Source organism: Rhinopithecus roxellana, chromosome 1 (genome assembly GCF_007565055.1).
Source record: "Rhinopithecus roxellana isolate Shanxi Qingling chromosome 1, ASM756505v1, whole genome shotgun sequence".
NCBI classification, from domain to species: Eukaryota; Metazoa; Chordata; class Mammalia; order Primates; family Cercopithecidae; genus Rhinopithecus; species Rhinopithecus roxellana.
In genome coordinates this window covers 90,333,526-90,611,371 of record NC_044549.1, presented here as the reverse complement: position 1 = coordinate 90,611,371, position 277,846 = coordinate 90,333,526, and the positions used below count along the sequence as shown (strand labels likewise).

General features: G+C 49.1%; 14 protein-coding genes, 2 non-coding genes and 2 pseudogenes across 79 annotated transcripts in view; 8 read left to right on the top strand and 10 right to left on the bottom strand.

Annotated features, from left to right (window-relative positions):
* EMC3 (ER membrane protein complex subunit 3) overlaps positions 1-552 on the top strand; it is a 26,301-nt gene extending 25,749 nt beyond the window's left edge. The window contains exon 8 of the mRNA XM_010369389.2: positions 1-552. This exon is cut by the window's left edge and continues 993 nt beyond it. The gene's annotated coding sequence lies outside the window, so the exon portion shown is untranslated.
* A 14,514-nt stretch (positions 553-15,066) lies between these two features.
* Positions 15,067-19,739, top strand: PRRT3 (proline rich transmembrane protein 3). Its single transcript, XM_030927647.1, has 3 exons — positions 15,067-16,138; positions 16,343-16,498; positions 17,284-19,739. Exons 1-3 carry the CDS (start codon positions 15,124-15,126, stop codon positions 19,056-19,058), a joined length of 2,946 nt encoding a protein of 981 aa, XP_030783507.1. The 5' UTR covers positions 15,067-15,123; the 3' UTR covers positions 19,059-19,739.
* Positions 19,740-19,890: 151 nt separating this feature from the next.
* CRELD1 (cysteine rich with EGF like domains 1) lies at positions 19,891-30,250 on the bottom strand. 3 transcript variants are annotated; one of them, XM_010369393.2, is made up of 11 exons: positions 30,189-30,250; positions 29,427-29,619; positions 29,122-29,204; positions 26,153-26,263; positions 25,717-25,808; positions 24,268-24,444; positions 24,088-24,183; positions 22,425-22,508; positions 22,083-22,178; positions 21,749-21,883; positions 19,891-20,910 (listed from the first exon to the last, which is right to left on the bottom strand). In XM_010369393.2, exons 2-11 carry the CDS (start codon positions 29,598-29,600, stop codon positions 20,696-20,698), a joined length of 1,263 nt encoding a protein of 420 aa, XP_010367695.1. In that variant the 5' UTR covers positions 29,601-29,619; positions 30,189-30,250; the 3' UTR covers positions 19,891-20,695. The 3 variants fall into 3 exon arrangements, with proteins under 3 accessions (XP_010367695.1, XP_010367694.1, XP_030783625.1); XM_010369392.2 differs by having other exon boundaries at positions 30,121-30,238; XM_030927765.1 differs by having other exon boundaries at positions 30,165-30,203.
* A 170-nt stretch (positions 30,251-30,420) lies between these two features.
* On the bottom strand, positions 30,421-46,221 carry IL17RC (interleukin 17 receptor C). Of its 22 annotated transcripts, none has more exons than XM_030927696.1 (19): positions 45,863-46,221; positions 45,549-45,570; positions 45,206-45,358; positions 44,881-44,955; positions 44,681-44,790; positions 42,752-42,863; positions 42,385-42,429; positions 39,344-39,483; positions 39,073-39,132; positions 35,416-35,470; positions 35,144-35,325; positions 35,001-35,051; positions 34,057-34,105; positions 33,805-33,926; positions 33,496-33,555; positions 33,009-33,057; positions 31,326-31,421; positions 31,171-31,209; positions 30,421-31,077 (listed from the first exon to the last, which is right to left on the bottom strand). In XM_030927696.1, exons 1-19 carry the CDS (start codon positions 45,965-45,967, stop codon positions 30,449-30,451), a joined length of 2,154 nt encoding a protein of 717 aa, XP_030783556.1. In that variant the 5' UTR covers positions 45,968-46,221; the 3' UTR covers positions 30,421-30,448. The 22 variants fall into 22 exon arrangements, with proteins under 22 accessions (XP_030783556.1, XP_010367700.1, XP_030783593.1 ...); XM_010369398.1 differs by having other exon boundaries at positions 34,057-34,102; XM_030927733.1 differs by having other exon boundaries at positions 44,681-44,755.
* On the top strand, positions 44,202-44,306 carry LOC115892062. Its single transcript, XR_004051959.1, has one exon. It is a non-coding gene; the product is annotated as a U6 spliceosomal RNA (small nuclear RNA).
* Positions 46,222-46,888: 667 nt separating the features above from the next.
* Positions 46,889-61,930, bottom strand: IL17RE (interleukin 17 receptor E). Of its 2 annotated transcripts, XM_030927758.1 has the most exons (14): positions 60,793-61,930; positions 60,445-60,460; positions 56,673-56,832; positions 56,442-56,581; positions 55,250-55,318; positions 54,277-54,343; positions 52,521-52,696; positions 52,387-52,434; positions 52,262-52,307; positions 51,965-52,119; positions 49,249-49,317; positions 48,673-48,724; positions 48,494-48,592; positions 46,889-48,037 (listed from the first exon to the last, which is right to left on the bottom strand). In XM_030927758.1, exons 2-14 carry the CDS (start codon positions 60,457-60,459, stop codon positions 47,487-47,489), a joined length of 1,647 nt encoding a protein of 548 aa, XP_030783618.1. In that variant the 5' UTR covers position 60,460; positions 60,793-61,930; the 3' UTR covers positions 46,889-47,486. The 2 variants fall into 2 exon arrangements, with proteins under 2 accessions (XP_030783618.1, XP_030783615.1); XM_030927755.1 differs by lacking the exon at positions 60,445-60,460.
* An 8,847-nt stretch (positions 61,931-70,777) lies between these two features.
* On the bottom strand, positions 70,778-74,396 carry JAGN1 (jagunal homolog 1). Its single transcript, XM_010369404.2, has 2 exons — positions 74,146-74,396; positions 70,778-71,754 (listed from the first exon to the last, which is right to left on the bottom strand). The coding sequence occupies exons 1-2, from the start codon at positions 74,232-74,234 to the stop codon at positions 71,292-71,294; spliced, it is 552 nt and encodes a 183-aa protein (XP_010367706.1). The 5' UTR covers positions 74,235-74,396; the 3' UTR covers positions 70,778-71,291.
* Positions 74,397-86,917: 12,521 nt separating this feature from the next.
* On the top strand, positions 86,918-99,073 carry CIDEC (cell death inducing DFFA like effector c). Of its 2 annotated transcripts, XM_030927777.1 has the most exons (7): positions 86,944-86,958; positions 87,223-87,300; positions 87,806-87,851; positions 88,508-88,661; positions 95,532-95,690; positions 95,776-95,963; positions 98,488-99,073. In XM_030927777.1, the coding sequence occupies exons 4-7, from the start codon at positions 88,512-88,514 to the stop codon at positions 98,648-98,650; spliced, it is 660 nt and encodes a 219-aa protein (XP_030783637.1). In that variant the 5' UTR covers positions 86,944-86,958; positions 87,223-87,300; positions 87,806-87,851; positions 88,508-88,511; the 3' UTR covers positions 98,651-99,073. The 2 variants fall into 2 exon arrangements, with proteins under 2 accessions (XP_010367707.2, XP_030783637.1); XM_010369405.2 differs by lacking the exon at positions 87,806-87,851 and having other exon boundaries at positions 86,918-86,958.
* A 6,605-nt stretch (positions 99,074-105,678) lies between these two features.
* LOC115892111 lies at positions 105,679-105,780 on the top strand. Its single transcript, XR_004052000.1, has one exon. It is a non-coding gene; the product is annotated as a U6 spliceosomal RNA (small nuclear RNA).
* A 2,953-nt stretch (positions 105,781-108,733) lies between these two features.
* LOC115900807 lies at positions 108,734-108,889 on the bottom strand (annotated as a pseudogene).
* A 23,548-nt stretch (positions 108,890-132,437) lies between these two features.
* Positions 132,438-132,907, bottom strand: LOC104667171 (annotated as a pseudogene). The gene has a single exon (XR_748647.1). The product of XR_748647.1 is annotated as a 60S ribosomal protein L29-like (transcript).
* A 22,722-nt stretch (positions 132,908-155,629) lies between these two features.
* RPUSD3 (RNA pseudouridine synthase D3) lies at positions 155,630-162,502 on the top strand. 3 transcript variants are annotated; one of them, XM_010369406.2, is made up of 9 exons: positions 155,630-155,799; positions 156,087-156,223; positions 157,441-157,485; positions 157,600-157,699; positions 158,896-159,003; positions 159,085-159,169; positions 159,399-159,522; positions 160,857-160,996; positions 162,139-162,497. In XM_010369406.2, the coding sequence occupies exons 1-9, from the start codon at positions 155,675-155,677 to the stop codon at positions 162,328-162,330; spliced, it is 1,056 nt and encodes a 351-aa protein (XP_010367708.1). In that variant the 5' UTR covers positions 155,630-155,674; the 3' UTR covers positions 162,331-162,497. The 3 variants fall into 3 exon arrangements, with proteins under 3 accessions (XP_010367708.1, XP_030783486.1, XP_030783489.1); XM_030927626.1 differs by lacking the exon at positions 160,857-160,996 and having other exon boundaries at positions 162,139-162,502; XM_030927629.1 differs by lacking the exon at positions 162,139-162,497 and having other exon boundaries at positions 155,675-155,799; positions 159,371-159,522; positions 160,857-160,974.
* A 6,963-nt stretch (positions 162,503-169,465) lies between these two features.
* TTLL3 (tubulin tyrosine ligase like 3) lies at positions 169,466-198,719 on the bottom strand. Of its 17 annotated transcripts, none has more exons than XM_030927545.1 (14): positions 195,948-197,219; positions 195,628-195,716; positions 192,890-193,058; positions 192,671-192,768; positions 189,819-189,947; positions 188,235-188,349; positions 187,039-187,137; positions 185,193-185,388; positions 179,604-179,752; positions 178,346-178,589; positions 175,858-176,293; positions 171,607-171,776; positions 170,370-170,446; positions 169,466-170,194 (listed from the first exon to the last, which is right to left on the bottom strand). In XM_030927545.1, the coding sequence occupies exons 1-14, from the start codon at positions 196,336-196,338 to the stop codon at positions 169,926-169,928; spliced, it is 2,631 nt and encodes an 876-aa protein (XP_030783405.1). In that variant the 5' UTR covers positions 196,339-197,219; the 3' UTR covers positions 169,466-169,925. The 17 variants fall into 17 exon arrangements, with proteins under 17 accessions (XP_030783405.1, XP_030783399.1, XP_030783393.1 ...); XM_030927539.1 differs by having other exon boundaries at positions 179,604-179,788; positions 195,948-197,217; XM_030927533.1 differs by having other exon boundaries at positions 169,466-170,446; positions 179,604-179,788; positions 195,948-197,217.
* Positions 198,720-199,555: 836 nt separating this feature from the next.
* Positions 199,556-215,290, bottom strand: ARPC4 (actin related protein 2/3 complex subunit 4). Its single transcript, XM_010369408.2, has 6 exons — positions 214,712-215,290; positions 210,013-210,131; positions 207,516-207,627; positions 205,909-206,004; positions 202,891-203,061; positions 199,556-200,459 (listed from the first exon to the last, which is right to left on the bottom strand). Exons 1-6 carry the CDS (start codon positions 214,712-214,714, stop codon positions 200,454-200,456), a joined length of 507 nt encoding a protein of 168 aa, XP_010367710.1. The 5' UTR covers positions 214,715-215,290; the 3' UTR covers positions 199,556-200,453.
* TADA3 (transcriptional adaptor 3) lies at positions 214,825-228,642 on the top strand. Its single transcript, XM_010369407.2, has 9 exons — positions 214,825-215,621; positions 216,338-216,571; positions 217,867-218,117; positions 218,216-218,321; positions 220,523-220,664; positions 220,754-220,857; positions 222,121-222,230; positions 223,348-223,533; positions 228,058-228,642. The coding sequence occupies exons 2-9, from the start codon at positions 216,365-216,367 to the stop codon at positions 228,248-228,250; spliced, it is 1,299 nt and encodes a 432-aa protein (XP_010367709.1). The 5' UTR covers positions 214,825-215,621; positions 216,338-216,364; the 3' UTR covers positions 228,251-228,642.
* A 9,437-nt stretch (positions 228,643-238,079) lies between these two features.
* On the top strand, positions 238,080-251,019 carry CAMK1 (calcium/calmodulin dependent protein kinase I). Of its 2 annotated transcripts, XM_010369418.1 has the most exons (12): positions 238,080-238,262; positions 240,319-240,433; positions 242,188-242,319; positions 245,206-245,280; positions 245,366-245,504; positions 246,648-246,774; positions 246,869-246,944; positions 247,648-247,760; positions 248,643-248,721; positions 248,818-248,905; positions 250,517-250,634; positions 250,742-251,019. In XM_010369418.1, exons 2-12 carry the CDS (start codon positions 240,351-240,353, stop codon positions 250,822-250,824), a joined length of 1,113 nt encoding a protein of 370 aa, XP_010367720.1. In that variant the 5' UTR covers positions 238,080-238,262; positions 240,319-240,350; the 3' UTR covers positions 250,825-251,019. The 2 variants fall into 2 exon arrangements, with proteins under 2 accessions (XP_010367720.1, XP_010367719.1); XM_010369417.1 differs by having other exon boundaries at positions 250,517-251,019.
* OGG1 (8-oxoguanine DNA glycosylase) lies at positions 250,956-258,159 on the bottom strand. 8 transcript variants are annotated; one of them, XM_010369416.2, is made up of 7 exons: positions 257,680-258,159; positions 256,914-257,161; positions 256,157-256,336; positions 253,475-253,656; positions 251,762-251,912; positions 251,567-251,616; positions 250,956-251,343 (listed from the first exon to the last, which is right to left on the bottom strand). In XM_010369416.2, exons 1-7 carry the CDS (start codon positions 257,814-257,816, stop codon positions 251,023-251,025), a joined length of 1,269 nt encoding a protein of 422 aa, XP_010367718.1. In that variant the 5' UTR covers positions 257,817-258,159; the 3' UTR covers positions 250,956-251,022. The 8 variants fall into 8 exon arrangements, 6 of the variants coding, with proteins under 6 accessions (XP_010367718.1, XP_010367713.1, XP_030783351.1 ...); XM_010369411.2 differs by having other exon boundaries at positions 250,956-251,305; XM_030927491.1 differs by adding an exon at positions 257,351-257,438 and having other exon boundaries at positions 250,956-251,616; positions 257,680-258,093.
* A 1,940-nt stretch (positions 258,160-260,099) lies between these two features.
* BRPF1 (bromodomain and PHD finger containing 1) lies at positions 260,100-276,237 on the bottom strand. Of its 12 annotated transcripts, none has more exons than XM_010369421.2 (14): positions 275,829-276,237; positions 273,251-273,859; positions 268,005-268,964; positions 267,004-267,166; positions 266,499-266,630; positions 265,964-266,092; positions 264,865-265,174; positions 264,217-264,537; positions 263,610-263,894; positions 262,963-263,110; positions 262,413-262,549; positions 262,192-262,310; positions 261,666-261,820; positions 260,100-260,958 (listed from the first exon to the last, which is right to left on the bottom strand). In XM_010369421.2, the coding sequence occupies exons 2-14, from the start codon at positions 273,847-273,849 to the stop codon at positions 260,775-260,777; spliced, it is 3,642 nt and encodes a 1,213-aa protein (XP_010367723.1). In that variant the 5' UTR covers positions 273,850-273,859; positions 275,829-276,237; the 3' UTR covers positions 260,100-260,774. The 12 variants fall into 12 exon arrangements, with proteins under 12 accessions (XP_010367723.1, XP_030783327.1, XP_030783310.1 ...); XM_030927450.1 differs by having other exon boundaries at positions 260,109-260,958; positions 264,217-264,540; positions 265,946-266,092; positions 275,829-276,232; XM_030927453.1 differs by having other exon boundaries at positions 260,109-260,958; positions 265,946-266,092; positions 275,829-276,232.
* Between the last annotated feature and the right edge of the window lie 1,609 nt (positions 276,238-277,846).

Genomic DNA, 277,846 nt, shown 5'->3' with positions numbered 1-277,846 from the left:
TCCTTGTATTGTTCATTTTGAGCCTACATAGAATAGAGACCAAATATGTCAAAACCTAATTCAAATAAACTCTCTTCAGAGTGAATACCCAGGGCCAGGACAGACTCGGCAAACCTTCTATATCACTTAATTCTGCCCAGCGAAAATCAGTGACCCTGAGGCACTGCCAGATTCTAAAGTGCCTTTGGGATCATCAGAGACCAGCCATAAATAATGCAAAATCTTGATCTGGATGTCAGTATATGAAATCTTATCAAATCCATTGACAAATCGGTGCGATACTGGAAATGGCTACTCCTTTGGGTGAAGGACCTCACTTCCCAGTTGCTGGGAACGAAGGAGAATTTACATATTGCTGCAAGAAGGGAGAGACGGCAGTTGTTGGTAGACACGTGGATAAGGGGCCCAAGAATAATTCCGTCTGGATTAAAGGTCCCAGGGAAGTGACAGGGTACCATTGCTGTACCAAGAGGTGAATATAATTTGCATGTTGAGTGCAGTCATGAAGAACAAATGACTCTTGACTCCACACATTAAACCATCCTGTTTTCTTTGCCTGTGAAAACGTTGCCTCTGTAAGTGACTGACAGCCTCCTGCCGAAAGGTAGGACTGTCTATCTTGGACCAGTGCGGGGAGTCTACAATGAAAGAGATGTGAACCTTGCCCTCAGCTCACAAGAGAGAGACACATAAGAACTTTTTAAAATTTTTTTATTATTTTTTTAGAGATGGTACCTCACTATGTTGCCCAGACTGGTCTTGAACGTGTGAGCTCAAGCTGTCCTCCTGCCTCAGCCTCCCAAAGTGCTGGGATTACAGGCATGAGCTACCATGCCTGACTAAAAGAGACCTTTTTTTGAGGTCACTGAATCTGAGAATCTGGCATCTCTGACCCTGGCCTCCAGAGCAACATATGTGGGCATAGACACGCACACGTCCCTCTAAAGCTTATTCATAATGACCCGCAGACCCAAGTTAAGAAACCCTGACCTTTAACAATAGTCAAAATGGCTGCTTACACCAGATATAAAAGGAACAAGTGTTCACAGGGGAGCTAACCTTTGACCTGGGTCTTGAAAGACTTCCCCTGTGTGGAGGGCATTCCAAGCAGAGAAAACAGAATCAGCAAAAGCCCATGGATTAAACTGTCTGCAATTCATTGCACCCCAAGGAAGTGGGGAGTGGTCCAGTATGCCCTGGAAAGGTCCAGGTTGGGTAGCATGCAAATGGTAATTGGTGATTGAGTGGTAGCCACCTCGTTCCTCTGCATCAGGAGCATTTGAGTCTGCCTCTTCACTCACACAAGGTTTTACCTTTTTCCCTTGTTAGCAAAGGTGGGTGGTTAAAGTGTGTGTGACCAGCCTGGCCAACATGGTGAAACTCCGTCTCTACTAAGTATACAAAAATTAGCCAGGCGTGGTGGTGTGCACCTGTAATCCCAGCTGCTTGGGAGGCTGAGGCAGGAGAATCACTTGAACCTGGGAGGCAGAGGTTGCAGTGAGCCGAGATAATGCCACTTTACTCCAGCCTAGACAACAAGAGTGAAACTCCATCTCAAAAAATAAAAAAAAAAAACTGTGTGAGACTTTCCTGCCCCATTGTACTTGTAGTAAATGCACAGACCTGTCCTTGGCATCAGCAAGTCAAAAGGAAAAGCCAAGTTTGTTTTAGTAGGCTCTTTCCCGAACCACCGCACAGGTGTAGGGAGCAGTGCTTATTTGTGTGTATTTCTTGGAGTTTAATTTGGGCCAGGCTATAAATGAGAATTGCATCTCTTCATCCACCTGGACTTACCGCCTGATACCATTTAGGACACCGTAAATGTCTACTTGCTGATCATGTTATGGAACAGGGGCGTCCAATCCTTTGGCTTCCCTGGGCCACATTGGAAGAAGAATTGTCTTGGGCCACACATAAAATACACTAACACTAATGATAGCCGATTAGAGCTAAAAAACAAATGAACAAAAAAAACAATGTTTTAAGAAAGTTTATGAATTTGTATTAGGCTGCATACCAAGCTGCCCTGGGCCGCATGTGGCCTGCAAGCCAGTCAAGCTTGGTATAGAAAGTACCATACAAGGAAAGCTAAATATTGACAGTCAAGCACAAAACAACTCGGAAAAATACAACTTAGATTTGAGGTGAGTAGGTAAACCCATGCTTAGATACAAGCTTGATTCCTCTGTTTGGTCTGTAAGGTGTGTAATGGGTATGTGTGTATGTGGAAGAGTGTTACTAACTGGATGAGAAATATTGCAGTTGCAGGTGACAAGCTGAACTCAAGCAATTAAAAAGGGATGGAAATTGACTCAATAACTGAAATGTAAACTGGTTGGCTTCAGGCACAGCTGGATCCAGGGCCTCTCAAGATGTCATCAGGACTCAGTTGCTTTCTCAAATCTGCTTCTCAGGCAGTTAGTTTTCTTATAGAGGCATGAGATTAGTAATCCCAGTGAAAAGAAAGCACCCCTATTTTAAAAATCTAGCAAAAGTTGGCCGGGCACGGTGGCTCACACCTGTAATCCCAGCACTTTGGGAGGCCGAGGTGGGCGGATCACGAGGTCAGGAGATTGAGACCATCCTGGCTAACATGGTAAAACCCTGTTTCTACTAAAAAATACAAAAAAATTAGCCGGGCGTGGTGGCAGGTGCCTGTAGTCCCAGCTACTCGGGAGGCTGAGGCGAGAATGGCGTGAACCTGGGAGGCAGAGCTTGCAGTGAGCCTAGATCGTGCCACTGCACTCCAGCCTGGGTGACAGAGTGAGACTCCATCTCAAAAAATAATAAAATAAAAAATCTAGCAAAAGTTAGGATTGCATCTAACTAATCTGCCTTGGGTCATGTGCAAATTCCAGGAATCGCTTAGCTTTTCATAAATAAACTATAAGAAGTGAAGGTGTAATAGGAGTGATTCCCCAGAGGAAAACTGGGATGCTGTTGCCAGAAGAAGTGGCGTGGGTACCAGACAAAAAGTATCTTACCTTTAAGGATCTAAACCATCTGGAATGTTCCCAACAGGAGGTGCTGTCCCTGTCCTTGGAGGTAATTGCATTCTGCAGACATTTGCAGGGTTTCTACAGTGTGCTCAGGGCCATGCTAGATATTTTCAGATCTTTTTGTTCATTCAACCAATAGTGAATTGAGTGTTGCCAGGCACCGCATATGAACAAGACACAGTCAAAGACCTTAGAAACTCAAGACTACTATAGTACATGCTGTGACAGGGATGATCCTAGGGAGGCCGTGGGAACATCCTGCAGGTCATCCAATCAACCCAAATGGTCAGGGAAGCCTTCCCAGCAGGAACATCTCAACTAAGATGTGAAAGATCATGAAGAACTTGCCAGAAAAAAATTATACAGACTGTTCCAAACAGAGGAAACAGTGTGCACAAAGTTCCAGAAGCAAAGATGGTGTTTTCCTGGAACTGAAACAAGACCTGCATGACCCTGCAGTGTAGACTATGAAAGGACACTGATAAACATTTGGATTGTACACTTAAAATGGGTGAATGGGGTGGGGTGTGAATTATAGCTCACTAAAGCTGCTTCAGAAAACAAAAACGTGAGGAGGCAGCACTAGGGCCAGATGGCAGAGGAGTTCGTAAGTCATCCCTCAGACGCACAACTTCATCCCGATGGTGGCAGCAGGAAGCCTTTGTAGGGACTGGTGTGAAGGGATTTGCTGCTGGGCAAGGAATGGAATCGAGGGGCAGAAGTGGGTAAGGAGAGCACTGGAGTGAGAGAGATGGTAGTGTGGTCAGAGGAGAAGGCGCGGCATTGAAGTCATGTTCATGATTAGCTCCTGCTTTCTCACACTCACTGTGTTGCTTTGTAGAAGACAGTTTTCCTCTTTGGGCCTCAGTCTCCCCATCAGTCACAAGGGGATCATATGGTGCAGCTACTTTGGAAAAGTCTGACAGGTCCTCAGATGTTTAAATGTAAACTTTCCATGTGACCTAGCAGTTCCCCTCCTAAATAGATATATACCCAAGAGAAGTGAAAACATATTGGCTGGGCGCGGTGGCTCATGCCTGTAATTCCAGCACTTTGGGAGGCTGAGGCGGGCAGATCGCAAGGTCAGGAGTTCGAGACCAGCCTGACTGACATAGTCAACCCCCCGTCTCTACTTAAAATGGAAAAATTAGCCAGGTGTGATGGTGCGCACCTGTAATCCCAGCTACTCGGGAGGCTGAGGCAGGAGAATTGCATGAACCCGGGAGATGGAAGTTGCAGTGAGCCAGGATTGTGCCATTGCACTCCAGCCTAGGCAACAGGGCGAGACTCCATCTCAAAAATAGAAAAGAAAACATCCAGGTCAGGTGCGTTGGCTCACGCCTGTAATTCCAGCACTTTGGGAGACCAAGGCGGGTGGATTGAGCGTCCTGTAGTCCCAGCTACTCAGGAGCCTGAGGCAGGAGAATTGCTTGAACCTGTGAGCCAGAGGTTGCAGTGAGCCGAGATCGCACCACTACACTCCAGCCTGGGCTACCGACTGGGCAACAGAGCGAGACTCTGTCTCACAAAAAAAAAAAAGAAAAACGAAAAAGAAAACATGTCTACACAAATACCTATACATGAATATTCATAGAGCATTATTCCTAGTAGCCACAAGGGGAAACAACCCAAATGTCTATCAGCTAACAGATGGATAAATGAAATGTGGTATATCCATACAATGGCATATTATTCAGCAATAAAAAGAATGAAGTACTGACTAGGTGCAGTGGCTCACGCCAGTAATCCCTGCACTTTAGGAGGCTGAGGTGGGAGGATTGATTGAGGCCAGGAGTTCAAGACCAGCCTGGCAACATAACAAGACCCTGTCTCTACAAAAAATAAAGTTATCTGGGCATGGTGGCGTATGCCTGTAGTCCCAGCTACTCAGGAGCCTGAGGTAGGAGGGTGGTTGCTTGAGCCCAGAAGTTGAAGATTAGAGTGAGCCATGACTGCACCAGTGCACTCCAGCCTGGGCAACAGATTGAGACCCTGTCTCTAAAACAGTAAAATAGGCTAGGCACAATGTCTCATGCCTGCATCCCAAGTACTTTGGGAGGCTGAGGCGGGAGGATCACTTGAGCCCAGGAGTTGGAGACCAGCTTAGGCAACATAGTGAGGCCTCATCTCTACAAGAAAATGAAAAACAGATCAGCCAGGCATGGCGGCACACGCCTGTGGTCCCAGCTACTGGGGAGGCTGAGGTGGAAGGACTGCTAGAGCCCAGGTGGTCAAGGCTGCAGTGAGCCATCATTGCACCACTGCACTCCAGCCTGGAAGACAGAGCGAGACCCTGTCTCGAAACAATAAATAGATAATAATAGGCCAGGCACGGTGGCTCAAGCCTGTAATCCCAGCACTTTGGGAGGCCGAGACGGGCGAATCACGAGGTCAGGAGATCAAGACCATCCTGGCTAACACAGTGAAACCCCGTCTCTACTACAAATACAAAAATTAGCCAGGCGAGGTGGCGGGCGCCTGTAGTCCCAGCTGCTTAGGAGGCTGAGGCAGGAGAATGGCGTGACCCCAGGAGGCGGAGCTTGCAGTGAGTGGAGATCACGCCACTGCACTCCAGCCTGGGCGACAGAGCGAGACTCCATCTCAAAAAAAAATTAATTAAATAAATAAATAATAATAAAGTAATTATTACCATTTTACCAGTTTGTTTTTTTTTTTTTGAGACAGAATCTTGCTCTGTCACCCAGGCTGGCATGCAGTGGCATGATCTTGGCTCACTGCAACCTTGGCCTCCCGGGTTCAAGCAGTTCTCGTGCCTCAGCCTCCCGAGTAGCTGGGATTACAGACACGCACCACTGCGTCTGGCTAATTTTTGTATTTTTAGTAGAGAAGGGGTTTTACCATGTTGGCCAGGCTGTTCTCAAACTCCTGACCTCAGGTGATTCATCTGCCTCGGCCTCCCAAAGTGCTGGGATTACAGGCTTGAGCCACTGCCCCCGGCCCAGAATTTTTTAAAGTATCTCCCAAAATCACTTTTTTGTGGGAGGGGAGGGAGCAGGGGAGTTGGATATTTTAAAAGTAAATCACAAGTATGTCATTTCACACATAAGTAGTAGGTATCATAACATAACGGAATTTTTTACACATAACCCACAAGGGCATTATTTCACCCGATACAAACATGCTTACACTTTAATATGTCCTAAGACGCAATCTGTGTTCGTATTTCCCTAATTGTCTCCAAATGCCTTTTCCACAGTGGATTTGTTTGACTGAGGCTCCCAACGAGGCCCCCACATGGCATTTGGTTGCTATCTCTCTTAAATCTCTTACATAACAGTTTACCCTCCCTCCCTTTTTTTTCAAGATATTCATTTGTCAAAGAAACCATGTTGTTTGTTGTCTCTGTAGAATTCTGTGAATCTCTGAAAATGTTATCTGAATGGGAAATTAAATCTTCAGATTGTTTTTCACTTTAAGGAAAGATTAAGGGGAATGAATTAGTGATAGATGCATAGAAAATTAAGCAAATGAGGCTGGGCACGGTGGCTCACGCCTGTAATCCCAGCACTTTGGGAGGCCGAGGTGGGTGGATCACCTGAGGTCGGCAGTTCAAGACCAGCCTGACCAACATGGAGAAACCCTGTCTCTACTAAAAAAAAAAAAAAAATACAAAATTAGCCAGGCATGGTGGCGCATGCCTGTAATCCCAGCTACTCGGGAGGCTGAGGCAGGAGAATCGCTTGAACCCAGAAGGCGGAGGTTGCGGTGAGCCGAGATCATGCCATTGCACTCCAGCCTGGGCAAAAAGAGGGAAACTCCGTCTCAAAAAAAAAGAAAAGAAAATTAAGCAAATGAAAAACCAAGCAGTACTTACTGCAGGAGAAACAGAATGTCTGGGGAGGGAATTACTATACTTACAGTACACTTCTTGAATCAGCTTGAATAATTGTTTCACAGTTCTAGTATTGTAAATGCAGAATAATGATATCAAAAAACTACAGAAAAATGTGGAAAGTAATAGAAGAGCTACATTTTCATATTATCTTCATAGTAGTCAATAGATTAACCCCCCAAACTGAAAATAATTAACATTAGCAGCATAAATCTGATGTGAAAATAGAATAAATACCAGAAGAAATAACCAGAAGTACCAGAAAGAGTTGAAAATAATTACTTCCAGCAAGTGGGAATTGAGAGTGAAAGAGAATGGGGTAAGGATCTGCTGATTTTAAAGTGGCATCAGATTTCACCAAAAAAACACAACTCTTGGCTGTGGGCGGTGGCTCCTGCCTGTAATCCCAGCACTTTGGGAAGCCAAGGCAGGCAGATCACTTGAGGTCAGGAGTTCGAGACCAGCCTGGCCAACATGGTGAAACCCCGTATCTACTAAAAATACAAAAATTAGCCAGGCGTGGTGGTGCGTGCCTGTAATCCCGGTTACTGGGTAGCTGAGGCAGGAAAATGGCTTGAACTCAGGAGGCGGAGGTTACAGTGAGCTGAGATCATGCCACTCCACTCTAGCCTGGGGTGAAAGAGAGAGACTCTGTCTCAAAAAACAAACAAAAAATCTCTTTAAAAAGATCAGGTTTGTTTAGTTGGTGTTGGTGGAAGCTAAAATCTGAGAATGAATAGGTTAAGACTCCAGGAACTCTTCAGGCTGCATTTGGCCAGTTTAGTAAAAGAGTATAACTCCCCTTGCCCTCAGAGTTCAGGACAGTGGGCAGAGCACAGAGAAGGTTCGCCAGCCTGCACTGTGTCCCACCTGTTCTCCCTTTTGTTTATTTGCTCATGCCTGCCAGAGCAACCAGCCAGAACGAAAATGCCAGGCAACTGTCCTGGGCTTTGTCTAAGCAGGAGATTTCATCATCGCCAGCCCCATCTTCTTTGCCTCTTCCTTCCCTCTCTTTCCTTGGGGAGTCACAACTTTCAGCTCTGTTGGTTTGAAGTCAACAGAGATCCAAACTGGAGGGCCTATTTTCATGGACTCAATTAACTCCTAACACAGTAGGGGCTGCCTGGAAGGCCTGGGGTTTCCATCTCCCCCACTTTCCTCTCTCAGGTTCTTCCAGAGGGGCAGGAGGGTGTCATTACTATTAAGAGCACTGGTTCTGGCCGGGGCGTAGTGACTCATGCCCGTAATCCTAGTACTTTGGGAGGGCGAGGCAGGCTGATCACCTGAGGCCAAGAGTTTGAGACCAGCCTGGCCAACATGGCGAAACTCTGCCTCTACTAAAAATACAAAAGCAAGACTCTGTCTCCAAACACAGAGCACTAGTTCTAAAGTCAGGCCTCTGCCTTCGTTGCTGTTTACCAAGTTATTGAACATCTCTGAGCTTCAGCTTGCCAGCTGTATAATGAAAAGCATAACACCTAGGGTTGTCATGAGGACTTAAAAAGAATAATGGTGTGTAGCATAGTTTTTGGCAGACCAAGTGCTTGGTAAACAGGAGATATTGACCACCTCTTGTATACTTGGAGTCATCTTTCACTTATCCCCGCCGTCCCAGAGTCTCCAGAAGGATGCTGGGAGCTCCATCTGGAGCTGAGATACTCTCCATCCACACCTGCGTCTCGTGTTCCCCACTTAAACATTCACCTCCACCCCAGCCAGTCTTCTCTTTCCATAGGATCAGCTTTCGCCTTGCCTTTAGCCAAAGAGATCCTAATCTCTCTTGCATTTGTTTGGAATCTCAGAACCCCTGCCAGTTGGTGGTTTAGAAACGCGATGGGATTGGGGCCCCTGGTTCCGAAGAGGGCAGCCAGGAAGCAGCCAGATGGCCCTGCATGGACTGGGAGGTCAGGCACTCACACACCTGCCCTCCTCAGGAGAAAGTGAGGAAGGGAACCGGGCCAGCTCTGAGCCTGCGGAGGGAATCTCAACATCTCCAAAGGAGGCTCCCAGCGAGTTCACAAGGGGAAGTGAGAGGAAGGATCCAGACTCCTCAGCTTCTGTAGGGGGCCCTAGCACTGCCTTCTGGCCAATACTGCTCACAGGGGAAAAGATACAGGTCCCCCAGAGGAAGTTAGGATGCTGTCAGGAAGGGAAATGGTTATTGCACAACCCTCCAAAATGTCAATTAGCTATATGTAGAATCAGGATCTAGTTAACTTCCTACAAGATTGTAACAACTGGATAAATCTAACAAGATAAACAACAAACAAATGTAGAATCCTGCATTAAGCGTCAATAAACCAGTTGTACATGAAGAGATGGGAACACCTTACTACTAGATCAATTGGGTAACAACATGATGTGGCTGCTAGAAACATTAATTCAGTGTGAGGCCGTATGAATGGAGGAGAATCCTGGAAAGGAGAGGTGAAGGTTCAGCTTTACTCACAACGAGGTTCATTTCCAAGAGTCCTACTTTAAGGGGGCCGTTGTTGAGCTGGTAAGAAGCCAACAGCGAAGAGATCCCACATGGTGAGAACCCAGAATGCTGTCCTGCAAGGAACAGCTGAAAAAGAGTGTTGATTCTGGAGAAAGAAGACTCTAGAGAAATGAGAGATGCCTTTACAATTCTGAAGGGGCTGTCCAACAAGGAAAACAGAGCTGGTCAGGTCATGTGGTGAAATGGGTAAGGCCTGCACTCTCTCCCAGAGTCAAACAGCTGAATGCAGGCCCCACCATTTACCAGCCATTAGGGATGGAATATTCTTCAAACCGCAACATGTCAGACACGACTGGGGGCTGAGTATTGCTTTTCTGTGAGAGCTAGAGGTAGGAAGCCTTTGGGAGGGGGATGTCAGCTCAGCCCTAGGAAGAATTTTTTTCTTTTTCTTTTTTAAGTTAAATTTAACATTTTATTTGATACAGGGTCTCTTTTTGTCACCCAGGCTGGAGTGCAGTGGTGCGACCTTGGCTCACTGCAACCTCTAGCTCCTGGACTGAATGATCCTGCCACGTAACCCTCCTGAGTAGCCGGGACCCAGTTGCGCACCACCACACTTGGCTAATTTTTTTTTTTTTGGTAGAGATGGGGTTTTGCCATGTTGCCCAGGCTGGTCTCGAACTCCTGGGTTCAAGCAGTCCTCCAGCCTTGGCCTCCCAAAGTGCTGGGAATATAGGCATGAGCCATTACACAGGCCAAATTTTCTTCTTTCTTTCTTTCTGTCTCTCTCTTTCCCTCCCTCCCTCCCTCTCTCTCTCTCTTTCTCTTTCTTTTCTTTTCTTTTTTTTTTTTGTGACAGAGTCTCGCTCTATTGCCCAGGCTGGAGTGCAGTGGTCATTGCACTCCAGTGACACAGCTTGTGGTCAACGGACAGAGTGGTCAGTGCGCTCCAGTGACACTCCAGTGGCCATAGCTTACTGCAACCTTGACCTCTTGGGCTCAAATGATTCTCCTGCCTCAGCCTCTGGAGTAGGTAGGACTACAGGCATGTATCACAACGCCCAGCTAGTTTATTATTATTATTATTTATTTATTTATTTTTTAATTAAAAAAGTCTCACCATCTTGCCCATCTGGTCTTGAACTCCTGGGCTCCAAATGGTCCTGTGTAAGCCTCCCAAAGTGCTGGGATTACAGGTGTGAGCCACTACACCCAGTCCTGTCTCATTTTTGATAACCACATATATTTCCTGTGTGGATTTCCCTTAAAGAATTGAGCTTAATAGTGGGTGTTTAGTATATCAAGAGGTGTTCAAAGAAAGACCAGGAACATTTTGACAGTGTTTACCAGCCCCATATGCAGACCCATAGATTTTACTACCATGCCTCGGCTAGGCAATTATCTGGTAGGTGCACTAGTTCACGTGCACAATGATAGGTTAAGCATTATCCCTGCTCCATTATCCCTGCTAGCAAAAGGCTAGAAACAACCTGTGTCCAGTCACAGGAGACAAGACAAAGAACAATAGCTAGCTGACCATATGCTGGAATTCTGAACAGTGGATACAAGAAATGAGATAAATCTATAGATATTTACATGAAAAATGTGCCAGAATATATTGTAAAGTGAAAAAGGCAAATTACAGAAATGTGTACAGTGGCCGGGCACGGTTGGTCACCCCTATAATCCCAACACTTTGGGGGGCTGAGGTGGGCTGATCACCTGAGGTCAGGAGTTCGAGACCATCTTGGCCAACATGGTGAAACCCTGTATCTACTAAAAATATAAAAATGTAGCCGGGCATGGTGTTGCATGCCTATAATCCCAGTTACTAGGGAGGTTGAGGCAGGAGAATCACTTGAACCTGGGAGGTGGAGGTTGCAGTGAGCCGAGATCACCACGCCACTGCACTCCAGCCTGGGCGACAGAGCGACTCCGTCTCAAAAAAAAAAAAAAAAAATTGTACAGTATGACGTCATTTCTATTTAAGATATACATGTAATTGTGCATTGAAAATAATCTGAAGGATACATACCAAGCTGTAGGTAGGATTTACCTAAAAGGATATAGGGATACAAAGAGGAAGTGAGCTCCCCGTCCCATGAGGTATGCAAGCAGAGGCTAGCTGCCCCGTTTTCAGGGATGCTGCAGAAGGCATTTCCACATTCCTCAGAAATGACTTCAGTTCCACTCAGCCCTGAGAATCCCTGAGCGAGGGGAAGTCAGGGTTGGGAGAAGAGTCCACCCCTAAGGGGAAAGAGTTAAGCAGGGCTGCGCTCCTGTGGGCGGGCTCGCGATCTGCAGCGCCGGGCTCTGTTAGCCGAGTCTGAGCATCTCGGAGGATGCGGCGCAGCGAGCAGCTGCAGGGACGCGCGCAAGGTGAACGCGGGGGCTGCGGCGCGCAGGTGAGGAGCTGGCCCAGGGAGGGGGCGATGGCGGGGCCCCGGCGGGGAGCGTGGCCTGCTGCCCCCGTCGCGGGCGCAGGCGACAAGGCCTGCACGGCGCCCACCCCCATCCAGCACACTGCGGGAAGGCGCGGAGCCAGGGAGAGCGGAGACGGAGGAAGAGATGGAGGAGGAGGAGGAGAGGTAACCCGAGATGGACCAGCTCCGAGGCTGCCCTGCAGCGGCCTCGCCCTGCCCCCAAGCCGGCCTCTCCCCAGTCCCTGCGACAGAGAGATCCGCCACCCCCCACAGCCTCTCCAGCAGTGGGAGCCCAGGGCTGGGCAAGCCCCGGCCTTGTCCGCAGGTGCCCACATCTCTTGGGTTGGCGGTGGTAGGCAGATGGCATGTTTATCTTTGGAGGCCCCATTCAGCCGTCCAAAGGCAAAGCTTTTTGGACCTCATGTGGAAGATGAGCCGCCGAGGGTTTCACAACCCCGATTGTGTCCACTCAGCTGTGTGACCTTGGGGGAGTTGCTCACCCTCTCTGAACCCCCGTTTCTTCTTGTGAAATGGCTAGTCCCACACCTTGTATTGGGAGGGCGGAATGACATGTTGCTAAGCTTAGCACAGGAGCCTAATTGAGGAAGAAGTAAACACAGGAGCACTGTTTTTAGCCAGTACCTGTGTTAGGGGCCTCTCAGCACACCCCTCCTCTCAACCCTGGAGCTAAGCCCTGTCTCTGGGCCCCCAGCACCTATCCTAGACCAGGAGCAGCCCACGGGGCTCCGTGAATGTTTGAGAAATGAACTAACAAGGCTTTAAGACAGAGTCTAAACTCAAGTTTGGAGGATGGGACTCAGAGGTCTTTGAACCCCTTGAAATTGTCCACAACTTTTGGTGAGCCTGGATCTTTTCCCCGGGAGAGCATCAGGGATTTTCAGTGGCTTCTTAAGGTGTCTGGAGCCACCACGGGTTAAGAGCCTGGAAGCTCTGGGGACAGCTGCTCCCCAGAGAGGAAAAGAGCAGGGCAGGCTTCAGCTCTCGCACCCTCCATGTACCCTCTCCTGGTGGTGCCTCCCTGGCCCACCGACAGGCTCTCAGGAACAGGAACTTTTAGGGGATATCCACCTGGGGCCAGGTATATACTGGAGGCTGCAGGTTTGAAATAAGAGATTATTACAGAATCAGACCAGGGTGACAAGTGCCCAGGAAGGTGAGGGAAGGAAGGCGGGAAGAGGCATGTCTAAGCTGAAACAAGCCACCATCCTATCTTACCTGGGTGTTTACACTGGCGTCTCTCTCCCCGTTTTTTTTTTTTTTTTTTTGAGATGGAGTCTCGCTCTGTCGCGCAGGTTGGAGTGCAGTGGTGCAATCTTGGCTCACTACAACCTCCATCTCCTGGCTTTCAAGTGATTCTCCTGCCTCAGCCTTCCACGCAGCTGGGATTACAGGCACACACCACCATGCCTGGCTAATTTTTGTATTTTTAGTAGTGATGGGGTTTCACCATGTTGGATAGCCTGGTCTCGAACTTCTGACCTCAAGTGATCCGCCCACCTAGGCCTCCCAAAGTGCTGGGATTACAGGTGTGAGCCACAGCACCTGGCCTCTCTCCGTTTTTTAAAACACGAATAAGGCTTTGTCATCCCCGTGCTTCCCATCCCCACTAGCTGCCTGTGACATGTGGAATAAAATTCAGGTGCCGTGTCGTGGCCTACAAGACACCTGTGACCTCACCTCCGCCTTCCTGATTTTCATTTCCTGTGCTCCAGCCGCACTTGTGTTCTTTTTTTTTTTTTGGACAGAATCTGACTCTGTCGCCCAGGCTGGAGTGCAATGGCGCAATCTCAGCTCACTGCAACCTCTGCCTCCCGGGTTCAAGCGATTCTCCTGCCTCAGCCTCCCGAGTAGCTGGGATTACAGACACCCGCCACCATGCTTGGCTAAATTTTGTATTTTTAGTACAGATGGGGTTTTGCCATGTTGGCCAGGCTGGTCTCAAACTCTTGGCCTCAAACAATGTACCAGCCTCAGCCTCCCAAAGTGCTGGGATTACAGGCCTGAGTCATTGCGCCCAGCCCACACTCCTATTCTTATTTCTTGAACTCACCCAGCTCATTCCTGCCTCAGAGCCTCTGTACTTGCTGTTCCTTCTGCTAAATGCCTTTTCCCCAAATCTTCAAAGAGCTGACTCTTTCTTATTCAGCATTTAGCTTAAACGTCACCTCAGAGAGGACATTCTGGTACCCCCTGTGTAAATGGCCTCTCATCCATCTCTTAGCCCTCTTTTATTTTCTTCATAGCTCATCTTATTTAAAAGTATGTATCATCTGTCTCTCCCCTAGAATGCCGTTCGCGAGGGCAGTCTCATCAGTCTTTTCACTGCTTTATCATCAGGGCCTGGCACATAGTGTGTGTGCAAATTATTTGTTGAAATAGTTAAGGGGAATGGAGAGACAGAAAGCTTTCTGGACAGAGGGAAAAGTGAAAGGGTTCTAATGCATTTCAAGCATCAGGTATGAACCTCGCTCATATGTGTTTGGTTATTTAAGTCTTATAAGAGCCGCCTCAAGTTAGACAGGCTTATTATCCCCCATTTTACTGATGCAGAGAGGTCAAATGACTCCCCCAGGAAATGAAGATGCTGGGATTCAAACTCAGGCCCCTCCCCAAAGGCAGGTGCATATTCCTCTCCTCTCCCTCTCCATCTCTCTCATTTTTGAAGTGGGCTTTAGGAATAACATTTCAGGCTGGGCGCAGTGGCTCATGCCTGTAATCCCAGCACTTTAGGGGGCCAAGATGGGCAGATCACCTGAGGTCAGGAGTTCAAGACTAGCCTGGCCAACATGGCGAAACCCCATCTCTTAAAAATATAAAAATTAGCCAGGTGTGGTGGCACATGTCTGTAACCCCAGCTACTCAGGATGCTGAGGCAGGAGAATCACTTGAACCCTGGAGGCGGAGGTTGCAGCAGTGAGCCAAGATCACGCCACTGTACTCCAGCCTGAGCATCAGAGTGAGACTATGTCTCAAAAAAAAAAAAAAAAGAAAGAAAAAAAAAGAACAGCATTTCAGCAAGTGAAGGAGAAGGGAGAGAGCATTTCCGCAGAAGCAAAGGCATGGGAGTCACACAGTCCAGTGGATGTTGGAGGACAGATGAACAGCCTGTGGTGGCCAGGGTCTTGGAAGGCCAGGAGGGGAGCTTATGTTCTTTCCTGAGGGAAATGGGGAGCCACTGAAGGTTTTAAAGCAGGCAAGTGCCACATCTAGCAGTTTTAAAAGCAGAGAAGCTGCTGCCTTGCATTGTTTTTCTTTCCTGCCAGCCCCTTGAGGAAGGCATGGGGGCCCCCAGCCCTCACATGTCATTCCCCCTGTTTTTTTTTTTTTTAGGCTCATCCAGTGAGGACTGGAAGGTGGGGGCTTTAGGCCCAGGCATCGGAGTAGACCATGGCCTCCAGCCCATGGGGCTGTGTATGTGGCTTTCTGCTGTTGTTGCTGCTGCCACTCCTGGGGACTGGCCCTGCCCTGGGGAGAGGCTTTCCCAGGCCACTTGAAAACTCCAAAACCCCTATGATTCCTGGAGCCCACCCTAAGGGCTCTTTGGGCTCAGAGCCCCACTCGTTTGACATCTTCCCGGACAACCTCAGAGCTGAGAGTCACAGGAACTCTGATGTCCGCCATGCCCCTGCTGACGAGATGCCTGAGAAGCCTGTAGCCTCTCCCCTTGGCCCAGCCCTGTACGGGCCCAAAGCAGCCCAAGGGGCTCAGAGAGAACGACCCCCAGTAACTGATGACCTCCAGATGGCTCGAGGACAAAGCTCCCACGGCTGGACAGGACCTCTGGATTCACAAGAGCTTCTGGAGCAAGAAGCAGTGGCTCCGCACCCAGTGGGCCACCCTCATCTCACTTTCATCCCCACAACTCCCAGACTTCAACTCAGGGTAGCCACAGTTCCTCCCTCCCTGCAGCATGGAGGCCAACAGGGACAGCAGCCACCTAGAGATAAGGGTCTGAAGGCCAAAACCAAGAGCAGGGTCCCACCCACTTCTCCCTCAGACTACCAGGGCCCACCCCACACCCTTGTTCCCCACTCAGGTACTGTCAAGAGGCCAGTCCTGGAAGGACAGGGTGGGTTTGAGGAACACTTCCAGGAGGCAGGTCAAGGCCCCCTCTTCACCCAGCAGGATCCAGCAGCCTCTGATGTTGGCTCAGTACCCCCAATTGAGGTGGTGTACTCCCAGGAGCCAGGGGCCCAGCCAGACTTGGCATTGGCCAGAAGCCTTCCTCCTGCTGAGCTGCCGGTTGAGACCCCCAAGAGGGCTGGAGCTGAGGTGTCCTGGGAAGTCAGCTCCCCAAGTCCGCTGCCCAAGCAGGTTGACCTCCCTGACGCTAAGGATTCACCAGGACCCCAGCCCATGGATCCGCCTGCCTCAGAGGCTCTTGATGGGCCGTCCAAGCCAGGTTGGTATCAGTGAGCGTGCTGAGTGATGTTCCGGGACAGCTGGATGCCTCAATTCTGTTTGACCCTGGGTCCCTCTAGATCTTATTTTCCTCTCTGTGGCAAATGAAGGTGATTGTGACTCAATCCTGAGGGATTAGGAGCACCATAGGAGGGTCAAGTAACTACTGCTTAGTTATAGTCAGATGACTACTTTGTCATTTCAGAGACAGCAGCAATGAATGGAGCAGACCCCATCTCCCCCCAGCGGGTGAGAGGAGCCGTGGAGGCCCCAGGCACCCCCAAGCCCCTCATCCCTGGTCCCTCAGACCCTGGCCCAGCTGCAAATCGAACAGAGAGCCCCATGGGGGCCCTGCAGCCAGGTGAGGGCATGGCTGGGGTGTGGGGAGAGGGAGTGCTCTGTCCAGTAACTGAGAACCTCTGTTGGGGGTGTGTGAGGGGTGGAGGGCAGGGAATGAATGGAGACAATCACTTGCTTAAAGGAGTTGCCCAGGGCCTCCTTCAAACAACCTAGAATAATAAATTCATCCTCACTGGGAAATCTGGGAGAAGTCATTTGCCCTTTTGGGGCTAGAATGTTCTAATATGTAACATGGATATGTTTTAGAACAACAACAAAAAAATACAAAAATTAGCTAGATGTGGTTGTGCATGCCTGTAGTCCCAGCTATTCTGGAGGTTGAGGTGGGAGATCGCTTGACCTGGAGGTCAAAGCTGCAGTGAGCCCTCATTGCACCACTGCACACCAGCCTGGATGACAGACTGAGAACCTGTAAAAAAAAAAAAAAAAAGAAAGAAAGAAAGAAAAAAAGAAAGAAAGAAAGAAATTTCAATGTCCAAGCCAAGTTCCAGGAAATTCTTATTCCTTGGCCTCCAGACGATTCTAATATGCAGCCCATGTGCCGAACTGCTGGGGTACTGATAGTACCCTTAATAAAAACGATAGGTGACATCCATTTAGCACTTACTGGGTGTTGGGCACCATGCTAAACATTCCATCTTCTTCATAACCCAATGAGGCAGGTGCTGTTATCTCCATTTTGCAGATTTGCTTGGAAAAGTTAAATGACTTGCCAACCACACTAGAGGGTGATGGAAAATCAAAAGCACTTTTCAAAAGGCGGTTTTAATATTGTTATCATTGCAGATGACGCCGAGGAGTGGCCGGGGCGCCCCCAAAGCCATCCCCCAGCACCCCCAGTCCAGGCCCCCTCGACGTCACGCCGGGGCCTCATTCGAGTCACCACACAGCGAGCCCTGGGCCAGCCTCCCCCTCCGGAGCCCTCAGCCAGCTCCATGGCTTCAGCCCCAGCCTCCAGCCCCCCAGCCAATGCCACTGCACCCCCGCTACGCTGGGGCCCCCTGCGGCGGGTCCTGAGCTTCTCCTGGGAGCTGCACGTCTACGGGGTGGGGGTGCTCTTTCTGCTGCCCGCGTTGTTGGCGCTGGCTGCGCTGGCAGCCGCCCCAGCAGGGCCCCGGCTGACATTGGTGGCCGCGGTGCTGGTGCTCCTGGCTTCGGGGCTGCGATCCGCCTACATGCTTACAGACCCTTATGGCTCGCAGGCGCGGCTGGGCGTTCGCGGGGGCTTGGTGCTCTACAACCTGCCCTTCCCCTTGCTGCTCACGGCGCTGGCGGCTCTGACTCTGCTCGGCCTGGGCGCAGGGCTGCCGCCACCGCTGCAAAACCCACTCCTGCTGGGAGCAGTGGCGTTGGTGCATGGTGTGGGGTTGCTCGCAACAGACCTGCTGTCCACATGGTCTGTGCTCAACCTCCTGACGCAAGGCTTGTCGTGCGCCTGGGGCGCGGCCGTGGCTTTAGGCACACTCTGCCTGTGCCGTCGCCGCCTGCTGGACGGCCCACGGGGCTGGGATGCCAGCCCGGGCCCTCGGCTGTTGGCCGTGGCGGGCGCGCTGGGGCTGCTGGCCAGCGGCTTGCAGCTGGCGGCTGCGCTCTGGCTGTACCCGGGCCCAGGTCGCGTGGGCCGCTTCTCGTGGGCCTGGTGGGGTGTCCACTTCTGGCTGCGCCTCCTGGAGCTGACATGGGCGCTCGCCCTGGCGCTGGCCGCGGTGGCTGCCGCGAGACCCAGGCCGCCCACGGAGCACGCTTGCTGGGCTAAGCTGATGCGTCTGGCGTGCCCGGCGCCGTCGGGCAAGAGCGAGGTGCCGGAGCGACCCAATAACTGCTATACGCGGCCCAGCAGCGTTGGTGCAGGCAGCTTGGACATCAGCAAGAGCCTCATCCGCAACCCGGCGGAGAGTGGGCAGCTGGCCACGCCCAGTTCAGGCGCCTGGGGCTCGGCTGCGTCGCTGGGTCGCGGACCCCAGGGTGGCCCAGGACTGTCCCACAACGGTGTGGGACCGGCGCCATCGCTGAGCGAGCTGGATCTGCGGCCGCCATCGCCCATCAACCTGAGCCGTAGCATCGACGCCGCGCTCTTCCGCGAGCACCTGGTGCGAGACAGTGTGTTCAAGCGCTGCGGCCTCCGCGGCGTGGCCTCCCCGCCGCCTGGAGGCGCTCTGCGGCCGCGTCGGGGCAGCCATCCCAAAGCCGAGCTCGGCGACGCTGGCTCCTCGCTCCTCCGCGGCCGCTGCAGGTCACTCAGCGACGTGCGCGTGCGCGGGCCGGTCCCACAACACGTAGTGGAAGATCCCGACGGGGCAGCCGCGGCGGCTTCTGGCAGCTCCCTGGACAGCTTCTCCAGGGGCTCACTCAAGATCAGTTGGAACCCCTGGCGCCACGGGCTGTCATCAGTGGACAGTCTGCCCCTAGATGAGTTGCCCAGCACAGTACAGCTACTGCCTGCCCCGACCCCAGCCCCTGACTCTACCGCTGCTCGGCCGGGGAACGGCCAGGGAGAGGTCCAGCCGCGCAGCAAGCCTGGGGAATCCCGCAGCGCCTCCAGTGATACCATCGAGCTTTGAGGAGCGGTCCTGACACAGGGTTAGGACCCTGGCCGATGCCCACATGGCATGGCCGACTGGGACAGTTGAGCCTTTAAAAAATGGGCATCCTGGCCGGGCGCGGTGGCTCACGCCTGTTATCCCAGCACTTTGGGAGGCCAAGGTGATCACGAGGTCACGAGTTCGAGACCAGCCTCTTAGTGTCGAACATAGTGAAACCCTCGTCTCTACTAAACATACAAAAAAATAGCCAGGTGGCACACGCCTGTAGTCCCAGCTACTCGGGAGGCTGAGGCGGGAGAACTGCTTGAACGGGAAGACGGAGGTTGCAGTGAGCCGAGACCACGCCATTGCACTCCAGCCTGGGTGACAGAGTGAGACTCCGTCTCAAAAAAAAAAAAAAAAAAAAAAAAAAAGACATCCCCAGGCCTCCACCCTCCACCTGACGACAGCCCCCGGGGGACAGCCAGGTTTGAACTCACCCCACCCCCATGCCCTGTTTTTTGCTTTTAATATTTCTGGTTTTTTTCAGCCAGTATTTTGCACAGAGGCCGTGTCTTATGCGGAATACAGGGTGGGTATGCATGGATTTGGGCATGAAGAACAGGGAGCAGGTGCCCCAGACTCCCCAACATGGAGTGATGAGCGTCTCTTGTCTAGATTGTCCTCTTTGTGCCAAAGAAATAAACCCTTAGGACTTGGCTCATGCTTCCCACTGGCCATGCCAGGATCCTGTATTCATAGGAGGAAGGAGAGACTGGAGGCCCTGCCTCCCAGTCATTCTAAGTCCTGTGTATTGGACAGAGGGGAGGACTTCGAGGAAAGGTTGCTTGAGGCTTGGAGGCCCTGGTCATAATGGCGACCACACTTACTGAACATCTCTTGTGTACTGTCCAGGTCTTCACATTTATCACCTAATACTCATGTTAAGTCTTGAGTGGAAAGCATTATGAAGCCCATTTGAGGAAAGAGAAGAGTGAAGTTCAGAGGCAAAAGTCATCTGTCCAGGGTCCTTTGCCAAATGACAGCTGGCATGGAACCATCCTAAGGCTGGTTCCTCTACCCTCCTTCTCCTAACAGCACTTCAGGGGCAACCTTCTCTTCTATCTTTTCTCCACTCACCATCAGGGAATCCCTCAATTTCCCAGGATTCTAGGAAATTTCCCTAACGTGGGGGTGGTGGAACAGGTAGTAAGACTGAAGCCTTTTAACTTTCCAAGACCTTTCTTTATTTCCTGAGATGAATAAATAAATGGCAATGAGGGGTGGGGATGTGGTGAACACAGAACGAGCTGGCAGCATGCAGCTGGCAGGAGGGGGCTGTGACGGCCCCACCACTGTGAGGACCCCCTCATCCTGAGCAGGGGCCAAAGCTCACTAGCAGTCACCATTAAGGAAAAACTTCTGAAATTCACACATTGTGAAGCCTGCCAGTCCCTGCCAGGTGAAGAAGTCATGGTATCCACCTTCAGGGCTACTTTTTACCCTAGGGGCCTTGTCTGCCCAGACCTGGGTACCTGGGCTGCTCTGTAAGGCAGGTAGGGTTGCTTACCCCAGTCTCAAAAATAAACCAAGCTGTCCTGAGTGTCCAGCAGGAGGGCAGCCCAAGCTCTGGGGGCAGCGTAGGTGGGAGGAGATCCTACAAGTGGTGGCTGAGATTATCTGCCCTTGATGAAGCCCTCCAGCACACGGTCACTGCGCTCTGACAACCAGTAGCCAGTCATGGCTGCCACAGCCCCAATGAAAATGGCAGTGAACACCAAGTCGCCCTTAGCAGCCAGCGTGGCCAGTGCACAGATGATGACGCCAAAGAACATCTGCTGCAGCACCACCAACTCGTCCTCTGTCATCTCTGAGAAGAAGCCCGCCGACTCTGCAGAGGAGCGAGAGATGCAGCCTGGCACTCGTATCCCTGTTCCTGGCAGTTCTTGGAGCCTCCCCAGAACTCCCATGCACCTGATCATCATGGCCACCAGGCCTGCCCAGCAAGCCAGGCACACAACATTTACTGCTCAAAACCACTCTGCAAGAGGCAGTTACCATCCCTGTCTCACTAAATGGGAAAGTGAGGCTCAGAGAGGTAAAGGGGTTGGACTGACCAAGGCCATGTGGTAGACAAGTTGGGGGCAGAGCACTTATTACATGTATGAGTCTCGTTCCACGGTCAGACTGTCTGGATTGGGATCCCAGCTCTGCAACTTGCTTGCATATAGCCCTGGGAAAGTAGCTTCATCTCTCTGCATCTTAGTTTTTACATAGTTAGAATGGGGATGAGAACCTGACCTCCAGCGTCGGGCTGTTTCAGGGGCTAAATAAGATGAGGAATGCACCTAGAACAGCATCTCAGACAGTAATTGCGGGGAAATGGTCCCTGCCATCGTTGTGATTACCCTGCATCTCACCACACCCCCGGCCTAGGACAGCTCTCAGCAGGCCAGGGCAAACACTGGTCCCATTGGATAGATGAGGAAACAGGTTAGGGAGGCAGACTGATTTGATGCCAAGTCTGATTCCCTTTGTACCCTGGAAAGTGTAAGGGTGCTGGGAGCCAACCTGGAGATCAGATGTACAGTCTGGTCTCAGTGCAGCCTCCAGGGGGCTGGGTGGCAGTAGGGGTGGGGCAGGACTCGAGCTGCCACTGCTACCTGGGGAAGGGGCTTGCCTGCCCTCTCTCTGAATAAGGACCTCCCCTCTCCCACCCTAGGGCTCACCTGGGATCTGCTCCTTCACACAGATGCCTTCCATCTGCTTGTAGCCCTCGGCACAGATGCAGCGATAACCGCCCTCGGTGTTTTCACACTGCTCATTCTCTCCTGGACACACCTCTGTCTCACACTCATCCACGTCTTGGGGGAAGGGAGGGGTCAGAGTCCTGCTAAGGCCCCCCACCCAGCACCTCGACTCCATCTTGTCCATCTCTCAACACTACCCTCTGCCCTTGCAGAGGCAACATTCCACCCTTCCTTCCCCATATTCCAGCCCCTTCACCATTCATGCTGGGTGAGGCACTCCCAGGTGCCTGTGTCCCATCAGCAGGAGACTCACCGAGACACTTGGAGCCCACCTGCTGGTAGCCAGGGCTACACTTCTTACAGCGACCTGGCCCTGCCCCCATGCAGCCTAGGCAGGCCTTGGCACAGTCTGGAAAGAGGAGAGAGATGAGGGTGAGATGTGCTTCTAGGCATCTCTCTGCATCTTAGTTTTTACATAAGAGCCTTTTGCAAAAGTTTTGCATAAGTTTTGCATAAGTTTTTACAGGAGAGCCATGCTCCAGAAGAGGAGGCCTGGGGGTGCTCTGAAGCCTGAGAAGGGGAAGGTTTGGAGGGACAGGTGTGGAGCAGCTCCTCCTCCCCTCCTCACATCCCCACTGCAGAAGCAGACACTGACCTCGGCACTCATAGGAGCCCTCAGTGTTCACGCAGAATTGGTCGGCTCCACAGTTGGCTCCCTCTGTGCCACACTCATCAATGTCTGCAGAGAGGTGAGCAGGGTAAGAATTCTGATCTCTATTTAGTAGGGAAGCTGAGGCCAGAGCCATTGGGGAATGGTCTTGCCTGGGATTACATGGTATGGCAGGGACTGCAAGCTGTCTACCAACACAGAAGCAGACGTGCAGCTGGACTTCAGGCTGCCCAGCCAGAGACCACATTTTCCAACCTGTCTTGAAGCTAAGTGTGTCCCTGTGATTGAGTTGTGGCCAACAGGATGTAAACAGGAGTGGTGAGCTCCACTGTTAGCTTGGTCTTAAAACAATGCTTGGACTCCTCAATGCACTTTCTTTCCCTTCTCCCTTCCTGAGTGCTGGGACGTGGGACACGGAGATGCCCAGGACTCAGCTTCCACCATGTAGACAATGCCCAAGGGGATGATTGTACAGGAAGTTACAGGAATGATCTGGGTACTGGAATGATTGTGACTAGCAGAGCTCCCCTGCCAGCCTGGACTACTCACTTTGGGACTGTAATATGAGGAAAAAAAATAAACCTCTACCCTCTAGATTCTTTTTTTTTTTTTTTGAGATGGAGTTTCGCTCTTGTCACCCATGCTAGAGTGCAATGGTGTGATCTCGGCTCACTGTAACCTCTGCCTCCTGGGTTCAAGCAATTCTCCTGCCTCTGCTTCCCGAGTAGCTGCGATTACAGGCACCTGCCACCACAGCTCGCTAATTTTTGTATTTTTAGTAGAGACTGGCTGGTCAGGTCTTAGTAGAGAATGGCCAGGCTGGTCTTGAACTCCTGATCTCAGGTGATCCAACCCCCTTCGGCCTCCCAAAGTACTGAGATTAGAGGCGTGAGTGAGCCACCATGCCCGGCCAACCTGTATATTCTTTAAGCCACAGTCTTTTGAGGATTTTTGTTATAACAGCTTAGCCTCTACTCTAGTCTAAGTAAGTGGCTAGGCTGGGACCAAACTAAGTCTTGAACCCAGGTTTCCTGACGCCAAGTTCAGGGTCCTCATTCTCCTGGCCAACCCTTCCTCAATTTTTTTTTTTTTTTTTGAAACGGAGTTTTGCTCTGTTGCGCAGGCTGGAGTACAGTGGCACGATCTTGGCTCACTGCAAGCTCCGCCTCCCAGGTTCATGCCATTCTTCTGCCTCAGCCTCCCGAGTAGCTAATTTTTTGTATTTTTAGTAGAGACAGGGTTTCACCGCGTTAGCTAGGATGGTCTCGATCTCCTGACTTCGTGATCTGCCCTGTTTGGCCTCCCAAAGTGCTGGGATTACACGCGTGAACCACCGCGCCTAGCCCCTTCCTCAATTTTTAAGACTTGGCCAAAGTAGCACCTCCTCCAAGAAGCCTTTCCTGATTCCCCATCATGACTTCCACTGAACTAGATCAGAGGCATCTCTCACTGTACACAGGGACTATACTACACAGTACCTGTGTACTGGACTGTAAGTATCTGGTTACTTGTCTGCTTTCCCAGCCAGGTTGAGATCTCCATGAAGGTAGGGCCTAGGCTAGTTTAGCCCAGGCTTGTGTTGAGAGAATGAAGGACCAAGCCCAGGCCCCTGCCCATCTTCCCCAGACCTAGCTAGAGCCCCACTTACCTACACACTTGAGGTGGTGCAGGGCCCAGCCCTTCTTGCATTGCAAACAGTTTGATTCCTCAGGTCCTGAGCATCGGGCACAGGGGCCAAAACAAGCTGGGTAGAATGGGAGCAGCATGAGGATGGGCAGGCAGGTACCCCGTCTGCCCCTGCCCAGTGCCACACCTTTTGGCTACCTACCCGAACATACCAGATGGCTGGCGTTGCGTTCTGCCTCGAAGTAGCCAAGGCCACACTGGCCACAAGCCTCACCCCCGTAGCCGGCTTGGCAGTCACACTGCCCGCTGCCCCCTCGTGTCCCTTCCCCTTCACACTGCCCGTAGCCACCACAGGGCCTCTCTGTGCCCCCAGGACAGGCTGTGGGAAGACACCGAACCAGGTGAGGTCGTCTATACAACCTTGATATACAAGAGAATATTTTCTGCTCTGCATATCAGTTAACATTTTTGGAGAAGAAAATTAATTTTAGTGACATAATATTTTGTCATAAAAGTGAAATTTACTTAACCAATTTCCTCTTGTGGAACAATCAGATTTTACAAACCTTTTATTTATTTATTTATTTATTTATTTATAGTGACAGGGTCTTGCTCTGTTTCCCAGGCAATGACATGATCATAGCTCACTGCAGCCTCGAACTCCTGGGCTCAAGCAATCCTCCCACCTCAGCCTAGGAGGACTACAGGCTGCACTACCATGCCCCACTTTCTTTTTTTTTTTTTTTTTTTTTTAAGAGACAGGGTCTTGCTATGTTACCCAGGCTGGTGTCTCAAACTCCTGGCCTCAAGTGATCCTCCTGCCTCAGCCTCCCAAAGTGCTGGGTTTACAGGCACGAGCCATTGCACCAAATATTTTCTTTCTTTTTTTTTTTTTTGAGACAGAGTCTCGCTCTGTTGCCCAGGCTGGAGTGTAGTGGCGTGATCTTGGCTCACTGCAAGCTCCGCCTCCCGGGTTTACACCATTCTCCTGCCTAAGCCTCCCGAGTAGCTGGGACTACAGGCGCCCGCCACCACACCCGGCTAATTTTTTGTATTTTTTAGTAGAGACAGGGTTTCACCGTGTTAGCTAGGATGGTCTCGATCTCCTGACCTCATGATCCGCCTGCCTCGGCCTCCCAAAGTGCTGGGATTACAGGCGTGAGCCACTGCGCCCGACCAATATTTTCTTTTACAAAGACTGAATTTGCCATCTTTGCAGCTATCTCTTTATCTGTAGCTTCAGGAAAGACTGTTCTAAAAGAGGCTGGTAGTAAGTTTGGCTCTTGTGCCAGGACTGTGTGTAAGGATAGATGGTGACCATGGGGGCTCCAGGGCAACACCTGCCCCTCCCCAGGAAGATACCATAGTCCGATCTGGCATGGGAAATGAAGGGGCTGGGGGGGGGTCTATCATTTCTTTAATATATGATGATAACCATACTGCATCTGACTCAGTGTAGCCCCTGTACTTTCTCCAAGCCTTTCCCCACTGATTTGCCCATCTCCCCAGCCCTGTGAGGCGGGCAAGAACTGAGGTCCAGAGAAATTATCTGAGTAGCCTGAGTTCACACAACTAGCTAGGGACAGAGCCAGGACTGGATACCTGGACTCGGCGGTCCCCTCCCATCCCCAAGAGCAACTTAAAAACTCACGAAGGCAGGAGGGCCCAAAGGTGCCTGCGGGGCAGCAGAGCTTCAGGGAATCTGAGCACAGCCACTGGAACAGGTCCGGGGCCTCCTGCTGCCTGAAGCAGGGGCAGGGTGGAGGGAAGTGGGGAGGAGGCGCTGAGATAGTGTCAGAAGTGCTGTTCCCATTCCCCCACGCCTGAATCTGTGATTCAACCCAGCTTGGACGTAAGACCCAAAAGGCCATCTGACCAATGCCCTTTCCCCATTTGGCAGAGGGGTAAACTGAGGCTCAAAGTGGCGCACAAGTCCCCCTGCAAGTCCTTAGCAGATCTGGGTTTGGAAGGAGCAGAACCAGGACATGGCCCCCACCATGCACCCCCCTGCTTCTTGGCCAAGTCAAGGCCTTATCACCAGGCCCCACCTGTGACCCACTCCCAGGGAAGGCCCCCTTGCCACTCACTTGTGAAACCACCAGCTCTCCACCAGCTCCTCACTCAGCTCCAGCAGGCGGTGGCACTCGAAGTCCGACTTGCTGCACACGCCCTCCAGCACCTCTACCAGGCGGGTCTCACTGACCAGACAGGGCAGGGCTGGTGGGAAACACGCCCCATCCCGCCCACCACCCTCCTCAGGTCTCTCTCTACCCTTCCTCGTGCCATGACAATATGAAAGGAGATGCCATGAGGTACAATAGAAGGGATCACGGTTCTGGGAAGCAGACGGACCTGGGTTCAAATCTAGTGGTAGGACCTTGGGCAAGTCACTTAACCTCTTTGAACCTCTTTGTTTTGTCATCTGTAAAATGGGGACAACAATACCTTCCCTGCAGGTTTGTTGTAACATACATTAGTTCCTGCATCTGAGCAATGGAATATAATATCCTTGCTGGGTAGATATAGCTAAAAATACATCCTATAACAAGTGTTGGCAGGGATGTGGAGAAATTAGAATCCTCCCACACTGCAGGTGGGAATAAAAAATGGCATCACCACTGTGGAAAAGCAGTTCTCAATAAGTTAAACATGGAATTGCCATAGAACCTGCCAATTCCGGCCGGGCGCGGTGGCTCAAGCCTGTAATCCCAGCACTTTGGGAGGCCGAGACGGGCGGATCACGAGGTCAGGAGATCGAGACCATCCTGGCAAACACGGTGAAACCCCGTCTCTACTAAAAAATACAAAAAACTAGCCGGGCGAGGTGGCGGGCGCGTGTAGTCCCAGCTACCCGGGAGGCTGAGGCAGGAGAATGGCGTGAACCCGGGAGGCGGAGCTTGCAGTGAGCTGAGATCTGGCCACTGTACTCCAGACTGGGCAGCAGAGCGAGACTCCATCTCAAAAAAAAAAAAAAGAACCTGCCAATTCCACTACTGGATATAGACTCAAAAGAATGGAAAACAGGTGTTCAATGAAAACTTGTACACAATGTTCATAGCACCACTACTCACAACAGCCAAAAGGTAGAAACAATGCAGATGTCCATCAACTGATGCATGGATAAACAAAATGTGGTACAGCCAAACAAGAATATTATTCAGCCATAAAAAGGAATAAGTATTGATATATGTTACAGTATGGGTGAATCTTGAAAACATTATGTTAAGTGAAACTAGCCAGACACAAAAGGCCACATATTTTATGATTCCAATGAAATCAGCAAATCCATAATTTCTGCTTGACTAACACAAATTAGTGATTGCCAAGAGCCAGAGGAAGGGGAGAATGGGGAGTGGCTGTGTAACAGGTATAGGATTTTTTGGGGGGTAATGAAAATGTTCTGGAACTACATAGTGGTGATGGTTGCACAACATTGTAAATGTTATTAAATGTCCTTAATGGGAAATTTTTTATGTGTATTTTACCACAATTAAAAATATATATATATATATTTGATGCCTTATATCCTGTATTTAAAGGGTCTTACACAGTGCCTGGCATATAGGAAGTGATTTTAAAAAGCAAGTAACGCAGGAGCCATTACAAAGCTGGAAGTGCCTCTGGGGTTGTCTTAGCCAATGCCCTCATTCCTGAATGAGGAAACTCATGCCCGGGAAAGGAAAAGAGAAAATGACCAATGTTACATAATAACAAAACCTTTATTTCTAGTGGGCATCCCAGTTAAGCACTTTCCACACTCCTATGAAATAGGCAAACCAGGTATTAATATCCCCATTTTACAGGCGAAGAAACTGTGGCTCTGAGAGGTTAAGAACCGACAACCAGGTCTAACTCTGAGCCTTTGCTGACTTCTCTTCCATTTGACTTTGAAAAGCTGGAGGGCTCAGGACTCAGGGCTCAGGGCTCGGCTTTCTGTATCCTTCCCATGCCTTTCTTTACATACTGACTATATAATGGCTTTCTGTATTATATATACTGACTATATAATGGCTCTCCTCATAATGACTTTCTTTACATACTGACTATATAATGACGACTCTCAAATTCCTGTTTCCAATTCCTACTCTTTTCTGAATTCCAGATTTGGATGGAGTCTACCTGGATGTCTAATGGACATTTCATTTCAGCCCAATACATTCAAAAAACACCACATCCCACCCCTCCCCTAAACCTTCTCAGTTTCCCATCTCACCATCTTAGAAAACAGCTGCACTATTCACCCAGTTGGTCAGGCCCAAAAATCTAGTAAGCATCTTTTATTCTACTGTTTCTCTATACCCATAATGAATCTATCACCAGGTCCTATTGTTCTCTCTGCAAAATATACCCAGACTGTGACCCCTTCACCATGTCCTCCACTAGATACCACACTAGCTTGTATTGCCTTCATACCTAGATGATGCACTTGCCTCCCAAACTGGTCTCCCTGCTTCCTCCACCCTTGCCCCTTACAGTCTGTTTGCTACATAGCAGTGTGAGTAATCTTTAAAGGTATAAAGAAGACAGTATCACTTTTTCTGCTCATAATCTTCCAAGAGCTTCCCATTACACTCCGAAAAAAAATCTAAACTCTTTTCTGTAGCCTTTGAGGCCTAAGCCTCCGCCTTCACCTTCTACCACTCTCCCCTTTGCTCACTCCACTCCAGCCACTTCTTGAATACACCAAGCGCAGTCCCACCGTCTGCCCAATTTCCTTCCTGTCACATAGCTTGCTTCTTCACTTCAGGTCTCTCTGTTCAAATGCCACATCTTGAACACGCTGCCTCCCACCATCCTGCAGTCTACCGTGCTTCACTGTTTGTTCTTTCATCTGACATAATATTATTCACTTACTTATTCATTGCTTGTCTTCTCTACTAGAATGTGAGCTCCAGGAAGGTGGGATTTTGCTTGCCTTGTTTACTGCTATACTATAGATGTTTAGTGCTATTTGTTGAATGAATAAGTGCTCCCCAAGAGTTCCTAGCCCTCCACCAGTAGAGCAGAGATTTGGCAGGGAGGGGAATATACACCCGTTCCCCCAGCAGCCCCTTACCTGTCTTTGTATTTGGACAACTTCTCTTCCTCCCAGGCAGTGTTTCCACCTCCAAAGTTGTCCCGGATGGTTCTCTCCAGGCCCTGGAAACAGAAAATTAATAATAGCTAAGTACAGTGCTTGGCACATGCTAGCACTTCACTGTTCTACTGACCAGGAAACTGAGGCACAGAAAGGCAACCTGCCTAGGGCCATACAACTAGTAAGAGACCAAGATGAAACTTGAATCCACGCAGATTTGCATCCCAGAGTTCCCCACTCTAAATCGCTGTGTTCCCTTCCAAAGAGGCTGCCGGTGCACCCACCTTGTTGAAGCTGTCAACCAGTCCCCGGCAGGTATGACACGGATGGGGCTGAGGCGGGGGAGAAGACTGGGGAGGTGGAGAGGGCTGGAGCCAGATGGGGCCTGGGAGGCTGAGGAAGAGGCTCAGGCCCCAGAGCACAGCTGGGACCAGGCCCTTCGGGAGCCATGGGGCCATCTTTACCCAGGCTGGGGACCTGCAGATAGAGGGCGTGGAGAGGCTTCACTGAAGGAGTCAGGCCCCACGCGAGAAAGAAAAAGGTCTGTTCTGAGGTGCCGTGGCGTTGGGATCTGCGTTATTACAAGCAAAAGAGGCCAAACTGGGTACTGCAGGGGCTGTGGGGATGGGTGGGGAAAGGCGCATAAGATGCAATTCCCGAAGAGAAATAAGTTATCCCCGTTAGCATGGGTTGGGGAGAGGAAAGTGGCCTCGCTCCTTGGCAAGGGGGCAGAAGTCAGCCTCTTGTTTGAGGGTCTGATAAAGGCTATTAGGGGCCGGATCCGCAGAATTAGGGAGAAGAGATCAGATTCCAAGTACTGAAGGAGAGGAGGCCAGAGGGGTTGTTTTGGGGGAGGTGTCCGGAACCCCGGGCTTTGGGGGAGGAGCCCGGATCCGGATATGAAGGGAAGGGGTCAGATTCAGGGCCTCGCAGAAGGGCAAAGGCACGGCCCACGAGCCGGCAGAGAAGGATCCAGACCCTCGTAGGCCACGGAGGAGGAAGAACCGACCGCCCCAGCTCACGGGCGCCGTGAGCCGTCTCCTCACCGCGTAGCTGCCACAGCCTGCGTAAAACGTACAACCCCCCACCCGCGCTGCAGTCCCGGGGGCGGAGCGTGCCGCCCAGCCAATGGCAACGGGCCATGTGCCATTACGTCACCCCATGCCAGCCAACCACAGGCGGTACCGAGCTGCACCTGTCCGGGCTTTAAAGGGCCGCGGGGCTAGGGGACGACGTTTGCCAGCCCAGCCGCGGAGACGGAGACGCGTGTGGGCCACATGGGTAGAAAAACAGCGTCTGCCTTTATTCAAGTCCCATCCCCCGCCCCAGGTCCCACCCCGCGTCCAGGCGCGGGAGTCCCCGGGGGATGGAAGTAGCTATCCAGGGCTGGCTGAAGGGCCCGGGACACGTGCTCCGCCCTCTCTTGGAGCCGCCTGGGACGCGGGGCGCGGGGCTGCTGCAGGGCCCCTAGGAAGTCCGGCAGTTGGGAGGGCAGTGAGAAGACGGGCACGGTGCGGAAAAGGGCGGGTACGGAGTCTGGGTGGAGCAGCCTGTCGAAGCAGGCCCCCACGTAGCGGCCGGGCGCCCGGCCCTGCAAGAAGTCGGGCAGCACGCAGCTGAGCGAGGCACGGAAGGCGTCGTGCGGGCCGTGCGCCCCGGGCGCGGACATCCCGTCCTGTAGCCACTCACTGCACAGCGCCACTGCCCCGGGCGAGAAGAGCAGGACCACCACGCCGCCCTCCTGCAGGGTCTGGCGCCGCTGCGCGTGGAACCAGGCCACGGGCCCCTGCGCGCTCATTTCACGACGGCTCCACAGGTCTACGGCCACGCGCAGCGGCAGCTGGCACAGCGCCGACGCCAGGGCGCCCACCAGGCGCTCGAAGCCCGAGTCATCGGCTGAGTAGAGGAGCAGAGCCGCGCGGCCCCTGGCGGCCGCTGCCGGAGAAAACAGATGGGGAGGGAAGAGGTGAGCTGGCACAAGCCTGGCCCCCCGGGGCGGCCCCCCGCCCAGCGCGTGCTCCCACTCACCCCCCGAGCGGACGTCCTGTTTCAAGAGCCTCAGCCACCCTGTTAGGGGAGAGGGGCGGAGGCAGCCTGTGAGCTCGGCCGCCACCTTCCCTCGGAGAACTCCCACAGCCACTCTGGTCCTGCCCCTGGGGAATGGGGAGCCGGGAAGCGCTCACCTTTCGCGTGATCCTTTTTGAGAAGAAGGATGAGGGAAAGCGCAGCGGCAAAGAGTAGGCAGGCCAGCCACAAGAGGGCCCAGCGCTTGTGGATGTCTGGGAGACCCAGGGAAGAAGAGTTAGAAACTTACACTCACCTTCCACAGAAGAGAAAAACTGAGACTTAAGAGAAATGATTTGACCGCCGCGCGCGGTGGGTCACGCCTGTAATCCCAGCACTTTGGGAGGCCAAGGCGGGCGGATCACGAGGTCAGGAGTTCAAGACCAGCCTGGCCAACATGGTGAAACCCCGTCTCTACTAAAGATACAAAAAATTAGCCGGGTGTGGTGGCGCACGCCTGTAATCCCAGCTACTCAGGAGGCTGAGGCAGGAGAATCGCTTGAGCTCGGGAGGCAGAGGTTGCAGTGAGCAGAGATCGTGCCATTGCACTCTAGCCTGGCCGACAGGTTGACTCCTCTCAAAAAAAAAAAAAAAAAAAAAAAAAAAAGATTTGTCCAAAGTCCACAGCACAGTGTCAGAGCCAGTGGATGAATATATAGCTCCATCTGTTTAGGGGTCTTTGAATAAGTAATGTCACCTTCTGCCTCAGTTTTCTCCTCTGTAAAATTGTAGCTACGTCACAGGGGTTGGTATGAGGACTAAATATATTAATATATATAAAGCACTTAACACAATGCTGAGCATCTTAAGTGCTAAAATGTCAGCTCGTATTATTCTCCCCTAAGCTAGGGTTGCTGGGCCCTTGATCTTGCTGTCCTGGGTGTCTGCCACTATCTGGTGTCCCTGCCCTGTCTTTTTTTTGCCTCCAATCGATTTGCCTTGAATTAATTCATGCCAGCCTCAGAAATCTTTTAAAAATGTAAATTTGGGCCGGGCACGGTGGCTCATGACTATAATCCCAGCACTTTGGGAGGCCGAGGCAGGCGGATCACGAGGTCAGGAGTTCAAGACCAGCCTGGCCAAGACGGTGAAACCCCATCTTTACTAAAAATACAAAAATTAGCCGGGCATGGTGGCAGGTGTCTATTAATCCACACTACCCGGGAGGCTGAGGTAGAGAATTGCTTGAATCTGGGAGGCAGGGGTTGCAGTTAGCTGAGATCGTGCCATTGCACTCCAGCCTGGGCAACAGAGCGAGACTCTGTCTCAAAAATAAATAATTAAAAAAAAAATATATATATATATATATACATATTTGATTGTAACTCCTGCTGCTCTCAACATAAGATCCAAATCCCCTACATGGCTTCTGCATCTTTATCTCATGACAGAAACCTGCCTGCCCAAGACCCTCTATCTCTACCCCCTTCCCCTAGCTCAGTCTTCAGAGTTTTGCTGAAACCTTCCCCCTGAGCCCTTCACCCCACCCAGGTCAGGTCCACATTGTATGCATTTACAGCACTGAACACTTGGTGGTGCTTCAGTAGCTCACACTTTAAATGTAAGTGACTGGCTCATGTCTTGCTAGTCATCTAGGGGTGGGGGGCAGTTATTTATCTTTTTGGTGTTCCTGGGATACCTGCAAGCTCTCATCATATTTTTTGAGTGAGTGAAGGAATGACCCTCTGTTTATCTGATCTCAGGGAAGGACAAGGCCATTGCATGTGCTGTGCCCAAGAGTGGTCCCTGTCAAGATCCACGCTCCTGGTACAGAAAGGAAAGGCAGTTCTTAAAATACTCACATTTGTCCATGGAGCAGGCCCATAGTGCTCCCAAGTCATTATCCCATAGCTGTAAGATACAAACAGAACCAAATCCAGGGCACCAGCCAGGTGTTTAACATTCACTAAGGTCTGGTGGCCTGATCTCCAAATTCCCAGCATCAACTATGCATATCTCCCGGCTAAGGTTCCTGCAGCTGCTCTGCCTTTGTTTATGCTGTGCCCACTGCCTATGGTATGACTTCTTCCATACCAAATCTGGCATATAGGAAGAAATTTTTCCCGGAAGCTCTCCCTGGAACCCAAAACTTAGCACCTCTAGGTGTGGTTATCTGTTTACGGGTGTCTACCCAACAGTGTGCTCCTTGGGGATAGGAACTATGCTTCGTCTACTCTTAACTTTCCCAGGGCTGAACATAAAATAAGCCTAAATAGACAGGAGGTGAGTGCTAGTTTTAGGCCTGTTGCCCCTGGGCATTGAGGTGGGGCCCTTCTGCCACCAGCTCACCTGCAGACATTGGCCTGACTGCAGGTCTTGTAGTAAGTACTCTCCAAGGCGAGCTGCCCTCTGCCAAGCCAAAGGATGGGGGCACTGTTACCTGGAGGTAGCACCCTTAGGGCAGCACCTACCAGGCTACAGCTGGGTAGAATGGGGTAGAGGGGATTGGGAGACTTTGGTGATGCCGCCGAATATGGCCCTGGTCTGAGTCACCCCCGTGTTCCCAGAGACCGGCACAGGGTAGATGGAGTGAAAATTTGAGACCAGGCGTGAGATGCATTTGGAGAGATCTGTGGAGGAGGGTCACCCAGTCCTAACCGTGGAGGCTTTGCTGGGTAGTGAAGTACAGCCACTGGGTTCCAAGGCACAGAGGGATCTGTTGTCCTGGGGGCCTCGTGTCTCCAACAGTAGCACATCGTCTTTGAGAGGCCCCAGGGAGTCTGGAAGGGGTGAGAGGCCACTCTGACCAAGACCCAACCTTGCTGGGATTGGTCACTTGCCCACCTCCCATGCCCTGACCTTCACCCCTAGGAGGTGGCCCTATCCCAGCCGCCCCCAGGCCCAACTCACCAGCCCACAAGCACTCCTGCAGCTGCAGCTTCTCCCAGCTGTTCACCTGCTGGGAAGAGACCATGGTTAGGGCCACTAAGAAAAGCAAAAGCCAAAGGCAGAAAGACCAGAACAGGGCAGGCAACAGAAGGCCTGTTGGGTTGGGAATCTGCACTCAATCTGACCTTAGGCAGATGTGGATTCAAGGCTGGGTGATTAGGAGTCACTACATCTTTCTCTGCCCCAGCCTTGTGAGGTCATCTGTGTAAAGTGTCTTCTGACCCTAAAGCTGTTTTTATGTCTTACAAAGCATATTTTCCCCTTTCATCTAACCTTCTCAAAGAGATTCCCTTCTCACATGACCATCGTGCTAAAAATTGCAACCCCAGTCCCACCTTATCCTTTTCCCATAGTATTTATATGCAATTTTAAGATATTATATAATTTATTTACAATGTCTGTTGGCTGCCTTTGTCCATTACAATATAAGTTCTATGAGGGTGGAGATGTTAGGATCTATTACAAGTGCCTAAAACAGTGACTCGCACTGCTAAAAACATCTCGAATGAGTGAATATTCTTATAATCACCCTTTGAAACTGTAGAGCAACCCATTCTACATGTATGGAAATAGAATAAGGATAGCAATAACAAAAGTGGCTACATTTATTGAGCATTTAGTCTGTACGGATTCCTAAGGGGAAGCACTTCTCTTATTTCATCGTCACAACCACTCCATGAGGCAGTTACTGTATTATCATCTGCATTAAACAGATGAGGAGACTGACGTTCAGAGAGGTGAAGTGACTTGCCCAGGGTCCCACGCACTGCTAAAGTAAATAGCGGAACTCCCAAAGAGGAAGCTGGCAACCACTATGCTTTAGCAGCCCAAGAACTAAGACCCCCTTGGCTAGGGAGTCTGCCCAGGTCCAGCCCACAGCCCAGCACTCGGCACCCCTTTCTGACCTGAACACAGAGGTTAGGGTGGCCTTTCAGCAATGGGAACTCGAGAACCTTCTGTGGAAAGAGAGGAATGGGTGGGATCACAAAAGGGGGACCCTGGTTCCCACTCTCCCCTCACCACAGGAGGTGTCCTCTGCTTCACTTACATCCACAGTGACATTCTCCCAGGAAAGCGGTGGGACCAGCGGCTGGCAGGGGTCCCCACCTGGAGCCTGCCAGCACAGTGCAGCTTCTGCGGGCAGTGAGCACGGCGCATCCAGCAGCCAGCTCTGCAGGGTCAGCAGTCGCAGCCGGGCTGCTCGCCAGAGGTTCTGGTGTGCGCGGGGGTCTGCAAGGAAAGGGTGCGGTCACCGCATGCTAGGCACCCATCGCTTGCAATGCCCCAGCCCCAACCCCAGCCCCAGGCCGGTCAGCTCACCCTCCCTGAAGGGGCAGATGTTTGTCCTAACGGAGTCAGGTTCCAGAGGCCACACCTGGAAAGGAAACGGGGGTCTGCTCAGGTCCCCTCCATGGGCATGTGCCTGGCCCTCTGCTAGACACTGGGGACACACTCATTCAGCAGATATTTCGCAAGTACGTGCTGGGTCTTCTTGCCTTTTACAAAACCTGGGGATGCTCACATCTATTCTTCCAGCTGGGCACTGGCAACATTTTCATTCAACAAACTTTTTTTTTATTTTATTTTTTTGAGATAGAGTCTCGCTCTTGTTGCCTAGGCTGGAGTGTAGTGGTGCAATCTTGGCTCACTACAACCTCCACCTCCCAGGTTCAAGCGATTCTCCCATCTCAGCCTCCTGAGGAGCTGGGATTATAGGCGTATGCCACAACGCCAGGCTAACTGGTTAATTTTTGTATTTTTAGTGGAGATGGGGTTTCACCACGTTGATCAGGCTGGTTTCGAACTCCAGACCTCAAGTGATCAAGTGATCTACCCGTCTCGGCCTCCCAAAGTGTTGAGTTTACAAGTGTGAGCCACCACACCTGGCCCATTCAACAGACTTTTAATGGGTGCCTACCATTGTGTCTTAGCGGTATGGCAGGCACAAGGGACCTTGGATACTTAAATATTTATTTATTTATTTATTTATTTATTGAGACCAAGTCTCACTCTGTTGCCTAGGCTGGAGTGCAGTGGTGTGATCTCAGTTCACCACAACCTCCGCCTCCTGGGTTCAAGTGATTCTCCTGCCTCACCCTCCCAAGTAGCTGGGACTGCCGGCGTGCATCACCACGCCTGACTTATTTTTGTACTTTTAGTAGAGACTGGGTTTCACTATGGTGGCCAGGCTGGTCTCAAACTCCTGACCTCGTGATCCACCCACCTTGGCCTCCCAAAGTGCTGGGATTACAGGTGTGAGCCACCACGCCTGGCAGGTAATTAATTTTAATTCATTCCACAGTCACTTTGTGAGTACCTGGTATGTGTCGGGGAATGTGCTAAGTTCTAAGGACACATTCATTTATTCTTTCAACAGACGTTTTAAGAGTGCCTATTACGTGCATAACTCTGTGCTAAGCACTAGAGGTAATATATAAATTTATTCATCAAGCCTTTAGTTTGGAACACCAACTATGTGGCAGGCATTGTGTTTGGCAATGAAGACATTTAAATCACAGCATACATCTCATGAACATCTGCTGTGTCCTGTGGCTGTGCGAGGCAGTAAGATTTATTCACTCATTCAACAGTGAGGACCCTCATACTGTTACTTTGTTTAAAAACAAAACAAAACAATGAGTAGGTGCTATATGCCAGGCACCATGCAAGGCTCTTGCAAAGCTATTACATTTGAATTAGATATGATTTGCTTGCCTTCAAGGAAATCACAAACTCACACTTGTAGTAAGGATAAAATATTTATATAAATTAGTAAAGCACTCATTCATTTCATAATATTTATTGAGCATCTGTTGTGTACAAGAAGAAATTAGATGCCCAAATAAGAAAGGAAGTGATTGAGCTGGGTGTGGTGGCCCATCGCCACAAAACATTAAAAAATGAAAACAAGCTGGGCACGGTGGCTCACGCCTGTAATCCCAGCACTTTGGGAGGCCGAGGCGGGCGGATAATGAGATCAGGAATTTGAGACCAGCCTGACCAACATGGTGAAACCCCGTCTCTACTAAAAATACGAAAATTAGCCAGGTGTGGTGGCGTGTGCCTGTAATTCCAGCTACTTAGGAGGCTGAGGCAGGAGAATGGCTTGAACCTGGGAGGCAGAGGTTGCAGTGAGCTGAGATCACTCCACTGTACTCGCCACAGCACTCCAGCCTGGGCAAAAGAGTAAAACTCCATATCAAAAAACAACAACACAAAAAAGGAAACAATTAGCCAGGCATGGTGGCCCATGCCTGCAGTCCCAGCTGCTCAGAGGCTGAGGCAGGAGGATCCCTTGAGCTTGGGAGGTTGAGGCTGCAATGAACCGTGTTCATGCCATTGCACTCTAGCATGGGTGACAGAGCAAGATGCTGTCTCTAAAAAAAAAGAAAAGAAAAAATTTTAAGAAAATAAAAGAAATGAAGTGATAAATGGACAAGGAAAGATAGAAGTGCAAGGGGATTTGGAACTAGGACAGGCTGGGTGGTTGGGGAAAAGCTTTGGGAAAGAGGTGAGGGTATTTGAAGTAATGGGAACCACCTGAGAAAAGGCAGGGAGATGGGTGTATCTTGGTAAGTAGCTCCACTGGATGTAACAGTGTTCTCATGAAGGGGAATCATGAGGAAAATACAGTGAAAAGGCACCACTGGGGACAGAATATGGGCCCAGAAGGCCAGGAAAGTGATGGGAAGGGAGGAGAGCTTGGAAGTATTGAAATAGTCTAGAAAAGAGATGATAGAGCCCCAAGCTGGACTGAGATGGAGAGGAGGGGGAAAGAGAATGAGAGACATTAATGTCAGAGGTAAGATGGATGAGACCTGATGACCAATTAAATGTGCAATCAGGGGCCAGTCATGGTGGCTCATGCCTGTAATCCTAGCACTTTGGGAGGCTGAGGTGGGAGGATAACGTAAGCCCAGGAATTTGAGGTCGAGAGATCGAGACCATCCTGGCTAACAAGGTGAAACCCTGTCTCTACTGAAAATACAAAAAAATTAGCTGGGCGTGGTCACAGGCACCTGTAGTTCCAGCTACTCAGGAGGCAGAGGCAGGAGAATGGCGTGAACCCGGGAGGCGGAGCTTGCAGTGAGCCAAGATCGCGCCACTGCACTCCAGCCTGGGTGACAGAGCAAGACTCCGTCTCAAAAAAAAAAAAAAAGTGCAATCAGGGCCAGCCACAGTGGCTCATGCTTATAATCCCAGCACTTGGTGGGAGGCTGAGGTGGGAGGATAACGTAAGCCCAGGAATTCAGAACAGCCTGGGTAACATAGCAAGACCGCATTTCTACACAAAACAAAAAAACTAGCTGAGTATGGTAGTGCTCACCAGTAGTTCCAGCTACTTGGGAGGCTGAGGCAGGAGGATCACTTGAACCCAGGGGGCTGAGGCTGCAATGTGCCATGATTGTGCCACTGCACTCCAGCCTGGGCAACAGAGTGAGACCTTGTCTAAAAAAATAAATAAATGTGCAGAGGAAGAGGAAAGAGCCAGCATATTTAAGCCTGGATGTGGCACACGTTCTTATAACAGCCCCAAGAGGCTGTTACTGTTATTATTCCCATTTTATAGACGAGAAATAGGCTCACAGAGGTGAAGTGACTTGCCCAAGGTTACACAACTAGCAAATAGCAAGAGCCAAGATTCAAACCAGTCCAAGTTCGTAGCACATGCTCTGCCCTCCAGGGGAACATAAAGACAGAACTGGAGGAGTAGGGAAAGGCTTCAAGGAGAAGGTGACATTTGAATGGGGCCATGAAGTGTCAGTAGGAGTTCTGTGGAGGATCAGGGAGAGCATTCAGGGAATGTAATAGAAGGGCATAGGACAGCAAGGGTCAAGGGAGGGCCAGCCACCCCAGGGAGCCATAGTCTCCACCTCAATGAAGGGTTTGAAGAATGGTGAGACCAGGAAGGCAGGGATCACCCCCATCATCATCTTCCCACTCCTCTTCTGGCACCCAGCTGGACTCTGCTCCTACCTGAATACAGAGGCAGGGAACCAGGTCTGTGTGGTTCAAGGTAATGATCTGCGGTCCAGTCTGTGGAACAAATAAAGGAAGGAGGTTGGAGAAGATAAGGAGGAAGAGGAGGAGGCCAAAGTCAAGGAAACCAGGAAGACAGAAGTTCCCCCACCAGTGTTCCCTTGCTTGGGGTGAGTCCTCTTCAAGGGTCCTCTTTGATAAGGCACTGCGTCCTTTGCACAGGCATTGGCCTACAGTGGGAATGGACTTGGGAAGGGGGAGGCCTCACCAGGTTTTTGTGCCACCGGGGTTTTGGGGGGCCTTGGACCTGATTCCAGTACAGGGAGAGGCCAAAGTGCTGCTCCTCAGAGACATTCAGAACTAGATGCACATTGTCACCATCTGCTGACACATTGAGCCAGGGCAGGGCTGGTGGGAGAGGCAAAGAGAGAGAGCACAGCTTAGACTTCCTCACCTCTTCTGCATACCTGACTGACTCTTTGGAGTTTCTTTCAAACCCCTTAGACTGGGAGGCTCTTGGAGGACAGAGTGTGTGTCCTCACCTCAGACCAGACTTTGCCCCTAGCAGCTGCCCAGAGCTAAGCCTGTGGAGGCCCTAATGTGTGGTCTGAGGACAGCTATTTTCCCTCTGCAGCCAGAAAGATCTGTAACTTCTTTTTTTTTTTTTTCTTTTTTGAGACGGAGTCTCGCTCTGTCACCCAGGCTGGAGTATAGTGGCCGGATCTCAGCTCACTGCAAGCTCCGCCTCCCGGGTTCACGCCATTCTCCTGCCTCAGCCTCCCGAGTAGCTGGGACTATGGGACTACAGGTGCCCGCCACGTCGCCCGGCTAGTTTTTTGTATTTTTAGTAGAGACGGGGTTTCACCGCGTTAGCCAGGATGGTCTCAATCTCCTGACCTCGTGATTCGCCCGTCTCGGCCTCCCAAAGTGCTGGGATTACAGGCTTGAGCCACCGCGGCCGGCCAGATCTGTAACCTCTTTAAAACAAGTCATTTTCCTCTGCTCAGAACTGTGACCTTTCTGATCTCAACTCTTGACACTTGTGTCCTTTTTTTTTTTTTTTTTTTGAGGGGCAGTCTCACTCTGTTGCCCAGGCTGGAGTGTAGTGGTGCGATAGCTCACTGCAACCTCAACCTCCTGGATTCAAGCGATTCTCTTGCCTCAGCCACTTGAGTAGCTGGGATTACAGGCATGCATCACCATGCCCGGCTAATTTTTGTATTTTTAGTAGAGATGGGGTTTCGTTCATGTTGGACAGGCTGGTCTTGAACTCCTGACCTCAAGCAATCCTCTTGCCTCAGCTTCCCAAAGTGCTGGAATTGCAGACGTGAGCCACCACGTGCAGCCTATGGCACTTGTGTCCTTAATAACTCTGCTGCAGTGTTATTAAGGACCTCCTTACTATTTCTTTTTTTTTTCTTGAGACAGTGTCTCACTCTGTCACCCAGGCTAGAGTGCAGTGGCGCAATCTTGGCTCACTGCAAGCTCTGCCTCCCGAGGTTCACGCCATTCTCCTGCCTCAGGCTCCCGAGTAGCTGGGACGACAGGCACCCACCACCACGCCCAGCTAACTTTTTTGTATTTTTTGTAGAGACGGGGTTTCACCGTGTTAGCCAGGATGGTCTCGATCTCCTGACCTCATGATCTGCCCGCCTTGGCCTCCCAAAGAGCTGGGATTACAGGCGTGAGCTGCCACGCCTGGCCCCCTCCTTGCTATTTCTTAAACACCCCTGACATACTCCCACCCCAGGCCCTTTGTGCTGGCTATTCTCTCTTACCTCAGATATATGGCTCCTCTCTCACCTCTTTCAGGTCTCTGCTCACCAGACTGAGACCATCCCTGACCTCTGCCACTCCCAACCTTCCCCACCCCTTCCACAAATGTTCTCCTTAGCGCTAATCACCGTCTAACTTACTGCATTCTTCACATCTCCATGTGTTTGTTGTGTCCTTCCTCACCGCCCCCCCGACCCTGACACCAGTTCCATGGGGTTGGGGTTTTTTGTCATCTTGATTTATTGATTTATTAATATTTCCAGTGTCCAGGGATTTGCCTGGTACACAGAAATTACTCAATAAATATCTGTTGAATAAATGAATCAATGTCTACTTAATGAAGGAAGAAATGAAATGCATGATATATGTCTGTGTTTTCAAAACTCTGGTGTTGAATAGTCTTTAATGAGTTGCCAAAGAGGCACGCCAACTTTAATTTTAAGAAGCCAAAAAGAAAATGAAGTTGAAAAAATTTAGTAATTCAGAAAACATCACAGTATTTATGTATTGATCTGGGTGCTAGTTATGCAAGTGTATACATACATAAAAATGAATTGGCTGGAGGCCGCGACTCACGACTGTAATCCCAGCACTTTGGGAGGTGGAGGCGGGAGGATCACGAGGTCAGGAGTTCAAGACCAGCCTGGCCAACATGGTGAAACCCCATCTCTACTAAAAATACAAAAATTAGCTGTGTATGGTGGTGCGTGTCTGTAATTCAGCTACTTGGGAGGCTGAGGCAGAAGAATCACTTGAATCCAGGAGGCGGAGGTTGCAGTGAGCTGAGGTCGTACCACTACACTACAGCCTGGGTGACAGAGAAAGACTCTGCCAAAAAAAAAAGAAGAACTGGACATGAAAATCAGTACCCTTTACATACTTTCATGTATGTATGTTATACGCAATAAAAAAGAAAATATAAAACCAAAGCAAAATCCAAATAGTACATGGGAAAAAAGTCAGACCTTTGACTTTCTTAGCTTTTATTTCAAGTTTTTTGTTTTTTGTTTTTTGTCTTTTGAGACAAGAGTCTTGTTCTGTCACCCAGGCTGTAGTGCAATGGTGCAGTCTCGGCTTACTGCAGCCTCTGCCTCCCAGGCTCAAGTGATTCTCCTGCCTCAGCCTCGCAAGTAGCTGGCACCACAAATGCACACCACGATGCCCTGTTAATTTTTGTGTTTTTGGTAGAGACGGGGTTTTGCCATGTTGCCCAGGCTGGTCTCGAACTTTTGAGCTCAAGCGATCTTCCCACCTCCCAAAGTGCTGGAATTATAGGCGTGAGCCACTGAGCCTGACCCAAGATTCATCTTTCTATTCCCAGTGCTTAGCACAGAGGAGCAGATACTGCAATTAATGTGTGAATGAATGAATGAATGAATGTGTGAATGAATGAATGAATGAATGAATGAATGAATGAATGTGTTCTGTGAGCTTCTGAGATGTGGCACCCCATATCAGAAGTGGACTCCAAGGGTCTCTCATACTCTAGACCCTGCCCCTCCCTCCTCCCGGCCCACTGGCCCTAGCCCCTACCCCAGCAGCTCGGGATGCTGTTCCGGACTTCGAGCCCCCTGCAGTCTGGGGAGAGATCACAGAAGAGCCTCCAGTGGGGCTGGGGGCCGAGGAAAGAAGTGGGGGCAATCTGACTCCCAGGAGGGCATTAAGAATGGCTCCCCATCCCCTGCATACCACCCACATCTATCCCATGCTCAAAGCACCTTCCCCAGGGGCTGGAAAGCCATGTCACCCAGGGAGAGAAGGTCCGAGGGACTGACTCTGGGAAGGATTAGAGCTTAGACCCCTGCCAGAGAGTGGATGGAGGTAGAAGAGGGTGAAAGCAGGAGGGGGAGTGACCAGAGGGGACAGAGGCTATGGGGCCAGGACTTGGGGGTCCACTTACCAGGCAGCTGCTGTGTGAGGTTGAGCTCCTTCTCGTACCTGGGCTGAGTATAGGACCAGATTCGTACCTCACTCCCTAGGGCAGCCTCGAAGCAGTCATATACTACAGAGCCCTGTGAGGAGAGGGGTGGGGAAGGCTGGTGGTGCAGGGCTCAGATCCAGGCCAAGGGCTGTGGGATCATCTGCAGGGACCACTCTGCTCACTGCCCTTCTCCCACAACCAATGACTGTATTTATATCTACCATTCACCTTTCCTTCAAGGGGCCTCAATTCTAAAGCAAATGTCCTCAGTAAGAGTGTCACCAGGACGGGAAAAGGCCCTAGACATTTAAATCCCTGCCCCCACCCTGCTGTGCTAGATCACCTGGCCAAAGCTAAGGAGATGAGACACCGCAGCGCCATGTGGGACGCCCCTCCCCACAGAAGTGGTTCTCCCATTCAACCCAGTGCCTCAGTGTTCCTTACAACTACTTGTGACATGGACCAAGCAGATGTTCTCCCAATCTACAGTTCTCCAGATAAAAGGATATTGGCTGGCGGCTGGAGGTTGGAGGGTTTGAGTGATTTGACCCCAGTGGAAATAGATCTTCCAAGCACATGTGGCCTCCTGAGGCAGGGAGAAGCCCCAACACCCTGCCCCATGGTACTTACACCATGGTAAATATATCATGGTATGTATGGTAGGACTCTTCTTTTGGTCCAAGAGTACAGAGAAGTGCATCCAGCCCACAGACCTCCCCTTTTCAAGCCTCACTTTCTCTATCTGGAAAATGAGGATAATAATAATGCCTAGTTCATCAGGTAGCTTTGAGGATTACAAAAGAATTAAATTTATCGAAATTCTTCAGTGCCAGGCATTACATCCAGTGTTTTACAGGTATCAACTTAGTTTAATTTTCATAACAGTCATATGAGGTGGGACTATTCTTTTTTTTTTTTTTTTTTTTTTTTTTTGAGACGGAGTCTCTCTCTGTCGCCCAGGCTGGAGTGCAGTGGCGGGATCTCGGCTCACTGCAAGCTCCGCCTCCTGGGTTCACGCCATTTTCCGGCCTCAGCCTCCTGAGTAGCTGGGACTACAGGCGCCCGCCACTATGCCCGGCTAATTTTTTGTATTTTTTTAGTGGAGACGGGGTTTCACCGTGTTAGCCAGGATGGTCTCGATCTCCTGACCTCGTGATCTGCCCGCCTCGGCCTCCCAAAGTGCTGGGATTACAGGTGTGAACCACCATGCCCAGCCGGGACTATTCTTTTTTTATGTGGCAAAAAAAAAAAAAAAAAAAAAAAAAAAAAAAAAAAAACTTTAAGAGATGTTTCACAAGGAAGTTACACAAATAGCCAATAAGCATGTGAAAAAAGTGCTCAACTTCATCAGTCATTGGGAGATACAAATTAAAACCACAATGATAAACTGCTACATATGCAGTAAAATTATTACAATTACAACACCTATGCTTGCTTCGGCACCACATATACTACAACTGGAACAATACAGAAAAGATTAGCATGGCCCCTGCCTGAGGATGACATGCAAATTCATGGAAGGTTCCGTGTATTTAAAATTCAAATATATTTAATTTAAAAATAAAATAAAACACCATCAAGTGCTGGCAAAGATGGGAAGCAACTAGAACTCCCATACACTGCTGGTGGGAGGGTAAAATAGTAGAAGCACCCAGGAAAACTGCTTGGTGGTTTCTCATAGTCAAGCATATGAAGTAGAACTATTCTTATCCCCATTTTACAGACATAAAAGCTGAGGCATAACAGGCTGAAGGGACTTGGCCACAGTGCTGATCAGAATCAAAAGAATAGTCCCACCTCACATGGCTGTTGTGAGAAATAAGTTGATACCTGTAAAATACTGACTGTAATGCCTGGTACTGAAGGGTTTCAATAAATTTAATAAATAAATTTAATTATTTTGCATACCACAGACTGACCAAACTGCACAAGGGCAGCAGGCACTTGCACCTCCAGCAGGACGCAGCGGGTAGTAGGGTAGGCCTGGAAGGAGAGCACGACTTGGGCCTGGAGAGAGGCTGTGGGCAACAGGGCAGGGGTCGGTCAGGCCCAGGAGCAGCAGGCCAGGCCTTGGCATGGGGCACTTGGGCCAGCCGGGTTCTCCTCACCATTCCTAGGTTCCTCCACCCCTGGATCAGCTGCTCCTCCAAACTTTTCCTCATCTTCAGGTTCTTCCCAGTGCCCTAGAAGGACCCAAGAGCAAGGCCCTGGGTGAGGCCCCCTGCTCTGGGCTGACTGGCTTTGGGGTTGGCTTCCTTCTGGAAAGCCCAGTGCTGGGAAGCAGAGGCTGGGGAGACCCCACTGGCCTGGAGTCCTTCTGCTGGTGTCCTCCAGGAGAACACTGAGGATGCCCAGCGCTGCCTGAGAGATTCCCTGGCTCTCATGCCCACCCCAGACACACTCACATGCACTGTCACAGGATGACTTGCTCACCATGCACGGCCAAGTGGACAGCCACACGCACACAGAGGTCACAGTAGGTCTCCTTGCGGCACCTCAGCACCAGCTCTGTCTGCAGGTGCGTAGGCGCCAGCACGGGGCCTGGAGCAGGCACGATGTCCCCAGGCAGGCAGAGTATGTCACTATCTGTGTGTGGAGGGGTGGGTGGGAGCTGAAGCTGTTCCAAGCCCAGAATTTGGTGGCACCTGACATACCCAGAGAGCCAAAGAACTTGGCTCACCGGGGCTGAGGTGGGCATGGAGGGCATGGACCTGAGGGACAGCTCTGCTCCCTTCAGCCAACCTGGGAAATTCTTTTTAAAAGTAGGGATACTTACCCCAGAGGTGGCAGGAGAGGCCCTGGGAAGGAAGGAAAGGAGAGTCAGAATTTGTGCCCCCACCTTCTAGGCACTGTTCTCTGCCTAAGACCTCCACCTACCTTTTTCTGGGGCTCCGTATTCCCAGACCCTCCCAGAGGAAGACAGACCCAGCTCTTGCCCCTTCCCCATTCTTCTCTTCTCCCATCAGCACCAGACAGACCAGACAGGGCAGTTCTGGCGGTGGCAGCAGTGACAGGAGCCAGGCTAGGGCTTTGCTGAGCCAAAAACTGAACTCTGAGCCTTCCCCCATCTCCCCAGGGTTCCAGACTCACCGGAGAGCAGTGGGTAGCGTCCTGGGGCCCCACAAGCCTCTCCAGAGAAAGGACAATGGGGCTTCGACCCAGTGCCAAGGACAGCAAGAACCAGGGCACAGGCATCTTCTAGATGCCAGGCAGCACCCAGGCCTGAGGCCCTGTGCTGCCCCCCCTAAGGGGGGCAGACACCTTACCCCTGACCCTAGTCAGCCCGTGTCTGTGGGTGGCAGGGGCTGGAATCCCTCCCCAGCCTCCAGAGGGGGCATAGGGGGCTGTGCTGGATAGTTTGTGCACTCCCTGTCCTGCGAGTTCCAACTCTCGTCCTACTTCCAGTCTGGAGTGGTTTCGTTTTGGCTCCCGGCAGGCAGCCGACTGTTCCCGCCCCTCTCTGTCCCTCCCACCAACACCAGGCTTGGGAGCCAGCAGCCTTGGACTAGGGTGGTGGCCCCACCTCCTCCTTCTTTGGCTCTCCTCTCCCTCTGCTGACACCTGGCTGGGAGGGGCCCCGAAGAAGACAGCGAATGCATCATGGCTGAGTAAGGGAGCTCTTACTCACTCCAGCAGCCCTAAGGAGGACACAGCCCTGGAGTCCTGGGCCCACTAGGTCTCCCCTTACTAGGCACACTCGGTCGCCTCACACACTCTTTGGGCCTCAGTAACCCTTTGTGGGACAGGAGCTCTAAAAGCACCGCCAAAGGGCACCACAAAGTGGGCTTTTCACCACTGCCTGCTCAAATGCTGTATAGAGCGTAGAAGGAACCCAGGACCCAGAGCCTGGCAGACAGGGGTCCCATCTGTGCTGTTGCTGTGGGCCGGTTCTGTGATGATGGACACACCAGCTGGCGAAACCTCTGTTTTTCTCTCTCCTCTTGTAAGAATCACTGGGGGGATCAAGGAGATTGCCCCGTCCTCCTTTGCTTTCGGAGGCATTGCTTGTAGGAATGTGATGGATGCCACGCGGTGTGGACGCGGAGGATTTGGGCCAGCGCACTGACACATAACCCCCAGGCAGGCTCCTCAGCCACACTAGAGAAGCACACTGTGTTTTTTAGTTTGTCATGTTTGTCTTTATTCATCTTTCCGGATCTTGGTCCCCACCGCTAGCAACCACCCATCCCACCCCCAACTCCCATTGTCCTGAACACCCAGAGCCAAAAGCCTCTTTTCCTAGGTCCAGAGTCCTCTCTCCCACTGGGCAGAGCCTCAGTGTGGGAAAGGGAATCCCTGGCCCCCAAGGAGGTTTTCTCTCAGCCGCCCCCCGCCCCCCCCCCCCCACACCCCCTCACCCTCCTTCAGAACTGGCATGGCTCCTGCCTCCCTACCCCGGCCCCAGCCTCTCCAGCCTGGACTGGAGCATAAGCACACTGCTCTTTCTGGAGTTCTGGAGAGGAAGTGGGAAGACCGCCCTCCTCCATCAGAACAGGGGTTAGAGGAGCTCTCAGTCAAGGGAAAGTATGAGGAGGAAGAGGGACGCGCGGGGACTGGGCTGGGACTTCCGGTCTGTGAGGAAGGGAATAAGGCTTTTCGGCCAGTCGTCCTCGACGCACCCCAAGGATTCCAGGGTCTAAGGTTCATTCCGGGGTTCTAGCCAGTGTCCGTTGCATTGCGGCCGCAGACACCCGGGACTGCGGTGGAGCTCTGCTCAACCTAGGTCTAGTCGGGCGGCCTCTCGTTCCAGCAGGCTGCACAGCTCTAGGCGGCTCCGCCTGCGCTGCCGCGCACCGAGGCGGCCCCAGCTGGTGGCCTCTGCGGAAGGCTGCGCGTCCAGCGCCCGCAGCAGGCGCGGCAGGTCGCGCAACAGGCGGTAGCGAGGCAGGGCGCGCAGCGGCGGGGGGATGTCGCCCTTGGTGCAGAGGCGACTGAAGTAAGCGAGCAGCAGCGGGCGCGGGGCAGCGTGGAGCAGGGCGAGCAGGGGCGTGGCGCGGGGGTCGGGGCCGCGGGCCGGGCGAAGGCAGGCGCTGCTCCACAGCAGCAGCACCGTGCCCTGCTCCCGCGCTACGCGCGCCCGCGCGGCCCAGAGCCACGGCAGCGGGCCCACGCGCGCCACGTGCCTCCCCTCCCACAGGTCCACGATCACGTCGCGCCCGTCCCCCAGCGCTGCCCTCAGCAGTTCAGCCAGCGCTCCCACCAGGCGCCGCTGCGCCTCCGAGTCCGCAGCGTGCAGGAGGAGCACTGGCCGCGCTGGGCCCGGGCCTAGTGGCGGGGAGCAACAGATGAAGGGGTGGGGCCTGAGAGACTACTCAGCCCTCTCCTCCCCAGTCTCTCCGGATACCGAAGGGTGCTCGCCTCTCCGCCCCCGCCCCTTGTTTGCTCTGGGGGTTGGTACCAAAAGCAGCCCTAGCCTATGGGCTAATTAGATAAAGGCACCCCTTCTGAAAAGAGGGCTAGGGCTCCAGGCTGGGCGAGTACAGCGCAGGCTGGATTTCTGCCCCACTAGCCTTTTGTCCAGAGACTTAGTACAGTGACTATCTGTTCAGAGGGCCCTTTGCCCTGCCTTAACCATTCCTGCCCACTTGGGGGCCTGAGGATCCCTGCCTGGGTAACAGAGACTGGGTGCAGTGCAAAGAGCTCAGACGGGGGAGGTGAGGGGGCAGCTAGCCTCGGAGCTGGGCAGGTCTGACTACTCAGGTTACCCCCAGGTGAGCTTACCTGACTGTGGGCGCCGACAGATGAGGGCCAGAACAACACCCAGTAGGGTAAGGAGGGCCAGCAGTGTCAGGATCAAGAGCCCCAGGCGTCTGTAAGAGACTGAGTCAAGCAGGGTGAGGCCAAGCCCAGTTCCTCAGTGCCCAGCCTCCCTCTTACCTCCCCCTCCCCCAAGAACTCACCATCTGGACACAAGAGGTGCTTCCAGGCAAACTGGACATCTGACCGCCACACCTGAGGGCACAGAGTCCCCCAGCCCTATGAGCCAGGCATATTCTCCTCCCCGGGGAGCTGAGTGAAGTATGGAGCTGGGGGAGAGAGGAGTTCCCACTGGCTAGGGAATTCTTCCCAGGTGGGTTTGTGTCTGCTCCAGCTCCTGGCCTGGCACAGCACAGGTCAATGGTGGCAAACTCAAGTGTGACAGGGGCCAAACTCGAAAAGTAAACTCAAAGTTGACCAGGGCTGCTGTGAGCACCTGGAGAGCACAGGCCCTGACTGAAACAATCAGATGGCGCTGAGCTCCAGGCCATTGTCACCATGCCAGAGTGTGGACACCCGGCACTAGGTTTTTCTGATTTTTCAACAGAAGTGAGAAATCCAGCTTTGTTTATATATGTAAATGGTGGTAAGTAATTTCGATTCAAAACACTGTGCTGGCCAAACCAAACATTTTTGCAGAATGGATTTTCCACGGATGAGTGCTACCAGGGGAGTAGATGCCAGGGCTCTGTATGTAGAGTGAGAGTAGGTTTCCTTACCAGGACACAGTGCCCTGGCCTCAGGAAGGGAATGATGAGGTCTAGTGTCACTGGGCTTGAGCCCCGGGCCTGTAGAAATAAAGAGCAGAAAGGCTCTCCTGAGGGAGGTGAATCTGGCCCTGTGTGGCCTTGAGTCTTTGCCCCTGCTATTCCTCCCCACCATACCCCCAGTCCTACGAGGTTTAGGCCAAGTGCCACCTCTGACAAGAAGGCTTCCTCAGCCACTCCGGCTCCCACTGATCTTTCCCAGAGCTCAGCTCCTGCTGCAGTCAGGTATTTGTCAAACAGACAGACTCTGAGTGTGTCCTCTGTGCCAAGCCCTGAGGAAAGAAGGCGGGTGCGGACATTGTCTCTGTCCTCTAGCAGCTCACAAACCAGGGAGGCTGCCTCACTTTACTCTCCTGCACAGCTGAAGAGGTATCACAACATGTCATTGAAAAGAATGTAAGTTTTAGGGTCAGGAGACCTGAGTTCAGGCTTACCTGTTGCCTTTGTAGTCCCTAACTGTATGGTCTTTGCATGGAGGCAGGTTACCTCTCTTTCCTAAGCCTCGCTTTCCTCATTTTTATTTTTATTTTTTTATGTTTATTTATTTATTTTTTGAGATAGAGTCTCACTCTGTCGTGCAGGCTGGAGTGCACTGGCGCAATCTCGGCTCACTGCAACCTCCACCTCTTGGGTTCAAGCTATTCTCCTGCCTCAGCCTCCTGAGTAGCTGGGATTACAGGTGCACGCCACCACGCCCAGCTAATTTTTGTATTTTTAGTAGAGACGGGTTTTGCAATGTTGGTGAGGCTGGTCTTAAACGCCTGACCTCAGGTGATCTGCCTGCCTCAGCCTCCCAAAATGCTGGAATTACAGGCGTGAGCCACTGCGCCTGGCCTACTTTCTTTGTTTTTATGTGGGGGATAATAATCTTTATTTTACTGGGTTATTGAGAGCATCAAATGGGTATATGCACATGAATATCTTTTTAAATAAACTGCAATGTATATTCATTTATTGGTAACAGCTATTATTAGTCTGTGAACTCCTTAACTGTGTTATATACTTTTCTTGTATCTCCCAGAGCCTGCTACAGGGTGGGAACAATGCATACTAAATTGGACAGAATTTTAATTAAAAACTTTTTTTTTTTAGAGTCTGAGTCTCATGCTGTCACCCAGGCTGGATTGCAGTGGCATGATCATAGCTCACTGCAGCCTTGGACTCCTGAGCTCACACAGTTCTCCTGCCTCAGTGGGGACTACAAGTGTGAGACACTGCACCTGGCCATCTTAAGCGTGACTTGGTCTTACATACTGTGTTACTATCACCTGTCTGCTTGGGAGCCCTCATACAATGCAAAACAAACGTATAAGCTGCAAGTGAGCATTTAGGAAATAACTGTTTGAAAGTGCTAGTCATGCTTAGTCAGCTTGGTGCTGTGGTATTAAGGGTGTATTTGACTGTGGTTTTTATATCAGATACATGGAAGATAGTCGGATAAAGTGCTCCTAGTCACGTAACAGGTGAAATTTGTCAGTAGTTTACAGGATTGTGCAGAGCCTGTCAGCTGCATGGGCTCTGCCTCCTGGGATAGATAACTTCTGCACAGGTGCCTCGTGGAGGCAGGAGAGTAGTGGTAGTGGACAGCTGGGTTCAAGGGAAGGCATCAGTATAAAATGTTTTGTTAGGCTAGAGCAGTGGTCCCCAACCTTTTTGGCAACAGGGACTGGTTTCATGGAAGAAAAGTTTTACACAGAGGTTGAAGGGGTTGGGGTTGGGGTTGGGGGAATGGTTTCAGAATGAAACCACCTGAGATCATCAGGCATTAGATTCTCATAAGTAGCTCACAACCTAGATCCCTCACATGCACGGGTCACAATAGGGTTTGCTCTTTTTTTTTTTTTTTTTTTTTTGAGACGGAGTCTTGCTCTGTCGCCGGGGCTGGAGTGCAGTGGCTAGTTCTCAGCTCACTGCAAGCTCCGCCTCCCGGGTTTACGCCATTCTCCTGCCTCAGGCTCCGACTAGCTGGGACTACAGGCGCCCGCCACCTCGCCTGGCTAGTTTTTTGTATTTTTTTTAGTAGAGACGGGGTTTCACCGTGTTAGCCAGGATGGTCTCGATCTCCTGACCTCGTGATCCGCCCGTCTCAGCCTCCCAAAGTGCTGGGATTACAGGCTTGAGCCACCGCGCCCGGCCAGGGTTTGCTCTTATAAGAATCTAATGCAGCCACTGGTCTGACAGGAGGCAGAGCTCAGGCAGTAATGCTTGCTCACCCTCCACTCACCTCCTGCTGTGTGGCCTGGTTTCTCACAAGCCACCAGGTGGGTACTGGTCTGCAGCTCAAAGATTGGGACCCCTGGGCTAGACAACACCTGGATGTGGGAGGGCCAGTCCCTTGCCTCTGTTATTCCTGTAAATTCAGAAACTGAAAGGATAAGAAAATGCTCCCTTAACTTGCAGTGAGCTGAGATCGTGCCACTGCACTCCAGCCTGGGTGACAGAGCGAGACTCCGTCTCAAAAGAAAAAAAAAAAAGGAAAATGCTCCCTTGAGGAATCTACTGTCAGCAAGTCAGCTGAACAAAGGCTGATCACGTAAATAAAGTAAACCAGATGGTAGAAGTCAGGGATTTGTTTGTTTCTGCCTTCCCAGGGTCTATCTCAATGAGGTGACAAGGAAATTGAGGGCTGTGCTCTGAGCAATAGGACCTAGTGGGGGCGAGGCCATACCTGGCTGACAGTGTACACAGGGGGCACCAAAGTGTCCTGCCCCAAGCCTGGGCGGCTCCAGGCAGCACTGAAGGTGGCATGCATTCTTGAGGAGAAGTGAAGAATCAGCTGCTGGGCCTGGGTATCCATGCTCACATTCCAGGATGTGAGAGACCCTGTTTGGGGCAGGGTGGGGGTGTTAATAGGAGTTAGGCTTTGCGTGATGAATTCAGGGCTGGGCTGGGGTTTAGCTTGGTCACAGTTGGGTGAGGATGAAATGGGGCAGGGGTTCCCAGCAGAGTTTACTTATTGGCTCACCAGTCTGGTGGGGGCATTCAACATGGCTGCTGTTTCCAAAAGAGAACTGAGAAATACAGGAATGCAGGTTAGCAAGCTCCAGGCAATACCCACTGCCCCACATCTCTTCTCACCCATGGTTGTACCTTGAAGCAGAGCTGGGGGTGCAGATCCACCTTCTCCAAAACATACCACTGTGGGAGGAGAGAAGAGTTCAGCAGGGAGAAAATTCCTGGGCCCCAGCCCTGCCCACCCTGGTCCTGGGGGAACCTGTCCTCACCCCGTCTGACTCTTGAGCCGTGGCATTTGGGAGGTCTTTGCAAAGGGTATGCCAGTCTTGCTTCTGGCAGAGGGCAGCTTCCAGCTTCAGTGGGCAGCGGAGTGTCAGGGCCATGACCATCTGAGTGTGCTGGCTGTAGTCAGTGAAGTGCACTGACTTCCAGAAGTCTGAGCCATCTGGGCAGGTGGCAGGGTCAGTGGGTGAGGGTCAGCCCTGCTTCAGCCCCACCTTGCCACCCACATCCTGGGGGCAGCAGGAGATGATGTTTGTAAAAGTAACCAGTACTGTTCCTGGCCTGAACAGGTACTCAATCAATGAGCATCCCTTTCATTATCTTTCTTTTTCTTTTCTTTTTTGAGACAGAGTCTCACTCTGTCTCCCAGGCTGGAGTGCAATGGTGCGATCTCGGCTCACTGCAACCTCTGCCTCCTGGGTTCAAGTGATTCTCATGCCTCAGTAGCTGGGATTACAGGTGTCAGCCACCAAGCCCAGATGATTTTTGTATTTTTAGTAGAGATGGATTTTCACCATGTTGGCCAGGCTGGTCTCCTGACCTCATGAACTCCTGACCTTGTGACTCACCCACCTCAGCCTCCCAAAGTGCTGAGATTACAGGTGTGAGCCACCACGCCCAGCCCCCTTTCATTACCTTTCTGTTTTTTGTTTTTGTTTTTTGAGATGGAGTCTCATTCTGTCACCCAGGCTGGAGTGCAGTGGTGTGATCTCGGCTCACTGCAACCTCCGCCTCCCGAGCTCAAGTAATTCTCCTGTCTTGACCCCCTGAGTAGCTGGGACTACAGGCGTGCACCACCATGCCTGGCTAATTTTTTGTATTTTTAGTAGAGACAGGGTTTCACCATGTTGGCCAGGTTGGTCTCAAACTCCTGATCTCAGGTGATCTGCCCGCTTTGGCCTCCCAAAGTGCTGGGATTATAAGCGTGAGCCACTGCGCCTGGCCTCATTATCTTTCTATCCAGGGTCTCTCTTCTCTCCTTCCCAGGCCTCCATTCTGGCCAGCTCCTTGCTTCTCCCCCAACTCAAAATCTGCTTAGGGTTCTCTCAGAACCAGGAATGTCTTCCCCTCCTATCTCTCCTGTCTAAATCCTGCCTTTTTTCTGACCCCAGCTCAGATGCCACTTCCTCTAAGAGGCCTTCTCTGCTTACAATGGCCCTTCTCGGGCTTCTCCCTTTCCGGAGTTCTTACCCTACAGCCTAGTCCTTAACTATAACCCTGCCCTATAAGTTCTGTAGGCTGCTTTATGCGATTCACTTGTGTCTGAGTGTCCTGCCTCTCCTTGAGAACAACAATGTGCACACAGCACTTCAGCACCAGCCACTTTCACATGTAATATTTAACTCAGGCTTCACAAATGCTTTGAAGGCAGAGCAGGTATTGAGATTTTACAGATGAGGAAAATGAGGCTCAGAGAAGAACAACTGACAGAGCTGGGATGGGAACTGGGTCTTCTGGCCCATCGTCTTAGGACACCATCTCCTAGGCTTCATATTTCTGAACTTCTCACAGTGCTTCAGTGCTCAGTGCTCTCTGATCTATTGGCAAGCTGACTGGTAGACTTGGCAGCCCTTTTCCCCCACTGACTCCAGGGAAAGTACCTGTATGCCTTCTGGGGGCTTCCCCTAGCAAACGTGTGAAGTGTGGTGTGTGTGTGTGTGTGTGTGCATGTGCATGTGTGTGTGGGAGACAGAAAGAGAAAGGGAATGTGTGTGCACAAGGGTGCATGTCAGCAGCACTCACAGGCTTCCGGCCAGCTCTGGAAGGGACATTTTTTGCGCCTCACAGTGTCCTCTTGCAGGTAGGATGCCTAGGGTGACAGGGGAGCAGGTGGGGAGGGTCAGAGGAATGGCTTTTCCAATCTCACTCAGACCTAAAACTCATTCTGGCTTTACCTTACTGTGAGGCAAGCTGCCTGAGCTGGCCAGGCACCGAGCAGGAGGGGGCAATGTGGGGTGGGGGCAACGGTAGGGAGGAACTCCAGAGCATAGGAGAGGGATAAGCAAGTGAGGGGCTAATTCCTTTCCTCCTAAAGAGAACTATCCCCAGAAAGAAGTAAATCCTGAGGTCGCATTCCTGTTTTGGTCTTCTCTGGTCTCCACTCTCAGCCATCCCCAAGGCACCCAGTGCTCTGTGTTGGCTCCTGACTCTGGAATGCCAACATGCCCACCTGCTGTCCACCCTGGCAATTGCTCGTGGCTCTAGGTCTCTGCCATCATCCTCCCTTAGGTCTCCCAGGTGACAATTTCCCTTGCCTTTTCTGTCTAGTCCAAAGAAAACTTTCTGATATGTTCCTTAGACTTGTAAAGAGAAAAGGAGGACTGCCACAGAGGCCTAGAGGGGGCAAGACTTTTGGGGGCATATGGAACCCTGCAGTGGCCATGTATACACTCCTTCCTCAACTCCTCAGAACACACAGCGATGACAGCTGCCTATTCTGGCTCTGTGGGCTGAGGCCAGGTCTGGGCCAGGGAAAGCTGGGTTTGGATGGGGCTGAGGTTGGAATCACCCTAAGAAGGTCCAATGTTCAGCAAAACCCTTCTACCTCTGACCCTATGTGTGGCTCACAGCCAAACTGATGCCACTCTTCCTAAGCATGCCAGTAACACCCAGTCCTTTTTAAACCCAGTTTACTGGAGATATACTTGACCAACTGTGCCACCTTGGTGACTTAGGAACAGAGCCATGGACAGCCCACACCTTTTCCTTTGCTCACCTCTATGCACAGACAGGGCAGAAGGAATTCATAAGGCAGCTCTACAGTGTGGCCCCCAGACACAATTTTCTGTGGATGAAACAGCAAAGGAAGACAAAAGATGCCTGAGAAAGAGCATAGGCACATAGACAAGGGAAGGACAGCGCTGGGATCTTGGCCAACACATCCTGTTTTTCCTCTTATATGAGATACCTCTTCTCCGGATAAATCTCTCAAAGGTTGTCTGCTTAGTAATCTAAGCATTAGCTCTATGTGCTCTAGGTAGAGTTGCGGGGAAGGAGACAGGGAATACATTCCTTTATTGTGGCCCTATTGTATGCCAGGGTGTGTGGTGAGTGCTAGAAGCATTAAATCAATTCACTCCATGCTAGCATCACAGTGAACTTATGAGGTATCCTCACCGTTATAAAAATGATGAGCTGAGGGTCTCAGGGGTACAGCAGCAGTCCCTGCAAATGGTACCAATTGTATACAATGGCATCCATGACAAAGGGAGGTTGAGGTGGGATGTTGGGGCCCAGGTTGGGAGAATGGGGGACATATCATTCTCTGAGTGGCAGGAACAAAGGGAGGGAGATGGAAGGGTACCAAGACAGATGTGACCATTTTGTTATGTTCTCAAACAGTACAACGTCTTAGGGGAACTGAAAAGGCTTTTTTAATTTTTAATTAACAATTATTTTCTCTTACTTGTCACTAACTTAAAGCTCAAGAAAAGGCTTCTTAATGCCTGAATCACACTGAGGATCCTCTCATTGGGGGTGAATACCACACTAATTTCTCTGCTCATTCATGGTTATTCAGGTCTGCTCCAGTTCTCTGCCTGCCTTTCCTGTTCTTCCAGGTGACAAGGCCCTCTGCCCTTTCTGTCTAGTCCAAAGAAGTCTTTCTTTTAATTTTTTTTTTTTTTTTTTTTTTTTTAGCAGCAGGGTTTCACTATGTTGCCCAAGCTGGTTTTACACTCCTGGCTTCAAGCAATCCTCCTGCCTTGGCCTCCCAAAGTGCTGGGACCACAGGTGTGAGCCACCATGCCATGCCCAAAGAAGTCTTAATGATAGACCCTGCAGCTTGTAAGGAGGTCCTGGACAGTTACCATCCCTTTCTGGGCCTCAGTTTCCCCATGTGTACAATGGGTGGCCTCTGTTGCTAGCACTGTGTGATCGGGCTTTTTACAGGGGATGACACGCCATACCTGGATATCATAGGGACTGCTCAGCTCCTCACACTCCAGTGCCCACTGGTGACAAAGACGCACACTGACCTCAGGGCCTGAAGGTATGTTCACCCGAATAGCCCGGGCCTCAGGCAGCAAATCAAAGGAGAACTCGGGCCCTGGGGAGAGGAAGGACTCAGTGGCCTTGTCTCTTGGCCTTAGCACCTCACCACTCAACTGAACCCATCTCCTGTTGTACCCAGTGCCCACCTCCATGCCTTTGAGAGTCCAATCTGGGAAGACTTTCCCATGCTTCTGGATCCGAAGGTTGGGTCCTTTTAGAGCGAAGTCCCTTGTGGGAGATGTCTGGGGAGGGGATGGAAATGTGATGGCTCTTCTCAGACAGGCGACGACTAGGCAGCGGCTTCCTCTAAAGGCAGAGAACAAGGTTGGCCTCGGGCCAGGAATCAGGAAACCTGGCTTCTGTTTCTGCCTCTGGAACCTGAGGTACTGTGGCAGTTGCTCAAACTCTTTTGGCCTCCCTAGCTGTGTAACAGACAGAATACTTCATCTCCACACTTTCTGTCTCACGTGGCTGGAGAACCAAATGAGAGGCCAGAAAGCAAAGGTCTGTCGGGCATCGGGTAGGGCTGGAACTGAAAGGGAGAGTACCTGAGCAGGTGCTGGCATCTTGTGTCTCCTACAGAAATTGAATGTGGAAGACTTTTTGGATTTCTGTACCAGGAGGTGGAAGAAGCCCCACTGAAGAACTGTGCAGGTGGGGACATACTTACTATCTAGCCTTCATTACCCCCTCCCCTACCTGGAGATATGGCCCAGTGTTAGATAGTAAGTCATTTTATTTTATTTTATTTTATTTTTTTTTTGAGGCGGAGTCTCACTCTGTCGCCCGGACTGGAGTGCAGTGGCCAGATCTCAGCTCACTGCAAGCTCCGCCTCCCGGGTTTGCGCCATTCTCCCGCCTCAGCCTCCCGAGTAGCTGGGACTACAGGCGCCCACCACCTCGCCCGGCTGGTTTTTGTGTTTTTAGTAGAGACGGGGTTTCACTGTGTTAGCCAGGATGGTCTCGATCTCCTGACCTTGTGATCCACCCGTCTCGGCCTCCCAAAGTGCTGGGATTACAGGCTTGAGCCACCGCGCCCGGCCTTGTTTTATTTATTTATTTATTTTGAGACAGAGTTTCGCTCTTTGTTGCCCAGGCTGAAGTGCAATGGCACGATCTCGCCTCACTGCAGCCTCCGCCTCCCGAGTTCAAGTGATTCTCCTGCCTCATCCTCCCGAGTGGCTGGGATTACAGGCATGTGCCACCATGCCCAGCTAATTTTGTATTTTTAGTGGAGATGGGGTTTCTCCATGTTGGTCAGGCTGGTCTCGAACTCCAGACCTCAGGTGATCTGCCCACCTTGGCTTGGTGGGATTACACGTGTGAGCCACTGCGCCCGGCCTGATAGTAAGTCATCTTAAATCAAGGAGGGTAAGGATGTCAAACTTCTTTAGTCTTGAAAATTACGATGCAATCAAGAAAGGATTAATTTCTTAAGCAGAGAAAAAGCTATATATACAAAGATACTCATTTTAGCATTCTTTTATTTGTCTCGCTCTGTTGCACAGGCTGGAGTGCAGCGGCGCCATCTTGGCTCACTACAGTCTCCGCCTCCCTGCTTCAAGCGATTCTCCTGCCTCGCCCCCTGAGTAGCTGGGACTACAGGCACCCGCCACCACGCCCAGCTAATTTTTTGTATAATTAGTAGAGATGGGATTTCACCATGTTAGCCAGGATGATCTGGATCTCCTGATCTTGTGATCCGCCTGCCTCGGCCTCCCAAAGTGCTGGGATTACAGGCATGAGCCACCACACCAGCCTCTGCCTCTCTCTCTTTCCTTCTTTCTTTCTCCCCTTCCTTCCTTCCCTCCTTCCTTCCTTGACAGGGTTTTGCTCTGTCACGCAGGCTGGAGTACAGTGGCACAATCACTGCTCACTGCAGTCTTGAACTCTTGGGCTTAAGCAATCCTCTCACCTCAGCCTCCTGAGTAGCTGGGATTACAGGCATCCGCCATCACGCCTGGCTAATTTTTGTATTTTTAGTAGAGATGGGGTTTCACCATGTTGACCAGGCTGGTCTCAAACTCCTGACCTCAGGTGATCTGCCTGCCTCGGCCTCCCAAAGTACTGGGATTACAGGCATGAGCCACTGCACCCAGCCCTGTGGCATTATTTCTAACAGCAAACATTTAGAAAAATTAGACACTGCCAGTTCTTTTTTTTTTTAAGACAGGGACTCACACTGTCATCCAGGCTGGAGTGTAGTAGCACTATCTTAACTGACTGCAACCTCCACCTCCTGAATTCAGGTGATCCTCCCACCTCAGGCTCCCAAGTAGCTGGGACTTCAGGTATGCACCACCATATCCAGATAATTTTTGTATTTTTTTTTTTGTAGAGATGGGGTTTTGCCATGTTGGCCAGGCTGGTCTCAAACTCCTGGACTCAAGCGATCCACCCACCTCAGCCTCCCAAAGTGCTGGGATTACAGGTGTGAACCATCACACCTGGCCCAGAAACTGCCTTTTTTTTTTTTTTTTTTTTTTTGGAGACGGAGTTTTGCTCTTGTCGCCCAGGCTGGAATGCAATGACACGATCTCGGCTCACTGCAACCTCTGCCTCCTAGGTTCAAGTGATTCTCCTGCCTCAGCCTCCTGAGCAGCTAGGATTACAGGTGCCCGCCACCACACCCTGCTAATTTTTTATATCTTTAGTAGAGACGGGGTTTCACCATGTTGACCTGGCTGGTCTCGAACTCCTGACCTCAGGTGATCAGCCTGCCTCAGCCTCCCAAAGTGTTGGGATTACAGGCGTGAGCCACTGCGCCTGGCCTAGAAACTGCCAATTCTTAAGCAATGTAAGGGCATTCAGTATGTACCAGGCACTGAGCTGAGCAATTAAAATATAGAGTAAGAAAGAAGATCCGGCTTTACAAATAAATGTTAATAACAATAAATCCATAGCTTTTAATTCCAAGAATCTCAGCTGAAAAAAATACCGTCATAAAATTGTACAATTGGATTCATGAATATCAGTCATAGAGTGCTATTTTAGGATAATCCAAGTCCCTGTTGAGGTTACAACAAGACAAATACCTGTTCTAGTGAGTCCCACTTGCTCAGCCTAGGCGGTCGCTCAAAATGTTCTCTTTACTGAGAATGGCCCAAGGGCCTGTTTCTCATACCTGAGCGACCTGACAGCAGATGTTGGCACAAACAGTGGGAACAGTGCCAGACTCACACACACCAAGGCTTTGTGGAGAAGAGGGCCCACCAGGTGCGGCAAGGGATATGGGCAGAACTTCCTGGGAAAGATGGAAGGGAAAGCAAATGATAGGGACTAAGAAGGTCCCTCCTACCTCAGACAAGCTGGATTTGAGGCCAAGCTCTGTCACTTACATCCTGGAAGTATGACTTTGGGGATTATAGGACCTGTCTAAGGATCAGTTGACTTTGGGGATTATAGGACCTGTCTAAGGATCAGTTTCCTCATTCATAAAGCGGGTCTGTTATAAAAATCAAAATAGTAGTGCATGGGAAAATGTCTTGTGAAGTAGAACATACCATAAAATAGGAAGGATTACTGATAGAAGTATCAGTAATATTACTGATAGAAATGAGGGATCAGTTAAGGGGAGGAACCAACATATACGGAGCACCTGGAGATTTACCCATGTTTCTCATCTAATCTTCCTTACAGATCAGAAGCAACATTGCCTTTAGTGTACAATCATTTCTACTGTGCTACTACCCCTCAGAAACTGAGGGTCAGTTGGAGGGGTTAGGTGCACAGTCTGAGGCCACACGGGAGTCTGGCAGAACTGCAACGTGAATCCAGGCTTGTCATGATTCCAAACTTTTTCCTTGATATTGTGCTACTTCCCACGTTGGGAACCGAAAATTAGAATGGAGGGCTTGCTGGGCATCTGGAGAAATAGTGGGCGTGGGGAGGAGCAATGGGGCAGGAAATGCGACTCACCAGTGAAACTGTCATCCTGAGGCACAGGGCCCAGTAGGGAAAAGAAAGGAGAGAGCTATTATTAGGACGGACTTCCATAAGGAGCATTCTTGGGGTCTTCGCTTCAAATCAGCGAATTCTGAGTCCCATAGCTAATAGCCCATACCCTCTGGCTCTTACCTTCCCAGCTCCACCCTGTCCAGGCCCTCAGCACAAAGGACCTTGGCTACCCCTTTGAGATTATGTAGAGGACACATCGAAGCTGCCACTAGAGCGCAGGGACTGCAGAGGTAGCACAGGGCGGGCAGGGGAGTGGGGAGCTTTATGGCTGTGCTAGGCAGGTGTCCCTACCTGGCAGTAGCACCTTACCATGTGGGAGGCCAGAGGACAGCGGGTGTTCCAGTGGGGCAGGTGGGGACAGCCAATCCCAGCAGAGTCAGAGAGGTCGATGACTACCAGGAGGAGAGGCAGGAGCAGGGCTGCCGGTCTGAAGCTCCCCATGGGCTTCTGTACAATTAGGGCTCCCAGAACATGGCTGCATGGCCTGAAGGTGGGTGGCAGGGCCTTGCTGTGCAGCAGCGAAGAACACAGTACCAGCAGGAGCCCTCGCCCCAGCCTGCCGTGGCCCCGCCCTGCCTGAAAGCTCCTCCTTGATCCCAACCAGCCAGCCAGGCCACATTCCTTCCCCTCCAAGTGGAGGGACTGAGGAAAGCTTGTGCCCCCCAAAACCCTACTGCCCCCCACCTGAAAGACAAGGGGCTCCTGCTGTGACTGAGAAGTAACAGGAAAGGGACTAGCATCAGGTTGGGGGACGCACCCATTTCTTAGCACCTCCTACTCCTGAAACACACTGCAGATCTGACCCACCCATCAGCACACTGTTAAACTTGTGTCTCCCAAAGACATGTGCTTCACCCCCTCACTTAGAGAATTAGCCGAGCTCTTAAGCACTACTCAGCACTGGGTGCTGGAGATACAGAGGTGAGTGAGGCACCATTTAGAGTGGGGAGGAAAAAAGCACTCTAGGATGCATGTGAAACCCATATGTACCCTGGCTTCCCACCTGGTTAACTCTCAGGACTACAGCCAAGTTCTCTCTACCCATGAGCCTGGTCCAGCTCTTCTAGGCAAAGGGCTCCATACCAAAGGGGCCTCTAGCTTCAAGGACCCACTAGTCAGTACAGCCTGCTCAGGAAGCCCCAGAGCTCATAGCTGAGCCCTGGAGTGGAGGGAGTGGGCCCCACACACTGACCTGATTTCCTGTGGTTTCCGGTGCTGGAGAAAGGCTGACGAGGCTCCATCTTTGTGGGAACCCTCCCCATCATCCCACAGCTTCCTCCCACTCATGGAGCATTTGAGCAGCTTTAGCCCTCACCTTGGTAACACACACACTGGAAAGAAAGTTGGGGGCACACCTACCAGGTCAAGGATCTTTTTTTTTTGAGACCAAGTCTCACTCTATCGAGAGTATTTTTAGGCTGGAGTGCCGTGGCGCAATCTCTGCTCGCTGCAACCTTCCACCTCCAGGGTTCAAGCAATTCACCTGCCTCAGCCTCCCGAGTAGCTGGGAGTACAGGCGCCTGCCCTGTGCCTGGCTAATTTTTGTATTTTAGTAGAGACAGGGTTTCACCATATTGGCCAGGCTGGTCTTGAACTCCTGACCATGTGATCCTCCCACCTTGGCCTCCCAAAGTGCTGGGATTACAGGCGTGAGCCACTGTGCCTGGCAAAGGCATCTTGAGATTGTTATTGTCCCCCTGCAACTCAATCTAGACCACCTTTCAGTGGTCTAACCACAGCCTGCTTTCGACCAATTCTATTCTTGTGTTTAGGTTCATTGTCTGAAGGCTGCATCCTACCCATTATCCTAAAAGTACCCTCTAGCTTTTTGAGTTCATGAAAAGATAAAAACTCTTATCCTTTATGTTTCTCCAAGCCTAGTAAGGAAGGAGACCATTACTACTCCTGCTGCCCTCCTCCCCCAACCTTGCCTAATTCACAAGACAGGAGTAAAGACAGAAAGAAACAAAAGTAAGATAAATAGCCAGACAACCTTGGCACCACCACCCGGCCCTAGGAGTTAAACAAAGTAATAATAATAACATAAACCCCTGGCCTAAACGACTTGTGTTATCTGTAAATTTTATTCGGCTCCCGGCCGAATAAAAAACTTCTTCCTTCTTTAATCTGGTGTCGGAGGAGTTTTGTCTGCGGCTCGTCCTGCTACACTAACAGTAGGAGAAACATAGGGGGAAGTATGTGCTGTGTAATTGAATAGATGTCATGATATGTTTCATCTATGTAGTTTATCTGTTTCACACTTCACAAAACACTTTCATATTTAATCCTCCTAACCCTGTGAGACAGGTAAGTGATAATTATTGTTTTCATTTCATTAAAAGAGAGATAAGAAAGCAGAGGGATAATGACTTGGACAAGGTCAAAGTCTATAGCCCAGGGAGCTGCACTTTTGCTAGGCCCTCGCAACTCAATTCTCTCTCTTTTTTTTTTTTTTTTTTTTTGAGACAGACTCTCACTCTGCCACTGAAGCTGAAGTGCAAATGGTGCAATCTCAGGTCACTGCAACCTCCACTTCCCAGGTTCAAATGATTCTCCCACCTCAGCCTCCCAGCCTGGCCTCCCAAAGTGCTGGGATTACAGGCATGAACCACAGCACCTGGCTTTTTTTTTTTTTTTTTTTTTTTTTTTTTGAGATAGTCTTGCTCTGTTGCCCAGGCTGGAGTGCAGTGGCGTATTCTTCGCTCACTGCAAACTCCGCCTCCTGGGTACAAGAGATTCTTGTGCCTCAGCCTCCCGAGTAGCTGGGATTACAGCTGTCCACCAGTATGCCTGGCTAATTTTTGCATTTTTAGTAGAGACAGGGTTTTGCCACGTTGGCCAGGCTGGTCCTGAATTCTTGGCCTCAAGTGATCCACCTGCTTCGACCTTCCAAAGTGCTAGGATTATGGGCATGAGCCACTGTGCCTGGTCCCAATTCTCTATCATCCAATGGTCTTCCCTCCCACAGCCTCATCTTCCTCTGTTCTTGGAACCCAAAAGGGTCTGCCTGACACAGACCCTAACACAGTATGCCTTTTGGCCTTGAAGCCCTTCTCTGCAAACAAACAGTAAGATCTGAAAAGAGGAAAGGGTGGTTTGGCCATACTAAAAATAGGTTAGAGAACCTTCCCCCAAATTCTACCTAACAGTGGTTTAGATCTATATGAATAATGAGGTATTTTTTTTCTTTTCTTTCTTTTTTTTTGAGACAGAGTCTCACTCTATCACCCAAGCTGGAGGACAATGGTGCAGTCACCACTTACTGCAGCCTCAACCTCCTGGACTCAAGTGAATCCTCCCTTCACAGGCACATGCCATTTTGCCTGGCTACATACAGGGTCTGGCTATGGTGCTCAGGCTGGTCTCAAACTCCTGGCCTCTGGCAATTATCCTGCCTCAGCTTCCCAAGGTGCTGAGATTACAGGTGTGAGCCACTGAGCCTGGCCAATAATGAGTTTTCTTTTATTATTATTATTATTTTTTCTGAGACGGAGCCTTGCTCTGTCACCCAGGCTGGGGTGCAGTGGTGTGATCTCGGCTCACTGCAAGCTCCGCCTCCTGGGTTCATGCCATTCTCCTGCCTCAACCTCCCGAGCAGCTGGAACTACAGGCGCCCGCCACCTTGCCCGAATAATTTTTTGTATTTTTAGTAGAGACGGGGTTTCACCCTGTTAGCCAGGATGGTCTTGATCTGCTGACCTCGTGATCCGCCCACCTCGGCCTCCCAAAGTGCTGGGATTACAGGCGTGAGCCATCGCGCCCTGCCCAATAACGAGTTTTCTAATGCTGGAGGCATGAAGTGAGAAACTTGGTTCTATTCTAAAACAATCCTTCTTCTTTATCCTTATCTTCTGATCTCTCACAGATAAAATATTGGTTAATTGCTCCTGGTTAAGGTATGGGAGGAGAAGCAGAAAAGAAATGGAGGCGGGGCGCGGTGGCTCACGCCTGTAATCCCAGCACTTTGGGAGGCCGAGACGGGAGGATCACGAGGTCAGAAGATCGAGACCATCCTGGCTAACACGGTGAAACCCCGTCTCTACTAAAAATACAAAAAAATTAGCCTGGCGTAGTGGCGGGAGCCTGTAGTCCAGCTACTCAGGAGGCTGAGGCAGGAGAATGGTGGGAACCCGGGAGGCGGAGCTTGCAGTGAGCTGAGATCGCCAGCACCGCACTCCAGCCTGGGGGACGACTGAGCAAGACTCCGTCTCAAAAAAAAAAAAAAGAAAAGAAAAGAAAAAGAAAGAAATGGAGATAGGCAGGAAGGGAGGGAGGGAGGGAGGAGGGGAGGGAGGGAGGGAGGAGGGGAGGGAGGAAGAGAAGAAGGAAGGAAAGGAGGATGGGAGGAGAGAAGAGAGGGAAAGAGGGAAGAAAGGGAAGTAAAACAGCATTCCAGAACCCGCTGGAAAAGTAAAAGGAATAAAGGTGAGGAAGAAAGGGGGGAAAAGAAAAGGAGGTGTGCATTTTATTTATTGTCTTGCTAGTTTACTTATTTATTGTAAAGACTGTTCCAAAAAGTATTTAAAGCAAGAAGCACAGGGTGAATTCTGGCACAACCTAGGGAGGGGGAGAGATGGGATCAACATTTGCTGAAATCCTACTATCAGGCTCTGAGTCATGCATTTTGCCCAGTTTATTTGTACTACAACCCTTTTTTTTTTTTTTTTTTTGAGACGGAGTCTCGCTCTGTCGCCCGGGCTGGAGTGCAGTGGCCGGATCTCAGCTCACTGCAAGCTCCGCCTCCCAGGTTTACGCCATTCTCCTGCCTCAGCCTCCCAAGTAGCTGGGACTACAGACGCCCGCCACCTCGCCCGGCTAGCTTTTTGTATTTTTTTTTTTAGTAGAGACGGGGTTTCACCGTGTTAGCCAGGATGGTCTCGATCTCCTGACCTCGTGATCCGCCCGTCTCGGCCTCCCAAAGTGCTGGGATTACAGGCTTGAGCCACCGCGCCCGGCACTACAACCCTTGAGTTGAGTCCCATTACCCCATTTTACAGACTGTGAAACACTCAGGAAGATTAGGTAAAGTCTAAACACACACACCTAAGAGCTGAAGTCAGTCCCTCACTTGCTGATCTCTCTCCTAGGATTACGCTGTGGAGTTCCTCCCCACCCTTGCCCCCACCCCACATTGCCTCCCCCTCCTCGATGCCTGGCCAGCTCAGGCAGCTTGCATCACTAAGGTAAAGCCAGAATGAGTTTTAGGTCTGAGTGAGATTGGAAAAGCCATTCCTCTGACCCTCCCCACCTGCTCCCCTCCCTCCAGGAAGCCTACCTGCAAGAGGACACTGAGGGGCAAAAAATGTCCTTTCCAGAGCTGGCCAGAAGCCTGTGAGTGCTGCTGACATGGACCCTTGTGCACACACATCCCCTTTCTCTGTCTCCTACACACACACGCACACACACAACACACTTCACACGTGTGCTGGGGGAAGCCCCCAGAAGGCATACAGGTACTTTCCCTGGGGTCAGTGGGGGAAAAGGGCTGCCAAGTCTACCAGTCAGCTTGCCAATAGATCAGAGAGTGCTGAGCACGGTAGCACTGTGAGAAGTTCAGACATATGAGGCCTAGGAGATGGTGTCCTAACAGGATGGGCCAGAAGACCTGGGTTCCCATCTCTGCCAATTATTCCTCTCTGAGCCTCACTTTTCTCATCTGGGACTCACCGCTACGTCTTCCTGGCTCTTTCTGCCAGAACACACTACTTGGGGAGATCAGAGCGTTTCTGGACCCTGTAGTTCACAGAAGGTACTAAACTTAGCAGTGTGATACAAATTGGCAGGGTTAACAATGTAAAGAAAGAAATGAAATTGTTGGAAAGAAAGGAAAGTAGATCTTATAATGAGTTACCAGTGGTTAGACTCATAGGAGAGTTGGGATTGTTTGGCAAGTGTCAACAAGGGAGGAGTAACTGTGGCTGGAATAGGAGGTAGCCAACTGGAGTAAAGGCAATAAAGGTGTGTTGTAGGGCTTCAGCACAGAGGCCCTGTCTTCTTGGCAGGTGGCTAAGGCCTGTTTCACCTGTGGTTTGTGTCAAAATGAGCTGACCAAGACTTCATGATTAATAGCCTTTACTTGGGGACAAAGCCAGGAGCTCAGGAAGTCCTGGCAGGCCCCTGCACATGTTTAGAGTGCACTGTGGGGACCTTGGGCAGCCATTTTTCTTGTCACTGCCTTATCTGTGCATGAACTCTGGTCAGACCACGGAGCAGCAGCACCAGGTTCTTCCTGTAATGGCAAATTCCTAATGTCTACTGGGGCAACTCTGCTTACTGATAGGGAACCCTGGGCAGGAAGGCTCACCAATTAGATCAATGTAAAACAAGAGTGGGCAAGTATCCCTTCTTTACTTCTGCTCTTCCAGAAGGATCTACCTCCAGAATTCTGAGGCAAGAAATTATTGCTGAGAGGTAGAGACTCCCAATCTCAGTGAGGAAGCCAACACTGCTCATCAAGGGAAGGCATTCTGTTACTCATTAAACCCCTACTATGTAGCCTGTTCATACATATTATCTAAGCCTCACAACAACCCTGGGAGTAGCTAAAATGATGCCCATGTGTCAGATCAAGAACAGAGGCTCAGGAATCTTGCACAAGGCAAAAGTTAGTAAAATGCCTGGCTGGAATTCCCACCTATGGCTGTCTAATATAAGAAACTGTTGGCCAGGCACGGTGGCTCACGCCTGTAATCCCAGCACTTTGGGAGGCCGAGGTGGGTAGATCACTTGAGGTCAGGAGTTCGAAACCAGTGTGGCCAACATGGTGAAACCCCATCTCTACAAAAATACAAAAATTAACCGACTGTGAGCAGAGGTTGCAGTGAGCTGAGACTGTGCCACTGCACTGCAGCACAGGCGACAGAGTGAGTCTCAAAAAAAAAAAAAAAAAAAGAAGAAACTCTTCATTCCATTATACCACATTGCCTTTCTCATGGCCTAGATGATCTCTAATAGTCCCTTCAACTCCTATATTCTCTAATCTTGTAAAGATCAGGAAATAAGTAACCATCTTTCACATTTATATAATGATACATAGTTTATAAAGCACTTTCACAATATTTCAAGCTTTTTTTTTTTTTGAGACAGAGTCTCATTCTGTCGCTCAGGCTGGAGTGCAATGGCGCTATCTCAGCCGACTGCAACCTCAGCCTCCCGGGTTCAAGCAATTCTCCTGCCTCAGGCTCCCAAGTAGCTGGAATTATAGGCACCCACCACCATGCCCATTTGTATTTTTAGTGGAGACGGGGTTTCACCATGTTGGCTAGACTGGTCTCAAACCCTGACCTCAGGTGATTTGCCTGCCTCGGCCTCCCAAAGTGCTGAGATTACAGGTATGAGCCACTGCGCCTGGCCACCTTATTTGATCTTTAAAACAATCTGTGAAATAGGGAGGGTTGATTTTAGTCCTGACTGGTAGACGCATTGGTACTTGAACATATCTTCTGATTCAAATAATGTTTTTTCTACTAAATCAAGATACAAGGGAATCTTGTTTGCTTCAGGGAACACAACGATGAGGCAGGAAAAGGTGATAGGAAAGGTCCACAAAAGCAAAATTCCAACCACCTAACAAGTAGAAAACTAACATAAACCAAATAGTTTTGGTTTGCATTGTTGACAATAATTTTCATAATGGGTCTTTGACAGTACTCTAAGTCCATAAAGTACCATTCCAATAACCAAGGAAATTTCAAACTATTTGCATCCCAATTATTTAAAAATGAGCAATCTGTGTCTGGTGCACATACTAACCCCATTATCCATACATTTCCATCTACTACTGCTCTCCAAATTCTATCTCTACTTCAGTTTGGTTCTATCCTCTGTGAAATACACCTTGACTTTAGTTTACAATAATTGTCTCAAGAATTGCATGTGAGGCTGGGTACAGTGACTCACATCTGTAATCCCAGCACTTTGGGAGGCCAAGGCAGGATGATCACCTGAGGTCAGGAGTTTGAGACCAATCTGGCCAACATGGTGAGACCCTGTCTCTACTAAGAATACAAAAATTAGCCAGGCATGGTGTCACACGCCTGTAATCCCAGCTACTCAGGAGGCTGAGGCAGGAGAATCACTTGAACCTGGAAGGGAAAGTTGCAATGAGCCCAGATTGAGCCACTGTACTTCAGCCTAGGTAACAGGGCAAGACTCTGCCTTAAAAAAAAAATTAGGCTGGGCACGGTGGCAGGCTCCTGTAATCCCAGCTACTAGGGAGGCTGAGGCAGGAAAATCACTTGAACCCGGGAGGCGGAGGTTGTAGTGAGCCAAGATTGTGTCATTGCACTCCAGCCTGGGTGACAGAGTAAGACCTTGTCTCAAAAAAAAAAAAAATTAAAAGAATTGCATGTTTTTCACTTCCTATGCAGTACCTAAAAGCAGTAAAATAAAAACTCAGAGAAAGAATTCATGTTCCTTGAAGGAACCAGAAAGCTCATGAATTACCATATTAACTGGGCCTTAAAGGATAATAAAGCAGTATAAAAATAGAAAAGGGAAATTTTTAAGCAAAGGAAACTGGGAAACCATGAAACTTATATGGGATCTGTAAGAGGTTTAGTTGACTAAGTGTGAGACTGGGAATATTGGGAGATAACGCAGGACTGGTGGATTGGGACAACTTTGGAAACCTCAGAGCTTAAGGCATTTAAGTTGCACCAAAGATCATAGTAGGGACTTAATGATCATGGAACAGATGATCCAGAGCTGTACTCTTGGTATACTCACCTGAACAAAGGGATGCAGGAAGAGGAATGGGTATAAGGCAGAAAGGCAAAGGTCTGTTTGGGACATATTTATTTCGAGATAATTAGGACATCTAGAGGAAGAGGTTTTAGAGTGGTAAGTAATGCCAGCCAAGCACGATGGCTCACACCTGTAATCCAAGCACTTTGAGAGGCTGAGGCAGGAGAATCGCTTGAGCCTGGTAGGTAGAGGTGAGCCAAGATGGCACCACTGCACTCCAGCCTGGGTGAGGGAAATGAAACCCTGCCTTAAAAAAAAGAGGAGCCAGGCACGGTGGCTCATGCCTGTAATCCCAGCACTTTCGGAGGTTGAGGAGGGCGGATCATGAGGTCAGGAGATCAAGACCATCCTGGCTAACACGATGAAACCCCGTCTCTACTAAAAATACAAAAATTAGCCAGACATGGTGGTGGGCGCCTGTAGTCCCAGCTACTTGGGAGGCTGAGGCAGGAGAATGGCATGAACCCGGGAGGCGGAGCTTGCAGTGAGCCGAGATCGCACCACTGCACTCCAGCCACTGCACTCCAGCCACTGCACTCCAGCCTGGGTGATAGAGTGAGACTCCATCTCAATTAAAAAAAAAAAAAAAGTGACTCAGTAATAATGACTAAGTACATACACAATGTTTATAGAACAAAATAATGACAACTCTGGAAAGGGCAGAGCTCTGCACTTACAGATCTGGGCATCATCCACAGACAATAAAATCAAGTGCAAAGAGACATATTATCTTTCATGCAATAAATACTGTGTCAGAATTTCAGGTGTGAAAGGGCCTTTAATTTAATCACAGATCTCTCCCTTCCTGTTTTTAATGTATTTGCTCCACATCATTAGATAGTATGTTCACTGGTTGTTTCACATGAATAACAAGTTTCTACTAGATTGTAAACTCCCTATAAACAGAGGTAGTTGGCCGGGCACGGTGGCTCAAGCCTGTAATCCCAGCACTTTGGGAGGCCGAGGCGGGCGGATCACGAGGTCAGGAGATCGAGACCATCCTGGCTAACACGGTGAAACCCCATCTCTACTAAAAAAATACAAAAAACTAGCCGGGCGAGGTGGCGGGCGCCTGTAGTCCCAGCTACTCGGGAGGCTGAGGCAGGAGAATGGCGTAAACCCGGGAGGCGGAGTTTGCAGTGAGCTGAGATCTGGCCACTGCACTCCAGCCTGGGTGACAGAGCGAGACTCCTTCTCAAAAAAAAAAAAAAAAAAAAAAAAAAAAAAAAACAGAGGTAGTTTAAAATTCTTTTGGATGCCATTATACAGTAGTGGACTCATAATTGATACCCAGTTAACACTGAATGATAAATGTGAATATCCAACTAAAAGAGCCCATAACCTAAGCTAGATAAATGAGAATGGACTATTTCATAGAGGGAGAGATTAAATGTCTGGCCCATAGTTCTTACCAATCAGCTGTAGGTTAGAACTATGACTTAGGTTCCCCATACCCAGTCTACTTCTCTATGGCCACTGCTAGGTTTCTCAAGGAGCTTCTATCCATCATCTCCTAGTGTCTAAGGCCACCCCTTTCAAGCAACACACCTTTCACACTCTATCAAGCCCCAAACACAAGGCACAGTGTGGGCAGGGTTATTGAGGTTTTTAATTAAAATGCTTTGCAGAAGAGACCACAGCCTGCCGAGGGAGCAGCTTCCCAAATGTTTCCTGACCCATGACCTACAGATGAAGTAATTTGATTTATTCCCTATTTCCTTCCATCTCAATGGCTAAGAGGTAATGGATGGAAATGGGGAGAATGACCGAGAGGAGGCAAGGATGAAGCTTATTCTTAAAGAAAAACCTCAAAGTTCAACTTCAAACAGCTGAAGTTTGTTTCATAGCTGTTGGTCACCCAGTTCTAGCCAACCAGGAATAAATTATAGTTTTGCCACCACAGCAGATGGCAACAGGAGCTTTCCAGAACTTTGGCCTGGTCTGCACCAGGTACCAACATCACAGCTGCTAAAATCACCAGAAGGAATTTAGAACCGCTGCACTACTGTCCTTTCATTCAATGGGAGGTCCAGGCTTCACCCCAAAGAGCAGTCCGACACGCTTCATTTATGCTTCTTCTCCTGTGTACTGGTGAACCAAGAGTCTAGGAGCTTCTTGCTGTAGTACAACTGCCAGGCATGCACTTGGACTGCCAACACCAACACCAGGTACATGACGGAAACAGCAGAAAAACCAAAGAGGAAACGGTAGGCCTTGCCATGGCGGTAGAGCTGCTGTGCAGCAGGGAACATCTCCATGCTGCCATAAATGAGTGGAGCGATGGAAAAGAGTCCCATGCTGATCATGGAGAGCACCAGGTAACTAATGTTGTTGCGGGGAAAGGAGAGAAGGCCCAAGAGAGAGGGCAAAACGCTAAGCAAATACGGGTATTCCCACTGATAGGGCATGGCCACCTGATCATGTGACAAGAGCCTCAGGTGTCCCACGCTCATCTTGGCAACCAGCAGCAGCCATAAGACCAGATGTACGTAGATCAGCTTCTTGATTTCATACTTGAGGGTCACACTGTGGGGCAGAGCAGAGGGAGAAGTACCTTTCAAATTTTTCTTACCACCAACTATATGCCAGGCAACTGTACTGGACACTGGGATACAAATTTGAATAAAACAGCCTAGAAGCCTGGCACAAAGAGCAGAGGAGGAAAAAATAATTAGAAGATGAAGTGAAAAAGTTCTAGTAAATATATGTTCCCAGGTATATGAGATCACAGGAAGGAGGAATCGACTCTGCCTGGCATGGAATGTCAGAGATGACTATCTAGAGGCAGGTGATATTTGAACTAGCCTCAGGAATGAGTGAAGATGGGCATCCCATGCAGGAGCATGCAGGCAAAAAGGCCCAAGTATTTGTGTTCCAAGAAAGCAACTGGTTACATGTGGCAGGAACATATTATTAGGGGGAAAGGAGTAGTGGGATATGAAGTCGCAAAGGCTATGAAAGTTAAAGGCAGAAGAGGCTGGGCATGGTGGCTCACAACTGTAATCCAAGCACTTTGGGAGGCTGAGGCAGGAGGACTGCTTGAGCCCAGGAGTTTGAGACCAGCCTGGCAACAAAATGAGACCTCATCTCTATTAAAAAAAAAAAACAAAAAACAAAAAACAATAATAGTAATAAAAAGGCAGAGCCCGGCGTGGTGGCTCACGCCTGTAATCCCAGCATTTTGGGAGGCCGAGGCGGGCAGATCAGGAGGTCAGGAGATCGAGACCATCCTGGCTAACACGGTGAAACCCCGTCTCTACTAAAAATACAAAAAAATTAGTCAGGCATGGTGGCAGGCGCCTGTAGTCCCAGCTACTTGGGAGGTTGAGGCTGAGAATGGCGTGAACCCGGGAGGCGGAGTGAGCTGAGATCGCGCCACTGCACTCCAGCCTGGGCGACACAGCCTGACTCTGTCTCAAAAATAAATAAATTGGCCAGGCGTGGTGGCTCACGCCTGTAATCCCAGCATTTTGGGAGGCCGAGGCGGGCAGATCACAAGGTCAGGAGATCGAGACCACAGTGAAACCCCATCTCTACTAAAAATACAAAAAATTAGCCGGGCGCGGTGGCGGGCGCCTGTAGTCCCAGCTACTCAGGAGGCTGAGGCAGGAGAATGGCGTGAACCCGGGAGGTGGAGCTTGCAGTGAGCCGAGATCGCGCCACTGCACTCCAGCCTGGGCGACAGAGCGAGACTCCGTCTCAAAAAAAATAAAAATAAAAATAAAAAATTAATTAATTAATAATATAATAATAATAAGGCAGAAGGGTAACTCAGAGCTGTGTTTAGCAAGAGGACTCTGACTGCACCACAGGATTAAAGCCTGGAGGGGAAGGTATTGGCAGAGAGGAAAGGTACTCAGGCTGCCCATACTTCTCCAGCCAGATTTTTCATCTAAAGGAAGTTATCTTATTCTTCGAATTCTCTCAGGTCCCAAATGTATCCTCCTCATATCCCTAAGGGCAATGTTTCTACTCTAGGCTGTCATGAAAACACCTGCTTAAGTTGTGAGGCCCCCCTTCAGCCGGGGCCTAGAGATGTGAAAGAAATGAAGGTTCAAAGAGCTTGTCCTTCTTCAAAACTCTGGAGAGAAAGATATGAAGAACATTCTGGGAGAGGTCAATGGGTTTAAGGAAGTAAACATTTTAAAATTTTTATTTAAAAATATTTATTGTAGAAAATGTGGAAAGGTTGGGGGAAAAAAAAAAAGTCACCTCTAGACTTCAAGCTCCATGAAGGCAGGGAACAGTTTTTCTTTTCTTTTTTTAAATTGTTTATTGAAGGTATAGCATGCATACAAAGACCATGTCTGCTTTTGCTCACTATTATAATCTAGTGTCTAGCAGTGTATGATGGTTGGAAGTTCAGTATTTGTCGAACTAGTAATCGAATGTAGAAATACTCCTTACGTGGGAGTGTTTATAGAATTCATTTTAGGCAAGGCATCCTTAGGAGAGGCTGCCTTTCACTGTCTATATCCTCCCAAACGGCCCAAAATATAACACCTACCATATATTACGCGGTAGGCCTTATGCTACTTCCTTTACACGAATTACTGATTAATCTTTCACCAAAACCTAAAAGGCAGATTATTCTCTTCCTCTACAGATAAGGAAGCTGAGGCTCAGAAATTCGGTTTCGAAGGTGACACAGCAGGGCCAGCATCGACGTGACTCAAGAGTCCACGCGGGGCTGGATCCCCTCAAGGCACCGGGAGGATCAAGGGGTGGAGCTCGCGGGGGCGACGGGGCTTTCCAGGATGGGGGACAGGCCTGAAGCCGTTACGGGAGGAGGGGACTTGGCAGGTGCGCGGGGGCTGGCTGGGGAGCAAGACCCTGAGGCCGGGCCAGCGTCGCTCCCCAAGCTCCGCAGGCTCCGGCCGGGGAGAAAACCTCCTTGCTCCTCGCCTCACTTCATACCTCATCTGGTAGTGCATGGCGACGCGCTCTCGGTGCTGAAAGTCGCTGCCGTCGGTGCCGGCCGCTCGCGGGCCTGCTCGAGACGCCATTGTGCCTGCCCAGAACCCCCGAACCCCTCACGCAGACCTGCTACCGCAACGACAGCGCCAAGTGGCCACGGACCCTATTTGCGCCGCCGCAGCGCCACCACCACAGTCGCACGACTCTGTGAAGAGAACTTCCGGCCCCTCTGTCTCAGGAGGACCGACTCTGTGGTCACTCCTCTCGGCGCAGGCGCCCTTGTTCCCTCTCGCCCCCGCCCCACCCAGCCCGGCCTCTCGTGGAGGGCGGAGGAAATTAATCCGCAGGCTCTGCGTGTTTTTGCTGGCGCTCAGAGGCCGCTTGAACACTTTTACTTTCTTAAACTGTAATATCAGTTTAGGATACCTCTGTCCACACTTTACAGAGGGGGAAACGGATACATTCTGTGACTTTCCCTGGAGCACACATCATTCACACAGTCTCATGCCTGTAATCCCAGCACTTTGGGAGGCCGAGGTGGGTGGATCACTTGAGGTCAGGAGTTCAAGACCAGCCTGGGCAACATGGTGAAATACCGTCTCTACTAAAAATACAAAAATTAGCCGGGTGTGGTGGCGGGTTCCTGTAATCCCAGCTACTTGGGTGGCTGAGGCAGGAGGATCGCTTGAACCAGGGAGGCAGAGGTTGCAGTAAGTCGAGAATGTGCCCCTGCACTCCAGCTTGGGGGACAGAGTGCAGAGTGAGACTCCGTCTCATAATAAGTTTCTCACATTTAATAATTGCAAAGAGAAAAAGGGAACCTCTCAGGAAATCTGGCTTGTCCCCCTTAACCAAATAATTTGATCAATAATGAGGTAAACTGATATCTTGTGCCTCTTTTAATATTCTGAGGACACAGCATCACTTCTATGATGTTTCTCCGAAGAATACCTAACTGAATCTAATCATGAAGAAATGATATAAATCCAGACGGAGGGACATTCTAGAAGAGAGCTGGACTGTACTCTTCAAAAATGTCAAGGCCATGAAAGAAAAATTATTTCCAAATAAACTTTATCTGTAGAGACAAAGTAGAATGACCATTGCCAGAAGCTTGAGGGGTGGACAGGGAATGGGGAGTTAGTGTTTAATGGGTACAGAGTTTCAGTTTGGGAAGATGAAAAATGTTCTGGAGATGGATGGTGGTGTTGATTGTACAACTATATGTGTGTGCTTAATGCCACTGAACCGTACACTTAAAAATGATTAACTTTGGCCGGGCGCGGTGGCTCAAGCCTGTAATCCCAGCACTTTGGGAGGCCGAGACGGGCGGATCACGAGGTCAGGAGATCGAGACCATCCTGGCTAACACGGTGAAACCCCGTCTCTACTAAAAAATACAAAAACTAGCTGGGCGAGGTGGCGGGCGCCTGTAGTTCCAGCTACTCAGGAGGCTGAGGCAGGAGAATGGCGTGAACCCGGGAGGCGGAGCTTGCAGTGAGCTGAGATCCGCCACTGCACTCCAGCCTGGGTGACAGAGCGAGACTCCGTCTCAAAAAAAAAAAAAAAAAAAGATTAACTTAGTAAGTTTTATGTTATGTGCATTTTACCGCAACAACAATATAATAAGCAAAGCTTTAAAGAAAGAAGTTATGTTATCCGAATAAAGAAAAAAAGAAAGAAAAAAGCATGTATACTGAGCATCCACCATGCACCAGGATACTGTGCTATGACCTGCAGACACAGAAATAAACTTAGTCCATTTCCCCTGAGGGATCACAGCCCAGTTGGGGGAAGAACTTGTACCCATGAAGCTAAGAAATACAAGAAAACACAGGAGGCTGAGGGAGGAAAAATGAGGCCTCTCTCCCTGACCTGGAGGGTTAGGAAAGTCTCTCTGGAGTGGCAGCAATTAAGCTGAGTGATTTGTTTTTCTAAGACCACCAGAGCGGGCACAAAACCAGCGAGTAGGCAAGTGTAGGAGCAAAACTGCAAGTTTATTTTGGTCACCTAAGGTGTGGGGAAGAGGTCTGTCGGCCTCCGGCAAAGAAGGCCGACAGAGTCCCCGGGTGGGGCTCTCGGACTGAGTTCCTACAGTCCTGACATCCCGACAGGAGTGGACGACTGAGGAAGGCCGGCGTCCCTCCGGAGCGGCTTTTCTAGGAGTGGGAGGGCAATAGGCGGGGCACGGGTGTGTCCGGGGGCGTTCCGCACGTGCGACCAGGTAAATCTTGGTCTCTTCGGATTGACATCACCTGGCGCATGCCTAGTTGGTCTGCACCTTCCCGGGCGCCGGCTGCATTTTCCCGCGCGGGAAAAGTTGGTGAAGAAGAACCCGGAAGTGCACCATCTTGCCTCCGTTAGTCCAAACACTGAGGTCTGAAGCCTGAGTGGGAATTAGCTAAAGAGGTGGGGAGCGGAGCTTTTCAGGCAGAGGGAACAGCACGTGAGAAGGCCCCAAATCCAGAGAGCACTTGGCTGTTCAAAGAACTAAGGAACTTAAGAGTGACTAGAGCATTTGGAGAGTTCAGTAAAGAGTTAAGTCTTTATCCCAGGGGGTTTGGGGAACCACTGAAAGGTTTAACCAGGAAAATGACACAATTTTGCATTTTTAAAAGATAGATCTAGGTGGGGGCACAGTGCCTCAAGGCTGTAATCTCAGCATTTTGGGAGGCAAAGTCAGGAGATCAGCCTGGGCAACATAGTGAGACTCCTGTCTCTACAAAAATAAAAAATAAAATAATATTAGCTGGGATGGTGGTGCGTGCCTATAGTCCAGGCTACTCAGGAGGATGAGGTGGGAGAATCATTTGAGACCAGGAGTTCAAGGTTACAGTGAGCCATGATTATGCCACTGCACTCCATTCTGGGCAACAGAGTAAGACACTGTCTGTGAATAACTAAAGATAGATAGATCTAGTTGCTGTGTAGAGAATGGCTTACAGGGGCCAAGGGTGAAGCAGAGGAATCACTTGAAGGCTACTGCAGTAATTCAGGCAATCCTAAGGGTGGCTTGGGTTAAGAGGTGGCAATGGACAGACAGGAACAGAGTTGAGTTCCTTGGGATTTAACATCCGTAGGTGGGTAACAAGAGCACATATGACCAGCAAGGGGCTCACATTAGGAAGGGATTCTGTGTGGCTGGGATCTGAGAAAGACAAGCAAGAAATCAGCAACATTGGCCGGGCATGGCTCACACCTGTAATCCCAGCACTTTGGGAGGCCGAGGTCGTGGGTCACTTGAGGTCAGGAGTTCAAGACTAGCCTGGTCAAAATGGTGAAACCATGTCTCTAGCAAAAGAAATACAAAAATTATCAGGGTGTGGTAGCTCATGCCTGTAGTCCCAGCTAACTCGGGAAGCTGAGGCAGGAGAATCACTTGAACCCAGGAGGCGGAGGTTGCAGTGACCCAAGATCACACCACTGCACTCCAGCCTGAGCAACAGAGTGAGACCCTGTCTCAAATTTAAAAAAATAAGAAAAAAGGCTGGGCACAGTGGCTCATGCCTGTAATCCCAGCACTTTGGGAGGCCGAGGTGGGCGGATCACGAGGTCAGGAGATCGAGACCATCCTGGCTAACATGGTGAAACTCCGTCTCTACTAAAAATACAAAAAATTATCCGGGCTTGGTGGCATGTGCCTGTAGTCTCAGCTACTCAGGAGGCTGAGGCAGGACAATCGCTTGAACCCGGGAGACGGAGGTTGCAGTGAGCCGAGATCATACCATTGCACTCCAGCCTGGGTGACAGAGTGAGACAAAAGAAATCAGCAATATTTATTGAGTACCTACTCTATGCTAGGCATATTCACACACGTGAACTCATTCTCTTTTTCTATTACCCTTGGAGATAATTACTTTTGTTATCATTATCTTACACAAGGGAAAACTAAGGCTCAGAAAGGGGAAGTGACTTGCCCAGGATCACACAGCAATAGCACTATAAGAACTCAGACCAAAGTGACCCTAGGGCTGGAGGATTTTTCTGCCAGATCTGTTACTGTCCTGTTTAAGGGATAACTAACAAGGTTCAGGACCCATTGAGGGATAACTAAGAGGGTTCAGGACCTCTGGGGAGATGGGCCAGGAATATTTGTCACCTCCCCCCAGGCTCTCTAGAATGTCTTTCTTTGTCCTGTGGAAATTCTGCTGACCCTTGAGGACCCATCTTACTGCACCAAGAATCACCTGCTTCCACGTTAGTTCTCATCGTTTTTTCTGTCTGTGAAGCCTGGTCTAGAACCATCTGTGATAGACTCATCCAGGATGCTTGTTAAAAACACAGATTTCTGGGCCCCACCGTTACCCAAATGAATCATTCCCCAAAGTTGGGCCTAAGAATATCTTTTTAATTTAAAATGTTGACTAGATAATGTGTTTACATGGTTCAAAAACCAAACAATAAGCTGGCTGCGGTGGCATGTACCTGTAGTCCCAGCTACTCATGAGGCTGAGGTGGGAAGATTGCTTGAGTTCAGGAGCTTGAGGCCAGTCTGGGCAACATGATGAGACCCTGAGCATGGTGGCTTATGCCTATAATCCCAGTACTTTGGGAGGCTGAGGCAGGAGGATTGCTTGCGTCCAGGAATTTGAGATCAGCCTGGGCGACATAGCAAGAACCTATCTCTAAAAAAAAAAAAAATTAGCCAGGCAAGATGGCATATGTCTGTAGTCTCAGCTACTCAGGAGGCTGAGATGGGAGGATCACTTGAGCCCAGCAGGTTGAGGCTTCAGTGAGCCATGATTACACCATTGCACTCCAACCTGGGCAACAGAGCAAGACCCTGTCTCAAAAAGAAAATACAAATGGTCATACGGAAAGGATGCTAATGCAAAGGCATGGCTGTTTAGAGCAGAGATTCATAGCTGGTTTTGTGCCATGAATTTCCTTGGCAGCCTGGGGAAGCTACAGACTCTCAGAATATTTTTATTTTTTATTTAATTAATTATTATTTTTTTTGAGACAGGGTCTTGCTCTGTTGCCCAGGCTGGAGTGCAGTGGTACCATCATGGCTCACTGAGCCTTGACCTCCTGGGCTCAAGTGAACCTCCTGCCTCAGCCATGCGAGTAGCTTGGATTACAGGCATGCACTACTATGCCTGGCTTATTTTACATTTTTTGTAGAGATGGGGGTCTTGCTATGTTGCCCAGGCTGGTCTCAAATTCTTGGCCTCAAGCAAACCTCCTGCCTTAGCCTCCCAAAGTGCTAGGATTACAGGCATGAGCCACCACACCTGGCCTTATTTTATTTATATTTTTAGAGATAGGGTCTTGCTCAGACTGAAGTGCAGTGGTACAATCGTGGCTCACTACAACCTCGAACTCCTGGGCTCAAGGGGCCCTCCCACCTCGGCCTCCTGAGTAGCTGGGACGTGTTTCACCACACCCGGCTAATTTTTGTGTTTTTTGTAGAGATAAGGTCTTACCATGTTGTCCAGGCTGGTCTTGAACTCCTGGCCTCAAGCAATACTCCTGCCTCAGCCTCACGGACTGCTAGGATTACAGGTGTGAGCCACTGTGCCCCGACCCTGCCTTGTTTTGACTGAACAATATATCTTGACTGTTTTCTCCAGATCAGTACACAAAGAAACTCTTTTGTTGTTTTGTTTTGTTTTTGTTTTTTGTGTTTTTGAGATGGAGTTTCACTCTTGTTGCTCAGGCCAGAGTGCAGTGGCACATTCTCAGCTCACTGCAACCTCTGCTTCTCGGGTTCAAGCAATTCTCCTGCCTCAGCCTCCTGAGTAGCTGGGATTACAGAAGCGTGCCACCACGCCTGGCTAATTTTTGTATTTTTTGAGTAGAGACAGGATTTCACCATGTTGACCAGGCTGGTCTCCAACTCCTGACCTCAGATGATCCACCTGCCTCGGTCTCCCAAAGTGCTGGGACTACAGGCATGCGCCACCGCGCCTGGCCCTCTTTTTTCTTAGTGCCATTTCATTATATGACTATAACATAATTTACTTGACGTACCCCCTCTTGTTGGACATTTGTGTTTCCAATATTTTGCTATTACAAATATAGCTTCAGAGAATAACCTTGTACATATATAATTTCACTCATGGTCAAGTAGATCTGTAGTCTGGAATCCCAGAGATGGTATTGCTGGATCAAAGAATATATTGTGCTTGAAATTTTGATAGATCTTGTCAGAATGCCTTCCATAGTGTTTATACCAATTATATTCTCACCAGCAATATATGAGTCTGTCTGAGTCCCAGCTCTAGCAACAACTTGGTAGTCTGTTGGCCAGACTGGTCTCGAACTCCTGACCTCAGGCAATCCACCTGCCTCGGCCTCCCAAAGTGCTGGGCGTGGTGGGAGCCACCACGCCCAGCTCAGTCTTCTTCTTCTTTTTTTTTTGAGACAGAGTCTCTCTCTGTCGTCCAGGTTGGGGTGCAGTGGCACAATCTCGGCTCACTGCAAGCTCCACCTCCCAGGTTCACACCATTCTCCTGGCTCAGCTTCCCGAGTAGCTGGGACTACAGGCCCCCGCCACCACGCCCGGCTAATTTTTTTGTATTTTTTTTAGTAAAGATGGGGTTTCACCGTGTTAACCAAGATGGTCTCCCTCGATCTCCTGACCTCGTGATCTGCCTGCCTCCGCCTCCCAAAGTACTGAGATTACAGGTGTGAGCCACTGCCCCGGCCCTTAATTATATGTAGATAGAGTAGGGAGGAAAGAATGAGAAAGAAAGAGAGAGACTAGCTTCTTGTCTGTGATATTAGTTCGAATATACAGTATTTTCCCTATTTATTTTATGTCTTTTGACTTTTTGTTCATGGTGTTATAAATTTAACATGAGGAATATATTTTTAAATTTAGTGGCTTCTCAATTTTGACTTGTAGCTACAGACCTTTTCCAATCCAAGTTGTCCCAGATGATTTTCATGCACTATAGAGTTTAAGAACCATGCTCAGACATTGCCTTTCTCACTGGAATGTGAATTCCCCAAAGGCAGGGATAAGAACTAAGTCATCCATGTCCCCAGCAGTTCATAGTGTCTGGCATAGTGTAAACATTTCAACGCCTGTAATCCCAGCACTTTGGGAGCTCGAGGCGGGAGGATCGCTTTAGCCCAGGAGTTCGAGACCAGCCTGGGCAACATGGCAAAACTCCATCTCTATTAAAAGAAAAAAGAAAAACGAAAAAAAAACTTAAAAAGAAAGAAATGCTGGTTGAATAGATAAATTCCAATGGAGTCAAAACCATCTCCCTCTCCTAATCGCTGTGAAAAACCCCCCGGGTTTATCCTTCACCCTCATACAGTGCTCTCTGGCTTTAGCTCGTGGTTATCTTTGTCTTTCTGTGTCTGGTTTTCTGTCAGAGATGACTCTCCTGAGTCATCTATTGGCCTGTCTGTCTCGGGACACCAAGTACACAGTGAAGTAATAAATATTTGAGCCATGACTGTTGAAGGGAGGGGCCCCGATTCTCTCCAGAACCTCTTCCCAAAAGGGTTTTGCTTGTACCTTTCTCCTGACTCGTGGTCTGTCCTTAAGTTTAAGTTATTTGTGTTCCTGTCTCCTCACACTCTCTTCATGCTCCCTTCTCAAATCCTTTGCAATGATGTTTCCTTTGTCTTGATCATCCCCCAAGATTTAGGATTTACCTCAAAACTCACCTCCTTGGAGGCATTTCTTGAACGCACAGGCCATCTAACTCTCCAGCTGTTGTTATTATATCACCTTGTTTTGTTTTCTTCCTAGAACGTTGTTATCTGAAATTATTTTGTTTATTTGCATATCTTTTCATGGTCTGAGTTCACACCTTCCTCAGGAATGTCAGCTCCTTAAAGTGTGGGACAAGGCTGTCTTCTTTCCTGTTGTGTTCTTAGCCCCAGAAGGACTGGCATATAGTAACTACTTAATAAATATTTGCTGAATAAATGAATGATGGTTGCCTGAGAGCCCCTCCAGAGAAGGATTTAGATCTAAATAATAATAATAATTGCCATTTATTGAGCTCTAAGGATGCACTAGACTCTGTAGCAAGTTAATCTTCATGGAAACCAGATTCTATAGAGCTATTTTTACCCCCAGTCGTTGGATCAAACTGAAGCTTAGAGAAGTTAGCTCACATAGCTAGCACTAGACCACTGGTTCTCAAAGTGGGTTCCCTGAGCAGCCATGGCTTCTGAATCATCTGAGAACCTTTAGTAATGCAAATTCCTAGGCACCACCCCAGACTTACTGAGACATTCTGGGGTGGGGCCTAGCAATCTGAATTTTAACAAACCTGCCAGGTGATTCTGATGCACCAAAGTGTGAAAAACCCTGTGTTAAAAGAAAGATGAGGTTAAACTTTTTTAAAAAAACACAGCTTTATTGACACAGAATTCACATCACCCACTCAAGTGTACAGGTCAATGATTTTTAGTATATTTACAGGGTTGTACATCCATCACCGAAATAGTTTGTAATTAATAGGTTAAAGAAAAAAAAAAAAGAAACCTGGCCAGGCGCAGTAGTTCATGCCTGTAATCTCAGCACTTTGGGAGGCAGAGGCAGGCAGATCACTTGAGGTCAAGAATTCGAGACCAGCCTGGGCAACATGGTGAAACCTTGTCTCTACTAAAAATACAAAAATTAGCTAGATGTGGTGGCACCCGCCTGTGGGAGGCGGAGGTTGCCCTAAGCTGAGATCGCACCATTGCACTCCAGCCTGGGTGACATAGCAAGACTCCAAGACACCACATCAAAAAAAAAAAAAAAACAGAAGGCCGGGAGGCGGAGCTTGCAGTGAGCCTATCGGGCCACTGCACTCCAGCCTGGGTGACAGAGCAAGGGTCTGTCTCAAAAAGAAAAGAAAAGGCTGGGTGTGGTGGCTCACACCTGTAATCGCAGCACTTTGGGAGGCAGAGGCGGGTGGCTCACGAGGTCAGGAGATCGAGACCATCCTGGCTAACACGGTGAAACCACATCTCTACTAAAAATACAAAAAAGTAGCTGGGCGTGGTGTCGGGTGCCTGTAATCCCAGCTACTCTGCAGGCGGAGGCAGGAGAATGGCGTGAACCCCGGGGGCGGAGCTTGCAGTGAGCTGAGATCCAGCCACCGCACTCCAGCCTGGGCGACAGAGCAAGACTCCGTCTCAAAAAAAGCAAAAAGAAAAAAAGAAAAAAACCCTAAAAGAAACCCTGTACCAATTAGCAGCCACTCCCCGTTACCCTCCCATCCCCTACTCCCAGCCGGAAGCAACCTATTTTGTCTTTTTTTTTTTTTTTTTGAGACGGAGTCTCTCTCTGTCGCCCAGGCTGGAGTTCAGTGGCGCGATCTGGGCTCACTGCAAGCTCCGCCCCCTGGGTTCACACCATTCTCCTGCCTCAGCCTCCCGAGTAGCTGGGACTACAGGCGCCCGCCACCATGCCCGGCTAATTTTTTGTATTTTCAGTAGAGACGGGGTTTCACCATGTTAGCCAGGATGGTCTCGATATCCTGACCTCATGATCCGCCTGCCTCGGCCTCCCAAAGTGCTGGGATTACAGGCATGAGCCATGGCATCCGGCCCTATAGATTTGCCTATTGTAAACATTTCATATAAGTGGAATCATACAATATGTATATGATTCCTGTGACTGGCTTTGTCTACTTTCTGTGCTGTTTGCAAGGTTCCTCCATGTGGTAGCATGGATCCTTTTTGACAAATAATATGCCATGTATGGATATGCACATTTAAAAAATTGATTTATCAATTGAACATTCATGTGTTTCTACCTTTTGGCTATTATGAATAATCTTATGAATATTCACATACAAGTTTTTGTGTAGACATATTTTCATTTCTTTTGGATATATGTATGTATATATATATGTGTGTGTGGATATATACACACACATATATATGTAATTTGGTTTTGGTTTTGTTTCTTTTCTTTTGTAAATACAGGGTCTCCCTCTATTACTCAGGCTAAATTTGAATTCCTGGGCTCAAGTGATCTTCCTGCTTCAGCCTCCTGAGCAGCTGGGACAACAGGTGTGCTCTATATGACACACACCACACACACACACACAGAAGTGGAACTGCCAGGTCACAGATCTTACACTCTTAAGCACTCCACATTTCAGCTTGTCTTACTGTCTGCTATGATTTAATATGTACATTATCAAATTGAGAAAAATACAAAAAAATTTAAAAATAATAACATATATTATCAGTAATAGTAATAATCACTTGGATCTATTGAGTGTTTATGTTTGCAAAGCCTTTACTTTTTTTTTTTTTTTGAGACAGAGTCTTGCTCTGTCACCCAGGCTGGAGTGCAGTGGTGTGAGCTCAGCTCACTGCATCCTCCACCTCCTGGGTTCAAGTGATTCTCCTGCCTCAGCCTCCTGAGTTGTTGGGCTACAGGCACCCACCACCACGCCCAGCTAATTTTTGTATTTTTAGTAGAGACGGGGTTTCACCATATTGGCCAGGCTGGTCTCGAACTCTTGACCTTGTGATCTGCCTGCCTCGGCCTCCCAAAGTGCTGGGATTAGGGGTGTGAGCTACCGCACCCGGCCTTTCTTTCTTTCTTTTTTTTTTTAGACAAGGTCTCACTCTGTTGCCCAGAATGGAGTGCAGTGGTATGATCTAGGCTCACCCAAACCTCTGCCTCCCAGGCTCAAGCAATTCTCCTGCCTCAGCCTCCCAGGTAGCTGGGATTACAGGTGCACACCATCACACCTGGCTCATTTTTGTATTTTTAGTAGAGACGGGGTTTCACCATGTTGGCCATGCTGGTCTCAAACTCCTGACCTCAAGTGACTCACACCCTCGGCCTCCCAAAGTACTGGGATTACAGGCATGAGCCACTGCACCCAAGCTACTTTTTCCTTTCTTCCTTTCTTTCTTTTCAGAGATAGGGTCTCACTCTGTTGCCCAGGTTGTCCTCCAACCCCTCCCCTGTCCTCAAGCAATCCTCCTACCTCAGCCTCCCAAAACACTGGGATTACAGGCATAAGCCACTGTGCCCCTTTACTTTTATTGTCACTAATCCTCACCACTACCCTGTAAAACAGGACTCATTATCCTCGTTATACAGAGAAGAGAAACTGGGGCTCACAGAAGTCAGGTGACCTGTCTAAGCTCAAGCAAGCTGATATGGGGTAGAGTTGGGACCACAACCCACATCTGCCTGCTTTCTGTGCCCTCTGTGCTTGATCTCATGTCATGGACCATCCCTTTTGCCAAAGCTTTCGAAACGTGGCTTCTCCCCTCCTTTTAGGCCTTTTCTGGAAGTCAGGCTGGCTTGCAGCTCTCACGCCAAGCTCTTTTCCCCAGCTGGGGCTGAAGGCTGGGGAGGAGCTTCATGGGGGCTGGAAATAAATGAAGGGAGGGCTGGGCGGGACAGGGCAGTATTTCCAGGAGGCTGTGAGGGGGAGGTAAGGAGTTTGTTATTGTTCTGGGTTTGGGGATTTTTTTTTTTCTTTGCTCCTGGAGAGCAGGTTAGGTAGCTCCTGGCAGAGTTTTGCTAGGGATAAGAAGTGGGTGAGGCTGAGGCAAGCAGAATCCTCCTGCCTCAGCCTCCCAAGTAGCTAGGACTAGAACTACTATAGCGCTAAGTGGGGAAGAGGGCTTTCTGCCTCTGTGGGGCCTGGTCTGGAAAGTCCCCCAAATTGTTAAAAGGAGAGAGTGATTGTCCCCAACTGGCAAGGGGGCTTTTATGTCCACCCCTTGTGCCCCTTGCTCTGTGTGAAGCCCTACCTGTGCTGGGGGCTTCGAATAGGAAGAGGACCTCAGGGCCAGGCACCCAGGGACTGAGGGGCCACAGCAGAAACAGATCCAGAGACACACTTGGCTGGGAACAGCAGGATGAAGGGGTAATAATTTTGTGAGTGGTCTAAGAAGACTTTCCTTTTAAAGAGTGGAAAGCAATGAAACTGAGTCTTCAAGGCTGCAAAAGTTTCGCCCTGGATCAGAGAAAGGCACTACAGGTGGAGGGAACTATCTGTGCAAAGGGTTGGGGCCTTCAAGAGCTGGAGCACAGAGGTTTAAGAGAAAAAGTGGTGACAGATGAGCCCAGGGCTATCTGCTTAGACCTGTGATCTAATACGGATGCCAGGAGCCACATGGCAACATGGCTATTTAAATTTAAATTAGTTAAAATTCAATAAAGTAAAAAATACAGCTCCTGTGCTGGGTGCAGTGGCTCACGCCTGTAATCCCCGCACTTTGGGAGGCCAAGGCAGGGAGATCACCTGAGGTCAGGAGTTCAAGACCAACCTAGCCAACATGATGAATCCCAATCTCTACTAAAAAAAAAAAAAAAAATTAGCTGGGTGTGGTGGCAAATGCCTCTGTAATCCCAGCTACCGGGGAGGCTGAGGCAGGATAATTGCTTAAACCCGGGAGGTGAAGGTTGTAGTGAGCGAGATCGCCCCATATGCACTCCAGCCTGGGTGACAAGAGTGAAACTCAAAAAAAAAAAAAAAAAAAAAAAAAAAAATCCAGCTCCTGAATCACAATAGTTATGTTTCAAATATTCAATAGCCACATGGGGCTGGTAGCAATGGTATTGGAGAGTATGTACAAGGCATTCCTGTATCATCACAGAATGTTCTTTTGGCCCACGGGAAGCCTCAGGAAGGGGTTCGGATTGCTCAAGGACCCATGGGAGAGAGCAGGCTTTGACTGGGCTGCCTGCCTGTGAGGTCTCTGGACTAGAGGTGCGGGAACAGTCCCCAGAAGTGTGAGGTGGTGTGACTCACCTCCTGCCAGCGTAAAGTGGACTCTGTCCCCAAGGACAGGAAAATATCGGGCAAGTCTTCTTCAGCCCTGACTTGGGATATCTGCTCAGTGTGACCAGAGCCAGGGGCTGAGAAACATGGAGTGAGTGGGACTGGGGCAAGAGCAGTAGCTGCTGAGTGAGGCTGAGCCTGAGCACCCGGTGGGGAGAGGGGTGGGGTCTCCAGCTTGGTCTTGGTTGGCATGCCTGGGACCGGACAGGAGAAGGGCTGGGGGAGGTATGTGTGAGTTGGGATAGACGAGGGAGGAGGGTTGCTGAACAGGGGTTGGGTTGCACCATGTCTAACAATGAGAGAGATGGGAACCCTCTCATCTCACACTGATGAGTTGTTTCTGCCTCTTTCCCAGGTCCAACGCAGTCCAGCTGACAAGGATGGAATACGCCATGAAGTCCCTTAGCCTTCTCTACCCCAAGTCCCTTTCCAGGTGAGGAAAGCCATGGGCAGAATGGAAAGGGAGCCACCTACGAGCTGTAAGCCAGAACTTCTCAAACTTTAATGGGTATATAGGTCACGGGGGACCTTGTTCAAGTGCAGATTCTGATTCAGGAGGTCTGGAGTGGGACCTGAGATTCTGCACTGCCAAGAAGTCCCTGGGTGATATTAATGCTGCTGCCTACACTACCACCACACCGCGCATAGAAAGGAGTAGACACTATGCTTGGTGCTTTTACTCCTGATCTCATGTAAGCCTCACAACAACTTTGGGAAGTGGGGGTTATTATACCAAATTAATAGGTGAGAGAACTGAGGCACATAGTGGGTGCTTTCAATCACCCAGCAAATCCATGAGGGAGCCAAAATTCTAAATTGGGACTGCCTGACTGTAAAATCCAGGTCCTTTCCATTCCTTTGGTTCTAAATTGAATGCTTCAGTTAAAAAAATACCTTATATTGACTTCGGGTTTCCCCTACTTCATCCAACTTTACAGGTGAGGAGAGTGAAGCCGAGAGAGGTGGTAATTGGGGGAACGTGAGGTGGGTCTTTTATTACTTTGCTACTTACTCCTCTTGGTCTGAGAACCAGCATATCAACATCACTTGGGAACTTGTGAAACATTTGGAATCTCAGGCCTCACCCAGGTCTACTCAGTCAGAATCTGCATTTGAACAGATGCCCTGGTGACGTACGTGCCCTTCGAAGTTTGAGATACACTGCTCTAGCAGGCTTTTTTTCTTTCTTTTTTTTTTTTAAGTCAAAGTCTCACGCTGTTGCCCAGACTGGAGTGCAGTGGTGCCATCATAGCTCACTGCAACCTCTGCTGCCTCCCAGGGTTCAAGCAATTCTTGTGTCCCAGCCTACAGAGCTGTGATTACAGGCATATGCCACCATGCTGGCTAATCTTTGTATTTTTAGTAGAGATGGGGTTTCACCATGTTAGCCAGGGTGGTCTTGAACTCCTGACTTCAAGTGATCTGCCCACCTCAGCCTTCCAAAGTGTGGGATTACAGGCATGAGCCACCATTCCTGGCCTCTAGCAGGCTTTTGAGTAAGACTAGAGCAGGATTAGCAGGCAATGGGGGCTTGGCTGATCATGAGCCTGGTCTGGAGGGGTGGGGAGGTGGCTCCCCTGTGTGGTGGGCAAGGGTTGGGCAAAGTGGGCGGCTCACCCTGATGCTTCAACTGCCCCCAGGCGCATGTCAGTGCATACCTCTGTGGTGACCCAGCAGCTGCTGTCGGAGTCCTGCCCCAAGGCCCCCAGGGCCCGGCCCTGCCGCGTAAGCACTGCGGATCGAAGCATGAGGAAGGGCATCATGGCTTATAGTCTTGAGGACCTCCTCCTGAAGGTGAGAGTGCCCTGCATATTGCACAGCCCAGCTGTGAGCTGAGATTCAGGGCTTAGAAGGTGGCAGTTTCCTTTCTGATACCTACCAGCACCTACATATGGTAATGCCCACCTGGACAGCGTCCAACTGATTAGCAATGACTGATGTCTGTTTGGTAATGGCAGGTGGGCGGGGCAGTATGTTACCATCCTACGCTATCAGTAGGTCAGTAGTATTTTCAGGGCACATTTTTCTTGCTAGAAAATCTCTTGCTTCCCACTTCCATTATTTTTTTTTGTTTTGGTTTTTTTTTTTTTTTTTGAGACGAAGTCTCGCTCTTGTCACCCAGGCTGGAGTGCAGTGGCGCAATCTTGGCTCACTGCAACCTCTGCCTCCCAGGATCAAGCGATTCTCCTGCCTCAGCCTCCTGAGTAGCTGGGACGACCGGCACACACCACCACACCCAGCTAATTTTTTGTACTTTAGTAGAGACAGGGTTTCACTGTGTTGCCCAGGCTGGTCTCAAACTCCTGAGCTCAGGCAATCTACCCACCTCGGCCTCCCAAAGTGTTGGGATTACAGGTGTGAGCTACCATGCCCAGCCTGAGATGGAGTCTTGCTATGTCACCCAAGCTGTAGTGCAGTGGTATGATCTCGACTCACTGAAGCCTCCGCCTCCAAGGTTCAAGTGATTCTCATGCCTCAGCCTCCCAAGAAGCTGGGACTATAGGCACGTACCACCACGCCCAGTTAATTTGTTGTATTTTTAGTAGAGACGGTGTTTCGTCATGTTGACCAGACTGGTCTCAAACTCCCAACCTCAGGAAATCCACCTGCCTCTGCCTCCCAAAGTGCTAGGATTACAGGCATGAGCCACCACACCCGTCCTCAGTGATCATCTCTATAGGGGTGGGACCTGCAATCCCAGGTGCCTGGTATAGGTCAAATGTTTGGATTAGGCTTCCAAGTACTAGGCTCTATTTAACATATATAAATCATAGCTCACCTCTTTATTCTAAGTTTCCTTCCCTGTTTCTATGTATTAGTTCTATTCTTCCGGGGAGCAAATTTCCCCTCCTTTGTAAGGCTTCTGGCTGTGCAGACTACATTTCTTGTGCTTTCGATCAAAAGGACCTATTCATACTCTAGTCTGGACTTGGTGCTGCTATTTTGCCCTGAGGCCTGGGCACCCCCGGCATCAAAATGTCCTTGTTATATACGGCTTCCTCTGGAGGAAGCAATTACAAACTAACAAAAGTTACACAGTACAAATATAATACAAAACTTTTCCTGAATCATTTGAGAGTAAGTTGCCAACTTGCTGCCTATTACTCTTGGATACTTCAATGTGCATTTTCTACAAACAAGGATATTCTCCTATGTAGCCATCATACAACTATTACAATCAGGAAACAGTATTACATTACTGTAATTGAATCCTGAGACTCAAGCATTGCCAGTTGTCCCAATAATATCCTTTGTAGTGAAAGGATCCAGGTCAGGATCAAGTGTTTATTTAATTGTATGGCTCTTTAGTTTCCTTTAGTCTGGAACAGTTTTTCAGTATTTCCTTGACTTTCATGACCTTGACCATTTTGAAGATTGTGAGCCAGCTATTTTTGTTTACTGTCCCTTGGTTTGGAACTATCTATTTTTTTCTTTCTTTTTACTTTTTTTGAGATGGAGTCTTGCTCTGTTGCCCAGGCTGGAGTGCAGTGGTGCGATCTCAGCTCACTGCAAGCTCCACCTCCCAGGTCCCCACCATCCTCCTGCCTCAGCCTCCCGAGTAGCTGGGACTATGGGCACCTGCCACCACGCCTGGCTAATTTTTTTTTGTATTTTTAATAGAGACGTGGTTTCACCATGTTAGCCAGGATGGTCTCGATCTCCTGACCTTGTGATCTGCCTGCCTCGGCCTCCCAAAGTGCTGGGATTACACGTGTGAGCCACTGCACCCGGCCCCATCCATTTCTTTAATTCAGGTTTTTATCTTTGGCAGGAATATGATAAAAATAAGTTGCAGGCCAGGCATAGTGGCTCACACCTGTAATCCTAACACTTTGGGAGGCCGAGGCAGGAGGATTCCTTGAGCCCAGGAGTTCAAAACCAGCCTGGGCAACATGGTGAGACCCCATCTATACAAAAATAATGCAGGAATTAGCTGGACATGGTGGTGTGCACCTGTAGTTCCAGTTACTCAGGAGGCTGAGGCAGGATGATCACTTGAGCCTAGGAATTTGAGGCTTCAGTAAACTGTGAATGCACCACCGCACTCCAGCCTGTGTGACAGAGTTAGACCTTGTCTAAAAAATTTTTCTAAAAGATTGTCAGTGCAAAATTATATGCAGTTTTTATCACCTTACTGTTCTGATTATTTGAATAAAGTGGTAGGTACAGTCAAGCTTCTCTATGTAACATTTTCCCCTCTGTTATTTATTTTCTAGGTCAGTATTTTGTACTAAGTAGACATTGAATTCTGCATCTGTCACTGTATTCACGTATTATTATTATTATTATTATTATTTTTTAGAGAAAGGGTCTCACTCCATTGCCCAGGCTAGGATGCAGTGGTGTGATGATGGCTCACTGCAGCCTCAAACTCGTAGGTTCAAGTGATCCTGCCACCTCAGCCTCCTGACTCACCAGGACTATAGATACACAACCTCACACCTAATTTTTAATTAAAAAAAAAATAGCGATGGGGTCTAGCTGTGTTTTGCAGCCTGATCTCAAACTCCTGGCCTCAAGTGATCCTCCCACCTCGGCCTCCCAACGTGCTGGGATTAGAGGCATGAGCCACTGCACCTGGCCTATTTATTTATTTATATCAAAAGGGACACAGGTATTCCTATTTTAGTAGGATATATGAATGGCAACAGATTATTTATTGATGCTCAAGTTGTCCCAGACTTCTGTGTCTTTTTATCCTGTCCCCATCATTCTTTGCATGCTTTTTTACTTTCTGGTGCTTCTTTTTATCCTGTCCCCATCATTCTTTGCATGCTTTCTTACTTCCTGGTGCTTTTCTTTGTCCTGTCCCCATCATTCTTTGCATGCTTTCTTACTTTCTGGTGCTTTTTTTTTATCCTGTCCCCATCATTCTTTGCATGCTTTCTTACTTTCTGGTGCAGCAAGGTATTACAGGCTCATCTTGTATTTTCCCTGCCCTAATTCTTGGCCATTTTTTTCTAAGGGGGTCTGTTTCATTTTAGTGGAGAATGGTATTCAGAAACCGAGATCAGGGAGCTAGGTATGTTCATTGCTATTGGTGTGTTGCTGATCCCAGGCCCTTATTGAAAGATTTTTAAGTAGCAAAATATGTTCCTTATTGAATCCAAGCAAGAAAAGTGAAGTGAGAATTCCATCATTCCAAAACAACTAATGATGTGGTTGTAAATGTCCTGAGGAGCCTACTCTTATTATGGACCATGTATTCTGCCAGGTGACTTGCAGCATTTCTTCTGATGAGAGCCTTATTACCACTATTTCCATTCTCCAGAGGCAGAAGCCAAGTGCATTCACTGGGATTGAAACCCAGGCAGTTAACCTAAGTGTCATGATACTTATTTTTTTTGAGATGGAGTCTCACTCTGTTGCCCAGGCTGGAGTGCAGTGGTGCGATCTCAGCTCACTGCAATTTCTGCCTCCTGGGTTCAAGCCATTCTCCTGCCTCAGCCTCCCAAGTAGCTGGGACTACAGGCGCCTGCCACCACACCCAGCTAATTTTTTGTAATTTTAGTAGAGACGGGGTTTCACCGTGCTGGCTAGGCTGGTCTCGAACTCTTGACCTCAGGTGATCCACCTGACTCTGCCTCCCAAAGTTGCTGGGATTACAGGGGTGAGCCACCGCACCCAGCCTAAATCTTTTGTATATCAAGGGACATTATCAAGAAAGTAAAAAAATGGCCCGGTGCGGTGGCTCATGCCTGTAATCCCAGCACTTTGGGAGGCTGAGGCAGGCAGATCGTGAGGTCAGAAGATCAAGACCACGGTGAAACGCCATCTCTACTAAAAATACAAAAAAAAAAAAAAATTAGGTGCGGTGGTAGGCGCCTGTAGTCCCAGATACTCAGGAAGCTGAGGCAGGAGAATGGCATGAACCTGGGAGGCAGAGCTTGCAGTGAGCCAGGATCGCGCCACTGCACTCCAGCCTGGTGACAGAGTGAGACTCCGTCTCAAAAAAAAAAAAAAAAAAAAAAAAAAGTAAAAAATACAACCCACAAAATGGGAGAAAATACTTGCAAATCATATAGCTGATAAGGGTCTAATATCAAGAATATATAGCGTTTACAAGAACAAGAAAAAGACAACCCAATTAAAAATGGGCAAAGGATTTGAACAGATATTTCTTCAAAGAAGATAACACAGTGGCCAATGAACACATGAAAAGATGCTTGGCCGAGTGCATTGGCTCATGCCTCTAATTTTAGCACTTTGGGAGGTGGAGGCCGGCGGATTGCTTGAGTCCAGGAGTTCAAGAGTAGCCTGGGTAACATGGCAAAAACCCACTTCTACAAAAAAAGCAAAAATTAGCTGGGAATGGTGGCACATGCCTGTAGTCCCAGCTACTTGGGAGACTGAGGTGGGAGGATCACTTGAGCCTAGAAGGCTGATGCTGCAGTGAATCATGATGGCACCACTGCACTCCAGCCTGGGTTAGAGAGCAAGACCCTGTTTCAAAAAAAAAAAAAAAAAAAAAGGCTCAGCATCATTAATCACTAGGGGAATGCAAAACAAAATCACTTCATCCACCAAAAAGTGGATATATGGCTGGGTGTTGTGCCTCATGTCTGTAATCCAAGCACTTTAGGAGGCCGAGGCGGGAGGACTGCCTGAGCACCCAGGAGTTTGAGAACAGCCTTGGCAACATGGTGAGATCCTGTCTCTATTTAAAAGAAAAAAGAGGCCGGGCGCGGTGGCTCAAGCCTGTAATCCCAGCACTTTGGGAGGCCGAGACGGGCGGATCACGAGGTCAGGAGATCGAGACCATCCTGGCTAACACGGTGAAACCCCGTCTCTACTAAAAATACAAAAACTAGCCGGGCGAGGTGGCGGGCGCCTGTAGTCCCAGCTACTCGGGAGGCTGAGGCAGGAGAATGGCGTAAACCCGGGAGGCGGAGCTTGCAGTGAGCTGAGATCTGGCCACTGCACTCCAGTCCGGGCGACAGAGCGAGACTCCGCCTCAAAAAAAAAAAAAAAAAAAAAAAAAAAAAAAAAAAAAAAAAAAAAAAAAAAAAAAAAAAAAGAAAAAAGAAAAAAATTGATATGAAAGTAAAAATAAAAAGGATTTTTGGGCCACATGTGGTGACTCACGCCTGCAATCCCAGCACTTTGGGAGGCCGAGGTGGGTGGATCATCTGAGGTCGGGAGTTCAAGACCAGCCTGATCAACACGGAGAAACCTCGTCTCTACTAAAAATACAAAATTAGCCGGGTGTGGCGGCGCATGCCTGTAATCCTAGCTGCTCAGGGAGGCTGAGGCAGGAGAATCACCTGAACCCGGGAGGTGGAGGTTGCAGTGAGTCGAGATTATGCCACTGCACTCCAGCCTGGGCAACAAGAGCAAAACTCAGTCTCAAAAAAAAAAAAAAAAAAAAAAAAAGGATTTTTGGCTAAAATACAGACAATAAAAGCATCAGTGAGGATGTCAGGAGACTGGAGTTCTCATACATTGCTAGAGGGGATGTAAAATGACTCAGCCACTTTGGAAAACAGTTTGGCACCTCCTCAAAGTTAAACATAGTCCCATTGTGGTGGCTCATGCTTGTAATCCCAGCATTTTGGGAGGCTGAGGTGGGAGTATTCTTTGAGCACAGGAGTTTGAGACCAGCCTGGGCAACAAAGCAGTACCCTGTCTCCACCTCCCCCCGCAGAAAAAAATTAGCTGGACAACAGGGCACAAGCCTGTAATCTCAGCTACTTGGGAGGCTAAAGTGGAAGGATCATTGAGCCCAGGAGGTTGAGGCTGCAGTGAGCTGTGATTATACCACTGCATTCCAACCTGGGTTAAAGAGTAAAGTCTTCTCTCCAAAAAAAAAAAAAAAAAAAAATTAAACATAGAGTTAATGTATGACTCAGCAATTCTACTCCTAGGTATATGCCCAGGAGAATTGAAAACCTGTGTTCATATAAAAACGTGTACAGAAAAACTCATAGCAGCATTATTCATAATAGTGAAAAAGAAACAATCCAAGTGTTCATCCATTGATAAATAGATTTTAAAATCTAGTATATCTATATAGTAGAATATTATTAGCTTAAAAAAAAAAAAGAATCATGTCTGGGCATGATAGCACACACCTGTAATCCCAGCACTTTGGAAGGTCAAGGTAGGAGGATCCCTTGAGGCCAGGAGTTTGAGACCAGTCTGAGCAACATAGCCAGACACCATCTTTAAAAAAACATAAAAATTAGGCAGGTGTAATGCATGTGCCTATAGTCCCCGCTACTCGGGAGGCTGAAGCAGGAGGACTGCTTGTGCCCAAGAGTTGCAGGCTGCAATGAGCTACAATTATGTCACATGCTCTCTACTTATGCTTATGATATGCTTATGATTACTACATTCCAGCCTAGTAATCACTGCACTATTAGATAGTGGTGATTGTTGCACAACTTTGTGAATATACTAAAAAACCCTGAATTGTACACTTTTAGAGGGTAACTTTTAGGTATGTAAACTATATCACAATTAAAAATTATATGTGACTTACATTATATTTTATTGGACAATATTATTCTAGACTATGAACCCTGAAGCCAGGAACCAAGAGGTACCATGATAAAGTCTCTGGGTAGTGATTCCACAGCAGAGGGCTTGGGCTCCAGTTCCACCTCATAGACCCCAGCCCCCTAGTTCTGGGATGGCAGAAGCATCACTGACCTTATTCCCCAGGTCCGGGACACTCTGATGCTGGCAGACAAGCCCTTCTTTCTGGTGCTGGAGGAAGATGGCACAACTGTAGAGACAGAAGAGTACTTCCAAGCCCTGGCAGGGGATATAGTGTTCATGGTCCTCCAGAAGGGGCAGAAATGGCAGCCCCCATCAGAACAGGTGAGGTTCCACCTGTCGGGGGAGAAAATCGGGACCCTGGGAGATGTCTTCAAGGGGTGCTAACCATTTGCTTGTCTCAATGCAGGGGACGAGGCACCCACAGTCCCTCTCCCATAAGCCTGCCAAGAAGATTGATGTGGCCCGTGTAACCTTTGACCTGTACAAGCTGAACCCACAGGACTTCATTGGCTGCCTGAATGTGAAGGCGACTTTTTATGATACGTACTCCCTTTCCTACGATCTGCACTGCTGTGGGGCCAAACGCATCGTGAAGTGAGTGAAGTGGGATTTCCTGGGGACAGGGTGGGTACAGGCAATGGGAGAGCCCCTGTCTGTTCACATGGACTCAGCCTTCTCAGTGCCTGGATCTGGCATTAGTGCTGACAAAGTATAGCCTGTATCAGACAACATGGAGCCTGATGGGCTCTCGAAGTGCTGCTGTGGACGACACTGGCGTGTGCCTAGGGGTGCATGTGTTCCTCCTGGTGGAACCTGGATGCATTTTGCTTTTATGACTACTTTCCACTCTAGCAACTACACATTTTTTTTTATTGAAATAGGGAGTTTTCCTAAGTAGTCTTCTAGTCAATTTTTAAAAATGAGTATGTGTTGGCCAAGTGCGGTGGCTCACACCTGTAATCCCAGCACTTTGGGAGGCCAAGGTGGGTGGATCACTTGAAGTCAGGAGTTTAAGACCAGCCTGGCCAACATGGCAAAACCCAATCTATACAAAAATACAAAAATTAGCTGGACATTGTGGTGCATGCCTGTAATCCCAACTACTCAGGAGGCTGAAGCAGGAGAATTGCTTGAACCTGGGAGGTGGAGGTTGCAGTGAGCCAAGATTCCGCCACTGCACTTCAGCCTGGGCGAAAGAGCAAGACTGTGTCGGACAAAAAAAAAAAAAAAAAAAAAAAAAAAAAAAAAAAAAAGCATGTGTCAAAGATTTAATTGAATTCATTAATTAATGAGAGAAGTAGCAAGAAGTTACAATCAGTTCAAAGGAGAATTCAAAATCTCACACATATATAGGTCCAGCAAGAATGATGAGATAGACTGGGTGCGGTGGCTCTCACTTGGAATCCCAGCATTTTGGGAGGTCAAGGCGGGAGGATCTGTTGCACCCAGGAATTTGAGACCAGCTTGGGCAACATAGTGAGACCCAGTCTCTACCACATGCGTGTGTGCTGCAGTTTGAGCTGCAGTGAGAAATGACCATACCACTGTGTACTCCAGCCTGGGCAACAGCATGACACCTTGTCTCTAAAAAGAAGAAAAAAAGAGGTAAATGTATACATACAAAATTGGATTTTTCCCCCGTGCGAATGGGAGGGATGAAATAATCTTCCCTCCATAGGACAGAATTAATTTGCAAGTCTTATGGACCAGAGTCATTTGTACTATACAATGAACTTTTCTTAAAACTTATTTTTGAAAGTCTAACCAAATGTCTCAGGAAGCATGAGACTATGTGAAGTTAGAACCTGCTCCCACTTTCCCATTTCCCCTACTTTCCAAACATCCAACCCCATGTTAATTGCTTTATGCTATTTCAGCCTTATGACCCTGGGCGGCAGGTGCAATCCCATTTTACCCATGAGGGAGTTGAAGCTCAAAGCTAGAGCAGTTTGCTAAAGTTCACCCAGCTAACAAGACTGGATTAGGACTTAGGCCTGCCTAATTCAAGTTCTGTTCTCAGTACATGCTCATGCCAGGCATGGGTGTCTTCATGTCCAGTACTCTGAACATCAGTTAGACTGCAGGTGACTTGGAAAGGCCTCAGAGTCTAGAACAGAGTGTCTCAAGGGGCAGAGCCATGTTATGGAGATTAATCTGGTCCAAAGTAGTAGCAGAAAAATAGAAAGCCCTATGAAATGAGCTGGAGTTTCCCATGAGAAAGTAGGGAGGTTCCGGGCATCTCAGTTAAGGTGGAATTGCAAGTCCTCGCCCTAATCCTGACCTCATCTGCAGCATCTGTTCCTGTTTGCACATCGCTCTAGAATTGAAGTGCTTTTAGTGCTACCACCTCAGTGGTATTCAAATGTTAATAATGAAGAAAACAAACATAATGAAACCAATCCCTTTCAGGCCAGCATGGGAATAAGGGGATGCAGGGAGGGGGTACACTCTTGTTTTTTATTATTTATATATTTATTTATTTATTTTTGAGACAGAGACTCACTCTGTCACCCAGGCTGGAGTGCAGTGGTACAATCTCAGCTCACTACAACCTCTGTCTCCTGGGTTCAAGCAATTCTCGTGCCTCAGCCTCCTGAGTAACTGAGATTACAGGTGTCTGCCACCACGCCTGGCTAATTTTTTGTATTTTTTAGTAGAGACAGGGTTTCATGTTGGCCAGGCTGGTCTCAAACTCCTGACCTCAAATGATCCACCTGCCTTGGCCACCTAAAGTGATAGGATTACAGGTATGAGCCACTGAGCCCAGCCTCATGTTTTTTGTTTGTTTGTTTTTTAAGATAGAATCTTGCTCTATCACCCAGGCTGGAGTGCAGTGGTGCCATCTCAGCTCACTGCAACCTCCACCTCCTGGGTTCAAGCAATTCTCTTGCCTCAGGCTCTGGAGTAGCTGGGATTACAAGCACCCACCACTATGCCTGGCTAATTTTTGTATTTTTAGTAGAGACAGAGATTCGCCATGTTGGCCATGCTGGTCTCAAACTCCTGACCTCAGGTGACCCACCCACCATGGCCTCCCAAAGTGCTAGGATTACAGGCGTGAGCACCATGCCCAGCCTACTTTGTAGTTTTGATTTGCATGCCCTCTCATTCCACCCAGGGAAGCTCTCCGCTGGGCCCTCTTCAGCATGCAGGCCACGGGCCACGTGATGCTTGGCACCTCCTGTTACCTGCAGCAGCTCCTCGATGCTACAGAGGAAGGGCAGCCCCCCAAGGGCAAGGCCTCATCCCTCATCCCGACCTGTCTGAGGATACTGCAGTGAAAGCCCAAGTCCTTGGAAGATTTCCCCAGTGAAAGAATAGACTAGGGGCCCCACGCTTAACTGGTAGTGCTCACAAGCCTGGCAGCTGTAGAGCCGCTAACCTCCCCACACCTCCCTCACTGCGTAGGACCTTAGTGAGGAGAAGGGGCTGGAAACCTGGGGTGGGTTGGCCAAAGGAGAACCTCAGGCTCCTGGCCTGGCCCAGCTCCTTCCTGCCCAAGGCAGCTTAGCCCACCCAGACTTGTCCCGAAGTGTACCCCTCCATTGGCATGAAGTCTGCCCCTCAGCAATCCGGCCTCGCAGGTTGCACTTTCATGGTGCTGTCTACCTTCTGGCCCCCATCCCAGAACATTCCTGAGTGAATCCTCAAGCACATCAGCATGTGATATTAGGGAGTTTGCAATAAATTATTGAGGCTGATGTTTCTTCTTTGCTTGTGTTCTTTGGGGACGGGGTTCTATCTGGAAGGTTGGAGGGGGCTAAAGGAAGAGAAAAATCTATTGTCAAAGTATTCTCTTTAACGTAGGATTACAGAAAATAGCACTTTTTCTACCAAAGGAGAAAAAAAAAAAAAAAGAGCTGGGCACAGTGACAGGTGCCTGCTGTCCCAGCTACTCAGCAGACTGGGGTGGGTCTCTTTTAAAGACCCCAGTCTCTTCAAAGAAACAAAATTGCAGTTGATTTTGAAACTAAAGTCAGCTGAATTTGAGGCTTGAGCTGACCATGTAATTGATACCATATGTAACAATTTCCTAATTAAATTCACCAATCAGAAGAGCTTCAATTGAGCAGGCGGGATTAAGTCACTCTTCTAATTTCTCAGTGTCCCATTTTATAATAACCGTTTGAGTGATTAGGTGAAAAAGTACTACGCAAGCTGTAGGGCATTTCTCCATCAATGCCCATCCTAACTTGCCAGACAGCTTATCTTTGATGTTCAGGACTTTCAACCTCGGGATTTCAAAGTGGGCTCATAGGTAGCCCCAAAGAGTAGGAGCTTCTCATCAGTGTGAGCTGGCATTTTCCAATATTGGACAACTCAAGAGAAGCATGAAAGGCTGAACTTAGGCCGGGCATAGTGGCTCATGCCTGTAACCCCAGCACTTTGGGAGGCTGAGCCAGGTGGATTACCTGAGGTCAGGAGTTCAAGACCAGCCTGACCAACGTGGTGAAACCCGGTTTCTACTAAAAACAAAAAACTTAGCTGGGCGTCGTGGCAGGCGCCTGTAATCACAGCTACTCAGGAGGCTGAGGCAGTAGAATTGCTTGAACCCGGGAGGCGGAGGTTGTGGTAAGCCAAGATCCTGCCACTGCACTACAGCCTAGGTGACAGAGCAAGACTCCGTCGCAAAAAAAAAAAAAAAAAAAAAAAAAAGGCTGAACTTGTATAACTTGCAGGTGACTGTTTTATTTAGTCTGTGACTGAAAGATTTAAAAACTTGGCCAGGTGCAGTGGCTCATGCCTGATATCCTGGCACTTTGGGAGGCCATGGCAGGAGTATCGCTTGAGGCCAGGAGTTCAAGAGCAGCCTGGGCAACATAGCCAGACCCTGTCTCTATACTACATAATAAAAAAATCAGCAGAGCGTGGTGGCTGTAGAGGTGGGAGGTTCACTCGAGCCCAGGAGGTCGTGGCTGCAGTGAGCTAAGATTGTGCCACTGCACTCCAACCTAAGCAACACAGTGAGAGCCTGCCTCTGGAAAAAAAAAAAAAAAAGGATTCAAAAACTATCATGGCCAGGCGCAGTGGCTCACGCCTGTAATCCCAGCACTTTGGGAGGCCAAGGCAGGTGGATCACAAGGTCAGGCATTTGAGACCAGCCTGGCCAACATGGCCAAATCCCGTCTCTACTAAAAATACAAAAAATTGGCCGGACATGGTGCTGGCACCTGTAATCTCAGCTACTTGGGAGGCTGAGGCAGGAGAATTGCTTGAACCTGGGAGTTGCAAGTTGCCATGAGCCAAGATTGTGCCACTGCACTCTAGCCTGGACAACAGAGCAAGACTCAGTCTCAAAAAAAAAAAAAAAAAAAACAAAACCGAAAAACCAAACCAAACCTATCGTTTCAAGACTCTTACTATAAATCCTATTTGGATTTAGTAAATACTAAGGCAAAGACCTGTATTACCAAAGATGGTCTGGGAGCTATTTCTGGCAGCAGACCCAAACCCTGCAGCCTGTGGGCAAAGACGCTGAAGCTCGCTGAAGAGGGCCTGCTATTCCGGGCTCTCCTGCTCTTTTGCAGTTATGGCTGGAGGCTGGCCTGGTGCCACGCTGGCTCCATGAGGTGGGCCATCTGGCAGGGAGGCCTGATGTTTGTATGATCACAGAAGCTATCCCAGTCCACCCTTGCTAAAGCGGTGGCAGGGCCTACCTGCTCCTCCTGTAAAGTGCTCAGTAACAGAGTTGGAGTGGGGGTGGGAGGCTCGTTATTTGTCAAGCTTCCCTCCTCCTGAGATCCGGGGTTTCACAAGTGAATCTTGAGCAACTGCTCATGGTCTCTTGGCATTGAGCCCAGGGAAAACAAGGTTCTTCCCCTTCTTCCAGGAGCTCAGCGGCTAATGGAGTCAAAGCAGCTGTGGTCAGTGAATAGGAAAGGGCAGCCTTTGATGAGGCTGGCGGGCTGGGGAGGGAAGATTCCAAACAGCAAAGGAGCTTGAGCCTCGGTAGGGCCTGCCGGTCCTAGAGGGGGAACGGACTTTCCTGGGCCCACCCTCACGCACAGCCAGGAGCAGCTGTCCTCAAGGTGTGCTGTGTCCCAGCCCCTCCAGCTCAGCCTTTTCATTTGTTCAAGCTGGTGCTCGGGAGTGCACAGGATGCCTTTCAGAAGAATTCTAAATCCCGGGGGCGCTGTGATGGCACAGTCACATGTCTGAGCCCAAAACAAGAGAACCACTTGTGTTTTTGCCACACTTCTCGCCAGCGATGCCCATATTTTTGCACTTTTTTTTTTTTTGAGACGGAGGCTCGCTCTGTCACCTGGGCTGGAGTGCAGTGGCACAATCTCGGCTTACCGCAAGCTCCGCCTCCTGAGTTCACGCCATTCTCCTGCCTCAACCTCCCGAGTAGCTGGGACTACAGGCGCCCGCCACCATGCCCAGCTAATTTTTTTGTATTTTTAGCAGAGACCGGGTTTCACCATGTTAGCCAGGATGGTCTTGGTCTCCTGACCTCGTGATCCACCTGCCTCGGCCTCCCAAAGTGCTGGGATTACAGGCGTAAGTCACCGCACCCGGCCTTTGTGCACATAATTTTTTATTTGTTTGTTTGTTTATTTTCTTTTGAGACAGAGTCTCGCTCTTGTCACCTAGGCCTGAGTGCAGTGGCACGATCTCGGATTACTGCAACCTCCACCTCCCAGGTTCAAGTGATTCTCCTACCTTAGCCTCCTGAGTAGCTGGGATTACAGGCACCTGCCACCACACCCCGCTAATTTTTTTTATTTTTAGTAGAGACGGGGTTTCACTATATTGGTCAGGCTGGTCTTGTATTTGTGTGTACTTTCAGAAACACAGAAGGATGTAAATATAACTAAGAAATAGACACCCATCAGAGGCCGGGCATGTTGGCTCATACCTGTAATCCTAGCACTTTGGGAGGCCTAGGCAGGTGGATCACCTGAGATTAGGAGTTAGAGACCAGCCTGACCAACATGGAGAAACATGGAGAAACCCTGTCTCTACTGAAAATACAAAATTAGCCTGGCATGGTGGCACATGCCTGTAATCCCAGCTACTCAGGAGGCTGAGGCAGGAGAATCGCTTGAATCCAGGAGGCAGAGGTTGAGGTGAGCTGAGATCACGCCATTGCACTCCAGCCTGGGCAACAAGAGCGAAACTCCGTCTCAAAAAAAAAAAAGAAAGAAGAAATAGACATCCATCACATACACATACGCTTATTCTAGTCACACTGTCCTTTACTTTCCTCTTTTGATTTAATATATACTGGAGATCAATTCACATGAGCTCCTATAGAACTATGCATTCTTCCCTCAATGGCTGCATGGTACAGATGTGCTAGAGCTGAGTTAGCCACTCCTCTGATGGATTTAGATTTATTGACAGTATTTTGCTAATACAAACCATCTATCAAAAGTTATAGTGCTCTTAGCAAATAAAACAATACAGAGATTGCATGGAACTTCTCTACAGTTGTCATTGTAGGTTGGAACTGTTTGTTCTTTGCCTTTTTCCTACATCACATCTTGTTTCTCTTTGTTGCTTTTCCCCTCCTCCTCTGCCCACATCCCCCTACACACCTGTTCCTCCTGGTGAATTTCAGTAGCTCCTCGCCACCCATCAATCAGGGAGCTTTCCTAGACTGCACCTCTATTCCTGGCTTTTCTCTCTCTGCACCTCCCCAGCAGCATTTTGCAAGACAGTTTGTGATGCTGTAGCCTAACTCTGATGCTTAGCCTAAATCTGACAATTCAGTGACCTTCTTGCATGGGTCAGGAGTTCAAGACCAGCCTGGCCAACATGGCAAAACCCTATCTCTACTACAAATACAAAAATTAGCTGGGTGTGGTGGGGCACACCTGTAATCCCAGCTACGTGGGAGGCTGAGGCAGAAGAATCGCTTAAACCTGGGAGGTGGAGGTTGCAGTGAGCCGAGATCACGCCACTGCACTCCAGCCTAGGTGACACAGCAAGACTGTCTCAAAAACAAAACAAAACAAAACAAAAATCACATTATACTCCATATACACAATTATTATTTTTTATTATTTAAAAAATTTTTAAAAATCACAGGAAATGTAAATGATCCAAATACTCCAAATAAAAAACAGATTTTCAAACTGGATAAAAAAGCAGGATGCGAGGTATATGCTATCTACAAGAAATACATTTTAAATATAAAGACAAAAAAAGTAATAGGATAAAAAAAGATATACTATGCTAACACTAGTCAAAAGAAACTACAAATGGCTATATCAGTATCAAAGAAGACTTCAAAGTAGAGGATATTACCAGGGGTAAAGAAAAGTCATTTCATAATGGTAAAGATGTCCCTTAATCAGGAGGACATAATTTTAAATGTTTATACATCTAATAATAGAGTTTCAAAATACATGAAGGAAAAAACTGATAGAACAGTAAGGAGAAACATACATCTACGATTATAGACAGAGATTTCAAAACTCCTTTGTCAATAATTGATAGAACAGGTAGGCAGAAAATTAGTAAGGATATGGTAGAGTTGTACAGTGTGAGCCAAATATACCTGATTGTCATTTGTGGAAAACTATACCTCGCCAGGTGCAGTGGCTCACAATGCCTGTAATCCTAGCACTTTGGGAGGCCGAGGTGGGCGAATCACCTGAGGTTGGAAGTTCGAAACCAGCCTGACCAACATGAAGAAACCCCGTCTCTACTAAAAATACAAAAATTAGCTGGGCATGGTGGCACATGCCTGTAATCCCAGCTACTCGGGACGCTGAGGCAGGAGAATGGTTTGAACTGGGAAGGTTGAGGTTGCAGTGAGCTGAGATATCGCCACTGGATTCCAGCCTGGGCAACAAGAGCGAAACTCTGTCTCAGAAAAAAAAAAAAAAAAAAGGGGGGGGGCTGGGCGCAGTGGCTCACACCTGTAATCCCAGCACTCTGGAGGTCAGGAGATCGAGACCATCCTGGCTAACACAGTGAAACCCCGTCTCTACTAAAAATACAAAAAAGGCCGGGCGCGGTGGCTCAAGCCTGTAATCCCAGCACTTTGGGAGGCCAAGATGGGCGGATCATGAGGTCAGGAGATCAAGACCATCCTGGCTAACACGGTGAAACCCCGTCTCTACTAAAAAATACAAAAAACTAGCCGGGCGACGTGGCGGGCGCCTGTAGTCCTAGCTACTCGGGAGGCTGTGGCAGGAGAGTGGCGTGACCCCGGAGGCAGAGCTTGCAGTAAGCTGAGATTGTGCCACTGCACTCCAGTCTGGGCGACAGAGCAAGATTCCGTTCAAAAAAAAAAGACCACCACTATACCCAGTAATAAGACAATACACATTCCTCTCAAGTGTACATGGAATATTTACCAAAATAGACCATATCCTTGGCCATACACAAGTTTCAATAAATTCAGGACTCAAACCAAACAAAGCATATTCTCTGACCATAAAGAATTAAATTAGAATCAACATCTCAAATTAAATTATTGAATAATTTTTATCTCAAGGTAATAGAGAAAAGTATGGAAGGAAACATATAAAGTTGTATTAATATTAGTGACTTCATGGAGATAAAAATGATGAAATGTTGGAGACAGTGCCATAAGGATATTAAATACATTTTGTGCTGTTTTACTAGTTATAATAAACATGTATTCCTTTTGAAATTTAAACAAAATATATAATTTATGTGTGTGTGCATATATGTATGTATGTATTTATTTATTTATTTTTGAGACGGAGTCTTGCTCTGTCACCCAGGCTTGGAGTGCAGTGATGCGATCTCAGCTCACTGCAACCTCCGCATCGCAGATTCAAGCAATTCTCCTGCCTCAGCCTACTGAGTAGTTGGGACAGGTATGTGCCACCGCACCCGGCTAATTTTTGTATTTTCAGTGGAAATAGGGTTTCACCATGTTGGCTAGGCTGGTCTTGAACTCCTGACCTCACGTGATCCACCCACCTCAGCCTCCCAAAGTGCTGGGTTTACAGTCATAAGCCACTGCACCTGACCCTCAAATACTTAAAAATAAATTTCCCCTTTCCATTTCAGGTGACCTCAGCCAACTTCCATATCAAAAAATCATATTAACCCTGAATAAAACAATCAAATACTGTAATTTATTTAATAATTCCTCTATTACTGGACATTTAGGTTGTTTTCCATTTTCTACCTTATATAATGAAGGCTACAACGAACAAATAGGTCCTCCTTAAATGGCAATCCTCAGCCTTCCTAAAAATCCATCTCCTCACGGCTTGCATGTGGAAAACAAGCTCCAATTTATATTTTTTTAACTCACTAATCTATGCCTCCCATAATCTAATTCCTCAAGAGCAGAGGTCTGCTTTAAAATGGTTTTTGCGTGCTCGCTTGGCAGCACACATACTAAAATTGGAACGGTACAGAGATTAGCATGGCCCCTGTGCAAGGATACTTGTAAATTTGCGAAGCTTGCAGTGAGCTGAGATCGCGCCACCACACTCCAGCCTGGGTGACAGAGCCAGACTCCATCTCAAAAAATAAATAAATAAAATAAAATAAAATGGCTTTTGCCACATAGTCACTTTGCCTGTTGCAGCAATTTAAATTGACAAAACATTTGATCTTTTATCTTTGCCTCAAAATCCTAGAGGGTTCACTTTAATCCATATCCAACATATTAAGAAATATGTGATTCGTAAGCCTTTTTTTTTTTTTTGAAACAGAGTCTTGCTCTGTCACCCAGGCTGGAGTGCAGTGGTGCAACCTCTGCCTCCCAGGTTCAAGCGATTCTTCTGCCTCAGCCTCCTGAGTAGCTGGATATGGGCGTGCACGAGCACGCTTGGCTGATTTTTGTATTTTTAATAGAGACAGGGTTTCACCATGTTGGCCAGGCTGGTCTCAAACTCCTGACCTCAGGTTATCCGCCCACATCAGCCTCCTAAAGTGCTGGGATTACAGGCGTGAGCCACCGTGCCCGGCCTTTGTAAGCACTTTTTAAGTAGTAATCATTAACTACAAACACAGAATCTTGTAGGTTAATGAATTCTCTTTTTTTAAGAGATGAATCGGCCGGGCATGGTGGCACAAGCCTGTAATCCCAGCACTTTGGGAGGCTGAGGTGGGCAGATCACGAGGTCAGGAGATGGAGACCATCCTGGCTAACACGGCGAAACCCTGTCTCTACAAAAAATACAAAAAATTAGCCGGCCATGGTGATGGGGGCCCGTAGTCCCAGCTACTCGAGAGGCTGAGCCAGGAGAATGGCGAGAACCCAGGAGGTGGAGCTTGCAGTGAGCCCAGATCCCACCACTGCACTCCAGGCTGGGCGACAGAGAGAGACTCCGTCTCAAAAACAAAAAAGGAAAAAGAGAGATGGATCACAAGGTCAGGAATTTCAGACCAGCCTGGCCAAAATAGTGAAACCCCGTTTCTACTAAAAAAATACAAAAAATTAGCTGGGCCTAGTGGCGGGTGCCTGTAATCCCAGCTATTTAGGAGGCTGAGGCAGGGGAATCGCTTGATCCTGGGAGGCGCAGGTTGCAGTGAGCCGAGATTGTGCCACTGAACTCCAGCCCGGGCAACAGTGCAAGACTCCGTATGAAAAAAAAAAAAAAAAGAGAGAGCTCTGTCACCCAGGCTGGAGTGCAGTGGGATGAGCACAGCTCACTGCAGCCCTCAAACTCCTAGGCTCAAGTGATCCTCCCACCTCAGCCTTCCCACTAGCTGGGACTACGGGTGCATATCACCATGTTCAGCTAATTTTCCTATTTTATTTTTTGTAGAGATGGTGTCATGCTTTGTTGCCTACGCTGGTCTCAAACTCCTGGGCTCAAGACATTTTCTCACCTCAGCCTCTCAAAGTGTTGAGATTACAGGTATGAGTCACTGTGTCCAGCCTAACAACATTTTTTAATGAGATCTGTTTTTCTGATTATAAAAGTGAAACACGAAGCCAAGTGCGGTGGCTCTTGCCTGTAATCCCAGTACCTGAGGAGGCTGAGGCAGGAGGATTGTTTGAGCCCAGGAATTTGAGAGTAGCCTGGGCAACATGGCGAGACTGCAGCCTGCAAAAATAAATACGTAAATAAGCTGGGCATAGTGGCACATGCCTATAGTCCTAGCTACTTGGGAGGCTAAGGTGTGAAAATTGCTTGAGCCTGGCAGGTCGAGGCTGCAGTGAGCCATGATTGTGCCACTGCCCTCCACAATGGGCAACAGAGTGACAGATCCTATCTCAAAAATAAATAAATAAAAAAAGTAAAACATGCTCAGTGCGAAACTTTGTACAATACCAAAAAATATAAAGAAGTGTATGCAGCCGGGCGCAGTGGCTCACGCCTGTAGCCCCAGCACTTTGGGAGGCCGAGGCAGGTGGATCACGAGGTCAGGAGATCGAGACCATCCTGGCTAACACAGTGAAACCCCGTCTCTACTAAAAATGCAAAAAATTAGCCGGGCGTGGCGGTGGACGCCTGTAGTCCCAGCTACTTGGGAGGCTGAGGCAGGAGAATGGCGGGAACCCGGGAGGCGGAGCTTGCAGTGAGCCGAGATTGCGCCACTGCACTCCAGACTGGGCGACTGAGCAAGACTCTGTCTCAAAAAAAAAAAAAAAAAAAAAAGAAGTGTATGCATATTTATATTTTTCCTTTTAATATGGCAAAAATCTTTATATATATGTGTGTATATATATATATGTATGTGTGTGTATATAAATATATTATATATATATATATGATGGAGTTTTGCTCTTGTTGCCCAGGCTGGAGTGCAATGGTGTGATCTCGGCTCACTGCAACCTCTGCCTCCTGGATTCAAGCGATTCTCCTGCTTCAGCCTCCCAAGTAGCTGGGATTACAGGCACCCACCACCACGCCCACCTAATTTATGTGTTTTCAGTAGAGACGGGGTTTCACCACGTTGGCCAGACAGTTCATGAACTCCTGACCTCAGCTGATCTGCCCACCTTGGCCTCCCAAAGTGCTGCGATTACAGGTGTGAACCACCAAACCCGGCCTATATATATATATATATATATATATAGTCTTTTTAAATTTAATAATATTTATTTTCCAATGTCATTGTTTACAAGTATCATAGCAGCAACTTTCTTTATTTCTTTTTTTGTTCATTCACCTAGAAATCGTCAAAAATTGCCATTGCCAACCGGGCGGCTCATGTCTACAATGCCAGCACTTTGGGAGGCTGAGGTAGGAGAACTACTTGAGCTCAGGAGTTTCAGACCAGCCTCGGTAACATGGCAAAACCCCATCTCTACAAAAAATACAAAAATTAGCTGGGCATTGTGGCACACACCTATGGTCCCACCTACTAGGGAGACTGAGTTGGGGGAATTGCTTGCCCAGCAGGAGGTTGAGGCTGCAGTGAGCTGTGATCACACCAAGGCACTCCAGCCTGGGCAACAAAGTGAGACCCTGTCTCAAAAAAAAAAAAAAAAAAAAAAAAAAGAAAAGAAATTGCCACTGCCAGCCATATTTCAAGTTGTCATGGTGAGGTATTGGGAATAGTTCTCAATTAGCAATGATTGTGCCTTGGATAGACCTCATTGGCTATGATACTGCCACTGCAGAGCTGCAACTTTCAATGTGTTACTTCAGACAGAAATAAATACAGGTTGGAACTTAGCAGGAAGTGCTTATATCTTACCAAAAGTCCTAGAACTTTCTGCTGAATGGATGACTTAGTTAGGAAAGACTGTAAAAAGAAAGAGAAACCTATAATTACCTAAAAAGCCAAATATAAAATGAATGCTAGAGTAAGTAAATTAATAAATATCAAAACTGTAAGCTAAATTCCCATTCTGACCTCTATAACCCTCATGAAGAGTTCTAACCCTTGATTTTCATAAAGTGTCTACAAGTGGTTGGCGATTCATCTGTGAGGTTCCAAAGTGCATTCAAAGTAAATTTCAACAGTGTCCACTGAATTTTGATTGGTTTTCTGCTTCACTATTTGAAAAAGTTGCTGTAAAAAGAAGACAGAATTAAGTTTTCATTTTTGAACTGTTATTACAATTTGTGGCTATTAATAATGACAAGTCCATGAGGATTAGTCTCATGGCTGAAAGCATTTCCTGTAAAGGTACCTATAAACATAACAAACAGCCCCTTGGACTGAACTTTTCTTCAAGAAAAATGTATAAGATCTTCATAAATACTTCTGTATTATTCTGATCATACCTACAATGTAATCACCCATAAATAACACTTAAAGGCAAAATGATTAAAACTTGAGTCAACTATCTTACCCATTCAGTCACAGCATATACTTATTTTAGACTCTAGAATTAAAAAGGCAAAGGAAGAGAAGGGCAAATGAAGCTAACATTTATTAAGGATTAGCAAATTATATTCTATATTGTAGTACTGTTATTCCCATTTCTCAGGAGAGAAAATTGAGTCTGAGAAATATTAACTAATTTAATCATAGTCAATTTAGTCAGAGAAAGTAAGAATAGGAAGATCTAATCTATCCAACTCCAATTTTTCATTAAGAAAAAAGAAAGGAAAAACTACATACAATGACAAGAGAATTAAAGTCTATATTGACTAAAAATAAGATAATAGCCCCTCCCTCCTTAGCCTTCCCCCAGGGCAGATCCTGCAGTGCCTCCGTCTTGCTTTTTCTTATTTTTCCCCCTTCCCCCTTCCCTTTTTATTTCCTTTTCCCCCTTTTCTCTTTCAATAAACAAGAAGATAATAGCTTTGAAATTCCAGTTGTAAATTAGTTCTATCATAGTTTTACCCTAAAAAATTTATGTTTGAAAAGTAACTGGTTTTAAAACTACATAAGGCATCCATAATTCCATTTTTATATTATACTTTTGGAGGTACAAAAGGAAACTCTAAGGCCGGGCGCGGTGGCTCAAGCCTGTAATCCCAGCACTTTGGGAGGCCGAGACGGGCGGATCACAAGGTCAGGAGATCGAGACCACCCTGGCTAATACGGTGAAACCCCGTCTCTACTAAAGAATACAAAAAACTAGCCGGGCGACGAGGCGGGCGCCTGTAGTCCCAGCTACTTGGGAGGCTGAGGCAGGAGAATGGCGTAAACCCGGGAGGCGGAGCTTGCAGTGAGCTGAGATCCGGCCACCGCACTCCAGCCTGGGCGACAGAGCCAGACTCTGTCTCAAAAAAAAAAAAAAAAAAAAAAAAAGGAAACTCTACTAAAACAGATATAAGAAAACAACATATTACTAAAGGTTATACACAATTCAGTAAAAAAATGTGAAGAAACACAAACATGTAGGTACAGTTAGGTAAGTTAATAGCATAGTAGCTAAGAGTGTGGCACTAGAAGAAAGCTACCTGAGCTTAAATATAATCTCTGCATCTGACTAACTGTACAACCTCATTTACCAATTTAATTCTTTGTTTCCTCATCTATAGATTGCAGGTGGTAATAAGAGCAGAAAAAAAATCTAGCTATAATAATAATCATCCCTAATACTACTAATTACTTCTTTAAGCTTGATTACCTCCCAAAGCATATGAGTAGATTTCCTTAAAAATCTTTGAATATACCAGCTGGGCACAGTGGCTCACGCCTGTAATCCCAGCACTTTGGGAGGCCGAGGTGAGCGGATCATGAGGTCAGGAGATCGAAACCATCCTTGCTGACACGGTGAAACCCCGTCTCTACTAAAAATACAAAAAAAAAAATTAGCCAGGCGTGGTGGCGGGCACCTGTAGTCCCAGCTTCTAGGGAGGCTGAGGCAGGAGAATGGCGTGAACCCGGGAGGCGGCAGAGCTTGCAGTGAGCGGAGATCACGCCACTGCATTCCAGCCTGGGTGACAGAGCGAGACTCCGTCTCAAAAAAAAAAAAAAAAGAAACCATTTTTAAAAACTGTCACCCCCCGAAAATAGTAAAAATAAACAATATAAGCATATTTTTCTACTTATATATATTATATTTAGTATTAGGTACTTAGCATATACTACCTCAATAAATAATTTTTCTTTTATCTTTTTTTTTTGACATGGGATCTCCGTCACTCAGGCTGGAGTGCAGTGACACAATTATAGTTCACTGCAGACTCGAACTCGCAAGCACAAGTGATCCTCTTGCTTCAACCTCCTGAGTAGCTGAGACTGCAGATGTGTGCCACCATGCACGGTTAATTTTTTTTTTTTTTTTTTGGGTAGACCCAGAATCTCACTATGTTGACCATGCTGGTCTCAAACTCCTGGCTTTAGGTGATCCTCCCACCTCAGCCTCCCAAAGTGCTGGGATTACAAGCATGAGCTTTTTTTTCTTTTCATTTAGTCTTCGTAATAACTCTATTAAGTACTTTTTATCACCCCTAAGAAAACAGTGATTTGCCCAAAATACATGGTAAGAGACAGAATTGAGACTAAATCCAGATATGTCAACTTCAGAATTCCTACTCTTTCCGTTATTCCCAAACAGCCTTCTCTCTTTATACATTATTTTTATTCCTATCTCCATTATTATACTTTTTAGATTTTGTTACAACCATATCTATATAGCTATTTTTTCTATTGTACTGTTTGTTATGGGTAGAATTTATAGATATAATTCTGTGTGGATTGTAAATTATGTAATTATAATTCAGTGTGAATTCCCTAACATCTAGTAAGATAGCAATGATATCATTTCATTTGATATCATGGGTATGCTATACATATTTATCAAATGAATGGCTTACTTTCTCATTATTAAATTATATAAATTCTTTTTTTTTTTTTTTTTTTTTTGAGACGGAGTCTTGCTCTGTCGCCCGGGCTGGAGTGCAATGGCCGGATCTCAGCTCACTGCAAGCTCTGCCTCCCGAGTTTACGCCATTCTCCTGCCTCAGCCTCCCGAGTAGCTGGGACTACAGGCGCCTGCTACCTCGCCCAGCTAGTTTTTTTTTTTTTTTTGTATTTTTTAGTAGAGACGGGGTTTCACCGTGTTAGCCAGGATGGTCTCGATCTCCTGACCTCGTGATCTGCCCGTCTCGGCCTCCCAAAGTGCTGGGATTACAGGCTTGAGCCACCGCGCCCGGCCCCTAATTATATAAATTCTTATATAATTTATAAGTCATGGAAAAATGGAGTCTCTTATTTGACTTTTCCATGTAGTGTTACTATTCGAACACCTCATGGCAGGATTTTAACAGGCATGTTTAAATATACTTTTTGCCTGTAAGTTTTCCCTAAGGCATTTTTTTTTTTTTTTTTGAGACGGAGTCTTGCTCTGTCGCCCAGGCTGGAGTGCAGTGGCCGGATCTCAGCTCACTGCAAGCTCCGCCTCCCGGGTTCACGCCATTCTCCTGCCTCAGCCTCCCGAGTAGCTGGGACCACAGGCGCCCGCCACCTCGCCCGGCTAATTTTTTGTATTTTTAGTAGAGACGGGGTTTCACCGTGTTAGCCAGGATGGTCTCGATCTCCTGACCTCGTGATCCGCCCGTCTCGGCCTCCCAAAGTGCTGGGATTACAGGCTTGAGCCACCGCGCCCGGCCCCTAAGACATTTTTTATATCTACTCCCTTTGAAGCTTTTTAAACTTTTCATTGTTTACTAGTCTTATTTCCTCAACTGATTATAAGCAAGCAAAATCGTGTATCAGATATTTAAATTATCTGCTTTTCCAAAGCATACAGCACAACCTTATGCTTCTAATAGTCTCTACATTTTCTATGTAAATAACAAAAATCACAGAGTTTTAGAATTAGTTTGTTTTTTTTTTGAGACAGGGTCTTACTCTGTCACCCAGGCTGGAGTGCAGTGGCATCATTATGGCTAACTGCAACCTTGAGCACTTGGACTCAGGCGATTCTTCCCCCTCCACCTCCTGAGTAGCTGGGACCACAGACATGTGCTACTATGCCTGGCTAATTTTTAAATTGTTTGTATAGATGGGGGTCTCACTGTATTTCCCAGGCTGGTCTCGAACTCCTGGGCTCAAGCAATCCTCCTGCCTTGACCTTCTAATGTGCTGGGATTATAGGCATAACCACTGTGCCTGGACTTAGACAGGATCTTAATACTTTTGTAGACCCCAATGGTTCAAGTAATTTTCCCAAATTCACAAAGTGAGTTGACAAGCTAGATTCTAGGTCATCTAACTTTGAGTTCAGGGCTTTTCCCATCTCTTTTTCCGAGTTCAGGGCTTTACTTCTACCTAGGAGTAAAGCTGCATATATGAAAAGAAATAAATACACTTCCTTAGAAGTAACAAAAACATTTTTTTTGTTTTTTGTTTGGAGAAAGGGTCTCCCTCTGTCACCCAGGCTGGAGTGCAGTGACACGATCATGGCTCACTGCAGCCTTGACCTCCTGGGCTCAAGTGATCCTCCCACCACAGCCTCCTGTGTAGTTGGAAACACAGGCATGCACCACAATGTCCAACTTTTTTTTTTTTTTGGTAGAGAAGGGGTCCCATTATATTGCCCAGACTGTTCTTGAACTCCTGGCCTCAAGTGATCTCCTCCTGCCTTGGCCTCCCAAAGTGCTGGGATTACAGGTATAAATCATCACATGCCTGGTCACAAAAAGTTTTTATTAAAATAGAAAATGTTAGAAAATATATAATACTGCCTGAAAACAATAAACATGAACATCTAGTGGCCTGCATGGAGGAGATTATAAAATGAAAAGCTCAGTACCAAGCTATGCAATTTGTTCTGTAGAAAGCTACAAGCAAGTGCTGGGCACGGTGGCTCATGCCTGTAATCCCAGCACTTTGGGAGGCTGAGGCGAGCAGATCACAAGGTCAGGAGATCGAGACCATCCTGGCCAACACGGTGAAACCCCGTCTCTACTAAAAATACAAAAAATTAGCCCTGTGTGGTGGTGGGTGCCTGTAGTCCTAGCTACTCAGGAGGCTGAGGCAGGAGAATGGCGTGAACCTGGGAGGTAGAGCTTGCAGTGAGCCAAGATCGTGCCACTGCACTCCAGCCTGGGTGACAGAGCGAGACTCTGTCTCAAAAAAAAAAAAAAAAAAAAAAAAAGAAAGCTACAAGCAAGTAAAAACCAAATTCAATGTCCAAGAACTCACTGATGTGATTGACTCCAGAGGTCAGACTAAAATCTAGGATCAACTTGGAATTCTGCTATATATCTGCATCTATCTGTCTGTCTGTCTATCTATCTATCTATCTATCTATCTATCTATCTATCTATCTATCTATCTATCTATCTATCTATCTTGTGAGACAGGGTCTCGCTCTCTCACCCAGGCTGGAGTGCAGTGGCGCGATCTCGGCTCACTGCAAGCTCTGTCTCCCAGGTTCATGCCATTCTGCCTCAGACTCCCAAGTAGCTGGGACTATAGGCACCCACCACCATGCCTGGCTAATTTTTTGTATTTTTAGTAGAGATGGGGTTTCACCATGTTAGCCAGGATAGTCTGGATCTCCTGACCTCGTGATCCGCCCACCTTGGCCTCCCAAAGTGCAAGTGCTGGGATTACAGGCGAGAGCCACCACGCCCTGCCTAAAAGCAAATTTTTTCAACAGCATCATATTAGAATGCCTTTGTGATGGAATTTTACATCATGTTGCTTAAGGTTGACATCCTTTCTTCCCTCTTCTTCAAAGTGCCATAAGATGAAACTAGTATTTTACACATTCAGTTTACTGTGTAATTCATCATATACATTTAATTGTCATATGTGCATGGCGTAAGACAATGTCTTTTCCAGGTATGATATGTGCTGCACAGCCTGCATTTAATTTCTTGATAAAAAAGGCAAATGTCAGCAGATTTAACGTGCATGGGAAAGGATCTAGTTGTGGAATCTTTGTGGCATGCTTTTGTATTGGGCCATTAACTGGGGTGACTTCATATCATTTTATGATTATTTCACTCTGACTTGTAAATGGAAGAAAAACTACAGTCCAATGAATTAAAATATTTTAATTTATATATATTAACTAAAATTATTGTTCCAATTTTTAACAATCAGTATAAATGAATGTTCTATTTTGTATTTTTATTTCATTATAAATATGATATACATATTGAAAGATGTTTTATACTAGGCTTTTATTCATATTTGATGTATTATTTGCTATGTTTTTATAAAATGTATTCTAATATTTCATTATATTATAAATAGCACATCAGTGTTAGCATGTGATAACATTTGCTAATCTAATGCTTGATTAATGAAATTATTTTCATTATCTCAGCTCTGATATTTACATATTTAAGTAAGTTCAGGAAGTTAATTAGCCATTCTCAAATTCCCTAAAAGCTAAATATAGATAAACCCTCAGATTCTAATGAGTTAAAACCAAGACACTTGGCCGGGCGCGGTGGCTCAAGCCTGTAATCCCAGCACTTTGGGAGGCCGAGACGGGCGGATCACGAGGTCAGGAGATCGAAACCATCCTGGCTAACACAGTGAAACCCCGTCTCTACTAAAAAATACAAAAAACTAGCCGGACGAGGTGGTGGGCGCCTGTAGTCCCAGCTACTTGGGAGGCTGAGGCAGGAGAATGGCGTGAACCCGGAAGGCGGAGTTTGCAGTGAGCCGAGATCCGGCCACTGCACTCCAGCCTGGGCGACAGAGCGAGACTCCGCCTCAAAAAAAAAAAAAACCAAGACACTTATCAAAATATAAACAGAGGCACTTAGTAAGCCTAGACTGAAAATGCCTATTTGTTTTTGCATGGCTGTGATATCTCCTTTTGTCAACAAATTAATATACTTGAAATCATGCTAAAAGTCAGAAAGTTATTAAAATAATAAAGAAATGACTGTTGCTTGCTTAGATAGATAATGTAATATCTATAATACAAATGAAAATTAAATATTTTTAGATAAAATTTTTGAGTACACATCAGGATACCTATTTACATTAAACTTACATAGAATTTTAAAGAGACATGAATATCTGACAATATGAGGAAAAGAGGCCTGCTCTTAAATGCAAGACAAATGTATGAGAAACTACCTCTGGGAGTAAGGGAGAAGACTGAAATTTTATAGAGTTAACATAAGAATCCTAAAATTTTCTGAAATAATTATCATAGTGTGAAGCAGTAAAATCTACTTTATATTTTAAGATATTACAATTACTATTACAATGAAGTGTTACAAAATGAATGCGTGTGCTCACTTACTGTTATAGGCTATATTTTAACTCCCCAAAATTCATATGGTGAAGTCCTAATTTCCAGTACCTCAGAATTTAGACTCTATTTGGAGGCAGGGCCTTTAAGTTAAAATAAAGTTGTTAGAGTCTCTGATCCAATTCCACTGGTGTCTTTATAAGAAGAAATCTGAACACCCAGAGAGACACCAGGGATACACACACAGTAGGAAGACCACAGTGAGGACACAGTGAAAGTGTGATCATCTGGTAGCCAGAGAGAGGCCTCAGAAGAGACTAAACCTGCCAACACCTTGATGCTGGGCTCTAGTCTCCAGAATGTCATGAGAAAATAAATGTCTATTATTTAAGCCATCCAGTGTGTGGTAGTTTGTTATGCCCATTCCAGCAAACTAATATACTCATATTAAAGAAAAATAATGATAATTAAAATAAGATATGGCCAGTAGATCCTGCTAAAGGAAGCTGTGTGACTTGTTTTGGATCACTGCCACAACAAAAGTTAACAGTTCTGTAGCATAAGAAAAAAATATTTTGGGCCAGGCTCGGTGGCTCAGGCCTGTAATCCCAGCACTTTGGGAGGCCGAGGCGGCTGGATCACGAGGTCAGGAGATCGAGACCACAGCGAAACCCTGTCTCTACTAAAAATACAAAAAATTAGCCTGGCGTGGTGGCAGGCACCTGTAGTCCCAGCTACTTGGGAGGCTGAGGCAGAAGAACGGCGTGAAACCGGGAGGCAGAGCTTACAGTGAGCCGAGATCGCGCCACTGCACTGCAACCCAGGTGACAGAGCGAGACTCCGTTGCAAAAAAAAAAAAAAAGAAAAAAGAAAAAAGAAAGTAGGGACAAACCAAATTTCCATCATTAGGCAAACAGATACGCAAATAATAGTGCACTGGATATCGTGCAGGTTTTAAACATCACAAAAGAGCTCTGCTTCTGACTTCCTATGATGCCATGGAAGTAGGTAACAGATGTTTTACACTGAGTTTTCACGTGGGAACTCTGTCTAGCCTGGTTTCTCGATTTTCAATGTCACCAAGTGCAGCTTTTGAAAAGCAATTCAATTTATGGCAAATGAAACTTTCAAATGTGTTTTCTCAACAACCAGTTTTACTTGTTTCCTATCAAATGTATCCGTTTATCCACCTGCCCATCAGTCTGTCCCTCCACCATTAATGGATTTGAGTGCCCTCTACTGAGCTGATGATCAATTCCGTAACTTCACTGTTCCCAGTTACATACTAGGTGTTCGGCAAATCATTTTTTTTTCTTTTCCTTTCGTTCTTTTTTTTTTTTTTTTTTTTTTTTTTTTTTTTTTTTTTTCGATACAGAGTCTCTCTCTGTCACCCAGGTTGGAGGGTTGGAGTGCAGTGGTGCGATCTCAGCTCACCGCAACCTCCGCCTCCCAGGTTCAAGTGATCATCCTGCCTCAGCCTCCCAAGTAGCTGGGATTATAGGTGTACCCCAATACACCCAGTTAATTTTGGTTTTTGTTTTCTTCTTTTCTTTCTTTCTTTTTTTTTTTTTTTTTTTTTTGAGGCAGAGTCTCGCTCTGTCGCCCGGACTGGAGTGCAGTGGCCGGATCTCAGCTCACTGCAAGCTCCGCCTCCCGGGTTTACGCCATTCTCCTGCCTCAGCCTCCCAAGTAGCTGGGACTACAGGCGCCCGCCACCTCGACCGGCTAGTTTTTTTGGTATTTTTTTTAGTAGAGACGGGGTTTCACCGTGTTAGCCAGGATGGTCTCGATCTCCTGACCTCGTGATCTGCCCGTCTCGGCCTCCCAAAGTGCTGGGATTACAGGCTTGAGCCACCGCGCCCGGCCTCTTTTCTTTCTTTCTTTCTTTCTTTTTTTTTTTTTTTTGAGACAGAGTCTCGCTCTGTCGCCCAGGCTGGAGTGCAGTGGCACCATCTCAGCTCACTGCAAGCTCCACCTCCTGAGTTCACGCCATTCTCCTGCCTCAGCCTCCCGAGTAGCTGGGACTACAGGTACCCGCTACCACGCCTGGCTAATTTTTTGTATTTTTAGTAGAGACGGGGTTTCACCCTGTTAGCCATCTCCTGGTCTCCATCTCCTGACTTTGTGATCTGCCCTCCGCCGCCTTCCAAAGTGCCAGGATTACAGGCATGAGCCACCGCGCCCGGCCTTCTTTTTTGTTTGTTTGTTTTTGTTTGTTTGTTTCTGAGATGGAGTCTTGCTCTGTCGCCAGGCTGGAGTGCAGTGGCGTGATCACGGCTCACTGCAACCTCTGCCTCCCGGGTTCAAGCGATTCTCCTGCCTCAGCCTTCTGAGTAGCTGGGTCTACAGGTGCATGCCACCACATCCAGCTAATTTTTGTATTTTTAGTAGAAATGGGGTTTCACAATGTTGGCCAGGATGGTCTCAATCTCTTGACCTTGTGATCCATCTGCCTTGCCTCCCAAAGTGCTGGGATTAATTTTTGTATTTTTAGTACAGACAGGGTTTCACCACGTTGGCCAGGCTAGTCTCCGGACCTCAGGTGATCTGCCCGCCTAGGCCTCCCAAAGTACTGGAATTACAGGCGTGAGCCACCAGACCCCACTAGCAAATCATTCTTGTTTGTGATCATGCATTTATCTCCAATTTCCTCCCCAACCCTATTTATTACTGTTCTCCCCAGTGCACCCACCAATCCATCCAAGCAGGTTTATTTACTGCCCCCCATATACTAAGCTTCCTGTGTTTTATTCCTGTTTGTACCTATTCTCCAAGACAAAAAAAGAGAGAGAGAGAAACCTAGGATTTTTTTTTTTTTTTTTTTTTTTTTTTTTTGAGATGGAGTCTCGCTGTGTCACCTGGGCTGGAGTGCAGTGGCCGGATCTCAGCTCACTGCAAGCTCCGCTGCCTCCCGGGTTCACACCATTCTCTGGCCTCAGCCTCCCAAGTAGCTGGGACTACAGGCGCCTGCCACCTCGCTTGGCTAGTTTTTTGTATTTTTTAGTAGAGACGGAGTTTCACCATGTTAGCCAGGATGGTCTCGATCTCCTGACCTTGTGATCCGCCCATCTCGGCCTCTCAAAGTGCTGGGATTACAGGCTTGAGCCACCGCGCCCGGCCTGAGAAACCTAGGATTTTAAAACTGTTTCAACCTTCCTTCCTTCCTTCATGAAGATTTCTGCAACAGCCACTCCCATGGCTCTGTGTATACTCAGTACTTTTAAATAATAGATCTGTTTTAGCATTTGAGCTGTACACTAATTGTTTTGTTTGTATTAATTCGTCAATTTGGAGGCATGGTCAATGTTTGCTATTCCTTAGGATTGTTTATGTCAATGCTCCTGAGTAAGACTGGCTTATAATTGCCGAGACCAGCTTGGTTGGGGAGCCCCCAATCCAGGGCACTAGAGGAATTAAAGACATGCACACAGAAATATAGAGGTGTGAAGTGGGAAATCAGGGGTCTCACAGCCTTCAGAGCTGAGAGCCCTGAACAGAGATTTACCCACATATTTATTAATAGCACACCAGTCATTAGCATTGTTTCTACAGATATTAAATTAACTAAAAGTATCCCTTATGGGAAACGAAGGGATGGGCTGAATTAAAGGAATAAGTTGGGCTAGTTAACTGCAGCAGGAGCATGTCCTTAAGGCACAGATCACTCATGCTATTGTTTGTGGCTTAAGAATGCCTTTAAGCGGTTTTCCACCCTGGGCGGGCCAGGTGTTCCTTGCCCTCATTCCCATAAACCCACAACCTTCCAGCTTGGGCGTTATGGCCATCATGAACATGTCACAGTGCTGCAGAGATTTTGTTTATGGCCAGTCTTGGGGCCAGTTTATGGCCAGATTCTGGGGGCTTGCTCCAAACATGTAATTTTTAGTATACTTAATATTTGTTTGGTTTTGATATTAAGATCATAGTGTTCTCATAGAATTTACTGGAAAGTAGCCCCTTATGTCAATTGTATGGGGGTATTTCTTAAAAATTAGAATGACTTTGGTATTTAGTCAATAACACCATTGGTGTGTGTGTGTGCGTGTGTGTGTGTGTGTCAGAGACACAGAAACAGAGGCACTTCTTAACTAATGATTAAATTGGGAGGCCAAGGTGGGCAGATCATGAGGTCAGGAGATCAAGACCATCCTGGCTAACATGGTGAAACCCCATCTCTACCAAAAATACAAAAAGAAATTAACTGGGCGTGGTGGTGGGCGCCTATAGTCCCAACTACTTGGGAGGCTGAGGAAGGAGAATGGCGTGAACCCAGTTGGAGGAGCTTGCAGTGAGCTGAGATGGCGCCACTGCACTCCAGCCTGGACGACAGAGCAAGACTCCGTCTCAAAAAAAACGTATATAGTAGCTATTGAGCTACTTAGAATTTCCATTTCTTCAAAAATTGATTTCTTACTGTTATATTTTTAGGGTATTGTCTACTTGGTACACATTTTCAAATATATTAGCATCAGTTTTTCACAATATGCACTTATTATCTTTTAAAGTAACTTCTACCTCTATAGTTATGTCTATTAATTTCAAATATGAGTTTTTGTGTTTTTTCTTAGTCTCATTGAAGATTTGTATATGATACTTTTCTCAAAGAACCAACTGTTAGCTCTGTTACTTCTCTCTATCATTATCTTTTCTTCTGTTTCATTCATTTACCTGTTTGTCCTTCCATTCATGTTCTTTGGGTTTATTCTCATTTTTTCTAACTTACGTTGGGTATTTGCTTCATTTTCATCTTTTCTTATTTTCTAATGTACGTAACTAAAGCTACAGATTGCTCTCCATCTTTTGTGTGGCATCTCACAGTTTTTCATTTGCACAATTTTAATCTTTTGTTAGTAAGTATTGTCTTTCTTTTTTTTTCCCCTTTTTGAGACAGAGTCTCGCTCTGTCCCCAGATTGGAGTGCAGTGGCACGATCTAGGCTCACTGCAAGCTCTGCCTCCCAGATTCATGCCATTCTCCTGCCTCAGCCTCCCGAGTAGCTGGGATTACAGGTATGCGCCACCACACCTGGCTAATATTTTGTATTTTTAGTAGAGACGGGGTTTCACTGTGTTAGCCAGGATGGTCTCGATCTCCTGACCTCAAGTGATCCGCCTTCCTTGGCCTCCTAAAGTGCTGGGATTACAGGTGTGAACCACCACGCCTGGCCAGTATTGTCTAACTTTCATTATGATTTATATAGGCATTTGAGTTTAGAAAAATGCTTTTTTTAAAAATTTTTTTGAGATGGAGTCTTGCTCTGTCACCCAGGCTGGAGCACGGTGGCGCGATCTTGGCTCACTGCAAGCTCCACCTCCCAGGTTCACGCCATTCTCCTGCCTCAGCCTCCCAAGTAGCTGGGACTACAGGCGCCCACCACCACGCCCAGCTAAGTTTTTTTGTATTTTTAGTACAGACGGGGTTTCACCGTGTTAGCCAGGATGGTCTCGATCTCCTGACCTTATGATCTGCCTGCCTCGGCCTCCCAGAGTGCTGGGATTACAGGTATGAGCCACTGTATCCGGCCTTTTTTTTTTTATTTTTGAAGACAGAGTCTTGAGCTGTCACCCAGGCTGGAGTGCAGTGGTGCAATCTCGGCTCACTGCAACCTCCACTGACCAGCTTCAAATTATCCTCCCACCTCGGCCTCACAGGTAGCTAGGACTATAGGTGTGAACCACTATGCCCAGCTAATTTTTTGTAGAGACAATGTTTCACCATGTTGCCCAGGCTGGTTTTGAACTCCTGAACTCAAAGTGATCCACCTGCTCAGTCTCCCAAAGTGCCGGGATTACAGGTGTGAGCCACCATGCCCAGCCAGCATCATTGCTTCTTGACTCCTCATATGTTTCCTTACCCCAGGCTCCCTTCACTCTACTCCAGCCTGCTGTGCTACACACAGGAGCAGCTACTGAAAGCCAGAGCTCGTTGGGCTGATTCCTCAGGCCCTCCAAGAGCTTGGCCCCACATCCCTTCCGAGGGTCCCACAGCCCAGGTCTACCTGTTTGCTTGCCACACCTGACTTCCCTTTCTATCTTTTTTATTATTATTGTTATTATTTATTTTATTTTGTTTTATTTTTTTGAGACAGAGTCTCTGTCTGTTGCCTAGGCTGGAGCACAGTGGCACGATCTTGGCTCACTGCAACCTCCACCTCTTGGGTTCAAGCGATTCTCCTGCCTCAGCTTCCTGAGTGGCTATGACTACAGGCATGTACCACCATGCCTGGTTAATTTTTGTATCTTGAGTACAGACGGGGTTTCACCATGTTAACCCAGCTGGTCTCAAACTCCTGACCTCAAGTGATCCGCCCTCCTTGGCCTACCAAAGTGTTGAAATTACAGGCGTGAGCCACTGCGCCCAGTCTTCCCCTTCTATCTTAACCTGCTTCACCACACTTTCTCAATCCCCAGCTCCTGGAAGGGGCATCCCTCTTGTATTGTGTGACTCGACAACTCCTCAGGAGACTAGCAGCAAACACCTGACTGGAGGGACAATTCAGAGAAGGGGCTGAGTCACTCCGATTTTTTTTTTTTTTTTTTGAGATGGAGTTTCACTCTTGTTGTCCAGGCTGGAGTGCAGTTGTGCGATCTTGGCTCACTGTAACATTCACCTCCCAGGCTCAAGCGATTCTCCTGCCTCAGCTTCTCGAGTAACTGGGATTACAGGCATGCACCACCACACCCAACTAAGTTTGTATTTTTAGTAGAGATAGCGTTTCTCCGTCTTGGTCAGGCTGGTCTCGAACTTCCAATCTCAGGTAATCCGCCCGCCTTGGCCTCCCAAAGTGCTGGGATTACAGGCATGAGCCACCGCACCGAGCCTTTTAAATCAAATCTTCACTAGGCATGAAGGCTGCAGCAAGAGATGGTATCCAGGTGACCGGACGCAGTGGCTCATGCCTGTAATCCCAGCACTTTGGGAGGCTGAGGCTGGCGGATCATGAGATCATGAGATCGAGACCATCCTGGCTAACACGGTGAAACCCCGTCTCCACTAAAAATACAAAAAAATTAGCTGGGCGTGTTGGTGGGCGCCTGTAGTCCCAGCTACTTGGGAGGCTGAGGCAGGAGAATGGTGTGAACTCAGGAGGCGGAGCTTGCAGTGAGTGGAGATCGCGCCACTGTACTCCAGCCTGGGCGACAGAGCAAGACTCAAAAAAAAAAAAAAAAAGAGATGGCATCCAGGCAAATCAGCCCCAGGTGTTGCTCAAAAGAAAAGGAGACTCCACTTCACCCCAACCAGGATGACTAGAATCAAAAGGACAGACAACAAACTTTGATGAGCATGTGGAGAAATTAGAATGCTTCTACACTGCTGGTGGGAATGTAAAGTGGTGCAGCCACTTTGGAAACAGTGTGACAGTTCCTCAAAGAGTGACACACATGACCTTGCAGTCCCATTCCTATGGGATTTACTCTGCTGGTGTAGACAGTGATCTTTGGTTCAGGAGCTGCTTTCTCCTCCCCCCTGAAAATCATGGTCAGCTTTTGATTTTTATTTTCAAACCTTCTTGGTAATCGATTTTAAAATCATGAAGGCAGGCCAGGCGTGGTGGCTCATGCCTGTAATCCCAGCACTTTGTGAGGCCAAGGCAGGCAAATCACCTGAGGTCAGGAGTTTGAGACCAGCCTGGCCAACACGGTGAAATGCTGTCTCTACTAAAAATACAAAAAATTAGCCAGGCATGGTGGTGGACACCTGTAATTCCAGCTATTTGGGAGGCTGAGGCAGGAGAATTGCTTGAACCCAGGAGATGGAGGTTGCAGTGAGCTGAGATCACACCACTGCACTCCAGCCTGGGTGACAGTGAGACTCCATCTTAAAAAATAAAATAAAATAAAATAAAATAAAATCATGAAGCCACAGAAATACAATATATTTAGTCTGGTCTTATGCCTTTTGCTCTGAGGAAAGACCCATCTTCCATTTCCCATGACAGTGTTTACCCAGGACTTCTTGGGGTGTCCTAATTTATTGTTGAGCAACTCAGTTTCATTGTTTGAAACCTGCTGGTTAAACAACTGATTCAGGCCGGGCACGGTGGCTCACGCGTGTAATCCCAGCACTTTGGGAGGCCAAGGCGGGCAGATCACCTGAGGTCAGAAGGTCCAGACCAGCCTAGCCAACACGATGAAACCGCCATCTCTACTAAAAATACAAAAATTAGCCAGGCGTGGTGGCGCACGCTTGTATTCCCAGCTACTCAGGAAGCTGAAACATAAGAATCGTTTGAACCCAGGAGGCAGATGTTGTAATGAGCTGTGATTGTGCCACTATACTCCAGTCTGAGTGACAGAGTGAGACTGTCTCACAACAAACAAGCGACTATCTCAAAACAAACAAACAAGCAAACAAAAAAAGCTGTTCAGATTCCATCCTCTGGAGTGATGCAATTTGGAAAAATACTGATTTTATATGTTGAGGGTGTCATGTTAAAGTCCCCATATTCAGTGGAGCACATCAGAGTTCATGTTAATTTTGACATTTGTGCTCATATAAGTAGAGGGGGTGCTATGGTCTGAATGTTGGTGGCCCTCCAGAATTCATGTTAGACCCTAAGACCCAAGGTGATCGTATTAAGAAGTAAGGCCTTTGGGGGAGTGATTAAGCCATGAGGGCAGGGGCCTTGGGAATGGGATTAGGGCCCTTAGCAAAGTGGCTGAAGGGAGCCACCTTGCCACCCCTTCCGCCACTTGAGGACACATAAAAGGCGCCATCCAGAAGCATGACCCTCACCAGACACTGAATCTACCGAAGCCTCGGTCGTGGACTTCCCAGCCTCCAGAACAGTGAGCAATAAACTTCTGTTTTTTATCAATGACCCAGTCTAAGATACTTTGTGACAGCAGCCCAAGGGAACTAGACAGAGGGGTCAACTGAAGACTTAGGAGGGGCTCTTCACTTTAGGAGGAGGTGTTTAACTGTGTGATTTGAGTTGAATAAGGAACGGCAGGTGGGTAAGTGTGAGAAGCAGGGATGATGAGGAAGAACAGGAAGGTCACTCTAGTAAATACAGTGTCACTGGCAGAGAAGAGATAGAAAAGGCGAGGACACTGGACAGGCACTGATTTTGGCAGTGAGAAAGTTGTGGCTAGTGAAGGTATTGCAAGGGCAGAAATGCGGTATGTGGTTGAGGCTGTCACTGCACTACGCATCATTCACACTGAGGGGACTGGGAGGAGCCATGGGAAGGATAGAGAGGAACCGCAGGGAGCTCATTTTTAGCCCAGCTAAATGGGAGGGAGAAGGCCGCCATCTCTGTCCATGGGACAGCTTGCGGCTTCTCATCTGTCCTTTCCTTTTGTTTCCTTTTTTTTGGAGGGGGTGGGGAAACAGGGTCTTGCTCCGTCACCCAGGCTGGACTGCAGTAGCACAACCGTGGCTCACTGCAACCTCTGCCTCCCAGGCTCAAGTGATTCTCCTGCCTCAGCCTCCCGAGTAGCTGGCATTACAAGCGCATGCCACAACGCCCGACTAATTTTTGTATTTTTAGTAGAGATAGGGTTTCACCATGTTGGCCAGGCTGGTCTTGAACACCCGCCTCCCAAAGTGCTGAGATTATAGGCGTGAGCCTCCACGCCCAGCCTGTCCTCCCTTTTTGACCTCCATAGTCCCGCCGGGGCCAGATTATTTTGCTCAGTTGTAGCTTGCTGTCCTGATATAATCTGATGAACAAGATGATTTCGTGAAAGATGAATACTTCCAACAATAACTCCTCACTCTGAAAACAGGTAGGTAGAGGAAAACAATGTATCATGCCTTTTAAGTAGGGATTGTACCACTTGAAAAGTAGGGAGGATATCTAACAGGTGAGTGCCAGTAGAAGGAATATATTCAAAATGACTGAAATAAAAAATACTTTTGCAATCCTTAATGAAAACAAAGGATTCAGGTAGAGATCACCAATGATGCCAAAACCATAGGTGAGAGAGGTGGGTGGGAAATTGAAGATCCACATGACACCAAAGTATCACCCCACAGAGCACTTCCTAATCACGGAGGCTGGGGGAAGGGGAGGGAAAAGAATGTTTATGATGGAGTGATATGGCTGTGACTACCTTAATACCATGACTAAACTTATCTAATAGTGGAACAATCAGACATTATGAGGTACCTATGCACTATTCTTGTCAAAAACATTTAAGTGCCTGTAGACACAGCACTGTGGGGGGCCAAGGTGGGTGGATCACTTGAGCCCAGGAATTGGAGACTAGCCTGGGCAACATGGGGAAACCCCATCTTGAAATGTATCTGTCGGGGCACGGTGGCTCACACCTGTAATCCCAACACTTTGGGAGGCAGAGGCAGGTGGATCATCTGAGGTCAGGAGTTTGGGACCAGCCTGGCCAACATGGTAAAACCCTGTCTCTACTAAAAACACAAAAATTAGCTGGGTGTGGTGGTGCGTGCCTGTAGTTCCAGCTACTTGGGAGGCTGAGGCAAGAGAATTGCTTGGACCTGGAAGGTGGAGGTTGCAGTGAGCCGAGATTGCACCATTACACTCCAGCCTACATGACAACAGGGAAATGCTGTCTATAAAAAATATATATATTTATATGTATAATATATATTATATATAATATTTTATATATATTTTATATAATATATATTATATATATAACATATTATATATTTTATATATAATATGTTATATATATAATATATATTTTTTGATGTATGTGCTCAATACTCAGTCAGATTTAAGTAATCCTTCATTGTCTTTACATGATTCCTTCCCATTTTTGTGTGTGTTGTGGGGGAGGGTGATAAGACTTCAATAAATTAAGAACAATTGTGAGGGGGCGGGGTTTCTAGTGAAGAATAAGGAACAGTTTGCTTGGTGAACTGCCTTGAGGGAGGGGAGCTTGAAAGGGAATGGAACATTTGGTAAACATTCTTTCCAATTGTTTGAGAAGAGTTAGCAGAAAACTTTGAAGTTCCCAGTTGTCCCTTATCTTCCCACACAGCAGCCATAGCCTTTTTCATCTTTAGTCTTCTCTTTCTTTTGGAGACAAGTTGTCACTCTGTTGTCCAGGCTGGAGTGCAGTGGCGCAATATGTCTCACTGCAGCCTCAACCTCTCAAGCTCAAGTGATCATCCCACCTCACTCTCCCGAGTAGTTGAGACTACAGGAATGCACCACAACGCCTGGCTAGTTTTTGTTTGTTTGTTTGTTTGTTTGTTTGTTTGTTTGAGACGGAGTCTTGCTCTGTCGCCCGGGCTGGAGTGCAGTGGCCGGATCTCAGCTCACTGCAAGCTCCGCCTCCCGGGTTCATGCCATTCTCTTGCCTCAGCCTCCCGAGTAGCTGGGACTACAGGCGCCCGCCACCTCGCCCGGCTAGTCTTTTGTATTTTTAGTAGAGACGGGGTTTCACCGTGTTAGCCAGGATGGTCTCGATCTCCTGACCTCGTGATTCACCCATCTCGGCCTCCCAAAGTGCTGGGATTACAGGCTTGAGCCACCGCGCCCGGCCTACGCCTGGCTAGTTTTTGTATTTTTTAATAGAATTGGATTTTCACCGTGTTGCCCAGCCTCGTCTCAAACACCTGGGTTCAAGTGATCTTCCTGCCTCAACCTCCCAAAGTGCTGGGATTAGAGGCATGCAACATTGTGCCTGGCCAGGTGAAAATAATCTTTAATAAAACTTGTTTTTGAAAGCAGCTTTAGGTTAACAGAAAAACTGAGTAGAAAGTACAGAGTTCACGGCCGGGCACGGTGGCTCACACCTGTAATCCCAGCACTTTGGGAGGCCAAGGTGGGCGGATCTCGAGGTCAGGAGATCGAGACCATCCTGGCTAACACGGTGAAACACCATCTCTACTAAAAATACAAAAAATTAGCCAGGCGTGCTGGCAGATGCCTGTAGTCTCAGCTACTCGAGAGGCTGAGGCAGGAGAATGGCGTGAACCCGGGAGGCAGAGCTTGCAGTAAGCCAAGATCACGTCACTGCACTTTAGCCTGGGCGACAGAGAGAGACGCCATCTCCAAAAAAAAAAAAAAGTATAGAGTTCACATATGCAGCCTGCCTTCACTCGTGCACAGCCTCCCCCTCTACCCACATCCCCGCCAGACTGGTGCATTGGTTACAATGGAAGAGCCTATGGCGATTTCACAATCACTCAAAGCCTGCCGCTGACCCACACTTGGCATTGCACGTTCTGTGAGTTTGGACAGATGGATAATGTCATAATCCACCATTACAGTATCCTTCAGAATAGGGTCACTGCCCTAAGAACTCTCTGTGCTCTGCCTATTCATCCGTCCCACTTTATTTTTTGAGACAGGGTCTCACTCTGTTGCCCAGCTCACTGCAGCCTCCAACTTCTGGGCTCAAGCCATCCCCCATCTCAACCTCCTAAGTAGCTGGGACTACAAGGTGTGTACCCCACGCCCAGCTAATTTTTGTATTTTCTGTAGAGATGGGTTTTCGCCACATTGCCCACACTGGTCTTGAGCACCTGGGCTCAAAAGATCCTCCCCGTTTGGCCTCTCAGAGTACTGGGATTATAGGCATGAGCCATCTCTCCTGGCCAGATTTTTTTTTTTGAGACGGAATCTCACTCTGTTGCTCAGGCTGAAGTGCAGTGGAGTGATCTCAGCTCACTGCAACCTCTGCCTCCTGGGTCCAAATGATTCTCATGTCTCAGCCTCCTGAGGAGTTGGGATTATAGGTGTGCACCACAACACCCAGCTAATTTTTGGATTTTTAGTAGAGACAAGGTTTTACCATGTTGGCCAGGTTGGTCTCGAACTCCTGGCTTCAAGTGATCTGCCAGCCTTGATCTCCCAAAGTGCTGGGATTACAGGCATGCCTGTCCTCAGCGAGATTTTTGTATTTCTGTCAAAAACATCATTGGGATTTTAATAAGAGTTGCACTGAATATGTTATTTTGCAGAGCTTTGTATTCTAACATTAGTAACTTTTAAAATCAATAAACATTTTTCATGTTTAGGTCTTCTTTAATTTTTTTTTTTTTTTTTTTTTTGAGAGTCTTGCACTTCACACGGGCTGGAGTCAGTAGTGCAATCTCGGCTCACTGCAACCTCTGCTTCCTGGGTTCAAGTGATTCTCCTGCCTCAGCCTCCCGAGTAGCTGGGATTATAGGCGCCCACCACCACACCTGGCTAATTTTTTGTATTTTTAGTAGAGACAGGGTTTCACCATGTTGGCCAGGCTGATCTCGAACTCCTGACCTCAGGTGATCCACCTGCCTCAGCCTCCCAAAGTGCTAGGATTACAGGTATGAGCCACCATGCCCGGACAATGGAATTGCTTTCTTAATTTCCTTTTCAGATTGTTCATTGTTAGGGTAGTGTATAGAAATGGAACTGATTTTTGTGTGTTGATTTTGTAGACTGCAGCTTAGTTGAATTAGTTTTGAAAGCTGAGTGTGCCAGTGTGTGTGTGCGAAATCTTTAGAGTTCCCTACATATAAGATCATATCCACTTTTGAGGTTGAGGAGATGGCACCATTCAAACACGGAAGAGTACAGTCCTGAGACCCAGGGGTATAAAGGCTGCTGTGAACTTGGAATCCTCACCTCAGGCCTTAGGCTGAGTTTCCTGGTCACAGAAGCTCAGTGGCTTCTCCATGAAGCTCAGGATGGATCCCAGCAGGTCCACTGTCTTGGGAGTAACTGAGAGGGGGCTGAGCATCTTAAAAGGAACAGTGAAATGCCTTCAAGCGCGAAAACACATCCCAGGCAGAAAAGCCTCAACTGCCTGGGCCCACTGTGCCAGGCTGCACCCCACCCTGGCCAAACACCTCTGCACCTCTTTGCAGGGGGAAAAGAAAAAAAAGATCATGTCACAGGCTAACAGAGATAATTGCACTTCTCCCTTTCCAATCTGGATGCTTCATTGCTTTTTCTTGCCTAATTGTTCTAGCTAGAATTCCATTACTTTGCTGAATAGAGGGGGCAAAAGTGGATGTCCATGTCTTGTTCTCGCTCCTAGAAGGAAAGTCTGCAGTCTTTCACCAGTGAGTTTGATGTTAGCTAAGGGTTTTTCATATATGGCCTTTATTATGTTGAGGTAGTTTCCTTCTACTACTAGTTTATTGGGTGTTTTTATTATGAAATAGGTGATGAATTTCATCAGATAATTTTCTACATCAATTAAGGTGATCATGAGTCTCTTTCCCCTGCAATGAATGATTTTTTAATGTTGAGAAATCCTTGCATTCCAGGAATAAATTCCACTTGATCATCCTATATAATCTTAATAATATGCTGCTGAATTCGGTTTGCTGGTATTTTGTTGAGGATTTTTGCATCAATGTTCATAAGGAGTTAGTCTGTGGTTTTCTTTTCTTAGACTGTCTTTGTCTGGCTTTGGCACCAAGGCAATGCTGGCCTCATAGAATGAGTTAGCAAGTTTTGGGAAAAGTTTAAGAATCGGTGTAAGTTCTTCTTTTGCTGGGTGAGGTGGCACGCACTTGTCGTCCCAGCTACTGAGGAAGCTGAGACAGGAGGATCATTTGAGCCCAGGAGTTCAAGTCCAGCCTAGGCAACAAACAGAGATGCCACTTCTAAAAACTGGAGCAGGGGGGCCGAGCGCGGTGGCTCACACCTATAATACCAGCACTTTGAGAGGCCGAGGCGGGGGAACCTGAGGTCAGGAGATCGAGACCATCCTGGCTAACACGGTGAAAACCCGTCTCTACTAAAAATACAAAAAAAAAGAAAAGGGGGGCGTGCAGGGGGATGTTTGGTTGATTTCACCAGTTGATGCCATCAGGTCCAGAGCTTTTCTTTGTCTGGAGTTTTTAGATAATTGATTCAATCTCCTTGCTAGTTATGAGTCTGTTCAGATTTTCTATTTCTTTGTGATTCAGTCTTAGTAGGTATGGCATTTCTAGGAATTTGTCCGTAGCACCTAGGTTATCCAAGTTTTTGGCATACAATTGTTCAAAGTACTCTTTTTTTTTTTTTTTTTTTGAGACGGAGTCTCGCTCTATCCCCCAGGCTGGAGTGCAGTGGCCGGATCTCAGCTCACTGCAAGCTCCGCCTCCCGGGTTCACGCCATTCTCCTGCCTCAGCCTCCCAAGTAGCTGGTACTACAGGCGCCCGCCACCTCGCCCGGCTAGTTTTTGTATTTTTTTAGTAGAGACGGGATTTCACCGGGTTAGCCAGGATGGTCTCGATCTCCTGACCTCGTGATCCGCCCGTCTCGGCCTCCCAAAGTGCTGGGATTACAGGCTTGAGCCACCGCGCCCGGCCCAAAGTACTCTTAAAATACTTATTATTTCTGCAAAGTAATGTCCTCACATTCATTTATAATTTTATTTTATTTTTATTTTTTGAGATGGAGTCTCGCTCTGTTACCCAGGCTGAAGTGCAGTGGTACGATCTCAGCTTACTGCAACCTCTGCCTCCCGGGTTCAAGCGATTCTCCTGCCTCAGCCTCCCAAGTAACTGGGACTAGAGGCATATGCCACCATGCCCAGCTAATTTTTGTATTTTTAGTAGGGACAGGATTTTTGAGGTCTGTCTTCTTTTTTTTTTTTTTTTTTTTTTTTTTTTTTTTTTGAGACGGAGTCTTGCTCTGTCACCCAGGCTGGAGTGCAGTGGCCGGATCTCAGCTCACTGCAAGCTCCGCCTCCCGGGTTCCCGCCATTCTCCTGCCTCAGCCTCCCGAGTAGCTGGGACTACAGGCGCCACCACCTCGCCCGGCTAGTTTTTTGTATTTTTTAGTAGAGACGGGGTTTCACCGTGTTAGCCAGGATGGTCTCGATCTCCTGACCTCATGATCCGCCCGTCTCGGCCTCCCAAAGTGCTGGGATTACAGGCTTGAGCCACCGCGCCCGGCCCTGTCTTCTTTTTGAATGTAGGTATTTATAGCTATACATTTCCTCCTTAGCACTGCTTCCTCTGTACCTCATAGGTTTTGCAATGTTGTATTTTCTTTTTCTAATTGTGTTTCTAATCCTGTTTTCTTTTTCTTTTTCTTTTTTCATAGACAGAGGCTAACAAATCCTGCCTCAGGTTTATTTGTACAAACAGCACAGGAGGACCCTAGCCCCATGCAGATGGCAGCCTGGAGGGGGGGGTGGGGGTCGCACCAGTCCTTCTGTCCTCATGTTGGCAGACAGAGATACCTACTCTGTAGCCTTTGTAGTGGCCTGGGCACCTTTGGGAGACTGAGCTGGAATTGAAGCTGGAGGTGCAGCCTGGGCCTTGGTTTGATCAGCTGGAGCCCCTTGGCAATGCGAGCACAAGCACGCTTCCCAAGCTTGGGGTGGGCAATGTAGGCAAGTTGATTAAGCTTGCGGCTGACACCCTTTGGGATCTTGGGCTTAACCTCCTTGGGCTTTACGAGGGCCTTGACAGCCTCGGCACGTGCACTCATGGCCTTGCCATTGTTGGCCTGCATCTTCTTTAGGCCCTTCTTGTTGTGCTTCTTGGCAAAGCGCATGTTCCTCAGGAACTTGGGGTCCACCCCCTTAAGAGATTCGTATCTTTGTGATCGGGGTTTCTTGATACCATTTCTGTGCCATTTTCGGGACTGGTTGTGTGTGGTGTGGTTCTTGGACTTGGCCATGTGTGCACCTTTAGCTGTGGCTCCCGAAGCCCTAATCCTGTTTTATTTTTTTGAGACGGAGTCTCACTCTGTTGCCCAGGCTGAGTGCAGTGGTGCGATCTCAGGTCACTGCAAGCTCCGCCTCCCAGGTCCACGCCATTCTCCTGCCTCTGCCTCCCAAGTAGCTGGGACTACAGGTGCCCGCCACCACACCTGGCTAATTTTTTTGTATTTTTAGTAGAGACGGGGTTTCACGTGTTAGCCAGGATGGTCTCAATCTCCTGACCTCGTGATCCGCCCACCTCGGCCTCCCAAAGTGCTGGGATTACAGGCGTGAGCCACCGTGCCTGGCTCTAATCCTGTTTTCTTTCTTTTTTTTTTTTTTTTTTTTTTTTTTTTTGAGACGGAGTCTTGCTCTGCCGCCCAGGCTGGAGTGCAGTGGCCGGATCTCAGCTCACTGCAAGCTCCGCCTCCTGGGTTCACGCCATTCTCCTGTCTCAGCCTCCCGAGTAGCTGGGACTACAGGCGCCCGCCTCATCGCCGGGCTAGTTTTTTGTATTTTTCAGTAGAGACGGGGTTTCACCGTATTAGCCAGGATGGTCTCGATCTCCTGACCTCGTGATCCGCCCATCTCGGCCTCCCAGAGTGCTGGGATTACAGGCTTGAGCCACCGCGCCCGGCCTCTAATCCTGTTTTCTAATTGCCCTTGTGAGTTCTTCTTTGACCCATTGGGAGAGATGGATGAACAGGCAGAGCACAGAGGACTTTTAGGGCAGTGACGCTATTCTGTGTGATGCTGTAATGGTGGCTAAGGGTTGTGATAGACTGTGCGACAGCAAGAGTGAGCCTGAGTGGAAACTGAGAATGCTGGGTCATACTAAGGTGTCCTGCAGGCTCCTCAAGTGTAACAAACACACACTCTGGTGGGGAGGTTTCTAGAGGGCAGAGGCTTGGGGCAAGGAGGGACACGGGAACTCTACTTTCTACTCAGTTTTGCTGTGAACCTAAAACTCCTCTAAAAATTATAAAGTCTATGAAAAAAAATGCATTGGTCACGGTGGCTCACGCCTATAATCCCAGCACTTTGGGAGGCAGAGGTGGGCAGATCACCTGAGGTCAGGAGTTCGAGACCAGCCTGGCCAACATGGTGAAATCCCGTCTCTACTAAAAATACAAAAATTAGCCGGGCGTGGTGACAGGCACCTGTAATGCCAGCTACTTGGGAGGCTGAGGCAGGAGAATCACTTGAACCTGGGAGGTAGAGGTTGCAGTGAGCCGGATCATGCCACTGCATTCCAGCCTGGGTGACAAGAGTGAAACATCGTCTCAAAAAAAAAATCATTGTCTCCCACTCCCACCTTTGAGAAACAGTAGATGCAATGTATCTCATGCAATGGCCCCTGGGAGCCGGGATCTGGGCTCCTGGTCTGGGCTGTACATCCCACCCCTCTCCCAGCCTCTATCTCCTCAATAAAATGGGGACAGCCACCTCTCTTCTCGCTCCCTCACAGTGGTGCATTAATCTCAGGCACAGGCCCAATAAATACAGATACAGCTCTCCCTGTCCAAGTGGGAGAAGCCTGAAATTGCCTCTCATAAACTCAAGCAACCCTTCCCTGGGCTGCTACTGAGATGCCCGGTCAGCCTGCAAAGCCTGGCTGCAGCCATCACAACTTTCATGCCCATGTTGCAGGGCTATGTTAAGGACCCACACAGGCCTGACATAGCCCTACACAACAGACGTGTAACACAGGCCATGTTTTCATTTTCTAATTGCCATATGAATAAGTAACAGGTGAGGCCAGGAGCAGTGGCTCACGCCTATAATCCCAGCACTTTGGGAGGCCAAGGTGGGTGGATCATGAGGTCAGGATATCGAGACCATCCTGGCTAACACAGTGAAACCCCATCTCTACTAAAAATACAAAAAATTAGTTGGGCATGGTGGCGGGCGCCTGTAGTCCCAGCTACTCAGGAGGCTGAGGCAGGAGAATGGCCTGAACCCGGGAGGCAGAGCTTGCAGTGAGCTGAGATCACACCACTGCACTCCAGTCTGAGCGACAGAGCGAGATTCCGTCTCAAAAAAAAGAAAAGAAAAAGTAACAGGTGAAATTAATTTTTAATAAACCTTGTTTTTGAAAGCAGCTTTAAGTTCACAGCAAAACTGAGGAGAAAGTACAGAGTTCCCATACACGCCCTGCCCCAAGCATGCACAGCCTCCCCCTCTACCCACATTCCCATCAGACTGGTTACAAGGCAGGTGCCTGCAGTGACCTCACAGTCACTCAAAGCCCACAGCTGACATGAGGGCCCACACTTGACATCACACGTCCTATGGGTTTGGACCGAGGGGTAATGTCACACATCCACAATTATAGTACCATTAAGAACAGCATCACTGCCCTAAAACTCCTCTGTGCTCTGCCTATTAATTCCCCCTCAACCCCACTTTTTAAATTTTTTTATACAGGGTCTTGCTATCACCCAGGCTAGAGCGCACTGGTACGATCACAGTTCACTGAAGCCTCAAACTCCTGGGCTCAAGTGATCCTCCCATCTCTGCCTCCTAAGTAGCTGGGACTACAGGCACATGCCACCACATCCTGCTAATTTTTGTTTTGTTGTTGTTGTTTTAGATGGAGTCTCACTCTGTCGCCCAGGCTGGAATGCAGTGGTGAGAACTCGGCTCACTGTAAGCTCCGCCTCCCAGGCTCATACCATTCGCCTGCCTCAGCCTCTTGAGTAGCTGGAGCTACAGGCACCCGCCACCACACCCAGCTAATTTTTTGTATTTTTAGTAGAGACGGGGTTTCACCATGTTAGCCAGGATTTTCTTGATCTTCTGACCTCGTGATCCACCTGCCTCGGCCTCTCAAAGTGCTGGGATTATAGGCATGAGCCTCTGCGCCTGGCCCACATCCTACTAATTTTATTTTTGTAGAGATGGGGTCTTGCTACACTGCCCAGGCTGGTCTCAAACTCCTGCACTCAAGTGATCCTCTCATCTCGGCCTCCCAAAGTATTGGGATTACAGGCATGACGCACCACATCCAGCCTCATCCCTGTTTAGTTTTTTTAATTTTAATCCTTATCTTAAAAGCCATATTTTTAGAAAGTAACAGTTTATTTCATTTATTTTTCTTCTCCTTTTCACAGGTGTTGAACAGTTTATTTTACTAATGCATGTGGTTTACCCCAACACATCCCAAATATCATGATTTCAACATGTGGTGCTGGCTGCATTTTCAGAGCTTGCAGTCATACGTCTTAGTCTGTTGGGGTTGCTGTGACAAAATACTGTAAATGGGGTCTCTCCAACAACAGCAATATAATGTTCACAGTTCTGGAGGCTGGCAGTCCAAGATCAGCTGCATACTGGGTGTCTGGTGAGGGCCCGCTTTCTGGGTCATGCCTGCCATCTTCCCACTGTCATCACATGGTGGACGGGGCGAGGGAGCTCTCTGGGGCCGCTTGTATAAGGGCACTAATCTCAACCACAAGGGCCCCACCCTCATAACCACATCACCTCCCAAAGGTGCCACCTCCAGATGCCATCGCCTTGGGGATGAGGTGTCAACACATGAGTTTGGGGGGACACAGATATTCGTTCACATAATGAGTGGCTCCAATGCTGGCCTGCCTCTGAGGCCTGGCCTCCTGGTGGAGGGCTGCGCAGGCACAGGGCTCTCATCCACTGGGGTCCCTGTGGACACCTGCCACCCCTGCCCAGGCTCTACTTGGGAGTTGGCAGGTACTGAGTCCTCTTGTAACCTTCTTAAGAAAGTCCCTCCTGGGCCGGGCGCGGTGGCTTACGCCTGTAATCCCAGCACTTTGGGAGGCCGAGGCGGGCGGATCATGAGGTCAGGAGATCGAGACCATCCTGGCTAATACGGTGAAACCCCGTCTCTACTAAAAATAGAAAAAAATTAGCCAGGCGTGGTGGCCGGTGCCTGTAGTCCCAGCTACTCAGGAGGCTCAGGCAGGAGAATGGCGTGAACCCAGGAGGCGGAGCTTGCAGTGAGCCGAGATTGTGCCACTGCACTCCAGCCTGGGCGACAGAGCGAGACTCTGCCTCAAAAAAAAAAAAAAAAAAAAAAAGTCCCTCCTGGCCAGGTGCAGTGGCTCACTACAGTAATTCTAGTACTTTGGGAGGCCGAGTTGGGTGGATAACTTGAGACCAGCCTGGTCAACATGGTGAAACCCTATCTCTACTAAAAATACAAAAATTAGCAGGGTGTGGTGGCAGGCGCCTGTAATCTCAGTTACTCAGGAGGCTGCAGCTGGAGAATCGCTTGAACCCAGAAGGCAGAGGTTGCAGTGAGCCGAGATCACGCCATTGTACTCCAGCCTGGGAGACAGAGTGAGACTCCGTCTCAGAAAAAAATAAAATAAAAAAAAGGAAGTCCCTTCTCTCACAGCTCAGGGCTGATAACACAGCAAGAAATGCATCCTGGGGAAGAGAGAGCAGCCTGGCCTAGTCTGGCGTGGGAAGGCTGGCTTCAGCCATCAAAGGCAGCTCCCACACCTCAGGCCCCAGGGCCTGGGGCTTGATCCCTGCATCCCCTCTCCGGCTGGCTGAGCTCTATGCCACAGGAGTGAGACTCCACCCTCCCAGCACTCCCTCACAAGCAGACCGGGCCACATCCCACCTCCGCAGAGCCCCACTCCCCTGGGGCCTGCTCTGAGTCAGGACCCACATGGGAAGCAGGTGCAGGCCATCCCAACACCTTCCCAGAGGCTGCAGGCAGCTCAGGCTGGTTTTCCTGTGACCAGTGCAAGTGTTCTTTTAAGTTATCTGACTTCCTTCCGGGGCATTCTGAGCCCACCCATAGCTTTTGGCATGCCTTTGAGGGACACAAAGAACCACAACAGCCACCAATTCTGTGTCCTCATCTGTAAGGCACCCCCCTTGCCTTCCTCATAGGGGTGTGTAATGCTGGATGAAAAAGCCTATTAGAAAGTGTCTGTCAAAGGCTGGGCACGGTGGCTCACGCCTGTAATCCCAACACTTTGGGAGGCCGAGGCAGGGGATCACCTGAGGGTGGGAGTTCGAGACCAGCCTGGTCAACATGGTGAAACCCCGTCTCTACTAAAAAATACAAAAAAATTAGGCAGGTATGATAGCACGTTCCTGTAGTCTCAGCTACTTGGAGGCTGGGGCAGGATAATTGCTTGAACCCAGGAGGCAGAGGTTGCAGTGAGCCAAGATCGTGCCACTGAACTCCAGCCTGGGTGACAGAGTGAGACTTCATCTCAAAGGAAAAAAAAAAAAAGAAGAAGAAAGTGTCTGTCAAAGGGCCTGTGTGGTGGCCCGTGCCTATAATCCCAGCAGTTTGGGAGGCTGAAGTAGGTGGGAGAATCCCTTAAGCCCAGAAGCTTGATTTTTTTTTTTTAATTCTTATTTTGTTATTTTTATTTTCTTATCTTGAGCCCAGGAGTTTGAGACCAGCCTGGGCAACATTGTGAGACCCCATATCTTAAAAAAAAAAAATTAGTCAGGTGTGGTGGTGCACACCTGTAGTCCCAGCTACTCAGGAGACTGAAGTGGAAGGATCCTTTAAGCCTGGGAGGTTGAGGCTGCAGTGAGCTGTGATTGTGCCACCGCACTACAGCCTGGATGACAGAGCAAGCAAAAAAACACATTAGTGGCTGGGCACAGTGGCTCACGTCTGTAATCCTAGCACTTTGGTAGACCAAGGTGGGCAGATTGCCTGAGCTCAGGAGTTTGAGACCAGCCTGGGCGACATGGTGAAATCCCGTCTCCACTAAAATACAAAAAATTAGCCGGGCATAGTGGCGGGCACCTGTAATGCCAGTACTCAGGAGGCTAAGGCAGGGGAATTGCTTGAACCTGGGATTTGGAAGTTGCAGTGAATCGAGATTGGGCCACTGCACTCTAGCCTGGGCAACAGAGCAAGACTCTGTCTCAAAAAAAACAACAAAAAAAACACACACACACATTAGGAAAAGGTTCACACCAAACTCAAAGTGGAGACTGGGGAGGGAGTGAAAACTGGAAGCAGGCAGTAAAGGGGAATTTACTTTTATCCCTTTCATTTCTCAAACAAGAAAGACAGGAAACCTATACATATATATATTGTTACACAATGACTAATTCTGATGGTAGGAATGTGGGTAGTCATTATATTATTCCTTTTTTTTTCTGTGTTCTTTTACTTTCTAAATAAAAATACCTTCCCTTTAATGTTAGTTGTAACTTAGAGAACTACTGTTATGCCCTCATCTTACAGACTGGTAAACTGAGGCTTAGGAAAAGGGGACTGGTTTAAGGTCACGGAGACCAGGCTAGAACACAGGGGTTCCAAGCCCAAAAGCGGGATGCTTTTTGCTATCGTGGCCACACAGAAGCGCTCTCCCTTCTTTTTTTTTTGAGACGGAGTCTCGCTCTGTCGCCCAGGCTGGAGTGCAGTGGCCGGATCTCAGCACACTGCAAGCTCCGCCTCCCGGGTTTACGCCATTCTCCTGCCTCAGCCTCCCGAGTAGCTGGGACTACAGGCGCCCGCCACCTCGCCCGGCTAGTTTTTTTTTTTGTATTTTTTAGTAGAGACGGGGTTTCACCGTGTTAGCCAGGATGGTCTCGATCTCCTGACCTCGTGATCCGCCCGTCTCGGCCTCCCAAAGTGCTGGGATTACAGGCTTGAGCCACCGCGCCCGGCCGCGCTCTCCCTTCTAAGGCTGTCTCTGTACCTTGCAGCTTTCCAGGATGGGCCTTAGAAAAACCCTGTAGGTGTCCCTGGAGATTCAGGCCGGCTCTTTCCCAGGCTGAGAATGAAAGATCTGTCCAGTTGAATGCAATTCCAGAATGTTTCTGTTTCCCAGATCTTGGGAGATGAGAATTACATCTACATGGAAGGAGGGTGGGTAATTTTTCTTACACGGTGGTTCAACAAACTGAGCCAGGCAGAAAGACAGGGAGTGCAGGAGAAGAGAGGAAAGGTGAGGGCAGGCAGGAACAGCTGGTTTCTGGAGAGCACTGAGCTATCTAAGTACTGTTTTTTTATTAAAAATAAGTGTGCTGGTGGCCGGGCGCAGTGGCTCATGCCTGTAATCCCAGCACTTTGGGAGGCCAAGGCAGGTGGATCACAAGGTCAGGAGATCGAAATCATCTTGACTAACACGGTAAAACCCTGTCTCTACTAAAAATAAAAAAAATTAGCTGGGCGTGGTGGCAGGCGCCCGTAGTCCCAGCTACTCGGGAGGCTGAGGCAGGAGAATGGCGTGAACCCGGGAGGCAGAGCTTGCAGTGAGCTGAGATTGCACCACTGCACTCCAGCCTGGGCGGCAGAGCGAGACTCCATCCAAAAAAAAGAAAAAGAAAAAACAAGTGTGCTGGTGTAGTGTGATGATTAACTATGTATCAACTTGACTGAGCCACAGAGTGACCAGATTTTTGGTCAAATATTAATCTGGCCATTTCTCTGAGGGTGTTTTTGGATGAGATTAGCATTTGAATCTGTGGCTTGGGTAAAGTAGATGCCCCCTAATGTGGGTGGACCTCATCTAATCAGGTAATGGCCTGAACAGCACAAAAGCCTGAGCAAGACAGAATTCCCACTCTGGGCCTCACAGTCATCGAGTGGGGATATCAGTGTCCCTGCCTTCAGACTCAAGCTGAAACATCGGCACTTCTGGGTCTAGAGCCTGCTGGCCTTCAGACTAAAACTAAACCATCACCTCTCCTGAGATTCCAGCCAAATGCACCTCTTAGGACTTTCACCTGAAGTGAAAGTGAAGCCAGGTCAACAGCTCCACAGCCCAATTTATAATCACCCGATGGGTTCCTCCTGCCCACTGCACAGATAAAACCAATCCACTAGGACTACGGTATTGCAGTAAATAAATAATTACGTTGACACGAGGCCAGCCACGCCACTGCACCACCGGAGAGATGGAGTTATTACTCAAATCAATTTCCTCCAAAATTCCCAGGCTAGGATTTCTCAAGTGTAGTTTGGCTGCCAGGAGGCTAGGGGAATGGGTGCTGCTGACTCGTTGGGGATGCAGTGACAGGGGTGTGGGAAACGGTCCTCATGCACTGAGTCTGCTTCTGGGTAGGGGCCACAGGACCAGTAGAGCCAAGAGTTAAGGGCCCTGGTAGGGTAATCCGGCCATCAGAAATGCAACAGCCTGAAAAGACATCTCCAAAGGCCAATCTTAGGTTGGACAGTCGTGAACTGGAGAAGCTGCAAACACTGTGACCTCTGGAAAAACCCCTGGTAATCAGTTACCTCTGACCCTTAGCAGAATTCAAGCCCCTCTACTCCCCCAACCTGGTGGCCTTTCATTAACTCTATGAAGTCAGTTTAGTTTGGGGGAAAGGCAATTATCATTTAGACTACAAACTAAGTTTCTCCCAAAGTTAGCTTGGCCCAAACTCAGGAATGACCAAGGACCGTTTGGAGGTTAAAGGCAAACTGTGGGTTGGTTAAATCAGTGTCAGGCCTCGGAACCCAAGCTAAGCCATCGTATCCCCTGTGAGCTGCATGTATACATCCAGATGGCCTGAAGCAAGTGAAGAATAACAAAAAAAAAGTGAAAGTGGCCGGTTCCTGTCTTAACTGATGACATTCCACCATTGTGATTTGTTTCTGCCCCACCTTAATTGAGCGATTAACCTTGTGAAATTCCTTCTCCTGGCTCAGAACCTCCCCCACTGAGCACCTTATGACCACGCGCCCCCCGCCCCTGCCCGTAAGAGGAAAACCCCCTTTGAGTGTAATTTTCCACTATCCACCCAAATCCTATAAAACGGCCCCCCCCCTATCTCCCTTCGCTGACTCTTTTCAGACTCAGCCCGCCTGCACCCAGGTGATTAAAAAGCTTTATTGCTCACACAAAACCTGTTTGGTGGTCTCTTCACACGGACAAGCATGAAATTTGGTGCCGTGACTCGGATTGGGGGACCTCCCTTGGGAGATCAATCCCCTGTCCTCTTGCTCTTTGCTCCATGAGAAAGATCCACCTATGACCTCAGGTCCTCAGACCACCCAGCCCAAGGAACATCTCACCAATTTTAAATGGGGTAAGCGGCCTCTTTTTACTCTCTTCTCCAACCTCTCTCACTATCCCTTAACCTGTTTCTCCTTTCAATTTGGCACCACACTTCAGTCTCTCCCTTCTCTTAATTTCAATTCCTTTCCTTTTCTGGTAGAGACAGAGGAGGTACATTTTATCTGTGAACCCAAAACTCCGGCGCCAGTCACGGACTCAGGATGATAGTCTTCCCTTGGTGTTTAATCACTGCGGAGATGCCTGCTTGATCCTTCACCCTTAGGGGCAAGCACCACTTTCCTGGGGGGCAAGCACCCCTCACCCCCTCTCTCCATGTCTCTACCCTCTCTTTTCTCTGGGCTTGCTTCCTTCACTATAGGTGACCTTCCACCCTCTATTCCTCCTCCTTCTCCCTTAGCCTGTGTTCTCAAGAACTTAAAACCTCTTCAACTCACACCTGACCTAAAACCTAAATGCCTTATTTTCTTCTGCAATGCCACTTAACCCCAATACAAACTCGACAGTGGTTCCAAATAGCCAGAAAACGGTACTTCTGATTTTTCCATCCTACAAGATCTAGATAATTCTTGTCGTAAAATGGGCAAACGGTCTGAGGTGCCTGACGTCCAGGCATTCTTTTACACATCAGTCACTCCCTAGTCTCTGTTCCCAATGCGATTCATCCCACCAGATTCTCCTTCTTTCCCTCCCGCCTGACCCTCAGTCCCAACCCCAAGCATCCCTGAGTCTTTTCTTTTTTTGTTGTTTTTTTTTTTGAGACGGAGTCTCGCTCTGTCGCCCAGGCTGGAGTGCAGTGGCCGGATCTCAGCTCACTGCAAGCTCTGCCTCCCGGGTTCACACCATTCTCCTGCCTCAGCCTCCCATGTAGCTGGGACTACAGGCGCCCGCCACCTCGCCCGGCTAGTTTTCTGTATTTTTTAGTAGAGACGGGGTTTCACCGTGTTAGCCAGGATGGTCTCGATCTCCTGACCTCGTGATCCGCCCGTCTCGGCCTCCCAAAGTGCTGGGATTACAGGCTTGAGCCACCACGCCCGGCCCCCTGAGTCTTTTCAATCTTCCTTTTCTACTGACCCATTTGACTTCTCCCCTCCTCCCTAGACTGCTCCTCAGGTCGCTCCCCACCAAACTCAATCAGGCTCCAATTCTTCCTCAGCCTCTGCTCCTCCACCCTATAATCCTTCTATCACATCCCCTCCTCACAACCGGTCGGGCTTACAGTTTCGTTCTGCGACTACCCCTCCCCCACCTGCCCAGCAATTTCCTCTTAAAAAGGTGGCTGGAGCTAAAGGCATAGTCAAGGTTAATGCTCCTTTTTCTTTATCCAATCTCCCTCAAATCAGTTAGCATTTAGGCTTTTTTTCATCAAATATGAAAACCCAGCCCAGTCCATGGCTTGTTTGGCAGCAACCCTGAGACACTTCACAGGCCTAGACCCTGAAAGATCAGAAGGCCGTCTTATTCTCAATATGCATTTTATTACCCAATCTGCTCCCGACACTAAATCTCCAAAAATTAGATTCCGGCCCTCAAACTCCACAACAGGGCTTAATTAACCTCGCCTTCAAGGTGTACAATAATAGAGAGGAGGCAGTTAGACAGCAACGCATTTCTGAGTTACAATTACTTGCCTCTGCTGTGAGACAAAACCCAGCCGCCCCTCCAGCACACAAGAAATTCAAAATGCCTAAGCTGCAGCAGTAAATCACTCCTACAGGACCTTCTCCATCAGGATCTTGCTTCAAGTGACAGAAATCTGGCCACTGGGCCAAGGAATGATCGCAGCCTGGGATTCCTCCTAAACCGTGTCCCATCTGTGCAGGACCCCACTGGAAATCAGACTGTCCAACTCGCCCGGCAGCCACTTCCAGAGCCCCTGGAACTCTGGGCCAAGGCTCTCCGATTCCTGCCCAGATCTCGGCTTAGCGACTGAAGACTGATGCTGCCCGATCGCCTCGGAAGCCTCCTGGACCATCACAGATGCTTTAAATTCTCAGCCATATGAAGACAGCCTAGCTGGACAATCAGTTCTTGTTAAGAATCTGACCCCTAGGTCAGGAGATCAAGACCATCTTGGCTAACACAGTGAAACCCCGTCTCTACTAAAAATTACAAAAAACTAGCCGGGCGAGGTGGCGGGTGCCTGTAGTCCCAGCTACTCAGGAGGCTGAGGCCGGAGAATGGCGTGAACCCGGGAGGCGGAGCTTGCAGTGAGCTGAGATCTGGCCACTGCATTCCAGCCTGGGCGACAGAGCGAGACTCCGTCTCAAAAAAAAAAAAAAAAAAAGAATCTGACCCCTCAAATTCTACAGTCTTGATGGACCAGACCCTACTTAGTCATCTATAGTACCCCAACTGCCGTCCGCCTGCAGGATCCTCCCCACTGGGTTCACCATTCCAGAATAAAGCTGTGTCCATCGGAGAGCCAGCCTAATCTCTCCTCTTCCTCCTGGAAGTTGCAAGTACTCTCCCCTACTTCCCTTAAACTCATTTGCATTTCTGAAGAACAGTAATAACCCTTATGAGCCTAATACATCCCTTCATTCTATTAGGTCTATTCATCCTTACCCTACTTTTTACAACAGGGCTTTATGCAGTCACCCCCACTACTTGGACTGAGCCCCAAAAACTTGTCATCCCTACTATCTTCTATCTAGTCATACTCCTATTCCCCGTTCTCAACTACTCATAAATGCCCTACTCTTGTTCACACTGCCGGTTTACACTGTTACTTCAAGCCATCACAGCTGATATCTCCTGGTGCTATCCCCAAACCACCACTCTTAACTCCCTCTTAGAGTGGATAGATGATCTTTGCTGGCAGGGCACCCTCCAATACTTTCACCCTGATGAAGTTCTATTCTTTACTTTTATACTCACTCTTATTCTCATTCCCATTCTTATGCCACCCTCTACCTCTCCCCAGCTATCTCTGCCACTCTGTCAATCTTACTCTCTCCTAGCTGTTTCTAATCCCTCTTTAGCAAACAATTGCTGGCTTTGTATTTCCCTTTCTTCCTGCGCCTTTCTTCCCTCCTGCCTTACATACAGACTGGGCAACATCTTCTGTCTCCCTATACCTCCGAACTTCCTTTAATAGCCCTCACCTTTACCCTCCTGAAGAACTTCTTTACTTTCTAGACAGGTCCAGCAAGACCTCCCCAGACATTTCACATCAGCAAGCTGCCGCCCTCCTCCACACTTACTTAAAAAAACTTTCTCCTTATATCAACTCTACTTCCCTCATATTTGGACCCCTCACAACACAAACTACTATTCCTGTGGCCGCTCCTTTATGTATCTCTTGGCAAAGACCCACTGGAATTCCCCTCGGTAACCTTCTCATGTTCCTTCACTCTTCATCTCCAAAGCCCAACTACATACATCACTGAAACAATTGGGGACTTCCAGCTCCATATTACAGATAAGCCCTCTATCAATACTGGCAAACTTAAAAACACTAGAAGTAATTATTGCTTAGGAAGACACTTACCCTGTATTTCACTCCATCCTCGGCTACCTTCCTCTTGCTCGTCAGACTCTCCTCCCAGGCCCTCTTCTTGTTTACTTATACCCAGACCCGTAAATAACAGTGAAAGGTTGCTTGTATGCACTCAACATTTTCTCATACACCATGAAAATCGAACCTCCCCCTCTATGCAGTTACCCCATCAGTCCCCATTACAACCTCTGATGGCTGCCGCCCTAGCTGGATCTCTAAGAGTCTGGGTATAAGACATCTCTTTCAGTACTAAGGGAGGAGACCACCCCTCATATTGTCTTATGCCCAATTCCTGCCTCCAAAGGAAGAAAAAGTAAAAACTAAAAGGCAGAAATGTAATCCACAGGCAGAGAGCCCGGCGCCACACCCTAGGCCTGGTAATTAAAGATCAACCCCTGACCTAATGGGTTATGTTATCAGATTACAGACACTGTATAGAAAAGCACTGGGAAAATCCCTATCCTGTTTTGTTCCGATCTAATTACTGGCGGGTGCATACAGCCCCCAGTCATGTACCCCCTGCTTGCTCAATCGGTCACAACTCTCTCAGGCGCACCCCCTTAGAGCTGTGAGCCCTTAAAAGAGACAGGAATTGCTCACTCGGAGAGCTCAACTCTTGAGACAGGAGTCTTGCCGATGCCCCCAGGTGAATAAACCCCTTCCCTCTTTAACTCGGTGTCTGAGAGAGTTTTGTGTGTGGCTTGTCCTGCCACATTTCTTGGTTCCCCGACCAGGAAGCGAGGTGATTGGCAGATGGTTGAGACAGCTCCTTAGGCAGCTTAAGCCTGCCCTGTGGAACATCCCTGCAGGGGACCCTGACCAGCCCGACGTGGATCCTGAGAGCGCTCCCGGGTAGGCATTTGCCCCAGTGGGACGCCTCGCTAGAGCAGTGTGTGGCAGGCCCCTGTGGAGGATCAATGCAGTGGCTGAACACCAGGAAGGAACTGGCACTGGGAGTCTGGACATCTAAAACTTGGTAAGACTAGTCTTTGAAACTTGCCCACTCCGTTTGAGTGGAAGCGTGGCCTGATCATCCACGGCATGCCTTTTGGTTTTGGTTTTGGTTTTGACTTGGTTTGAATTGCTTGACAGGATTGGTCTTGGGAACTTGCCTACTCCATTTGAGTGGAAGCGTGGCCTGATCACCCATGGTGTGCCTGTACCTGCACTTAGGTTTTTGTTTTTCACTTGACTTGGATTGCTTGATACTTTGGTTTTAGTTTTGACCTTGCTTGGATTTCTGGATACTCTGATTTTGGTTTTGATTTTGGTTTGGCGCAAACTGCAAAAATGTGTTGTGTGCCCTTTTTACCCGTTCTTTGTTTTGTGGTGTGCGTGTGGTGTGAGCGTGGTGTTTTGTCTCGAAGAAGCATAGGTCAGGCACAAATAAGTCCACTCTACTAGGAACTATGTTGAAAAATTTCAAAAAAGAATTTAGGCCGGGCGCGGTGGCTCAAGCCTGTAATCCCAGCACTTTGGGAGGCCGAGACGGGCGGATCACGAGGTCAGGAGATCGAGACCATCCTGGCTAACATGGTGAAACCCCGTCTCTACTAAAAAAATACAAAAATCTAGCCGGGCGAGGTGGTGGGCGCCTGTAGTCCCAGCTACTCGGGAGGCTGAGGCAGGAGAATGGCGTAAACCCGGGAGGCGGAGCTTGCAGTGAGCTGAGATCCGGCCACTGCACTCCAGCCCGGGCGACAGAGCGAGACTCCGTCTCAAAAAAAAAAAAAAAAAAAAAAAAAAAAAAAAGAATTTAAAGGAGACTATGGAGTACTATGACATTAGGAAAACGTAACACTTTGTGTAAGATAGACTGGCCAGCATTAGAGGTAGGTTGGCCATTAGAAGGAAGCCTGGATAGGTCCCTTGTTTCAAAGGTATAGCACAAGGTAACCTGTAAGCCAGGGAACCCAGACCAGTTCCTGTACATAGATACTTGGTTACAGCTGATTTAAGAGCCCCCATCCCCAACACACAGTCGTTGAGAGAACAGCAGCATAAACGGCTGGCAGAGGCAAGGAAAGACCAGCAGAGAGAGAGAAAGGAAAGAGACAGAGAGGAAAAGAGGCAAAGAGAGAGAGGAAGAGATAGACAGGAAGAGGCAGACAAAGAGGGAGTCAAGGAGAGAGAGAGAGAAGGAGAGAGGCAGAGAGAGAGAAGAGACAGAGGCAAAAGGAAAGTCAGAGACAGACAAAGTCAAAGAGAGAAAGAGAGAGATATATATAAGTAGTTAAGGAAAAAAAAAAGTGTACCCTATTCCTTTAAAAGCCAAGGTAAATTTAAAACCTATAATTGATAATTGAAGGTATTCTCCTTAACCCTATAACACTCCAATACCACTTTGTTGTCAGTGTAAACAAGGGCGAATCCCGAAAGCACTGAGGCCTTCCTAGCAAAAATCCATAACCCAGTAACCCGTGGATGGCCCAAATGCATTCAATCTGTAGCACAACTGCTTTGGTAACAACAACAACAAAAAAAAGTAAAAAAAAAATAACTTTTAGAGGAAAGCTCATTGTGAGCACACCTCACCAGTTCAGAAGTATCCTGGGGAGGGGAAGGAAAAGAAAGGGGGAGCGTAATTTATATAAAAAGAGTATTATATAGTAAATTCTTGTCCTCAAATAAATTAACTGGTTGTTTAAAGAAAGAAATATTTGTAATAAGTCAGAAAGTTGAGGCATGTCGAAGAACTGTCTGTGAAAATCATGGAAGAGAAAAATGTTATAAAAAGGAATTTATGCAAAAAATGTAGTATAATTTAAAAGTAACTAGGCCTCGGGCCGGGCGCGGTGGCTCAAGCCCGTAATCCCAGCACTTCGGGAGGCCGAGACGGGCGGATCACGAGGTCAGGAGATTGAGACCATCCTGGCTAATACGGTGAAACCCTGTCTCTACTTAAAAATACAAAAAACTAGCCGGGCGACGAGGCGGGCGCCTGTAGTCCCAGCTACTCGGGAGGCTGAGGCAGGAGAATGGCGTAAACCCGGGAGGCGGAGCTTGCAGTGAGCTGAGATCCGGCCACTGCACTCCAGCCTGGGTGGCAGAGCAAGACTCCGTCTCAAAAAAAAAAAAAAAAAAAAAAAAAAAAAAAAAAACCAGTTTATGTGCAAGGTATATAAGAAAAGTAAAATATACCTTTGGTAAAAGAATTATAAGGAGGCATAAGAATGTACATTTTTACCTACATTAAAAAGTTTTTAAAAAATTATTGTTTTGAAGGTTTAAGTAAGTTTTAAAATGTTAATTGTAAAGAAAATTCTGTGTGTAAACATATTAGCTAAAGTTAGAGCAGTATCATCCAGTTTTAATGTGAATTGGACATTAAAGTAAAAGCATAACAGGTTTTTCTTAAAGCACCAACCTGCTCTTTAGCAAAAATTATAAAAGGTTAAAAAGAGTCTATAAAATCTTACCTTATGGTCAAACATTAAAAATTAGATAAATATGTCTACAAGGTTTTTTTTTTTTTTTTTTCCCCCGAGACGGAGTCTCGCTCTGTTGCCCAGGCTGGAGTGCAGTGGCCGGATCTCAGCTCACTGCAAGCTCCGCCTCCCGGGTTCACACCATTCTCCTGCCTCAGCCTCCCGAGTAGCTGGGACTACAGGCGCCTGTCACCTCGCCCGGCTAGTTTTTTGTAGCTTTTAGTAGAGACGGGGTTTCACCGTGTTAGCCAGGGTGGTCTCGATCTCCTGACCTCGTGATCCTCCTGCCTCGGCCTCCCAAAGTGCTGGGATTACAGGCTTGAGCCACCGCGCCCGGCAGGTTTTATTAAAATTAGGTTTAATATTAATAACACACTAATATAAAGATAAAATTTAGCTTAGCTGGTATAAAAATCATATGAGAAGTATTGTTAAATGTAAAATGGTATTTGGCTTTCTTTGGTTTAAAAACTAACAAAAATAGGTGCTACAGGAAATTTCTCAGTGAAAAGGCACTAAGGACTATAAATTCCACTGCCAAGGTCCCCACATTTAAAACAAAAGGTCAATTTCTTAAAAATTATATACTTGGTTTATCTTTCACTTTCCTTTCCCTCAAAAACTAAAAGTCTTTTAGCACATGTACCACCCCTAGAATTTCCGGTAAACCAGCACCAGCCTGAAGATCACGTTCTCATCAAAGAGTAGAAAGAAGAAAAACTCGAGCCAGCCTGGGAAGGACCTACCTTGTGCTGCTAACCACCAAGACTGATGTTTGTACAGCAAAAAAGGATGGACTTATCACACCCGAGTCAAGAAAGTGCCACCCCTTCCAGAGTCATGGGCCATAGTCCCGGGGAAAACCCTACCGAATTAAAGCTAAGAAAAATTTAACTCTTTTCATCTATTCTATTACTCTTTCTTCTTTCCTCGTTCTATTGCTGACCATCTAGTTATTAACATAACCAAATCAATTTCACCTCAAACTATTGCATTTAATGCTTGCCTTATTATACCATGTGAGGACTTGCCAAGTCAAAGACAGCTTTCTCCTTCAGAAAAGTACTTCTGTTCCTCCTGAGTCTCCTCAGACTGGGCATTAGTAAACTAGGACCATTTAATCTGGGGAGATTTCGATAAAGACCCTAGTGCCAATGCAGGATTCCTGCCCCCCAATATAGAGCTTTCATGCCACAGTTGGTCCAGCGTTCTGTGGGCCACTAAAGAGCAAGGATGGACTGCCCCAACCAGTTTTTGTAATTTCCTAAAACCATACATTCATTTTACTAGAGGATCATAGAAGTTAAAGACTTAAAACAAATGTTAGCAATTAATACACGACACCAAGATGCAAATGCCTGGTTAAAATGGATCAAATATTCCATCTGTACGTTAAACAAAAGCAATTGTTATGCTTATGCACATGGCAGGCCAGAGCCCCAGATTGTCCCCTTTCCACTAAGGTGGTCCTCTAGTTGACCAGGTGTAGACTGCATAGTAGTTCTTTTCCAGGATTCTACAGCCTGGAGTAATAAGTCGTGCCAAGCTCTCTCTGCTATATCCCAAAGTCCGGCACCCTGCAGATCAGCCCCCAAGGGCCATCCAGCCTCCGTCTCCCAACACTAAGTTCACTTCATGTCTCTCACGACAGGGAGGAAACTTAGCGTTCCTTGGAGACCTGAAAGAATGCAGTGAGCTTAAGAATTTTCAAGAGCTTATCAATCAGTCAGCCCTTGTTCATCCCTGAGCAGATGTGTGGTGGTATTGTGGTGGACCTTTACTGGGCACTCTGCCGAATAACTGGAGTGGCACTTGTACTTTAGTCCAATTGGCTATCCGTTTCACCCTGGCATTTCATCAACCAGAAGGAAAAATAAATAAGACATTGTAAAGCAAGAGAAGCCCCTTATAGGTCTTTTGACTCTCATGTCTATTTAGACGCAATTAGAGTCCCACAAGGAATACCAGATCAATTTAAAGCTTGAAATCAAATAGCTGCAGGATTTGAGTCAATATTTTGGTAGGTGACAGTTAATAAAAATGTAAATTAGATAAACTACATCTATTACAACCAACAGCAACAAGCTTTTCATGAATTAAAAGAAAAACTCATGTCGGCCCCAGCCCTGAGGCTACCTGACCTGACAAAACTCTTTTTTTTTTTTTTTTTGAGATGGAGTCTCACTCTGTCGCTGGGGCTGGAGTGCAGTGGCCGGATCTCAGCTCACTGCAAGCTCCGCCTCCTGGGTTCCCGCCATTCTCCTGCCTCAGCCTCCCGAGTAGCTGGGACTACAGGCGCCCGCCACCTGGCCCGGCTAGTTTTTTGTATTTTTTAGTAGAGACGGGGTTTCACCGTGTTAGCCAGGATGGTCTCGATCTCCTGACCTCGTGATCCGCCCGTCTCGGCCTCCCAAAGTGCTGGGATTACAGGCTTGAGCCACCGTGCCCGGCCGACCTGACAAAACTCTTTACAGTCTATGTGTCAGAAAGAGAAAAAAATGGCAGTTGGAGTTTTAACCCAGGCTGTGGGGCCCTGGCCAAGGTCAGTAGCCTGTCTTTCAAAACAACTAGACAGGGTTTCCAAAGGCTGGCCCCCAGGTCTACAGGCCCTAGCAGCAACAGCCCTGTTATCACAAGAAGCAGATAAACTAACCCTTAAGCAAAACCTGAATATAAAGGCCCCCCATGCTGTGGTAACTTTAATGACTACCAAAGGACATCATTAGTTAACAAATGCTAGATTAACCAAGTACCAAAGCTTGCTATGTGAAAATCCCCACATAACCATTAAAGTTTGCAACACCCTAAACCCTACCACCTTGCTCCCGGTATCAGAGAGCCCAGTTGAACATAACTGTGTAGAGGTGTTGGACTCAGTTTATTCTAGCAGGCCCAACCTCCGAGACCATCCTTAAACATCAGTAGACTGTGAGCTGTACGTGGACGGGAGCAGCTTCGCCAACCCCTGCAAAGTGACTCTGAAGATGACGACAAGCCCTGCTCCAGTCACACCTGGAAGCTGACTGGTCCACACACTGCCGAAGCATGAGGAAACTCATCGCAGGACTCATTTTCCTTAAAATTTGGACTTTTACAGTAAGGACTTCAACTGACCTTCCTCAGACTGAGGACTGTTCCCAGTGTACACATCAAGTCACTGAGGTACGACAAAAGGTTGCTATGGTCCTATTATTTTGTGGTTATTATAAGTGTACTGGAACTCTAAAAAGAACTTGTTTGTATAATGTTATTCTATACAAGATATGTAGCCCAGGAAATGACCAACCTGATGTGTGTTATGACCCATCTGAGCCTCCCATGACCACAGTTTTTTTTTTTTTTTTTTGAGACGGAGTCTCGCTCTGTCGCCCGGGCTGGAGTGCAGTGGCCGGATCTCAGCTCACTGCAAGCTCCGCCTCCCGGGTTTACGCCATTTTCCTGCCTCAGCCTCCCGAGTAGCTGGGACTACAGGCGCCCGCCACTATGCCCGGCTAGTTTTTTTTTGCATTTTTTTAGTAGAGACGGAGTTTCACCGTGTTAGCCAGGATGGTCTCAATCTCCTGACCTCGTGATCCACCCGCCTCGGCCTCCCAAAGTGCTGGGATTACAGGCTTGAGCCACCGTGCCCAGCTACTACAGTTTTTAAAATAAGACTAAGGACTGGTAGGGGCTCATAAACAACAGGAGTAAAGTCTTAGCCAAAGCAGAAGAAAAAAAGGTGCCCAAACAAGTCACCTTAAAATTTGATGCCTGTGCTGTCATTAATAGTAATAAGTTAGGAATAAGGTGTGGTTCTCTTAATTGGAAAAGAGGCTATATGGCAGAAAATAAGTACATTTGTCATAAATTAGGACTGTATAGAAATAAATATAAATACTGGTCTTGTGTCATTTAGGCCACCTGGATTAAAAAAAAAATGAAAAGGATCAAGTCCACCTTCAGAAAGAAAAAAATGGCCCTTCCTGTACCAAAGGACAATATAACCCCTCAGAGCTAGTAATAACCAACCCCCTTGATCCTCGCTGGTAAAAAGAGGAGCGTGTGACCTTAGGAATCGACAGGGCAGGACTGGATCCTCAAGTAAATATCTTGGTTCGAGGAGAAGTTTACAAACACTCTCCTGAGCCAGTGTTTCAAACCTTCTATGATGAACTAAATGTGCCAGTACCAGAAATTCAAGGAAAAATAAGAAATTTGTTTTTGCAATTAGCTGAGCACGTAGCCCAGTCTCTCAATGTCACTTTATGTTATGTATGTGGAGGAACTGTAATGGGAGATCAATGGCCGTGGGAAACCCGAGAATTAGTACCTACAGACCCAGTTCCTGATGAATTCCCAGCTCAAAAGACTCACCCTGATAATTTCTGGGTCCTAAAACCTCAATTATTGGACAAATTGCATAGCTAGAGAAGGAAAAGAATTCACCCACCCTGTAGGATGACTTAGTTGTCTGAGACAGAAACTGTATAATAGTACCACAAAAACAGTCACTTAGTGGAGTTCAGATCACACACAGAGAAATTCATTTAGTAAATTTCCAAAGTTGCAAACCGTGTGGACCCACCCAGAGTCCCACCAGGACTGGTCAGCTCCCACTGGATTATACTGGATATGTAGGTGTAGAGTTTACGCCAAATTACCTGACCAGTAGGCAGGTAGTTGTGTTATTGGCATTATTAAACCATCTTTCTTCCTACTGCCCATAAAAACAGGCGAACTCCTGGGCTTCCCTGTCTATGCTTCCCGTGAAAAGAGAAGCATAGTTATAGGAAATTGGAAAAATGATAAATGGCCCCTGAGAGAATCATACAATATTATAGGCTGGCTACTTAGGCACAAGATGGCTCATGTGGATACTGGACCCCCATTTACATGATCAACCAAATCATACGGTTACAAGTTGTCTTAAAAATAACCACTAATAAAACCAGCAGAGCCTTGACTATTCTAGCCTGGCAAGAAACTCAGATGAGAAATACTATCTATCAAAATAGATTAGCTCTCAACTACTTGCTAGCACCTAAAGGAGAAGTCTGTAAGAAATTTAACCTTACTAATTGCTGCCTACACATAGATAATCAAGAGCAAGTAGTTGAAGACATAGTTAGAGATATGACAAAACTGGCACATGTGCCTCTGCAAGTGTGGTATAGATTTAATTCTGGGGCCATGTTTAGAAAATGTTTCCCAGCGCTAGGAGGATTTAAAACTCTTATAATAAGAGTTATAACAGTAATAGGAACCTGCTTACTGCTCCCTTGTTTGCTACCTGTACTTCTTCAAATGATAAAAAGCTTCATCGCTACCTTAGTTCACCAAAACGCTTCAGCACAAGTGTACTATATGAATCACTATCAATCTGTCTTGCAAGAAGACATAGGTAGTAAAAATAAGTGAGAACTCCCACTATTAAGAGTCTCAAAGGGGGGGAATAAGGGAGGAGACCACCCCTCATATTGTCTTATGCCCAATTTCTGCCTCCAAATAAAGAAAAAGTAAAAACTAAAAGGCAGAAATGAAATCCACAAGCAGACATCCCAGCACCACACCCTGGGCCTGGTAGTTAAAGACTGACCCTTGACCTAATCCGTTATGTTATCGATAGATTACAGACATTGTATAGAAAAGTACTGTGAAAATTCCTATCCTGTTTTGTTCCGATCTAATTACCGGTGCGTGCAGCCCCCAGTCACGTACCCCCTGCTTACTCAATCGATCATGACCCTCTCATGTGCACCCCTTTAGAGTTGTGACCCCTTAAAAGGGACAGGAATTGCTCACTCGGAAAACTCGGCTCTTGAGACAGGAGTCTTGCTAATGCCCCTGGCCGAATAAACCCCTTCCTTCTTTAACTTGGTGTGTGAGGAGTTTTGTCTATGGCTTGTCCTGCTACAGTACTCTGTCTCATCTTTTTACTTTGCATTTCCAGTTTGCCTTGCACAAGGTCTCTTCTTCCTCTGTGGCTCCTCCACCTACATGTGTCTACCTGCTAATTGGACAGGCATATGCACACTAGTTTTCCTTACTCCAAAATTCAATTTGCAAATGGGACCAAAGAGCTTCCTATTCCCCTCATGACACGGACATGACAAAAAAGAGTCATTCCACTAATTCCCTTGCTTGTCGGTTTAGGACTTTCTGCCTCCACTATTGCTCTTGGTACTGGAATAGCAGGCATTTCAACCCCTGTCACGACCTTCTGTAGCCTTTCTAATGACTTCTCTGCTAGCATGACAGACGTATCACAAACTTTATCATTCCTTTAGGCCCAAATTGACTCTTTAGCTGCAGTTGTCCTCCAAAACCACCAAGGCCTTGAGTTACTCACTGCTAAAAAAGGAGGACTCTGTATATTTTATTTTATTTTTTGAGATGGAGTCTCGCACTGTCCCCCAGGTCGGACTGCAGTGGCACCATTTCAGCTCACTGCAAGCTCCGCCTCCTGGGTTCACGCTATTTTCCTGCAGCAGTCTCCCAAGTAGCTGGGACTACAGGCGCCCACCACCACCACCGGCTAATTTTTTGTATTTTTAGTAGAGATGGGGTTTCACCGTGTTAGCCAGGATAGTCTCGATCTCCTGACTTTGTGATCTGCCCTCCTCGGCTCCCCAAAGTGCTGGGATTACAGGCATGAGCCACCGCGCCCGGCCAAGACACGTTTTCTGAACAGATCAAATTCGTCTGCAAGGGGGCTCTCCCTAAAAGCACAGGCCCGCAATGCCGTATTTCCTCCCTGGGCGGAGGAAAAGCCCGCGTCTTCAGGCTCTGAGTCCCGCCTCGTCACCATTCCGATTGACACTCACGTTGACCAATCAGCGCGCTGGCAGGAGCGTGGCGCTGCCCCTCTGAAGGTACATGCGCGCTGTACTGGCTCGGGAGATGGACTGCCGCCGTGTTTTGGGTCGGGTCTGGAGTGGCTGGCGGCGGGGCCTGGCTGTAAGCACAGCGCCCGAGGACGCAGGCTTTGGCATCGAAGCCCGGTGATTAAGTACCCCCTCCCTCATGCGGGACGGAGGCTAGGGCAGGGGGAAGGCACGTGGGGGATCTGGATCAGGTAGATGTTACCCGAAAACAGCCCCTGGGCCTCTCTCAGCCTGGTTGCCCTCGACAGTAGAATGGGACCGGTGGTACCTGAATTTTCGAGGTCAGCCCAGACATTGTGAGGCATTTGTCAGAGGCCGCAGGATTTGGGAAGAGGCGTCTGGAGATAGGAATGGGCGGCACCTCGGGACGGAATGACTCCCATTGCTTCTCCCTCGTTGTCCAGGCATCAGAGGCAACCCCGCGGTTCCCGCCTACGGTCGGGGCCCCTCGGGGACCAGCCCTTCCCGGGGCTGCTGCCAAAAAACCTCAGTCGGGAGGAGTTGGTTGATGCGCTGCGGGCAGCCGTGGTGGACCGGAAAGGTGAGGGGTGAGAGGCACGGCCGCACAGGGATCGGGAGGGGACTGCCGCGGAGTGCGGCTGGGCTCTCCATTGAAGCCACGGGATCAGCCCTGCTTCTGCCTCCCACCAGCAGCATGAGCTGGGACGAGCCACCTAATTTGCACCCCTCCCCGCTTTTAACCTTACTGCCATGATACAATAGGGTTAAGAGTGGGGAGAGGATGCAAATAACTACCAAGCCTTGCACATAGCCGGCGCTCAGTTAACGGGAGTTGCTATACTAGATTATTGTTTATTGGCCGCGGTGGCTCAAGCCTGTAATCCCAGCACTTTAGGAGGCTGACGCGGGCGGATCACCTGAGGTCAGGAGTTCGAGACTAGCCTGGCCAACGTGGTGAAACCCCGTCTCTACTAAAAATACAAAAATTAGCCAGGTGTGGTGGCGTCCGCCTGTAATCCCAGCTACTGGGGAGGCTGAGGCAGGAGAGTCACTTGAACCCGGATAGCGGAGGTTGCAGTGAGCCGAGGTCGTGCTACTGCGTTCCAGCCTGGGGCAACAGAGCAAGACTCAGTCTAAAAAAACGACAACAAATTATTGTTTATTGATAGACAAAACGCAGGCTTTGAGTCAGACATATCTAGGCTCTGTGATCAGCTTGCTGTGTAGCTTTAGGAAAATAACTGAATTTCTCTGAACCCCACTCTCCATTCAGTGATTTATTTCTTTTCTCAACTATTTCTTAAACATATGCTGTGTTCCAGGCACTGTTCTAGGCAGGCTATACAGTGCTGAAAAAGATAGATATGGTTTCCGCTCTCAAGGGAGAAATGGATTTCTCTCTAACGGGAGAAATGGATGTCAGAAAATAAATGAACAAGTTACTAGTGATAAGTGCTATGCATAAACTAAAACAGGATGTTCTGATGGTGAGGAACTGTAGGAAGAGGGCAGACATTGGATTGGAGATTCAGACTTCTCTGTGATGTGACATTTGAGCCAAGGTGATAGGGAGCCAGACCTGGGAAATTTGGGGACAGAGGAAACAGTAAGTGCCAAGGCTCTGAGGTGGCAGAGGAACAGAAAGCAGTTCAGTTTGGTGTGCGGTAGATAAGTCACGTCTGAGAGTCATGATGGGGCCATGTGCTAAGATGTGTGAGAAAGTGCCCTGGAAATTCTTAAGTGCTGCATAAAGGGTTACTGTTGCTTTTGCTGATGTTCATGTGATGTATGTTTCAGGACCTCTAGTGACGTTGAACAAGCCACAGGGTCTACCAGTGACAGGTACAGGCTGGGTATGTGGGAAGGGAATGCAGCAGAAGGGGGTTTGTATCTGGGGAGGGAAAAGTGAAGGCGTGAAGCTTTGGCCTCTTGTAATTTTTCTTTCTTACTTTCCAGGAAAATCAGGAGAACTGACGTTGTTGTCAGTGCTGCCAGAGCTGAGCCAGTCCCTGGGGCTCGGGGAGCAGGAGCTTCAGGTTGTCCGAGCATCTGGGAAGTAAGTGGTAGGGGTGACAGGAAGCTAGGAGTACAGGCATCCATCTATGGTGGGGAAACAGCTGCTTGGGGATATGCTGACACATTTTCCATAGGAAGGTTTGAGATCGTAGAGGTGGATACAAATACAGTGAAGAGGAGGAAGCCAATGACTCTGGGTTCAAATCCTCAAGTACAAATGGTGTGATACCAGGCAAAGCATGACACCTCCCTGACGCTGGGCACAGTGACTCACACCTGTAATCCCAGCACTTTAGGAGGCCAAGGCAGGAGGATCACTTGAGCCCAGGAGTTCGAGACCAGCCTGGGCAAAATAGACCCCATCTCTGGAAAAACAACAACAACAAAACCTTCCCTGAGGCTGGCCGTGGTAGCTTATGCCTGTAATTGCTAGGACTCTGGGAGGCCGAGGTGGGAGGATTGCTTGAGTCCAGCAGTTCAAGACCAGCCTAGGCAACATGGCAAACCCCTATCTTTACTTAAAAAAACAAAACAAAAGAAACACACACACACACACACATGCTGGGCATAGTAGCACATGCCTGTAGTCCCAGCTGCTCGGGTGGCTGAGATGGGAGAATCACTTGAGCTCAGAAGATGGCAGCTGTAAGAAGCTGAGATCCTGCCACTGTACTCCAGCCTAAACAACCTGAGTGAGACCCTGTCTCAAAAAAACAAAACAAAACAAAACCCTCCCTGAGCCTCAGTTCCCCTAATGGTAAAATAGAGAAAATAATACCTATGCTTAGTGTGCAGTCATTTCTCCATGACTGTACTCATGGCAGGCATTGCTAGTCGATCCATGATACTCTTTCCTCTAACTGCCATCAATTAAAGATGGTGCTTGAGATTAAATATTTCTGCAGTTCCACAAACTCATGAGCTTTTTTGTGGGGAACTTATTTAAGAGCTACTATGTACAGAATTTCTAGTAGAGTTCTGGCACATGGTAGACAATCCTTACGACATTTGGCTCTGAGCTCCCTGGGGGCTGGGGCAAAATGAGAAACACATTAAGCTACAAAGTCTTGATATCAAAGAAGGGGAAACCTTACTTCTTTCTCAGGAGGTGGTCTAGGTTATAGTCCTGGTGTTAGTGTTTGGCCTGAAGCAGGTCAGTGTTCCTTCCTAAGAGTCTCCTTTTTAGTGGGCGAGTTCAAGGGACTTTAACTTGTGTGATTTGTCTCCTTATTCCAGGGAAAGCTCTGGGCTTGTACTCCTCTCCAGCTGTCCCCAGACGGCTAGTCGCCTCCAGAAGTTCTTCATCCATTCACAGAGAGCCCAGAGGCCCACAGCTACCTACTGGTGAGAGGTGCTGGGAGGTTCCTAAGGTGGTGGGGAGGTCCCAGCAAGCCACTGTGTGACCTCCTGCTGCCCCTTCCTCAGTGCTGTCACTAATGGGATCCCAACTGCTTCAGAGGGGAAGATCCAGGCCGCCCTGAAACTGGAACACATTGATGGGGTCAATCTTGTGAGTCCCGGTCTGGGCAGGGAAGAGGAGGGATGCTTCTAGATATAGTACCCCTACAGAGAGGAGTCAGGGGTATGGATTTGGGAAGGCTGGCTCTCCTGTCCCCTAAAACAGGCAAGTGACCACTGCCTATACTGTGGCCCTGCCCAGAGTCTGTTGGGAGCAGGGAGGGTCTGGGTATAGCTCTCAGGCCTGAGTAAGGCTTGTTCACTCTTGACCGGCACCACAGACAGTTCCAGTGAAGGCCCCGTCCCGAAAGGACATCCTGGAAGGTGTCAAGAAGACTCTCAGTCACTTTCGTGTGGTAGCCACAGGCTCTGGCTGTGCCCTGGTCCAGCTGCAGCCACTGACAGGTAGGTCTGGCACCCCAGCCAGCCTTTAAAACTGCACTTGATTTGAGAGACTGAGGTGGGTGGATCACGAGGTCAGGAGTTCAAGACCAGTCTTGCAGGGATGGCGAAACCCTGTTTCAACTAAAAACTATAAAAATTAGCCAAGCATGGCCGGGTGCGGTGGCTCACGCCTGTAATCCCAGCACTTTGGGAGGCCAAGGTGGGCGGATCATGAGGTCAGGAGATCGAGAACATCCTGGCTAACGCGGTGAAACCCCGTCTCTACTAAAAATACAAAAAATTAGCCGGGTGTGGTGGCGGGCGCCTGTAGTCCCAGCTACTCGGGAGTTTGAGGCAGGAGAATGGCATGAACCCAGGAGGTGGAGTTTGCAGTGAGCTGATATCGCGCCACTGCACTCCAGCCTGGGTGACAGAGCGAGACTCTGTCTCAAAAAATAAAAAATAAAAAATTAGCCGGGCACAGTGGCAGGCACCTGTAATCCCAGCTACTCAGGAGGCTGAGGCAGGAGAATCGCTTGAACCCAGGAGGCAGGAGTTGCAGTGAGGCAAGATCACACCACTGTACTCCAGCCTGGACGACAGACTTCGTCTAAAAAAAAAAAAACTGCACTTGAGCCGGGCACAGTGGTTCACACCTGTAATCCCAGCACTTTGGGAGGCCAAGGCGGATGGGTCACTTGAGGTCAGGAGTTCAAAACCAGTCTGGCTAACATGGTGAAACCCTGTCTCTACTAAAAATACAAAAATTACCTGGGGTTGGTGGCATGCACCTGTAATCCTAGCTACTTGGGAGGCTGAGGTGGGATAATCGGTTGAACCTGGGAGACTGAGGTTGCAGTGAGCAAAGATTGCACCATTGCACTCCAGCCTGAGAGACAGAGTGAGACTCCGTCTCAAAAAAAAACAAACAAAAAACCCCAAAACTGCACTTGGCTCAAGGGGGCAAGGGGCTGGGGAGATGGTGGTATCAACAGCAGCCTGGGAAGCATTTGATGGCCCCCAGAGGTGTATGGGACCAGGCCCAGCTAGAGGAGGCAGCTTCAGGCTAGCACCCCAGCAGGAAAAAACAGTCCTTATGCCTGGTGGCTTCAGCAATTAAATCAGGGTTGCATCTCATCATGAGTGGATCCCACAACCAGGCAGATTGATAGCTGTGGTCGTCCTGACGTGTTGTGTGTCTCTCTCTGGATGCAGGGGCCATAGTACCGACCTCACTGAAACATATGATCTGAGAAAGGGGGTGGTGTTTCCCCAAAGGAAAGGGGGAGGGGTGAGACTGGGTGGGACAGAACGAGCAGCTGCCCACTGTCTCTCTGGGCTCTCCTGTTGCCCAGTGTTTTCCAGTCAACTACAGGTACACATGGTACTACAGCTCTGCCCTGTGCTTGGGGACCACACATACTCTGCCCGTGTGGGCACTGTCCTGGGCCAGCGATTTCTGCTGCCAGCTGAGAGCACCAAGCCCCAAAGACAGGTACTCCAGCCCACCTGCTTGCTGCTTTCTGAGGGGTGGAGGGAGAGGTGAGCATGGGCAGCATCTCAAGACCTTATCTTTGCAGCTTGGGACTACTGGGAGGCAGCCCTTTTGGCTCCCAAGGCTGTATCTGTACCCACATCTTGGTGTGTGGCCTTGGGCAAGTAATAGTCTCTTGGGCTTCATTCTGTCCGTGTGTTCAATAAGGGAGTTGATGTGGCTGATTTCTAAAACCCTCTTAAGTCTGCCATTCTTTGAGTCTGGTACAAAGGGTCAAAGGCATGCGTGTATTAGGACACCAGATGCCTCTACCTGCTCTAACAGAGTAAGCCCAGACTACCAGAGTCTTAACACACGAACTGTGCCCTCATGTTAAGGTCAAATAACGGGAGTGGACTCTGCTCCAAGCAGTAAGTATTCAGGGACCCAGGCTGTTGCTATCCAGCCAGATGAGGCAGACAGTGTAGGTTCAAGTGGGTAAGGTTTTTCTGGGCCAGGTGTGGGAGTGGCATACATACTGCCACCTACATTCACTTGGCTAGAGCTCACTCACGTCTCACCAAGCTGTGAGAGGGCTGGGAAATGGAGTTGAGGCGTGTGCCTAGGAGGAAACTGATTGGGTGACCCCCTAGCCAGTCTCTGCTGCAGGGTGAGTGCCTGTGTGAATGTGTACATCTGTGTATAAAGAAAAAGTGATTGGCTGGGCGCGGTGGCTCAAACCTGTAATCCCAGCACTTTGGGAGGCCGAGACGGGCGGATCACGAGGTCAGAAGATCGAGACCATCCTGGCTAACACGGTGAAACCCCGTCTCTACTAAAAAAATACAAAAAAAAAAGCTAGCTGGGTGAGGTGGCGGCGCCTGTAGTCCCAGCTACTCGGGAGGCTGAGGCAGGAGAATGGCGTAGACCCGGGAGGCGGAGCTTGCAGTGAGCTGAGATCCGGCCACTGCACTCCAGCCTGGGCGACAGAGCGAGACTCCGTCTCAAAAAAAAAAAAAAAAAAAAAAAAAGAAGAAGTGATTAACAGCAGCAGAACAGTGGGGAATAGAGGAAGCGCCCACCTTACTCCCATTTCCCTTAGAAGTGGGTACTCAGCTGCTTGGAAAATGTGGGGCTCAACATAACGTACCTCTCCGCTCCAGGCCCTGGATGAAGCCCTCCTCAGACGCCTCCACCTGACCCCCTCCCAGGCTGCCCAGCTGCCCTTGCACCTCCACCTACATCGGCTCCTCCTCCCAGGCACCAGGGCCAGGGATACCCCCATTGAGCTCCTGGCACCACTGCCCCCTTATTTCTCCAGGACCCTACAGTGCCTGGGGCTCCACTTACATTAGCCCTCCCTCTGTTCCTGACCCCCTCAAACACACTGGACAGTGAGGGTGGGGGCTCTGCAGTCGGACAAACCTAAGATCACATCCTGGACAGGCCACTTGCTTGCTGTGTGGCATTGAGCAAGTAAGTTTACCTCTCTGGACTTGTGATAATAAAAGTTCCTACCTCATGTTATGGTTTTGAGGATTTGCTAAGAAAGTAAATGTTTATTACAGATCTTGCTTTCTGCTGAGTTGACTATGTAGTCTTTTTATTTGGTGGTTTCCATCCTGATCCTGGCTGGGAGATGTTAGATTTTTGTGTGTTTGTGTGGTAAAATACATATAAAAGTTACCATCTTGGCCAGGGGCAGTGGATCACTTGAGCCAAGAGTTCAAGACCAGCTTGGGCAACATGGAGAAACCCTCTCTACTAAAAATAGAAAAATTAGCTGGTTGTGGTAGCACATGCCTGTAGTCCCAGCTACTTGGGAGGCTGAGGTGGGAGGATCACCTGAGCCAGGGATGCAGAAGTTGCAGTGAGCTGAGATCGCACCATGCCACTCCACTCCATCCTGGGCCACAGAGTAAGACCCTGTCTCAAAATAAAATTTACCATTTTAGCCATTTTAAGTGTACAGTTCTGTGGCATCAAGTATACTCACATTGTTGTGCAACCAGCACCACCATCTCCAGAACTTTTTTATCTTATAAAACTGAAACTTTGGCCAGGCACAGTGGCTCATGCCTGTAATCCCAGCACTTTGGGAGGCCAAGGTGGGTGGATCACAAGGTCAGGAGATCGAGACCATCCTGGCTAACACAGTGAAACCTCATCTCTACTAAAAATATAAAATTAGCGAGGCACACTGGCAGGTGCCTGTAATTGAAGCTACTAGGGAGGCTGAGGCACGAGAATCACTTGAACCCGGGAGGTGCAGTGACCACGAGATGGCACCACTGCACTCCAGCCTGGGTGATAGAGTGAGACTGCGTCTCAGGGCTGGGAGCTGTGGCTCATGCCTGTAATCCCAACACTTTGACAGGTGAATCACCTGAGGTTGGGAGTTCGAAACCAGCCTGGCCAACATGGTGAAACCCTGTCTCTACTAAAAATACAAAAATTAGCTGGATGTGGTGGCAGGTGCCTGTAATCCCAGCTACTTGGGAGGCTGAGGCAGGAGAGTCACTTGAACCCAGGAGGCAGAGGTTGCAGTGAGCTGAGATCACATGACTTCACTCCAACCTGGGCGACAGAATAGACTCCGTCTCAAAAAAAAAAAAAAAACCTTTCTCCCCATTAAACACTAATCCCCATCCCCCCAGCCCCTGTTAGCCACATTCTGCTTCTGCCTCTATGAAGCTATTCTAGGAAGCTCATCAGTGGAGATGTTAGATCTTTTTCTTTAAAAAATTGTGAAATATAGCAAACATCAAAGCGTACCTAAAACATGTCTATGATTTTTTTTTTTCCTGATATAGTGTCTCTCTCTGTCACCCAGGCTGGAGTGCAGTGGTGCAATCTTGGCTCACTGCAAGCTCTGCCTCCTGGTTTCACGCCATTCTCCTGCCTCAGCCTCCCGAGTGGCTGGGACTACAGGCGCCCGCCACCACTCCTGGCTAATTTTTTTTATTTTTAGTAGAGACGAGGTTTCACTGTGTTAGCCAGGATGGTCTCGATCTCCTGACCTTGTGATCCACCCACCTTGGCCTCCCAAAGTGCTGGGATTACAGGCATGAGCCACTGTGCCTGGCCATTTCTATGATTTAAAATAATACCATCACGGGGTGTGGTGGCTCGTGCCTGTAATCCCAGCACTTTGGGAGGCCAAGATGGGAGGATCACTTGAGCCCAGCAATTCAAGACCAGCTTGGGCAACATGGTAAAATCCTGTCTCGGCCGGGCGCAGTGGGTCACGCCTGTAATCCTAGCACTTTGGGAGGCTGAGGCGGGCAGATCACCTGAGGTCAAGAGTTTGAGACCAGCCTGGCCAACAAGGTGAAACCCTGTCTCTAGTAAAAATACAAAAATTAGCCAGGCGTGGTGGCCTGCACCTGTAATCCCAGCTACTTGGGAGGCTGAGGCAGAAGAAATGCTTGAGATCGTGCCATTACACTCCAGCCTGGGTGACAAGAGCGAGACTTCATTTCAAAATAAAAAAATAAAGAAAGAAACCCTGTCTCTACAAAAAATTAGACGTGGTGGTGCACACCTGTAGTCCCAGCTATCCAGGAGGCTGAGGTGGGAGGATCACCTGAGCCCAGGAGGTTGAAGCTGCAGTGAGCCGTGATCTGCACTCAGCCTAGGCAACAGAGTGAGACCTTGTCTCAAAAGAAAACAACAGGCCAGGCATGGTGGCTCACGCCTGTAATCCCAGCACTTTGGGAGGCTGAGGCAGGCAGATCACTGGAGGTCAGGAGTCTGAGACCAGCCTGGCCAACATGGCGAAACCCTGCCTCTACTAAAAATAAAAATGCCTGGCGTGGTGGTGGACACCTGTAATCCCAGCTCCTCAGGAGGCTGAGGTAGGAGAATTGCTTGAACCCAGGAGGTGGAGGTTGCAGTGAGCCAAGATCGCACCACCACACTCCAGCCTGGGCGACAAGAACGAAACTCCATCTCAAAGAAAAAGAAAACAACAACAAATACCATCATCCCCTCAGTGTCCACAGAGGATTGGTTCCAGGACCCCCTTCAGACACCAAAAATCTGATACCAAAACCTGTGGATACTCAAATCACTTATATGTAAAATGGCACAGTGTTTGCATATAGCCTATGTACATCCTCCTGTATAGTTTAAATCATTTCTATATTACTTATAACACTTAATGCAATGTAAATATATGACAGTTGTTATACTGTATTTTAATTTGTATTTTTGGTTGTATCATTTTTTATTTATTTTTTCATCTGTGGTTGGCTGGGTCCACAGATGTGGCACCTGTGAATAGGGAGGGACAATTGTAATTATAAAGTAGTACCCATATTACTCCCCTTGGGGCACGAAATACAAGCACCCACTCCTTTCTTGTAGAGCAGCAATGATCAACCCTGGCCCTGGATTAGAATCCCCCTCCCCCAATCCCTCAGGAAGCTTAAGTCCCCAATTCTGCACCCCCAAAGATTCTGGCTTAATTGGCCTGGGGTGGATACCCTGGCACTGATCTTTTAAAAAACTACTTGAAGGGGTTCTACTGTTCAGTCTAGGTCAGAAACGACTGCCCTGGTTTGGGAGAATTACTTTGTTTTCAAGTTGACTGCGTACATATGCATCCCTAACCAATGTATTTCATTTTGCCTGGTTTTGAAGTTTCTGGAACCACGCTGTATATACTCTTTCATGCTTTGCTCTTGCTCCTAATTGTAAAGTGCATCTGTGTTGTATGGTGTGTGGTTTGAATTCCATACTTGGAATAGACCAGTTTGCCCATTCTACTGTTAGTGGACAGTTAGGTCATTCAGCTGTTACCACAATGTTGCTGTGAATCTGCTTGTATGGATTTCCTGGTGCAGTTACACAAGGATTTCTGGATTAGAATGTCTGGCCTGGTGTGTTAGTTTGTTAGAGCTGCCACAACACATTAACACAGCCTGAGTGGCTTAAAATGTATTAATGTTCTCTTGGTTCAGGAGGCCAGAAGTCCCAGCACCACCTCACTCTTGAAGGCTTGGGGGTTAGAATCCTTTCCAGATTATCGGATGGCTCCAGGTGTCCCTTGGCTTGTGGCTGCATCACATCAATATCTGTTTCCATTTTCTTTCTTCTTCTTCTTCTTCTTCTTCTTCTTTTTTTTTTTTTTTTTTTTTGAGATGGAGTCTTGCTTTGTGGCCCAGGCTGGAGTGGAGTGCAGTGGTATGATCTCAGCTCACTGCAACCTCTGCCTCCCGGGTTTAAGTGATTCCCCTGCCTCAGCCTCCCTAGTAGCTGGGATTACAGACATGCGTCACTACGCCCAGCTAATTTTTGTATTTTTAGGAGAGACGGGGATTTCACCATGTTGGCCAGGCTGGTCTCGAACTCTGGACCTCAGGTGATCCACCTGTCTCAGCCTCCCAAAGTGCTGGGATTACAGGAGTGAGCCACCGTGCCGAGCCTTTTTTTTTTTTTTTTAAATTTTTATTTTTTGAGACAGTCTCGCTCTTGTCACCAGGCTGAAGTGCAAGCAGCATGATCTCGGCTCACTGCAACCTCTGCCTCCCAGGTTCAAACGATTCTCATGCCCTAACCTCCTAAGTAGCTGGGATTACAGGTGTACGCCACCAGGTCTGGCTAATTTTTGTATTTTTAATAGAGATGGGGTTTCACCATGTTGGCCAGGCTGGTCTTAAACTCCTGACCTCAAGAGATCCACCCACCTTGGCCTCCGAAAGTACTGGGATTACAGACCTGAGTCACCGTACCCGGCTTGCTTCCATCTTCACATGGCTTTCTCCTCATGTCTGTCTGCTCTTCTGGGTTTTTTGTTTTTGTTTTTTGAGATCAGGGTCTCATTCTGTCACCCAGGCTGATGTGCAGTTGTGCAAGCACAGCTTACTGCAGCCTCAAACTCCTGGGCTCAAGCCGTCCTCCTACCTGTGCTGAGTAGCCGGGACTACAAGCACACACACTGCACCCTGCTAATCCTTTTAAAAATTGTAGACTGGGCGCAGTGGCTCACACCTGTAATCCCAGCACTTTGGGAGGCCGAGGTGGGCGGATCACGAGGACAGGAGTTCGAGACTAGCCTGGCCAACATGGTGAAACCCCGTCTCTACTAAAAGTACAGAAATTAGTTGGGTGTGGTGGTGCGCGCCTATAGTTCCAGCTACTCAGGAGGCTGAGGCAGTGAACCTGGGAGGTGGAGGTTGCTGTGAGCCAAGATCGCACCATTGCACTCCAGCCTGGGCAACCAAACAAGACTCCATCTCAAAAAAAAAAAAAAAATTGTTGAGATGGTGGCTGGCCTCAGTGGCTTATACCTGTAATCCCAGCACTTCGGGAGGCTAAGATGGGTGGATCACTTGAGCCCAGGATTTCAAGACCAGCCTGGGCAACATGGCAAAACCCTGTCTCTAGAAAATATGCAAAAAAAAAAAAAAAAAAGCCAGGAGTCGTGGCACGCACCTGTAGTCCCAGCTACTTGGGAGGCTGAGGTGGGAGGATCATCTGAGCTCAGGAGGTGGATATTGTAGTAAGCCAAGATGTTGCCACTGCAACTCCAGCCTGGGTGACAAAGTGAAACCTTATCACAAACAAAACAAAACAAAACAAAACAAAACAAAACAAAACTGTGATGGGGTCTTGTTATGTTGACTAGGCTGGTCTTGAACTCCTGGCCTCAAGCAATCCACCTGTCTTGGCACCCCCCCATCCAATGTGCTGGGATTACAGACATGAGCCACTGCACCCAGCCTTCTTACTCTATTTATACACACACACACACACACACACACACACACACACACACACACACACACATATATATTTTTTTTTTTTGAGACAGAGTCTCGCTCTGTCACCCAGGCTGGAGTGCAGTGGTGCGATCTCCGCTCACTGCAAGCTCCGCCTCCCGGGTTCACACCATTCTCCTGCCTGAACCTCCTGAGTAGCTGGGACTACAGGCGCCCGCCACCACGCCTGGCTAATTTTTTTTTGTATTTTTAGTAGAGACAGGGTTTCACCGAGTTAGCCAGGATGGTCTTAATCTCCTGACCTTGTGATCCGCTCACCTCGGCCTCCCAAAGTGCTGGGATTACAGGCATGAGCCACTGTGCCCAGCCTCTATTATATTTTTTAAAGCAGGGTCTCAGTATGTTGCCCAGGCAGGCTGCCCTCCAACTCCTGGCCTCAAGCAATCCTCCCACCTCAGCCTCCTTATCGTTTTTTTTTTTTTTTTTTTTTTGAGACAGAGTCTCACTCTGTTGCCCAGGCTGGAGTGAAGTGGCATGATCTCAGCTCACCTCCAGGGTTCAAGCGATTCTCCTCCCTCAGCCTCCCGAGTAGCTGGGATTACAGGCACATGTCGCCATGCCCGGCTAGTTTTTGTATTTTTAGTAGAGACAGGGTTTCGCCATGTTGGCCAGGCTGGTCTCAAACTCCTGACCTTAGGTGATCCACCTACCTCAGCCCTCCTAAAATGCTAGAATTACAGGAGTGAGCCACTGGCCTTTATCCTTTCTTATGAAAGGATAAACTTGTCGTTGAATGTAGGCACCACACTGGTCATTGGGATTATGTCATTTAAGATCTTAAACTTATTTACATCTGCAAAGACTTTTTTTTTTTTGATAGAGGGTTTCACTCTGTTTCCCAGGCTCAGAGTGCAGTGGCATGATCACAGCTCACCACAGTTTTGATCTTCCCGGGCTCAGGTAATCCTCCCACCTAGGCCTCCCAAGTAGCTAGGACTATAGGTTCGTGCCACCACACCCAGCTAGTTTTCTGCAGAAAGGGTTTCACCATGTTGCCCAGACTGGTCTTGAACTTGTGGGCTCAAGTGATCACCTGCCTTGCCCTCTCAAAGTGCTGGAATAACAGGCATGAGCGACCATACCCAGCTACAAAGACTCTTTTCCTACATAAGGTCACATTCACAGGGTCCAGGTAGACATCTCTTTTCAGGGGACCACAGTTCCACCCACTACAACTAAGCAGTGCCACACTTTTTTTCAGGTAGGTGTGGCTTATTGGATATTTCATTTTTAGGTGACCTTGGCCCCTTGCTGAAGAAGGGATAGACCCACTCCCTCTGCAGAAGGGCTGAGGTTTAGGCAAGGTCAACTCTTTCCCCTGTCTCATGACATTAGCATTCCTATGCCCATTAGGTGTCATCTGCCAGCCCGGCTTGTTCTCTGGTGTTGGGGGGCTCTCCGTGGTCGGCAGTTCTGGCAATACGTCCCTGAGTCTACTCACTGCCACGTGATCTTGGGCAAGCCATGCCTCCTGTTTCAGACTCAGTTTCTTCATCTGTGAAGGCTCGTGCTCCCCACCTCTGGATCGGAGATGCTGGGGGAGTCCCTAAATAGGAAGCCCCATGTCTGTCCTTAGGTGGGAATTCTGGGCCTCGCTGCATGGTGGAGCTGCTGATGGCCTCAGACTCTTGCTGTGGACCCTGGGGTACACGGCCTCGCCCCACCCACTCTTGACCCTCCAACAGCAATGGAACCAAGCCCCAAATACTTCACTTGTTTCATTTTATTTGGTGTTGGATCCAGGACAAGGGCAGTGGGGAATCGAAGCAGGGGCTTCCCTAGCTTCATACCCCCAGGCCCCTGTGCCTCTGGAATGTACCAACAAGGGGCAGGGGCAGGGGTTTCAGGGGGCTTAACCTCTTCATGGGGCATGCCTCAGCCCTGGGTTTGTTGCAGTTTGGCCTTGAACTTGCCTTTGGCCTTGACCTTCCTACGGGTGCTAGGAATTGTTCCGACCTCAAAGGGCAGAGGCAACAAGGCACTTCCAGCTGGCGGCCTCGGAGGCACAAGAGAGCAGAAGCCTCGGTGTGAAAGGAGGGGAGAAGAGGGAGATGATCAGAAATCTGTTGAGGAAGGGGCTTCTGAGGGAGACAAGCTCTTCCCTTGGGGTGCCAGCCAGCCTGGGAGCTGCCGTCTGCCTGTGCCCTCCAGCCCTGACCCCATGCTCAGCACGGTCCACTGGGTATGAGCCACAGGTCGAGGCCCACCTTTCTTGGCTTCAGGATGCTGGGTGCCACCTTGAAATCAAGGTTAGGTGGGAGGGAAATGAAGACCTTGGCTGTGGGTAGAGTCATCAAGGCCTTGCCTGTGGTCGACAGGGCCTTAGTGCCCACCAGCTTGCTGTGCTGTCGTCTGAGGACCTGGCCCTGGTGTCGGAGTACATGGGGAGAAGGCAGCTGGGCCTTGTTGTGGAGGCTGGGGAAGTGGTGAGGGGCTGTGGGAGCAAGAGAAGCTGTGAGGGCCTGGGGGGCCCCAAGGTGGCCTAGCTGCCCTAAAAGGTGTGTGTGGAGAATGGGGGGATGTGGAGGGGGCGGGGTGAAGGCAGATGGAGCCCTCCGGGTTCCTCCTCCAGAGGCAGTGAGAAGAAAACAGGGTAGAGTCCAACAGACCTGGGTCTGCATCCCAGCTGTGCCCCTTCTGAGCTGTGCAACCTTGGGCAACTTCCTTAAACTTCCTGATACCTCGGCTAGAAAATGGGGATAATAGCACCTACCTTGCTAGGTTGGTGTAAGCACTAAAGGAGCTGGGCAGGTAGTGGCATGGGGCAAACTGTTAAGTGCTGGACACATGTTAGTTCTTTTCCCCAGAGGTGACTGCTTGAAGGCAAAGGCAGAATACTGCAGTGGGAAAAGCGTGGGCGCTGGAGAGAGCAACCTGGGCTTAAGTTCTGGCATCTTTGAAATAAGGTCATCTTTGAAATAAATCACTCTGCCTCACAGAGTGACTACTCTGGAGGAGACAATATCTATTTGGCCGGGTTTTCTTTGTTTTTTTGGTTTTTTTAAACAGAGTTTTGCTCTTGTTGCCCAGGCTGGAGTACAATGGTGCAATCTCAACTCACTGCAACCTCCGCTTCCCGGGTTCAAGAGATTTTCATGCCTCAGCCTCCCAAGTAGCTGGGATTATAGGCACCTGCCACCACACCCCGCTAATTTTTGTATTTTTTAGTAGAGTAGAGATGGGGTTTCACCATGTTGGCCAGGCTGGTCTCAAACTTCTAACCTCAAGTGATCTGCCCGCCTTGGCCTCCCAAAGTGCTTTTTTTGTTTGTTTGTTTTTAAGACAGCATCTCGCTCTGTCTCCCAGGCTGGAGTGCAGAGGTGCAATCATAACTCACTGCAGCCTTGACCTCCCGGGCTCAAGCCATCCTCATTAGCCTCGCGAGTAGCTGGGACCACAGGCTCGCGCCACTATGCCCAGCTAATTTGGCTGTGTATTTTTAAAGAATACTTTGTGAGTAGTGGCTTTTACTTGCTACTGGTGGCTCTTTGGTGGGGTGGCTGATCCAGGTGGTTAAGAGGGGCCTGGAGAGCAGGAATAAATCGCCTTGGGACACTTGGGTGTTTTGGGGGAATGGTCTTACCCAGGGCCTGGGGGTTCTTCGGACTCAACGGCAATCTGTTCAAGTGGTGGGGTTGCGTGTCCCCACTGGAAAAGGTCATGGTGAAAATGCAGCCTATCCTGGTGCTGGGGGCGTCCCACTCTGGGAGATTGGGGCAGACCAAGGCTGTGGCACTTTTCGCCTTGCCTTTCTTCCCCTTTCCAGGGGCTGAAGTGGTGGCAGTGGAGACTGGCTTCTCACTGTGCCCCAGGCTCCTGGCCCCAGCACCTTTCCTAGAAGCTGACCTGTGGGTAGGGGTCCCCGAGTCCTTGCCTTCCCCAGAGCCTCGCTGGGTCAGCAGAGGGACTGCTGGGCGGACCCCCATCCGCCGATGACACATCGCCATGGGCTTCTTGATGGTGGAGCCCTCTACCAGGAGCCGGATGCCCACATATTGGGGTACCTCCACAGCAGGCTGTGGGCAAGAAGAGGAGACAAGGCCCACTCAGTCAGTGGTAGTGGAATCCTTGGCCCAGCAGGACCCAGGGTAGAGATGGGTGGAATTACTTTCTGAGGCACCTGGTCAAGGAGACATTTCTGAGCTGAGAAATGGAAAGCCCACCTCTGAGTCAGTACCTAGAGTCACAGAGCTCCAGGAATTGCTAGCCCAGAGGAATGGGGGAATCCCAGCCATGTCCCACCAGCACCCCTCAGCCACATTTCCCTCCTAAGCTGCCCCCAGCCCCTGCTGGAATGTGTGTGGCTCCACTGCACAGACCACCACAGGTGGACAGCTTCCTGAGCTCAGCCAATCAGATTCTCTGCACCGGGAGTTTGAGTTACACCACCAGACAGGTAAGAGGCTTGGAGCCTGCCTAGAGCCTCATGTGAACCCAGGTTATGGGGGAGCAGAAATTAAGAACCTTAAAGAAGACAGTCTGTGGAGAGAATGAAGTAGTGAATACGCAGAGGAAGGCAGAGAGGAGGGTCCAAGGAGAGGGACTCCCTTACAACTCTCAGTTCCTATCAGGCCAAGCTGTATGTCCTGCCCTCAGCTGGGCTCCAGGAGAGCTCCCTGTGCCTTGCCAGCAACCTGGAGTCAATTGGAGGTATCTTCTGTGCCACTGAAGGATCCTGATCAGAATCTATCTAAACATCAGAATTACTTGGAGCTTGTTAAAAATACAGCTATCGGCCAGGCACAGTGGTCACACCTGTAATCCCAGCACTTTGGGAGGCTAAGGCCGGCAGATCACTTGAGGTCAAGAATTCGAGACCAGTCTGGCCAACATGGCAAAACCCTGTCTCTACTAAAAATACAAAAAAATTAGCAGGTCATGGTGGCAGGCACCTATAATCCCAGCTACTTGGGAGGCTGAGGCAGGAGAATTGCTTGAATGCAGGAGGTGGAGGTTGCAGTGAGCCGAGATTGTGCCATTGCACTCCAGCCTGGGTGATAAGAGTGAAACTCCATCTCAAAAAAAAAAAAAAAAAAATACAGCTATTGCCGGGTACGGTGGCTCATGCCTGTAATCCTAGCACTTTCGGAGGCCGAGGCAGGTGGATATCTGAGGTCAGGAGTTGGAGACCAGCCTGGGCAACATGGCAAAACCCCGTCTCTACTAAAAACACAAAAATTAGCCAGCCATGGTGGGCACCTGTAATCCCAGCTACTTGGGATCTAAGAAGGAGAATCACTTGAATCCGGGAGGCGGAGGTTGCAGTGAGCTGAGATAGCACCACTGCACTCCAGCCTGGGTGGCAGAGCAAGACTCTGTCTCAAAAAAAAAAAGAAAAATTAAAAAAAAATTTTTTTTAATCAAATAAAAATAATAGCTATCAGCACTCCCGAGTAGACCCAAATGATGAGGGAAAGCTCATCTTTAAAGAAGAATCTCAGCTAATAAATGCAGAAGGAACAACAGAATTAGACATTTGCCATTTTGCAACTCTAATAAAATAGGCAAAAACTGGTATCAAAACAATTAGATGAATGGATGACAGGAAAATGACAGTAATCTGGACAGAGCCAATATAACACCTAACAAAAAAATTAATTGCAAAAGGGAGATGTAGCTTATAATGGAGAGATCTGGTAACCACCACTGTAACCCACAGTCAAACTCAGCAGCACTAACTGTGAGACACTGTCATAGGATGTGCCTTGTGATGCCACATGAGGTACCCAACATCACCTCTGAAGTGCTCTTGGCAAAAATGTTTAACCTGAACCTCATCAAGCTGTCTGACCTAACTTCTAGTTCCTGAGACAATCAGCTAACAAAAGACCAAGGTAAATAACACCATAAGGAAACAATCAGATAAATCCAGAATGCGGGACAGTTCTACAAAACAACCAGCCTGGCCCCTCAAAAGATCAAATCTATGGTGTCAAAAGGCACTGGGGCTGGCCTAGATGAAACGAGACAAAAAACCAGTGCAAGGTGTGAACCTTCACTATGTGCTGGCCTAAAAACAAAAACAAGAACAAATCAGCAATAAAAGACATTTAGAAGGCTTGGCGTGGTGGCTCACGCCTGTAATCCTAGCACTTTGGGAGGCCGAGACCGGCGAATCACGAGGTCAGGAGATTGAGACCATTATGGCTAACACGGTGAAACCCTGTCTCTACTGAAATACAAAAAAGTAGCCAGGCATGGTGGCAGGCGCCTGTAGTCCCAGCTACTCATTGGGGTGGAGGCAGGAGAATCGCTTGAACCCGGGAGGCAGAGGATGCAGTGAGCCGAGATGGTGCCACTGCACTCCAGCCTGCGTGACAAAGTAAGACTCTGTCTCAAAAAAAAAAAAAAAAAGATGTTTGGGGGACATTTGAAAAATGCAGATGCGTAGTCACCTCCCCAAGCTAGACATCTTGGGTCAGTCTCTGGGGGTGGAGCCTCCTGACATCCATACCTTTAGAAGCTTTCACATGCTTCTGGCCTGGGCACTGGCACTGGGAGCACTGCACTACAATGGCACCTTTTCCCTCAGCTTGCTCATATTTTCCTGCCCATGTATTTCCCCATTTACATTTTTTGAAACCAAAACGCCAATATATTAATTTAATGATCGGGGCCGGGCGCGGTGGCACACGCCTGTAATCCCAGCACTTTGGGAGGCCAAGGTGGGCGGATCATGAGGTCAGGAGATCAAAACCATCCTGGCTAACATGGTGAAACCCCGTCTCTACTAAAAATACAAAAAATTAGCCGGGCATGCTGGTGGGCGCCTGTAGTCCCAGCTACTTGGGAGGCTGAGGCAGGAGAATGGCGGGAACCCGGGAGGCGGAGCGTGCAGTGAGCCGAGATCATGCCACCGCACTCCAGCCTGGGCAACAGAGCAAGACTCTGTCTCGAAAAAAAAAGAAATGATCAATAACTGTAATAAAGACGAGGTCACTTAGGTCATGTGATCGGTATGCTCTCTTCCTGTAACCAAACCTTGACGGAACCCGAATGCTAATCAGAAGCCACTTAAACTGCCACAAGAAATTCTATCCAGAGCTCAGAAAGCCTTGCAATCAATTTTCTGACTGATTTTTTAAAATGCTGTTCTATTTTACAAGTAGACTCCAATCTCTCTTTGAAGCAAGATGAGTGAAATAATTATAATACTACTAATAATAGTAGCTACCAGTAATTGCCTATTACTATACATTCAGGCACTTTACATGTTATATATGATGAAACTCCTAACCTTATTAGGTAATAACAACATTAGCTAAAACTTAGTAGCATTTAAGTTTGTGCCAGGCATGTGCCACATTAAGCATGTGCCAGGCACTATTCTAAAGTACTTTACTGGCTGGGCACGGTGGCTCCTGCCTGTAATCCCAGCACTTTGGGAGGCTGAGGTGGGCAGATCACCTGAGGTCAGGAGTTCGAGACCAGCCTGGCCAACATGGAGAAACCCTGTATCTACTAAAAATACAAAAATTAGCCAGGCGTTGTGGTGGGCACCTGTAATCCCAGCTACGTGGGAGGCTGAGGCAGGAGAATCGCTTGAACCCAGGAGGTGGAGGTTGCAGTGAGCCAAGATTGTGCCACTGCACTCCAGCCTGGGCAACAGAGCAAGACTCAGTCTCAAAAATAAATAAATGAAAATGAAGTACTTTACGTATCAACTCATTTAATTCTCACAACTCATAGTACCTAACTTTGTGAGTTAGGTACTATTTTTATTCTTACAGATGAGGAGACCTAGGGGTTAGGAACTTGTCCAAAGTCACACAGCTTGTTGTCACTGAACAGGAATTTGAACCCAAGGAGATTCCAGAATCTCTCTGCTCTTATGACTATGCTATATGCCTCTCTAGAAATATTATCCCCATACACTAATTCATTTTATTCTCCCATTCCCATGAGAAAGTTGGTAATAATATCCCCATTTCAAAGATCAGGAGACTGAGGCTCAAGGAGGTGAGGTCACCTTAGCAGGACTAGGACTTGAATCTGGGTCTTAAACTAGGTCTGACTGCAGAGCCCTATACTCCACTATGGGCTGCCTGGTAGAGGGTGCAGACTCTCTGGGGTCCTGCCTGGGCCCAACCTCCTCACCTGCTTATAGATGAGCTCAAAGGCTCCTGTGTCACAGTTGCGGTCCAGCCGCCGGTCAATGACCACGCGCAGGGTGTCAGCTTGCACGCCAGCACAGAGCCGGGCTGTGACTGCCGTGGAGGGCGCCATGGTGGGGCTGGCGTTGATCTCAATCAGCCAGGGCTGGAAGTCCTCCCCGAACACAAAGTCAGCACCATAGAGCTCAAAGCTGGCCTTCCGACACTGCACGGTGTCCTGGGAGGTCTGAAGTGCGTGGATTACAGCATCCTTCATGCCAGGCACGATGATGGTGGACCAAGCATTTGGGGCCCCCATCTCCTGCAGGTGGGCCTGGAACCTCTGGCTGGACCACATGTTGTCTGGGGGAAGCAGTGGATGCCGATGGCATGAGTTCTCCAGGTGCTTCTGGATGGAGTTGTTACACAGGTGCACTGAGCTGGGGCAGAGAGCAGAAAACTGAGGTCCAGGCCCTTGTGTCTCTCCCATCTAAGTTCAGGGAGGACAGGCAAGTCCTGGAACCAGCCCTGGGCCACCCTGTACTATTCAACTTGAGATGGGGCCCTACTGGGAAGGACAAAAAGGACAGAGGCCTGGGCCCCACCACATTCCTTTAGGGCCAGAACTACTCTTATCTCTCAGGGCTGCTCTGAGGGCGCTAATTATGGGGGCCACAGTACTAAGTGCTTTGTGCATAGTCTCAGTTAACCATCTCAGTGTTTGGAAGATAAGAGGGTGGGTAAGGGTATGGCTCCGTCATCGCCAGGACGTGTTCAAGTGCCATCTCCACACTAGTTGTGAGACCTTAGGCAAGTCATCTAACCTGCGTGCTCTTCACATCTGCAAAATGAGGGTAGTAACAGTACCCACTTCACTGTTTTTTATTTTTTTCTTCAGACCTGGTGAACAGGAAGTATTCACTAGGCTCTTTTTTTGTTTTTGTTTTTGTTTTTTTTTTGAGACGGAGTCTTGCTCTGTGCCCCAGGCTGGAGGGCAGTGGCGCGATCTCGGCTCACTGCAAGCTCCGCCTCCTGGGTTCATGCCATTCTCCTGCCTCAGCCTCCCGAGTAGCTGGGACTATAGGCACCCGCCACCACGCCTGGCTAATTTTCTTGTATTTTTAGTAGAGACGGGGTTTCACCGTGTTAGCCAGGATGGTCTCCATCTCCTGACCTCGTGATCCACCCGCCTCGGCCTCCCAAAGTGCTGGGATTACAGGCTTGAGCCACCACGCCCGGCCTCACTGGGTTCTTATGAAGAATAAGATAATGGATACAAAGTGCTTAGCACTATCACATATGAAGCACTCAATAATTGATAGCTACGAATTTCATACTACTGCCTCCATTCTTCAGACGTGGAAACCAAGGAAAGGTTTTCACATGACCAGAGTCAAACAACTTGGAAGCTGCAGAGACAGAATTTGAATTCAGGCTTCAACAAGGCTTTCTCTCACCCCAGAAGTTAACACGACATCTTGGTTTTCAAAACGTCTGACCTCCTTTCCCCTGCTCTACATTTGCTTCCCTTCTTCCCCCAACGACAAATATAATCTTTTTTTTTTTTTTTTTTTTTTTTTTTGAGACAGAGTCTTGCTCTGTTGCCCAGGTTGGAGTGCAGTCGCACGATCTCAGTTCACTGTAACCTCCACCTCCCAGGTTCAAGCAATTCTCCTGTCTCAGCCTCCTGAGTAGCTGGGACTACAGGCACCCACCAACATGCCCAGCTAATTTTTATATTTTTAGTAGAGACGGGGTTTCACCATATTGGTCAGGCTGGTCTTGAACTCCTGACCTCAGGTGATCTGCCTGCCTCAGCCTCCCAAAGTGCTGGGATTACAGGCGTGAGCCACTGCGCCTGGCCCAAATAATCTTTGAACCTGTTAGATAATTTAACTTGTGTTCATTGCTTGTCTGTTTCTCCCTGCTAGAATGTAAGCCCTTGAGAGCTGGGATCTTGTTTTGTTCACTGCTATACCCCAAGTGCCCAGAACAGTGCATGGCATAAGGTACACACTCGGTCAAATCTGTTGGAGGGGCGAGGCACGGTGTAATCCCAGCACTTTAGGAAGCCAAGGTGGGACGATCGCTTGAGCCCAGGAGTTTGAGACCAGCCTAGGCAACATAGTGAGACCCCATGTCTACATAAAAGAATTCAAAAATCAGCTGTGGTACATGCCTGTGGTCTCAGATACTTGGGAGGCTGAGGAGGAAGGATTGCTTGAGCACAGGAAGTCAAGGCTACAATGAGCCGTGACCATGCCACTGCACTCCAGCCTAGGAAACAGAGTGAGACCGCCCCCTGTCAAAAAAAATAAAAATAAAAAATCTGTTGGATGCAAGGACAGCTGGCTGGATGAGAACCCGCCTGCCTGCAGTCTGTGTGTGGAGCCTAGCGCTGCTGCGCGAGTCCCCTGCACTGTAATTGCCTGTTTGCTTGCCAGTTCCCCAACTAGGCAGGGAGCTTGTGGGAGGCGAACAGAGGGGCTCACTTGTCCAGGTTCTTCAGGGAGAAGGGCTGTGTGGAAAAGCGGATATAGCTGTTGCGGTAGAACCACACGGTAAGTGGGTTCCAGTCAGTTACCAGGAACCACTGTCTCAGGTCAAATTTGGTGCCAAAGATGAGCAGGGGCCGCTCAATATACTTCTGCACCACCCATTTGCCGTCCTTCATCACCATGGGGTTGCCATTCACCAGCTTCAGCATCTCCTCCAGGTGGTCCATGCATATGATGCCTACGGGGGAAGAGGGCAGTCAGGGATTGAAAGGTCAGGCGTGGGCTGGGAGAAGGGCCAGCTTGTCATGAGCTCTCATCCCCTCGGAGCTGATAGGGCTGCGTGGGTAAGGCTGTCTCCCTCAACCAGAACTCAATTCCCTTTGGGAAAGCCAGGAATTTGCTAAGGATTTAAAATTTTTCCTAATTAACCAGTTTTGTTTGATTAAACAGGAATGTATACATGGATACAAATTTAAAGTGCTGGGCTTTTTTTTTTGAGACAGTCCTGTCACCCAGGCTGGAGTGCAGTGGCACGAGCCCGGCTCACTGCAACCTCCGCCTCCTGGGTTCAAGCGATTTTCCTGCCTCAGTCTCCTGAGTAGCTGGGATTGCAGGTGCCTGCCACCACGTGTGGCCAATTTTTGTATTTTTAGTAGAGACAGGGTTTCACCATGTTGGCCAGGCTGGTCTCCAACTCCTGACCTCCAGTGATCCACTTGCCTCGCCTCCCAGAGTGCTGGGATTACAAGCGTGAGCCACCGCGCCCGGCCAGTGTTGGGCTTTTTAAAAGTATGTGCACCTATTACTTTCCTACCAATAATAGACTATAAAACAAAACAAAAATTAGTACAAAAGGGCATACAATAAACATTACATCTCCTTGTCCAGAGGCAGCCAACTGCTGCTTCCAGGTCCTTATGGATATCCTTGCGGATCATGTGAGAGCCTACACATGCCTTAGTTTCCCAGGATTGTCTAAATTAAAGCATGTTAAGGATTTGGAATAGTGCTTTAGATGCATGACTGCATTTAATCCTCACCTCACAGGAGGTATTATCATCCTCATTTCACATATGAGGGAACTGGGGTTCAGGGAGGTGATAAAACCTGCTCAAGGTCACGAAGAATATTAGTAGCAGAGCTAGGACTCAAACCCATTCAATCTGGCTTCAATAGACCTACACTACTAACTTCCTTAGCATTTACTGGGAGATGGGAGGTGCCAAGGCAGGAAGCAGGAGCTGACCCCCACCTCGTCCGCGGGACTTGGCTCCTGGCTTCACAATCCAGATGTTGCGATCCCCTTCCATGTCTATCTGGGGTACCACGGCCCGCAGCTGCTGCAGGATGTCCTCACAGCGCTGGACCTGAGTGTCGAGGTGCCTGAGTTCTGCCCCTTCGCTGTGGGGAAATGATGGAACTTGGGCAGGGCTGGACCTGGGACATGTGGGTGGAGAGGGCAAGGGGAGATATATTCCACCACCCCCCACTACCACCCCCCACTCTCTTCCAGGCAGCCTCGGTCATGCCCTCCCTGCAGATATCCATAGGTCCCTTCCAAGCCTCCGGCCCCACCTTCAAGCCACCCCTGAAATCCTAACCTCCCCAGACTACACGAAAGGGAAAGGTTGATAAAATTCCATTAACTGCAAACCACCCCCTACTCCAACACTCCACCTGTGCCACTCCCATTCCTATTACATTAAAACTGTCTTTGACAGAATTTCATCTTTCCAGTTCCTAATGATAAAGCACCACTATGTGCCAGGCACTGTGACAAGGGCTTTCCATATATTTTCACTAATCCCCTCAAGGCCCTGCCAGGGAAGTATTACTGGTACCCCACCCCCTTACCCCCCGACTTTTTTTTTTTTTTTTTTTTGTGGAGACAGGGTCTTGGTCTGTCACCCAGGCTGAAGTGCAGTGGTGAAACCATGGCTCACTGCAGCCAGGAACTCCTAGGTCCAAGTTTCAGCCTCCCAAGTAGTTGGAATTATAGCCATACGCCACCACACCCAAGCTAATTTTTATTTTTGGCAGAGATGGGTCTTATTATGTTACCCAGGCTGGTCTTGAATTCCTGGCCTCAGGCGATCCTCCTGCTCAGCCTCCCAAAGTGCTGGGATTGCAGGCATGAGACACCACACCCAGCACTAGTCCCATTTCAGAGAAATGTAAACTGGGCCAGGCACGGTGGCTCATGCCTGTAATCCCAGCACTTTGGGAGGCAGAGGCAGGCGGACCACCTGAAGTCAGGAGTTCGAGAACAGGCTGGCCAACATGGCAAAACCCTGTCTCTACTAAAAATACAAAAATTAGCCAGGCATGGTGGCAGGTGCCTGTAATCCCAGCTACTTGAGAGACAGGACAATCACTTGAACCAGGGAGGCAGAGGTTACAGTGAGCCAAGATCCCGCCACTGCACTCCAGCCTGGGTGGGTGACAGAGCAAGACTCGGTCTCAAAAAAATAAAATAAAATAAAATAAAAAGTAAACTGGGCCGGGCACAGTGGCTCATGCTTGTAATCCCAGCGCTTTGGGAGACCGAGGTGGGCAGATCACAAGGTCAAGAGATCGAGACCATCCTGGCCAACATGGTGAAACTCTGTCTCTCCTAAAAATACAAAAATTAGCCGGGCGTGGTGGTGGGCACCTGTAATCCCAGCTACTCGTTAGGCGGAGGCAGGAGAATCGCTTCAACCCAGGAGGCAGAGGTTGCAATGAGCCGAGATCATACCATTGCACTCCAGCCTGGGCAACAGAGCGAGACTCCATCTCAAAAAAAAAGTAAACTGAAGCTTTGAGAGTTAAGGGACTTACCCAAGGCCATACACCGAAAGCTGAGTGGTACAGCCGGGATTCAAACTCGGTCCTGTCTGATTCCTCCATGCATAGGTGCTTTTGGGGGTTCATTCCTCTCTTAATCTGCGCCTAATATTGGCTGATACAATGTTAGCCTAATTCCTTTCAAGCACATCTATATCACACCTCTTCTTGCTTTTCTCCCCATCATTTACCCCCACCTGACACATCTGCTTATTTGGTTATTGTCTGAATCCCCTAACTAGAATGTAAACTCCGTAAGAGCAGGAACATTTTTTGTAGTTGTTCTCTGCTGTAATCCCCATCCCCAAGCACCACAACTGGCACTCAGCAGGTACTCCCTAAAAGTTTGCTCAATGAATGAACAGTTGGCTCAGCAAGTACTTTGGTAGGAGCCTGCCTCAGCAACTGGGCTGCACAGACAGGGTTTCATGGACAAAGAGTGACCCTGTTCTCTAAAGGACAGAAAATGTCCTGAACTAAACCAAGTCACAAAATACACCAGATAGCTACCTCATCCAGAGTCTCCCATTTCTTTCCTTCTGAATGAATAGGACAGGAGCCTCCTATTCAGGGTAAGCTAACTCTGTAACACCTTAGCATCTTGAATGTTTCCAGTCATGGAGAACTTTCTCTTTTTTAAGGAGGAGGCAGCCTTAAAAAAGGGCAGTGCCAGGAACACTTTGGGGCAGTGCCAGGAACAAGGACAGCAGATGTAGGGTGCTAGGCAAGGTCTCCCAGCAGTACTCACACCTATGTCCTGACAAACTTTTCTGTGGTCCATAGCATGAAGTATCTGTTCAGTAATCTGTGATGTGGCCCAGGAAAGTATCACACAGGAGTGTAATTTGAAAAAGTATATTTGACATGACAATACGATTTTATAGTTAGTGAAAAGAAAAAAAAACAAACAGTATTTTAATGAAAAGTCAACCTTGATGAAAACCTGGCTGGCTTAGTTCTTAAAATCCAGGATTAAAACAAACCAACAAAAAACTGGGTGGTTGTTTTTTTTTTTCCGAGACAAGAGTCTCGCTCTGTTCCCCAGGCTGGAGTGCAATGGCGCGATCTCAGCTCACTGCAGGCTTCACCTGCCGGGTTCATGCCATTCTCCTGCCTCAGCCTCCCGAGTAGTTGGGACTACAGGTGCCCACCACCACACCTGGATAATTTTTTTGTATTTTTAGTAGAGACGGGGTTTCACCGTGTTAGCCAGGATGGTCTCGATCTCATGATCTGGGTAATCTGCCCGCCTCAGCCTCCCAAAGTGCTGGGATTACAGGTGTGAGCCACCACACCTGGCCACTAATTTTTGTTTTTTTTTTTTTGTTTTTTTTTTTTTTGAGACGGAGTCTTGCTCTGCCGCCCAGGCTGGAGTGCAGTGGCCGGATCTCAGCTCACTGCAAGCTCCGCCTCCCGGGTTCACGCCATTCTCCTGTCTCAGCCTCCCGAGTAGCTGGGACTACAGGCGCCCGCCTCGTCGCCCGGCTAGTTTTTTGTATTTTTAGTAGAGACGGGGTTTCACCGTGTTAGCCAGGATGGTCTCGATCTCCTGACCTCATGATCCGCCCGTCTCGGCCTCCCAAAGTGCTGGGATTACAGGCTTGAGCCACCGCGCCCGGCCTAATTTTTGTATTTTTACAAAAGATGGGGTTTCACCATATTGGCCAGGCTGGTCTTGAACTCCTGACCTCATGATCCACCAGCCTTGGCCTCCCAAAGTGCTGGGATTACAGGCATGAGCCACTGCCCCGAGTGGATTTGTTTTTTTAAAAAAGTTGAGAAGCATTAACAGTAAATATTGAATGAATTAGGCCGACCAAACAAAAAAAAAATTTTTTGTTTGTAGGCCCATCAAACAAAAATTTGCCAGGCCTGGTGGCACACACCTGTAGTCCCAGCTACTCAGGAGGCTGAGGTGGGAAAAATCACTTGAGCCTGGGAGGCAGAGGTTGCAGTGAGCCAAGATTGCACCACTGCACTCCAGCCTGGGTGACAAAGTAAGACCCTGTCTCAAAAAACTAAAGTAAACTAAAATACTGAAGGAATGAATGAATGCTGGTCATTTGTACTGAACACTGTGTACGTGTGTTATATGATGCAATATTTTATGTAATCCCGACTTTAGAGAGATTCCTATACCCCTCTAGAACTTGCCCCCACACACCAGAAATAAAAAGGACTCGTGCTTCATGACTAATGTTCGAAGTCTTGAAAATTCTTTTTTTTTTTTTTTTTTTTGTTTGAGACGGAGTCTCACTCTGTCACCCAGGCTGGAGTGCAGTGGCACGATCTCGGCTCACTGCAACCTCTGCCTCCCGGATTCAAGCAATTCTCCTGTCTCAGCCTTGGCCTCCCAAAGTGCTAGGATTACAGGCATGAGCCACCGCCCCAAGTGGATTTGTTTTTTTAACAAAGTTGAGAAGCATTAACAGTAAATATTGAACAAATTAGGCTGAGTGCAGTGGCTCACACACTACTCAGTGGCTCCTGAGTAGCTGGGATTACAGGCATGTGCCACCATGCCAGTTAATTTTCCTATGTTTAGTAGAGATGGGGTTTCACCATATTGGCCAGGCTGGTCTCCAACTCCTGACCTCAAGTGATCTGCCCGTCTCCGCCTCCCAAAGTGCTGGGATTACAGGCGTGAGCCACCACGCCTGGCCGCCTTGATAATTCTTAATTTAAGATGGGTAGCTTTACATTTTCCAGTAGCTAAAGAGAAAGTATTGGGCCACCTAAGTTATTTCCTGACATTTAGAACAGATGCAATGAATTACTTGCTAATGACGTGGGTCTGCTGCTCATGTCATTCATTAGTTCTTCGGTTTCCCCTATTGAGTAATTAAATCTGTCCATTTGTTTCTGTTCTTCAGTTTCCCCTATTGAGCAATTAAATCTATCAATTTCTTTCTGTTACCACCACCCCAGCTGAGATTCCTAGCACTCCCACCTGGCTTCCTGCAGGTCTCAAACCTTAAGCTGTGTCCCGGTTGAGAACAGGGGCTACGCTTCATTTCTGGTACCTGGCACAATGCTTGGCACGTTGGAGTTGCTCAAGAAATGCTTACTGTGTGTTCTGCCTTCAGGGCTGTTCTCCCTCCAGTTGCTCCTGCATGCTTCTCCTGAATGGAATCTCCCTAAAGCAGCACCAGCCCCACCTTGATCCTCCCTTCCCCCGCCTGAGAACTTTCTTCCAAAGTGTGTTTGGAAAACACTGCCCCAGGCCAGGTGCGGTGGCTCATGCCTGTAATCCCAGCACTTTGGGAGGCCGAGGAGGGCGAATCACAAGGTCAGGAGATCGAGACCATCCTGGCTAACATGGTGAAACCCCGTCTCTACTAAAAATATAAAAAATTAGCCAGGCGTGGTGGTGGGCGCCTGTAGTCCCAGCTACTGGGGAGGCTGAGGCAGGAGAATGGCGTGAACCCGGGAGGCGGAGCTTGCAGTGAGCCGAGATCGTGCCACTGCACTCCAGCCTGGGCGAAAGAGCGAGACTCCATCTCAAAAAAGAAAAAAAAAAAAAAAAGAAAACACTGCCCCTCAGGATGCTTGGTGGGAGGCAGGGCAGGGTGGGAGCCTACAGAGAGAGTACAGGATACACTCTCTGTAGGCTTACACCACCCATAGGTTCTGAAAAGTACTGCCCCAGGGAAGCCTCTTTAATTAACTGCTTAATCCAGTGTTTTCCAAATGTGATGGACCACAAAAGCCCTTTTTCCATAAAATCTACTTACTTCCTGGAGAATTAACATCCATACAACACACACTTTGGGCAATGTGCTGTCCATTTGGTGGCACAGGCCATGCTCTTAGAGACTATGCTATGCCAAGAACCAAGAAGAGTGGCCCAGACCCTATCATGGAGGCAGTGGGAGTCCTTGAGGGTTCCCAAGCAGAAGAAGGGCAGGGTAAATGAGCGGGAGGCTTGGGGAAGGGGTGGGGGCTGCCCGAGACAGAAAGGGCCTGTCTGTAAGCACCTGCCCACAGCCCAAAGTCCCAGCTGCAGGGGACTCACTGGACCACTTGGTAGTAGCGCTGGAGGAAGAGGGACCAGCCCTCGGGGGTGAGGTACAGTGGGGCCTCCAGGTCCTTGTCGATGTCCATGTGGGCCAGGTTGCTAAGGTACTCCTCGCACGCACACAGAGCTTCATCCACAAACTCTGGGGACACCGACACTGGGTTTTTCTCCTGTTTCTTGCGCTGCTTGTCTCCTGCACATAGGGAGGGGCCTGTCACGATCCCATATCAAGGCAGGTAACCTGACACATGCCACAGCCCCCATTGTCCTAAGGCCTGTCACTTACATGAGGCCCAGCACGTACCTAGATAGATCCCTTACTGCCCTGGGATGTGTCACTTAGCTGAGGCTTTGCTCTAAATTCACTGCAACTCTAGCACTTGCCCCTGGCTCCCACTGTCCCAGGACCTGTCACTCACTTAAGACTCTGCCCTAAATGTCCCCAAGACCTCTGATAGCACCTATAGCCTCTCTGCCCCTGGGACCTCTAACACACCTGAGGCTCTGCCTAAAATGCACCTGGGAGCCTTGGCCTATGTGAACCCAGTTATACATGAATACCCTCCCCCAAGTCTGACACAGCTTCTTAAGTCCACGCAACAGAAATCCAGACCCACTCCCAGAATCCTGATACAGAGCTACAATCATTAGCCCACAGAAGCACTAACCTGTGTGTGCACTGTGACTGCACAAGGCCCTGACACACCTGAAAGTGATTACAGAAACTGACCCTTCAGAAGACCTCCATGCACATCCACAGACCTGACTCACCCGGCACATCGCAATGCACTGAAGACCCTGATATACAACTGAGGCCCTCAGACCCCTGCAGCCTGACCTATACCATAAAAGCTTAAGCACGGGGTCTCTAGCCACACCCAAGGTCCTTTTGCCCCTTATCCTGGCACACAACCAAGCCTTCCCTGTACGTGACACATGCAAGAGACAGCAATGGGGAGGTCTCCCTCTGGAAGAGGCAGGGATTTTCCTCCTTCCTGGAGAGCTGCCTCTACTTCCCTGAATCCCTCACTGATGGGTCCCTGGATTACAGGACTAGGAGCCTGGAGGCACGAGCTAAATCCAGAAAGGGAAAGGGCAGGCAGTGGTTGGGCTGGCATGCAATGATAGTGAGGGTTCCTCTTTGTCCCCCTCCATTCCAAGCTCTTCCTTATGTTCAGGCCTAAGCTGTTCTCAGGCCATGTGTAAAGCCCGGTTTCACTGCTTCCTCCTCCTCAGAGACCTGAGCTCCTCACAGGCAGGGACGGACCATGTCTTCTTAGTCTGCCCTCTCCAGGGTGCTTGGCCACATGCCAGGCCCATGGGAGGGCGGAATGAGGAGTGGATCAACTAACAAATGGATGGGAAGACAAGTGTCTAGGTACCTGGGACAGAAAAATGGATGAGTGGATGGACTGGAGGACAAATAGGTAGTAGATAGGAGAATGGAATAGCAGGTAGGTAGATGGGTAGATGGATCTGTGGAAGGATAGGTAGGCAGGGAGTGGATAGATGGATGGGGAGTATGGAGCTGACGTCAGGTAGATGAATGAAGAGATTAACAATGGGTGACAGGTGGGAGGATGGAAGCATGAATGGAAGTGTGGGTGGGTGAATCGGTAGATCAGAGAGTAGGTGAATAAGTGGGTACATAGGTGAATGGATGAGTGGATGGATGGATGGATGGATGGATGGATAGATAGATGGGTAGATGTGAATCATACACAGATGTGTAAATGAACCAGTAGGTGGGTGGATGAATAGATAGGTAGAAGGGCAGATAGGGGGAAGGGCAGCTGGGTGGAGGATAAATGGGTGGGAGAGTGGAGGTAATCACAGTACTTACCTGAGGCCTCTTCCTCTACTGCCTGGATAGGGTATGACTTCCACTCAGACTTCACCACCAGCTTGAGAACGTTGCGGGCAGCTGTCAGCCAGAAGTCCTCTGCTCCCAGGCCAGGGGATACCCTGCTCAGCCCCTAGGCTTGAGGCCTGTTCTGGTTCCAGAACCTGATCATGACTTGCCCCATTTTGGATCCAGAACCTGATCATGACTTGCCCCATTTTGGATCCAGAACCTGACTCTACCTTTTCGGACTCTAGAGCCTGAGTTTAGAACTTGCTCCTGTTTCAGGCCATGTACGGTGGCTTTTGCCTGTAATCTCAGCACTTTGGGAGGCCGAGGTGGGTGGATCACGAGGTCAGGAGATCGAGACCATCCTGGCTAACACAGTGAAACCCCGTCTCTACTAAAAATACAAAAAATTAGCTGGGTGTGGTGGTGGGCGCCTGTAATCCCAGCTACTAGGAAGGTTGAGGCAGAAGAATGGCATGAACCTGGAAGGCGGAGCTTGCAGTGAGCCAAGATTGAGCCACTGCACTCCAATCTGGGTGACAGAGTGAGACTCCGTCTCAAAAAAAAAAAAAAAAAGGACTTGCTCCTGTTTCAGTTGTGGAACCAGACCCCAAATCTGACCTGACTTGGATCATATTCTGCCTTCAGAATCTGGCTTGGACCCATTGTCTGATTTATTTCTTCTGTTCATCACCTACTTGTGATACTTACTCTATCCTGAGAACCAGACTGTGTCGTATTTCAGATTTTGAATGTAATTTAAACCTAGCATAGAATCTGGATCCAAATTCTAACCTGAATTTAGAACATATTGTGGAATTGGAACCTAGTCTGCCTTAGAAACCCAAAGCCTGCAGCCTTTTTTGGAACCCAATTCAACAAGTGGAACTTGATATAAGCCTGGAATCTGTTCTGGATTCCAAACTCAAGGGACTGACCAACTTTTAGAACCTGCTCTAGAATATAAGCCAAGCTACCTGAGCTTTTCTGGAGGTCAGAGTTGACCAAGCTAAGAGGCTCATTAATGGAGGGCACATTAGGGAAGGATAAGGATTGAGGGTGGAAAAGGAAATCTGCTGGGGCAGATGAGGACATGAAGAGAGGCCTGTCGCTCTCCAACATGAGCCAGAGCTTCAGCCCTGCTCCGTCAGCCTGAGGTCCAGGCATGGGACTGGGGGTCTCCTTACCTATGAAGGCTTTTTTGTCATCCTCAGCCCCCAGGCGGTAGCAGCGTGGGAAGAAGGAGTTGGCATCAACCTCATCAAACCACGGCAAATTCCGGAGATTGAGACATAGACCCACCTACGGAGTTAGTGCTGAGAGGGCAGGGCAGGACTGCCCATACTCAGCACACACCCAGACAGCTCGAAAGACCCTAAATGGATATGCTCTCAGAGCCTTGGCCCCACTTGCAAGGTCTGAGTTGCTCACATCTATCACCATATATTTGCCTGGGCAGTGTCCTTTGCCAAGAATACCTGACGTCCCTCCTGTCCACCCTTTCACTTTTTTTTTTTTTTTTTTTTTTTTTTTTGAGACGGAGTCTCACTCTGTCACCCAGGCTGGAGTGCAGTGGCCGGATCTCAGCTCACTGCAAGCTCTGCCTCCCGGGTTCACGCCATTCTCCTGCCTCAGCCTCCTGAGTAGCTGGGACTACAGGCACCCAACACCACGCCCGGCTAATTTTTTGTATTTTTTTAGTAGAGACGGGGTTTCACCGTGTTAGCCAGGATGGTCTCCATCTCCTGACCTCGTGATCCGCCCGTCTTGGCCTCCCAAAGTGCTGGGATTACAGGCTTGAGCCACCGCACCCGGCCAACTCTTTCACATTCTTAAAGAGCTGCCAAGGCCAAGCACAGTAGTTTACACCTGTAATCCCAGCACTCTGGGAGGCTGAAGTAGGAGGACTGCTTGAGGCCAAGAGCAGCCTGGGCAACATAGCAAGATCTCACCTCTTAAAAATAGAACAAAACAAGAGCTGCTTCTTCTAGAATCCTTCCTAACCCACACCAATAATATAATGGCAGGTCATTATTATAAAGCCCTTCATCCTTGCCACAACCCCAGAAGATAGTCCTTACTGGTATTCTCACTGAAAGATGAGAAAACTGAGGCTCAGAGAGGTGAAGTCACTTGCTAAGAAACCCAGGTAAGTCTGGGCATGATGGCTATGCCTGTAATCCCAGCACTTTGGGAAGCTGAAGTGGATCACCTGAGGTCATGAGTTCAAGACCAGCTTGGCCAACAGGATGAAACGCCGTTTCTACTAAAAAATACAAAAATTAGCCAGGTGTGGTGACACATACCTGTAGTCCCAGCTACTCAGGAGGCGAGGCAGAAGAATTGCTTGAACCTGGGAGGCAGAGATTGCAGTGGGCAGAGATTGCACCACTGCATTCCAGCCTGGGAGACGGAGTGAGACTCCACTCAAAAAAAAAAGAAACCCAGGTAAGACAGAATGGGTTCAATAGCCAGATATCTTCTGCTTAGGAGGTTAAGAGTCTGCTTGCTCACTATCATTGGGTTTGGTGATTGTTCTACCTCCAGACCCATTTGAATGCTGGAGCCCATTTTAGTCACTATATCTACACATGCCAGATACGGTACAGGGGCTGGATTTGAACCAGCCAGATGCTGGTCAGACTCCAAATCTTCTGAATTATATACTTCCCCTTGCCCTGAGAATTTCCTCAGGGAGAGCAGGGAGGAGGGCTGCCAGCCCAAGGGCGGGGAGTTGGAGGCTGCCCTGCCTGCTCCTCTAGGGAGCCCACCTTTGTGGTAAAGGAGCCAGCCCGCGCGTAGTGGTTTATCATCTGATCCTTGGAGAGGAAGCGACAGTCGAGCACATCTCGCCGGGTGGTCCAGATGAAGTAGGGGGTCTCATTCTGAACCATGCGGGACTGGGGAGACAGGGAGGAGACAGAAACACAGAGGCCAGTGTGGGTAGCAGGGCCTAAGGCAGCCTCTCCCTGCCCTGCTGAGCAGGGTGGGTGAACAGGAAGGAGAGGATGCTTCCAAGGTGGACTCTAGCCCACACATCATCTTTGTGTAAGTCAAGATTTCTCTTCCTCCAGGGCACAGGTGGGCAGAGGCCAAGCCAGTCTTTCAGGCTCCTTTTGGCCTTAGGGATGCCAAAGACTCCCTTCTGCCTCCCTTTGTCACTGCTTAAGGTGTCATATGAGGCTTGTCATTCTCAGCCCCCAGGCGGTGGCAGCGTGAGAAGAAGGAGTTGGCATTAGCCTCATCAAACCACGGCAAATTCCAAAGACTGAGACATAGACCCAACTATGGAGTTAGCCGCTGAGGGGGCAGGGCCCCTAAGGGTGTCCCCAAGCAGTGACAAAGCTGCACAACTGAATGTCACACTTTGTTCTGGCCCATGGTCATCAGTGACTTGCCCAGGGGCAGGACAGTGACTCCAACCTGATGGGCACACAGCCTGTGACAAAGGCTCTCTCATGGACCCCACCTCTCGCCATCCTTCCTACAATTCTGAGAGGTGGGATAATTATTCATAACCAATGTCAGCACATGCTGGGCCCTGCTCTAAGCACTTTCCATGCCAATTCATTCAAGGTTCACCACAGTTCTACGTGGTAGGTGCTAAGGTAATCTCTATTTTTCAGATGAGGAAACTGAGGCATAGGAAGACAAGCGACTTGCCCAAGGGCTCATGAGACTGACCCATATGAAGCTGCCAATATTCAGCCATTCCTGACATAGAGAAATGGCTTTTTTTTTTTTTTTTTTTTGAGATGGAGTCTGATTCTGTCACCCAGGCTGGAGTGCAGTGGCATGATTTTGGCTCACTGCAACCTCCGTCTCCTGGGTTCAAGTGATTCTTCTGCCTCAGCTTCTCTAGTAGCTGGAATTACAGGTGTGTGCCACCAGACCCAGATAATTTTTTTCTTTTTTTTAATATTTTTAGTAGAGACGGGGGTTTCACTATGCTCCCCAGGCTGGTCTCGAACTCCTGACCTCAAATAAGCCACTCACCTTGGCCTCCCAAAGTGTTGTGATTACAGGCATGACCCACTACGCCTGGCCAGAAATGGCAATTTTATATAGTTGACCTCAGTAAGTGGCACTACCAAGATGCAAACCCAAGTACCCTCACCTCAACATGCATGTCCTCCACATCATCACACCCGACTCTTTCAGCTTTTTTTTTTTTTTCAGATGAAGTTATCGCTTGTTCTGTCACCCAGACTGAAGTGCAGTGGTGCGATTTCAGCTCACTACAACCTCCATCTCCTAAGTTCAAGCAATTCTCATGCCTCACCCTCCCGAGTAGCTGGGATTACAGGTGCCCGCCACCACGCCTCGCTAATTTTTGTATTTTTATTTTATTTTTGAGACAGAGTCTTGCTCTGTCGCCCAGGCTGGAGTGCAGTGGTGTGATCTCAGCTCACTGCAACCTTCGCTACCCAGATTCAAGCAATTCTCCTGCCTCAGCCGCCCAAGTAGCTGTGATTACAGGCATACACCACTACACTCAGGTAATTTTTATATTTTTTTAATAGGGACAGGATTTCACCATGGTGGCCAGGTTGGTCTTGAACTCCTGACCTCAGGTGATCCGTCAGCCTCGGCCTCCCAAAGTGCTGGGATTACAGGCGTGAGCTACTGTGCCCGGCCTTTATTTTATTTTTTATTTTTATTTTTTGAGACAGAGTCTTACTCTGTTGCCCAGGCTGGGATGCAGTGGTGTGATCTCAGTTCACTGCAACCTCTACCTCCTGGGTTCAAGCGATTCTGCTGCCTCAGTTTCCTGAGTAGTTGGGATTACAGGCGCCTGCCACCACACCCGGCTAATTTTTTTTTTTTTTTCCAGTAGAGATGGGTTTTCACCACGTTGGCCAGGCTGGTCTCAAACTCCTAACCTCAAGGGATCCGCCCTCCTCAGCCTCCCAAAGTACTAGGATTACAGGCATAAGCCACCCCACTCCGCCTCTTCCAGAGCTTTTTAAGCCCTTCCTTCCTACCTTCACTTACCAAAAGCAGAGGGAGAAAGTGAACTATGGGGTTTTTATTTGAAGGGGGAGTTACCATGCATGGAGGCTGTGCTGGCATCTGGTATGACCTAGCAGAGCTCTGAATCATAGGCCAGATGGGACACAGGCCTGATGTGTCCCTCCCCACTCTGCGGCCCTATCCAGCCTTTATTCACTTATTTCTTTTTTAGAGATAGAGTCTTGCTTTGTTGCTCAGGCTGGAGTGCAGTGGTGCGATCATAGCTCACTGCAGCCTGTAATTCCCGGGTTCAAGCGATCCTCCCACCTTAGCCTCCCAAGTAGATGGGACTACAGGAACATGCCACCACACCCGGATAATGTTTTTCTACCTTTTTTTGTAAAGACTGAGTCTTACTATGTTGCCCAGGCTAGTCTTGAACTCCTAGCCTCAAGTGATCCTCCCACCTTGGCCTCCTGAGTAGCTGGGACCACAGGCGTGAGCCACCATGCCCAGCTCTATCCAGCCTTTAAAGAAGCAGTTTTTACTACAGATAGGGAAACTGTGGCTCAGAGAAAGAAAGGACTAGTCTGAGGTCACCCAGCTGGACACCAATGCTCTCCCACTAAGCAGGCAGCCCCTGCTTCATCTTGTCTCCCAGGGCCCTCACCATCAGAGCGTGTGTTCCATCTAGGTCATCAAATTTCAGTAAATCATCCAAGTCGAACAGCTGTGGTGGCTGGAACTCCTCATCCTCATCTTCATCCTCTGTGGATGCAGAGCCCAGAGCTGATGAGTTTCCTCTCCCTGCCCCATAGTCCATAAGGCCTCAACCCTGGGACAGTGGGACTCAGGAGGGACAGCTGTGGAAAGGGAGGGAACCACTCACCATCCTCAGTGGTGTCACTGTCACCCATCGCTGAGCTATCCAGATCCTTTTGGGGTGGCAGCAGGGTGGGGCCTGAGCGATGGACCATCTTCTTCTCCACCCAGCCCCTCCGGCGCAAGAGACACCGGATCACTGGGTAGCAGCCTTGGATTGTAAAGATCTTCTTCTGCTGCAAGGTGAGAGATGGATACTTCTTCAATAAGTATTGCATAAGTGCCAGACATAGGGGATATAAAGGTGAACCAGATAGTATGGACACTGCCATCAGGAAATTTTTATATTCCAGTAGGAGAAATAAACAGACTATACATAAGTAGAGAAATAAATATGCATGGTAATAATAATAGCAATGGCTACTATTTATTGAGGACCTACTACGTGCTGAGCACTTACATGCATTACTAACAATACTATGCGTTTTTGTTTTGTTTTGTTTGAGATAGGGTCTCACTCTGTTGCCCAGGCTGGAGTGTAGTGGCACAATTTCGGCTCACTGCACCCTCTTCCTCCTGGGTTCAAGTGGTTCTCCTGCCTCAGCCTCCTTGAGTACCTGCGATTACAGGTGTGCACCACCATGCCCAGATTTTTTTTTTTTTTTTTTTTTTTTTTTTTTTTTTTTTTTTTTTTTTTTGAGACGGAGTCTTCCTCTGTCACCCAGGCTGGAATAGCATGATCTTGGCTCACTGCAACCTCCACCTCCCGGGTTCAAGTGATTCTCCTGCCGCAGCCTCCCCAGTAGCTGGGAGTACAGGTGTGTGTCACTACACCCAGCTAATTTTTGTACTTTTAGTAGAGACGAGGTTTCACCATATTTGCCACACTGGTCTCAAACTCCTGACTTTAGGTGATCCACCCACCTTGGCCTCCCAAAGTGCTGGAATTACAGGCATCAGCCACCGCATCTGGCGCCCCAGATAATTTTTATATTTTTTGGTAGAGACTGGTTTTCACTGTGTTGGCCAGGCTGGTCTTGAACTCCTGGCCTCAAGTGATCCTCCTGCCTTAGCCTCCCAAAATGCTAGGATTACAGGTGTCAGCCACCTTGCCCGGCCAATACTATGCATTTTTATTAGATACTGTTATCTCCATTTTACTGGCTATGAAACAGAGGCATAGAGAAGTTGAGCAGGGTGCCTGAGGCCCCACAGTGGTTAAGCAAAAGAGCAGGGATTTACATCCTGGCAGTTTGGCTCCAGAAACTGCATACTTAATGGGATCCAGAGAAACTATTTAGAAATACATGGTGAGGGAAGGTTGAAAGGAAGCCATGAATTTACAGAGCTGGGAAATGGCGATTCAGGCAGAGGGGAAAGCATGTGCAAAGGCCTTGAGGCTGGAGAGAGGTCAGAACGAACTGAAGGGCCAGGTGCGGTGGCTCAAGCCTGTAATCCCAGCACTTTGGGAGGCCGAGACAGGCGGATCACGAGGTCAGAAGATCGAGGCCATCCTGGCTAACACGGTGAAACCCCGTCTCTACTAAAAAATACAAAAAGAAAAAAACTAGCCGGGCGAGGTGGCGGGCACCTGTAGTCCCAGCTACTCGGGAGACTGAGGCAGGAGAATGGCGTGAACCCGGGAGGCGGAGCTTGCAGTGAGCCGAGATCCGGCCACTGCACTCCAGCCTGGGTGACAGCGCGAGACTCCGTCTCAAAAAAAAAAAAAAAAAAAAAAAGAAGGAACTGAAGGGAGACCAGAGTGAGTAGAGCATGGAAAATGATGGGGAAAGCCCCAGAGGAGGTAGGCAGTGGCTAGACTGTGGAAGGCCTGCAGGCCTTGGAACGGACTTGGATTTCATACTAAGAGTGTCGTGAGCAAAAAAGGTAGGGAGTCTTTCCAGGCTTGACTTGCTGCTGTATGGCAAAAAGATGAGGGGACAGGATGGAGGCAGACCAATTAGGAGGCTGTCATGGTTTGCCTAGGAGAGAAATCACAATTACTATAATGAAGGTGGTTATATCACAGACTGGAGAAGGTGCTAGAGTTGAGAATCGTTTTGGAGGTGGAGATGACAAGTGGTTTTGCTGATGGGATTAGACCTGTGGGTGAAGAAACAGAAAGATGAGATTTCTGGCATGAGGAACTGAGAGATGGGAAAGACCAGAGACTGGGAGGACAACAGGTTTGGGCAGGAAGATCAAAGTCTGGTTTGGGACATGAATTTGAAATGCTTGTTAAGTTTTCTGGGTGTAGATGATAGGTAGGGGGCTGGATCTACGGGATGTGGAGTTCGAGGCTGGGCTGGAAGGGGCACAGAGGGGGTGCAGCACACTGACTGGACTCAGCCAAGGACACAGCCAAAGGAGACAGACCTGGGGAAGGGGTCAGGGGGCCCCAACCTTCAAAGGCCACTGAAAAGCGGCAGCCAAAGAGGGAGAAAGGAAAACGAGGAGCGTGCAGTCAGACAGCCAAGGGGAAGAGTGTGTGGGGCAGCGGTGTACAAAGATACAGGTGCCCAACCGAGATCAAAACAGAAAGGCACTGCTGGGTTTGGCTCCCTGGAACTCACCAGGCACCTTGATTAGAGTGGGACATCACAGGGAACCAGAGTGGAGGGAGCCCAGAAGTTTGGTGCTGAAGGGGTAAATGGGGAGGTAGTTGAAGATGGGTGTGGTGGTTGAGGGTTTTTGCTGTTGTTTTTTCTTTTGCTTTTGTTTTTTAAGGATATAAGAAAATAGCGCAGGGAGACAGGTTGAGCCGCTCCCAGGGCCCTTTCTAAGTGCCCCCGCCCCTCCTCTGACCTTGACAGCTCTCTCCACATAGATTTTGGCGTTTCTGAGCCGGTTCATGTGAGACGCCTTGGAGGATCCTCGCCAGAGGACCGGGAAACCTGCAGAAAGATGCGGAGTAGGGGCGGGGTAGACTGGGCCTGGGCCTAGGGTCCCGGCCTAGGATCTTTTCTGGCCGCCGATAGCCACGCCTCTTCTCTGCCTCCCGCCTTCATCCGGATGTCCACCCTTGGCCGCTCTTCTCCCGACCCCCATTCCCTCCCTCCACCCCAGCATCTTGTCGTCCTCGCAGCCGCTGTAGGCCAGAGCGAACGGGCTGCACGGGGCCTCACCATTCTGCGGAGAGGGGTCATCCAGGACCGGGGTGTGCGGGGGGCCGAGGGGGCAGGGATCCGCGGCGCCCTGGGCGTGGGTGCCTGGGACCAGCGTCTTGAAGGCGCGGCCAAGGCGGCGCGCAGGGACGGGGCTGCCCGCCTGGCATCTACCGCCTGCGTGACCCTCCTCGGGCTGGGCGGAGGCAGGGCCGGGCCATGGCAGCCTCCAGGGTGGACGGAACTCGGAGCGGTGGGCCGAAGGGAAACTGGTGCGTGGCTCGAGCGGCTGCGGCTTTCGCAGCCAGTTGCACACCGGGCCGCCCCCCTGGCGGTACCAGGAGGCCGAGCCCCGGCGCCCGGGCCCCAGCTCCCCAGCGCTCAGGAGCAGCGGTGCGTCGGGGCCCTGCATGCGCCCCTCGCCGCGCTCGCCCTCCCAGCGCCCCTGATCCCGCCTCCCCTCCGCGTCGCCGCCTCCTCTCCCGGGAAGGTCCTGCCTAGGCTCGAGCCTTGTCCTCCGTTCCAAGCCCCGCCCCGTTTGCTATTGCCTTGGAAACCATTCCCTGGGCACCATCAGACCGCTCGGGGTTGGTTGGAGGCTGCAGTGGGCCCCGGGGCAGTCAAGCGAGGGCTTCCTCAGGACCTGGGGCCTCACCCAGACCCTTGATGAGCGGGGCACTGAAGGCGGAAGAGAGCACTGAGCCCCAGTTTGTGTCGCGGTTCCTTATCCAGTACTTCCTGGTGCCACCGGCCCTGGGGTTTGAGCGATTCTACAGTATTTATAGGTGCTAACAAATGTCTCCTGACCTCATGGAGCTTACAGCCCAGTGAGGGGAATAAAAAGTAACAAAGGAAGGGAATAGTTACAGGTATAATAAGGGCAATGAACAAGCAGAGGTGAAACCAGGAAGAGGGCGCATTTTAGATAAAGTGGAGTTAGAGGATGTCCTCTGAAGAGGTGATACATTTAAGCTGAAGATGTAAATGCGAGGAGTCAGGAGTCACCAGGGAAAGGGGAGCAACAGCACTTCAGGGAACAAACAGTCCCAGCAACAGCCCTGAAAAGGGTTAAGAACCCTTGTGCGAACTACAAGACAGCCAGAGTGGCTGGAGCCTGGTGAGGCCAGATCAGACCTGCCGGGCCTGGCAGATGGGCCTAGGGTAAGGTCCTTAGCGAGGGCAGCATATGGGGGTAACACAAAAGTGCAGAGCACACCCTCCCCAGGAACTTGGAAATGGAAAAACAGATCATCATTTGAGTCAACTGTGAAAGAAATGTAATAAATCAGAACAGTTATGCCTGGCCCCCAGGCTGACTGTAAGCAACCTTTTTGGAAGCACTGGCAAAGTATTATCCTCAAAAGTCACAGGGGAGATAAGGTTCCAAGATGTTAAACAATTTGCCTCAAATCACACAGCAGAGGCAGCATTGCAACCCTGGTCTGACTCCAAAGCCTGTCTCTTAAACACCTGTATGTTATCACGCAGGTTGCCCGTTAGTCACAGAAGGACCACATGGGGACAGTTTGAGAGGCCAACTTTAGCAGTGCCCATGCAGGCAGAGTTGAAGAGAGTACCCTGGTCAGAGCCCAGCTTTGTTAGTCACTGGGTAGATGTGCTCTTAAGAGTGAAGGTGGATCCCCCACCTTCCTGTCCAGCTGACCCCAACCCCCCTTTAGCTGATGGCTGGACTTCCCAAAAGGCACATCCCCAGGAGAGGTGATTTAGGGAATTTGGACCCTGGGAGAGAGATACGTGACAAATGAGGGTTGTGGCTGGCTCACCCAGGCAATGCTGTCCTGTGAGGGTTGTTGAGTGACCAGCTGCTATACCCTATTAGTCACCCAGTTTCACTGTGACCACCTTTAACATTCACTGCAAAGCTAGAACATAACCATGTGCCCTGGAGGAGGGAACATCTAATTCAGAGGGGTAGTGAGGTAGGTCACAGAGGAAATGTCATAAAGGGGATGATAACACTTGGGTAGGCTGAGGCGGGAGGATCACCCAAGGCAGCCCAGGCAACATAGCGAGAACTAAAAAAAACTAAAAACAAAAACAAAAAAATCAGCTGGGCGTAGTGGCACAGGCCTGTGGTCCCAGCTACTCAGGAAGCTGAGGTGGGAGAATCACTTGAGCCTGGGGAAGCTGAGGCTGCAGTGAGCCACGATTGCACCACTGCACTCCAGCCTGGGTGACAAAGTGAGACCGTCTCAAAAATGAAAAAAAAAAAAAAAAAAAAAAGGTGGCGGGGGAGAGGGGCAATAGCTGTTCCAGTTGCCCTCACCCCCTCCTCCCTTTAACATCACCTTGTCCACCCCATCAAGAGAGACCCCTCTGGCCATCTGTAGGAATCCCTTTTCAAAGCTCAGCTCAAAGGTTAACCCTTCTTGAAGCTTACCCTGACACTCTCTCCTATATTTACCCCTTGGCCCCCTGACTTCCAATATTAAATATAAAACACTTCAGTGAACCTTTTACATACCTAGCCCTTTTCCTGGACCTCCAAGTCTCTTCAAGGCAAGGATAACATCATGAACACTGGAAATTATTCAACAGCCCAGCCACTGGGCTGGTGAACAACTACGGTTCAGTTAGTACCTGTGTGGCAGGGACCGTGTCAGATTATTCATATTCATTATCTCTACTGAGACACAAAATAGAAACAACTTGACCAAATTTTTCAAGAAGAATCAGGATTCAAACACAAGGGTTTTTTGTTTTTTTTTTACTTCAAGGTGTTACTAAGGTGTAGTACTATCCAATGGAACTTTCTGCAATGATAGGAATCTCTATGTATGTGTTGCATATGCTCTATGTCTATATATGCTGGTTTTTTTTTTTTTTGAGACGGAGTCTCGCTCCGTCGCCCAGGCTGGAGTGCAGTGGCCAGATCTCAGCTCACTGCAAGCTCCGCCTCCTGGGTTTACACCATTCTCCTGCCTCAGCCTCCTGAGTAGCTGGGACTACAGGGGCCCGCCACCTCGCCCGGCTAGTTTTTTGTATTTTTTAGTAGAGACGGGGTTTCACCATGTTAGCCAGGATGGTCTCGATCTCCTGACCTCGTGATCTGCCCGTCTCGGCCTCCCAAAGTGCTGGGATTACAGGCTTGAGCCACCGCGCCCGGCCTATACATGCTGTTATACATGGTAATCACTGGTAGCTGTTAAGTTGCCAGTGGGACTGGGGAACTGGATTTTAAACTTTAATTGTAATAATTAAAATTTAAATAGCCACTTGTGGATGGTGATTACTGTTTTGGCACAGGCAAAAGTCTACTCTCTTGCTCACTGGCTAGATTTGGGGCAAGTTTTTACATCTCACGTTTGGAATCTGTTTCCTTATCCACCAAATGGGAGCACTGTTTCTCTGAGGTTACTTTTTAGCCCAAGTAAGTTCATTATGTGAAAAGCACCAAAGCTCTGTATAGGCAGAGAGAGCAGTTTCAGAAATGAATGGTGCCTGGACTACAATGAATGGAGTCTCTGGGTTGGGGCCCCTGATAGGAATAATGGTGGGACCAATCATGAGATTGCACCCAGTGGGGAGCTCCAGGCACAATTACCAGCCATCTGGTCTCAGGGAAAAGAAGCCCCACCTCCCCTCCTTTCATACACACAGACAGCAAAGACCTCATGCAGCCCCAAAGGAGCAAAAAGAGACTTTAATTAGGGGAGGGAGGATCCACCAGAATCAGAAAAGGGACAGCTAGCGTGGGAGCAGACGAGCCAGAACAGGCAGGAGGAGGGCCCAGCTGGGAAGCTCTAGAGGACTCACCTCGCAACCTCTGGCACAGGCACTGGTACTGACGGACAAGGCGAAACAGCGGCCCCTCTCAACTGGGAGGGTACCCAGTGGCCCCTGTAGTCAGGGGTTGCCTGGCTTTTGGGCCCCAGGTCCTAGGCATGACTGGTGGTCACCAATTTGGCCCTTGTCCCCAACCAGTGCTGGGGGGCCATCTTCAGGCAGAACTCAGGAAGCTGGCAGAGGGTTCCCACCACTTATATTGGGGCCAAGGAGGCTTAGGAATAAAAGGGTAAGGGAGAGAAACTGGAGTCTGAAACCTCCCTCCCTCCCCACCTGGGGTGGCATAGGAGAGAAAAAATAAAGTCGCCTTCTGGCTCCAGGCCCGCCCAGACCCACAGCAACCAATAAGGTACAATCACTGGGACCAGTCACAGTCACTGGAGATGGAGGATTTAAAAAAAAAAAAAAAAAAAAAAAGACAAAAAGGTTACAGTATCCTACAAGCACAGAGTTTAAGTTTCAAGACGTTAAAAAAAATCTGTCCCGGCCCAGGGCACTGAACATCAGAAGCCAGCCTCACCAGGCATGTGTGGCCTTGGGGCAGGTCCACTGCTGCTTTCTTGCCCAGCTAGCAAGCACACCACCCACCTCCCGCATCAAATGCCCACCCCAACCCAGCTCCCTGCTGCCGCCGCTGCTGCTCTGGGGAGTGACTCCAGGACGCCTTCGTGGAGACATGAGTAGTCTGAGGGGGAAGGCCACGAGATCCAGCCAGATGGTTTAAAACTGTCAAGAGAACCAAGAGGCAGTGCATGGTGGTTATTATTGCATCCTGGTAGGGCTGCTCTAAGGAGCTGTGTGAACCTGAGCTGCCACTGTGCTCGTATCTCTGAGGGACAGAGTTGGGTCCCAGGACACCTTGTGGTCATGCTCTAATTCAGCCAGCTTTCAGAAGTGACCTATGGGCACTGGCCCTAAGCCTAACACTAGATGAGGCAGAAAAATTAACAGTCATGGAGCTTCTCCACAGCTCCCCTGTGCCCTGGCATGGAGGCTGCTAGAAAGCCCTGTCAGCGTCCTGCCTGGTGAACTAAGGTTGCTTTCTTTAGGCATGGGGGCTCTCATGCAAGGGGCTTGGGGACTCAGAGGGCCAAGTGGAGAAGGACCCAGGTTCTGGTACTTTTGTGTCAAGCTCTGGATGATCCTCCAACCAAGACAGGCTCTTGAAATGTTTTCTGCCCTCAAGGGTCCCCCATGCTGCCTAGAATAGCCCTGGACATTTTAGAGACCAAAGGTTGTGAACCAATGGTCCATGCCTGAAAGCAGCCCAAAGATGAGCACTGTATGGCCCACATGGTGTTTAAAAGAATATGAATTAGTTGGCGGGGCACGGTGGCTCACGCCTGTAATCCTAGCACTTTGGAAGGCCCAAGTGGGTGGATCACGAGGTCAGGATATTGAGACCATCCTGGCTCACATGGTGAAACCCCGTCTCTACTAAAAGTACCAAAAAAATCAGCTGGGCATGGTGGCGGGCGCCTGTAGTCCCAGCTACTCGAGAGGCTGAGGCAGGAGAATGGCATGAACCCAGGAGGCGGAGCTTGCAGTGAGCCAGACTCCAGCCTGGGCGACAGAGAGAGACTCCATTTAAAAAAAAAAAAAAAAAAAAAAAAAAAAATGGGGGGTCAATGGCCTGGAGGTGTGTGGGAGCCAGCCCCTGCAGATGAGGCATGTGCTTAGCAGCTCCTCATCCTGCCCACTCCACAGCTACCCAACCTTTGGATGCACCTGAATTTGTGACCCCGACAAAGGTTATGGTACTATCTTAGACCTCTGAGTCCGAAAACCCAGCTCCACATTCTGGTTCCTCCTCTTACTGGCTGAGGGACCTTGGACAGGTGCTTTTGCTTCTAGAGACCCAGTTTATTAATTTCTAAAATGGCGATAATAGCTGACTCAAAGATTGTTTTGAGTAATAAACAGGACATGTGAACATACTTTTTTAGGTGTCTAATTCTGTATGATGTAATTATCATAAGTAAGTAAATGATTGTTGAATGAGTGAGCCAAATATTCAATTGGAACAAGAGCTATTTTCCCCTTCCAGTTCAATCGAGAGGGTTCCTAGTATCCTGGTCATAAAACTTCAGTGCTACAATACATGGAAAGCTTACTATGTACCAGGTGCTATGTTTTACACACATGGTCTTACTTAACGCTCAACCACTCTGAAAGATAAGTATTAATTACCAGACCTTCATTTCACAGCTGAGGAAACTGAGGCTTAGTTGAAAGTTCAGTGACATGCCTGAGTAGGCAGTGGAGCCTGGATTCACACACAGGTGGTCTGCCTCCACAGCTGAGTGAGCTGAACAACCATGCTGACCTGTGCACACACTACGGCTATTCTGTATACTGGCCACCCTCGGTATAATTAAATCCCAAGGGAAGCGGGTATAATTTCCATTTTTAGGAATCTGAGCTCCTTCTGGACTGGGTGTGTACTTATTAGTGGGAGTACACACTAAGTCTACCATCTAGAGATCACAGCCACTCTGGGTGGAACATAGCAACAAACCGAAGATTATTTGGAAAAAGGAGAAAAAAAAGGAAGGCATGTTCTGAATATCTAAACAACTAAGAACTATGTCATCAGTTCATCAATGTAAACAATTCTACCTCTTCAGATGACTACATCCTTTCAATTAGAAAGGCATAAACAATGTAAGAGGAATCTGGAGGACTTATACCATGCAAGTGATAGAAAACAGGTTGAAGGAATCATGACTAAGCCTGAGAAACATGCTGAAGGGAAGTACTGAAGTCTATTTGAGAAGTGGAATTATAACATGATTAACTGTCCTATATTCCTAGAAAATTCACTTGCAGACTTCACTTGCCTCGCTTGGGGTATGAATGAGATAGAGGTAAGGCCTTTGTGAACATCTTGAGATGTAGAAATGAGTGTCCAAGTTCCTATGAGGGACTAGGAGACATCCCAGACACCCAAATATAGAAAACGCCTTGTAGCTCTCAGAGATGAACTTGGGGTCCTCTAGCTCCAAAGCACCTGACTGACCTGCTGTGCCCAGGGGTCCTAGAGAGCTCAGAAGATATAAACACACTGCTTGGACCCCTTTTCCACCAGATGCTAAGTTCTCAACATGACCCTCAGATCCTTTGGCCTTGGAAGGAAAGCTGAAAGGTCCCTACTCACATTCTTAAGGAACTCCTCAGCCACGATGCGGGCACGGGCATTGACTGACAGCTTCATCTCACTGATCTCCTTGTCAATCTCCTCCATGAAGTGGATCACAAAGTCCACCAACTTGTGTTTGTACATCTGCTCTGTGTGGAAGTTGGTGATCAGAAAGCTGATATCATACCCCTAGGGAAGAAGACAGTAGGGAGGAGGAAGAGAAGGAACAGGAGAGAATTAGCATCCCAGGGGAACTGAGCTGGTCACGTCCTCCACTCATCCACATGGTTCCCACTGGCTATGATCTTCTCCCAAGCTACACACCCTTCCAGTCAGCAGCCCAGCTGCTCTGGGGGAGGGTGTCTAGGTTGGATCCAAGCAACTGAACCCAGTTGAGAATTCTGTGTGTATCAGACATCTCTGGAAGACTATCTGTGGCACAAAGAACTCTGCATTGAGAATGAGTCGGCCGGGCGCGGTGGCTCAAGCCTGTAATCCCAGCACTTTGGGAGGCCGAGACGGGCAGATCACGAGGTCAGGAGATCGAGACCATCCTGGCTAACACAGTGAAACCCCGTCTCTACTAAAAAATACAGAAAAAAAAACTAGCCGGGCGACATGACAGGCGTCTGCAGTCCCAGCTACTCGGGAGGCTGAGGCAGGAGAATGGCGTAAATCCAGGAGGCAGAGCTTGCAGTGAGCTGAGACCAGCCTGGCCAACACAACGAAACCCTGTCTGTACTAAAACTACAAAATTAGCCAGGTGTGGTAGCGCATGCCTCCAGCCTGGGCGGCAGAGCGAGACTCCGTCTCAAAAAAAAAAAAAAAAAAAAAAAAGAGAATGAGTCAAGGGAAGTCTTGTTAAAGAAGAATCTAATCAAACAACAGGGAACATTTAGTTCAGAGAAGAGATGACGTGGAAGATGGGTGGGATTAAGGTCTTTTTCTGCTGGAGGGCTGTGGGAGGAAGAGCAATTTTATTTATTCTGGGTGGCCCCAGAAATTAGATCTAGGACCAGGAGAGAAAATTTGGCTCAGGATGAGGAAGAACTTGGCCAACACGCCTAACGTGTCTGATGATGGCACATGCTGCTGTGTGGTAGTTGCTCAGTCACTGGGGATATTTTAAGTTGAACTAGCAAGGAGTCTGTGGAGAGGATTCAAGTAAAAATTCAGGCAACAACTGACCCAATGTTAACTGTGGCTTTAAGAGACTGATTTGGTGGGCCAGGCGTGGTGGTTTATGCCTGTAATCCCAGCACCTTGGGAGACCGAGGTGGGTGGATCACAAGGTCAGGAGATCAAGACCATCCTGGCTAACACGGTGAAACCCTGTCTCTACTAAAAATACAAAAAATTAGCCAGGTGTGGTGGCAGGCGCCCGTAGTCCCAGCTACTGGGGAGGCTGAGGCAGGAGAATGGCATGAACCAAGGAGGCGGAGCTTGCAGTAAGTCAAGATCGCACCACTGCATTCCAGCCTGCACAACACAGCGAGACTCCGTCTCAAAAAAAAAAAAAAAGAAAAAAAAAAGGAAACGAAGGTTGGGCGCGGTGGCTCACGCCTGTAAACCTAGCTGAGGCAGGTGGATCATGAGGTCAGGAGATCAAGATCATCCTGGCTAACCCGGTGAAACCCCATCTCTATTAAAAATACAAAAAAATAAGCCGGGCATGGTGGCAGGCACCTGTAGTCCCAGCTACTCAGGAGGCTGAGGCAGGAGGATGGCATGAACCTGGGAGGTGGAGTTTGCAGTGAGCTGAGATTGCGCCACTGCACTCCAGCCTGGGCGACGGAGCAAGACTCCATCTCAAAAAAAAAAAGAGAGACTATGATTCACTTTGGGAGGCCGAAGCAGGTGGATCACCTGAGGTCAGGAGTTCGAGACCAGCCTGGCCAACACAATGAAACCCTGTCTCTACTAAAACTACAAAATTAGCCAGGTGTGGTAGCGCATGCCTGTAATCCCAGCTACTCAGGAGGTTGAGGCAGGAGAATCGCTTGACCTGGGAGGTGGAGGCTGCAGTGAGTGAGATTGTGCCACTGCACTCCAGCCTGGGCAACAAGAGCAAAACTCCATCTCAAAAAAAAAAAAAAAAGAGAGAGAGAGAGAGACTATGATTCAGTTGGCAGAGCTTAGAAAGGATTTCTAGGCCGGGTGCGGTGGCTCAAGCCTGTAATCCCAGCACTTTGGGAGGCCAAGACGGGCGGATCATGAGGTCAGGAGATCGAGACCATCCTGGCTAACATGGTGAAACCCCGTCTCTACTAAAAAATACAAAAAACTAGCCGGGTGAGGTAGCGGGCGCCTGTAGTCCCAGCCACTCTGGAGGCTGAGGCAGGAGAATGGCGGGAACCCGGGAGGCGGAGCTTGCAGTGAGCTGAGATCCGGCCACTGCACTCCAGCCCGGGCGACAGAGCGAGACTCTGTCTCAAAAAAAAAAAAAAAAAAAGAAAGGATTTCTAATTCACTGAGCTCTTTCTGATGCTAGACTATAGGGTCTGGGAATAAGCAATATGTCTTACCTTTTTTGCTTTTTTTTTTTTTGAGACGGAGTCTTGCTCTGTTGCCCAGGCTGCAGTGCAGTGGCACGATCTCGGCTCACTGCAACCTCTGCCTCCTAGGTTTAAGCAGTTGTCTGCCTCAGCCTCCTGAGTAGCTGGGATTACAGATGCCTACCACAACGCCCAGCTAATTTTTGTATTTTTAGTAGAGACGAGGTTTCACCACGTTGGCCAGGCTGGTCTTGAACCCCTGACCTCGTGATCCACCCACCTCAGCCTCCCAAAGTCCTAGGATTACAGGCGTGAGTCACCACACCCGGCCCTTTTTCGCCTTTTCTATGGCTGAGGTAGACCCAATTTTTCCTAAATTTCTAATCCTCTTTGCTCCCACTCTGAGATGAAGGCCAAATCTCAATTCAGGGAGTGGGTGCCAAACAGCTGGAGGAGCACTGATCCTGGTTCTAGAAACAATCCCAGGCCATTCTGTAACAGGGTCCTGGGTATTGCAAACTCATGGGTCACAGGGTCTCACCTCCACAGGCTTCCTTCGAAGGATAAAGAAGTTCTCTGCTCGCATCATCATGAAGCGCATAAACTTGTGGCATAAAATCTTCTCGATCTCATCGGCCTGCGGAGTGCAAGAGAGAAACGTTTCTCTAAAGCTGACACCCAAGGCCAAAAACACCTTGTAGCCTGGTCTTCTGACTCCAATTTCTCCAAGGCTCCCAGGAGACAGTGAGGTTTGGTACTCGGAAGGATCATTGAAGTGGGGGACCTGGCTGCCAGCTGAAATAAGGGTCTACCTTGGGCCATCTGTTAATGAGGACCCATTCAGAGAGATAATTCTCATAGTCTTCTATCGCTTCTTTCAGAGTCTACAGCTGTACTCCAAGCTGACCTTCCCATTCTCATTTCACTAGTGTTACATTTCCCAGGATGTTTTGTAGCACCACCTGGGCTATCAGAAATAACCTTAGGTGGTCTCTGCTTTAATAACACTGAACATTAAACAATCCCTGAAGTTTCTCCCTTCTGAACTCTCAACGTTTCCTTTTTTTTTTTTTTTTTTTGAGACAGAGTCTTGCTCTGTCGCCCAGACTGGAGTGCAGTGGCGCGATCTAGGCTCACTGCAAGCTCCGCCTCCCGGGTTCAAGCCATTCCCCCGCCTCAGCCTCCCCAGTAGCTAGGACTACAGGTGCCCACCACCACGGCCGGCTACTTTTTTTTTTTTTTTTGAGACAGAGTCTCACTCTGTCGCCCAGGCTGGAATGCAGTGGCGCGATCTCGGCTCACTGTAATCTCCGCCCCCCGGGTTCAAGCAATTCTCCTGCCTCAGCCTCCCATGTAGTTGGGACTACAGGCGCATGCCACCACGCCTGGCTAATTTTTGTATTTTTAATAGAGACAGGGTTTTACCATGTTGGCCAGGCTGGTCTTGAACTCCTGACATCAAGTGATCCACCCACCTTGGTCTCTCAAAGTGCTGGGATTACAGGCATGAGCCACGGTGCCTGGCCCCGAACTCTCAACATTTCTAAAGGAAAATTATTGCTGCTGGTTGCTAGTGTGCCCTTAACACCTCCCAACACTTGTTAACCTCCCATTTTAACAAGGAAAGCAGGCCCCAGGGTTAGAACTTTCTGTAGAAAACATTATGTAGTCTGTATTTAACAATGTTGTTTTGTTTTCATCCTGTTGAAAGTTTAGAGTTGCCTTCTACTGGCCAGGCATGGTGGCTCACGCCTGTAATCTCAGTACTTTGGGAGGCTGAGGTGGGCCGATTACCTGCGGTCCGGAGATGGAGACCATTCTGGCAAACATGGTGAAACCCCGTCTCTACTAAAAATACAAAAATTAACTGGACATGGTGGCGGGCGCCTGTAATCCCAGCTACTCGGGAGGCTGAGACAGGAGAACCGCTTGAACCTGGGAGGCAGAGGTTGCAGTGAGCCGAGATCATGCCACTGCACTTCAGCCTTGGTGACAAGAGTTAAGAATCCGTCTCAAAAAAAAAAAAAGGAAGCAGAGGCTAGGTTTCCTGCACTCTGAATCTAGAATCTGGCACACTGATCTCTCATATGGTGACCCCTGGACTGAACGAGAGCTCCTTACGCTGGGCCTCCTCCATGGTGAACTCACCTGTTTCACAGCGATGCTGACTCGGACAGAGTTGATGGAGCCCTCAATCAGAACCTTTTCCTTCTCATTCCTGCTGATGGTCACAGGTTGTAACAGGAGCTCTTTGCTACTCCTGAAAACACAATGTGACAGAGTCCTCTGTACTACAGAGGGACAGAATAGTCAGAGTGACCCCATGGCAGGTCCTGGAATCACTATGAGACCACAGAGTCCAAGGAATAGAAGACTCACAAGCAGGGGTGCTCCAAGATGGGGGCCAGTGAGTGTGTTCTTCAGCAGAAAGAGCACAGGCTCTGAAGTCAGGGCGAAAAGGTTTTGAAATCCAGCCTCCTCTGTTACTTTCCTTGGGCAAGTTACCCTGTTGGAATCTCAATTTTCTCATCTGTAAAATGACTCTGATTCCTAATTCACTGGTGAGGACTGAGAGAGATCAAAAAGGGTCAAATGTCTAATAGCGTGCCTGGTACAGAGTAGGAGCTTTACAAAAAACAGCTATTTTAGTAACGACAAGTTGAACATCCCCAATCTGCAAATCCGAAATCCAAAATCTGAAACTGGCTGGGCGTGGTGGCTCATGCCTGTAATCCCAGCACTTTGGGAGGCTGAGGCAGGTGGATCACTTGAGGTCAGGAGTTCGAGACCAGCAAGGCCAACATGGTGATATCACATTTCTACTAAAAATATAAAAATTAGCTGGGCATGGTGGCGCATTCCTGTAATTCCAGATACTCAGGAGGCTGAGGCATGAGAATTGCTCGAACTCAGGAGGTGGCAGTTGCAGTGAGCCAAGATCACACCACTGTACTCCAGCCTGGGCAACAGAATGAGACTCTGTCTCAAAAAAAAAAAAAAAAAAAAAAAAAAAATTCTGAGAGTTTCTGAGTGCTGACAAGATGCTCAAAGGAGATGCTCACTAGAGCATTTTGGATTTGGGATTAGGGACGCTCAACTGGTTAAGTATCTGCAAATATTCCACAATCTGAAATACTTCTGGTCCCAAGCATTTTGGATAAGAGATACTCAACCTATACGGGCAAACCAATATACCATCTAGGAATGTAGAGAGAACACCGGTCTTGAAGGTAAGGAAAGGCTAAAATTGAACACAGTTTGGCTTCCTTTAATTATCAATCCAGAAATGATTCATTTGCCTCTGAGACCCCTATAAGTTCAGGTTCCAAGGTAATGCCTCTGAATACCTACAGATCTGTAATAGTAATTAATTGTGGTGTGGTGTCTCTAAACTGTTAATCATTTTCAAAGGCCCACTGGAAATCATGTACGTTAAGCAGTATAACAGGGCATATCCTAACATCAGTTATTTTTAAAATTCAAAATTGAATCACACCATTTAAGGTGATAGCCCAGATTATCTCAGTTATGTACGCACCAGATTGAATTTTATTTACTTTTTTTTGAGACGAAGTCTTGCTCTGTTGCCAGGCTGGAGTGCAGTGGCACGATCTCAGCTCGCTGCAAACTCTGCCTCCCGGGTTCGAGCAATTCTCCTGCCTCAGCCTCCTGAGTAGCTGGGACTACAGGCGTGCACCACCATGCCCAGCTAATTTTTGTATTTTTAGTAGAGACAGGGTTTCACCATGTTGGCCAGGATGCTCTCCATCTTTTGACTTCGTGATTTGCCTGCCTCAGCCTCCCAAAGTGCTGGGATTATAGGCATAAGCCACCGTGCCCAGCCTCTTTTACTTATTTTTTGAGACAGGGTCTCACCCAGGCTGGAGTGCACTGTCACGATGTTGGCTCACTGCAACCTCTACCTCCCAGGCTCAAGAGATCCTCCCACCTCAGCCTCCCAAGAAGCTGGGCCTACAGGCATGTGGCACCAAGCCCAACTATTTTTGCATATTTTTTTGGTAGAGATGGAGTCTTGCCATGTTGTCCAGGCTGGTCTTGAACTCCTAGGCTCAAGCGATCTGCCCACTTCAGCCTCAAGTGCTCAGATTACAGGGGTGAGCCATTGCACCAGGCAATGGCTTGCACCAGCCATTGCATCAGATTAAATTTTAAAGGGGAAAAAGATATTTATGAAATGGAAACTAGATAAGAGAAAATCATTCAAAATGTGGAGTATTTGGATTAGGGTGTCAGAGTGTCTAGACTGGTAGGTACAAAAAAATCCCTGATCATCACATTAGAAAAGTATGGAGATGGAATCTCAGATAACTAAATCATCTGACTATTCCTTAAACTACCAGTGTTTTCAACAATGCCACAGGAAAGACTTCATCAACAGCCCCGCTCTGGGAAGTCATACCTTGTGTCAAGCAATCTTGTCTTTTCCCCTGGGTTCTGTCCTGCCAACCCACTGACCCTATTTTCTTAACTCCAAATTGGGAATCACCATTCAGCTGGCAGCAAGACAAAATGTCAACTGCAGCTGTCCTGACTACTCTGGGACATAAGTTCACGGCACCTTCTAGACAGGAGCCATCTCTGCGTGCCGCACCCCTCATCCCCACCTTGACTTGTCCTTTCCTACCTGACTTCCACTTCCGGCTTGTTGTGTCGTTCCACAACCTGAGAGGAGAAGTTCTCCAGGCAGAGGGCAGCCTGCAATGTGGCCCGCACGGCACTCAGGTAGGGGCGGAGAGTGGCAGTCTATAGGAAATAACACAAAGGGAAGGGAAGATCAAAATCTGTCACGCCAAACCCACTGATCCCCTATTCCAGCTCCCATGAAGCCAGGTAGCACTGAGGGTGCAAGGCTCTTAAGACACCACTGTGAACAGAACAGACTAGGCCTTCGAGACGCCTTTCAACGTGCAGAGTTGTGGTTTTCAACAGGAGGCAATTTTGCCTGCCAGGGTACATTTGGCAATGTCGAGACATTTCCTTTCTTTCCTTTTTAACCTGGGGTCACACCAGAGGAATGCTGAGACATTTTCAACTGTCATGACTTGGCGGGGAGGGGAACTGCAGGCACTGAGTGGACAGATATCCAATAAACATACTACAATGCACTACAAAGAATTATCAAGTCTCAAATATCAAAAGTGCTGAGGCTGAGAAAGTGATCTAGAGACATACCAGTGAATGCATGATTGTCTTCAATCTGTCTATTAGGCCAACAAATGTATAGGTGTACTGTTTGCCAGGCACTGAGCTAACTGGGAATTCAAAGATGATTAACACTGTCTCTATCCTCAAACAGCTCAACTGGACAGCAGATATACAGAAAATAACTATGATATAAAGATAAAATGTGAAATATTTAGATTTACAAGTAATCTATATTTGCAGAAGAAACTGGTTTTGAAAGTGAAATGGGATTAGGAGGATTTTATAACGAGAAAAAGTAGAATAAGGACATTCTTTTTTTTTTTTTTTTGAGACAGACTTGCTCTGTCACCCAGGCTGGACTGCAGTGGCACGATCTCGGCTCACTGCAAGCTCTGCCTCCTGGGTTCATGCCATTCTCCTGCCTCAGCCTCCCAAGTAGCTGGGACTACAGGCGCCCACCACCACGCCTGGCTAATTTTCGTATTTTTAGTAGAGAGAGGGTTTCACGTGTTAGACAGGGTGGTCCTGATCTCCTGACCTTGTGATCCACCCGCCTCAGCCTCCCAAAGTGCTGGGATTAGAAGTGTGAGCCCCACACTCGGCCAGAATAAGGACATTCTTAGTAGAGGGATTAGCTTCTAGATGCACTGGTCAGTCCTTATATCAGCCAAATTCTTTCCCATCTCAGGGCTTTACACATGCTTGACCATCTATTTGTAGGCTTTTTTCCTTTCTTTGCCTACGTCATCCTCCAGATCTCAGCTTAATTAAGGAAGGCCACTTAGGCCTTCACTTCCCCCTACAAAGCATTTATTACAATTTACAATAAAATGTCTTTCATGTCTTTTTAATTTTTATTTATTTATTTATTTTGAGACAGAGTCTCGCTTCTGTCGCCCAGCCTGGAGTGCAGTGACGCGATCTCTGCTCACTGCAATCTCTGCCTCCCGGGTTGAAGCCTTTCTCCTGCCTCAGCCTCCCGAGTAGCTGGGATTACAGGTGCACACCACCATGCCCGGCTAATTTTTGTATATTTAGTAGAGATGGGGTTTCACCATGTTAGTCATGGTTGTCTTGAAATCCTGACCTCAGGCAATCCGCCCACTTCAGCCTCCCAAAGTGTTGGGATTACAGGCGTGAGCCCATGTGCCTGGCCTTTATTTTATTTTATTTTATTTTATTTTTGAGACAGAGTCTCACTCTGTTGCCCAGGCTGGAGTGCAGTGGTGCAATCTTGGCTCACTGCAACCTCCACCTCCCGGGTTCAAGTGATTCACCTGCCTCAGTCACGCGAACAGCTGAGATTACAAACGTGCACCACCATGCCTGGCTAACTTTTGTATTTTTAGTAGAGACGGGGTTTTGCCATGTTGGCCAGGCTGGTTTCAAACTCCTGTTCTCAAGTGATCCGCCCATCTTGGCCTCCTAAAATGCTGGGATTACAGGCGTGAACCACTGCACCTGGCCTCCTTCATGCCTTTGTAAAGTGATTTTTCCTTTACTAGGCTGTAAACCTCATGGTCAACAGACCATATTTATTTTATTCACAGCTATATAGCCTCCAACCTAGCTCAGTATGTAACATGTAGAGTGTCTTACTCATTTCCTGCAGAATAAATGAGCAAAAGAAATAATTAAGGTTAGAGTAACACAAAAGGACAGCAAGAGTTCCAGAGTAATAATGAGTACAATGTCTCTGTATACGAGAAGCATTTTAGATTCACTAAATGAGGCTGCAGTGGTAGACTGAGGTAAGATGGGGAATCTTGAATGCCAGGCTACCAAGTTTAGCTTTTCTCTTAAGGGGGTAAGGAACTACTGGGGCTTTTTGAGGAGGAAGTTCCTGACTGTAGCTGCATGGTGGCTCTGTGAAGAATGATATGGGAGGGAAGTGAGACATACAGCAGACTGTGTCACAAGCAAAGAGTATCAAAAGTGTTGGACTGACATTAGATGGAGTGGATAATGGAACTGAAAAACAACTTCCCAGGGGCTTATGCCTGTAATCCCACCACTTTGGGAGGCCGAGGTGGGTGGATCACCTGAGGTCAGGAGTTCAAGACCAGCCTGTCTAACATGGCAAAACCCCGTCTCTACTAAAAATACAAAAAAATTAGCCACAGTGGGTGCCTGTTAATCTCAGCTACTTGGGAGGCTGAGGCAGGAGAATTGCTTGAACCCAGGAGACTGAGGTTGCAGTGAGCTGAGATCTGGCCACTGCACTCCAGCCTGGGCAACAGGAAGAGAACGTGTCTTTAAAAAAAAAGAAAAATAAAAACAACTTCCAACGAACTGTGGTCCAGCCAATTAAATACTACTTAGCAATAAAAAAGAGTAACTATTGATACACACAATATGGTTGACTCTCACATGTACTATGGTAAGAAGCCACACTTAAAAGCCTGCATACTAAAGCATTCCATTTACATGACAATCTGAAAAAGGCAAAACTATAGGGGTTAAAAACATCAGTGGTTGTCGGGGGTGGGAAGGAGGAAAGGTGTGATTACAAAAGGACTCGAGGGAATTTTTTGGGGTGACGGAAATATTCTGTATTTTGGTTGTAGTAGTGGTTACACAACTTGACTTTTTTTTTTTTTAAGACACAGGATCTTGCTATATTGTCCAGGCTACAGTGCAGTGGCTATTCACAGGCGTGATCACAGTGTACTACAGCCTCGAATTTCTGAGCTCAAGTGATCCTCCTGCCTAAGCCTCCTGAGCGGATGGTACTACAGGCGCATGCCACCATACCCAGCAAGTTTTTGTCAACACTGTTTTTTTTTGAGATGGAGTCTTGCTGTCGTTGCAGCGACAGGCTGGAGTGCAGTGGCATGATCGCGGCTCACTGCAAGCTCCGCCTCCTGGGTTCCCGCCGTTCTCCTGCCCCTGCCTCCGCCTCCCGAGAAGGTGGGACTACAGGCGTCCACCACCACCCTCCCGGCTAATTTTCTGCATTTTTAGTAGAGAAGGGGTTTCACCGTGTTAGCCAGGATGGTCTAGATCGCCTGACCTCGTGATCCGCCCACCTCGGCCTCCCAAAGTGCTGGGATTACAAGCGCGAGCCACCGCGCCCGCCCTTTGGCAACAGTTATAGACAGTAAACCTAAAAAAGGTGACTGGCTCCGTGACGCCTGTCCTTTCATGAATAAAACAGACGTAGTCTCATGCAATACCTCAATGAACTTAAATTTTTAAAAATCAAGAGGCATGTGCTCCGTTAGGAAAAAAAAAAAATCCAGATTTCTAGCAGAGATATGAGGTCACAAAGTTTGCCAGGATAGGGAACCCAGGAGGAAGAGCAAATTTAGAATGGAAGATGAGTTTTGAACTAGAGGTGTAATTTCAAGGTCTCTTCAAGATATCCAGGCAAACCTTGAAAGAGAGCTGAGAAGCCAGATTAGGAGTCATCAGAGTGAAGAAAGTCAGTGAAGCCAGCAGACTAGATCGGTATCACCAGGGAAGGTGTGAGGATGAGGGAGGTGGTCATCCAAAGTCACAACTCCCAAGAATACCCACATGTATGAAAAAGGGAGGACTTTCAGGAAGGGAGGGATGAGCAGTATCACAGCTAACAAACACTAGGTCTGACACAGTTCAGTTCTGACCAGGAGGGGCCTGAATGGAAGCAACACGAGAGATCCTCCAGTGGGGTGGAAGCAGGGCTGGAGCTATCAATAGTGGGATAAGGAAGTGTGGCCGCCTGCCTTAAGCAACAGTAGGATCAGGAAGGCAGAAGAGGACAAAGGGCGTATTTAGTGAAGCTCTACTGTGGATAGGCAGATGCTCTACTGTGGATAGGTGGAAGCTCTACTGTGGATAGGGCCTCAGCGGCCCTTCGACGGGCTAAGAGTCCGACTACGTACCCTCGAAACGCTCCAAAGAGCCTAGGAAGCCCGACTTCCGGCTTCCTCCAGGGCTCAGGAAAAGCCCCTACCTGCTTGGAAGGCTGATCATGAAGCCGCAAGGCCCGCTTCAAACCAGGGAGTACTCCTACTCGCCCCTTCCTCACCTCGGCCCCCGCCCTCTTTCTCCCACCCTCATGGTGTCCCCACAACCCCCCGGCATCCCTCGGCCCCGCGCCCCTGCGGCAAAGCCACATCTCCCACCGACCCACTGCCCTGAGGCTGAACAGCTGGGGGGGGGGGGGTCCCTGGCCGGGGGCCCGGCTCTCTCACCATCGCGGGCGCTGGCTGGGCCGGAAAGCGGAAGTACGGAAGTGGCCAGCCCCGCGATGCCTGCCCTTTCGCGAGAAGCGCAGCCGCTGTCTCCGCCCGGACTTCCGGACGGTACCATCTATGCTCTGAGCGGGATAGGGAGCCCTTGCGAACGCCTGGGCCTTCCGGAAGTTTTCCACCTAGGGCTGTCTCGGTATCTTTAAACTGTTGCACTCGAGTCACTACTTAAGCTCCTCCAGGAATGGGAGGAGCTCCCCTTTGTTCCTTCAGGCCTTCTTGTTGCCTTTGCCACAGCCTCCCCCCAGGTATGCAATGGTACAGCCCAGCTTCAGATTGGGCACCAAATTAGGACAAGCTGAAGCGGAGGAGCCCTTCGTTTCTTCCGGTTCTGTGCCCCCATCCTTTCTCTCGCCCCTCCTACCCGCAGCTCCTGAGGCTCAGCGGCGCTAACTGCAGCGCCGAGATCTCCGCCGCCAAGCCCCGCCTCCCGCCCTGGGCTGTGCCCTGGGGCTCGCCTGAGGCCGACCACCCGCACCCCACCTCTAGCGGGCCTGCTCGAGGCCCACCTTCTCCCCACCCCCGGCAAACTTCAGTAGGCTCGCCCTCGCTGACTCCCCGCCCCCGCGTCAACTGCAAGGGGCCCGCCCATAGCCAGTTCCGGGGCGGTTGCTCCCATCGACCGGAACTCCCCGCCCCCTCCCGCGGCCCTGGGGCCGTAGGAGGCCGCAGTGAGGAGGTAGAGGGGGCGGGGGTCGCGCTAGGGTGTCCCTAGAGAACGAGGACTCTGAAGGCGGGACATTTGGGCGACCCCCGGGCAGGGCCAGCCATTAAACAGTCCCATTTCTGTGCCAGACACTGAACTGGGCTCTTGACGGGCATCATCTCTTAATCCTCAGAACATCTCAGGGAGGTAGGTACTGTTGTTATCCCCATTTTTCAGATTCAGACTTTTAATGGAGAAACAGACCGAGATTTCTTTTGTTCCCATTTTACAGATGGAAAAACAGAGACTCAAAAAGGTTAAATAACATGTTCAGGGGCACCTAAGTAGAGAATGGTAAAGCCCGGACTTGAACTCGGGTCTGTCTGGCTTACCAGCCCACGTTCTAAACCACTATTAGTGACTAGAGAAGGGAGAAAGGTGGAGTAGGATAAGAAAAGAGGCCAAGAGTCCCAGAGAACATGGTAAGAATGGGGTGCTTGGAACTCAAAGTCTTAGCAGAACCCAAGAGAAATGGAAGGAAAGAGCATCAGAAAGGCAAGGCAATGCATAGTAATATAGCATGGTGATCGGGGTGCAGACTCAATATAGCGGGGTTCAAATTGCATCTTGGAAGCATAGGCACATACCCACCCTTACAGAGTCTCAATTTCTTTCTCTGTAAAAACGAGATCACAACAGTCCTTGTTCATGGTGCTGAGTGAGAAATTAAGTGAGATAAGCTGATAAAGTGCTTTGCGCCTAGCTTGGTACACAGTTAAGTGCCCTGTGAGTAGGAACTGTGCCATCAATTTTGTCAGTAAGGGACTGAAGCCTGGCTTGCTTGAGGCTGTCCCTGGAGGTAAGAAGCCCTTGGGCTTTTCTCAAACCACTTTGTCTGCCATCAATGGCCCTGTCCTCTCCAGCCCCACAGGATCCCCATATCCTGGGCCATGAGTGAGTTGAAAGACTGCCCCTTGCAGTTCCATGACTTCAAGTCTGTGGATCACCTGAAGGTCTGTCCCCGCTACACGGCAGTGCTGGCGCGCTCCGAGGATGATGGCATCGGCATCGAGGAGCTGGACACCCTGCAGCTGGAGCTTGAGACCCTGCTGTCTTCTGCCAGCCGGCGCCTGCGTGTGCTTGAGGCCGAAACCCAGGTGATACCCCAGAGAGGGGCCATCACCAGAGATGGACTGCAACAAGTTATGGGATGGGTCATTGAGTTAGCTCCATATGCTGAGACCTGGGATACAGGGGTTTGTGGGGAGAGGGAGAGAGACCCAAACTGGGTTTGCATGACACAAAAAATAACAAGAATATGCATGATCCCCTTAAATTGCAAGATTTCTAATTCAGTACACTTCTATTGGCATCCCCCCCACCCATCCCTCATTATGTTCTGGGTTCTACACTAGTCATTAGAGAAAGGTAATTAGGACAGTTTTGGCTGTCAAGGAGCTTGCCAACTAGGAAAGGGAGAAAGTCAGGTGCATACCAGGTGATGTGATGTTGTGGTTAGGAGTCCTAGGGAACTGGAATGGGGAGACCTGGATTTGAATCCTGGCATAAGCACTTGCTAGCATTGCTGTTTCCTAGCTATATGACTTTGAGAAAGTTTTCTCATATCTCTGAGTATCGGTTTCCCTATCTGCAAAGTGGGGTGAATAATAGGACCTACCTTAGTGCTTTTGTGAGGATTAAGAGAGAATTTTTGCAAAAACAACCCAATGCCAGACACTAAGTAAGCACTTCAGGTGTTACTTATTTACTACTCTGATTACTTTATTCACTGCATAAAGATGCCTTGAGCCTTGTGTGCCAGGCGCTATGCTGTATCCTGCAAAATAGAGATGGTTAAGGTGGGCTTTTTGGTCTTCAGTAGCTTATGGTCTAGTTGAAGAGACAAGGTGCGATGGTCATTCCAGTGTGACCAAACAGCATGACTGGGTGCACAATGGAGGTGTGAAGTGCCAGAGACTTGTAGAGGAAGGAGGTGCCAACTGGACCTAAAAGGATGAATGGCATTAACTTGTCCCTGGGAATCCATGGAAGCTCCTTGAGGAAGGCTATGACTCAAGTTGTATTTTAGCATCTAAGAACCTGGGTAACTGATTCAGAGAAGGCATCTCAGTGGTGGTGACATTGAAGTGAAGGTTTGCTGGGAGGACTCTTCTGTTAAACAGTATGTGACTGGCATGGGTGATAAAGAAGTGAATCAAGAGTACAGATGAACAAGTGAATGAGATGATAAGTATATGAATAAAGTCCTAAGAGGCCAGGTACAGAAAATGAGCTGAATTTTGAAGGATGAGTAAGAGTTTACTAGGTAAAAAGAGGATAGGGAAAGACCCAGGAGACTCCTTAGATTCTAGATCCTAATTTATTCAGTAGAGGAAAGAGATATTCTGTGTTTTCCCTTCTCCCCCTCAGTGACAGTTTCTGTAAATTTCAGATCCTCACCGATTGGCAGGATAAGAAAGGTGACCGGAGATTCCTGAAGCTGGGTCGAGACCATGAACTTGGAGCTCCTCCGAAACATGGAAAGCCCAAGAAGCAGAAACTGGAAGGGAAGGCAGGACATGGGCCGGGCCCTGGCCCAGGACGGCCCAAATCCAAAAACCTTCAGCCCAAGATCCAGGAATATGAATTCACTGATGACCCTATTGACGTGCCACGGATCCCCAAAAATGATGCTCCCAACAGGTTCTGGGCTAGAGAACATAGAAGGGGGCCTCGAGGTTCTGGTGGTGGAAGCGCTGGTGGGGCAGGGGCACCCACTGAGGATCTGCTTCTCCCTGCAGGTTCTGGGCTTCAGTGGAGCCCTACTGTGCTGACATCACCAGCGAGGAGGTCCGCACACTTGAGGAGCTACTGAAGCCCCCAGAAGATGAGGCTGAGCATTACAAGGTAGAAACTCTGGGCCTTGATAGACATGATGCAGAACAAGAGAGTTCAGAGGTGGCTGAGAATTAAAGCTACTAAAGCCATGCGTCATCTTCCTTCCCCTACCCTGTCCAGCCTCCTATCTGCTCCATCAGTGTATCCAGACACCCAGGTCCAAACTCAGCTTTCTGTGTGCGCTGCCTCTCCTCTACCCGAGCCAGATGTCACCACGCCCTCAAGCTTAAGTGAAGTGTGCCCGTGTTCCTTTATCTCTGTCCCTTTGCTTTGGTCCAAGCCTTCATCAGCTTCTATACAAACAGCCCCTTAACTCTGTTCCTGCTTTGAGGCCTGTGGAGGAACCTTTCTTCTTTAAGATGTAAAGCTTGGGCCAGGTGCAGTGGCTCATGCCTGCAATCCTAGCACTTTGGGAGGCCAGGGCAGGCAGATGGCCTGAGCTCAGAAATTCGAGACCAGCCTGGGCAACATGGTGAAACCCCATCTGTACTAAAATACAAAACATTAGCCAGGCATGGCGGTGTGCACCTGTAGTCCCAGCTACTTGGGAGGCTGAGTCAGGAGACTTTCTTGGACCCAGGAGGTGGAAGTTGCAGTGAACTGAGATCACGCCACTGCACTCCAGCCTAGGCAACAGAGCAAGACTCCGTCTTTAAAAATAAATAAATAAATAAAAAAGAAAGTCAGCTCACACCTGTAATCCCAATACTTTGGGAGGCTGTGGCAGGCAGATCACCTGAGGTCAAGAATTCAAGACCAGCCTGACCAGCATGGTGAAATGCTGTGTCTACTAAAAATACAAAAATTAGCTGGGCATGGTAGCGTGCATCTATAATCCCAGCTACTCGGGAGACTGAACCAGGAAAACCACCTGAATCGGGGAGTCATAGGTTGCAGTGAACCAAGATCGTGCCACTGTATTCTAGCCTGGGTGACAGAACGAGATTCCACTTCAAAAAAAAAAAAATTAAGAAGATATAAAACTCTATGTTTTAGGCCGGGCGCGGTGGCTCAAGCCTGTAATCCCAGCACTTTGGGAGGCCGAGACGGGCGGATCACGAGGTCAGGAGATCAAGACCATCCTGGCTAACATGGTGAAACCCCGTCTCTACTAAAAATACAAAAAACTAGCCGGGCGACCTGGCGGGCGCCTGTAGTCCCAGCTACTTGGGAGGCTGAGGCAGGAGAATGGCGTGAACCCGGGAGGCGGAGCTTGCAGTGAGCTGAGATCCGGCCACTGCACTCCAGCCTGGGCGACAGAGCAAGACTCTGTCTCAAAAAAAAAAAAAAAAAAAAAAAAAAACTCTATGTTTTAATGATGAAAATAAATAAAACATGCTCCATTAAAGAATATTTAGAAAATACAGAAAAATGTTGAGGGAGAATACTCCCATAGGTCAGCTGTCATCAGATGTGCTCATGACATGGCGCTGCATCTAGGCCTCTCTTCATCCCGTTATCTACAGGATCAAGTCCACGCATCCCAGTCCTTGATGGCACAGCTCCAGTGCCCCTCTCCATTTTCCTCAGCCATACCCTTCTTCATTGCTGTATTGACCAGTCCCACCAAGTACCTTGCCGTCATTCCAGGACACCACAGCCTCCTTGCTGGTCTCTGGGCCCCTCTGGCAAGCTCTTCTCTCCCTCTTCTCTCCTTGATAGACTTGACTCACCCTCCAAGGCCCTGATCTCATGTTACCTCCACCAAAGCACCCTTTCAGATTCCCCAGCAGAAAGTTAGTCTCTCCTTTGTGCTGCCACAACACTCTGATCTATCTCTTTCACTTCACTTACCTGACTTTTTAAAAATTTATTTGAAAAAGAGTTCATACAGACAGCAGTTAATTCAAGCCATATAAAAGGTAATTCCCTCTAACTCCTGACCTGAAGGCTCCTGATTCTCTCGAGAGGCAATTGATGTGACCTGAGACAATCCGTGTATGTAGAGTATTCTGCACCTTCTATCTTGGGAATTGTTTCAGATTGGCTTCTGTGTGTGTGTCTTAGTCCTTTTTGGACCTGTCTCCCTTATTAGAATGTAAAGCAGAGGTTTTATCTTCTTTATACTTTCTTACCTATATCTGCCACTGGGCCTGGCCTTGGACTAGGGACTTGAGAGAGAGATAAGACAGGTAAGTGAATGAATGAATGATTGAAGCATGGCTGGCCAGTGCTTACCCACTCAGGGTTGGGTGCCATCTTTTCCACAGATCCCACCCCTGGGGAAGCACTACTCCCAGCGTTGGGCCCAGGAGGACCTGCTAGAGGAGCAGAAGGATGGGGCCCGGGCAGCAGCCGTGGCTGACAAGAAGAAAGGCCTCATGGGGCCACTGACTGAACTAGACACTAAAGGTAGGCCTCTCACCTCCCTGCCAACCCCAGGTCAGGACTTGAGTTCCAGAACTTCACCCCACCTGCCCTCCTTTCCTATGCCCACTTAGATGTGGATGCCCTGCTGAAGAAGTCTGAGGCCCAGCATGAACAGCCGGAAGATGGATGCCCCTTTGGTGCCCTGACGCAGCGCCTCCTGCAGGCCCTGGTGGAGGTGAGCACCCTAACCCAAAACAGGAACCACATTTACTTTGTGTTTTAATGTGTTATATTTATTTTTTATTGGAATATATCATACATTTATTAGGTTGGTACAAAAATAATTAGGTTGCTGCAAAAGTAAAAACTTGGACTAATATATAGCAAAAGATTGGGAATAATACATAACTTTTGCACCAACCTAACAGAAAAGTGCACAGATCATAAATGTACAATTTTCACAAATGAGCTTGTATTAGCAGCCTGGAGATTACAAAATGAAACACTACTATATCCTAGAAGCCCCTCTCGTGCCCCTGTTTTTCTCCAACTTCCCCCAAAGATAGCCTCTACTCCACAATTAACTTTTGCTAAGCATCTGTTGGAGGGGCTTTATACACATCCTCCCACTGGAGGCTAGGACAGTGGTTAACCCTGTGTTACAGATAAGAAGATTAGCGGCTCAGAAAAGGGAATTGTTCACTTGAGGTCTCACACAGCAGGATTCAAACCCCTACTTCGGGGTCCCTGTCTTTATACCTGCTGGTTGACCTTAGACACACCCTCATACTCTTTCACCTCATTGAGACTCAGTTTTCTTTTCTGGCTCAAACACAATAGTTTCTCTCATGTAACAGTCTGGGTACGTGTTCCAGGTTATCTAAGGTAGGGGAAGGGGCAGGTCTCTACCTCATATCATCAGACAGGAACCCCAGCTGACGGTGGCCTTGCAGTCTGCACAAGGTCACTGTGGGCATAATTGTCACTCCAGTCCCACAGAATAAAAGCAAGGAGGAGTGTGTGAAGGAAACTTTTTGGGCCATGCCTAGCTGTGGCTCTTATTTCCCCTGGAGAGAATCTGTCACATGACCATACCTGCCTGCAAGGGAGCCTGGGAAATGTAGTGCAGCTGGACAGGCATTGCCTAGCTGCCATGGAGGAAAGGAGAGTGGCGTTCGGACAGCTAGCACCTCTGCCACAGCAGGCCTAGCACAGTGCCTGGTGCGTTGCAGGCACTTCACCAACCTTAGCTGTTCATTACCATCATTGAGTGTTAATCATTTCTCTTCTGTGTTCCTTTTTCATCATATCAGTACAAAAATGGATTTCTAGAATAATCAAAGCAGTTTGGGATCAGTATGGGAAGGCTTCCCAGAGTAGGTGGGATAGGAAAGATAAAAGGATATTTCTGGTGTTTGAAGACTGTCAGTGTAGGTCAGAAAGGAGCAGGAAAGTAGAACAGCTCTTTTTCCTTCCACCCATTTCTGTGGTCTTCTAGGAAAATATTATTTCCCCTATGGAGGATTCTCCTATTCCTGACATGTCTGGGAAAGAATCAGGGGCTGACGGGGCAAGCACCTCCCCTCGCAATCAGAATAAGCCCTTCAGGTGAGTGGTGTCCTATCCACAACCCACAGTCTGGCGCCCACTTCTGTTGGCTTCTCTCTCAACCTGGGGAGTTCCTCATCAATAAGAGGCTGGGGACAGTTAGGTGAAGCCCAATAGCAGTCTCAAGTGTGAGTGCTGGCCCAGTGTGTCTGCATGCACAGACTGAGTGCAGGGTTGTTCAGCACAGAACTGTTCATACCATAAATAAACCAAATGTCTCGCTGAAGGGGAGTGGTTGGCTAAATTGGCATAACTCCATATGATGAAATAACTTGCAACTATTAATCAGATAGCTGCAAGTACAGAGAAATACAGGTAAATGATGTGAAAAGATGTAAATTATAGAGTGCCAAGTGGGGAAAATGTTAGTTGTAGCCCAGTATAGATACATATTTTTATAATCTTATTTTTACTTAAAATGTATTTCTTTTTTTTTTTTTTTTTTTTTTTTTGAGACAGAGTCTCACGCTTGTCATTTAGGTTGGAGTGCAATGGCGCAATCTTGGCTCACTGCAATCTCCGCCTCCCAGATTCAAGCGATTCTCCTGCCTCAGCCTCCAAGTAGCCGGGATTACAGGTGCCTGCCAACATGCCAGGCTAATTTTTGTATTTTTAGTAGAGATGGGGTTTCACCATGTTGGCCAAGCTGCTCTTGAACGCCTGACCTCAGGTGATCCTCCCACCTCGGCCTTCCAAAGTGCTGGGATTACAGGCATGAGCCACCATGTCTGGCCTACTTAAAATATATTTTAAAATATATTTAAATACGTGCACATAGGGGAAAAACCTGGACTAATATGTAGTAAAAGATTGGGAATAATATATAACAAAATCTGGAATATATATAATAACATATAACAAAATAATAGTGATTCTCTCTGGGTTGTTGGCATAACAGGCTTTTCCATATTTTTTGGATAGTGGATACATACGTTGCTTGTGTTTAAAAACCAGACCAGATGTGTCTGTCCTTCCCTTTGTATCTGGATAGACACAGAGGGGGTGCCCAAAGGGAAAGGCAGGTTTTCACTGAGCTTGGGAAGCCCTGGGAACCTCCAAGGTGGGCCCTCCTCCAAGCTGGCTCTTGAGTCTGACAAGGGCCTGCCTCCCCCTGCAGTGTGCCGCATACTAAGTCCCTGGAGAGCCGCATCAAGGAGGAGCTAATTGCCCAGGGCCTTTTGGAGTCTGAGGACCGCCCGGCAGAGGACTCCGAGGATGAGGTCCTTGCTGAGCTGCGCAAACGGCAGGCGGAGCTGAAGGCACTTAGTGCCCACAACCGCACCAAGAAGCACGACCTGCTGAGGTGAGTGTGAACAGGATGCACAGTCCCGCGGGTGGCCTTGGAGGCTGTGGCCACAGCTGGTCACCTTCCAGGGGTTTTACAACAAGCTTTCCAAGCCTGGCTGGCCTCTAAATCGCCTGGAGAGCCTCGAAACAGCAGTGGCCAGTCCACCGGGTATGTGTCAAACAAATTCTAATTCCACAGAGTGGGGCTCAGGCACCTGTGACTGATTGATCGATTGATTTGATTTGATTTGGTTTGGTTTTTTAATTGTGGTAAAGGCATAATGTAAAATGTATCCCCATGGGAGGCTGAGGCAGGAGAAACACTTGAACCTGGGAGGCAGAGGTTGCAGTGAGCCAAGACAACCATTGCACTCCAGCCTGGGCAACAAGAGTGAAACTGCGTCTCAGAAAAAAAGAAAAGAAAAAAAAATTTACCCTTCTTAACCATTTTTTTTTTTTTTTTTTTTTTTTTTTTTTTTTGAGACGGAGTCTCGCTCTGTCGCCCAGGCTGGAGTGCAGTGGCCGGATCTCAGCTCACTGCAAGCTCCGCCTCCCGGGTTTACGCCATTCTCCTGCCTCAGCCTCCCAAGTAGCTGGGACTACAGGCGCCCGCCAACTTGCCCGGCTAGTTTTTTGTATTTTTTAGTAGAGACGGGGTTTCGCCGTGTTAGCTAGGTTGGTCTCGATCTCCTGACCTCGCGATCCACCCGTCTCAGCCTCCCAAAGTGCTGGGATTACAGGCTTGAGCCACCGCGCCCGGCCCCTTCTTAACCATTTTTAAGTGTGCAGTTTAGTAGTGTTACCCATATGCACATTGTTGTGTGATTTATTTTTGATTTTATTTTTTATTTATTTTTAAATAAATAAATATTTATTATTTATTTAATAAATAAATTTATTTATTTTTTCATGCTGATTTTCTTTTTATCCCCAAAGTTTTTTATTAAAAATTTCATACACACAGAAAATCTGGAAGAATCATACAATAAACATCAGTATATTCTCCACCTAGACTAATTAACTGTTAACATTTTGTTGGAGATCTGTGATTTTTATTTGCTTATCACAAGAAATTGACCAGTGTTTTAGGACATGTTCTTTTGGGAATCCATCACAGTGCCTACCATTCATTTGAGGTCAACTCCCATCCATCTTGTTCTGCATTGATCACAAAAGGGTATAGGTGACATCTGGAGGAAGACTGTGGAATAGCTACCCTTTAGTTAAAGAGATAGGGAAGCAACCCAAACAAGTCTCTGCTTCTCACAGGCAAGTGCTGTGTCTTAACTTCATAGAGCCCTGACAGGACAGGGCACACACATCCATTTGGCCTTTTTTTTTGTTGAGACAATGTCTCAGTCTGTTGCCCAGGCAGTGGGTGCAGTGGCATGATCTCGGCTCACTGCAACCTCCGCCTCCCAGGTTCAGGCAATTCTCCTGCCTCAGCCTCCTGAGTAGCTGGGATTACAGGCACGTGCCACCACCATGCCCAGCTAATCATTTGGCCATTCTTATTGTCTCTTAAGACATTGTGCTAGGGACCAGCAAGAGAGGCACAGCAAGAGACTTGCAGATTACTAGCGGATGATCAGTAAAGACAGGTGCCATTAAAAGGAGAGGTAGTTGCTGACAAGCTGCCAGGGTATTTAAGGATAATGGTGACTAATGTATGCTGAGTGCCTACTGTGTGTCAGAGGCTTTATGTTACACTCTCTCAAGTGTCTTGATAACAACCCAGGAGGGAGGTGCTGTTTTCCTTGTTTACCAGGTGAGGAAATAAAGGCCCAGTGTAAACAGCCAAGCTGAGACTTGAGCCCATGGCTGAATCAAAGCCTCTTTCTGTAATAGTTCATGTTTTCTCTGAAAGGTGAGAAGAAAACACAGATGGAAGGGGCACTGAGGGAAGCAGAGGGAGAGAGGAAGAGAGAGAAAAGCAGGCATGTGCAGTTACAGAAGTAATGGGCCTTAGCTGGGCCTGGTGGCTCATGCCTATAATCCTAGCACTTTGGGAAGCTGAGGTGGGAGGCTTGTTTGAGCTCAGGAGTTCGAGACTAGCCTGGGCAACGTAGTGAGACCCCCATCTCTACTAAAAATTTAAAATCAGCCAGGCATGGTGGCACATGCCTATAGTGCTACTCAGGAGGCTGACATGGGAGGATCACTTGCTCCTGGGAGGTGGAGGCTGCAGTGAGCTTGATCAGGCCACTGTATTCCAGCCGGGGTGACAGAGTGAGACCTGTCTCAAAAAAAAAAAAAAAAAAGTAATGGGCAATGAAGAAATGACTTGCGGCCCTCAGGAAACCGGAGCACAGCCCTTACCCTGCTGCAGAGCAGTTGCAAGGCCTTAAGCACCCCCTGACCTGAGCAGCAGCTTCCTCTTCTGGAAAACGGGCAGGCTGGACTCAATCACTAAGTGACTTTCCAGCTCCACCATCAGTGAAATGTATAAATCAGATCCTATTCAGAGAGATTGATTTGGTGTTTCACCCACTGCCTGTCAGCCTCAGGCTGCCTAGACCTTAGGGGGCTCTGGAATGTAGATGCTGAAGTAAGCAGGCCTTCTGCTGGCACTGGAACACCTGTTAAAGAACAGTATTTAAAAATAAGAGTTTAGCCCCAGCCTGCTCCAGATCTCCCACTTACTCACTGTGGAATCCTGGGATCATCTTTGAGCCTCATTTTCCTCACGGGTAACATAGGAATAATAGTACATACTTTGCAGGGTTTTTAGGAGGATTAACTGAAAGAGAGAGTGGGTGTGCGTGCGTGTGTGTGTGTGTGTGTGTGTATATATATATATATTTTTTTAAGAGACAGGGTCTTGCTCTGTTGAGGAGGCTGGTCTCAAACTCCTGGCCTCAAGCGATCTTCCTGCCTCTACCTCCCAAAGCGCTGGGATTACAGGCCCGAGCTACTTCACCCAGCCTACTGTATATATTTTTAAGATTTTTTTTTTTTTTAATTTATTTATTTTTATTTTTTTTGAGACGGAGTCTCGCTCTGTCGCCCAGGCTGGAGTGCAGTGGCCGGTTCTCAGCTCACTGCAAGCTCCGCCTCCCGGGTTTAAGCCATTCTCCTGCCTCAGCCTCCCGAGTAGCTGGGACTACAGGCGCCCACCACCTCGCCCGGCTAGTTTTTTGTATTTTTTTTTTTTTTTTTAGTAGAGACGGGGTTTCACCGTGTTAGCCAGGAGGGTCTCGATCTCCTGACCTCGTGATCCGCCCGTCTTGGCCTCCCAAAGTGCTGGGATTACAGGCTTGAGCCACCGCGCCCGGCCAGACTTTTTTTTTTTAAAGACACAGTCATGCTATGTTGCCCAGACTGGAGTGCAGTGGCATGATCATAGTTCACTGTGACCTTGAACTCCTGGCCTCAAGCAACCCTCAGCCCCCTTGGAGTTGGGACTACAGGTGTGTACCACCACACCCAGCTAATTTTTTAATTTTTTTTTGTAAAGACATCTCGGGCCGGGCGCGGTGGCTCAAGCCTGTAATCCCAGCACTTTGGGAGGCCGAGACGGGCGGATCACGAGGTCAGGAGATCGAGACCATCCTGGCTAACACGGTGAAACCCCGTCTCTACTAAAAATACAAAAACTAGCCGGGCGAAGTGGCGGGCGCCGTGCTACTCGGGAGGCTGAGGCAGGAGAATGGCGTAAACTCGGGAGGCGGAGCTTGCAGTGAGCTGAGATCTGGCCACTGCACTCCAGTCCGGGCGACAGAGCGAGACTCCGCCTCAAAAAAAAAAAAAAAAAAAAAAAAAAAAAAAAAAAAAAAAAAAAAAAAAAAGTAAAGACATCTCACTAGGCCGGGCGCGATGGCTCAAGCCTGTAATCCCAGCACTTTGGGAGGCCGAGATGGGCGGATCACGAGGTCAGGATATCGAGACCATCCTGGCTAACACGGTGAAACCCCGTCTCTATTAAAAAAAAAAAATACAAAAAACTAGCCGGGCGAGGTGGTGGGCGCCTGTAGTCCCAGCTACTCGGGAGGCTGAGGCAGGAGAATGGCGTAAACCCGGGAGGCGGAGAGGTGGAGCTTGCAGTGAGCTGAGATCCGGCCACTGCACTCCAGCCTGGGCGACAGAGCGAGACTCCGTCTCCAAAAAAAAAAAAAAAGACATCTCACTATGTTCCTCAGACTGGTCTCGAACTCCTGGGCTCAAGTGATCCTCCTGCCTTGGGCTCCCAAAGTGCTGGGACTGCAGATGTGAACCACGATGTGCAGCCAAGACTTTATTCTTTTAGAGCAGTTTTAAGTTCACAACAAAATTGAGAGAAAGGTACAGAGAATTCCCGTATACCCCCTGTCCCCACATGTGCACAGCCTCCCCCATGATCAACATGAGTTAATATTTTTTTCAGGAGCTTAAAATAGTGCCATATAAGTACAGGTCAGTAACTGCTTTTTGGTCACGACTGTATGACAAAATCCACAAGCATGCCAGCCTGGGCTGGTGGGTAGGCTTAGTCTTGAAGGGGGGGCGGGGGCGCTCTCTGGAGGTGGGCTGACCGTGGTACCTGGCTGGCTGGTCCCCACAGGCTGGCAAAGGAGGAGGTGAGCCGGCAGGAGCTGAGGCAGCGGGTGCGCATGGCTGACAACGAGGTCATGGACGCCTTTCGCAAGATCATGGCTGCCCGGCAGAAGAAGCGGACTCCCACCAAGAAAGAAAAGGACCAGGCCTGGAAGACTCTGAAGGAGCGCGAGAGCATCCTGAAGCTGCTGGATGGGTAGCCTTCACCCCTGCCTCAGGCTGATTATCTGGCCTCGGGGAGGGGAAGGGAGGCCCACTTCCTTCTTTGCGCACAGGAAGCATTGGCCTGTGGCTGTCCCTCAAATGGTGACAGTCTCTAGAGGACCGTGGCCCTTCCCCTGAGGTCTTTTGGCCTAGCTCTGTACAGCCAGGACACAGGAAGCCCTGCTGGGCTGGCCTGAGGCCTAGTCTCTGCTTGGTCCCGAAGATGGGGCTGGAGGGGACTTCGTTTCCTGGTCTTCCTCTTCCCCATTTACCATCCCCCACTCCCTAACCCCCTACCCTTGTTTCCCCTTCAAGGACTTCTCCCTTGTGGTTTTGTAAAGTGCAAACTTAAGAATAAAGTGACTGCTGTGGTTTTTCAAAAAAAGCATCCAGTCTTTGAATGTCTGTAACGGTGGGGTAAAGGAACCAGTGTGGGTGGTAAGGTTTGTAGGGGGTATGCTTGGTGGCTCTCAGCCCGTGGCCACTAACCCATGGCATTCAGTCAGGGAGAACTGAGTACCTCTTTCTGAGTACCTCTTTCTGAGGATACTTGTGGCTGCAGGTAAGAATGCCCTCCAGCTCAAAGTGGATTCATAATAAGGAAATGTGTTGGTTGCAGGCTTGGCAGTCCTGGGACAGGGTGGCCTTCATGGTTAGCCAATCTAGCAATTCTTCAGGGTCATCAAGGGTCCAGGTTCCTTAGGGGTCGCTACACTGCCCTCCACAGTGTCAACCTCTGCCTAAGGTGAGGCCTTCTCTGGCTGTAGTGTGGCAGTGGAGCAGTTGAGGCCAGATGCTTCCTCATTTACATCCAACACAGCAGGGAGCGGGAGCCAGTGGGCTTCCATGGCCCACCTACAGGAGCAAGAAGCCTTTTCCCAGATACCATCATGTTTCAGTGGCCCAAACTCAGTCTCACATGCCCATTCCTCAGTCACTGTGGCAAGGGAGACTGTAATGGGTTTATGCCAGTCAGAGTGGAGTTTGCTACTCCATCAAGGTGGTGGGGAGAGAGTAAAACCCAACAAGATCTGAGTAGGAAGCGGGGAAGTGAATGCTGGATAGGCCACCACCAACAACCCTTCCACACCTGGGGCAGGAAGCTTGGCCTGAGGGACACAGATGAATTAATATGCTTTGGTACCTGCCTCAAGTTGTTCCAAGACTGGTCTCAAAGAATCAGCGAACAATTTGCAATTTACTGTGGGAAGGTTGAGGTCCATGCAGGGGAGAAGGGAGGGTAAGGTTCCCTAAGGAAGTGACCTATGAACTGAGCCATAAAGAAGGAGGGCGAACATGGCCGACATTCTCGTACACCCAGCACCTCTCTGTTGGAGAAATGTCCCTTCCCCATCACACATGGCTCTTATCTGACTGCCAAACTAGGGTGGACACATGACCCCAGCTTGGCCAGTGAAGGAGTGGCCTGCCCCTCCACACCTGTGGGTGTTTCTGGTTAGGTGGAACAAGAGACTTGAGAAAAGAAATGAGACACAGAGACAAAGTATAGAGAAAGAAAAAGTGGGCCCAGGGGACCGGCGCTCAGCATACAGAAGACCCACGCCAGCACGGTCTCTGAGTTCCCTTTGTATTTATTGATAATGATCTTTACCATCTTAGAAAAAAGGGAAGTAGCAGGATAATAGGATCACTGTAGGGAGAAAGTCAGCAGTAAGACATATGAGTAACGATCTCTGTGACATAAGTTTAAGGAAAAGTGCTGTGCCTTGATATGCATGTGCAAACATCTTCATAAACCCTTTTAGTGCATAGAGAGCAGCATTGCACTAGCAAGTCCCACCTTTCGCCCTAAGGCGGTTTTCTCCTTTCTCAGTAAACAGAACATACAATCGGGTTTTACACCGAGATGTTCCATTGCCCAGGGACGGGCAGGAGACAGATGCTTTTCTTTATCTCAACTGCCAAGAGGCTTCTTTCCTCTTACACTAGTCCTCCTCAGCACAGACCCTTCACGGGTGTCAGGCTGGGGGGCGATCAGGTCTTTCTCTTCCCACGATGTCATATTTCAGACTATCACATGGGGAGAAACCTTGGACAATACCTAGCTTTCCTAGGCAGAGGTCCCTGCGACCTTTGGCAGTGTACGTGTCCCTGGGTATTTGAGATTAAGAGAATGGTGATGACTTTTAACCAGCAAGCTGCCTTCAGGCACTTGTTTAACAAAGGACACCCTGCACAGCCCAAAATCCTTTAAACCTTGAGTCACCACAGCACATGTCTCTTGCAAGGACAAGGTTGGGGGTAGGGTCACAGATTAACAGCATCTCAAATACAGAACAAAATGGAGTCTCTTATGTCTACTTCTTTCTATATAGACACAGTAACAGGCTGATCTCTCTTTCTTTTCCCCACAGCCAGTCAAGTGCCAATCCCTCTGGCCACAATGATTAGTCCCAGAAGCAGGCATGTGACCCAAGCTAGGTCACTCGAGGCCCTCCATAATATTGCTCTGTGGATGCTGAGAGGAGAGTTTCACTACTTTTTGGACCATAAGCCACAGATGATAAGCTCAGGCTACCCCAGTGACCTGCTCTCCTCCCATGGGGAAAAACCTGCTTGAGAATAAAGCCAGCTCAGAAAAGCAGAGCCAGGAGAAGGAGAAGCGCTGCATCCAGCTATTCCTGAAGCCACCGGATCCTCCCTTAGACTTCCCACATATATCAGCCCACAAAGGCTTTTTCTGTCTTAAACTAGTTTGCTTTAGAGTTTTTTTTTTTTTTTTTTTTTTTTTTTTTTTTTTTTTTTTTTTTGAGACGGAGTCTCACTCTGTCGCCCGGGCTGGAGTGCAGTGGCCGGATCTCAGCTCACTGCAAGCTCCGCCTCCCGGGTTTACGCCATTCTCCTGCCTCAGCCTCCCGAGTAGCTGGGACTACAGGCGCCCGCCACCTCACCCGGCTAGTTTTTTGTATTTTTTAGTAGAGACGGGGTTTCACCATGTTAGCCAGGATGGTCTCGATCTTCTGACCTCGTGATCCGCCCGTCTCGGCCTCCCAAAGCGCTGGGATTACAGGCTTGAGCCACCGCGCCCGGCCTGCTTTAGAGTTTTGTGATTTGTAACTAAAAAAGGCCTAACTATTACAAGTGAATTTTGGCAAAAAGAAAGATGAAATAGCATCCTGAGAGAGAGGACAGCATGAGGCCCTGCCTCCCACTAGGTGCTGGGCCAAGCTGCTGCAATTTCTCAGTGACTCATTGTCCCCAGGTTGCTCACAGCCTTCTCAGAGAGAAAAGACACCCACACATGCAATGATGAGAAACCAACTATAATCATAATGATAATGCAATTAAGTGCTCAGTAAATGTTAGTATGTACCAGGCACTGTTTTGAACTCATTCAACTACCTAATATTATGGGGTAGGTATCAGCTACCCCATAACAACATCCCATTCACAGATGAGGAAACTGAGCCTTAGGAGGTTACACACCTTGCTTTGTCAAGCAATTGAGTGGTTGAGCCAACATTCAAACTCAGGCCATTTGGTTTGCAGAGAGAGCCTCTTCATTACACCTCACTAGGGCCCCACTCCCATTACAGTGTATGTGAATGGTACTTCCTATACTTGGGCAGTGCCCAACCCATGCAGCCATACACGGCAGCTCTGCTCGAAGACCCCCTCCTCTTAACCACTCAATTCCATGTTCACTGGGCCACAGCATAAGTATGGTGGGCGTTGTTGGTAGAGAGTTCCAAGAACAGAGACAGTTTTGCGGAGGAGGTGGGATGAGAGCTGACGTCCTAAAATTGGATAGAATTGTGAAAGAAGGAAGACAGATATAAATAGAAGGAAGAACCCTAGAAGACCGACTGGGCCTGGTTCACCAGAGAAGAAACTTAACTTTCAAGGATCAGTCATGAGCACTCTAGCTGTTCTCTGCTGCATACCTACTATCTGCCTGGCACTGTGCCAGGCCCTTCACCCACCCCTCCCACCTGATGCTTACCACGCACCTCCAAGGAGAATAATATTCCAGCCTGCAGATGACACAGAAGCTCAAAGAGATGCTGTGCCTTACTGAGGCCATGCAGCCTTGATGTAGGAATAGTTGCTGCCCCCAGGTAGCACCATCCCTGGCAAAGTTCTTACAATCATATCAGTGTCTGCTGGAGCCAAAAGATGCCTCCTTTATGAGTGTGGAGGAAGCTGAGTTGTCATGACGAGGGCGGATTAGTTCCAGTACCTCAAATCTCCAAATTTAACTCAAAACAATTCTGATTCCTTATCACCAGTTTGGAGGCAAAGCCTTTTGTGTCTTGGCCCTAGAAAGCATCTCTCTTGCACAACATGACCTCCCCAGAGTCCCAAATGCCTTACAGCTGACTTTCAGCAACACCAGGGTGAGTGAGAATGGGGAGGGTGAGCTCTGACCCACAGTGGGTCCCCAGCCCCTGTCTACTCCTGAGTACTCTAGGCACTGAGTGCTCTGGGTCCCAATTGGCCCCTGCTGAAAAGAAAGTGATGACAGGAACTTTGTGGAAATGTGGTCAGGGAATAAATTTCTTTCTTGGCCTCTAGCTCAGGACTCAATGGAAAGAACCAAGCCCAGTGGACTGTAACTCACTCGCTTAGGTATCAATAAATTTCCCATTTCTTCACTTACCTAATTACTCCATTCACTTATTCACTCATCCACACACCTCCACTTCCTCATTATACTTTTGTTCCCTCACTCAGTGACCCTGTCGCTATGGCTGAGAGCTATGGAGGTGACTAAGGCTCCAGAGATGGGGACACAGCTAGACAGACAATCAAAGCACTAGGTCGTAAGAGCAATAAGAAGACTGTGTAGGCCGGGCACAGCAGCTCACACCTGTAATCCCAGCACTTTGGGAGGTCAAGGTGGGCGGATCATGAGGTCAGGAGATCGAGACCATCCTGGCTAACACAGTGAAACCCCTTCTCTACTAAAAATACAAAAAATTAACCGGACGTAGTGGCGGGCACCTGTAGTCCCAACTACTCAGGAGGCTGAGGCAGGAGAATGGCGTGAACCCGGGAGGCGGAGCTTGCAGTGAGCCAAGATTGCGCCACTGCACTCCAGCCTGGGCGACAGAGCGAGACATCATCTCAAAAAAAAAAAAAAAAAAAAAAAAAAAAAAAGAGACTGTGCAAAGTTGGCAGGGACCTGGGGCACAGAAAGACTTAACAACAGCTTAGAGGGTCAGGAAAGGCTTCAGGGAGGATGTGGAAAGAAAATTGCTGGGCAGAAGATAACATTCCAGACAAAAGGAGCAAGGCACAGAGGTGTGAACAGCTGGCCTGCTTAGAGAGAAGTGAGAACTGCAGTGTGACTGGAGCCCTGGGTGTGTAGAGGGGAAAGGAAAGGATAAGAGATGAAGCTAGAAAGTAGGTTGAAGACCAGGCTGGGCAAGGGTTTGAATGGCAGGTTAAGGAGTATGGACTTTATTCTCCAGGACAATGGTGCTCCAAGTGTGGTCCCTGGACTGGCAGCAACAGCATCAGTTGGGAACTTGATAAAAATGCAAATTCTCAGGCCACAGACCTACTGAATCAACAGCTCTGGGTGTATAGTCTGGCACCGTGGCTCACACCTGTAATCCCAGCACTTTGGGAGGCCAAGGAGGACAGATCATCTGAGGTCAGGAGTTCAAGACCAGCCTGGCCAGTATGGTGAAACCCTGTCTCTACTAAAAATACAAAACTTAGCCAGGCATGGTGGCACGCACCTGTAATCCCAGCTACTTGGGAGGCTGAGGCAGGAGAATTGCTTGAACCTGGAAGGTGGAGGTTGCAGTGAGTGGAGATCACACCACTACACTCAAGCCTGGGCGACAGAGTGAGACTGTCTCAAAGAAAAAAACAAACCTCTGGGTGTGGGGCCTAGCCACTCTATTATAACATGCTTTCTAGGTGATTCCTGGTGCATACTGAAGTTTGAGAATCACACTCTGAGGTAATAGGGAGCTATGGGTGGTTTGTGAGCAGACTAGTGCCATAATAGCACTCTGAATTAGAAAGCACTCTCAGAGCAGCATGGAGGTTGGACTAATGAGAGGGAGTGAGGGTGAAGTTGGTGCAAATACAAGTGAGATGGGGAATGTGGCAGACTGGTAGATGTCCATCAAAATCTGTTTCAGTAATATCTCGTGGAAACTGGAATAATACATTGAAAATACTCTCCATACATTTGATAGCAAATGGAATTTAAGTTTCACATGGTGATTTCTTTTTTTTTTTTTTTTTGAGAAGGAGTCTCGCTCTGTCACCCAGGCTGGAGTGCAGTGGCCAGATCTCAGCTCACTGCAAACTCCGCCTCCCGGGTTTACGCCATTCTCCTGCCTCAGCCTCCCGAGTAGCTGGGACTACAGGCGCCCACCACCTCGCCCGGCTAGTTTTTTGTATTTTTTTAGTAGAGACGGGGTTTCACTGTGTTAGCCAGGATGGTCTCGATCTCCTGACCTCGTGATCCGCCCGCCTCGGCCTCCCAAAGTGCTGGGATTACAGGCTTGAGCCACCGCGCCGGCCCACATGGTGATTTCTTATCAAAACTTTTAATCAAAAGCTCAGGACATATTGTTTTTTGTTTTGTTTTTCTGGGTTTTTTTTGAGACAGGGTCTTGCTCTGTCACCCAGGCTGGAGTGCAGTGGCACAATCTAAATCACTGCAAACTCCGCCTTCCAGGTTCAAGTGATTCTCCTGCCTCAACCTCCTAAGTAGCTGCGGTTACAGGCGTGCGCCACCACGCCCAGCTAATTTTTGTATTTTTAGTAGAGACAAGGTCTCACCATGTTGGCCAGGCTGGTCTCGAACTCCTGGGCTCAAGTGATGCACCTGCCTTGGCCTCCCAAAGTGCTGGGATTATAGGCGTGAGCCCAGCAAAAAAAAAAAAAAAAAAAAAAAAAAAAAAAAAAAAATTCTTCAAACATCTTGGAGTATATAGCCTTGTCCTAATTTAGGATTACTTCTCCGAAACTGATTGCCAGAAGAAAAGTCCCTGAGTCAAAAGACCTCGACATGATTTAAGCCTTTGATGCGTATTGCCAAATTGCTTTCCAAAGGATCTTTAGCAAATCAATTTCCCACCAGAACATAGGACTATTCATTCCTCACATCAACATCAGCCTTCAGTGTTACCAGCTTTTTAAACTTCAAATTTGAAAGCCTGCAAATGACCTTTTACTTTGTTTCTTTTTTTTTGTATTACTAGTGAGATACAAAATGTCCTTTGTTTATTGTGTTTTATCTGTATCCTTTGACCATTTATTGGGTTCTTACTGTTTGTTATCAATTCTGTGTGTTGTTTATATAATAAGAATATTAAGCCATTGTCTATAAAACATTTCCCCAGTCTGAAGTTTTTGCCTTTCATTGTTGCCTACCATTTCGGAGTAGGGTAGGGTTTTCACTTTTTGAAAGAAAGTAAAAAAAAAAAAAAAAAAGTAATAGGCTGGGTGCGGTGGCTCATGCCTGTAATCCCAGCACTTTGGGAGGCTGAGGCGAGTGGATCACCTGAGGTCAGCAGTTCGAGACCAGCCTGACCAACATGGTGAAACCCCATCTCTACTAAAAATACAAAAATTAGTTGGGCATGCTGGTTCACGCCTGTAGTCCCAGCTACTTGGGAGGCTGAGGCAGGAGAATTGCTTGAACCCGGGAGGTGGAGGTTGCAGTGAGGCGAGGTGGCACCATTGCACTCCAGCCTGGGCAACAGAGGGAGACTCTGTCTCAAAAAAAAAAAAAAGAAGAAGAAGAAGTTGAACAAGTCCTCAAAAGGACAGAGGTCATCTTATCACCCAGGGGGTGTTGTCATCAAGATGAACAGGAATTTGTGGTAAAAGAACCCCTAGCTCAGTGGGTGTGCTTGGCAGGTATAGGGGAGAGTGGGGGCTCAGCCCTGAGCAGGAAATGTATTTTTCCATGAACTACGGAGTCTGAGATACTGAGATTTGGAAGAGGGATCCCTTAACCCCTCGTCCCTGGCCAAATCAAGTCCTGTCTCTGAGCCTCAGTTTACACTGAGTCTAGCTCTTATGTTTTGAATAGTGTTCTAGGCACTTCATGTCATTATCTCATAAATTCTGAGTCAATCATCAATATTATCATGTTCCTGAGTAAGGAACTGAGGTTCCGAGAGGCAAAGCTTGATCAAATCAGTTAGACTCCAAAGCCTTTCTAGGAACCTCAGCTATCTTCCTCTCTCATCTGTAAAACTGGCATAATAAATTGGCCAGGTGCAGTGGCTCATGCCTGTAATTCCAGCACTTTGGGTAGCTGATTGGGGAGGATTGCTTGAGCCCAGGAGTTTGAGACCAGCCTGGGCAATATGGTGAGACCTTCCATCTCTACAAGAAATAAAAAAGTTAGCCAGGTGCAGTGGCATGCACCTGCAGTCCCATCTACATGGGAGGCTGAGGTAGAAGGATGACTTGAGCCCAGGAGTTTGAGGTTGCAGTGGGCCATGATCATGCCATTGCACTCCAGCCTGGGTGACAGAGCAAGACCCTGTCTTTAACTCCAGCCTGGGTGACAGAGCAAGACCCTGTCTTTAAAAAAAAAAAAAGAAAAGGGCCGGGCGCGGTGGCTCAGCCTGTAATCCCAGCACTTTGAGAGGCTGAGACGGGCGGATCACGAGGTCAGGAGATCGAGATCATCCTGGCGAACACGGTGAAACCCCGTCTCTACTAAAAAATACAAAAAACTAGTCGGGTGAGGTGGCGGGCGCCTGTAGTCCCAGCCACTCGGGAGGCTGAGGCAGGAGAATGGCGTGAACCTAGGAGGCGGAGCTTGCAGTGAGCTGAGATCCGGCCACTGCACTCCAGCCTGGGCGACTCCGTCTCAAAAAAAAAAAAAAAAAAAAAAGGAAGAAAGAAAGAGAAAGAAAGAAAAAAAAGGGAAATGAGTTGGGCGTAAGCACTGTTCTCTCCCCATCTGCATGCAGCTGGACAATGCAGGAATTCAGGAGTAGGGAGTGGCACTTGGGGATCCTTGGAGGTGGAGTGGGGTCCCAAGCACCGTGCCTCCACTGGCTGCCCTCAGTCCAGCCCCATCCCCAATTCCTGCGAGTTGCTCCCTCTGCCACCCGCACCAAATTTCTTCGCAAGGAAGGCCTTGCGCAAGTCAACCTTTGGCCCCCTGCCTGCCGTCCTAGTTGCGGACTCTGTCCCCCACCTCCCCTAACCCGGCCCCTGGAGCCCGGCCAGTCACGTGATATATCGGTCCTTTTTGGCCTGTTTCCTTTAGGATCCCGATTTAACTTCCTCCTCCCCACTTCCCTCTGCCCCCAATACCTCCGGGCACCACCGTCCGCTCTGAGGAGCAAGCTTGCAGAGGAACCTGGGCCTCAGTCTTCCCACCTGTCAAGTGGGGCCCCCACCCCACACCGCCTTCGCTCTCTTCATTGCCTAGTCTTGCCCGGTCTTTTCCCACTCCCTCACTCCCCCGACTCCCACCAGACTCCCATGCAGTTCCGAGGACTTGTTTCTCTCAGGGCACAGGAGGAGTGGGAGAGGCGAAGGGCGACAGAGCCCTAAGGGAGGTCGCAGAACTGGTCTGAAAGAGAACCCACCAGGCCACAGGGTGAGTTTGGCCGGCCTCTAGCTTCAGACAGACGGGGTTCAAATCCTGCTTTGCTTCCGACCACCTGCTGATTTGAAAATCATCTCTCTGGGCCTCAGTTGTCCCCTCTGTGAAATGGAGCCCCGCTTAAGACCAAGGGCGGGAAGCGTCTAGCAGGAGATCTCTGACCAGAACCAGGGAGGTGGCCTCCACCCGTGCCCCTTCCCAACCCTGGAGCTGCGCCTCGCCTCCCAATCCCGGGTCCCTCCGCCGCAGGCTCCTCCTCCACTGACATCAGAGCCGCAGGCGGGCGGAGAGAGCCACCGAGCCCAGCCGAGCCCCAGCCCCAGCCCCAGCCCCAGCGAGAGAGCGGGAGGGTGGCCCAGGCGCGCAGCGGTGAGGACCGCGGCCAGAGCTCGGCGCCAACCACCGCGGGCCTCCCAGCCAGCCCCGCGGCGGGGCAGCCGCAGGTACAGCCGGCCCACCCACCCCTGCACCCCTGGGCGCTGCGGGGGTGCGGTAGGAGCCCCTAGCCTCTGGGTATCCTTTCCCAAGGAGTGGCCACTGGGCACCCTCCCGGGCGGGCTGGATCCTGAAGGGCAGGCAGGACCCTGAGGGGCAGGCAGGGCTGGGCCTTTCTCCTCCACCTCTGCCCCAGGCCCAGCAGGTGCCAGGCAGGCCCATGGGACACTGATTGGGTAATAGAGAAGGGGGACTGTGTGAGCGCCTTCAGCTGGGCCTGACTGTGGAAGGGCGTGGGCATTTGGAGGTATCCATGGGGGCGGGGGGGGGGGGGGCTTGTGGAGTGTACAGTCTTAGGACAGGCGTGTGGGTCAGACATGGGTAGGGGATCTGGGAATCTGTGTTTTTTGTTCCAGAGGGGTGTCCACGTGTTTTGTGTGCTGGTATTTGACTCTCAGGGTCTTAAGTCAGAGTTAGGAGGGGGTGTACAATTGTGTATTGAGGATGTTTGGAGTTAGGTGTGTAAGGAGTTGGGGTTTGGTTTGGAATATAGGAGCTTCCAGGGGATGGGGTAGAGGAGCTGGAGGGTGTAGGGTACGTCTGGTATATGAGGGTGTATGTGCATTTGGGTGTAATCTTGTGTGGGTGTGGGTGGATGTGTGTTTTGGGGTGTAAGAGGGAGCTGGGTGAGAGATGTTTGGATGGACAGGCAGGTGTCCGGGTGTAGGGCTGTCTGGGGCACTGTGTGGTGTGGACATGTGTGCTGATGTCTGAGAGTACATGTATGATCAGGTGTCCCAGGATCTGGATACGAGGCATACTGGATCTGGGAGGCAGGTGTTTGAGTTCAGGGCTGTGGAGGGGGCTTGGCGTGGCGTGTCTGCTAGAGGGTTGTGTGTGGATCTCTGACGGTTGTATTTGGTAGGCCTCCATGTGGGTTTCAGACTTTGCCTCTAGAGCTCAAGTCGCCTTTCCTAGAAGATTCTGCCCCTGGGATGGGTGGGCAGGGTCCCCTGCGAAAAAGGTCCTGTTCCAGGAGTGGAATCTCACATCAGAGGCCCTAGTCAGGGCACCGCTCCTCATTCTCCCTTAGAGAAGAAGAGAGAAGGAAAGTACTCTCCCTGAGGTCACAAAGCATGCTGGGCTCTATTTTGGCCTCATCCTCTGTGGATGGGTTGGGAGGCTTTTTTTGAATGGGGCCCATTCTGGCTTCATATTGGAAGTACCAGCCAAGGCCATTCCATGGGCTTTGCCCTCAGCAACCTTAGCTGGGGGCCCCAGGCCAGGTGTCATTTGGGCCTCTGGAGCCAGCCTCTACCTAACTCCAACCTCAGTCTCCCCATTCTTCATCTGATAAATGGGAGAGAACTCCCACCCTCTCCTGCTGGATGAGACAGACTTCAGCAGGGGAAGGGCCAGGCTGGATAGGGTTAGATGGGGCCAGGAAGGGACAGAGTAAGTAGGACCACTTCTCAGGCTCCCAGGACCCAGATGGGGAGTCAGGAGGGAGAGGTCTGGGGAGCTCCAGCTGTGGCTGTTGTTGCTGTGGGAACAGTGCAGAAAGAGCTATTTAAAAACGTGGCTGAGATATTGCTGGAAGCCCAGGCAGCGGGCCGGGGGTGGGGGTGGGGAGGAGGAGGGAGAGGAGACACCCCAGCAATCCCCAGGGTGGGGTGGGGACATCACCAGTTCTGGGAACAGGGGGATCCTCCAGGCTTCTACCAGCTGATCTGGGGGTTTATCTGTTGTACTGCCAGAGGTCAGGGTTTCCCTAGGTGCTTGGATTTGGAGAGGGGGAAAACTGGGAAGTGAACTAGAATAAATGAATGAATGAATGCATGACTTTGTTAAATAAAGAATTTTGCTGCCACTGTGAAAGGTTTTTCTCTAGGCACGAGAATTTGCCGAATGTTGAATAAACAAATGAATGTTTGTTGAATGATTTTGTCAAATGATGAATCAAGGATGAATAAATGCAGGTTGAATGACTGAATGGGGCCTGTAGCAAATTCCCAGCCAGAAGGCTGGGCTCTGCTAAGTCTCCTCCTTCCATTCTCCTTGCAGGAGCCCTGGCTGTGGCCGGGGGGCAGTGGGCCATGCCGGGGGCAGTGGAAGGCCCCAAGTGGAAGCAGGCAGAAGACATTAGGGACATTTACGACTTCCGAGACGTTCTGGGCACGTGAGTCCAGGGCAGGATTGGGTGCTGGATAGCTGGGGGAGGCTGAGTCCAGGGTGGTGCTTCCTCTGGTCAATTAATGCTTCCTGTTTCCCATAGCCCAGGCCCCGTGGCAGCACTATCTAGGGCCTAAACTGTCCCCAGCTTTTCACTTCTGGATGACAATGGGTGGGACAGGGCCTGCTCTTCCAATAGTCCTGGGTTCTTGAAGAGAAAGAAGTTGGGAGAATGAAGGTGCCAGTCAGTCCATCTAACTTGCTGCCAAGAGCTAGGCGTTCTGGCCTAGGTTTGGGAACTGAGGCTGGGGATGGCTCTGTTCCTGGTGCTGGGAATGCAGAAATAACTCAAACCTGGTCTCTGTCCTTCAAGTTGATCCCAGACATGTGTAAGAGACAGACCCACAGAAAATGATAACAGGGTGTGTGCTGTGCTCCAATTAAGGTTGGGATTGAGGGCTCTGTGGAGCCCAGAGAGAGCTGTGCCTTCTGCCTGGGGGGAAACTTCCTGGAGAATGGGGCATTAGAGCTGGGGAGTGAAGGATGGGTAGGTGTGCACCTGTCAGAGAGGAAGAAGGGCATTCCAGGCAGAAGGAATAACATAAACAAAGGCTTAGAGGCATGGTTCTATGTGGAAAGAGGCAGAGTGTGGTGGAGCTTAAAATCAGAGGCTGGGGGAAGAGTGGGAAAAAAGGCTGGAGATGAAAGTGGAACAGTTTGTGTAGGGTCTTGGAAGCCAGGTCAGGGAGGCTGGATATTGTTCCATAGGCCACCGGGAGACACTTAAGACTTTGGCAGGTGTGCAATTCAGGACAGTCACTCTGGCCACAGCTTGGAGGGTAAACTGGAGAAGGACAGGACTGGAAACCAGTGATGAGGTTACTAGAGTAACTATCCCTGAGGATTGAAATTTCACCATGAGGGATGCCTTTCTTTGACTTACGACTTCTTATTCTCCCAGAGAAAGCAAACAGATGTGGAAACAATACCCTAGTAAATCCTCCTTAATCAGTTAACTTTAGTTAAATGAGTTTATTTGTTCCTTTTTAAGAGCTTGTTCTAAAGCACTGCTTCTTAAAGTTCAATGAGCATACAAATCACCTGAGGATTTTATTAAACTGCAGATTCTGATTTAGTAAATCTGGGGCAGGGCCTAAAGTTTTGCATTTCTTTTCTTTTTTTTTTGACATAGGATCCAAAGCAGTAGAGATTTTGCATTTCTAAAAAAGTTCCCAGGTGATGCTGATGGTTCTTTAAGGTGTTAAATTAGCCATGACTCAAATTAGCAGAAAAAGGGATGAACCAACTGCACACAAAATCAAAAAGCTCAGGGGTAGACTTCAGGCATGGCTGCATCCAGAGGGCCACATAATGTTATCAGGAAATGTCTTTGGCCATTTCTCAGGTTGGACTTCCTTTGTGTTAATTTCATTCCCAAGCAGGCTGTCCCCAAGTGGTGACAAAGATGATCGTCATTAGCTCCAGACTTACATCCTACCAGCTCAGCAGCAGCCTCATTCTCAAAGTGCTAGGAATCTGGCTTGCATCACATGACCAATTACTGTGGCCAGGGGAGAGACTACTTTGGCCAGGCCTGGGTCATGTGACCACCTCTGGAGCCAGGGGATAGATGAGTGACTAGGAAAGGGTCATCCACATCCCTGGTCCAGTAGTGGTCACAGAAGCCATGGGGAATGGAGGAGAGGCTGGAGGGAAGCTGGGGTTCCAGTTCTTCACCTTATGAATCCCCTCTCCCCATAGGGGGGCCTTCTCGGAGGTGATCCTGGCAGAAGATAAAAGGACGCAGAAGCTGGTGGCCATCAAATGCATTGCCAAGAAGGCCCTGGAGGGCAAGGAAGGCAGCATGGAGAATGAGATTGCTGTCCTGCACAAGTGCGTGGGCCACAGCCTTTCCCTGCCCCAAGCTGACCCTGCCTTGACCCTCCCATTCTCCTCCTTCCCTGCTTTGGACAAAACATTTAAACTCTCTAAGCCTTAAATTGCTCATTCATAAAATGGGGATCACAATTTCCACTTGGCAGGGTTGTGGGGAACATCAGAAGTCCTTTATTTCAAGTGCCTGGCACAAAAGCTAACATGACAGATGTGATGGAGATGCCAGGGCTTAGTAACAGGGGTTTAACTGTTCAATCAGGTGTAAAGATCCATCCTGAACATGGCTTGGACCCACATATCTCAGTTGGTGTTGTCTCTGGACCTACCTCAAGTTCCCCTAACATATTAAAGCCACTCAGCAAGTTTAAAAATGACTGTCTGCTAACCCCCTGACTAAATCCACAACCAGCTGGTCTATGAATTGCTCATGCTGGTATGAAACCTTCTGTCCTCACTGGAAAACTTACAGAGAATCACTGCTAATCTCTCCCCTGAGCTTCCAACCACCCTGGGCAGATAATGTTTTTTTTTTTTTTTTTTTTTTTTTTTTGAGATGGAATCTCACTTTGTTGCCCCGGCTGGAATGCAGTGACAAAAATCTTGGCTCACTGCAATCTCTGCCTCTTGGGTTCAAGCTATTCTCTTGCCTCAGCCTCCCTAGTAGCTGGGATTACAGGCACCTGCCACCACGCCCGGCCAATTTTGTATTTTTAGTAGAGATAGGGTTTCGCTATGTTGGCCAGGCTGGTCTCGAACTCCTGGCCTCAGGTGATCCACCTGCCTCAGCCTCCCAAAGTGCTAGGCATGAGCCACCGCACCCAACTCCTGGGCAGAGCATTTCTACTGAGACCCAGAGAAGACAAGGGATTTGTATACAGTCACATGGAAAGTCTGTAGCAGAGCTAAACCTTCCTCATCATCGAGATCAGTTATCATCTGACCAACACGGAGAAACCCTGTCTCTACTAAAAATACAAAATCAGCTGGGCATGGTGGCACATGCCTGTAATCCCAGCTACTTGGGAGGCTGAGGCAGCAAAATTGCTTAAATCCAAGAGTGGAGGTTGCGGTGAGCTGAGATCACGCCATTCATTGCACTCCTGCCTGGGCAACAAGAGCAAACCTCTGTCTCAAAAAAAAAAAAAAAAAAAAAAAAAAGGCCAGGTGCGGTGGCTCACGCCTGTAATCCTAGCACTTTGCGAGGCTGAAGCAGGTGGATTGCCTGAGGTGGGGAGTTCCAGATCAGCCTGACCAACATGGAGAAACTACGTCTCTACTAAAAATACAAAATTAGCCAGGCGTGGTGGTGCATGCCTGTAATCCCAGCTACTTGAGAGGCTGAGAAAGAAGAATCCCTTGAACCCAGGAGGCAGAAGTTGCGATGAGCCAAGATCATGCCGTTGCACTCCAGCCTGGGCAACACGGCAGCTGGGCTACAAGAGTAAAACTCCGTCTCAAAAACAAAAAACAAAAAACAAAAAAAAAGAAAAAATCAATTACCATTACTGTTTCACTTACAAGTTTTTTTTTTCATTTTTTTTTTTTTTTTTGAGACGGAGTCTCGCTCTGTCACCCAGGCTGGAGTGCAGTGGCGCAATCTCTGCTCACTGCAAGCTCTGCCTCCTGGGTTCACGCCATTCTCCTGCCTCAGCCTCCTGAGTAGCTGGGAGTACAGGCGCCTGCCACTACGCCCGGCTAATATTTTTGTATTTTTAGTAGAGCCAGGGTTTCACTGTGTTCACTAGGATGGTCTTGATCTCCTGACCTCGTGATCCACCTGCCTCAGCCTCCCAAAGTGCCGGGATTACAGGCGTGAGCCACTGTGCCCAGCCCACTTATGAGTATTTACTGTGTGCCACGCGCTGTGCCAAGCACCTTACCTGCATGATCTCACATGATCCTCACTCCAACTCTTTGAGGGAAGTACTGCCATTGGCTTTATTTTATAGATGAAGAAACTGAGGCTCAGAGAGGATACATTAAATCTAGCACCTACCCTGTACCAGGTGCTGGAGGAACAGTGGCATGCAAGACAAAGCCTCTGGATTCGGGGAGCATATGTCTGGTAGGGGAGGCTGACAAACATGTAAACAAAGAAAATTATTTTATTTTTCATTGTTTTGAGATGGAGTTTTGCTCTTGTTGCCCAGGCTGGAGTGCAATGGCACGATCTCGGCTCACTGCAACCTCAGTTTCCCAGGTTTAAGCAATTCTCCTGCCTCAGCCTCACAAGTAGCTAGGATTACAGGCATGTGCCACCGTGCCCAGCTAATTTTTGTATTTTTAGTAAAGATGGGGTTTCACCATGTTGGCCAGGCTGGTCTCAAACTCCTGACCTCAAGTGATCCGCCTGCCTCGGCCACCCAAAGTGCTGGGATTACAGGCGTGGGCCTCCGTGCCCAGTCAGAAAACTAACAGGCATGTTATCAGGCTGGGTGCAGTGGCTCACTGGTAAAAAGATCAGCACCCATATAGCATGTGACAGGGGCAGGATTTGGACCCTGGTTTGTGTATGCCAGAGCCCAGTGTTTATCCCTCTGCTCTCTCACCTTCTAAGAAATAGTAATAAACCATGGTAAGCCAGCTTTTCCCTTTGGGGCCTACATCCTTGGTTTGTCCTACCCAGGTTTGCAGGTACCTGGTCGGGGGTAGCTGTCCTGAGCTCTAAACCACTGCTTTTTTTTTTTTTTCTTTTGAGACAGGGTGTTACTCTGTTGTCCAGGCTGGAGTGCAGTGGCTATTCACAGGTGCAATCATAACAGACTGCAGCTTCGAACTGCTGGGGCCAAGTGATCCTCCTGCCTCAGCCTCCCAAGTTTAAGTAGCCTGGACTACAGGTGCACACCGCCATGCCTGGCTAAACCACCTCATTTCTCCTTTCAGGATCAAGCACCCCAACATTGTAGCCCTGGATGACATCTATGAGAGTGGGGGCCACCTCTACCTCATCATGCAGCTGTGAGTGCCCCACTTCCGCCCACCCCCACACACCTCTCCCTGCCGTCCCAACCCTCTTTGCCAGACTGCCCTATCCCTGCTGCAGGGTGTCGGGTGGGGAACTCTTTGACCGTATTGTGGAGAAAGGCTTCTACACGGAGCGGGACGCCAGCCGCCTCATCTTCCAGGTGCTGGATGCTGTGAAATACCTACATGACCTGGGCATTGTACACCGGGATCTCAAGGTGGGGCTCGAGGGGGTGTGGTGAGCTGGGGTACCCAGGGGTGGGGCCTTTGCAAACCCCAAACTGTTCGACCTTGGGCAACTTTCACCCCCTCACTGAGCCTTGGATTTCCATCTACAAAGTGGATCTTGTAACTCTTAAACTGCCTCCTCCTATTCTAGTCCAGACACTCAAAAGAACACAAGTGAATTGTGCTGGCATTTTATCCAAATAACATTTTATGTATTTTTCTGATTAAAAAAAAAAAAAATCTGACCAGGCATGGTGGCTCACGCCTGTAATCCCAGCACTTCAGGAGGCAGAGACGGGCGGATCACCTGAGGTCAGGAGTTCGAGACCAGCCTGGCAAAACCCTGTCTCTGCCAAAAATACAAAAATTAGCCGGGCATGGTGGCGGGTGCCATCCCAGCTACTAGGGAGGATGAGGCAGGAGAATCACTTGAACCCAGGAGGCGGAGGTTGCATAAGCTGAGACTGTGCCATTGCACTCCAGCCTGGGTGACAAAGCGAGACTCCATCTCAAAACATAAAAAAAATAAATAAATAAATAAAAACAAAAAATCCTATTCCCCTTTTGTAGAAAACTTGGATGGGACAGCAAAACACAAAGAAAAAAGCCAGAAATCCCTGAAATCCTGTTCCTCAGAAATAGCGATGGGGCTCACATTTAGCAGTACATCTCAATCTGGTCTAAGAGAAGGGCACGTGTCTGGCTTTGAATTCTGGCCCTGCTACTCCCTAACTGTGGGTTCTTGGGTGAGTCACTTTGCCTCCGAAGGCATCAGTTTCCTCATCTGTTAGGTGGGATTATTCAGACTGGCCTAGCAGGGACGCAGTGAGGATGACATGAAATCAAGCACTAATCCAGGGTCTGACATAAAGTAGGCATTCAAACATTTCTTTAGGGCTTTACAGTGCACATCTGAGGTTTATAGAAAGTTGCCTCCCACACCATCTTGGGCCTTGTCCTTCCTGGAATTTTTGGCCTTCTTGAGAACTTTCTTGATTTTCTTATGGCAGCCATGAAGCCACAGTGGCTTTTGGGGGATCCATTATTTCTCAGAAGGTGCTTGGAGAGGCAGAAGGTTCTACTAGCCTCTAACCATCTCTGATTGCCCCTTCCCTTCCCTTCTGCCCTTCAAGCCAGAGAATCTGCTGTACTACAGCCTGGATGAAGACTCCAAAATAATGATCTCCGACTTTGGCCTCTCCAAGATGGAGGACCCGGGCAGTGTGCTCTCCACCGCCTGCGGAACTCCGGGATACGTGGGTGCGGAGGGCCCTGGGTTGGGGCTGTGATGGTGGGGGGAACCAGGAGCTGAAGGGCAGAGATTTGTCACCACCATGTCCTCTTCCCTCCACAGCCCCTGAGGTCCTGGCCCAGAAGCCCTACAGCAAGGCTGTGGATTGCTGGTCCATAGGTGTCATCGCCTACATCCTGTAAGTGGTGCTTGGCCATGGTAGGCTATGGCTCCAGAGTTTGTCCTCTGGCCTGCTTTCCTCTCTTCCTCCCTCTGCCCGCCCTCCCTCTGCTTCCCTTCCCTTCTTCTTTTCCCTTCTTCCCTTCCTTCCACCAATCAATTAGGAATATTACTTCATTCAATAGATACTATGTTTCAAGCACTGTGCCAAGCAAGCACTGGAGTAAATTTAGCACAGAACAAACCAGACAAAAGTGCCTGCCCTCAGGGAGCTTACTCTCTTTCTAGTAGGGAAGACAATCAACAAGTAAATAAATCTACAAAATAACATCAGGTGATAAAAATACATACTGTGGAGAAAAACCAAGCAGGAATAGGGAGACAGGGGTGATGCCATTTCAGTAGGGAGGTCAGGGAAGGGCTCGCTGTGGAGGGGATGTCCAAGTGGTGAGGGAGCCAGACATTGGAGGTGTGAGGAAAGAGTAGCATAGGCAGAGGCAACGGCAAGTGCAAAGGCCCTGAGGAGGGCAAGATGGCGGTACATTCAAGAACAGAAAGGACAACATAACTAGAACGGGAGTGAGCAGACAGGGCTGGTAGAGTTTATAAAGGGGGAACTCCTTCCGTGGGTCCTGCCTGACCCGAGACTGCCCCAGTGCTCCACCCTGGAGTCAATGGGTGCACCTGAAAGTGGAAATGAGGATAAGTTTCTCCCTGCCCAGGCTCTGCGGTTATCCCCCCTTCTATGATGAGAATGATGCCAAACTCTTTGAACAGATTTTGAAGGCCGAGTACGAATTTGACTCTCCTTACTGGGACGACATCTCTGACTCCGGTATTTGGGGCTTTGCCTTTTTCCCCTGGGCCCCGCCTCTGGTCCCTCCCTCACCTGCTTTGGGGGCGGTCTCCCTCCTGCCTTCCTTCTGTCGGATTCTCCAGCGCCACACTAAGAGCTGTCCTCAAGACCAGACACCCTACCCCGGGTACTTCCTTCTGCTTGGCTCCCAGAGTGAGAAACTAGGCATTCATTTGTTCAATCTTCAAACACAGTCTATTTGAAAATATCTCTTCCCTATTGACTTCCTGATGTCTAAAACACCACCATAAACATTTTCATCCTCCTTTTGTGCCCCCTATTAAGAAGCAAACCTGTGAAGCTACTATCATTAATCAGTGTGAATGCACTGAAATTAGTCAAGAACAACTTTTTCTTTTTTTTTTTTTTTTGAGACAGAGTCTCGCTTTGTTGCCCAGGCTGGAGTGCAGTAGCACAATCTCGGCTCACTGCAACCTCTGCCTCCCAGGTTCAAGCAATTCTCTGCCTCAGCCTCCCAAGTAGCTGGGATTACAGGCACCCACCACCAAGCCTGGCTAATTTTTTTGTATTTTTAGTAGAAACGAGGTTTCACCATCTTGGCCAGGCTGGTCTTGAACTCCTGACCTTGTGATCCACCTGCCTCGGCCTCCCAAAGTGCTGGGATTACAGGCGTGAGCCACTGTGCCCGGCCTCATGTTTTTCTTGAGACAGGAAAGAGCTGGAAGGCATGGGGTGGGAGGCTCTGAAGAAGAATACAGGTTGGGTGGGGTGCGGCATGGTCTGATTTGGCCTCTGTTTTGTTTTGATGCTGGGTCAGACCTAAGGGAGTGCATATGCTCTTGGGGAGTACACAGGCACTACCATGCTGTCATTATCTTTGCTTTTGTCTTGGGGGTTTAGCCAAAGATTTCATCCGGCACTTGATGGAGAAGGACCCAGAGAAAAGATTCACCTGTGAGCAGGCCTTGCAGCACCCATGGTGAGAATTCACACAAGCTGTGAGGTGGGGTGGGATTTGGGGCCCTCAGGTCTGCCTCTGCCCTCATAGGCAACCCACCACATAACCCCATCCTAGGATTGCAGGAGATACGGCTCTAGATAAGAATATCCACCAGTCGGTGAGTGAGCAGATCAAGAAGAACTTTGCCAAGAGCAAATGGAAGGTGAGTCCATATCCCTAGTTCTGGACCCAGCCTCCCCAGGACTCCTCCCCATCCCTACCCAGGCTCAGCTCGCACAGCACCTAGCACCAAGTTGGGCACAAAGTAACTGCTTAGGGATCCTTACTGAAGGACTTTATTCATTCATTCAACACTCCCAACACCTTCTCTATTCCAGAGAGGGTCCCTCACCTCCAAATCTAGAGGGAGAAGTCTGTAATTCTTCAGGAGTCATCTGATCCAGCCTATGGGGGTCCGGGAAAGGTTATAAAGGTGGTGATGACTTGACAGAGCTGTCAGTTAAGTAGGAATTAGCGAGGCATAGCATAAAAATATCTACAGCCATTCTGGGAAGTGCAAGTGCTAAGCCTGGCCAGACTGGAGGGGCTGAGGGGACTGAGAGGCAGGAGCCCAATTTGGAGAAGCAGGTAGGGGCCAGGCCTCTTAGGGCCTCAGATTCCACAGAGGAGCACCAACTTGATCCTGAGGGCACTGAGGAGCCCCAGAAGAATCTTAGGCAAGCATCTGCTACATAGAAAGGGCTCTCAGGGCCAGGCATGGTGGCTCACACCTGTAATCCCAGCACTCTGGGAGGCCGAGGTGGTCGGATCACCTGAGGTCAGGAGTTCAAGACCAGCCTGGCCAACATGGCAAAACCCTGTCTCTACTAAAAATACAAGAATTAGCCACACATGGTGGTGCGTGCCTGTAATCCCAGCTACTCGGGGGGCTGAGGTAGGAGAATTACTTGAACCTCGGAGATGGGGGTTGCAGTGAGCTGAGATCGTGCCACTGCACTCCAGCCTGGGCGACAAAGTGAGACTCCACCTCAAAAAAAAATAAAGAGCTCTCAGGATGCAGAGAATGGCATGGAATAAAGACTGGGTGACCCATTAGGAGGCTGTGGCAGAGATACAGGCAGGAGAGGGTAAGGGTTTGGACCACAGTAGTATCAACAGGGGTAGAGAACAGTGGTTGATCCAGGAGTCATTTAGGAGGTGAAACTGACAAGACATAATGATGCAATGGATGTTGGGGGAAAGAGATGTCAAGGGCTGGCCCAAGATTGTGGCTGGGAACAGAGTGGACGGTGGTGGTACCATGACTGAGATGGTGATCACAGGGACAGAAACATGTTTTGTGGGGATGGTTTTAGTTTTGGACATGGTGAATTTGAGGGGTATGTGGGACACCTAGGTGATGTTGAATAGAGACACACCTGGGCAAGTTACTTCAGCTTTCTGTGCCTCTGTTTCCTCCTTTGAAAATTATATTAATAGTACCTACCTCAAAGACTCTCATGAAGATTAAATGAATTACTATGTAAAGTGCTTAGAGCAGTACCTGGCATACAGTGCTACAGTGTTTGCTATTACATATTAATATGAATTATAGTTATGTTTCTATTTATATATATATACACATACATTTAACATATGTGCATGTGTGTGTGTGTGAATATATAATAAAGCCTTGTAGAGGTTTTTGGGGGCCTTTAGGGGAATCAATAAAATAACTCCTGAATGAAAATAACAGAACAATTGCAAGAATCCCACTGCACCCCTGCCCCATGACTTGACTATCTCAAAAGTCCTTTCTCCCCTCTCCCTACAGCAAGCCTTCAATGCCACGGCTGTGGTGCGGCACATGAGGAAACTGCAGCTAGGCACCAGCCAGGAGGGGCAGGGGCAGACGGCGAGCCACGGAGAGCTGCTGACACCAGTGGCTGGGGGTGAGGAGCAGATTCTGCAGAATGGCATGGGTGGTCCACAAAGAGGCACCTGGGCTGAAGTGGAGGCCCTGCCCCTCCAGCCAGCTCTGTTCTCTCTTCCCATGCAGGGCCGGCAACTGGCTGTTGCTGTCGAGACTGCTGCGTAGAGCCGGGCCCAGAACTGTCCCCCACACTGCCCCACCAGCTCTAGGGCCCTGGACCTTGGGTCAGGATCCCCTGCGTGGGAGGGCTTGGGGGCAGTCTGCTCCCCTTCCCTCCCTGAACCGGGAGTTTCTCTGCCCTGTCCCCTCCTCACCTGCTTCCCTACCACTCCTCACTGCATTTTCCATACAAATATTTCTATTTTATTGTTCCTTCTTGTAATAAAGGGAAGAAGATAAAACCATCCTTAGTGCTGTCTCCCCCAATAGCCCCCAGCCCACCTTGTTGTGCAAACTGACTGCTTGATTTGGGGGTGCCTGGCCCTTGAGGTGGTCACAGGGAGGCCCCTCCCCAACATGAGACTGGGTGGGGATGGGGAGAGAGAAGTGGGGAATGGAGGGGAAGGGGCTTGGGGAATTCCTTTGTCCAGGGTGCCCCATCTAGACTTCCAGCCCTTTGGAACCCTTTCTGCGCTTTGCTGGTGGCTCCTGAGCACGGCGGGATTGGTGCAGGTCGGCACTGAACAGCACCTGTATGAGGGTGGAGTCGGTGTGGGGAGGAGGGTACACTGGGGTCAGGGCTGGTGGGACTAGTGACAGTGCTGGGAGGTGGAAGAGTCCTTGGGAACAGGGCCGAAGGCAATGAGAGTCCACTGGGGTTGGGACAGGGGTGGCTGGAGAGTCCTTTAGGGCCACCTGGGGCAGTGGTGGTGGAAGAGTCGGCTGGGTCAGGGCTGGAGGAGAAGTCCTATGGGGTCTGGGCTGGAGGAGAGGAAACCAAGGTACACTCACCGCTTGGGCCCAGCCAGCATAAGGTCCCCACAGGCTCCGGAAAAAGTTTCCTAAATCAGAAGTGATGAGACTAAATTATCTGACCCCTTCTGTGACCCATCAACAGAGGTAGGGTATGAGAGAGAGATGACTAAGAGAGAGAGAGGTTTCTACCATACCAGCCCACTGCCAGCCCCTGCAGCCCACTTTCCTCACCCAGTTCCTTGTTGCTCTGGGGGCTTGGTCCCTTCGCCTGGGACGTGGTAGGGTGCCAGCTGTAGTCACGTTGGGCAATCTGCCATACATGGACATCCACGGGCACAGCCTGGGGCTTGTCTAGGGCCATCAGGCAGATGCAGTCAGCCACCTTTGACAGACACAGAGAATGAGCCCTTGTGGAAGAAGGGCAGCATCCGGCCAGCTTCTTGCTTATAACCCCAAAGCCAGCTGCTTTCTCCTTCACTCTGGGGTTACTGTTGTTCTATATTCGCAATCAACAGATACTATCTATGAATATGCTTTTTTTTTTTGAGATGGAGTCTCACTCTGTTGCCCAGGCTGGAGTGCACTGGTGGAATCTCGGCTCACGGCAACCTCTGCCTCCCAGGTTCAAGCAATTCTCGTACTTCAGCCTCTCAAGTACTGGGACTACAGGCATGCACCACCAAGTGTGGCTAATTTTTGTGTTTTTAGTAGAGATGGGGTTTCACCATGTTGGCCAGCCTGGTCTCGAACTCCTGACCTAAAGTGATCCGCCCACCTTGGCCTCCCAAAGTGCTAGGATTACAGGCATGAGCCACCGTGCCCAGCCTATGAATACACTGAAATTGCTGTAGTAAGAGCTGCTACCAGGTTCTTATAACCTGGGAAGAAGGTATTACCACACCCATGTTGCAGACAAGAAAACTGAGGCTCTGAAAGGTGAAGTGACCTGGCCAAAGTCACATGGCTGGGGAACAGGCAGAAACAATATTTAATGTTAGGCTGTAGTCCAAAGCCCATCAAAAAAAATTCTTTAAGCAAAAATTCATTTTTTAAACTACAGAGAAGTATGAAGGAAAAAAAAGGCTGGGTGCGGTGGCTTACACCTGTAATCCCAGCACTTTGTGAGGTCGAGGTAGGTGGATCACGAGGTCAGATCGAGACCATCCTGGTCCAACATGGCGAAACCTCGTCTCTACTAAAAATACAAAAATTAGCTGGGTGTGGTGGCTCATGTCTGTAATCCCAGCTACTCGAGAGATTGAGGCAGGAGAATCGCTTGAACCCAGGAGGCGGAGGCTGCAGTGAGCCGAGATTGTGCCACTGCACTTCAGCCTGGCGACAAAGCAAAACTCTGTCTCCAAAAAAAAAAAAAAAAGATGCCTAATTTCCAATCATCTTATTGCCAGTTAACCCTATTGACATCAAGCAAAAAGTTTTGTCAGTACATGTAATTTTATGAAAGGAACAAAATGTGGCTAGGAGCAGTGGCTCATCCCTGTAATTCCAGCACTTTGGGAGGGCAAAGCAGGAACACTGCTAGAGGGCAAGAGTTTAAGACCAGCCTAGGCAACATTGTTAAGAGCCTGTTTCTACCAAAACAAACAAACAAAAAAGGAAAAGGAGAAATATATTCCCATTTGTCTCTCCCAAGGAAACTATTCAGTTTCCTGCAATTTCCTTCTGGAAATTGCTGCATATATATAGCAGTATATATGTGTTGCATCTGAACAAATAGTCTTTCTAGAAATTCATTCAAAGGGCTATATCCTTTCCATTCTTTCTGCACTCTGCTTTTTTCTCTCATAAAACATCTACTTATATCCTTTCTCCTTCCTGCTCTGCCTCCAGAAGCCAAGGCTCCACCCAGCTCCCAGGCTTGGTTCATTTCCTGCTGTCCTCTTAAGTGTCAGTGGAGAGGGTAGCTCCTACCCCCTGGGGCCTCACCTTGGTGCCCACTCCCGGCAGGGTGCAGAGGGCCTTGTGGGCCTCCTCATAAGAGGCCTCTCGTAGCTGCTGCAGCCAGGCTAGCCCGTCCTGTTCTTCCAGGATGGCTCGGGCACTGGCACTCACATAGCGGGCACGGTAGCCCAGGCCCAGCTTCCTGAGATGAGCCTCCACCTCTGGCCCTGTGGGGAGTGAGGAGGAGAGCAGGCATCAGGAATCTTCAAGTTCTTCCTGTCCTTGGGCTAGTGAGCTCTCCACCTCACAAGAGTGCTTTTCCTAAGTACCCCTCCTACCTCCCCACCCTCTATAGGATAGTGGACACTTTTATGTGGAAGGGAAAGGGTTAAGGCCTGGATCCTGTCCCTCTACACATGTTTTCTGAGCACCTACTATGAATTGGCCCCTGGAGCCCAAGTCTAGTTCAGGGACTGAGGACTTGTTGCCCTGGAGGAGTTCCCCAACCGAGTTCCTTAATCTTTCCAAAAGAGTGTTCATACTCATGATCTAAAAAAATAACCACAGTATAGCAAGAGCTTCTATGATTAAGTGCTAGCCATCAAGCACTGGCAACACACTTCAGATATATTATCATGCTTACTTTTCCTAAGAACCCCACTGACAGTACTGCTGTTTTCCCATTTTACAGGTGGAGAAAATGAGGGCTTAGAAGAGGTTAACTTACTTAAAGGACATGGGGGAGATAAGATCTTGCACCTAGGTCTGGGACACCAAGACCTGTGGTTTTTCCTTTTTTTTTTTTTTTTTTTTTTTGACACAGGGTCTTGCTCTGTCACCCAGGCTGGAATGCAGTGGCACAATCTCAGTTCACTACAGCCTCAACCTCCTAGGCTCAAGCGATCCTCCCACCTCAGCTTCCTGAGTAGCTGAGACTACAGGCTTGTGCCACCATGCCTGGCTAATTTTGTTTATTTTTTGTAGAGATGAAGTCTCACTATGTTGCCCAGGCTGGTCTCAAACTCCTGGGCTCAAGCCATCCTCCCACCTTGGGCTCCCAAAGTGCTGAAATTATAGGCATGAGCTACCACACTTGGCTAACGCCGTGCTCTTAACCCATTACAGGACACTGCCTCATGATTGCTTTATTCACCCACAAAGTCCTTCTAGATAGAATCTGTTATTCCCATTCTACAAACAAGCTAAGAGAAGCCAGGAGAGGTGAATGACTTTCTTCAGGTCTGATGACTAAGCCAGGAGCTGAGACTCAAGAACAGGTTTCTTTTTTTTTTTTGAGACGGAGTCTCACTCTGTTGCCCAGGCTGGAGTGCAGTGGCGTGATCTCGGCTCACTGCAAGCTTTGCCTCCCGGGTTCACGCCATTCTCCTGCCTCAGCCTCCAGAGTAGCTGGGACTAAAGGCGCCTGCCATCATGCCCAGCTATTTTTTTGTATTTTTAGTAGAGATGGGGTTTCACTGTGTTAGCCAGGATAGTCTCGATCTCCTAACCTCGTCATCCGCCCGCCTCGGCCTCCCAAAGTGCTGGGATTACAGGCGTGAGCCACCGTGTTCGGCCAGGTTTCTTTTCTTTTTTTTTTTTTTTTCCTTTTCTTTGAGACGGAGTCTCGCCCTGTTGCCCAAGCTGGAGTGCAATGACATGATCTCGGCTCACTGCAACCTCTGCTTCCCAGGTTCAAGTGATTCTCCCGCCTCAGCCTCCTGAGAGGCTGGGATTACAGGCACCCGCCACCACGCCCAGCTAATTTTTAGTAGAGACGGGGTTTCACCAGGTTGGCCAGTCTGATCTTTAACTCCTGACCTCAGGTGATCCACCCGCCTCGGCCTCCCAAAGTGCTGGGATTACTGGTGTGAGCCACTGTGCCCGGCCCAGGTTTCTTTTTGTTTGTTTGAGATGGAACCTCGCTCTGTCACCAGGCTGGAGTGCAGTGGCGTGATCTTGGTTCGCTAGAGCCTCCTGCTCCCAGGTTTAAGCAATTCTCCTGCCTCACCCCCCGGGTAGCTGGGATTACAGGTGCCTGCCATCACGCCCAGCTAATTTTTGTATTTTTAGTAGAGATGGCGTTTCACCATGTTGGCCGGGCTGGTCTTGAACTCCTGACCTCAGATGATCTGCCTGCCTTGACCACCCAAAGTGTTGGGATTACAGGCGTGAGCCACCTCACCCGGCCAGGAATGGGTTTCTAAGCACCAAAAACATTCTCCTGTTTTGAGGCAGTCTGTCTCTTTGCTATGCAGTTCCCAAGCACTTGTACTAGCTTGCGCTAGGTGCAGTATGTATATTCCTTTATTCAACCCTCGTGACAACTCCAATCATAGCATAGGTAGGTGCTATTATTATTCTGTTTCACAGATGAAGAAACTTTAGTACAGAGACGCTAAATAATGTGCCCAAGTGAGAGTTGGGGTTCAGAACCAGGCATGGGTCTGTCCCCAGAATGCATGCTCTTAACCCCAAACTACTGTACACTGTATACAGATGTTTTTCTGATGAGGCATTGAACCCACTAGGCAAAAAGCACAGACCAGTGAGGTGCATTTTAGGGATGCATAGGGAGGATGAGTAACTGGAGTTGATCAGACCAGGCAGGGCAGTTCTGGATGGGGGAAGTGTTTGGTAAGGCAGGAAGCCTTGAGATGATAACCAGGGAAAAATGAACAGATCTTGAAAGCTGAAGGAGGCCTGGGGGCAGGAGACCCACCTACTCACCAGCCAGGGCCTGCAGGCTGGGGAAGCCATGGTAGGTGACATCATCAAGCTGGATGAGCCGAGGTCCAAATGCCTGGCACAGCCGTTCCACCATGCCAGTGATGCGGGCGATATTGTTGTTGGAGGAACAGATAAAAGAGAAAAGGCATTCGATGGGGTCTTGTCGCAGCAGTCGCACACCTGGAGACCAGAAATGCAGGAGGTAGGAGAGGTACCTGCTGTTGGGTGTGGCCTCTTCCCACCCACAGGTCAGATCCTAGGTACCAAAACTCCAGGAAGATCCCACGAGAATGAGAGTCAGCACCATTAGAGAAAGCAACACCAGACCTCTCATTCCTCATAGCATCTTGTAAGGGCTGAGTTACCATCCCACTCCACAGATACAGAGACCACAATGTAAGCTCCATGAGGACCGGCATTTGGGTCCGTTTTGTTCATTGGTGTATCCCCAGTCACACAGCAGATGCTTTGTATATATTTACAGAATGAATGAAATCACTTGCCCTAGGTCACACAACCACGAATGGGCTCAAAATCCTTGTCACTTCACTATGGTGATTAGCAGGATAATAATAATGATAACAATAATTACTATGTGCCTGGCATTATTCTAAGCACTTTACATGTATTAGTTCCTTAAATCCTCATAAAAGCCTCTGAAGTAGATATAATCCCCATTTTACAGGTGGTAAAACTGAGTCATAGAGAAGTAACTTATGTCCAAGAACCCTAACCCCAGCCCAGGTCCTGTACTCACCTTGGAATTTCTGAGCCACCTCTTGGAAGTGGGAGTCCACGGAACCCCAGTGGTGATACAGTTGAGCCAGGGTGACATCTAGCTGGAAGTACTTGCGCACGGCCTCCAGCTCGTCTGGTGTGGGCCTGCCAGGCTGGCTCTTGTCTCCTCGGTACACAGTGCAGTGGAGCTGCTCCTCAGTCTGAGTCAGTGTCCATACTTGATCCGCTAGTACACCACTCCAGTGTGCAGGACTTTGCTCCCTCCACCTAAGCCCCAGGCACACGACAACCCTGGCACTCAATTTCCTTTCTTGCACCCTTTGGGGTCCCTCCCATCCTACAATCGCTCCATGTACAAAACTGATACAAGTAAAAGTGCTATCTTCCAGTCTGGGCAACATAGTGAAACCTCACCTCTACAAAAAATACAAAAATTTAGCCGGGCATGGCACACACCTGTATTCCCAGCTACTCGGGAGGCTGCGCCCGGGGGTCGAGGCTGGAATGGGCCTCTGCATTCCTACCTGGGCAATAGAGTGAGACCCTGTCTCAAAAAAAGAAAAACAAGTACTATTGTCTTCTGCATCGGTTATACCGCTAAATCATTACAATATGACTGCACAGACATATTAAAGGGAACAGCCTGGCCACCCGTGCTTGTTTCCTCTTTTGTACCCCGTGGTTTCTTCCATCACCCCCCAAATTCCTTTGTACCCCAGGCAGGGCAGTGCTGAGGCGGCAGGAGCCAGTCCCAGGGGACGGGCTTCCCAGGCGCAGTCACTCACCGGAAGGACTGTCCAGAAGGCAGAACCAGGTCCAGGCGCAGCTCAGAGCGAGGGCACGGGATAGAGGCCCACAGGGTAGGAGCGGAGGCTAGAGTACGATGCCCCATGCGCCTGGGCAGAAGCGCGCGGGCCGGCATTTCCACGGCAGGCACCGCCCACAGCAGCCCCGCCCACCCAGAACCAGGCCTAGTCGGCGCCCAAAGACCCCGCCCAGACAAGGACCACGCCCCTTAAGGCCTCGCCCACAGGGTCTTGATTAACGACCTTCCTCGTTTCACTTAATTCCTCCACCTCCTGCATGCCTCGCCCTTTGCGGGTCATCAAAGCCCCGCTTCGTGCCCCAATCCTCCGGCTTTCCTGAGGTGTAGGTCCCGCCCCCTCCTTCCGACTTATCCTCTCCCGCCCCCAGAGCCTCTGGGCGCGCACAGCTGTGTTCTTCTGAGTTCTCCAGTGGCCGACCACGCCACCACCGGAAGTAGTGCTCAAGCACCGCGTATTTGACTTAGAGGTAGCCAATCCGAGGAGGAGGTGGGAGGTGCCAATGAGAAATCAGGGTGGGCGGGCCGTTGCGAGGCGCCCGCGCGGTTGGCGCGCACTGGGCTGTCTGCCCGCTGTTGGCCTTTCCCCCACCGGGATTGTCTGCACTCGGGGAGCTAACGCGTTCCATCCGGGCGCCCCGCGGTTCCTCAGGGCTGTCCGTCTTCAAAGCCACGTCCTTTCCCAGCCTGTCCTCCGAGAGCCGTTGTCCCCCGAGCCTCTCCAGTCTTAGGCGTTCGCCCTCCTTGGGCCTCCTCCCACGAACCCTATCTTCTCCAAGAACCGGAGCAACACAGCTCAGGCCCTAGAGCCCTCGGGAAGTGTCTCCAGAGTATTCTCTTTTGCGCCTGCCCGCTAAGTTTGTCCCCTTCAAGGCCTTTAGGCGTCCCCTGAGACCTCAGGACTTCAGAGGCGTCTCCTCGGATTGTCCCGCCGGCCGCCACAGCTGCTGCCTGCTCTCTTGGGCATTCATTCCTTCCATCCTCCATCTGCTCATGCTTTCCTCAGAATGGGGCCTGTGCCGGGGGTTTGTCTGGGGCTGGGCCCAGAAGCCCATCAGGTTGAGTCCAAGTCCCAGTGTGTGGCCCTGAGGCAGCCAGCCTCGTCCAGCCGCCTGGAGCAGGAGGATGGATTATTTAATGTCTTCCCTTCTGGAGAATGACGTGAAACAGCAGGGAGCTAAGAGATATGAACTTTATCTGGGCCATTCTCACCTTCTAGCATAGGGATTTGGGGTTGCTGTATCTTAACTATCAGGCTGCAAGTTCTTTTTTTTGAGACGGAGTCTCACCCAGTCGCCCGGGCTGGAGTGTGATGGTGCGATCTCGGCTCACTGCAACCTCCGCCTCCCGGGTTCAAGCGATTCTCCTGCTTCAGCCTCCCAAGTTGCTGGGACTACAGGCATGCACCACCACGCCCAGCTAATTTTTGTATTTTTAGTAGAGACGGGGTTTCACATGTTGGCCAGGATGGTCTCGATCTCTTGACCTCGTGATCCAGCCGCCTTGGCCTCTTGAAGTGTTGGGATTACAAGCGTGAGCCACTGCACCCTGCCCAGACTGCAAGTTCTTAAAGAGCAACATCTGCAGCGGATTGACCCTTATATCCCAGCCAGAGACCTAGCAGAGTGTACCGTGAGCATGGAATCAACATCAGACCAATGCCATCATTGGCTCAGTGCCACTCCTCAGTGGCTGCAAGGTCTGGGCCGCCCCTTTTTCCTGTGACTGTTCCTATCTGTAGGCATGCCACCCCATAGGCGCCTAGCACTTGGAAGGCATTCCTTCAATAAATGTCGGTGGAGTCTGGAATGAAGGTGCCGAGGTTGGGAGTGAGCAAACAGCAACCCTCTCCATCCCTGCTCTGTCTCCAGTTAAGCAGTGGGGAAGGTCTCAGCTGCAGTGATGCTGAAACACTTGGGGCCATGCCATTGGCAAAGGACTTCAGGCCTCTGAGGGCCAAGAAGGAATCAACAGTTGACTCTTCCCCTGGCAGTTCAGCATACTGGTTGAAGAGCCAGCTTTGCAAACAGACCTGGGTTCCAATTCTAGCTCTGTACCTTCCTAGTTGTAGGAACTAGGAACTGTAGGAACTGTAGGCAAGATAATTTTTTGAAACCTCAGCATCTTTGTGGAGATAACCAGCCTATTATTAAACTACCTATAGTTATTGCAAGGATTACGCAAAGCTGAGTGTTTAAAGGTGCTTAGCACAGAGCCTGCCACTCACTCCACGCATGGGCAACGGGAGCTCTCTCTGCTATGTCTTATAAATGTAGCATGCACAGCAGTCAGCAACCACTTGGGCCCAATTATGTATCATCCCTGGGGCACAGAACCTCCCTTTGTATCCCCTTTGCCCTGGCAGGGGGGAAGAACAAAGAATTCTAAAAAGACAGTTTATTTTCTAAGAATCAATATATTTTCTTCCTTTGAAATAAATACAAACCAGTTTGAAAGGTGGGGGAATCTATGGGAAAGAGAAGGGAAATGGGGACAGGCCCCAGTTTTTTTTTTTTTTTTTTTAGTACCAAATGACTCTGGCGCGACCCGGAAACGCAGTTACAAATGAGAATAATTTAAATTCTCCGATAATTACAGTATTTACAACAGCAGGGGAGGGAGTCACCTAGTGCCCCTCTTCCAGGCTGGACAGATGCCCGCTCACCTCACCACCGGTAGGGGCCTCAGGCCTCTAGGCAGTTATAGATTCTCCTGGCATGAGCAGGTAGAGGTGGTGGGATGGCCTGTTTTATGCAGTGTCCTAACTTTGGCCCACCACCCCGCCCTACAATGCTGTGAGGTCTCTGGAGCTCTTTCTGACCTGTGGGCCCTCCCTCTCCTTGCACTGAACTGCCACTGGCCCTTGGAGTGTTCTGTACAGTCCAGCTGCACTTAGGGCAGGAGGGACCTCCCCCACCCAGCTTCCCCTGAGACTGGCCCCAAGACCAGAAATGAGTCAGTGCAGAGGCCGGTGCCACTCCAGGACAGTGAGCAAAGGGGAGGAGAGAGGTCACAGGGTTGTGTGACCCTGTGTAGGTTGGGCTGTGTTGAGCAGTATCAATCACTATCGCTGGTCTCACTGCTCTGCTCGCCTTGCACCTTGCTGCGGTGCTGCAGAGCCCTGTGGTAGGCGATCTGTACTGACTTGCGGATGTTGGACTTGCGGCCCTCCAGCATCTTCTCCTTGTCTAGGTCCTGGTTCACACCCAGAGGAACCAGCTTGGTCCTGGGCAGCCACTGCCTATAGGACAAGGTGAAGATCAAATAAATCATCTCAGGGAGAGTAAGGACCAGCCTTCCTTCTCTATTAAGTACACTGCCCAAGCACCCACTCTGGGCAGACTCTGTGATGGCCCCTGCCCTCAAAGGAGTGCTCATGGTCTAGAGATGAAAGAGCCCAGTCAATGGTTATACTGTGTGGTGGCAGCAGGAGGGTAATCACAGGGTATTTATAGGTACAAAAAGGAGGCGCCCTGACCTCACCAGAAGTAGCTACCCTGTGCCATAGGCTCTAGGCAGACTTCACTGACATTGAATATCCTCTGCAGACAATTAACAAAAAGACTACATGTGCAAATATGACAGAAGAGGGATTCAGAGCCTGAATGTTTATGCCTGCTTTATCCTCATTTTGTCACCATGGAGGCAGAGGTGGGAAAACTAAGTCTAGAAGCCATCTGAGTCTGGGTGGGAGCCACCTCTATATTTGTCATAGTCTCTGATGGTCCTTTGGTATCTAGCTACAGCTGTTTGTCCGCTAGTGCCCACTCAGCCTCTCAGACACATGGCTGACACAACCCTTTTGCTCAAAAAACTGTTCTAAGTCCCGCCCCCACTGACTTGTGCTAGCCCAGTCTGCCTGTTGCTGGAGTTTCCTGGCAGTCTGCCTCCATACCACACAGGGCTGCATCTGTGGCTGTGAGTCACACCAAATGCTCCCCTCCTTACCAGGTTCGTTTGTTGTCAAAGAAGAGGACGAGGTAGAGATGCTCTCGGGCTTCCTGGGTCATCTGCTCCCCAAGTTTCAGCACCTCCAGTGGGGGCACAGGGATGGGAACTCCATGGTGGAACATACCTTCTCGGGGCATCTTTGGATCAATGATCTGAGGGTGTAATAAGAGCCCAGTCGGGTTCAGTCCACGTCCTCCCAAGGCTTGCCCTCCTCAAGAACTTAAAGAGTACGTCTGAAGTGGGGACAGAAAGGTTATCATGCTACTAGAACTGCAATGCTGACCCTCAGCTTCTTTCCACGCTAAATTATTTCAGAGCCCAAGGAGCAAAGAGAAGGAAAAGGGAGAGATGGAGAAACTGAGTGGGAGCCTCTAAGTGGTACTCAAGCTGTATCTGCCCACCAGTCTACCTTGCCAAGAAACTGTGCCCCACAGCTCAGCAGGGAATAGGGAAAGTCTGCTAACTGTGAATCTGTATTCTGGGATTGGAAAGCAAGGGGCATAACAACAGAAGCGGAGCATACCAGAGCTGGGTATGATGGATACCCTCGGCATTTGGCCCACACGAGGTCCAGAGCATCCAGCGGGGAGTCCTCATCCTCTGACAGCCAGCCAGCTCCCCGGCCCAGACTCTTCCTTACCACTTCACAGGAATGGGGGAGAGGGGGTGGATCAGCAGCTGGGGGGCTGGCGAGGCCCTGACACTGGGTCCCCAGCATCCCTGGCCTTGGGCAAGGGAACTTACTGCTGTGGCCCACGCCGCGGCCAGTGCCCACGGAGTAGGCCTCATTCTCAGTGCCTGAGGTATCCTCACTGCTGTCCTCTGGGAAAGTGCCCCGAGAGAAGGAAGGTTTGCCCCGGCCTTGTTTTGAGGGTGTTGTGCTGTGGACAAGACAATGGGAGCTCAGCTCAAAGGAGGGGAAGAATGGGGAACAGCATGGTATGTGCCCTCTGCTCTTAAAGCCCCTAGGGTCTGAGACTTTTGGAAAGCAGAGGCTATATGAGGAATTTCAAATTCAAACACCCACAGGGGCTAGGCTGGTGACCTGAGGTGGGTTAGACTGAGCAGTGGCGGCAGGAGTGCATACTCTAATCATCACCTTAACCCAGGATGGTTCTCTCTGTTCCATTAATGGTAACACTGATTTATTTATTTAACAGAAAACCTTGAGTTTGAGTCATCTTATTCTAGACTGAGATGGCAGCCACCCCACTTCCAACAGGGAAACCTAGAAAGGCCCAAGAGCCCTGGAAGGGCATCCCCTGAGGCTGGCCTTGATCTGGACGGCTGGTACCTGGTCCGGTCTGAGGCAGCGCTGCTACTGCTACTGCTGCTGGACTCAGAGTCTGAGCTGCTCCGGGGAAGGCTGCAGTCATTACGGTATACCAAGAAACTCTTCTTCACTGGCTGGTTTCCACCGCTGAAGCCATTGGCTGGTAAGTCTTGGTTGAAGGGAAGGGGAGGAGGGAAGGAACCGGTCAGGAAGATGTAGATCAGAGATGACATGGAGGTAAGAGGGACTTAGAGCTGGGGTTCCCCTTCCGTGCTGGAAAATTCCTCCAACCTTTGCCAGCAGAGCTAGCTCTGGGCAGTGTCTACCACAGTTGGCCACAGCCCTGCCCCACCCCTTGCTTCCCTTGGCAGTTACTGGCTTTAGGACACAAACGGCTTAAAGGGCAGGAGATCCCCAAGGAAGGCGAGAAGAGAAAAGGTAAAGTGATACAATGGAGGCGGGGGGCCCTGGGTGGGACTCTAGCTGGGTCATAGTGTCTCTGGGCCTCAGTTTTCCCAATTGTAAGATGAGTGAGTGGAGTTAAAGGATTCCTAAGGGCCCTTCTAGCTCTCTCTTTTATGGGCAAATAAAGGGGTAACTGGGAGTATGCTGGGAAGAATGGCAGCTTTGCTCACTCTCTTGGGGGGCTGGGTGATGGTAAGGCTCACCCATTGGGGGGTCTTCTGTGGACTTATCACTGTCGCTGTCTGAACTCGAACTGGGCCGGGGGCTCCTACCCCTCTTGCGCTGACGCAGGGAGCTCATGATGGGGAGCTGGGGGGGCCCCACAGGACTGCCTCCGTGGCTGGGGGTCATCTGGCTCTCCCGGTTTTTGGGGGGCCGGCCCGGCCTCTTGGGCGGTCCAGCTGTCTTCGGGTTCTTTTTGGAGAACAGAACTGAGGTTCTCCTGCCCACCTCATGTGCGGGGGTTGAGGACATGTTGGGACCCAGGCCTGGAGCAGAGAAAGAAAGAAGGAGAGTTGGTGAGGGGCCTGATTTGAGAAAGGTAGATATCCAGGGTCATGCCCTGGGTATATAGGGCCATTACTCCAGCTAAAGTTGGGGAGATCATTTTAGGGGCTTGGAATTTGGAACATTAACTCTTATACAAATAGCCAGAGAGGCAGCTAAGAGGCCCCTGATTGGGGAATGAGGGAGAAAGTACAGCTAGCTGTGTAGGAGGGACCTCTGCCTGGGGAATGGCAGGGGTTGAGTGTGTGCTGTAGAGCCAAAGTCTGACTTGCTTTGGGGTCCACCATGCCATGGGATTCAGACCTTTGCTTGTCTCCTGGCTGCTGCTCTCCTCTGCGGCACTATCTGTCTGCCCATCCTTGTCACAGGCTGCCGGGTGGGGTGTCAGACTTCCCCGGCTCGAGGGGCCGTGCCGCTCAGGCCCATCACGTGCAGTCTCTCGCTGGTGGGCAAGCTTCCGCCGCAGTGCCGTCATCTCTTTCTTGATCATCTTTGCACGCCGTGAGCGGCCCACACTCTGCTTGCTGGCATTCACTTCGTCCAGCCGCTCCAGAAGCAGCTTCAGCTGCTCTTCCACTGGCAGGTGCTTCTGGTTCTCCAGCAAGACCAGCCGCTCTTCCTCGGCTGCTAGGAGTAAGGTTGGAGGGGAAAGGTCAGATTCCGGGCAGCCCTCAGGGCCCCTTGAACCTGGGCAGGCAGCAAGAAACCCACTCATCCCTCCTCGGCTTCTCACCAGGAACAGCTGTAAAATAGCAGCACCAAGATGTGGAATGACGGGCACTGCTATCCATTCACCCAGTCTGGCTTCTTGGGGAGCATTCCTGGGGATAGTGTGCCACTGCTCAGCCTAGCTGCTTTCTGCCTACACTGCCTGCTCCCAGGAGGGGACTTTTGGAAAGCTGTCCATCCCTGGCATTGGCCTCTTATATGTGTGTGTGACATATCACCCACCATCTTCAGTGTGGTGTGTGGCCTCATCTCCAGTCAGGCTGTGGGGGATATGCATGCCCGTCTCAAAGTCAATGCCCATTTTTTCTGCCTGGCGCCGGGCCTGGCGGAGCACAGCACCACCCTGTTCACGAAGCCGCACTGCTGCCCGGTAGAAGATGGTGTCCTTGGCGTTATACTTGAGGCAGTTGCTGACGATGAGGTTGAAGTCCTCCTCAAAATCATCAAAATTCAGGTAGCGGTAAGCCTCCAAGTTCTGCTTCATGGTGAAAAAGTCCATGGGCTTTTTGATGTGGTCTAGGTAGTCAGGTACCTGGGAGGGCAGGGCAAATTTGTTTTAAGTAGAGATATCCTCCTCATTGCCCCGAACCCTGCTCCTAACAAGCCCCCCTGAAATATATCCAGCAACCTCCTCCCATCAGTTAGAAGCAGGCATATAGCACAGGCGAAAGGAAAGCTGAATTCTGGTCCTGACTTTACCAGTCACAAGCTGTGTGACTTTGGCAAGTCTCTTCACCTCTCTGGGCCTACTTTTCCTCTCCTAGAAAATCATGAAAGTAGAGCCAAATATACTTTTTAGACTACATGAGGCTTTAGTAAGAAAATGGCTTGGGGACTCCTCTGAAAATAAACACCACCTTGCATTCCTAGAGCTCCTTTTACTTAACAGTAACTTATAAGGAGGCTGCTGCCTCAGACCTCTCATTTTATACCTTTTAGAGAGAAGAGTCTGCCAGTCAGGACCTAGGGCTTCAGAGCTGGTTCTTTAGGTGCTGAGCCTTCTAAAGTCTCCGTTCTAGGGTTCAGCACCCCGAAAGTGTCTTCCTGCCCTGGGATTATTCATTTGGCAGACTCAGTCCCTGCCTCTGGGGAAGGAGTGCAGACTGCCTCCCATTCTGGGCCCTTGGGGTGTGACAGGGACAAGACAGAGTCCAGGTGATACATGTGGCTCCAGTTCATCCTGCCCCAGAGCCACCAGCCCCTCTCTTCAAGGTCCCCATCTAGTCCCTGGCCCAGACCTGCAGCAGGGGTCCAATTGGGAGAGGAACAGAGAGAAGGTGGAGTGAGGGGAAGGGATTCTTACTTCGTCCAATTCGGTTACCTCAGACAGAGGGACCGGCTCGCTGAAGATGTTGCCTGTGTCCTTCTCTTGGAGCTGCTCCAAGGTTTTGCGAAGGAGGATGAGGAAAGGGGTCAGCTGCATCTCCATGGCAATCTGCTGAACTTTGATCTAACACAGAAAAAGGCCTGATCAGCCAGGCCCCGGCCAGTCCAGTGGCAGAGGTCTGAGGATATGGTTCCAGCTGGCCTGGGAAGCCACCTTCTTTCCCACCCTCACAGCTGGGTGCACTCATACAGGTCTACCTTCTACGAGGTATAAGAAACTTGCACCAACGATTCTGGCCTCCCCCTTTCTTGAACTACCAGCATCAGCTACCTATGTCACATAACTCAGGATTCTGTTCATACGCTCCTGTGACATTCTGCTTCCAGTAGACCTTTTAAAAGCACACCAAGAACCAGGAGACCTGACTCTAGCATCAGCCCTGCTGCTATCTGGCTGGGGGACACACACTTTTCCTTCTCCTGGGTCTGTTTCCTCCTTTATAAAATAGGGCTGGCCCAGGATCACTCACCGTCTCCCTTTTGAGTTTTTCCCGCTTGCGGATCAATTCCACCAGCAGCCGAGCTCGCTCTAAGTCATGCCGGAGCCGCTGCCAGGACTTGAGCTGTTCTTTAAGGGCCCAGTTCTTATCCTCAGAATCTCTCTGCAGAGGCAAAAGAAAGATCAGGGAATGATTAGAAAGCCAGAGGAAAGGTCAGCAGGGAGAAGAGAGCCCAGGAAACTCAGGTCAAGGGCAGGTCAAGCCAAAAGAGGGAGCACAGCAATTTACTGGTAGTGCCTCAATCTGTGTGTCCCTAAGGCCTGGCAGAATAAATGCTTGGTGTTCGTTGAATGAATACATAAACACATAGGAACAACATCCTTTCACTGAGGATTCCATGCTGATCCTTGCTTGAGGGCTAGCTTAAAGGAGGAAAGAGTCTAAACCCTCTGATACTGGAAACTACAGTTGCAAATTTTGGTTTTCATCCCCCTGGCCCTAGTTCCCACAGCCCACAGGGAACTGGAAACAGTACCCCGACTTGGTCACAGTTCCTCTGAGACTGCAGGTGTGTCTGCAGGCGACGTAGCAATGGGACCCCATTCCGTGACTGCCGCTTCAGTGTCCAGTAGCTGTGCAGCCTCTGCATGAACTGGCTCTTCCTTTGGATTGTCAGGCGGTTGGTGATTTTACTAAGCCTGGGAGGCAGGAAACAAAGAGTAAAACCTGTTGGGCCCTGATTCTCTTAAGCAGAGCAAGGGTCTCTGGCCAGTGAGAGTTCCTGAATGGGGATGAAGGGAAAGTATCTCTTGTCCAAAAGGCCTGGGACTCTGGACTTAAGGCAAGGAAGAGAGTGGTGCCATCAATGGTACCACAGCAGAAAGGAAACCAAGCTCCCATCACTAAACCAGATCCCTAACCCTGTATACCAGGGATCAAGGACTTCTGCCCCGAAGACTGCTCTAGTCACGGCAGCCCAGAGTACTATTTGACCCTGAGAGCCCCACTGAGACTAAGCCTTTGAAGGTTTTAAGATGAAGTACAACTGTATAGCAGAAACATATAATAAATCAAATAAATGGCACGAGAGAACTGAAAAAAACCCTGGCCATCACAGCCCACATGAGAGGCAGTAACCCCTTCACAACTTCTTGAGCTTCCCCTTCCCCGTTTTTCATTCTATTTGTTTCTTCATAATCAGACTACTTTTTCCATTGCTGCCAGTGGCAGTTCCATCCTCTTCCATCCCAACAAACCACACCATCAAAATGAAGGGCAGTTCAAAACACCTGTTAGCTATGCTAGATAAAAGTTGACATTTCTGGCTCTTAAGTCAGGTGACCTGCTAAAGACAACTATCTCTTTTGAAAATATGTTCTTTTTAACTTCTATGCAGCTCCTGGGAAGATAGCCCAGCCCTGACATTCCACTCCTGGGAAGAAGATAGCTCAGCCCTGCTATTCCACTCAGGAGGCTGCCAGCTCCTCTCCAAAAGGCTTTCTCCCTCACCTGCCGGTCCACCAGCTCCCCACATACCTGTGTGGTGGGATGCAGGGCACTGACACCACAGGTGCTGCTGCCCGCTTCTCTGCCAGGATCTTCCGTGCCTTCTTCATTTTGATCCGGGACTTGGCCTTGGCCTTCTTGACTTTCTCTGAGCTCCAGCCCTTACCCTCATCCTCTTCCTCATCTTCATCCTCCTCACCCTCACTGTGCGACAGGGCAGGCAGTCGGCGTGCTGAACCTGGAGGCGTGTGGATGTCGCAGTAGGCTGTCTTGCGGACACTGAAAGAGGTGCCGTTGGCGCCTGTCTCCCGCACAGGCTCCATCTTCATGTAAAGGCCAGCCTGCTGGGCGCATGTCACATGGAAAGCTGTGTAACAGTTGGCCTTGTGGCACTGGATGCAGGCCCCTGAGCCCCGTTGTTTGCAAATGTAGCAGGTGAGCTTCCAGCGAGCTGGTGGGATGTGCTCAATGCTGTCAATAGGCTCTAGGAAGACCGTGTTGGCGAAGCAGACCTCAGGGATCCACAGGGCACACACCACATGGGCCCAGCGCCCGTCATCTGTCTGCTTGAAGGCACCACCCTTGTTGGGGCACAGGGCACAATCCACAGCACGAGAGGGTGACTGCAGGCAACGGCGGCATAGCCACTGGCCCTCAGGGATATAGGGGACACCGTAGCACTCCTGGTGCACGGCCAGGTTGCACATGTCACAGAAGAGGATGACATTGCTGTTCTGGCACTCACCATCATTGCAGATACAGCAAACAGCATCCTCATCCACTAGCGCATTGGGGTCGCCTTTATTATGACTCTCAAAGTACGACTCCTTCTCTAGTCGGTCCATTAGGTACTCAAAGATCTCCTGCGGGATGGGACTTACACCCTCTGTCTTCCGACGCTCATTCATGATATCCAACCAGATGTAGTCCTCCTCATCCATGTCATACTCTACTTCCTCGTCCAGCTCCTCTGCAGACTTCTCGATGTACCTATGGTACACACAGGGAGCTCAGCATCACATGGTTGAGACTTCCCTCCCTTAAAGACGATGGGTCATTTGCCACTGAGCACTTATTCTGCCTGTGCCCTTCAGATGTGTTGTCTCATTTCATCCTCACCTTAACTTCAGATATTATAGGTACTATCATCATTTCTATTTTGCTGAAAAGAAAACCTAAGGCTTTAGGTTAGGAAGGTTAATCGCCTGGCCCCAGCTCACTTGTGAGAAAGTGGTGGAGCTGGGATGTGAACCCAGACCTGCCACTGCAAAGCTCATGTCCTAGCTGCTATATGTGACACCATCTTCTTTGGGTTGCAGAGGCGCAGACAGCCTCCTCTAAAAGGAGGAAGGTGGGGCAGTTAGTACCCCTTGGAGTGGTCCAGATGATGGTATGAAGAATCAGGGAAGAAGGAAGGTCACTGGATGTCACTGACAAATTACATATAAGTTGTTTTAGCACTGGTGGGCAGGGCCTCAACTAGAGCTGCCATGGGTCTTCTCTCAGCTGGTGCCAACATCAGCTCAAAGCTCCATCACAAACTCTAGGTGATATGTTTGTTCACTGGATAGCCTTGGGAGATAACAATTATAATAGCTAAGGTTTACTGAGGATTTACTATGAGCCAGGCATTGTGCTTAACTATTACATTTATTCTTACCACAGCCATAGAGTTAGTGTTCTTATTGTCCTCATTTTGTAGATGAGAAAACTTAAGCTTTGAGAAGTTAATCAAAACACAAATACGTCACATAACAAGGGAATGGCACAGGCAGAGGCATTCAACCTCCAGCCCCAGTGCTCTTAATGTCCACCCTGTATCACTTACTGTGCCAACAGGCCTGGAATTGAGGGCTGCTCTAGGTGCTTGTCACACAGAGAAGGTGCTTCTTGCCTGCCATGCTATAGGTAGCCTAGACTCTGGCACTGTGAACTACAGGGTACAAAGGAAAGAATGGGGCTTTGGCTTCTAAGTAAACCAGATTTGAATTCTGGCTCTGCCATTCTGTGACTTTCAGGACATCACTGCTGTTCTGAACCTCAGTTTTATTGATGACAGAATGAGGATAATACTACCTACTACCTACTCACAAAGATACTGTCAGGATTATGTGGAATTATAAAAATGAATAGGCTACAAACTCTTGGCCTTTACAATTATTTATATAGTACCTTGCCTGGTGCCTACTACCCCATCAGGCTCCATCAGGCTCCAGCAGTCCCCAGCAGGCCCATGGAAGGAAGTGTGAGCACCTTGGTGTAAAATGCCACCTAACCACTAAGTCACATGTGACCACATACAGACGCGTGCAAATATGAACATTTATCTTTTTATTAAAAAGTTCTTTTTAAAAATGAATGAGCTAAGTCAAATGGCACACAGCAGGTCCTAGAAAAACATTAGCTCCTGTTTCTCCACTCATGTGAGAGATGGGACTTTGGCTGCTAGAGTGGGCCGGGACACACAGGCGCTGGAGCCACACTGCCTGGGTCCTGTCTAACAGAGGGTAAGTGAGCTAAGCTCCCTGAGCCTCGTTTGTTCATCTGTAAAGTGATGATGCTAATCTGAACCTATTTCACACAGCTATTGTGAGCAATAAATGAGTTAATGGAGGTAAAGTGCTTAGGACAGTGCCTGGTGTGCAGCATACACTCAATAAATGTTGTTAGTTTTTGTATGGCCCTTACCCATCTTCCTAGCATTATAGCTGTTTATGTGTCTAACTTCCCCACTACACAACAGAAGTGAGGATTGTGTCTGATTTGCCATACAGATACAGGCACTCATCACTGTTCATTTGAAAGGCATTTTGGGGGTGGAAGGGAGAGAGACTGAAACATTGTAGGAAGCAGCTTCTTCCTTTTTAGCCCTTTACCTCTTCCCCAAGGTGACTGCAACATCCCTATCTTTGAACAAGGGTATGACTCATGGATGGTGTGAACCATCTGGCTTCTTCTAGGCCTTGGCACCAGCTCTCTTCAGCACCAATTCTCACCCTTTTCTCTGCCATGACACACGTGACATTATGTGATGGTGCATAACACACTCCCACAGGCACCCAGATTACAGGCTGCAGTACAGATAAGGTAGGCTGCATGTCGTGTAATTCCTGGCACACCAGCTGACATGCCACCCTCTCTCTCCCCCTCAAGGAAGCATATCAGAATTCAAGCAAAAGAAAGTGATGCTATTAGAGAAGTGACCTCAAATCTTCTCAATTTCTATAGAAAGTCAGTCATTTCCAAAACTTGGGCAGTTCTACCAACAGTGGTAACAAATTCCATGCAATACACTTCCCAGTTGTTTGCAGTGCACCTGCTGAGAATTGCTCCCCTAAAGAACAGATCTGATCCCCAGAAAGAAGAGTGAATCTAAGTGGAGGGAGGAAGAAAAGCAGCTAATGAGCTGGACTTGGCTGCCTGTTAGAGCAGAGAGAACTCAAGGGCCACTGGGAGGGAGGGGAAGTCCAAAGAGGGGTCTGTGTGTTAGGAGTGGAGCAGAGGTGGGTATGGCAGTCAGTGTGGACGGAAAAGAGCAAGACTGTGGAAAGCCAGAAGGAAGTGGAATTGGACTGAAAAGATGAAAGAATGGGAGAGGAAGAGAGAGATGGGCTTAAGCTCTAACAGTAGAGAGAAGAAAGTGCTACCGGCCATACTGCTTGTGTTCCCAGATTTGCTTTTAAAGAATTGAGGTTTAGGCCAGGCGCGGTGGGTGGCTCATGCCTGTAATCCCAGCACTTTGGGAGGCTGAGGCGGGCAGATCACGAGGTCAGGAGATCGAGACCATCCTGGCCAACATGGTGAAACCCCACCTCTACTAAAAACACAAAAATTAGCTGGATGTGGTGGCACGTGCCTGTAATCCCAGCTACTTGGCAGGCTGAGGCACGAGAATTGCTTGAACCCAACGGAGGTTGCAGTGAGCCGAGATCGCGCCATTGTAATCCAGCCTGGCAACAGAGCGAGACTCCATCTCAAAACAAGAAAAACGGAAAAAAAGAATGGAGGAATAACATCATGTGGACTGCACTTTTGCTAAAAAATGCTTTTCATATAAAAGCCTTTATGACAAATCCTCCTCAGAGATCAGGCCTTCTAATTAGCTGACAACAAACTTACCATTCTTGGCAAATTAACTCATCAGAATGCCTTTTTTGCCTTGGATGCCAACTTTCAGAGAGGTTTTACACTTGGTTTTTGTGCCATCCTTTAGCCAGGATTTCTCCAAGTAGTTTCACCACCACACTGCCCCCCCACATCCCTTCACCTTTATACCTCATGTTAAAGAAACAATTAAATGACAAAAATAAAAGGGTCACTGGAGGAGTATTAAATGTTGCTTAAGTATAAAATACCGCTTAAACATGTTAAAGGACAAATGACAATAACAAATAGTGGGAGAATTACCTCTGCAGATTTACAAAGTGCTTTTAGTACCTTATGAAATCAGTGATCCTAGTCTTCTGCCTTTACGGAGGCAGAGAAATACTGTATCTGCTCTGCAGATGGGGTCCTTAAAACACCTTAAGTTGGATGCATTTCCCAAGGTCATTCAGTAATGAAATGGAGAGGGCCAGGAATCAGAAACAGGATGTTTTGCCACAGTGGAAACAGTACAGCTATGGAGTCAGAAGGACCCAGGTTTGAACTCCAGTTCAGCTATCTACTGGCATGTGCTTTTAGGTAAGTCTGGCCGGGCACAGTGGCTCATGCCTATAATCCCAGCACTTTGGGAGGCTGAGGTGGGTGGATCGCTTGAGCCCAGGAATTCAAGACCAGCCTAGGCAATGTGGTGAAACCTCATCTCTACAAAAAATTTAAAAAACTAGCTGGGCATGGTGGCATGTGCCTTCAGTTGCAGATATTCAGGAGGCTGAGTGGGAGGATCACTTAAGCACGGGAGGCGGAAGTTGGGGTGAGCCAAGATCATGCCACTGCACTCCAGGTTGGGTGACAGAGCCAGACCCTGTCTCAAAAAAAAAAGAAAAAGAAAAAGAAAAATCTGGCATTCTTTCTTGACCATAGTTTCCTCATCTGTGAAATGAGAAAAATATCTACCTGAGAGTTGTGAGAAAAAAATAAAGGAGTGGCATGTGGCACTGTAGAGTAAGTGCCACCATTAGTAGGGTACCATTCCACTCACTGCCCTGGCAAAATCAGTGTTCTTTCACTATTCTTTATTCCCACCACTCTTCTCTCTGTGCCTCTCACCTCTCTCTGGCTCCTGAGCCCTGCTTGACCAGTTTTCCAGAGCTGCAAGGTAGGGGTGGCCTTACCGGTAATAGGAAGTTGGCCGGGGTGGGGCATCAGGGGTGTCCTGTTCCAGCTCCCGATAGACCACCTCTGGCAGCTTGGGAGTGGTGCTTGCAGAAACATTGTGGTGGTGGTGATGGTTGGAGTCCTTGCGCTTCTCCTTGTTCTTATGTTTGCCTGACTTGGGAGTAGCAGCTGGTGTCTCAGTGTTCTCCTTGTTGCTGCCATTCTCAGGGGCCTCCTCGGGGGCTTCCTCATCCTCTGACACCACATCCAGGTTGTCAAAGATGCTGATGCGGTGGACGCGGCCATGCAAGTCCACCTCCACCATGCGCTGGGCCTGTGCATAGCTCATCACCTCACGGCCTGGTGACTGTGAGACCTCTGAGGGGCTGGGTGACTGCTTGTTGGCTGGGCGTGACTGGCGCCCCTTCTTCTTGTGCTTGCGGAGTGGAGTCTGTTGTGGTGGTGGTGGGTTGTCGTGGTCATAGTGGTACAGGTGGTACTCAATACCACTGTAACTCTTGTAGACCTTTCGGCAGGTCTCCACTGGGCACTCGTATGGTGGCTTAGTCGCCCGCAAGTTGTGGCAGAAAGTCTTCACATCAAAGTCCACCCCCATGCTGTCACATCTAGAATACACAGATCAGTTAGCATAAGGCTGGGGATGAGTTCCTGGCCATTTGCACCAGAGACCCCAGTCTTTCCAGTCCTCGCCCTCACTTGGAGTCACCAGGTCCTGGCCAGCCTACCTCTACAATGTCTCCAAATGCCATCTCCGCCACCATGGCCCGGATCTGGGCCCTCATCACCTCTTGCCTGGTTATCCTGCCCTATGTCTCAACTCCTCTAGCCCAATCTCACATCATATAGGAAAGTGATCTTTCTACCAGGTAGTAATGATCATGACAGTCTCTTCACTAAAAGCCTCCTGATGGTCCCCAGTTCCTTCAAGATAATATTCCAAATTCTCTATAACGCCATTCAAAGAGCTCCTTTCACTTTCTGGCCTGAGTCCTCCTTTCCAGATTCTTTTTACAAGTTACAGCTGATTTTGTTTACACAGGGGAACCTACCATTCCCTGAATGTTATAACCTCTCATTCCTGCAAAATGATCTCTATTTGGAATGCCTTCCATCCTTTCTGATTGGTAGGCTCCTACTCGTTCTTCAAAAAACCAGCTCAAATGTCACTTCTGACACAACTTCTCTGACTTTCCCATGGGGAGCTGTTTCCACAGCATTCCATTCTCACCTCTACCACAGCACCTGACATACTGAAAATTGTCTCCTGAGCCTATCCACCTCTGTATCCCCAGTACCTAGCGTGCAGTGGACACTCAGTTTTTGGTGAACGAATGAATGATCTGTTGAACGAATAGCTGAATGAGGGGATCACCAGATTGAGAGCTCAGATGGGATGAAGGCCATGTAGAAGGCTGAATGGGTGGCCAATGCTTTAGCATTGGACTCCTGCAGAAATCACTGGATCACAGAAATAATTCATTTACTTTTGAGGTCTTTATGGGGAGCCTGGCCCTGGAACTGGGTAGGAGATGTACTGTGAAGTAAAGTGAAAACTGAGATCATTTAGTCAGTGACAGCAGCTTGTATCACATTTGAGCTCTTCACCCACTCACGCAACATTAACTGAGTGACTACCAAGTGCCAGACCCTAAGGGTACAAACACGAACACGACAATCTAGGCATGCTCAGCTCCACGGTGGTCCGCAGGGGCCCTCCCTTCACCCTCCCCAACATTCCTCGGTGAGTGCAGACAGCAGATGGCACCAGGCCTCAGGAAGCCCAGCTTGGTCAGAGACTGCCCCAATTTCTCTCGGCCTAGTTGAGTTCAACAATTCAGCTAGGGGCTTGGCACCATCCCAGCCGGGCCGGGCTATCATGAGCTCCCTGACAAAATAACCCCTCTTGGCCTCTCCACCTGTGCCTTGACCAGGCAAGTGGAGGGCTCCAGCTCCTCTGTCAACGGCTCCTGACTTTCACATCAGTAACGCTACACGTCCAACTGCAACTCTTTTCTACTTCCTACCTGCGGCTGTGTCTTTAAACACAAACCAACCGAAGCACAAACAAGCTCTCCTCTTTCCAAGCTGGGTCCCGGGTGAATGGCTCCCAAAGCAGCACAGCGAATCCGGCAATCTCCCCTTGGAACCCGGCAGCAGAGGCACAGGCGAGGGAGACGAGAACTGAGACCAGAAAGCCCGTGGGGAGGGCCCAAGGAGAATGGCGGCTGCATCTGCCCCTGAAGCTCAGGGGGCTAGAGGAAGTAGGGGGCGGGGGCCGGAGGGATAGGGCTGGGCCCCGGCAGTGCCCGCAGCCCACTCTCCGGATGCGGCGGCGTTTCCCTTTTGTGGAAGTGTAACAAGTGAAACAAGGCTCCTCTCCTGCCACTGGCCCGGGCAGCCCCGAAAGATACACCGTTGCCCCAGGATGCCTGCTGGGAAGCAATGTACTGTCAGTTCTCCCAGCTGGAGTTGCCAGAGAGGCTCCCGGGCCACGCGGCTCAGTGCGCGCCCCACGAATGTAGCCTACCCCTTCCCTGCCGGCCACTCCCGCCCTGGTCCCAGGCCCGCACTCACCGGCCACCTCGAGTCCGGGCTCATCGCCGGGGGCGCCCGCCGGGGCTCCGACCCCACTTGGGGAGGCCGGCGGGGAAAGTCGGGCCGGGAAGGGGGAGCCCCAACTCCGGAAACAGTAGACCTCACCACCTCGGCCCCCTGCCGCCCCACGCTTTGGTCCCGGCTCCCGGGATTCCTGCGCTGACCCCTGCTGCTCCCGGTCCCGCCGGCGCCCTGGGGTCTCAACTCCGTCGGCCGCCGCCCGTTTCGCGAACCCCTAGGATGCCCGGTCTCGGGACCGGGCGCCGCTGGAACAATGGAGGCTCCCAGAGGCAGCGCGAGGACAGCGGCGGCGGAGACCGTGGCGGCAAAGGCTGTGGCAGCGGCGGCGGCAGCAGCGGCGGCGACAGCGTCTGCGCAGGGTAAACGTGGCTCCGCGGCGCTGCTGAGTTGCACTTTCGCCACGGATCCCCGCCCGCCTGCTGAGGCTCGAAAGACCGTTCTCTGGGATTCAGAAAGGACCCTGGACACCCCACAGGGCTTCTCTAGCTCTCTCATCTTAGAGTGGAGTTTCTGGAGACTGAAGTCACCGTATTCGGGATCAGGGGTCGTTGGGCGGTTTGTGGCGAATCTGCAGCCACGGATGGTGAGCGCGGGGCTGGGGGTGAGGAGCCCGCCCTTCTCCCCTCCCCCTCTGCCTCCTCCCTCTCCGCTCCCTGCCTCCTGCTGGCGCCGCGGCTGCGGGAGGGACCTGGCCTTGGTCTCGGAGGAAGGCGGTGAGGCGGGGCCAGAGTCACGGGGCGGGACTGGGGGCAGGGCCGGGAGCAAGAGGGATGCGAGCTGGAGCCTAAGGGACCGGGAGTTGTGGGTAGGACCGGGGCGGGGCTGGAGATTAGACCGGTCTGTGGGGCGGGGCTTGTGAGGAGGGGGCGGGGCTACTGTACAGCGGGGGCCCTGTTAGAATAGCGAGGTAAAAAGTGGGGTTAAACAGAAGAAGAGTACTCGGGAGAGAAAGGGCGGAGCTTTGGACGAGTCTGGAAAGTGGAGCTGGGCTAGAAATAAAGAACAGAGTTGGAAAAAACGACGCGAGGCTGAAGGGAGCAGGCGGGGCTTGGGCAGGCAGCGGGCGGAGCTGTAGGGAAAGGGCAGGACCGATTAGGGATAACGGGGCGTGACAGAAGGAAAGGGAAGAAACTCGGGAAAAGTAAAGGAGAGGTGCTAGAGAAAAGGTATGGGTCTGAGAGAAGGGGCTGGTTTGGGGCCGGTGTGTGTGAAAGGGCTTGTGTCTGGTAAAGCGGCGGGAACTGTGTGGGTTGGCACGGATGTGCTGCGGATTGCTGGTTGGAAGATGGTGCCAAAACAGCTGATTTAATGTGAGTGGGCCACCTCCTAGCAATGTGAACGTGGGCAAGTTCAGTTCTTCAAGTTCCTTATTTGTAAAACAGAGCTCGAAAACTCTATTGCTAGCTCTTGAGGGTTTCAGAGAACTTGGATGGCAGGGGAGACATCCTTAAACAATACTCCAGTTTTGTCATCAAAGAGGAGCGTGAAAGGTTCTTCCAGGGTTCTGGGACAAAGTCCAAAGCATCTGAAAGCTTCTCTCTTATCTTAATGCAAACTTTGCATTTGACCCACTAAAATGTCTGTTTTCTAAAAACCATCCCAATAAGATCGACATGCCAGGAAGAGGTTTGCTGATTAAGATCTTGGAATCTGAAGTCAAACTGATGAATTCTTTTAAACAAATGATTCATCCTCTCAGAGCCTCAGTTTCCTTATGTGTAAAGTGGGAATAATATATAGTACCTGTTCTCACAGAGTTGTTGTGAGAATTAAATGAGGTGATGCTAGCACACGGTTTGACATGTAGTGAATATTCAAAGAAAATATTATCTGTTATTATCCTTCTTAAAATAACTCAGAATAAATGGATCAAAGCAGAGTTATACTAAGTCATCTCCTTTAGTGGTCAGGAATTCGTTTGAGAATCTGGTGAAAACTTTGGGCCATGTGCAGGATTCGGATTTTATGGAAAAAAG

Coding starts and splice junctions, on each gene's coding strand:
- PRRT3 (XM_030927647.1), top strand. CDS start 15,124: ATGGCCTCCAGCCCATGGGGCTGTGTATGTGGCTTTCTGCTGTTGTTG. Junction 16,139..16,342: donor TGATGGGCCGTCCAAGCCAG/GTTGGTATCAGT, acceptor TTGTCATTTCAG/AGACAGCAGCAATGAATGGA. Junction 16,499..17,283: donor CATGGGGGCCCTGCAGCCAG/GTGAGGGCATGG, acceptor TTATCATTGCAG/ATGACGCCGAGGAGTGGCCG.
- TADA3 (XM_010369407.2), top strand. CDS start 216,365: ATGAGTGAGTTGAAAGACTGCCCCTTGCAGTTCCATGACTTCAAGTCT. Junction 222,231..223,347: donor AATCAGAATAAGCCCTTCAG/GTGAGTGGTGTC, acceptor CTCCCCCTGCAG/TGTGCCGCATACTAAGTCCC. Junction 223,534..228,057: donor AAGAAGCACGACCTGCTGAG/GTGAGTGTGAAC, acceptor TGGTCCCCACAG/GCTGGCAAAGGAGGAGGTGA.
- TTLL3 (XM_030927524.1), bottom strand. CDS start 196,338: ATGCAGGGCCCCGACGCACCGCTGCTCCTGAGCGCTGGGGAGCTGGGG. Junction 187,138..188,234: donor TGACAAAAAAGCCTTCATAG/GTAAGGAGACCC, acceptor GCCTGGGAGCAG/AGGACTTCTGGCTGACAGCT. Junction 171,777..175,857: donor TTGAGCTCATCTATAAGCAG/GTGAGGAGGTTG, acceptor TCTTGCCCACAG/CCTGCTGTGGAGGTACCCCA.
- IL17RE (XM_030927755.1), bottom strand. CDS start 60,924: ATGGGGAGCTTCAGACCGGCAGCCCTGCTCCTGCCTCTCCTCCTGGTA. Junction 56,582..56,672: donor GGACTCTCAAAGGCATGGAG/GTGGGCACTGGG, acceptor TCCTCTCCCCAG/GGCCCGAGTTCTCCTTTGAT. Junction 55,319..56,441: donor GCAGTCCCTATGATATCCAG/GTATGGCGTGTC, acceptor TTTCATCCACAG/AAAATTGTGTCTGGGGGCCA.
- ARPC4 (XM_010369408.2), bottom strand. Junction 207,628..210,012: donor AAGCCGGAAGTGGAAGTCAG/GTAGGAAAGGAC, acceptor TTGTGTTTTCAG/GAGTAGCAAAGAGCTCCTGT. Junction 203,062..205,908: donor TTCGAAGGAAGCCTGTGGAG/GTGAGACCCTGT, acceptor CTTCTTCCCTAG/GGGTATGATATCAGCTTTCT.
- OGG1 (XM_010369410.2), bottom strand. CDS start 257,816: ATGCCGGCCCGCGCGCTTCTGCCCAGGCGCATGGGGCATCGTACTCTA. Junction 251,913..253,474: donor TGCCGGGAGTGGGCACCAAG/GTGAGGCCCCAG, acceptor TGTCTGTCAAAG/GTGGCTGACTGCATCTGCCT. Junction 251,617..251,761: donor CCAGAGCAACAAGGAACTGG/GTGAGGAAAGTG, acceptor CTTCTGATTTAG/GAAACTTTTTCCGGAGCCTG.
- JAGN1 (XM_010369404.2), bottom strand. CDS start 74,234: ATGGCGTCTCGAGCAGGCCCGCGAGCGGCCGGCACCGACGGCAGCGAC. Junction 71,755..74,145: donor GCCATGCACTACCAGATGAG/GTATGAAGTGAG, acceptor TCTGCCCCACAG/TGTGACCCTCAAGTATGAAA.
- IL17RC (XM_030927653.1), bottom strand. CDS start 45,967: ATGCCTGTGCCCTGGTTCTTGCTGTCCTTGGCACTGGGTCGAAGCCCC. Junction 44,791..44,880: donor GGTGGAGGAACCTAGGAATG/GTGAGGAGAACC, acceptor TGTTGCCCACAG/CCTCTCTCCAGGCCCAAGTC. Junction 33,927..34,056: donor GCAGGAGTGCTTGTGGGCTG/GTGAGTTGGGCC, acceptor CACCCCTTCCAG/ACTCCCTGGGGCCTCTCAAA.
- CRELD1 (XM_010369393.2), bottom strand. CDS start 29,600: ATGGCCCCATGGCTCCCGAAGGGCCTGGTCCCAGCTGTGCTCTGGGGC. Junction 29,205..29,426: donor TGGTTGACAGCTTCAACAAG/GTGGGTGCACCG, acceptor TTCTGTTTCCAG/GGCCTGGAGAGAACCATCCG. Junction 25,809..26,152: donor GAGAGCTGGTGGTTTCACAA/GTGAGTGGCAAG, acceptor CCCCTGCTTCAG/GCAGCAGGAGGCCCCGGACC.
- RPUSD3 (XM_010369406.2), top strand. CDS start 155,675: ATGCGCGCTGTACTGGCTCGGGAGATGGACTGCCGCCGTGTTTTGGGT. Junction 157,700..158,895: donor GTTGTCCGAGCATCTGGGAA/GTAAGTGGTAGG, acceptor TCCTTATTCCAG/GGAAAGCTCTGGGCTTGTAC. Junction 159,004..159,084: donor AGGCCCACAGCTACCTACTG/GTGAGAGGTGCT, acceptor CCCCTTCCTCAG/TGCTGTCACTAATGGGATCC.
- BRPF1 (XM_030927427.1), bottom strand. CDS start 273,849: ATGGGGGTGGACTTTGATGTGAAGACTTTCTGCCACAACTTGCGGGCG. Junction 267,167..268,004: donor CCCTGCATCCCACCACACAG/GTATGTGGGGAG, acceptor CCTGCCTCCCAG/GCTTAGTAAAATCACCAACC. Junction 266,631..267,003: donor GGAACTGTGACCAAGTCGGG/GTACTGTTTCCA, acceptor TTGCCTCTGCAG/AGAGATTCTGAGGATAAGAA.
- CIDEC (XM_010369405.2), top strand. Junction 87,301..88,507: donor TACCCCAAGTCCCTTTCCAG/GTGAGGAAAGCC, acceptor AACTGCCCCCAG/GCGCATGTCAGTGCATACCT. Junction 88,662..95,531: donor TTGAGGACCTCCTCCTGAAG/GTGAGAGTGCCC, acceptor CTTATTCCCCAG/GTCCGGGACACTCTGATGCT.
- CAMK1 (XM_010369417.1), top strand. CDS start 240,351: ATGCCGGGGGCAGTGGAAGGCCCCAAGTGGAAGCAGGCAGAAGACATT. Junction 245,505..246,647: donor TTGTACACCGGGATCTCAAG/GTGGGGCTCGAG, acceptor CTGCCCTTCAAG/CCAGAGAATCTGCTGTACTA. Junction 246,775..246,868: donor CGGAACTCCGGGATACGTGG/GTGCGGAGGGCC, acceptor TTCCCTCCACAG/CCCCTGAGGTCCTGGCCCAG.